This window comes from Myotis nattereri (genome assembly GCF_964212035.1).
Source record: "Myotis nattereri genome assembly, chromosome: 2".
Taxonomy (NCBI): domain Eukaryota; kingdom Metazoa; phylum Chordata; class Mammalia; order Chiroptera; family Vespertilionidae; genus Myotis; species Myotis nattereri.
The window spans coordinates 184,508,063-184,754,646 of NC_138076.1; the positions used below are offsets into that span (position 1 = coordinate 184,508,063).

General features: G+C 39.4%; 6 protein-coding genes across 10 annotated transcripts; 3 read left to right on the forward strand and 3 right to left on the reverse strand.

Annotated features, from left to right (window-relative positions):
- Positions 1-49,463: 49,463 nt before the first annotated feature.
- Positions 49,464-73,016, forward strand: LDHB (lactate dehydrogenase B). The gene is made up of 8 exons (XM_081084807.1): positions 49,464-50,046; positions 53,052-53,186; positions 61,805-61,922; positions 63,628-63,801; positions 65,513-65,686; positions 69,579-69,696; positions 71,255-71,378; positions 72,649-73,016. Exons 2-8 carry the CDS (start codon positions 53,058-53,060, stop codon positions 72,814-72,816), a joined length of 1,005 nt encoding a protein of 334 aa, XP_080940933.1. The 5' UTR covers positions 49,464-50,046; positions 53,052-53,057; the 3' UTR covers positions 72,817-73,016.
- Positions 73,017-84,565: 11,549 nt separating this feature from the next.
- GYS2 (glycogen synthase 2) lies at positions 84,566-128,175 on the forward strand (the record flags this gene model as incomplete). Its single annotated transcript, XM_081084241.1, has 16 exons — positions 84,566-84,686; positions 91,199-91,380; positions 93,852-94,043; positions 96,555-96,737; positions 102,388-102,532; positions 103,016-103,133; positions 103,315-103,435; positions 105,556-105,662; positions 106,310-106,369; positions 107,483-107,561; positions 108,574-108,687; positions 120,153-120,279; positions 122,313-122,408; positions 123,296-123,459; positions 125,127-125,207; positions 127,954-128,175. 16 exons carry the CDS (start codon positions 84,566-84,568, stop codon positions 128,173-128,175), a joined length of 2,112 nt encoding a protein of 703 aa, XP_080940367.1.
- A 4,848-nt stretch (positions 128,176-133,023) lies between these two features.
- SPX (spexin hormone) lies at positions 133,024-142,688 on the reverse strand (the record flags this gene model as incomplete). Its single annotated transcript, XM_081084011.1, has 6 exons — positions 133,024-133,082; positions 134,288-134,371; positions 135,914-135,976; positions 136,486-136,543; positions 136,745-136,825; positions 142,677-142,688. 6 exons carry the CDS (start codon positions 142,686-142,688, stop codon positions 133,024-133,026), a joined length of 357 nt encoding a protein of 118 aa, XP_080940137.1.
- An 855-nt stretch (positions 142,689-143,543) lies between these two features.
- GOLT1B (golgi transport 1B) lies at positions 143,544-156,720 on the reverse strand. 2 transcript variants are annotated; one of them, XR_013995607.1, is made up of 6 exons: positions 156,564-156,720; positions 149,543-149,634; positions 147,977-148,155; positions 146,702-147,086; positions 145,365-145,397; positions 144,048-144,979 (listed from the first exon to the last, which is right to left on the reverse strand). XR_013995607.1 is itself a non-coding variant. In XM_081084962.1 (5 exons), exons 1-5 carry the CDS (start codon positions 156,586-156,588, stop codon positions 144,941-144,943), a joined length of 417 nt encoding a protein of 138 aa, XP_080941088.1. In that variant the 5' UTR covers positions 156,589-156,719; the 3' UTR covers positions 143,544-144,940. The 2 variants fall into 2 exon arrangements, 1 of the variants encoding a protein (XP_080941088.1); XM_081084962.1 differs by lacking the exon at positions 145,365-145,397 and having other exon boundaries at positions 143,544-144,979; positions 147,005-147,086; positions 156,564-156,719.
- Positions 156,721-156,866: 146 nt separating this feature from the next.
- Positions 156,867-186,176, forward strand: RECQL (RecQ like helicase). 2 transcript variants are annotated; one of them, XM_081083095.1, is made up of 16 exons: positions 156,867-156,932; positions 157,807-157,900; positions 159,454-159,501; positions 169,437-169,634; positions 170,915-171,094; positions 172,132-172,238; positions 173,452-173,650; positions 176,409-176,575; positions 177,292-177,373; positions 178,367-178,515; positions 178,605-178,722; positions 180,213-180,351; positions 181,752-181,843; positions 183,445-183,664; positions 184,591-184,720; positions 185,519-186,176. In XM_081083095.1, the coding sequence occupies exons 3-16, from the start codon at positions 159,486-159,488 to the stop codon at positions 185,669-185,671; spliced, it is 1,950 nt and encodes a 649-aa protein (XP_080939221.1). In that variant the 5' UTR covers positions 156,867-156,932; positions 157,807-157,900; positions 159,454-159,485; the 3' UTR covers positions 185,672-186,176. The 2 variants fall into 2 exon arrangements, with proteins under 2 accessions (XP_080939221.1, XP_080939222.1); XM_081083096.1 differs by lacking the exon at positions 157,807-157,900.
- PYROXD1 (pyridine nucleotide-disulphide oxidoreductase domain 1) lies at positions 185,183-242,642 on the reverse strand. 3 transcript variants are annotated; one of them, XM_081083097.1, is made up of 12 exons: positions 205,919-206,194; positions 203,209-203,289; positions 202,311-202,430; positions 200,004-200,132; positions 197,737-197,810; positions 193,773-193,933; positions 192,976-193,076; positions 192,477-192,612; positions 191,238-191,350; positions 190,280-190,402; positions 187,774-187,911; positions 185,183-186,773 (listed from the first exon to the last, which is right to left on the reverse strand). In XM_081083097.1, exons 1-12 carry the CDS (start codon positions 206,000-206,002, stop codon positions 186,525-186,527), a joined length of 1,509 nt encoding a protein of 502 aa, XP_080939223.1. In that variant the 5' UTR covers positions 206,003-206,194; the 3' UTR covers positions 185,183-186,524. The 3 variants fall into 3 exon arrangements, with proteins under 3 accessions (XP_080939223.1, XP_080939225.1, XP_080939224.1); XM_081083099.1 differs by lacking the exons at positions 203,209-203,289; positions 205,919-206,194 and adding an exon at positions 242,414-242,642; XM_081083098.1 differs by lacking the exon at positions 187,774-187,911 and having other exon boundaries at positions 185,987-186,773; positions 205,919-206,120.
- Positions 242,643-246,584: the final 3,942 nt, after the last annotated feature.

Here is a 246,584-nt window from a genome sequence, read left to right on the forward strand (position 1 = left end):
AAAATGCAGAAAATTTTCAAAGACTATAATGAGTTCCTAAACATAAAATGCTTCTGCAAATCAACACCTTATAACCATCTACAGCCACCATTAGTTAGATTTTTTTATTAGATTATGATTCTGATAAGAACATAATATACGTATTAAGAAAAATTCTCCTTAATCATAGGCAGTCTTTGTTTAAAAATTGTTGATAAAAAGTCAAATAAATACATACATAGAATTACTCAAACTAATTGAATTTTTTTCTCATCTCAAGATGTTGTTCCCCACGGACAGTTTTGAAAATAAGGGCTACTCTTCTTGCACTTACCATGAACATAAAAATTCTACATCTACTAGGCCTTGAATTATCACCTTGAACTTTTCTAAAAACAAAAGTACACTCGGTTTACAATACATAGTTCTAAAGGAAAATAAACAAATTTCATTCAGATGTTTGTGAAACCAAACATGAACACTGTCATCTGAGGAGCAGAACTTATGGGAAAACAAGAGAAAAGATGTTTCTGGGATAGTTCAAATCCCAAAGGAAGAGAAAGACACATCTCACTTAGCAAGAATTCCCACCAGAAACAAGGACACATGCATTTGAGACAACGAAAACCTGAATGAAACCCAAAAACAATAGACAGATAAGGAGGTTTAGATGAGTGAAAACTATTTTTTGTTGTTTATCATCACAGAGTCATAACTAGCTTTTAAGGCAATTTTCCCATGATAAATTTTTAAACCTCTTTCTAATATAAAAGTTGTTTGAGATATTTACTTTATATTTCAGTAAACATTGGCTTACTAGGGGCCACCAGCGTGCAAAAAAGAAAAATATTGGGATTAAAATAACTGGTTGAGATTTATTGATGAGAAAACACTTATGTCAGTGTTCTAAGGAAAAGCAGCAGATAAGTAAAATAGGAGCTGTGAGAGCTACTTCGGAAAGTCTCTTCATGAAATGTGCTTTGCAGATATGTGACCACCAGTTGCACACCCTCCCTCTTGTGCCCTTGGACTAGAGTGCAGCCTGGCAGTTAGTTAGCTCTCAGCATGGGAGGAACGTTAGTTTGACTTGAAAAAGAACATGCTGAGTGCTATGGAGTGTTCTGTTGGTGCGTCTCAAACAGTCCTAAGGCTGAGTTCAATGCTATGTAAAATCCCACAGATATTTTTAACTTGGCAAATAATTTTAAACTTCTGTGAGATCAAATGGGTAAGAACAACTAATGAATTTACATAAAGAACAAAATAGCAACATAAGGATTTTATTTTACTAGATGTTAAAATTTGTTATAAAGCTATAATCAAAACTGTAAGATAGAATAAGAATGAACAGATTAATGGAATATGATAGGGAGCCCCAAAATAGTTATATAAGAAATTGGTGTCTGATACATGTGTGATCAGTTTGAAAATTTATGATCAGTAAAAAATATGAAATAAATATGTATATGTATAATAAATTTTTAAAAGATTGTTCAATCAATAAATGGTTCTGGGAAATTGATAAATTATTTGAGAGAAAAAACAAGTAATTCCAAGTTAATTATAAAGTTAAATATTAAAATTTTTAAGTAGAAAAATCAAAATTAGGAGAAAAAAGTCAAGAAATATTTCCAATGCTTTATATGGAAAATGCATGAAAAAATTATTAAATTCAATTATTTGCAAGTACTATCAAGAAATTCCATTATCAAAATTAAAAGGTAAACACTAAAATGGAAAAATATTGACACTGTGTATGGATTCAGATGATGTTCTGAATATATAATGAGTTCTTAGGAACCTGAGAACCACATGTCAGACACCAAATCAATGGGAGAGAATCACAAATAGGCAGTTCACAAAGAAAGCATTTCTACGTCCTTTAAACACAGGAAATTGCTAATCTCCCTAATAAACCATTTTCAAACGTCATTTTCAAAGATTGTAGTTAAAATAATATGAAAATCTTCGCCTGTATTTTTTAAAAAAATAGGTATCTATATACAATGACAATGCCTAGAGCAGCAAAAAGGAAGTGAACGAGCATTGTGATAGGTTGTTGGAATTATAAATTAGTAAATATTTTCTGGAAGAAAGATATACAGATTTTTATGAAAACATTTTTAAAAAGAAAATAAAAACTAAAACAACTTAAATGACCAATAGGCAAATGATTAAATAAATAATGGATATCAAGAAGGTGCATCTGGATAATATTCATAACAGAAAATTCATGATGGATTACTTGTTCACACACACATTTTCACGGAAAACCAAAAGACAAATGTATTACTTGCAATTTTTTTTTTTTTATTTCAGATTTGTTTTATTATCTTGGTGTTGCCCAGAATATCCAAAGGGGGTATATATTGCTATTTTTAGACATTTTTATTTAAAGTGACATGTTCACAGCCACCAGGCATATGTCTGGACATCAGTAGAACTATATGAGATTGTCCTCCTGCCCTCAAGGTGTGTATAGTTTCACTCCATACAAGCTTATACATAAAAGAAAATTCAAATATGTATGACAAGCTATGTTCAGAATCAAAATAGAGAATAATTTATATTTTGAAATTCAGAGGCTTTGTGGGTTACAGTAGTCAAGGAGGGGTGCCAGGGCTGGGTTATTTATTTATTTTTATTTCAGAGAGGAAGGGAGAGGAATAGAGAGATAGAAACATCAATGATGAATCATTGACCGGCTGCCTCCTGCACGCCCCCGCTAAGGATTGAGCCTCAACCCTGGCATATGCCCTTAGTGGGAATCAAACCAGGACCTCTTGGTTCATAGGTCGACACTCAACCACTGAGCCATGTTGGTTGGGCCAGGGCTGGGTCTTGAAGGAAGATAAGAATTTGTCTAATGAGAAAAGAGAAGTAATAAAGACCTGAGAAGAAACAGGCAGGACTGGACGTGACATAACCAAGAGATGATGATGACAAATGCTTGACATTATACTTCATATTCTCTATCCTTTCAATGGTCATGTTAAAGTTATAAGGTATCTGAAAAACCAACAAATATACTCCTAACATATCAAAAAGAGTATTTGAAAACTTTCATTTTCTAACAGAGGTTCTATAAGAGCCTGTTTCTTTGAGAAAGAGGCAAAACTCATCTTAAAAACTGTCAACTGAGTTATTTAAATGTACAAGCATTGTAAAAATTTTTCACACGGCAACAAGTTTGGCATTGTGAGTCCATCTAAATTCCTTAGAGATAAGTGGAACTATTTACTACTGAAAAGTGGCTATGGTGAGCAGGACTTGTATATGGGCTGTGCAGGGAAGACAGAACTTTCCCATGACCTAGAGACTCTGCGAAATGACCGCAGATGGTTTATACCAGAAAAGCTGGAAAAATTATATGAAGTCCTGTGAAAAATCTTAGCTTAGAAAAAAAAAAGCAACCTCCCAATTAAAGGAGGTCTCCCTGAATCAGCCTATCTGAATTTTGACATATGGATTTTCTAAATCACAAAGGTCTGGAGAGAAGATGAGAATCAAAGTGAGTTCCAAACCCTGGGTTTTATTACTCCATTCTTACACACCAGAAAGATTCATGGGAGCCTCTCCCACAAATGTTTTGCGTGTACTGAAGAAATGACTTGTTCTCACTGGACCTTTTTATAAGGAAGCAACGCAATGTGCCAGGAGGAGCACTGAGTGAAGGGATGATGACCAGAACTCCCGCCAGCCTGGTAATTATCTTAGGGAAATGGCATCTCCTGGTTAACCTCACAGTTTTCACTTTTATTATCTTGCAACAAGAAGGCAGTGAAAGCAGAACAATACAATCAGTCCTAAGCACAGGGAGGAGACCGCCGTTCGGAAGCAATATTCAGAGTGTTCCAACATAGGAGACTCCAGCTGAATTCATAGGAGACTTCAGCTAAATAGTATGGGATACCCTGTAGCCTACTGGTGAAAGCCTATTTGTCACCAGGGTCAGAGATTCAACATTTGACCTCGAGACCTCCTGGCCTGCCCCCTTCATTTTATAACAGCACCTGACGTTGATTGAATCAATCTTAATATTAAACTTGAGGTAAATGGTACTTTACTTATAAATGTATAAGGTAAATCATAATTTGGAGTAAATGATACCTCTCTGAGGTATATAATATTTTACAGATGAATAAACTGAATTGTGGCTGGCCAGTGTGGCTCAGTGGTTGAGTGTTGACCTATGGACCAGTAGGTCACAGTTCAATTCCTGATCAGGGAACATGCCTGAGTTGCAGGCTCTGTTCCCAGTGGGGGGCATACAGGAGGCAGCCACTCAATATTTCTCTCTCATCATTGATGTTTCTAGCTCTCTCTTCCTCTCTGAAATAAATAAAAATGTATTTTTTTAAAAAAAACGGAGGTGTAACAGGAATTAAGTCACTTGTTAGAGGCGAGACAGCTAAGCGGCAGTTGGACAGAGGGCCACCCATTCCAGCGTCATGATCTTAAGCAATTTGCTCCAATAGGAAGGAGCTGGGACCCAGCTTGGGCCAAGAATGGCTGAGGGCTTTTCCAATAAGTGCTTGGAAAGATCTACCTAATATCATAAAAATGAAAAATCAGTACACTAAATTGCCCGTTAGAAAGATAGTGTGGAAATTGAGACACAACTAATAACTTAGAAAACAACACATTGCAACGTCATTTTCAAGTTTCACTGAGAAGTTTTGAATAATGAAAGATACAATCTGAAGATAGCAATGTTGGTTACTTTTATGATAAATGTTGGTATGGAAGCATCAACACAATTTTATTTCTCACCCTTAATGAAAAAACAATGAATGATCATTTCATAGAGGAAGTTTGTAAGAGGTAGTGATTAAGGGCACACACTCTGAAGTTAGCTGAGCTGAGTCGAATCCTGGTCCCAGGACTTCCTGGCCGTGATATGCGGTCTTAGTCATCGCTATATCCTGAATGCCTAGTAAAGGGTCTGACACCTAATAAACTGGTAATAAATGTTTATTGAATTTTTAGCACTTAATTCATTTTTCCAGAAAATGGAGACATAGACTTTAGATTTGGTCTCCTCTCTCCCTGTCTCTTTCTGTCTCTGTCTGTCTCTCTCTCTCTCTCTGACACACACACACAAAATCAATACTTTTTTTTAAGAGATAACATTTCAGCTCTTTTATTTCTCTCTTTTGGTCTGTTTGAGAATAGCAGCTTCTCCTAGGACAGGAACATTTGTAGAACAACATTAAAGCTGTGCTATGAATATTTTAGCCACAGGTTTAATGGGCACAAATAAGAAATTCATAGAGCCAGACCTCCAAGATATTGAAAGTTCGGTTCCAGACCACTGTAATAAAATAGGTATCTCAATGAAGGGAGTGGTAATCTTTTTGCTGGTGAAGGGTCTGACTTTAAATTTGTGAAAAATGCAACACCTGTGAAGCACAATAAAACAAAGTCTGTCTGCATTTTGAAGTCTAAAATAGCCAGTTTGTCTCTTTTGATCACATTAAATGAAATATTTCTTTCCACTTTGTGCTCCATTAACTTGTCTGATTAGAATGTCTTTGGGTAGCATTTATTTTTCTGAAAGAAGCAAGAGAAGTTGAGGAACTATTTGCATGGTACTTCACATGACCTAAGAAACACAAAGTCCTTTAGCCAGGCTCAGATGTCTGCTCTTCTGAGCACTGGCAGCCATCAATAAAAATTAAAAGTTATACAAAAGAGTAAAAATGCATTTCAAAGCATCCATAACCACCAAAATGAGTAATATGGAAGACAGGAAATGGAGAGCAAAGTAGACATTGTACTTAGTGAAACATGCATTCTTTTTAAGGCTTTTGATTGCCTACTTTCAATTTGTATTTTCTTTTGATGGTAAGCCCAATTATAATTAGACTATTCAATTCCCCTCTACAGTGAACTACGTACATATATCTCCTCTCATATTTTTAATATTTTCTCTAGTTTTTAAACTTCATAGTCTGATTGCTGGGATTTAAAAATAATGCTGATACATCAATACAGATTAGAAGCCTTTGGTTAAAATCCTAGCTTTATTACTAGCTAGCTGGATGATTTAGCACAAATAATTTGACCTCCGTCAACCTTGCTTTCCTCATATTTAACTGAGACAGTTGCAAAAGATTATTCTTCAAGGCATTTTTAGATCTAAAATACTATGATTATAAGTTTAATAACAAAAATGAGCTCTCTAGAAGATGAACTGTGTTATAAAGACTCATGGAGTATATGAATTTATTTATTCAATAACAATGTTCAATATTTATTGAGCCAAGCACTTTTCTAACACTTCATATGTATAAACACCTTTACTCCTTTCAATGTCCCCCTGAGATAAGCACTCTTATTCTGATTTTATAAATGAGAAAACAAAAGCATGGCAATCACAAATCTAGTGGCCAAGCAATGTAGCTGGGATTCAAACCCAGACCATCTGGCTCAGCCCCCAGGTGTTGAAGCAATTCTGCAATTCTGCTCTTGCAAATACAAAGCATTTGTCCTGATCTAGAGGTGGACATACCTCCCACCCTGACCATCACAGCAGCTGGTAATGATTCTAGTAGTGCAAAATGTCATATCTTCTTAGAAATGTTTTTTTCTGGTAGAGAAAAGCATTTTGAAGGTTATAGATGACTTTTCTCTACAGTGAACTACGTACATATATCTCCTCTCATATTTTTAATATTTTCTCTAGTTTTTAAACTTCATAGTCTGATTGCTGGGATTTAAAAATAATGCTGATACATCAATATTTTGTTCTCTGTGTCAACACAAGTAGAAATGCATGCTGCATGATTACCTCAATCCTATAAAGACACCATGAAAAGATTTATTTACAAATATGAGTATTGGTTTTTTAAAATGTAATTATTATTTGTTCTGACCAAGGCTATTATAAAATATAGAATAAGTGGAGAAAAATTGTGCAAATGATCACTTAGGTAGGCCTGTAAGTATTGTGTGAAGGTGCATGTGTGTATAAGTATGCATTGCTAAAGATAGTAGAAGTCAGACTAAGTATTGCTTATTATCAACACTTCCTAAAGCAGAGTCAATAAGGTTTTAGGTATCTATGTATTTTGGTAAACTTTTATGTACTTACTAGTACTGAGGCAAGTTTATAAGATCTAATTCATATTAAGTAAAAAACAGGGTGAACATATTCTGTGGCAGCATATGTTCCAACAAAACATATACACAAATGTTTGTAGCACCTTAATTGTAATAGCTAAGAACTGTAAACAACTCAAATATGCATCAACAGTTGAATGTATGAATCAATTCTGGTAAATTTATACAATTAAATACTACCCAGCCATAAGTGAAATGATTATTATATAATGTAACACAGAAAAATCTCAAAATAATTATGTTGAGCAAAACTAGCTAAATCAACAAGAATATATACTATACGACCCCATTATTTAAAAGACTAGAAAATACAAACTAATCTATATATATAAAAGGCTAGTTACTATCTGACCGATCAACCATCTGACTGGCTGGTAGGTATGATACACACTGACCACCAGGGGGCAGATGCTCAACACAGGAGCTTTTGAGTTGCGGTGACTTGGCAGTGGTGGTTCTTGGGTGACACACCCCAGAACCAGAGAGGAGGGAGCCTGATTCTGGGGTGTGCCACCTGAGAACCGCCCTCTTGCAATCCAAGATGTTGGAGAGCCTGTTTCCGCCCGATCCCCATAGGCCAGGCCAAGGGACCCCACCTGCTGGAGGGACTCCGCTCACTCCACAGATGCCCTTTGAGCCATTGCACTGCCCAGGTGTGGCCAGCCAAGGAGGGATGGCGGGAGGTTGGCTCCAGGGCATGTCCAGCCTATCTCACCCAGTCCCGCCTGCCAGCCACCTTTTAATTAATTTCCTTTCAATGTGCATGAATCTGTGCACCGGGGCACTAGTTTATAATAACAGAAAGATGATCAGGCTTGCCTAAGAATAGCAGAGATTGAGATGGGATTGGAGGGATGGATTACAAAAAGGCATAGGGAATATAAGGAGTGATGAATACTTTCATCTTTATTTTGTTTTCTGGTTTCCCATGTGTACATATGTCAAAATTGATCAAATTATACTCTATTGGTTTTCTATTGCTGCATAACAAATGATCACAAACTTAATGGCTTAAAACAAAACAAATTTATTATTTCACCATTTCCCTGTGTCAGGAGTCCAAGCCCAGGTTAAATGGATGAGGATCTCGCCAAGCTGAAATCAAGGTATCAGCCAGGGCTGTGCTCTTACTGAAACTCTAGGTCTTAGAACTCAGTGTCTTGTGGTTATAGGACTAAGACACCCATTATTTTGCCAGTTGTCAACCAGGGGCTCTCAGCTTCTACAGGCTGCCTCCAGGTTCTAGCTGTAGCCATGTGGCCCTTTCACAACATGGAAGCGAACTTCATGATAGCAGAAGAATCTCCCCAGTCTTTCTGATGAAGTCTCATACAAGATAACAGGAGTGATGAGCCCACTGAATTCACAGGTCCCTGAAGACACTCAAAGGAGGTGTCTTAGTTGAGCTAGGATAACAGAATACCATAAACTAGATGGCTTAAACAAAAGGAATTTATTCTCTCACAGTTCTGGAGGCTGAACGTCTAAGGTCAAGATATAGGCTGCTTTGGATCCTGGGGAGAGCTCTCTTCCTGGCTTGCAGAAGGCCATTTCTTGCTATGTCCTCACATAGCCTTTCCATTTGCTTTCTCCTCCTCTTCTCCTTCAAGGCCACTATTCCCATCATGAGGGGCACTCTTCATGATATAATCGAATCCTAATCACTTTGCCTATGATCACATTAGGGGTTAGAACTTCAACTTATGAATTTTGTGTGGACACATTCAGCCCATAGCAGATGAGACTAAACAGGGTGTATACACCAAGGGGTGGAAATCTTGGGTGCCTTTAGAGAATTCTGCATACCGTATATCCCTTAAATATGTGCAGTTTATTTATGTCAGCAGAAAATATCAACGTAAAGAAAGAAGAAATGATATAAAAAATATTAGATTATCATCAGACTTTAAAATTTTTTAATATATTTAATTGAGATAGAGACATGTTGATTTGCTGTTGCATTTATTTATACATTCATTGATTGCTTCTTGTGTGTGCAAATCAAACCTGAGATCTTGGTGTATGGGGAGGATGCTCTGGCCAGGGCCTCATCAGAATTTCTTTTTTAAAATATATTTTATTGATTTTTTTACAGAGAGGAAGGGAGAGAGATAGTTAGAAACATCGATGAGAGAGAAACATCGATCAGCTGCCTCCTGCACATCTCCTACTGGGGATGTGCTTGCAACCCAGGTACATGCCCTTGACCAGAATCGAACCTGGGACCTTTCAGTCCCCAGGCCGATGCTCTATCCACTGAGCCAAACCGGTTTCGGCATCATCAGAATTTTTGAAGTAATGTTTATGCTGGAAAAAAATAGAGCAACATTTAAGACACTGAAAGAATGAATATGTAAGCCACACATTTTATATCCAGTAAAAGTCGTTTTCAAATACAAAGGCTCAGGCAACTTTTTATCAACATAAAAGAACTCAGGGAATATTATTCCTATTTTTTTCTTAGGAATCTACTGCAGAATGTACTTTAGGCAACCAAATGAGTAGAGAATTATCTGCAGGAGCACTGATGTCAGTTGTAGTACTGGTAGTAAGTGAGGAATAAAGGAAGAGAGGATAGTATATAATGCCTTTATATTTAAACAACGTAGTGAAGTTATAAAGAATAGGGTATAACATATAGAACATATTCAAAAATACTTTATCAGTTCTCAGTAATTTTTAAACATGGTGGGTTTAGTATGATTCAGGACAATTCTGTTTGTAACATGGGATAAAGTCATACAGCAATTATGAGAAATTCTAATCTTATTATCTCCTGTGTTCATGAGAACTGGGATCCTTCATGTGGAAAATTGTGGTTATGATTTAAGTAAAAACAAACAAATGTAACTCACACCTACTGTATGTGTGTGTATGCATATAGCATGAATATATGTGTATACACCCACGGGTAGATTTCCTCCCTTCTCCACTCCTTTCCAAAAGGGTCTTCTGGTAATGGGTCCCAACAAGACCATCACAGGAGCCAGTCATACCCAGTTCCTGTGGGGGATGAATATTCCGGTCCTTTCCACTACACCCAGTTATCCTCTCATGTGAAGTGACAATCAGGCTTTGCATTTCTCAGTGATAACACAGTCTCTGCTCCCCATCTCCCGTGAAGACATTCTTGGGTGTGGGTCAGCTACACATCTCCATAAAACAGTCTTTTTCGGGCCTTATGCAGTCTATGTTTATGAAGGAAAAATATTCTAACTCTGCAAAGACAGAGTTCAACTAACACATAAAATTTACATGACTAAATAAAATGGTGACGCCTCAATGTGCAGGCACTGCATTTTGGTTCCTTCACAGAGTTTCAGAGCTTCTCTAAGAATAATGGGTAGGTGGATAATCACCCCATAAAAGCATCAGGAAACTCCCGAGTGAAAGGGAAGATCTGCCGTAAAGGTAACTTCCTGTGTCACCACCAGAAGATAAAAGAGAATCACAACTCCCCAAATGGAAGTTTTTCCCAACGTCTCTACATTGAGATCCAGAAGCTATTGACCGCTCCACATTTTAGAGTAAGGCAACCCAAGGCTTCTATCGAACAAATACAATCTGGCAGGTTTGCCAAACTGCCATGTGGTTTTTGAGTTCATAATCCCTCAAATGTCCCCAAGTAAAATCCTAAAACACAAGTTATTCCTTCAAAGTGCCAAGATTTCACTGATCATTATCCTCTATTTCAAAAATAAAGTTTAAAGCTATTCAAAAATAAAGTATCAATCAGTTAGTGCTGAAACTGTAGGAGGGACTATGACTATTGCCTGCCTTTAGAAATCTGTGCCATTCCACAACGTGAGGGCTGTTAAGCCAGATTCACAGCTCACAGAAATATGGGACAGAGTTGGGAAATCTTCAGTGGAGACAGATATTAGAGGTCCCTCTAAGAGGCTTTTAGTAATCCCTTCATATCGAAGTATGCTCTTAAGTCCCTCCGTCCCTTGAACAGAGCATTTCAGAGCATTGGCTTGTTAATTACCTAATTTAATCTTCACTAAATTATTCTGATTAGTAGCATTACTTCATGTTCAATAAAGGGAGGAGGGACTTACTTTCTTTAGTCCTGCTTTTTCCCACTTCTCTGCCTTCCCATTTCAAAAATTAGATCTAGCTCTGAGTGTGCACTGAATAGGGAGATGCCCATGGAGATGTTTTAAAATGAAAACTGAAAATTCTTTTCCCCCTTAGAGTCCCATTAGGAAAATTCCAAACCAAAGGGAGAATGTTTATAGAGTGAACTTCTGGAGAAAACAAATATGGAAGCTAAAGCTTTGCCTCTTTGCAATGCAAGCTCGAGTCAGCCTGCTTCTATCCCGAAGGTGGGCTGAGAAGGAGAAGCTGCTTTGCTGAGCAGAGCATGCATGGCAGCTCTCCATGGGCTTTATCTAGTGAATCCCCATGTGGGCATTAATATCCCCATTTTACACAGGACAATAAAGAACACGCCTACATCCACACGCCTGGTATGTGAAAGTGCACATATCAAACCCAGACCTATGGGTTATAATTTTTAAAGATAATTGTATCTCACTGATAAAGACTGTGTTCTCTGGTCTGTAGGAACATCCTGGGTAGCCAAAGAGGCCTTTAAAATTGCCCTTTTTTTTTTTTGCTGCAGCTAAAGTCAGATCAACTAATCACTTCAAGCTATTGAAAATGGTCCAGATAGTCCTCACTAACTAAAAATACAATGAACCAAAACCCCATCTATTTCAAGCTATTTTTCCAAGTGACTTGAATTTTGAGTGTGAATGTTTGGTTTAAAAACAGCCTCATCAAGCCAAGTTTAAAGAAGTATGTCCAAGATCCTTTTGGGTCAGCACAATTATAGGTTTGGTTTTTTATTTCATGTTTAGAAGGTTTCCATCGATAGTTTTAAGTAATAAAATAAAAGTCACACACAAAAACATGCTGCTTCACAAGCTGAAACATGGTCTGGTGAATCCGGGAGAGTAAGAACATTATTCTTGGAGAAAAATACCTGAGAAAGAAAATAACTGAGTAAGGAAAGTGAGAAGCACGTGGAATAGAGATCAGGTTCATGCAAGGCCCCACTTCACCTCTAGAGAACCTCACTTCCTCCTCCTTTTTGTTGTTGTTGTTGTTAATCCTCACCCAAGGGTATTTTTCCATTGAGTTTTAGTGAGAATGGAAGATAGAGGGAAAGACAGACAGAAACATCGATGTGAGAGAAACACATCAATTGGTTGCCTCCTGCATGAGTTCCATCAGGGCCCAGGCTGGAGAGGAGCTTTCAACCAAGGTACGTGCCCTTGACCAGGGACCCTTTGATCTGCAGGCCAATGCTCTGTCACTAAGCCAAACCAGTTTAGGGCTCACTCCTCATCCTTCATGGATGCATGCCTACAAAGTGACAAGGGTTACTTTCGACAGGTGTACCAAAAACCCAAAGGAAGTTCCTCCCCATCTCTCTCTCTCTCTCTCTCTCTCTCTCTCTCTCTCTCTCTCTCTCTCTCATTTTACATGCTCTTTTTTATTATTACAATTCAAGATAATATTTTATTACTTACTAAAAGCATTGTTACTTAGGGTTATTCCAATTCCCACATAAGATTACATTATTTCAGAAGTTTCAAGATGGCAGCAGAATAGGTGGATTCTGCACTCACCTCCTCCCAGAACCAAACTGGAAATACAACTAAATTGGGGAACAATTACCCCAAACAACGAACTGAAGACTAGCTGAAGAAGAGTCTTATAACCAAGGATTTGCAGAAGCCACGTCAAGACTGCATCTCACACGCCATCGTCAGGGTCGAACCTCACGGTCAGCCAGGCTGAGGGTTGATCTCATGCATGAATGTGCCAACAGCAATCAAGACTCAAATACAAAAGGAGGGCTCACATAAACCACACAATGGACATTCCTAGAGCACCCAGTTAAAGAGATCAAAGAGGCTGCACCACTGGGTCCCACAGCTCGCCTACTACATAAGGCCACCCCTACATGTTAGGACACAAAATCTCCATAAATTTAAGAAAATTGAAATAATTTCAAGCACCTTTCTGACCATAATGGTATAAAATTAGAAATCAACCACAGGAAAAAAACCTACAAAACACACAAAGGCATGAAGGGTAAATAACATGTTACTAAACAATGAATGGGATAACAATGAAATCAAGGAAGAAATATACTATTACCTTGAAACAAATGAAAATGAGAACATAACAATCCAACATCTATGGGCAAAGGACCTGCACAGACATTTCTCCAAAGGACATACAGATGGCCAATAGACATATGAAAAAATGCTCAATGTCACTAATCATCAGGGAAATGCAAATTAAAACCAAATGAGATATCACCTCACACCTGTCAGAATGGCTACCATCGATAAATCACCAAACAAGGGCTGGTGAGGATGTGGATAAAAGGGAACCCTAGTGCACTACTGGTGGGAATGCAGACTGGTGCAGGCACTGAAAAACAGTATGGAGTTTCCTTAAAAAATTCAAAATGCAACTGCCTTTTAATCCAGCAATGTCACTTCTTGGAATGTATCCTAAGAATCCTGAAACAGCAACCAGAAAGAATATATATACCCCTGTGTTCGTAGCAGCCAAGATCTGGAACAACCCAAGTGCTCCTCAGCAGATGAGTGGATAAAAAATAATAATAATAATAATAATAATAATAAAGCTGTGGTACATTTACACAGTGGAATACTATGCAGCCATAAAAAAGAAGGAAATCTTAACTTTTAGGACAACATGGATAAACCTGGAGATTATTAGGCTAAGTGAAATAAGCCATTCAAAGAAAGACAAATACCTATGAACTTACTTATATGTGGTATCTAATGAACAAAATAAACTGATGAACAAAATAAAAACAGAGGTATCCATACATGCAACAGACTGACAACTGTCAGAGGGGAGTGAGTGGGGGGAAAATGGATGAAAGAAGGTGAAGGGATTAGCCAATGTATATGCATAAGCCACAGACACAGACAACAGTGTGTTGATGGCCAGAGGGAAGGGGGGAAAGAGCTTGGCAGAGAAGGACATAGGGGGAGAGGGTCAGGGATATTTGTAACAGTGTCAACAATAAAAATAAAGGGGGGGGGAAGATTACAATAATCCCATTTTGCCTCAATGCACACATTTTCACACTTTCTCTCACCAGGGAAATACGACTCTAGCATACTGACTTGTCATAGAAAATATAGTGGGAATTTTTGAGCTCTCATTTTTACCTTAGATCCATTGGTTCATTTCTAGAATAACATTAAGCAGGAGAATGGTAGTAAGGAGGAGGAAGAAAAGGCAGGAGGAGCAGGAGGAAGAAATGTATGCATGAGGTATCACTACCATCTGGTGGCAAGGATGCAAAAATACAGGAGATACACTCAGATCAAAATAGAAATCGTTCAGGAAATTGTTTTATAAAATGTCAAAAAATGTTTAATTCCAGAATGATTACCAGATGTTTTATGTTACTTCTTTTACCCAGACCAGTTAAAATCTGAGCTGTTCTAACTCCCATTTTTTCCTGAAAAATGGGCGCACAGAAAATTCAATTCACCTCCTCACAGTATTCAGCCCCAAAACTTTTTTTTCTTCATAGCACCCTCTGGTTGGCAGTTAGAGAACATGACCCTAGTAAAGGATCGGGATCAATAGCACCCTCTTGGGTATTCTAAGAAAAGCAACCAGTAGCAAATTAGGATCAATAGCACCATGTTTTGGGCATTTAGAGAATAGCACCCTAGCAAAGAGTAGTGCTCAATAGCACACTCTTGTGGGCATTCTGAGAACAGCATCCTAGTAAGGGACTAGGTTGGCGCCATCTTGTGGACAGTTAGAAAACAATACTCTAGTAAGAAATTCTGGGAGGCTGAAAAAAAATTCCATGTCTCACAGATCTCTTAAGCTGTACTCCGGTTTGTTTGTTTTTCTTTTTGCTTCTCTGCTTGAGTGATTTTTTTCTCACCCTGTCATTTAATTCACTGATCTGATCCTCAGCTTCCTGTAATCTGCTCTGTACTCCTTCCAATGTGTTCTTTATTAGTGCTATGTCAGCCTTTATTTCTGATTGTTTTTTTTCATAGTTACTATAACTTTTCTCATGCTGTTGAGCATCTTTATCATCATTATACTGAACTTTATATAAGGTAAATGTATTGTATCCATGTCATTTATGAATTCTTCTGGAAAATTCTGTTCTGTCACTTCTGGGTTTTTGTCTCCCCATTTTGGCAGCCTCCTTGAATTTGTGAATATGTCTTTGGTAGATCTGTTAGGCCTCTCAATCTCTAGAGCAGGACAGTGTCAAATGTTGCTCCTCACTAATTAGATCAGACAGAGACACAAAGTCTCCAGACACCTGCCTCTGCCTGCAGACTGATTGATCCAGTCCCATGTTCTCATGCCCACTCTGATGTGATCACGTGTCCCCACCCCCTTGAGACTTTGGATGGTCCCTATTTCAGAGGTTCCACCTCCCTGGTTGGCAGTCGCAACTACTCTTACAGCAATCAACAGTTCCTTTGTCAAAATCATTTCAGAAAATCGTTTGTCCTTGCTCTCTCTTTCCTGAAGTACTCTGACAGCTGGGATTAAAAAGAGACAGAAGTCTGAAGAGCAGCAGCCCCGCAAGCAGCCTGCCCCTGTCCGAGGAGCAGCAACAGTGCAAGGTCTGCCCCCATCTGAGGAGCAGCAACTGCGCGAGCTGCCTGCCCCCATTTGATGAGCAGCAGCTGCACACAGCCTGCCTCTGTCTGAGAAGCAGCAGCCATGTGAGCAGCCCATTCCCGTTCAATGAGCAGCAACCGTGTGCAGCCTGCCCCAATCTGAGGAGCAGCAGCCGCACAAGCTGTCTGCCCTCATCCAAGGAACAGCAGCCATGCACAGCCCACCCCATTTCGAGGAGAGCAGCCTCGTGAGCAGCCTGCCCCCATACAAGGAACAGCAGCTTGTCAAGCAGCCTGCCATCACCAACCAGAAGAGCCACCACTGCTGCAAGCAGCCACGTGAGCAGTGCCCACCAGAGGAGCTGCCACCAACTGAGGAGCAGCTGTTGCTGTGACTGTCAGAGGAGCAGCTGTCACCCAAGGAGCTGCTGTTTCCCAAGGAGCAGCCCCCACACAACATGACACCTAGATCCTTCGGTGACAGCAAAAATGGGGAGACAAAGAAACCCCCAAAGGAAAGAAGAGGAATCGCCAGGAAAGAAGCTAAGTGAAATAGAGGCATGCAATATGTCAGAAAAATAATTCAGAATAAGGGTTATACAGTTCATAAACTGAATGGATGAAAAAAATCAACAACTTGTGTAAGAATCGAGAAGAAATAAAGAGTAATATAGCTGCAATAAAAAACACTATGGAAAAAACACTAAATCCTAAGTTTCAACAGTAGACTAGGAGAAGTGGAGGTTCAAATTAGCAAATTAGAAGACAGGGAAGCAAAAAACACCCAAAATGAATTGCAATTGGAAAAAGAAAATTAAAAGACAGGAGGAGGCCTAAGGGAGCTTTGGGACAACATGAAATGAAGCAATATATGAATAGCAGTGCCAAAACAACAGGAAAAAGAACAAGAGTTAGAAAACCTATTTGAAGAAATAATGTCAGAAAACTTCATATAGGGAAGAGAAAAGTCACACAAACACGGAGTCCCAAACAAGATGAACCCAAAAAAACCCACACAAGACACATCATAATTATAATGGCAAACGTTCAGGACAAAGAGAGAATCTTAAAGGCTGCAAGAGAGAGACAGAAAGTTACGTACAAGGAATCTCCCATTAGATTATCAAATGATTTCTCAACAGAAACACATCAAGCCAGATAGGACTGGAAGGAAGTTTACAAAGTGGTGCAAAGCAAGAGACTTAATCCAAGAATACTCTATCCAGCAAGGCCATCATTCAAAATTGAAGGAGAAATAAGGAGCTTCACAGACAAAAAAAGGCTAAGGGAGTTTATTACTACCAAGCCAGCAATGCAAGAAATGCTAAAGGGACTGGTGTAAAAAGAAGAAATAAAAAGGGAGGAAGGAACACAGACACAAAAAATAAAAATGGCTACAAACGAGTACCTGTCAATAATAACATAAACATACTAAATGTTCCAACCAAAAGACATCGAGTGACCGAATGGATAAGAAAACGTGACCCATATATATGCTGTCTACAAGAACACACCTTAGAACAAGAGACTCACACAGACTGAAAGTGAAGGGATGGAAAAATATCTTCCAGGCAAATGGAAATGAAAAAAAAACCTGGGGTAGCAATACTTATATCTGACAAAATACACCTCAAAGTGAAGGCCATAACAAGAGATAAAGATGGCCACTTCATAATACTAAAGGGATCAATACAAAAAGAGGATATAACCCTGGTAAACATATATTTACCCAATGCAGGAGCACCCAAATACATAAAAAATCTCCTGGAAGATATCAAAGGAGAGATCGACAACAATAGAATCATAGTAGGGGACTTCAATACTCCACTGACATCACTGGATAAATCCTCTAAAAGCAGCAAAGAAACAGCAATCCTAAATGACTCACTAGATCAGATGGACTTAACTGACATCATTAAAATGTCCTCACTACCCAAAGCAATCTATAGATTCAATGCACTCCCGTTAAAATACCAACAGTATATTTCACAGACCTAGAAAGAACTCTCCAAAAATTCATCTGGAATAAAAAAAAAAGACCCCAAATAGCCTCAGCAATCCTGAGAAAGAAGAACAAAGTAGGAGGGATCTCAATACTAGATATCAAGCTGTATTAGAAAGCCACTGTTCTCAAAACTGCCTGGTACTGGCACAAGAACAGACATATAGATCAATGGAACAGAACAGAGAACCCAGAAACTGACCCAAACCACTATGCTCAATTAATATTTGACAAAGGAGGCAAGAGCATACAGTGGAGTCAAAACAGACTCTTCAATAAATGGTGTTGGGAAAATTGGACAGATACATGCAAAAAAAATGAAACTATACTACCAACTTACACCATACACAAAAATAAACTCAAAATGGATAAAGGACTTAAATGTAAGATAGGAACCATAAAAATACTAGAGGAATCCAAAGGCAACAAAATCTCAGACATATGCCGAGGCAATTTCTTCACTGATACAGCTCCTAGGGCATTGGAAACTAAAGAGAAAATAAACAAATGGGACTACATCAAAATAAAAAGCTTCTGCACAGCAAAAGAAACCATCAACAAAACAACAAGAAAGCCCACTGCATGGGAGAATATAATGCCAATGTTATCACCAATAAGGGTTTAGTCTCCAACATTTACAGGGAACTCATACAACTTAACAAAGGAAGATTAAAAAAACCCAATCAAAAATGGGCAACGGACCTAAATAGATACTTTTTGAAAGAGGACATAAGGAAGGCCAAGAGACATATGAAAACATATGTCTAAAGGTCACTAATAATCCGAGAGATGCAAATCAAAACGACAATGCAATACCATCTCACACCTGTCAGGATGGCTATCATCAACAAATCAACAAATGACAAGTGCTGGTGAGGATGTGGAGAAAAAGCAACCCTTGGCAATTCTGGTGGGAATGCAGACTGGTGCAGCCACTGTAGAGAACAGTATGGAGTTTCCTCAAAACCTAAAAATGGAACTGCCATTTGACTCAGTGATACCCCTTCTAGGAATATATCCCAAGAAACTAGAAACACCAATCAGAAAGGATATATGCACCCCTATGTTCATAGCAGCACAATTTACAATAGCTAAGATTTGGAAACAGCCTAAGTACCCATCAGCAGATGAGTGGATTAAAAAACTTTGGCACATACTAGTATATACAATGGAATACTACATTGCTGTAAAAAGGAAGGAACTCCTACCATTTGCAATAGCATGGATGGACCTGGAGAGCATTATGCTAAGTGAAATAAGCAAATCAGAGAAAGATAAATATCACATGTTCTCACTCATTTGTGGAATATAATGAACAATATAAACTGGTGAACAAAAACAGATCCAGAGACAGAGAAGCATTGATCAGATGGTCAAACCTCAAAGGAAGGTAGGGGAGGGTGGTGGTAAGGGGGAGAGATCAACCAAAGGACTAATATGCATTCATATGAGCCTAACCAATCGACGCAGACACTAGGGAGGTGAGGGCATGATGGGAGAGGAAAGGTGGGAGGGCAATGGGGGGATAAGGACACATATGTAATACCTTAATCGATAAAGAATAAACAAAATCCAGGCAAAAATATTAATAATAAAGATAATAATAAAAGAAAAGTAGACAGGAGAGCAGTGGCCCATCCAGAGTCCATGCAAGAAGTCCGACAGGGCCTGTGCAGTCCCTGGAAGGCTGGGGAGGGAAGGGTGGTGAGGAGGGTGAGCTGACTAGGAAGCAGAAAGCCCTCAGGGCAAGTGGAACACACACAGTCACTCCACACTCCTGTGAGGAGGAGCTGTGGCCCATTGTACATGTGAGGATACTGCAGCACAGGCAGGGCGAGCGACTTGTTCGAGGGCAGAGCACTGAAAGGGCAGGGCTAAAATTGGAAACCACGGTTGCCCACAGTCTGTGTCTCCTATACTTCACCCTAACAATAACCCTAACCCTAGTGCTAGCCCCACCCCCCTGATCACATGCCCGCATCCGTCCAATCGAAAGGCACCGCCCTTTGATCAGATGCCAACTTCCAGACCATCACTTTGCCCTGCTCACTTGTTCTCCTGCCCACTCTGGCGTGACCACCTGGCCCCACTCTCTTGAAACTTTGAAAGGTCTCTTGTTTCCATGGTGCCACCCCTGGGACAGGCGTTTTGCCCCTGCTCTCAACCTGTCAACAGTCCCTTTGACAAAGTCCTCCCAGAAAATCATTTGTGCTTACTCTCCCTTTCCTGCAGGACAGTGACTCTGGGATTGAAAAGGAAACAGGAGAGCAGAGGGTCCTGTAAAGTCCCAGGAAAGCTGGGGGAGGGAAGGGTGGTGAGGCCTGGATGCTGACTAGAAGGTGGAGATCCCTCAGGGCAAGAGGGACAGTGTGAGAAACAGATGTGGCACATTGTACAGGTGAGGCTACAGCAGCACAGAGAGGGAGAATGACATCCTCCAGGACACACAGCAGTAAAAGGGCTGAACAAAAATTGGAACCCTTGGTTGCCCACAGCCTGTAACTCCTTTACCTGTGACCGCTGGGTAAGCACCCTCACCCTGTGGCCACTTGTCAAACCCCTCCTTCACCCCCAGCTGTCAAGTTTCTTTAATGTGCACCTGTGCCTCTGGGCACTTGCTCTCTTTGTCCTTGGCCCCCTCCCAGCTGGGAACTTCGACAGAGTCCCCCCCGCATTGGGCCGAGGGCCTTGTGTGGACAACACCCTGCCTCACCTCCCCGCCTGTGGCTTAGATTCCAAAGTACCATAATTTTCCCTGTGTCCAGCTTTGGCCACCTGCTTCCCCTGCCAGATTTTGTTTTACCTTGAAAAGAAATGGATTCGGGGTCCGCAAACTGGCTGACTAGCTCCATTGGCTCTCTGAGACATGGCTCTGCCTGGGTGCCGCCTGGGACAAGTCCCTGATGCCACCCCACCTCCGTGGCCACATCTCTCATCCCCTGGAAAACCCATTTGGCGAACAGCACACTCAGAGCTCCACTGCAGCTCCAGGGACCAGCCAAGCCTGGGCCCCAGCCTGTAACTAGACACCAGGTCTTGCCTGCAGCCCTGGGGTCCTCAAACTAGTCTGGGAGAAGAAGTGTGTTGACCCTTTAGATAGGGGGTTGCAGACATCAGGTGGGAACTCAGCCCCACTGTGGAATGTTCATGAGGTCACGCCCCCAGATCACCAGTCCACTTCAGCCCATCATGGGCCCTGCCCTGTGATCAGGTGCCCACTTCTGGCCATCAGGAGGCCTGAACCTGATCACATGCCCACTTCTGGCACCATAAGTAAACCGTTACTTTTAATTGAAATGTATGCATTGCAATATTAGCCAGCATACCTCTCTCCTACTCATTTTTCTGAAATGCAACCAAGTTTGTTGCTCTGTTTAAAAGAATGTAAAAGTTTTCAAATGAACTCCCTAAATGTAGCTTACAAATTGCTCTGGGAGGAAATACAGAGGGAAACGCCCTTCAAATATTTAGGAACTATAATTAAAAGTCAATGTAGTAGGCTTTAAAAAGTACAAATATGGAAGGATGGCCTTAAGACATTAAATGACTTTTTAGAAATTATTAAAGGACATTAATTAGTTAAGACCTTATCGCCTTTATAGGAGAAACTAAGATGGCGGCATAGATAAACACTGGGAAATAGTCGCCTCCCACAACAATTGAGAAATATCCCAAAGGACGGAGCAAACATCGTCCAGAACAACAGGAAGGCTGGCTGAGTGTAATTTCTACAACTAGAAGAAAAGAAAAGCACGCTGAGAGCCAGAGGAGCTGCGGAGGCTGAGTGCAGAGGTACGGCGGTGGCTCGCGCGCGCGGAAAGGGGGTGGCACCTGAGGACGCGGCTGTCTTTTTGAATCACAAGCTCCCGACTGCTCTGAACTCCGGTTCTGGGAAGTCTCTGGGGACCCAGGACTAATACGGGGAGAGGCTGCTCTGTCAGGCGGCAGCGGGCGAACTTGAGGGCGGATTTCCCTCAGAGGTGCTTGCAGCCGTTACCGGGACACTGAGACACGCGACTCCGGGTGCAGAGAATCAGCCATAGCTTCTTTCTCCGCCCTTTTGACTCCCTGAGACCCTGCCCCACTCAGGCTGCGGCAGAGGCTTTTGCATGTGAATGTACCTAACTACAGCCCAGCCAAGCAGACCCGGAACTTCCAAGAGAAGGCCCAAGGCCCCGCAGCAGCTTGCATTGCTTCACAGCTGAGCCTCTTCGTGGCGGCTCCGGCTGTGTGGCCTCAGGCAGGGGCTGAATTAGCACCTCCTTAGATCCAGGAGCCACTGTACCCAGTGGTCAGAGGGGGACCATTCTCCCACTTCAGACACAGCTGCTTCCCACAGCCAATTGGCCTGGAGGTCAATTCCTCCCAGTGATCCTACAACAACCAAGGCACCAAGAGTGCACCAAGAGTGTCCACCCCAGGTAACTGGGGAGGCTGAGCCACTGGGCCCTACAGGACACCTGGTGCGCAGGGCCACTCTATCAACACAGGGAAGCAGCCAAAATGCGGAGACAAAAAAACAGGTCACAATTGGCAGAAACGGAGGAGGGCAGACGACTGGATATAGAGTTCAAGGCCACGTTTATAAGGTTTGTCAAGAATTTTATGGAAACCGCCGATAAATTTAATGAATCCCTCAAGGAGTATAGTGAGACCATGGAGGACATGAAAAAGGACCAACTAGAAATTAAGCATACACTGACTGAAATAAAGAATAATTTACAGAGATCCAACAGCAGACAAGAGGATCCCAAGAATCAAGTCAAAGATTTGAAATACAAAGAAACAAAAAATACCCAACCGAAAAAGAAAAAAGAAAAGAGATTCAAAAAATATGAAGATAGTGTAAGGAACCTCTGGGACAACTTCAAGCGTACTAACATCAGAATTATAGGGGTACCAGAAGGAGAGAGAGGGCAAGATATTGAAAACCTTTTTGAAGAAATAATGACAGAAAACTTCCCCCACCTGCTGAAAGAAATAGACTTACAAGTCCAGGAAGCGCAGAGAACCCCAAACAAAAGGAATCCAAAGAGGACCACACCAAGACACATCATAATTAAAATGCCAAGAGCAAAAGATAAAGAGAGAATCTTAAAAGCAGCAAGAGAAAGACAGTCAGTTACCTACAAGGGAGTACCCATCCGACTGTCAGCTGATTTCTCAACAGAAACCATGCAGGCCAGAAGAGAGTGGCAAGAAATATTCAAAGAGATGAATAGCAAGAACCTGCAACCAAGATTACTTTATCCAGCAAAGCTATCATTCAGAATGGAAGGTCAGATAAAGAGCTTCACGGATAAGAAAAAGCTAAAGGAGTTCATCACCACCAAACCAGCATTATATGAAATGCTGAAAGGTATTCTTTAAGAAGAGGAAGAAGAAAAAGGAACTCTTACCATTTGCCACAGCATGGATGGAACTGGAGAGCGGATAAATACCACAAGATCTCACTTATTTGTGGAATATAATGAACAACATAAACTGATGAACAAGGACTGATCCAGAGACAGAGAGGCTTTGATTGGACTGTCGGGCCTTGGAGGGAAGGTAGGGGAGGGTGGGGGCAAGGGGGAAGGATCAACCAAAGGACTTATATGCAAGCATATAGGCCTAACCAATGGACACGGACAACGGGAGGGGTGAGGGGATGAGCGGGGGGGTGGGGGGGGTAGAGGGTACACATATGTAATATCTTAATCAATAATAAAAAAAAAAGACCTTATCTAAAAATCTCTACAGGAGAAATAGAAAATTTATTCAATATACTTAGGAATTGCCGGGGTTCTTGTTCCGGCATCAAGAAGGGTTCAGCAATCTGGAAAAGGGGCTGGTGTAACTTAAGTAAGAGGAGTCCAGAAACGAAGCATAATTTTGAAAGGCATATGGGGGTCAGAGGAGCCTAGATTAAGAAACTAAGATCTCCTCGTCTCAAGATTTCATGCTTTTTATTAACACAAATTGTCCTGAGGCAAGTTGGAGATATACACTTCAAAGGGTCAGGGTTTTGTATACAGAGTCTATTGTCAGAATGGCGGAATTAGCCTAGGGCTGTTCAGGTGTTTGGCCAGTAGGAGGCAATAACATGTAGAGTAAGATGCCCTGAGCTGTCTGGCAGCAAGCATCCCTTTTCAAGTTTGGGGAAATGCCATCAGCCATTCCCAACAGGTGACAACATATGTGACTCAGCCCTTGTTGAGTCCCCAAGTTCCATCAACCTTTTGATGAAACTCTTGCAATTATGACATTCTGGAATTGGCTTCCGGCAAGGAACCTAAGAAAACTTTTATTAAGTGTATGCAAAGACCTACAAAATCATTTTCTAATTTTGTGGCTCGCATATAATAGCAGTTTTCAACCATCTAAAAAATATAAATGCCAAGCAGTTTGGGGCCATCTGGTAAATCCTATCTTCCCTAACCCAAAGTTACTTAAAAGTAAATAATTTGTATTTTGCCTCCCTAAACAAAGCTTATGTCAATATATTCAAAAAGAGTACTAGCAGAAATCCAATTAGTGTCATTTACTGTCCACACCCAAGGACAAATGAAGTTAGAAAATAAACCTTATTTCAGATTGATTTAAATTGGAAAATTGAAATAAGTGGATATTCAGGGGGAACTTAGTTGTCACCTACTAAAAAACAAACTACTACAATTTTTATATTATACCCCTATTATTATAATACCAAAAAATACTAGGCAGGAACCTATTCCTGGAGCATTAACTGTTTTTACTGATGGCTCATCTAATGGTAAAGCTGCTTATCATGCAATTAATTCAGACCGAGTCATCCAGACCAGTCATACTTCTATGTAAAGAATTGAATTAGAGGCCATCAAGGCTGCATTGCAGGATTTTCAAGAGCCTCTTAATATTATTTCTGATTCTGCCTATGCTGCTGGCTTGGTAAATAGAATTGAGATTGCTCAATTAAAATGGCTCAGTGACCAAAGTCTATTTATACTATTTAAACAGGTCCCAGTCCTTTATCAAAAGGAAATGCATATACTGATCAATTGTTTGCTTCATTAAAACAGGACACAGAATTTCATCAGCTTTTACATCAACCTGCCAAAATGTTGTCTAAACAATTCTTAATCACTCAACAGCAGGCAAAATAGATTATCAAGGAATGTCCCACTTGTGTTAAGCCCAGATTCCCCTGTGGGAAGAGGGGTTTTATAGGGAGGTTGGAGTAAGGGGAGGAGAGAGGACTGTGGGCCCTGCCAATTGGCCCGGTGCAAGTCGGGGTCTTGTTACACAGGATGTGGTTGTGTCTATGGTGCGCACTTCCCTTGATTGTCATTGGTTAGTTTAAAGAGCAGAGGCTTGGGCTTCCGGGAAGAAGCTCCTTGCCGAGCACATGGCTAATGGCTGCTGCCCAAATATGGAGGATCCTGGGTAAGATGGAGGGTGTAGCCCTTGCCCTCTCATTCCCTTGTCTTGAGACTTACAGGCCCAATCATGGGTCGGTTTGCATTTCTCTGCTAGAAGCCTGTACTGGGTGTGTAGAACCATCATCTGCACAATCCTTACCCACTCCTTGACAAACTGAACTAGCCTGCTGATGATGCAGGGGCCGAAAGTCAACAGCATTAGGAGGATGTAAGGTCCGCTGTCTTCTTGAGGGTGATCTACAGTGGGTGTGTCTGGTTAGAGGTCACCTTCCACTCAGGCTCCCTGTTGTCCTGGGCACAGAAGGAGCTGAGCTTGTTACCTGGCAGAGACAAACTATAACAAATGGTCCTGTGGAAGGGAAAGAAAACATTTTAGTTTTAACAACCTCTATTGAAATAGGATTTTTCTTCTTAAAATTCCTCTATGGCTATCAAGAAGCCAAATCAAGACTAATTTATCTCCTGATGTTTGCATAAACACAACAAGAATGGTAACTGACTACCTTTGCTGGAATTTCATGATTGAATCTTAATGTGCCCCGTGGGGCCAGGAAGCCAAGCCATCCAGCTGCCATCAGACCTGCCTGCAGTATCTGCTGAGCTAGGTGAATCCCTCACCTGTAGCAACTCCACCTGAGCCCATGCTCTAGGCTTTAAGGCCCATCTCAGTAGCCCTCCTACTTGTTGCGGCCCAGAGTGTGTGGGGGTTCCACAGAGATGCAGAGGCATCCTTATTACTCCTCTTCTACTCTGACCAACCGCCAGTGATGGTAGGGCATGGGCCTGACGCTCCAGCGCCAGCCATCTTCAGGGCTCCCAAGCAGGATACCAGGCTTTTTTGTGGCATTCTTATTGGCTTCAAGTCTTCAGAGTCCAGACAGGTGTCTTTAAAACATGATACTCCAGTCAAAGTTTTCCATTAATAAAACCACTATTAGGAACTAGTCTTATTGAATCTATGCAAAGAAATGTATTGCCATGACTTATTTAGCATTGCCAATATTTCAGAGGAATTATAGAAGGAGAAAAACATACTGATCTGCTCTAAGATTTTCTTATTTTCCTTGCCAATTCCTTTTCATGGATTCTTCAGAGTTATAACAAAACAGTAACTGTTGGATTTCTTTTATCAGTCCCCCCCTAAGTACTTTGGCATAACTATTTACCCTCTGTTTAGGGAGGCAGAATGTATTCTCTCTGGCTTACTGGCCTGTACTTTTAAATTAGCCTTTAAACCTTCTTTCTATGCATAACCATGCCTCAGACCTTCTATTCCAAACAGGCCTTTCCCAGTTTTCTACAGTTGAGGTTTGTACTACCCCTGACATGGGCATTGTCACGCAGGCCTGCAAGACAGTATACAAGCTGCCAACTGTCAACTGTCTCTCAATAGAGACCAAAACCTGATGGGTATTCTTCTTTGCCTAGTTGGGCACCTGCCCTCTTGGCAGCTAGACAACCTTTACTTTTGGGGTTCATCCCATATAGTCCCTTTCCAGGACAGCTAACACATAGCTATAACAATGTCCCTCAGTGTGGGAGACTGGACACTTGCCAGTTATTCCCAAAGATTACCAAGGACTGTAGACTATAACCTGTAAGAGAATTGAAGGTTAATATAACATATTAATACAATGAAACATAATATTGGCACCATGGCCACTTCAGGCAGCTAAATCTTCTGCTACTAAACATGAGATACTAAAGTCTACTCTTGACCTTCCTATATAAGGCAAACTTGTCCTTGTCTCTTTGGAGCCATGTCCATGAAGATGCAGGCATCATCTGAGTCTTTTATACAATTTTCTGCAGGTTACTGTCAGGGCTGTGCATTGCAGCCAGTTCTTCTTTCTGGCGATAAACACAGTCTGTCCAATTTCCTTAAACTGTATTCTGCACAGGAGAAAGTTGTTTTGCTGTACACAGGTAGCTTAACCCCTATACCACTGGGCCTAGACCTCTGCCCAGCAAACTGCAGTCTACAAGTTCAATACGTAGCCTCCGGTTCTCCCAACCCAACGATGCCTCGGCCAGTCTCCGAGCCAGACTCCCCCTCCCTTGGAGAATCCCAAAGTCCCGATGGCTCCCAGGTCCAGAGAGAGTGCCCTTTGTGTCCACCAAAGAGATCAGAAAACCATAAATAGCAAGTTATTTGAAATTTACTACATTGTTAATTTGCTAGACAAACAGTTAACTTGAAAAGACTTCTCTCTTGCTTTTCTTAACAAATAATCTTGGAACCTAGCCAGCCTTTATTTTAAAACCACACCTGAGGCTGGCAAGCAGGTTTGGCCCAGCCCTTGACTTTAAAACGACCATAATGCTTAAAGGAGTAGTTTGAGTCTGTCCCATAATGTCCATCCAGTAAGTCCACAGGAAAAAAAAAAAAAAAACACAAACACAGACAACTAAAGGGCCCACAAGTACAGTCTTCCAACTCCATGGAAGCAAAACCAAAACAACCTTCCGACTCCGGGGAAGCAAAACCGAAAGCTAGACAATGGCCGTACGCCAAACGGCGGGAGCGACCCGCTTCGTCTCAGATCCTTGAGGGGAATACACGTCCCTCGTGAAGTGAGGGGTATACACGTCCCTCATGAGGGGAATACACGTCCCTCATGAAGTGAGGGGGATACATGTCCCTCGTGAAGTGAGCTCACACAGGACAGAACACACAACACACAGACACCTACCACGGTCAGTCAGACTCTCTGGAATAGGGGTCCCTCGAGGATATTGGGGACCCTGGAGGAGCCCCCAAATGTTAAGCCCAGATTTCAGGATCCCCAAAAGACCACCAGGAAGCCAGCCAAGTCTGATGCAAAAGCAGAGAGTCTTTATTCAAGCTAGCTTGAGCTCCCTGTCAGCCACACTCGCCAACGCAGCGGCAAGCAGCAGAGAGAGCTAGCCCTGCGGGAAGAGGGGTTTTATAGGGGGGTTGGAGTAAGGGGAGCAGAGAGGACTGTGGGCCCTGCCGATTGGCCAGGTGCAAGTCGGGGTCTTGTTACACAGGATGTGGTTGTGTCTATGGCGCGCACTTCCCTTGATTGTCATTGGTTAGTTTAAAGAGCAGAGGCTTGGGCTTCCGGGAAGAAGCTCCTTGCCGAGCACATGGCTAATGGCTGCTGCCCAAATAAGATGGAGGGTAAGATGGAGGGCGTAGCCCTCGTCCTCTCACTTTCATGTTCCCAATTTGAGAAACAAAAAGGGGGAATGGTGGAGAAATTTCCTGTAAGTAAATTACATCAAGCCTTAATTACTTTAAATTTTTTCACTTGTAATGCTGATGGCAAGACACCCATAGAATTACACTGGTGTCAGAATAAGACAAAAGAAAATGGTTTGGTTAAATGGAAAGATCCTGAGTCTGGTTTATGGAAGGGCCCTGACCCCTTGTTAACATTTTGTCGAGGATATGCTTGTGTATTTCCAGAAAACTTCTCCAAGCCCATGTGGATTCCTGCAAAAAATATTAAACTTCAACATGGATCTGAGGGAGGAACTGACCAAATGAATGAAGACTTTGCACCTGGAGCTGCACCCTGTACCTGCAGCTGCAGACAATCAACTACTCCAGCCACAGATAGCAGCAGCCCCAAGCAACACGCTGAAGATAAGGAGTGGGAGGAGAACAAGACAGATGACCGACAGTCCAGAGATGTCCTGGGGGATGGGGAAGAAGATGTCCAGAAAGCTGCGTAAATTTGTAAGAAGACCAAAACCCAAGAACGCCTAAGAACATTTTTCTTGCCATGCTAGCAGTCATCAGCTGTGTGGTAATACTACCGGGGCAAGTGGGGAAGTACATTGGACTTATGTCCCTGACCCTCCATGGGTAAGACCCCTTACTTGGGGTGATCCCCCGCCAAGTGTAGTCACCAATAATAGCAAGCACCTTGGTCATTCAGGGGGACCACAGGTGGGAAAAGGAAGTATATGGGCAACATATAATTACCCGGGTGTTGCCACCCAGCTTCCCTTTTGTATGACACAGAATCCAACTACTGCTCCTTTGTGTGTAGAATTAAAGAGAGGCTTCTGGCTAGCATGGACACCAAAGGAGGGGAAGCAAAAGCCCAAATACATCTACTATCACTATTTACTCCTGGGAGAGGTACAGAAAATGTAACATTACTAAAACATCCCCCCCACTAAGCCATTATGTAAACAGTTTTATGAATGGCACCCCACCAAGGAAAAAATTAATTGGCAAGACTGTTATAGTGACGAACCCACCAGCAGCAAACTTAATAACAGTTTTTCCTTTGTGGATTGGAGCCCCTATGGGTCTGCGTATAGTAACAATAGCACCCTGAAATGGAAGGGGACCGCATCCTATCTATATGTTGAAGCTAATCACTCCATCTCATGGCATGGAGGAGGATTTGTTGGATCTCAATCACAACATGATAATTGGTCCCTACAAAATACACAGTGGAAATTAGCTGCTGCACTTGCACCTATAAAATGGTATAGTTTTAACTATAGCTTAGATAATTCCATGCGTATCTTATGGGGAACTCCCAATAAGACAATATTTGCCACTGCTTGTGTATTTGATCCTTTTGTACTCCTCTCAGGCCCCATCCAGATGCGCCTTAATGCAACAAGTCATTTGTATGAGGTGTCATGCACAGTTTGCACACTATCCCATTGTATTAATTCTACATTTCAAAAAGATTCCCTCATGATTTTAAAACAGCCTGCTTTTGCTTGGGTTCCTACTAACCTAACCGAGCCTTGAGAATCTCATCAAACCTACCAACTGTTCCATGACCTGGTAAAAATCTTAAAATGACAAAAAGATTTCTTGGAATGTTAATTGCAGGACACTTTGCTCTTGTATTGTTACTTACTTCTGTGGGAATTGCTGCTTCATCCATGGTATAAACTGTTCAAACTTCTCAGTTTGTACAACAAGTTAAGGAAAATGTAACTAAGACCTTGTCTATACAGAAAGAATTGACAGCCAGATTGAGATAGAATTATCGGCACTAAAATCTACAGTTTTGTGGGTGGGTGATAAAATCCACAGCTTAGAACAAAGAATATCCTTACAGTGTCATTATATTTTTTCCTAGATTTGTGTTACCCTCGTTCCCTGTAATAGTACCTTACACTCTTGGGAATCAATAAAAAAATCACCTTCTTGGTGGTTGGGGTAAAGGTAACACAACCCTTGATATTTTAGAATTAAAACAGCATATTATACAATTATCCCAGGAAAACTTACAAACTAATTCCTTAGATGCCTTGCAGCAATTTAAAAAGGACATGAAAGAATTTAATCCCTTTCACTGGATCTCATTACATTTGCCTCTTAGCATAACCACTATTACCTGTCTCATTCTTGTTCTTATATATTTATTTCTAGTCTGCAGATATGGAATGAAGAGTCTTAAAAGGACTTAAGCCCTATAGACGGCATACACTTTTCAAGATTTATTAAGAAAACAAAAAGGGGGAGATGATGGAGCCATCCATTGTCAATATTATCATGAAAGTGCAACAAGGAACTTGGAAGGCTGATGCACCTTGAGCTTTAGCAGGGCTAAAAGCTATGCACTGATTGTTCTGTCGAGATAGTGGTGGCTCAAAGCAATTTCCTGACCTAATAATCTCAAAGTAAATCTTTTACTGATCTTTTACTGACCTTTGAGATAGTCTGTCTGCTACCAGTTTGCCATGCTTAACTGAGAACAAGATATGTATCTAAAATTGAATAAAAGCCCTAACCGGTTTGGCTCAGTGGATAGAGCGTTGGCCTGCGGACTGAAGGGTCCCAGGTTCAATTCCAGTCAAGGGCATGTACCTTGGTTGAGGGCACATTCCCAGTAGGGGGTGTGCAGGAGGCAGCTGGTCGATGTTACTCTCTCATCAATGTTTCTAACTCTCTATCCCTCTCCTTTCCTCTCTGTAAAAAATCAATAAAATATATTTAAAAAATAAAATAAAATTGAATAAAAACTAACAGGTCCAAGGTTTTGGAGAGCTTCTCCACTAGAGGGAAGTTTCTGCCTGGCCCCATGCCTTCTAAATTCATATTTCTTGTCTAGTGTTTTCATTTGTGCATGGCCCCTTTTTCAGATCCTGAACCCTATCTGTAAATTGATGTGGCATAGTATGTTTTCATTTATAAAAATAACAGGATATAAATATATATTATATGTGTATTCATGGGTATATATTAATACACACACACACACATACATATATGCTTATATTAAAACAACAACAGAAGGATAAATCACAAAGAATTTTAAATATTTACCAATAGGCTCAGAGGGAATATAGAGTAGATGGAACAGGGAAAAAAGCTAGTCTTCTTTCAATATAGTTTAATTTATAAATTTGTGTTGGGAATAATATGAACACTTTCATTTAAATATTTTATACACATACATAAAATATTTATTATTAGTTATATGAACATGTACAAGTAACTGAAACACAGTAATATTTCTACAATATTTAATGTCATATGATATGAGGACAAAGAAAAACATTAGAGAAAAACTCTGGTTCAATAATTTTATGCACTCCTGAAGTAAGTGCACAAAATCTGTCAAGTACTCTTGCCCAAAATAATTAAACCCAAATCTCATCAAGATTCTAAATCTATCTACCAATTTACTAAAATTACAGAACTATATAAAATTATGCCACAGAGATGCAGTTAGCAAAATCCAGTTTTTTTCAACAAATAAATTATAAGAGTGGGAAAAGGGTGACAGAGAGAAGCCCTGGAGATTAAAAATGATTTGAAAGGCACAAAAGACAATTTCAGTATAAAGTTCTTATTTAGGACCTGATTCAAAATGAAAAAAAAAAACAAACCTTGAGCTCAAGCTGGTTTTGCTCAGTGGATAGAGCCTTGGCCTGTGGACCAAAGGGTCCCAGGTTTGATTCTAGTCAAATGCATGTACCTCAATTGCAGGATCCTTCCCAGCCTAGGCCCTGGTCAGGGCACGAGTGGGATGCAACCAATCCATGTGTTTCTCTCACATCGATGTCTCTCTGTCATTCCCTCTCTCTTTCACTCTCTCTAAAATCAGTGGAAAAATATCCTTGGGTGAGGATTAATAATAATAATCCTATATAATAAAAGGCTAGTATGCAAATAGACCAAACAGCAGAATGACCGGTTGCTATGATGCTCACTGACCATCAGGGGGCAGACACTCAGTGCAGGAGCTTGCCCCTTAATCAGTGTGCTCCCACATGAGGAATGCCACTCAGCCAGAAGCGGGCTCACACCTGGCGAGCACAGCGGGCCTAAGCTGTCAGTTAGACATCCCCCGAGGGCTCCTGGAATGCAAGAGGGAGCAGGCCAGACTGAGAGACACCCCCCCTCACCAGTGCACAAATTTTGTGCACTGGGCCTCTAGTAATAGTAATAATGATAAATGAAAACAAACTTGAAATAAATTGAGACAATGGGGAAAGTTTGAACATCAACAAAATAGTTGATAATATTAAGAAATAATTATTTACATTTAGGTGTAATGATGGTATTGTGATTATGTTAAGAAGAGTTTTTATCTTTCAATGATACTGAAGTATTTATAAATAACACTGTGTCTGGATAGTGTTATAAAATTCGCTGGTTTGCCCTGACCAGTTTGGCTCAGTTGATAGAGCGTCGGCCTGCGGACTGAAGGGTCCAAGGTTCGATTCCAGTCAGGGGCATGAACCTTGGTTGCAGGCACATCCCCAATAGGAGGTGTGCAGGAGGCAGCTGATCAATGTTTCTCTCTCATCGATGTTTCTGACTCTCTCTCCCTTCCTTTCTGTAAAAATTCAATAAAATATATTTTAAAAAGATTCTCTGGTGCATTAGAGGAAAGTAGGGGCATAAAGGAAAACGGTTTAAGCATAAATTGGTAATTAAAACTGGTGATGAGTATATAATAAATAGTTATACAATTCCCTCTACTTTTGTATAAATTTAAACTTTTCCATAATAAAAAGTGATAACAAAATCCAAATTCTCATCATTCACTAACAAGGACTTGTATAATCTGGTCCATGTCCACTTCTCTAGTCTTAGCTCATCACTCGCCACTCACTCATTTTGTGCCAGCGACCCTGCCCTTATTTCTTTTCTGTGATTAAATCAAGATCTTTGTCCAGAGATAATGTAGCCAAAGAAAGTTTTGAAGAGATTATGGCCCCAAATTACTCAAAAATTATAGAAGACATTAAACATAGGCATAAGAAGCTAAAGGAAGCAATAATTTTCTACTTGTCCTTTTTCTATTAATTCTAGAATTCTTAGCTTGTTACATGCACTCTATTCAGTGGGTATCTTGCATTCCAAGGCCATCCTAAATCTACAGTTGACCATCAAGTTGGATTTTAACAGAGAAAAACCCCTCAGTCCCACTCCGACCTGTACAGTGGGGCCTTGATTTACGAGTTTAATTGGTTCCCAGACCGAGCTCATTAAGGAGCTCGTTAAAGAGCTCGTTAACTCAAATTACTCTGTCAACTCAATGAAAGAACTCGTGAGTCGAGACACTCGTAAGTCAAGGCCCCACTGTATTTGCATCCTCTGAGTGCCCCAGACACCACCATTAACAAGCCCCAGGTTTTAGGTTCTATGTGATGCCTCTAAGGCTAAGGTGCATCAGGATGGTGGAGGAAGAATAGCTCTTTCTCATGAAATTTAATGTTGAAATGGGAGTGGAATATAATGCTATCAACAGAATTTTAGAGACCTTCTAAAGACACTGGTTTTCATTGCAAGGCATCTGATCTGATCGCAGCGGGAGTCTGGCTTCTGAAACAAGGACTAAACAGTGGGATAGCAGAGTTACTAAAGAGTGGAGACGTAAAAGTGCTGAAATCAGGTCGAAAAGGACACACAAAAAATGAGAAAGGAGAGGATAACAGCTGCGAATTGGGATGTTGTTTGTCCCAAGGATTCCTTTATAAAAACACTAAAATCAGTGCCACTGTTGTGTTCAGAGTCAGTTGTGCAGACCTGGTATTAAAATAAACACAATAAGGCAAAGGGCACATTGCGACAGAAGGTAGATGAAGGCAGACAGTTATGTAATTTTGCAGCAGCTTTGCAACACCATGCAAAGAGCTGACAGTTTCAAAACCCAAGAATAGAGCTATATGTGATCTCTGGCCGACTGGAAAGGGAAAATGTACCTGCCATGGCCAGGGAGAACACTCCCAGAAAAGTGATGAGCAAGGAACTCATTTTCCTGGCCGCAATTAGGTCAGAGAACCTTACAGTGAAGAGATTTGAGAATTCTGGGGATGTAAAATACAACATAGAGAATATAGTCAATAATATTGTAATAACTATGTATGCCAGATGGGTACTAGATTTATCGGGATTGAGAAGGATAAAGGCTAATTCCAATGTAACCCTGATATTTGTGGGGGCTAGCAATCTGAATCTGTGCCAGCATTCTAATGTACATTCTTGATAACCTATAATTAAGTCATTGTCCCTTTCTCCACAAACTGGTCTTGCATGACCTGTTACCTAAATGCTCACATTTCACAGAGGCCATAAACTAGGACACAGCCCCTGGAGGGGGGTTATCAGCGCTGGCACCTGGCCAGGCCCTTAAATATGATCTCAAGACCCCCATCCGAACCCACGGGGCTTTTTGCAAAGCCCGCAAAAGGTCTGGAAATATAATCCATATTTGGGGGACAAAGACACCAAAAGGGATAAAAGAAGGGCTTCCACCATATTGCTTTGCTCAGAATTTGAGAGGCAACCTCTTCTGAGTCCGCTGGCGTAATAAAGCTGTGTAACTCCATTTCTCTAAGTGTTGCTTTGGTTTTTCTCCAGTCTTCTATAACAGGATGATCACTTATTAAGTTACATAATGTCTAATCACTATGTTGTACAACTGAAACTAATATAATTTTGTATGTCAAGGGTAATTGAAAACTAACTTTTTAAAATAAAAAGCAGAGTTTCTGCAAATTTCAGGGGAAAAAAGAGAGATTTGAGGATTTAGAAGTCAATGATGGCCACCACTGTGCTGTTTTTTTAAAAGGCAGGTGTTAACACCATACATCATTAATCTCTTTTATCCCCCAAAAAGCATGTTCTTTGAACATACACTGTTTGCCGAGCCCTGTGCTACACAAAGGGAATGTGATACTGAACAAAACAGAGGTGGTGTCTGAGGATAGATAGAGTATCTCTTCCATCTCTCTTAGGAAGTCTGTAGTCCAGAGATATTCATTGAGAGGCAAGACACCTAGGCCAGTGGTCCGCAAACTGTGGCTCGCGAGCCACATGCGGCTCTTTGGCCCCTTGAGTGTGGCTCTTCCACAAAATACTGACTTCTGCGCATGGGCCACAAAGTTTCAATCGCACTGTACATGCGCGCCCACACTTGGTATTTTGTGGAAGAGCCACACTGAAGGGGCCAAAGAGCCGCATGTGGCTCAAGAGCTGCAGTTTGCTGACCACTGAGCTAGGCTCTCCTCTCCAGAAATCCCTGCCCTGGAGCCCCTATGGACCACATTTTAAGTTTGGCAGATTCCAGAAGAGTTTAGTACATAGAACAAAGGATATGAAGCAAAGTCCTCCAGAAGCCAGAACTTTCTCCTCTGCAGAATTTGTGATATACCACAATGAAAAAAAACCTAACTCCTCAAGCATTTAGTTCTCTGTAACAGAAGAGAATAGCTAAGTAAAACTATCCACTTTACTATCACTACTGTAGTCACTTTTCAGAAATAGACAAGTCAAGGTTGGTATCATCTGTTTCTATTTTGTCTAGGCATTATGAAAAATATGTCAGCATCAAAAAATTGAAATACGCAACTATTGAATCTCAGAGGGAAGGCGGGTCTGGGTAGGTGGGAAGAGATTAACCAAAGAACTTGTACACATACTTGCATAACCCATGGACACAGACAATAGTGTGGTGACGGCCTGGGGTGGAGGTGGGGTGGGCACACGTGCAGGCTAGAAGGGTTAATGCGGGGGAAAGGCGGACAACTGTAATACTTTGAATAATAAAGATACATTTAAAAATGACTCTTAGGACAGAGGACCCACTGGGCTCTCCCTCCTAGGAGCATGCCAGTGCCTTTCCCTTCCCTTCCCCTCGCCATTCCCACCTCAGGCACTTACCAGTAGCTTCCTCACTCCCAAGCTCCAAGAGCCCTTCCTTTACCTCTAACTTGTTTCCTGAGCCCATTTCTTCTAGAAATTACTTATTCTACCTTTGTTATTTACTAAATAAATGTTCTCTTACAGTTTGGGTCTTGGCTCTTCCTTCCTTGCATGCAAATATGCATAATCCATGGACAAAGACAATAGGGTGGTGAAGCCTGAGTGGGGGGTGGGGGGGACGGGGATGGGCTAGAAGGGGTCAATGGGGGAAAGGGAGACTCTATATAATACTTTCAACAATAAAGATTTTTTTAAAAAATATATATATATAATTTTTATTGATTTCAGAGAGGAAAGGAGCTGAACCCCCTACTGGGGATCGAGCCCGCAACCTGGGCATGTGCCCTTGATCAGAATTGAACCCAGGACCCTTCAGTCCACAGGCGACGCTCTGACCACTGAGCAACTGGCTAGGGCAGTAAAGATTTTTTTAAAAAAAGAGATGAATTAAAGTCTAAAAAACGAATTGAATTAAATCTGTTTTTTCTTATACAGGAATGGGCAAAAGTAGGTTTATAATAAAAATACAATAATTAATAAATAATAATGCAAGAATTACTGTATTTTACAATGAGAAATGATTTTAAATATTCAGACTGTTAACCAAACCTACTCTCTCAGGAATATGAATAAAATGGAGAGTCTTAGTCAAGCAAGTTCACCCGTATATCTGTGCCATGTTTAGTTTTCCAGTGTCCAATCTCAGGCTATGTTTATCAGAGAGGAGATTTAAAACCAAATAAGAGACTGCACAACTGACAAAAGGCATTTCCTTGCATGATCTAATTTATTCTCACACAACTCTGTGAGATCCCAGTGGTCATTCCATTTTACAGTGAGACAACTAAGGACTCCAAAAATGTCCACCAAATGGCAATGGAAAAATCATGTAACACAACCTGTCCAATCAATAAAGCAATTCAAGCTAAAATATATTTTCATCCTGAAAAGAGACAGTATCAAGGACAAATTGTCATTTCTTTAAATTTAAGCTCCCAACTTTTGGTTTTAGCTTTTTACCATCTCTTCCTGCAGACTTTTCTGTGTTTTTTTTTTTTTCCTCCACATAAATTCAAGCCAGTCCTTCCTTATGACTAATCTGTTTGCTAAACACTGAAAAGCTTTCTAAAACTCATCTTCACTATTTGTGCCATTTCCTCTGCAGGTAAAATAACCATGTTTATTATCTGAGTGTTCTCTGAGCATAAAGAAAAGTCCTTGCCCTGGCCGACTTGGCTTAGTGGATAGAGTGCCGGTCTTCAGACTGAAGGGTCCCAGGTTCAATTCCAGTCAAAGACACATGCCTGGATTGTGGGCTCCATCCCCATAGGGGATGCGCAAGAGGCAGCCAATCAATGATTCTCTGTCATCAATGATGTTTCTATCTCTCTCTTTCCCTCCCTTCCTTTCTGAAATCAATAAAAATATATTTTAAAAAAAGAGAAAAGTCATTTTTTTTGCCTTGAGCAAAATGTTGCTGTGTTAGCTGCCTGTATCTGATTCCTAGAAAAGATGTCAACCCTAAGGTTTTTGGATGGCACTAACCACAGGCTTCTTGCACATCATAACTGCTTCATAGCTGCCTCTTCAATGCTTTCTCCCTGGTGTTCCCCCATCAGTGTTCCCTTTTATGGCTGCATATTGGCCTTGCAGAAGTGAAACAGGAACTTTAGGGGCAAAACAGGACAAGTTTAGGAAATTTTAGAAATGTTGTAAATTAAGGGGACCATGGAGGAAGCACAGGGCTGCAGAGCAGCAAAGGTATATTTCCATAGGGAAGCTGAAAAGCTGAAACAGGTACATTTCCATAGAATGAGGGAGCTGGGAACAGCAAAAGGTCTATATTTACAAAATAAAGAGAAGGAAGCTCTTTATCCAGAAGGAGAAGAAGAAAGCCCAAAGGGAATAGGAAAACAACAAGGAAGGAGGAGAGCCCAGGAGTTACTATAGTAACCAGTCAAGAGACTAATGACCAATCAGAGGGGAGATCAAGGCACCAGGATCTGCAGTCTTTATAAGCCATAGGGAAAAGGAACTCAGTGGGACCCTTTCCCCCTCCCTACTTGGGAGTCCATTCTGTGGGACTCTTTCCCTCTCCCCATGTGGGAGTCTGTCCTTGTTCTTCAATAAATCTCCACCTTTGCTATACCACTTTCTGTCCGTGGATTCATTCTTTGATTCCGGCGGACAAAGAATCCGGGTTCCAGTCCAAAAATCCCGTTTCAGAAGCTATTAAAAAAAAATAATCAACAATCTGAGGAACCTGGAGTAGGATCCCAAGTGCATTCCTCAATATAGCTAATTTAAACCTTCAAGACATTATCACGTTTCTATAAATAACTATAATTTATTAAATGCATACTATACATGAGTGTTTTACATGGATTAGCTCTCACAGGTTCATAATGTTCCAATTTATAGATGAGTGAACGGAGGTTTAGAAAAATTGAGAAATTCACCTAAACCACGAAATCAGCAAGTGGTCAGATCTGATTGAATGAGATCTGTCTCAGTCCAAAACTCTGCCTCTTAGAAACTCTGAGACGATAAGAAAAACATGAACAATTTTCAACTTAAGAGTAACAGTACATAAATACAAAAAATGGGGGTTCTACTTGAACGTTGTGCAAAGCATTCCAAAGAAGTTCCAGTAGGTGGCAGTGTTTAAGAGCATTATCGAGAGCCACAAGCTAACTATAGCTATGGCTGCTGGAGGTTGGGTATCAAACAAGACTCTTTAAATCAGGGGTCCTCAAACTTTTTAAACAGGGGGCCAGTTCACTGTCCCTCAGGCCGTTGGAGGGCCGGACTATAGTTTAAAATTTAAACAACTATGAACAAATTCCTATGCACACTGCACATATCTTATTTTGAAGTAAAAAACCAAAACGGGAATAAATACAATATTTGTATTTGCATGTGGCCCGCGGGCCGTAGTTTGAGGACCCCTGCTTTAAATACTGGCCCACATTTGCATTTACAGTTATTTTACTCGTTGTCCTTGGAAAGATTCAGGAGGGAAAGCATTACCATTTCCAGAGAATTACTTAATTTGGGGTTCACCCTTGAACTTGCACATACAGAACTTTGGCTTTACTATATTAAATTTGGTGGATCTTATTTTGGGAATTCTTCAGATTATTCCAAATACCAATTCCATCTTGGAAACTTTGTGGACCATGAGACAGAGTGGTATTTAAATGTCTATTATTTTGAATTGTGTGTCAAACTGCTAGGCGATGTGTGAAATACAAGGTCAGGTTGTGTTGACACTGCACAGTAATAAGAATGTTTACACTTTGCCTAGAAATAAAAGGAGCTATCACATTTCCCTAACACTTAAGGCCTTTTACAAACAGCTCTACATTCATCATTTCTTTACAACACCCACCCCACCCCCATGCAGTCTAACAAACCATTTGCCTTTCTGTGAGCATTGTGTGGTTCCCACCTCCATATTTTACACGCATTCTCCCTATTAAAAAGTTCCTTGTGTCATTCTTTCTCAGTTCCTATCTTGCTTCAAAATGCTCTTCAAAAACATTCTCTAATCATCATTTCTTGACTAAATCTGTGTTCCTCTTTTGCATCTTTGCTGTGCATTTTCTCAGAACGTATAAAACCAGTTTTCCATAATGTGTATTTTCATATACGTTTATCCTGCAATTGTTCAATTTCATATTTATTCAATACACATCAAAAAGTATTCTGAGATTTATATACTTAAAGATTCATCTGCGGCCAATTCCATATCTCATATTAAATATCTTTAGGATTTGCATTTCTTTCAGAATTGGAATTTCTCAGAGAGGAACTTATGTTTACAAGGCACTTTGAATGAAATGTACATAATAGTCACATCTTTCTTTTTTCTTTTTCTTTTATTGCTATTTAGTGCAAACATCATTATAATATAACTAGAGGCCCGATGCACGAAATTCATGCAAGGGGCTCAACCCTTGCAGCCCCGGCTTCATCCAGAAAGTTGTCCAGATGGTCATTCTGCTGTTTGGTCTAATTAGCATACTAGGTCTTTATTATATAGGATTTGCACGCTGAGAAGTGTGCAAATCACAGGCATACAGTTGATAAATTCTCATAAAGTAAACACACCTGTGTAGCCAAAACCTAGATTCAGAGATTGAAGATCATCAGATCCAGGAGCCCCATCAAGACCCCTTCCAGTCACAACGCTCATCACTGTTAGGTCAAAGGGGAGCCCAGGAGCCCAGACATGCCACCACGAAGCAGATGGTGGCAGAGATAATGGGCCCCTCCCTGGAATCCGTGACGACCCCCACACAGATACTGGCTCCTTCCTGGAATCCGTGACGACCCCCGCAGCGGGAACTTCCTCAGCTGAATACCGAGGGGACCCCCACTTCGGGAACTTCCTCAACTCATGCCCCGGCCCCTCACCAAACACCCCCTCACCAAACACCTGTATAAAAAAGAAATGCCTCCCTCCCTGTTGGCGCGAATCCACTGGCCCTGCCTTTGGGGCCCGTGGGTCTCACCCGAGAACGTGGATTAGAACCTTCTCTTTTCCCTTTTCTGACCGGCTTGATTCTCTTTTGTTTCCTGTATCATGAACCTAACAATCACCACTCTCTTGACTTCTAACACCATAGATTCATATCTTATTTTAAAATGTATCAGTCATCTGCATACTGGTAACAGATGGAAGCAGAAAACGATGTAGAATAAACATAACTAACAAATGGTTGTAATTCATCCCCATTTATTTATGAAATCCTCACAAAAACTGTATTTGCAGATAACAGAAAGTGAATATTAGAGTGAAGACAACATTTTCTTAAGGCCACACAGATAGTTAATGGCAAAATTGAGATTTAAAATGTGATCTCAGACCCTGACTGGTGTGGCTCAGTTGGTTGAGCATCATTCCATGCACTAAGAGGTCACCAGTTCAATTCCCAGTCAGGGCAGAAGCCCAGGTTGTGGGCTGGATCCCCACTAGTGGGCATGCAGGAGGCAGCCCATCAATGGTTCTCGCTCATTGATGTTTTTCTTTCTCTCTTCCTCTCCCTTACTTTCTCTCTTTAAAATCAATAAAAACATATTTTAAAAATGTGATCTCTTCTACTTTCTTCAATCATCTGCATGCTGTTTAAGAACTCTAGACACCCAGTTCTTAATCACTATACTGCACATAAAGGACAGAAAAACATTTCAGAAATTAATAAAAGGATCATTTATTCTTGGGGTTCTTTGGAAGAGAACAGAAATTAGATTGGTAGTTAATATGTGTCATAAATATGGGCAAGCAAGGAGGAAAGGACGATTTTACCAAAGAAGTGTTGGTTAATGAAAATAAAATCAATTATATTCCCCCTTTTATATATGGTATATTTTAAAATTAAACCTATCTTTTGTGTTCTTTTCTTTCTGTCAATTTCATTGCAGAACAAGTAAAATCATAATAAACTTGAAGCACTCTCACATAACTAACTGGCTGAGTAAAGGAAGAACATAAGAATCAATTAATTGAAGAAATAACCAGAAAACACATTCTCATTTATCCTTTATCTCATTTATCATTTATTCTTAAGAAAACACATTCTCATTTATCCTTCCCTGTAGGTGCACCATGTCAGGCAAAAAAATACAAATTTCCATTAGAACTGGTTCTGTCACTTCCTCAAACTAACAAACAAAAGGCTTTTTAAAAGATAGCATTGTAAGAAACTAAGTTTGGTCTAGGCAGGAAGAAACACAACTTCTGGCCTAATTCATGTATCAGAGTTCTGCTGCAAGATTACATATTTACTTTTAAATACATGCTAACAAACTGAGTTTTTATAGCTCCACACATAAATATACATGAAATAATGACATAGCAAACTCCCAGGCAGCAAAGGGGGACTGTGACTCTGAAAATCAAAGAGGGGCCTGGCCAGTGTGGCTTGGTGGTTAAGCTGGACCTATGAACCAGGAGGTCATGGTTTGAATCCCAGTCAGGACACATGCCCAGGTTTCAGGCTCGAACCCCAGTAGGGGGTGTGCAGGAGGCAGCCAGCCAGTTAATGATTCCTTCTCATCATTGATGTTTCTATCTCTCTATTCCTCTCCCTTCCTCTCTGAAATCATAAAAACTTATTTTTTTTAAATGAGGGGTTCTGTGGGACCATACAGCTCTACTTCTTAAACACCTTCAGAGTCAACAGTTTACATGGATTTGTGCAGTAGCTGCTAGGTATAAAAATAGTATAGTCTGTGCACCCTGGAAGTCCTATCACCCAATATGGAACCATCAGAAAAGTAGTAGCTGGAGATGTCAGATGGGTGAAGTAGTTTTAGGCAGCGTAGAAGGTAAACTAAAACTTTGCAGGAAATGTAGATTGTTGGGAAACATGAACATTCCCTGTTTTAAACACAGACACATGGCCTGAGTTCCTGAATTAAGGTAAGGAAGATGATGAGTCTAAAACCTTGTACTTCATACTTTGACAACTCAAAATTATTTGTTGCTCCCTAGCTAACCATATGCCACCCCGTGTCGCAGTGTCTTTCCTCTGAATGCCTCTCTTCCCCTCATTCTTCTCCTCTCCTAAGGCTGAGATGAGGTTTCTTCAAGTCAATCTAAGGAGTGAAAACAGACTTCCATTTTTCAGGAAGCCTGCTCTGACTGCCTAGGCCCTAAACCCTCTATACTCACAGGGGAGGCCAGATGCTCCAAATATCCTCTGCTCATTAGCACATCATTTCACAATCTCTAGACTTTAAGGAATTCAAGCCCAGGAACTATGAGTTATTTAACTTTGTGTCTTGAGGTCTGGTCTTAACGTGGTGCCTGAAACTCGAAGTGTTTTGAACGAACGAATGAATGAATGAATGTTTAAAGTTCAGACACCCTTAAACTTGTTTTCAGAATGAAACACTATCACTGCCTTTGAACAGACTTGTTTAAAAGGAGCTTGTACCCATGAATAAATTATTCCACCTTCACTCTCCTTTTCAGCGAAGCATGCCCTGAAAGAAAATGGGGCAGCTGCTTCTGGGTGCAGTGAGGTCAGTTTTTGATAAGTGAATTTTTATAGTAAACATTCCTCATCTCCTTTCCTGACATGTTTCATTATCATTATTTAAATAAATATACATGTTATAGTATAAAATTTAAAAAGCTACTAAAAGATATACAGTGAAAAGTAACTTTTCTTACCACCCCAGATTCTCAATTTCCTCCCCAAAAGCAAACACAATTGGCCATATTTATAGTTTAGCCATATAAAAATATTTGTCATTACATTTTAAGACATACATTCAAGAGCAAGTATTTGCTGTGGCTAAAATATTCTCAATCTCTGACAGCTGCTGGAAGGAAGAAAAAGGACACTCTGAAGGCATTTCCTCCTGGACAGGCAGAGTCTGAAATGCCTGTAAAGGTTGCAGGCAAATCTATCCAGGAGATGGCTGGAAGTAGAGGCCTGAGGTTCAGAGAGAGGTGTGAGCAGGAGTTGGAGATCAAAGAAATGATTGATGCCATTGGAATGGTGTTAATGGCCCAAGCAGCATGGGTAAAGGGAGGTGAGAGGCTGGCATCACACTGAGTCTTGGGGAAGCACCAATATTAAGAACAGATGCTAGAAGATAATAACCAACCCCAAGAAAGATCAATTAAGGATTGTCTTAGATTGGCCTGCTATAACAGAGCACTATAGACTGGGTCGTTTATAAACAACAGAAATTTATTACTCTTAGTTCCAGAGACTGGAAAGCCCAGGATCCAGTGTCTGATGAGTATCCCCCTCACATGGCAGAAGGGGCAAGGGAGCTCTCTGGGGTGTCTTTTATTAAGACACAAATCACATTCATGAGGGCTCCATGCTCATGCTAATCACCTCCCTCCTCCCTGTCATTTCTAAACATCACCACATTGGGAATTAGGTGTCAACATATGAATTTTGGAGGAGCACAATCAGTCAGTCGATATAACAGGGATGAATTAATAACAGGAGATTTCAAAACATCAAATAGCAAATTTTGCACTCTGTGTTAGGTTAGGTGGCTCAGGAGGCGGCGTAAGAAATAGAGTCGAGTGAATCAGAAAAGAAAGAAAGGAAAGGTTTATTTCTGCGTCCCCGGGAGACCCACGTACCCCAAAAGACAGGGCACGTGGATTCACACCAGCAGGGAGAGGGGCGCTTTTTTTATACTACGGTTGGGTAAGGGGCGGGGGTATTCAGCTGAGGAAGTTTCAGCTGCAGGGAGTCAGCCAGGTATTCAGGAAGGAGTCAGTATCTGTGTTTGGCATGCTGATCTGTTAGAAATGTCAGGGGAAGCCCATTATCTCATCCCATGTCTGCATGTTTCCGATCCTGGGCTCTCTCTGACCTAACACTCTGGACACTTTAAAGGCCAATACTGTAAGACACTGAAAAGAGAGGAATTCAAGAAAGTGTTACGAGCACAGTGAGAGATGCAAATTTTATCCATTAAGTATTTATTGAATGGCTACTGCATGCCAGGAATGTGGAAATGTGACAATGAGCAATACAAATTCTTGCTCTATGCTTTACAGGTTTATATCTTGGTGCAATTGTAACTGTAGGAGAATGCCCTTACATGACCTTTCCTCCTCACCCTAGTGGAATATTCAAAGTAGAGACACAGTCTCAGGTTGCCCTGATGTGGAAATCATCCACTTGAGTTTAGGAGGATTTGGAAAGCCCGGTAAACATCGATTGTTCAGGACCCGTGTATAGAAAGAGGACTTAGGAATGCAAAGGGAAAGTTTTCTAAAACATCAAAGAAGAAGAAAAAGGCACAGATGGTGGAGAAGGAGGATACAAAGAGGAGGAGGAAAGAAAGAAAAATAAAGCAGCACTAAGAGCAGTAGAAGGGTCTGAGGCTTCCATGTTTTTATATAATCTTCATTCATTCATCTATTTAAGAGTAAACACAAGTCATTAAATTATCTTCTATAATATGCTTTAAATTATCTTAGGCACTGATGATACAGAGATGAAAGATAAGCCTCTACAATTTTGTAGTTCCCAGATAAACTAACAAGACTCTACCTGTTGGTCTGAGTAAATACAGTGTCACACACACCTGAAAAAGTACAGAGAAGAGACTCTAGGACTATATCCCAAGAAAGAAACACCAATCAGCAAGAATATATATTTACCCCTATATTCATAGCAGCACAATTTACAATGGCTAAGATTTGGAAATAGCCTAAGTGACCATCAGCAGATGAGTGGATTAAAAACCTGTGGTACATCTACACAATGGAATACTACACTGCTGTAAAAAAGAAGGAACTTCTACCATTTGCAACAGCATGGATGGAACTGGAGAGCATTATGCTAAGCGAAATAAGCCAGTCAGAGGAAGATAAATATCACATGATCTCACTCATTTGTGGAGTATAATGAACAACATAAACTGATGAACAAAAATAGGTCCAGAGACAGAGAAGCATCGAAGAGACCTTCCTCAGAGGGAAGGCAGGGGAGGGTTGCAGGGAGGGGAGAGAGATCAACCAAAGGACTTTATGCCTGCATTTACTAGTAAGCATAACCAATGGACACAGACACTAGGGGGGGCGGGGGTGAGGGTATGTGCTGGGGGTGGGGGAGGGCTGCTGGAGGCTAATTCCAGCGTGTCATAAATGAAAGAAGTTTCATCAAAAGGTTGATGGAACTTGGGGCTTATTCAGCAGGGCTGAATATCTACATATTACCTGCTGCTGGAATAGCTGAAAGCATTTCCCCAAACCTAAAGATTTGCATATATTATTGCCTGCTACCTGACAGCAGAAGGCAGGTCCTCCCAACCTGACAGTGCCTACTGTACACCAAACCTTACCTTTTGATATGTATATCTGCTTTGCTATAGGGCAATTTGTGTTAATAAAGAGCCCTGGGTCCGGAGATAGAGAGAACTTAGCTACTACAGCTAAGCTTCCTCTGGCTCCCCCGTGGATTACAAATTTATATTATATATTTCTAGTCTCTTTAATTTACGCGCAGCGCCTTCTCCAGATTCTTGAACCCTTCCAGATGCTGGGAAAGACCCCTGGCATTAGGGGGCAATGGGGGAAAAAGGAGACATATGTAAATACTTAATCAATAAAAATTTTTTAAATAAATGCACAAAGATAAAAAAAATGCACAGCCCTGACTGGTTTGGCTCAGTGGATAGAGTGTCGGCCTGCGGACTGAAAGGTCCCAGGTTCAATTCCAGTCAAGGGCATGTACCTTGGTTGAGGGCACATTCCCAGTAGGGGGTGTGCAGGAGGCAGCTGGTCGATGTTACTCTCTCATCAATGTTTCTAACTCTCTATCCCTCTCCCTTCTTCTCTGTAAAAATCAATAAGATATATTTTTAAAAAATGCACAAAGGCAAAAAAAAAAAAAAGGCTTGAAAGTCATCACCTGGTTTCTCTTATGCCTGCCATCTTTCAATTGTTATTTCTTTTCGGTTGTTTTCAGTTTCAGACAAGTTCTTCCCTTGAGAAGCTAGAGTCTAAGGGGAAGAAGGGGTGAGAGAGGGTCAGGAAGCTCCTAGCTGTTTTCAAAAGTAAGGTGACAGTTGCTAAGAAGAAAACAAAACAAAATAAATGTGATTCTAGTAGATGAGCAAAAAATGGAAAGTGAAAAAAAGAAAAGAAAAGCGTGTGTGTTCTATTAACACGTAAAAGGTATAAGGTACATATCTTTACCAATAATCAAAGTTTTGTAAATTTAGAACAAAATACCATTTTCATCTTACAAACTAGCAAATATAAAGTCTTAAGACAGACATGGCTGGGGAATCATGAAAGGGTCCACCTGTCTGAGAAATAAAATGCCCATATTCTTTGGCCCTGCAATTTCTCTTTCAGGGACCCTAAGGAAGAATAAAAATGTAGAGAATGACTCTGTACAAGGATATTTTTTCAATGTTATTTACCACAGTTAAAAGTCTAATGTCTAAAAATATAGGAATAGTTAAATAAACCATTGCATTTTGGAAAGTTTGTTTATAACCTTCCTGACTTCTTATAATCTTTAAAGTAATATTTTTAAAAAGGAAAGAGATATGTATACATCTAATTTAAGAATGATCCTCAAATTTTAAAAGTTTGCTTATGACCTATCCGGTTTTGCTCAGTGGATAGAGTGTCAGCCTGTGGGCTGAAGGGTCCTGGGTTCGATTTCGGTTAAGGGCACATGCCTGAATGTGGGCTCGAACCCCAGTAGAGGGTGTGCAGGAGGCAGCCGATCAATGATTCTCTCTCATCATTGATGTTTCAATCTCTCTCTCCCTTTCCTTTCCTCTCTCTGAAATCAATAAAAATATTTTAAAAGAATAAATAAAAGTTTGCTTACTAGCTGTGTTATCTTGGACAGATTATTAGGCCTTTGTGCCTCAGTTTCCACACCTATAAAATGAAGATAATAGGAGTGTCTTATAGGCTTGAAATGATGATTGAGTTAATACAAGTAAAATATTCATGTAATTGCATGTATCACATGCTGTTGATGTATTACATGCATATGATACATGCAATTAATATGGCCTATGTTGTGAAACGGTTAGAGTATCGGCCGTGAACCAATGGGTCGAGGATTCAATTTCAGGTCAAGGGCACAAACCTGGGATGCAAGTTGATCCTGGCCATGGTCAGGCACCTGTGCAGGAGAAAACCAATTGATGTGTCTTTCTCACATCAATGTTTCTCTCTCCACCCACCCCCCCCTTTCCCTCCCTCCAACTGTCCCAAAAAAGTCAATGGAAAAAAATATTCTTGGGTAAGGATTAATAAAACATAGATGTATAATATAAATATATGCAATTAATATATAAACATAATAAAAATAAAGGCATGTAACAAATAAAAACAATTTTATTATATAAAACAAATTCCTAGATGTGTATTGCTTTATACATAGAACTCTAAGAAAACTTCAGGCAAGAGAATCCCAGGGATTTTCAGTTTAAAATCTCAAGGAAAACACTTTCCACCTCTCAAACTTATGTGCTTTAAAGGATTAGTTACTCAACCATATTTTCAGTGAGTACAAGGAATGAAGGGAAAGAGCAGCTGCCCTTCAGGCCTGCAATTCAAGTAGTCAAGAGGAGTCATCTCTGAGGATCCAGACCAGGCCTGAGAGGGAAGGAGCAAGGGCTGTGTATTTTATAGTAAGCACTTTTATTCTATTTGATTTTCTTATCTTTTATTTGGTAAAAATAATATTTTAAATGTGTCGGGCCAGGACGCAGAAAAACTACTTATCTCCTACAGGGTCTCCCGCAGAAGAAAAGAAGTGTTTATAACAACAGAACAAGAGCCCTTGGCACAGAAGGAATCAGAGGTCACAGTTCTCTGAAAGGGCGATGTCAATGGCTATTGGGAGGCTTCACACAATGAAGCCCTTGGCCACGGCCTGACTGTATGTGTGTGTATTCGCCTCTCATCTGGGTTCCCAGAAGCAGTCCCAGGCGACCTCAAGGACACCCTGGGAGGAGGTAGACAAGTTCTGATTTCTGACTGGCTCTGCTGGACCTGGCCTGCCTGCAGGTTAAGCCCCAGGCAAAACACCATGAGCTCTAATCTAGTGTATAATAATTCACTCCGTGTGACTATTTCCTTCTCAGTATCACCCTGAGGACTGAGCCCTGATCAAGACAAAGCTCACCTGAGGTACCTTTCAAACACTTCTCTCTCGCAGTAGGAGACAGCAAGGAAGCATTTCTTCCACTAGTGAGACATGTCTAGTTGAAGAGGTATGCACCGATGTTTTTCAGATACCCGGAGGAAACAGCCTCCCAGGACAAGAGGAATAAAAATCTCTGCCACACACACTCTCTGGTTTGAGCTCAGGAATTTGTTACCTTCGGGATACTTCCAACTGCTCATTCATTCATTCATTCACTCCCTCACTCGCCAGCACTGTATGGAGGTACCAGGCACTGAGCTGGGTGTTGAAGACACAGGGATGAATGGCAACTTGCATCTTTGGAGTTACCAGGGACTAACAGAGAAACCGAGCCTTACCCAGATTTGCAGAGAACTGGGGAGAACAGGCTCTAGGCCTCACTTCCTCAGGCAATGAGTAGGCAAATCAGGCACACTGGCTGAATTAGGTGGTGGTATGGGGAGGGAGGAGACACACACACACACACACACACACACACACACACACTCCTGTAATTGTTGCATCAAATGAGCTCTATAACCGAGACGCTGAAAATGGAAAATTCTGCTTTATTTTGAAAACATTCCGAAGCACCAGCACTATTCCGGGGAACACATCCTCAATATCTTAGCTAGAAACTGTAGTCTTCTAAAGTCGACCAGAAAAGCGAAATTGAATTTTATTTCTATTTTGGATGAAACGAGAGCGTGGAAGTCTTGAAGAGGCGAAGCTTGGTTTCCGACATCATGCGGCCTCTGGCTGCGGTCAGGCCGGCGGGAGCGGGGCCGCCTTCGCCAGCAGAAGGTGACCTGCCGTTTGGGGGAGGAGGGGGGCATGTGCCTACTTGAGCCCTTGTCCTTGAAGGGGATTGAGCGAGCGGAGGGGAGGGGTAGGCGGTGCTCGGGTTTCCAATCACAATGGAGAAAGCTGCGAGGCTGCAGAGGGGCGGGCCCGCCTCTTCCTCCATGCAGAGCCTGCGCCCGAGCAGACAGACGCTCGCAGCCGAAACTGTCTTCTTGGCGCGACTCTTCCCACAGTCTGAGCAGCCTTCTCTCTCCTGGTAGGTTTCAGCTCCACATCCTCCATCCTGACTCAGAGGCCACCGGGAGGGTCAGGCGGGGGAGTCCTTGGGCTGCGAGAGTGAGGGAAGAACTGAGCAGGGGGGTGTCCTCTCCGGCCTTCAGCCCTGAGCATCCGGACTCCAGTCCTGGCGCAGCCCGTGGGTTCGAGGCCGCGGGTCGTGCCTTCCGCGGGGGGAGCAAGGAGCAGCCGAGGCGGTGCGGCCGAGCCCCAGCTTTGGCCGCCGCGCAGCGGGGCTCGCATTCGGCCCGTGCTCCTGGGGCGCGGGGGGGTCGGGGGGAGACTTTCATTTGCAGCTAAACCCCGGGCTCGCGCCCTGGATGGGCTCAGGGCGGTCACTGTACCCCCAGCGCCTGAGGAGCCAGGGGAGGAAGGAGGGACGAGGGGATAGGCGAAGGCTGGCTGATCTTGAACCTGGGCACTGGGATCTCCTGCCGCGAGAATGGAGAAATGCCCCTGCACTGGCGGGGGGAGGGTCAAGGATGACCTGCAGGGTTGACCTGCTCGCGGGTTTGGCCCCGCAGCTGGAGACGCTGTCCTTTCCAGAGCTCTAGACGGATGCCTTCCGGGCCTTTTTTCCTGGATGCGCGGGATGCTGTGTTTACTTTGCAGCTTTGGGTGTTGAGCGTAAGGAAGGCCTCGCCGTTTTCCGTGGAGACCTTCTCCGAGGAGACCTGAGGTTGCCGCCTCCCTTGTGACCTCCCCTCGGGGCTGCGGGCGCCTGGGCGCAGGAGGAGAGGTGGCCTGTGGGCGGCCAGCACTGGAGGCTGCGCTTCGGGCCTGGAGAGAGGAGGAGGGGGAGGGGGGAGAGGGAGGAGGAGGGGAGGGCCGGCGCTGGCTTAGTGGAGGAATTAGATGGCAAACATGGCTTTTTAAAAAGTTAGAATGGAGAGCTATTCGTAAAGGGGGTCTTTGTTCCTGAACTTAAGGCACTGGTTTATTTCTAATGACTTCTATGCACAAGGGGGTAGGGGGACTGCACTGTGAAGGACCAAGCATCAGAGGTTATTTTTACCCTGCGTATCATTCTTTTTCCTTACAGCCACCACTCTGACCTTGGCACAGTCCTGCATACAATACAGAACCTTTTATTCTAATTTTTTAGTAACTTGTATGAAGGAAATATTGAAGAAAAACACTTTCTCCAGAAAGATACGAAAGAATCTGTACTCCCTCTAAATTGTAATTTCTGAAATTCCCAAAATTGATTTTAAAAGATCTATCTGAATAACCGGTCGGTATTTATGTAGCAACCGTTACTGGATTATTGTTTTCCATTGCTTTCTGCGTCCTCTATGTACCTGAAGGATGTAAAGCAACTAATGAAAATAAACTTAATGGAGAAAAACTGTGCATTTGTACCTTCCTCTGTTCAACAAGAAGAGAGGCAGCATTCTTTCTTCTCATTCTGCTAAAAATGCAGGACGTGTATGAATTTCATTGTAAGGTCATCTGGAAAGACAGTTGCATGCTGTTCTGGATTTCTCTAGCATCCACAAGAAATGCAAATGTGCTCTGTAAAGGCTAAAGAATCAATTTAGGAAAATGTGGGGTTTTTTGGGGGTGGGGGGTAGCTTTAGAACAAAATAGTTGTTACACAGTTGTCTCCAAATTTAAGTACTTTATTCCAACTCAGAGACTTACTAACTCTTAACATATACAATTGCTAAACTAGGTTTTGTCATTTAGTTTATTGCAGACTAGAAACAAAAAAACAGGATTGGGAGGCAGGGGCGCAGTTTGAAACAGGCACAGTGACCGCCAAGGCGACAGCCTAGCATTATAAGTAAAACATAAATAATGGACATTATAATGGGTCACGATGATAACTGATACTTAGTTCTGAAGAAGAGGCTTACTAATGATCTTTAAGAAGGCAGGGTGGTACAGTAAATTTTGCGATTTGTTTTAAGTATTCAGAAAGGGTACCTAATTATCTGATGGCACAGATAAATTTGGTATTACTGTGTAGAATGTTTTCCCATAGTTTTCAATTTATTTTTTTTTAATTTTTGGGAGCTTTTTTTAAATAAAAATGACTGGAAAGAAACTAATTCAAAGGTTGATAATCTCTTATTGGAACCCCTGAAAGGAAAATATATAATTATCTAACCACCTTTCAATAAGCTTCCAAGGTACACTAAAAGGAATTCAGGGTGATTTTTTTTGGGGTGGAGGACACCTTTTGCACAAACATCACTCATCACTATTTTATTGTCACTGTATTTATTTAAGCACACATTGTATACTCAGTACACTGTGAAACATTTTAAATAAGACTTAAGTAGCCCTAGCTGGGTGGTTCTGTTGGTTGGAGTGTTGTCCCCTGCACATATCTGAGTTATGGGTTCCATCCCCAGTCGCAGGAGGCAACTGATCAATGTTTCTCTCTATCCTTCTCTCTCCCTTCCTCTCTCTAAAATCAATGAACATGTCCTTGTTGGAGGATTTAAAAAATCATCATCATAAGATTTAAGTAGGAGAAAACAATAGAAGAACAAGTCAGTCCCTATCTTCCAAGTGTGATAATAACCATTAGTAGAAATTATATTGATAAATGGCCATTAATTTTTTTTAGACCAAGCTTAAATACGGGTTAATAGTGAGCTCTAACTTAGTTTACATAGTTACATATAAATTCTTTAGAAGGAGAATAGAAAGATCAGTTTGTTTAAATATAAATATTTTTGTCTTTTAGCCAGTGAATGAATAGCCACAAGACAAAAATTGTTAAATACAACTTGTTAAATACTAATACAGAATCATAGACTGAAGAGAAGAACCCAAATTCAAACAGCTTCATGGAGGTCTTATCTTAAGTTCTCCATTAAATGAGTGACGTGGTTCTTTAAAGTAAATTCTGTGTCCTAGCAGACCATTACGCTCTTTTTAAACTGTACTTTAATTAAAAAATTGCAGTAGTAACATTTTTAGGATAGTTCCCATTCAAATTTCACGTGCAATATTTTGATTCTTTTCTTACAGGGCACAATGGCGACTCTTAAGGAAAAACTGATTGCACCAGTTGCCAAAGAAGAGGCAACAACCCCAAACAATAAGATCACTGTTGTGGGTGTTGGACAAGTTGGTATGGCGTGTGCCATCAGCATTCTGGGAAAGGTACGTTTTAAGAACACCATACATGCTGGACACTATCAGCGTGTGTTCTTCAGGCTCTTCAGGTTTTTATTGTATCTTTAAAAGATGTTTTTTTCCTGAATAATTTGAAGTAAGTTGTAGGCATGATACTGCACCTTCAAATATGTAAGCCTGTGCCTCCTGAGAGAATGACAGTGTCCCTGTATGACACAATAGAGTTAACATTCCTAGGGAGCTGTTTATATACTAGTAATACTATTATCTAATATACAGTGCCCAGATTTAAAACTTCCCAGCTGTCAATATCATGCTTTTTATGGCTGTTTTCACCCCAATCCAAGATCATCTACACTAATAAAAGAGAAACATGGTAATTAGTGTCACTCCGCTACCCTTCCCATTGGCTAATCAGAGAGATATGCAAATTAACTGACAGCCAGGATGGCACCGGCAGCCAGGCAGCTTGAAACTAACATGAGGCTTGCTTGCTTCAGTGAGGGAGGAAACCAACGTTCCCCACCTACGGCTGCAGGCCTCTGAGCCTGCAGTTTAAGAAACTATGTAACAAATACCGCCGGACTTCAGCCAGTAGGATCGCAACATTGTAAGCAAAGGCCAGAAACCTACTTTCAGCAGTGGAGGCCTAAGAGCTGGAGCTTCAAGCTAAAGCTGGCCCAGAATAAAAAAAAAAAGGAAAAAAGGAGTGGTTGGGAGCTTCAGTCACCCCCAGCCTGAAAACAGCCCTCAGCCCCTCACCGAGACTGGCCAGGCACCCCAGTGGGGACCCCTACCCTGAAGGGTGTGTGACCAGCTGCAAACAGCCATCATCCCCTCACCCAGGCTGGCCAGGCACCGCAGTGGGGACCCCCACCCTGATCCAGGACACCCTTCAGGGCAAACCAGCCGGCCCCCACCCATGCACCAGGCCTCTATGCTATATAGTAAAAGGGTAATATGCCTCCCAGCACCGGGATCAGCGGAGCCGTGAGGCCTCCCAGCACTGGGATCAGCTTGACAGTGGGCAGCACCCAAACCCCCTGATCGGCCCTGCTCTGTGTGTGACAGGGTGCGGCACCCCAACCTCCCCCCCCCCCCCCCGCATGGGCCCTGCTCTGTGTGTGACGGGGTAGAGCCATAACCTCCCCATCGGCCCTGCCCTGAGTGTGAGAGTGGCGGCGCCCCAACCCCCTGATCGGCCCTGCTCTGTGTGTGACAGGGGACGGTGCCCCAACTCCCCTATCGGCCCTACTCTGTGAGTGACAGGGGGGAGCTCCACAACCCCCTGATGGGCCCTGCTCTGTGCGTGACAGGGGGGAGCTCCCCAATCCCCTGATTGACCCTGCTCTGTGCGTGACAGGGTACGGAGCCCCAACACCCCTGATGGGCCCTGCTCTGAGCCCGACCAGGGGCTGCACCTAGGGATTGGGCCTGCCCTCTGCCACCCGGGAGCAGGCCTAAGCCAGCAGGTCGTTATCTCCCGAAGGGTCCCAGACTGTGAGAGGGCACAGGCCGGGCTGAGGCCCCCCCCCCCAGTGCACAAATTTCTGTTCACCGGGCCTCTAGTATATTTTATATACTTGTCACATCTCTTTATTATTTAATTCAGAACTATTACTTGGGTTTTCTTTGTCTTTATATCAGTGACATTTTTGAAGAATCCATGTCAGTTTTATAGAAGGTTCCTCCACTTACGTTGGTCTGATGTTTCCTTGTAATTATGTTCAGGTTAATATTTTTGGGTGGGTCATGAGTAGATGATGTAATATTCTTCCTGATACATTACATTGGGAGTCATGCAGTGTTCAACTCGTCTCATTGCTGGTGGTGACTGCAAGATTTCTCCACTGCAAATCTCCCCTTTTCCTCTACAATTAATAAATAATGTGCACAGTGGCTTTTTGAGGTCATGGAAATATCCTATTATTCGCCTCAAAATTTTACCCAATTGTTTTATTTTGAAATAATTTAAAATTTACAGAAAATTTGTAAGGAATAGTAAAAAAAAAAAAAAAAAAAAAAACAACAACAAAAAAACACCTATATCTTTCATATCCACTTTATCCAGATTTACCAGTTCATAGATTTTTATTATATTCTCTCTCTCTACACACACACACACACACACAGTGGATTCATTTTTAACCATTTGAGAATCAAATGCAGATATCATACCCTTCTAAATCCATAAGAGTATATTTATTTAAAATAGGACATCTTCAAATATTCTCACATAACAAATGTGATTATCAATATCAGGAGGTTTAACGTTGATATCATACTATTAGCACCTTCCACTCCAGACTATATTTTTCCTTTATACTTCCATGAACTTGGGGCTTGCCTTGTATTCTGTTGTGCTTTAAATTATAATTAGCTTTGTTTAGTTTCTGAGGATTTTTGAGGAAAGAGTTCTTTTCTTGTTTACCTCACTGAATTCATTCTTGTTCCTTCTCAAGGGTGCCTTCAATATAGGAACTACCTACACCCCTCCAAAAGCAAAAATGCCTTGTCTTTAGAACACACTGTCTCTTTGTATTTACAGGAAGGCTGCCTGAATAACTCCTCACCAAGCATATTTCTATTTGCAAAGTTCAAATTATAAAGGAACAAATTCTGGATCTCCACTGAGAAAAGTTATCAAAGCAATCAACTAAAATATGTAGGGTGCGATAATGAAGGTTTTGTTCTTTTGCATTTTTTTCTGGCTCATTTTAATTGACTAGGTGCCTGTGATTAACTAGTAGGATAGCTGCTTCCCAAATTACAGTAATTTAAATAACCACGCTTTAGTGCTCACTCTCCATGCCAGTAAAAATTAAACGTAGTCCATTTTACGTCCCTTTTATGTAACATTTGAGTGTGTAACCTATTCAAAGTGTTTTAACCAAAATGCTTCGTTTTTAACAACAACCTGAAGAAGTGGGAGCTGCCCTATCCTATTTTCAGCTGAGGTGGCTGAGACTTGAGATGAAGTAGTCTGCCCTTAGTCTACTGGTGGGGGCAGAACAATATACTTCTTTCTTTTTTTAATCCTCACCAGAGGATATTTTTTTCATTGATTTCTAGAGAGAGTGGAAGGGAGGGAGGAGGTGGTGAGGGAAATATAGACTTGAGAGATTGGTTCACACACACACACACACACACACACACATCTTGACCTAGGCTGCATGCAACCAGGGTATGTGCCCTTGATGGGGAATCAAACCCATGACCCCTCCATCTGCGGGGCCCATGCTCTAACCACTGAGCAACCTCCCGGGGCATGATGGAACTGTATTTTGAACCCAAGACTGAAATTTCTTTTTATTCTGTACTAGTATTTGAGTGGTTAAAAACAAAGGTATTAATGCAATACCAGCTAAGGATTTTTCATTCTTCCTGCTAATCTCAAAATTTACATTTTTCAGAAACCTGTATGTGAGCTATCATGAGTCTATGAGTACTCCTATGACTGGGTTTTTTTTTGTTTTTTATTTATTTATTTATTTATTTTTAAATATATTTTATTGATTTTCTACAGAGAGGAAGGGAGAGAGATAGAGAGCTAGAAACATCGATGAAAGAGAAACATCGATCAGCTGCCTCCTGCACATCTCCCACTGGGGATGTGCCCGCAACCCAGGTACATGCCCTTGACCGGAATTGAACCCGGGACCCCTCAGTCCGCAGGCCGACGCTCTATCCACCGAGCCAAACCGGTTTTGGCATCCTATGACTGTTTTAATTGTACATTTGAAGTCTTCCCTAGTAAATAATTTAATTGAGACGGTATCTGCAGGTATATAATACTTTGGCCCATTTCCGGTGTTTGAGAGAACAGACCCTGCTGCTAACACAGTAGGAATCTTCCAATTCAGATGCTTGCTGCGAGGGAATGACTGCCTTGTTCAAAGGCCATTTGATTAATTAAAAATATTTAAATCTTATTTTAATGAGTAAGCATGAAAGTGCTTCAAAATTGGTATTGATATTTGCTGAGGATTATAAACCCCACTAGTTTAACAGAGAAAGGAAATGAACAGTGCCTACCTACTCTGTTCGGTCTCTGTATTTTGCTTCATTTCTCTACAAAAGTTCTGGGAGGGGATTGTCATCTATGTATTATCGTTGGGGAAAAAAAAAGACTCAGAAAGATTAAGTGACTTAGTTAAGATCACATAGATAGTGAGCGCCAGACCTGGCCTTTTGAGTTCATCGCTGGTGTGCTTTACAGCGGACACACATTGCTTTGGCCCAGAAACTGAGCCTAGCTGGGCATCAGAGAGAGAGAGGTTGAGGGGGCCCACACCTCAGCTAGGCCTGTGAAGGCGGCTCAGGCCCCAGTACCGTGTCCCAACATTACGAAGACTCAGTTAACGATTTTCTGCTTGTGCTCTTTCCCACTCCCCCGCCCCTCATTGCCAACATAATAACCATAGCGAGCTTTTATAAAAACGGGAACTCTCCTACTTAAACTTTTCAGTAATGCCACAGTTGCACATATGCTACACACCTGCAAAGACTCTGCAAGGCCTCAAGGGTCTTTCCCTGCCTGTCTCAGGGCAAAGCAGCGGAGTGCACAACTCTAGGGGGCGCCATCCACGGTGTCAGGAGCACCTGCTGATGCAACGTGGTGGTGTTGTGTCCGTCCTCATCTCTCACCCTCTGCCTTATTTCTTCAAAACTTCAAGCTGGCCGAAACCGGTTTGGCTCAGTGGATAGAGCGTCGGCCTGCGGACTGAAGGGTCCCAGGTTCGATTCCGGTCAAGGGCATGTACCTGGGTTGCGGGCACATCCCCAGTGGGAGATGTGCAGGAGGCGGCTGATCGATGTTTCTCTCTCATCGATGTTTCTGACTCTCTATCTCTCTCCCTTCCTCTCTGTAAAAAATCAATAAAATATTTAAAAAAAAAAAAAAAAAAAAACATCAAGCTGATTTCTGGGTAAACCTTTTCACTTGGTTTTCTCTTCACCTGGAATGTCTACCCCAGACCGTCACAGAGGTGACCCTCCCTATCAATCATATCATGCCTTTGCAGGCTGGCTTTCCCTGACTCTCCAATACCAAGTGAACGTCCCAGTAACTTCAATATCACCATGCCCCTGGTGTTTAAGCACTTGCATCATCAGAATCATCTTAAATTGTCTGCTTCATTCCTATTCTTTTCCTGATACATTTAATGAGAGCAAGGACTTTGCTAAATTTGTTCATTCCTGTATTCCTGATGAGTAGAATAATGCCTGGCACATTCAGCAATAAATATATATTAAATAAGTGAATATTCCTGCTATTACTAGTAAACTGCATTTACATTTGGCTGAATTTTTTCATAGCTTTTCCTTTTTCATGGCTTCTGCCAAATATGACTTCTGCCCCACTACCAATCCCAAACTCTGCATGGAGCTGCCAGCTCCTCCTCAGCCTCCCAGGGTCACATATCAGTTCCATGAAAATTCTACCCTGAGCCTCTGTGCCCAGCTGCTTTTGGTCTGAGTGACTGTTCTTGATCGTCAACTTCAGCCATCTTCTTGAACAAGCAGCATAAGAAGTCTCTTAAAAGGAGCAAAGTAATTACAGATATACTACAAAGCGGTTTTTATAGGCAAAGTCAGCTTACAAGTGGGACTTAATTAAAACTTGGAATTTGTATAAGAATAGACAGGTTAATGGAACAGACTAAAAGCCCAGAAACAGGCCCAAACCATATTAAATGATAGAAGTGACATTCCAGAGGAGAAGAAAAAACAAATTATTGAAAAATAGTGCTTATCCATTTAGCTAATTATTTGAAAAAAGTTACACCTTTTCCTACCACAAATTTCATGCACCCTAAACACTTCAAAATAAAAATGCAATCATTAGTGCGGCTCAGTTGGTTGGAGCATCATCCAGTACACTGAAGGGTGGCGGGTTCCATCGCTGGTCCAGGTGTGTACAGGAAGCAACTGATCGATGTTTCTCTCTCACTTTGATGTTTCTCTCTCTCTCTCTCTCTCTCTCTCTCTCTCTCTCTCTCTCTCTCTCTCTCTCTCTCCCTGTCTCTCAAATCATTGGAAAGCGTGTCTTCAAGTGAGGATTTAAAAAATACAACCCTCAAATATTAAAGCATTGGTGGCAGGAATTTACTAGCTAAGAGAACCAAGAGGCAGATTATCGCTGTGCCCAGTCCACACAATACTTTAGACTAAAAGACATTTTTGTAGACATTTCAACAGTGATGGTCGTGTTTTTCAACTGGCCTTATTCCTTAATAAATTATTGCTTTTGCAATTAATCTGGGTCTTGCAGTTTCAAATATTTAAAAATGTATTTACAACTTAAGTGGAATACATAGATGGTAAATTCATGGGCTATCCACTAAGTAAAAGTTAACTGCAGAAGGAGATTTATTTAAGCCGAACAGCAGCATCCGTCCTCAGTCACACGTGCTCCATTTGCCTGCCTCCACACTTGGAGGATATTCAGTGGTGCAGATGCAGCTAAATTCGGCGCTGCAATTACTTTTTAAAGTGTTGGATCGCTTCCTTCCTTGCCAGCTGTGTAGGCACTGCTCAGCCAATTCTCTACACCCACTGAAATAAAAGACAGGATCTGAGATCCTGTGATATCCTTTTCCACTTAAGCCCCAAATTGTTCTGCCCTGTTGCCTTCACCAGCACACATGTGATGTTACTAAAATAAGAGTGCTGTTCTTTGTGCTCAGTACCTTGACAGAATGCTAGTGCTATTATTAAGTTGTATTGAACATAACTTAGGGGGTTGCCAAGTAATGCTTCATTATAACATTGATGCAATGCTGTAGGAACTTATCTCTTGTTTACATCAATTAGCCTATGGTAAAACTGGTTTCGAAATAGATCATTTCACCACAGTTCCAAGAACCTATCAACAATGTTAAGTGAGGACTTACTGTATAATGTAGGACTTAAAAAACAACATGAATGAGGGTTTTGTGTGACCTGGTTAGAGGCTGCAAAGGAACAAAACCATTTTAAAAGGGTTAAAATGTGTTTCAGTGAAAATAGATGAAAATTAATGCCAGTGTTTGACATTTGTGGCAATAAGAAAATATTTACAAGTAATTCCCGTCTCATAAAAGGGTGATTTCAGAAAATTTGCAAGTTAAGTTGTTGCTTGGAACTAAGAACACATTCCATCACAAGGAGGCTTGAGTCTCAGATAAACCATCACAAGCAAACCCTCACAGCTCACTTCTGGAGGCTAGCCAGCCATTGGGGTTCTGGAGACAGGATTGCCCTCATTCCTTGGCTCCTGCAGGGAGCGGGACCTGCTTTGATGGCTGAGCAAAAGTAGATCAAGTTTCTTGTTGGCGATCTCACCTCTCTCTCCTTCTCTCTCTGCTGGTCACCAGTTCCACCCAAGGTTACTCCTTATCCTTCAAAGTTCTTCCTGAACTCCAATTACCAGTGGGCTCCAGCACTGATATATCATATTAAGCTAATTATTTTGCAAACAGTCCTACTGAAAACAGCAGAGGCTAAGACTAGTGAAGGATAGCTACTTTTTACTTTGCAAATAATGGATTTCCATAGAATAACCAAATTTCAAAGCTGAAAGGCTATTTAATTGCATCTAGAGCAGCCGTGGGCAAATTACGGCAGCGGCCGGATCTGGCCCGTTTGTAATGAATAAAACTAAAAAAAAAAAGACCGTACCCTTTTATGTAATGATGTTTACTTTGAATTTATATTAGTTCACACAAACACTCCATCCATGCTTTTGTTCCGGCCCTCCGGTCCAGTTTAAGAACCCATTGTGGCCCTCGAGTCAAAAAGTTTGCCCACCCCTGAGAGTGACACCCATCCACCTTACCCCCCCCCCACCCTGCCCACTTTTATAAGAAAAGATCAAGGACTTGCTGAAGAACATTCATAATTACTGAAAGGAAGAATCCAGAGTTTTGTTTTTCTTCCTCCCCACTATTCACGCAGAGATATAGAGAAATATAACTGTGTAAAATATGTTATGTATAAGACGTTTTATAAAACATGTGAAATTATGATACTGGATCAAGATTTAGGCCAGTGGTTCTCAACCTTCCTAATGCCGTACCCGTTAATACAGTTCCTCATGTTGTGGTGACCCCCAACCATAAAATTATTTTCGTTGCTACTTCATAACTGTAATTTTGCTACTGTTATGAATCGTAATGTAAATATCTGATATGCAGGATGTATTTTCATTGTTAAAAATCTGCCCTCAGAAAACCTCCACACTGGGGGTGACCTCAGGGATGGACACTCTGCCCAAGGTTGTTCCTGGGTCTAGGTGAATCTCTTTGTCACCATCCCCAAGTAATGTGAAGAATTGTGCACCCTGAGGCCACTGTTGTATCAAGTTGGTTTCAGCAGTAATATTTACATCTACATATTCTTAAAGCCATTTGCATTGTGTCAAAATCTAGTTGAATACTAGAATGAAATTCTGAAAAATCAGTGTCTTGAATATTAATAGTTCATTAATCAAGATGTTTTATCATGAATTTGTTTCAAGAGCACACCTAACCTCTGTGATTAAAGTCTCGAGGTTTGAAGACATTTGGCTCTTAGCCATTTAAAGGGTCTCTGGGTTGTATTGTGAGCTGGGTTACCTATCCTAGAGTAGCTTAGGGGACTAACACCTGTTTTTGTGATTCTAGTCTCTGGCTGATGAGCTGGCCCTTGTGGATGTGTTGGAAGATAAACTCAAAGGAGAAATGATGGATCTGCAACATGGAAGCTTATTTCTTCAGACACCTAAAATTGTGGCAGATAAAGGTAGTGTTACTTCATGCCCAATGCAACCTTATCTAATAATTGATATCCTCGGCCCCTGATACAGCATTAGTCTTCCCATCATGGTGAATCTAGTGTTGGCAGTTTCTTCTTTCCTTTGGGATCCAGTTCATTCTGGAGAACAAACACGAAAGTTTTACCTCTGTAAACATCCATGTGGCTTCCACACATTTGGTACATAACATTTTAGCAAATTGTATTATGATGTTTGTTTATGTGTGTCTGAGAATGGGAAGGTTTCAGACAGGAAAAAACATTTGCCCAAAGTAATTTATTTGAGCGCCTTGATGAAACTAAACGCATTCATGTTCCAGCCGTCTGCTCTAGATGAGCAGGTTTATGTGATGGTTCTGCCAGCACAGCATGGCTCTGCCTAAAGATACAGAAATGTGGGCTCCAAGGTAATGTCTAATAATACTCCTACCAATAAGAGCTGTTACTGATTGGATTGTTGAGCAGTCTGTGTGCTGTGAAACTTTTTGCATGGCTCATCTTACTTCATCCTCATAGCAGCCCTTTGAGAGGTAGATCCTATTACCTCCGTTTTATGGGAGAGGAAACTGATAAAATATTAATGACTGTCAAAAGTTACATAGCAGCATAGCTTAATTGTGAATCATCCATAGCTATTGAGTCTAATGATTGCATCAAATCATAATGTCTTTCTATCTGGGGAAAGGACACGTCCTCCAGAGAAACTCCCTGCTCAAAGTGAATAAGCTTGAGTATTAGAAATTAATTGCTAGCCAAGAATTAAACACTTCAGTTCCCTCCTTCCCCATCACAGACTAACATTATAGACCTAAAGGTACCTTTAAATTGCTTTTTTTTAAAAAAAAAATTTGTAATTAAATCGTAAAGGAGGCTGGTTCCTTTTTTAGTTTTTAATTTTATTGATTTCAGAGAGGGAGGGAGAGAGAGAGAGAGAAAAATCAATGAAGAGAGAATCACTGATGGGCTGCCTCCTGCACTCCCCACACTGGGGATTGAGCCCACAACCTGGGCATGTGCCCTGCCCGGGAATCGAACCGTGATCTCCTAGTGCAGTGATGGCGAACCTTTCGAGCTCGGTGTGTCAGCATTTTGAAAAACCCTAACTTAACTCTGGTGCCATGTCACATATAGAAATTTTTTGATATTTGCAACCATAGTAAAACAAAGACTTATATTTTTGATATTTATTTTATATATTTAAATGCCATTTACCAAAGAAAAATCAACCAAAAAAATGAGTTCGCGTGTCACCTCTGACACGCGTGTCATAGGTTCTCCATCACTGTCCTAGTTCATAGGTCGATGCTCAACCACTGAGCCATGTCAGCCGGGCTGCTTTTTTTTTTTTTTAATATTGAAAGGCTGCCTGTTGGACTCACCGTTTATGCTTTGTATTATTACTGACAATGCAATATTCTATAAAGTCAATTGCAAGTTGAAATTCTTAGCCAGAGACATAATTTAAGACCTCTTTTATTTTTTGGTACATTCTCCGAACCAGTTTTATGTTTGGAATGCTTCCCTATAGAAGGAAGGAGCCACAGGAGCATTGTAAAACCTTCTAATACAGAAAACGTAATTCTCATGTAAATTCTAGAAGCTTATGAATGCTGAGATAGTTTGGGGGCATATCACACCTGGTCTGTTTTGATGAAGAGTTGTATTTAAAGTACCTTTTGCCTTCTCCCTCTAGACTACTCTGTGACCGCCAATTCTAAGATTGTGGTGGTAACTGCTGGAGTTCGCCAGCAAGAGGGAGAGAGTCGTCTGAACCTGGTGCAGAGGAACGTTAATGTCTTCAAATTCATTATTCCTCAGATCGTCAAGTACAGCCCTGATTGCATCATAATTGTGGTTTCTAACCCAGGTAATTGAATGCTTTAAGAGATCAGTTATGTTAAGTTCAGTGTGTTCGGGTTTGTTTTATTTTATTTTTTTTGAATTTAAGAAAATCTGTCTTGGTGTTCACTAGCAGAAGCAACTCACATGTCTTCTGTTAATGGCCCTAAAAGAGTGTTTGCAGAACTAATGGCACTGTCCCAGGCCAAATGTTTAAAAATATGAGAATTGTTTTACTGGTATATAAAGCAGTTTCATCTGTTTGTTTAATCTGGGTTTGTTGTAGAGTCTAAAAGCTTTTAAAATTTCTATAAAGATTATCCTAGGGTACATAATGAAACATTTGAACGTGGCTTCAATTTCTAAGAAATGTTTTAGCATATCTGACTTTTTGTTTTCCTAATCTCTAAAACTTCAAAATTGAATCATATTAAATTTGAAACAGAGTTTAAGAAAATCATTATTTAGTCCTGGTTTAAAGATGGAAACAGGCTGTATAAATAGACAAACACATGCTAACACCAAATGTTGTTAAAACTTAACACTTCTGGTTAAAAAGAATTGCATTATTTTAGCCTACACAGTCAAAATCTACTCTCTATTTCACACTTCTTATGTCTATAGTTTGCCACCGAATTTATTGTTTATTGGTGAGCATAATAGATACATTGATAAAATGGTAAAACTGATTATCTCTGACAGCTCATATAGAGAAAGATTGTGAATAATATTTCACAATCCTAATACTTTGTGAAATATTGAGAGTTGAAAGCCAGCAAAGACAGAGGTTATTTTAGTATTCTTATTCTCTGTAATCCTGGGCCGCAGTTTATTAAATAGTTCAATCCTGCATCTGAATGTTCTCACGGTGACAGATAGCTGTAGGACAGGAATGAGAAATGCCTGGCACATAATGAAGTTGTTGTGTCCTGTACCTAAGGCAGACATTAATAACTGGTTATACTGCTTTCCAGGGGTAGCTTCACAGTTTTAACTCTCCCAGGAGTCAGACTGGCCGGAATCCCAGTTGCCAAGGAAGGGTTTATAATATCTAGTCCATAATGACCTTAAACTATCTTAGCCAGTATCTATCTATGACTGTGAGATGGAGACTGCAAATTAATCCCTTGCCTTGCTTGTGTGTGCATATTCCTACTTTTACAGCTTAGCCTGTAAGTACTGTGACCACAAGTTTTGCCTCTGTGCAGTCTCAAGGCTGAGCCACATCAGAATGAAGGCTCTGTCATAGAAATCTTTTTATTAAATAGTAGGAAATGTTAATATCTTGTATTATAACAATTATTTACTAAGTAGTATCTGTTCCTGGGAAAATTTATAGTAGCATCCCTTGGTAATTTGGTAACCAATGCCTTTTGGTTTATGGTGACAGTCACTAACAGTCATGGACTGTTAGAATTAGAAGAAACTTAAGGGGTGATCTAATTCAACCCTTTTTCTTTCCACATACAGTAAATTAACTAATCTGCTAGGTTCTTATATATTCTCATTTCAAGTAAGAAATTCTCATTTCTCCTAACAAATAGAAAGCACAATATTGCATTTTTCTTGTCTCGCTAAACCCCATTATCTCTAATATGAAAAGTCAAAGTACATTTTTATAGGCATGTCTCATTTGGAGAATGGGGAAGTGGGAGAGCAGGAAGCGGGGCACCCACTAATTTACATAGCAGTCGAAGTCAGTTTTGATTTACTTGCATATATTTTTCTAAAATTTGTAGTGGACATTCTCACATATGTTACCTGGAAACTAAGTGGATTACCCAAGCATCGTGTGATTGGAAGTGGATGTAATCTGGATTCTGCTAGATTTCGCTACCTTATGGCTGAAAAACTTGGCATTCATCCCAGCAGCTGCCATGGATGGATTTTGGGAGAACATGGCGACTCAAGTGGTAAAAAAAAAAATTAATATAAAAAATAGACAATATTTACTGTGTACTACTTTATGGTATATTATTCTTGCCATTCTGAAATTTTTGAAGATGTTTTTATTGATTTTAGAGAGAGAGGAAGGGAAAAGGATAGAGAGATATACCAGTGAGAGATAGACATCGATCCGCTGCCTCTTGCATGTGCCCTGACCAGGAATTGAATCGGGGACCTCTTGGCTCATGGGTTGATGCTCAATCATTGAGCCACACTGCCTGGGCTGATTATTTTTTTGTTTTTAAATTTTATTTTTATGCATTTTTACATACCTAACAGTACAAATAAGTAATTTGTGGGGGATAATTTTATATAGACTAGGGAAATAATTGATTCCTCATCATTTTTTTTTTTTTTGCCTGCTAAATTTAGTATTAACTAGTTATTCTTGGTTAAATGCATTATTACTATAATGATGCCAAATATCATATTCTAATCCACTCATTTTTTCGGTATTTATTGTTTGTATTCTAGTGTAAGAGAAAGCTTTCCCTTCTCCATTTATTTATCCATCTATGTATATCAATGTAGACTCAGATTTTTATTTTATTCCACAAAAGTTCTGTCACCATTGTCATAAAGCATAAATTATCTCAGCTTTGTCAAAGAACGGGCTCTTTAGGCTGACTCCTGTGTCTTTTTTTTATTTTTCTTTCCAGTGCTGTGACTTATTTTTATTTTATTTTTTAAAATCTTTATTGTTGAAAGTATTACATACATGCTGTGTCTTTTTGATGTCTCGCCATTTTTTGAGCCCTTCCTTGCTTTCTCTAACAATGAAGTGTACCAGGTTCATCTCATACTTTCCCATTCCCAGACTAGAATCATCTCTTTCTCCAATGAGCTCTCTTTCCTTCTAAGGGGAATGGTATTTAGAAAGAAAGATCTGGCATAGGTGCTCATGCCCCTGGTATGTCTGTTTCTAAACCCTTTCAGTGGACAGAGCTATGATAGCCATCATGTTGACTGAAAGAGGGATGAATTCGGTAACAAAAGCTTTTCAATAACCAGTGTCTCCTATTCAATAATGTAAAATAAATCTTGCTTCAAATGAAATCTGAGTTTTAATAAACCATTAATAATAACTATCAATCATTTAAGTAGTAAGAGAGCATATGGTAAATCTCTCAAATATTTTCTTTATGAATTTAAATAGAAATATTGGACAGAAATTCATAACTGCAACAATACCAACATTAAAATAACAGTGCACTTCTGTTTCTTTTATGGTTTATTCTGAAACAGTTAAACATCATTTATTTTAAATGTTGTATTTTAAGTTTATATTTTTCTTTTCATTGAAATTAATATTTTCCAATTTTGTGTTAAAAACATTTATGGCAATTGTGATTGTATTTAATAATCCTAAGCCTATTTATTAAACATAAAATTTCATACATTGAATAAGCTTATTTTATAAAACTATAATAATACAAAACTTTAATATTAATAATAATGATAACTGATCTTTGTTTTACTAAATTTATTTCTGCCCAGTATACAAATTTAAGGTATAAGTTTTCCTTTGGATTTACTTGGAGTTTGTAATGTGATATTTATAATGAGTTTATCCTGGTATTACAAGAATTTGGTTTTACAATTATTGCATTTGTGCATTTTTATATAATGAGGCTGATTTTTTTTTCTGACACATTGTACTACTTTATTCAAGAGTTCTTCATATCCAAGCATTTATCTGAATTTATTTCCTATATAAAGTATTTAGCATAATGTCTGATGTATAGTAAAAGCTTAATAAATGCTAGTCATTACAAATATACAATTTCTGGAACCACAGATCTAGAAGTGTAATAACATGTCTTCTACTTCAAGACTTTCATTTTAATGAGGAAGAAATGGAGGCAAAGCAGTCATTGTGGCTTGTTGAAGATCATTGTAGTTAGTGGCATCATTACAACTAGAATCAGATCTTCAGACTCTTGACCAAGTTCTATTCATTCATTACTATGTCATTTTTTTCCAAAACATCTTTCCCCCCTATATTATGTACATAAAATGAAAAATAATTAAACCATGCTCATTATTGAGTGATTTATGTAGATCTCATAGCTTTCATAAACCATGAAAATGTTTGTTTTCAACAGTTGGCCTGATTTTGCAAAAGTTTTGGGCTAAAAGAGGTTTTGGTTGGCCATGGGCAACTTCTCCATTCATAGCCGAGCTAGACGTCACCCCATGCATTTGTTTATCTTTCCTGAGTCTCCAGTGCTTTCCTCCAAAAGTCCTTATTATTTCTTGAGGACCAGTTCCAATGCCTATATGTTGTACCCCGTTCTGTCACTCCTCTCCCCCTACATTAAGTAGACCCTTTATTTATGTTTTATTGCACTTTCTCCATACTTCTGTGAGAGCTTATCCCATTGTTTTTGTTTCCTTTACTTGTCTGTTTCCCCCGGTAAATTCTAAGCTTGTCCATGTCATAGAGCAGCAGTTCTCAACCTGTGGGTCGCGACCCCTTTGGTGGTCGAACAACCCTTTCACAGGGGTCACCTAAGACCATCCTGCATATCAGATATTTACATTACGATTCATAACAGTAGAAACATTACAGTTATGAAGTAGCAACGAAAATAATTTTATGGTTGGGTCACAACATGAGGAACTGTATTTAAAGGGCCAGAAGGTTGAGAACCACTGTCATAGAGCATGTCTTTATTCATCTTTGTATGCCTAGATCTTCAATATATGATTTGGCTGGGCAGGAGGTGTTAAGAATAGGCAAAGGAGTTGTTTTGGTGCATCCAAGCCTCCAGAGATAGAGCCAATGATAGAGGATCACCTTGTCTGTTATGCCTCTAGATCAGGGGTGGGCAAACTTTTTGACTCGAGGGCCACAATGGGTTCTTAAACTGGACTGGAGGGCCGGAACAAAAGCATGGATGGAGTGTTTGTGTGAACTAATATAAATGCAAAGTAAACATCATTACATAAAAGGGTACAGTCTTTTTTTTTTTTTTTTTTTTTTTAGTTTTATTCATTTCAAATGGGCCGGATCCGGCCCGCGGGCCATAGTTTGCCCACGGCTGCTCTGGAGACATTCTTGGAAGGAAATTTTTGATCCAATTAAGACCAGAAAAATTCACTGTGGTCACATGAATTTTCTTTCAAGAAATAGACTGGCCCTGGCTAGTTTGGCTCAGTGATTAGAGCATTGGCCTGTGGACTGAAGGGTCATGGTTTCAATTATGGCCAAGGGCACATAACTCAGATGCAGGCTCGATCCCCATGCAGGAGGCAACCAATCTCTCTCTCTCTCTCTCTCTCTCTCTCTCTCTCTCTCTCTCTCTCTCTTCCCCCCACCTCTGTCTCTCTCCCTTCCATTCTCTCTAAAAATCAATATAAAAAATATCCTCAGGTGAGGATTAACAACACCAAAAAAGATATAGACTGAACTTGAGGCATGAGAAGAGATACTTAGACTTCCCAAGATTTGTTTTTACCTCACTCCAGAAAAAAAAAAGCGAGGGGGGGACTTATATTACAAAAATAAATAGGAGGAAAGTTAAAAATTTCTCAAGCCAAATGTTTGGGATAGCCCCCAACCAGAATCCCTTGTGATTTCACGAACCTAGAGAAAAACAAGAAGTCCATATTCTCTAATTATGACATAATAATTCTGTTTTGTACCCAAAGGTTGAAAGTTAAAAGTTCAGATGTGTGGCTATTTGATGCTAAAGGCAGCTTTTAGGGGGAAATATACTGGGGACAGCTGTCATTGAGCAGTTCAAGTGGGTAGCTTGCATCAGAGGTGAAACCTGAGCTAAGTGAAGAAAAGGTTTCTGAAAATAGTGTTAGAAACATATAAAATGTTTATTTTAGTTATTTTAATTTTTTCAGTGGCTGTGTGGAGTGGAGTGAATGTGGCAGGCGTTTCTCTCCAGGAACTGAATCCAGCAATGGGAACGGACAATGACAGTGAAAACTGGAAGGAAGTGCATAAGATGGTGGTTGAAAGGTAAGTGGAAGAGGGCTTGATTTAAGACAATTAATTTTATCTTTGCTTAGATAAAATTATAAACACTTTCCAGGGCTGCCTGCTCAGATAAACTCTTACTAAAGTAAATATGCAGCTGTTATCTGCTGAAACAGACAAGACTCACTTATACTGGTCAAGCTTGCTACGCCAGTCGCTGTAGGGAAAGTAAGTATTTTTCTAGAGAAATTCTGTTGTAGAGGTAACGGAAACAATACATAGAATTAGCAAGTAAGAAGGGCTTTCAAAATGCCTCCTGACGATAGATAAGTCTGTCCTATTTAGAAAGTAAACCTAGACTCCACTAGTCTCCCAATTGCCTAAAATAAATACTTGCTGATTGATTGTTGAAAGTGTTTAAGCTGCGCTATATTTACCTTTCCATGCTCAGATAAAGATGTCTCCCATTCCTTCCATTTTCTTTTTCTGGAAACTCTCTTAAGAGCAACCCATCTCTCTTTCTGTGACCTTTATGCTTATCATAAAACAAGGTGTCATTGGCCCTGGATTCAACTCATAACATTAACACTAACTATATAGTCCTAGGGAAGCCATTTAACCTTTAAGTTGAATCATGGGTTTCTCCTCTGTAAAGTCAAATGATAATAGAATTATTGTACAAATTGAGTAAAAGCACACACACCTATGCACATACTTATTATTGATAGGATTTTAATAAATGTTAGCTGTTAATTACAGAGAGTTGAAACAAAACTAACTGATATCTCAAATACGGAATTATTTTATTTAGATCTATTTTAATGATCCCCCCCCCCCCCCAGGAATTTGACCTGTATAATGATAAAAGGAATTTTTAAAAAGTTGAAGGGGTCCTTAGAATATTATTAATATAGACCCTTTATTTTACAAATGAGAAAACTAGGGCTCACTCAGGTGACGTAACTTGCACATGGTCTTCTAGTCAGTGATAGATCCCAACTTCCTAATACTCAGTTACTCCTCCCACCCCTCAAGGACCTGTCCCTTTGTGCATTTTGTGGTGTACAATTTGCGTTCAGAAAATTTCCAGGCAAAATATTGCTATCACCTTGCTCGTAATTGAGTTGGTCATAGTAGTTTAGGTGACATTGGTAAGTGGGACCTCAAAATCGATATAGATTTTGTCCTTTGAAAATGAAGATTCATTTACTTTCATTGTTTCCTGATTTCATTAATATCTTTGGAAATGTTCATGTCTATGAATAAGAAGATGGGTTGGAAAAAGTAAATTTTCACCACCATGACTTTATAATCACTTATCCAACTGTTATTTAAATTTATCAAAACATTTACATAGCACCTACCATCCTGTGTTTATACTTTAAACACTTTACATGCATATTAACTCATTTAATAAACTTATGAAATAGAGCCACCGTCGCTCTCATTTTGTGGAAGACACTGAGACAAGGAAGGTTAAGCAATTTAAACAAGGTTACGCAGTGAGAGACAGAGCGGCGTTAAACCCGAAGAGTCTGGTTTTAGTAACTATTGGGCATGATTTCAGTGATCTCTTGTGTGACATATTTTTTTTTCTTAGTGCCTATGAAGTCATCAAGTTAAAAGGATACACCAATTGGGCTATTGGATTAAGTGTGGCTGATCTCATTGAATCCATGTTTAAAAATTTATCCAGGATTCATCCAGTATCCACGATGGTGAAGGTAAGACAAAGTGTGACAAAATAGAAAGTGATGTCTAGTGTTGTAGTCTATAAATCGAGTCATTTAAGGAAGGACAAGATAAGGTCTCAGCCCACAGTTATTTCTCTTATTTCAAAGTTTTATGGGGACGTTTTTCTCTTCCTACAGAAATCCAAGGATAATAAGAACATAAACTTGTAGAGGCTAAGACATCCAATAAATTTTTATAGTTCTTATTGGCATAGTCTCACAATTGATGATCACTGAAATAAGTGTATAATAGTTTTATTTTAAGTTGACATATTAAGCTATAGATTGCATATGATGTAGCACTTGATACCTAAGTAAATTTAGTTTAATTCAAAAGCCATGAAACAGTTAAATAGAAATTGATAGTTTTCACATGAAACTAAAATTGCATTAAAAAATTGTAAAAGAAAACTCATTTTCCACAAGTCACTGGCTAGGGTGAAAAAGTAAGGAGGGTGGTACAGTAGATTAAAAGAAGCATACAAAAAAGATAAATATTGAAGCATTTGGGAGTAAAACATGGTGTCAGATTTTCTTAAAAACAAATATGGCAAAAGTAGATTCATGGCCGAATTTTAGAGTGCATATGTAAGAATTTGTTTTTTCTCTATCCTTTGGTATATGTACAAGATTTTTGGAAATTGAAAGTTTAAAAATTTATTAAAATAACTTGTTTTGATAATTAAATAATTTAATTAATTGTGTAGTAAAATTGACCCTGTGAATAAATTAGTTTATACAAACTGGTAAAGCTTTTGGGAATTATACTATTTTCTTTTCCAGCAACTCTGAGGTGTTATAAGAATTTTGCCTTTGAGTGACCTCCAACTACTATTCTGGGCCTTATAGGTTGGCTACCACCTGAAATTTTCTTCTTAACTAAAGAATTTTAAGAAACTTAAGATTTCATGAAAAGTAGCCCACTAAGAACCACATTTGAACGCAATTTAATTTGAAGACATATATCAAATTCTGTTAAAATCTACCTAAGAGAGAGAGAATTGTCATACAGTTCAATAAAGCACTTACTACTTTCTTAATAAATTTCTAGTTTTATCAGAGTGTATATTTGTCTTTCCTATGTATACAACCTAATTCAAAACAGAAGTATTAGGGAAATCTGAGCCTGTAAGTAATGAAAACTAAAGAATGAGTTTGTGCTTACACATTTCCTACAATTCTTTCTATTCAAAGATAGGACCTAGGATCATTCTTACCTCTGGTTTTATTCTTTAATCTAAATGCTTTTCTTGTCTGGCAGGGCATGTATGGCATTGAGAATGAAGTCTTCCTGAGTCTCCCGTGTATTCTGAATGCTCGGGGATTAACCAGTGTTATCAACCAGAAACTGAAGGATGATGAGGTTGCTCAACTCAAGAAAAGCGCAGATACCCTCTGGAACATCCAGAAGGACCTCAAAGACCTGTGACTACAGGGTTCTAGGCTGTAGAAATTTAAGAACTACAATGTGATTAACCATGAGCCTTTAGTTTCCATCCATGAACATGGATCACAGTTTGCTTTTATCCTCCTAAATATGTGAATCTGGGCTTACAGAATCAAAGCCCATACCTGGTGTAATGCTTGCAACATGAGTCCTTGAACAAATAAATTAACGATGGTAGTGTGCTTCTGTTTCTGGAGTTTTTCCTTTAATGGTTTCTGAAAGATTTCAGTCAGTTTTGCAAATAATTTTTCTCCTACATCATAAATTTCCTTAAATTCTGTTATCTGCATTTCATCTTCTATAACGCCTCCCACCAACCAGCACAAAAATTCTTGGTCACAACATGTGCTATGATTTTGATGTCCTGAGAATATGGTTATCATTTTTTTTTTAAGGAATTCGATGTTTTTCACAGCAAAATTGAAAGTACAGAAATTTCACATAGGTACTTGTTCCCACACATGCTTATCTTTCCTCATTATCAATATCACTCACCGTAGTGGTATGTTTGTTAAAATCAGTGAACCTATATTGACACGTCATTATCATTATGTTAGGGTTCATTGTTGGTGATGTACATTCTATGAGTTTGGACAAACTATAAGGACATGTAACCATCATTATAAGAGCATTTTCACTGCTCTAAAACTCCTGTGTTACCATTTTAGGGTCACAACTGAAGAAGGATCTGTAGCCAGTGATTACAAGGAAGTCCATTTTATTTCTCTGAAAGACAGACTCTAAAACAGCTTTCTAAATTGGGATTAATTTTGTTAGAGTTAGATCTACTTCCTAATGAAAAACAGTTTGGACTGGATTATCCAGATATAGGCTACTGGGAGACAGCATAATATGGGATTTAGTAGGTCAACTTAAGGCATACTCTCCTTAACAAGGATTCTAATTTATAAACTAGGGGTCAGTTTAGGTAGTGTAAAAAACATGAAATTTGTTTTCGGTTAAACTTGGATTTCTGTGTTGATTCAATCATTGATTAATTATGATTTGGGGCAAGTTAGGTACCTACTCACTCCTAAACCTCAATTTTCTCATCTATGAAATAGTGATAATAATGGTAACTACAACAGGAGTTGTGTAAATAAAATGAGAAAATAAAGCTCATAGTACAACGCTTGGTCATAATAGTAACTGACACTGGAGTAGTGGTTTCTGTTCCAAGTGCTTTACGTATATCATCTCATTTAAATCAGTGTTGGCACTATTGATAGGTGGTACATATATCATCTCATTTAAATCAGTGTTGGCACTATTGATAGGTGGTGCTGGGGGATTGAGTTGCAGGCTGTTTAGCAGCATCCCTAGCATCTATTCACTAGATGTCAGCAACACACCCTAACCCCCAGCTGTGTAAACCAAAAATGTCTGCAGACATGCCAAATGTCTTCTGGGGAGCAAGATCACCCCTGGTTGAGAATCCTTGTCCTAAAGTAAATATTTGAATCCCATTTTACAGATGAGGAAACTGAAATAGGCACACAGAGGTTGCACAGCCACCAAGTGGAACTGGGGTTTATCCCAGGCATATGGTTTCTTAATCTGTGCTCTTGAGCACAGTATACACAGTTCAGTAAATACTAGTTATAGTTTCATTTTTATATCAGTTCATAAAATAATATTGAAATCATCCTTTCATTTAATGCTCTAGCATATTATGAAGATGTTCCTGTATTACAGAAAGGGAGACTGAGTCAGGCACCTATTAAGTACCTTTCTCAGCTCACATTACCGAAATGACTTCACCTTTTGGTATGACGATCATATTTAGATGTAAGGAGAAAGGTTATTTTCATTTATGTCTCTAATTCATTGTTCTAGTTTCTAGATGAATACTGGTTTCCAAGCCAGTAGTTTCCAAGTTTGACTTTTCATGGACCCATTTAAAATATTTGAAACTTTGTCAGGGATTGGAAATGAGTACTTGTGGCGAAGGAGCTACAGGGGCCTCAACATAAGTTTGCCAACTTTTTATTTTGCCAAATAAGGACAAAGACAAAAACCAACCACATATTCTCGTCATCCTACAGGAGAATAGACATTTTAGATATAGATATTTACCATAATCTCAAATTTATTAGCTGTCCTGGACCATGAGCAGAAAGGTGAAACCCTTGGGATGACAGAGCTAAGGGATGGGAGAAGTCTGGATCCTTGTTTTCATGGAACGGCTCTACCAAGGACTGCCTGCATCCAAATTGCCTTTACACTACGAGGAAATAAACCCCTATCACTCCATCTTTCGCAGCTAGCCAGACCTAATTCTTAGTGACACACTCTGTCTTTATTGGGAACAATAGACTTTATTGGGAACAATCAACCATAAGCAAAGTATCTGTTAGCAAATAACCTTCTATCTGATTGAGTAGAGAGACATGAATGATAAATTGCAAGACAAGATGCTGTATAATCGAGGAAAAACTGAGTCCTCACATATTCAGTTAGAGCGCTTTAGTTATTCTCTGGGATAACACAGAAAATGGAACTGCTCACATTCCTTTCAAATAGAGTAGATGCCCAGTGACACCTGGCCAGGTAATACACGGATTCAGATATTCCATAGGTCAGTATCCAAAATGCGAAAATCACACTTTCTGGGACTGACAGATCATTTAGCCATAAAGGACTCAGGAAAGACAAATGGAAAGAATTATAACTCAAGATCATGACTAGAAAAAAGAATGACTAAAAGCAGAAAGAGAAATATATGTCAGTTCTAAAAGAAAATATGATACATTTCTTTATTACCTTGAACTTAGGAGGACTTTTGTAACTAAGTCTCCAAATCTAGTCATTGGCAGGAGGGGGGGGGGGGCGGGGGGGGGGGGACGGGGAGACTGGTTCAAATCAATTCAGCCACAAAAACAGAGCTGCCTGCCTGTAAAAAGCAACATAAGCAAAGCCGAAAGACAACAACGAACTGGGGGTGGGGGAATAGCAACTCATATCACAGGCAAAGGCTAAATGTATGTGGAATTTCTTAGAAAATGATTTTTTAAAATATATAGGAAAACAATCAAAAGGATGTGAATAGACAACTCACAAAAAAGACAATTCACAAATTATTATGAAATATGTGAAAAATTCTCAACTTTATTTGTAAGAAGTGCAAGTTATAAACATCCAGATATATTTTATCACCTAATAGAAAAAAAGCCCCAATATTGGATAACAAATTCTATTAGCATAACTGTGAGGAAATGGAACTTATATATTGCTGGAAGGAGCATGAATTAATATAACTCTGATGGAGGGCAACTGAGCAATATCTATTTAAGTTATCAAAGTATATGCCTTTGATTCAGAAGTTCCATTTTGGGGAGTTAATCCTACATACTAGCACAAGAACAACACAATATATATATTTGTTTAGTCAGGTAGCACTGTTTATAATAGAAAAAGATACTAAACAATTGAAACACCCACCTATAGAACATATTAATTCATTCAATGAAATAATATTCCATAGAGTACAAATATGAGCATTTTTGCCACATATCAATTTAGAAAGACATGTTGGTAAGTGAAAAGAATTCTACAAAAAATGGAGAGGGAAAGAGCATATTTAATATTTGATTGTATGTACATTAAGGAACTGTAAAGTTACAAAAAAGGCCTATGTACTTTTAGAGTTAACGGGTGATGGTCGGGGAAGAGCAGTGTCATGAGATCCAAACAGACAAAAGGGAACATTTTAGGGTATACTTTTTATACTCTATGACTTATGAAGCAAGTTACCATATTGTTTATTAAAGTAAAAATGTTAATTGCTTTCAATGTAAAAAATAAGAACATTAAAGTCTTCAGAAATTTGATAAATTGTTTTCTTGTTTCACTTTTTCCCCCCAGCCTCCCACACCGTGGGAAAATAACAAAAAGGCTTTATTCTTTCATAAAATGTCCTTTACAAATGTTCTGAATGTTCTAACAAAATTTTTTTTTTTTTTTAGTGTTCTTGCTGGATTATAAAGTAAGACAATCTGTACCAACCAGGTCATTAGATTGTAAGAACGACATGCTTGGTTTATAGAAATCAGTTTCCCAAGTTTTTTCATGGACTAGTAATTTTCCCGTGAGAAAGTTGCAATTCTAATAAATGTCACACTATATAAGATATTTTCATTGTATACTATATAATAAGCATTACTAAGAAATAAATTCGGTGTCTCTTTTCAAATCCTTGCAATGAAACAGGCTGTTTCTGAATAGACACTGTGTTTCAGAATCTAGCATCGAGACATGTATTTCCTTATTTCTAGATTAACTTGAAATGCATAAAAGCTAATGATGGAAGAACCATCATTCTCTTTAAATACCCTATATTAATGTAGTTGCCTGGAGATAATAGAGAATAGGCTTTACAATGTAAAAAAAAAAACAAAAAAAAAAAACAAGAGATTTAACAGGATGATATGGAGTAGAAAAATACAAATTCTTACATCCTCAGAAGACAGATTTAATTTAGTTTATTTTGAAACAATCAAGAAATTTTATTACTAGGGATCAGAGAAGAACAGATATATAGGTAGTGAAATTATCCTGAAATGAATTTAGTTTGGCGTGAAAACAGCTTTCTAAGAAAAAATAAGAAAACCCTGAAGTGTAGAAAGGTTAAGTAACACAGGCAATTTTTCTCCCAAGAGGAAAACAATCAGTCAGGGAGTGTTGATAACTCACTTCCCAAGTTATCTCTTGTTTGCTTGAATTACATGGAATTTGCTTACCCACATTACAAAACACTCATGGTTGCCGGGCAAGTCCTCTTAGCAATGAGGAACTAGATGGTTGCCTGGAAGCTGTGACTCCCACCTGATACCAGGCAGCTGGTGCTTTCAATTCACAAAGAACACTTACATGGACATTTCTAATCAGCTATGTAATTCTAAGAACAATGCACAGGATATTTTTAACAGTAGACAAAAATAACACGTGCACGCGCACACACACATATTTGTCAAGGCCTTTGCAAGGAGACATCATGAGATTACTTAAAATTTAAAGATTTATTACATTTTGCTTTTATTCTTCATAATAGTGTGAGGGAAATGGGAGAGAGAAGAGTGCTAACACAATGCTTGATACAAGGAGGCTATTAATAAATGTTAGTTCAGTGGTATATGAGCAGGATATATTTTTAGATTAAAAGGAGGTAGGCAAAGGGGAGTGGGATGGGGACATCTGTAATAGTGTCAACAATAAAAATAAAGTTAAAAAAGACCAATTTTTCCCTAGCCGGTTTGGCTCAGTGGATGGAGCTTCAGCCTGCGGACTGAAGGGTCCCGGGTTCGGTTCCGGTCAGGGGCATGTGCCTTGGTTGCGGGCACATCCCCAGTGGGGAGTGTGCAGGAGGCAGCTGATCGATGTTTCTCTCTCATCGATGTTTCTGGCTCTCTGTCCCTCACCCTTCTTCTCTGTAAAAAATCAATAAAAATATTTAAAGAAAAAAAGAAGACCAATTTTATATATAAATATTATTTTTATGTAATATCCACATAGATAGATAAGACGGCATTTTTATTGTATGTTAATATTGAACACATTGTAAGCTCAATAATATGCTTACATGTCATTTAAAGATTAAATGGCTTATAGACACTTTCCTCCACTGCCTCAACCCATATAATAAGTAGTAAGTTTATTGGAGTTTTAATAAATCAAATATGAAAAAATGTCTATTTAGATACTCTGCCCATTTTTTAATTGAATCGTATGGAATATTTTTGTTATTGAGTTGCAGAAGTTCTTCACATATTTCGAATGTTAAACCCTCATCAGATATATGATTTGTAAATATTTTCTTTCATTTGGTAGGTTGCCCTTTCATTCTGTTGGTTTCCTTTGCTGTGCAGAAGCTTTTTAGCTTGATGTAGTCCCACTTATTTATTTTTGTTGTTGTTTTGCCTTTGCTTGGTGTTAAATCCCCAAAATCATTGTCAAGACTAATTTCAAGGGGCTTTTAAAATTTTTTTCTATGATTTTTATGGTTTCAGGTGTTATGTATAAGTCTTTAATTCATTCTGAGTTTATTTTTGTGTATGCTGTAAGATAGTGGTCTTCTTTCTTTCTTTTCTTTTCTTTTTTTTTTTTTGCATGTGGTTGTCCTATTTTCCCAGCACCACTTATTGAAGAGATTGTCTTTTCCCCATTGCATCAATCAATAAATTAGCCTCAATCAATAAATTAATTGATTATATGTGTGGGCTTACTTCTGAGTTCTCTATTCTGTTCTCAGATCTATGTGTCTGTTTTTATGGCAATATCATTTTTTTGATTACTATAGCTTTGTAATACAGTTTAAAATCAGGAAGTATGATGCCTCCAGCATTGCACTTCTTTCTCAAGATTGCTTTGGCTACTGGAGTCTTTTGTGATTATGGTTCCACACAAATTATAGTGTTATGTGTTCTATTTCTGTGAAAATGCCACTGGAAGTTTGATAGGATTGCATTAAATCTTTAGATTGCTTTGGGTATATGGATATTTTAAAAATATTAAATCTTCCAATCCTGGAGCATAGACTATCTTTCCATTTAATTGTCTTTAATTTCTTTCATCAATGTCTCATTGTTTTCAGAGTTCAGGTCTTTTACATCCTTGGTTAAGTTTATTTTTAGGTATTTTATTCTTTGAATGCAATTATAAATGGAATTTTTCTTAAATTTTTTGATAGTTTGTTCTCAGTAAATAGAAATACAACAGATTTTTTTTTTAAATATATTTTATTGATTTTTTACAGAGAGGAAGGGAGAGAGATAGAGAGTTAGAAACATCGATGAGAGAGAAACATCGATCAGCTGCCTCCTGCACATCTCCTACTGGGGATATGCCCGCAACCCAGGTACATGCCCTTGACCGGAATCGAACCTGGGACCTTTCAGTCCGCAGGCCAACGCTCTATACACTGAGCCAAACCGGTTTCGGCGAAATACAACAGATTTTTGCTTATTGATTTTGTATTCCTCAATTTTACTGAATTAGTTAATTAGTTCTAACAGCTTTTTTTGATGGTGTCTTTAGTGTTTTCTACATATAATAAAATGCTATCTTCAAATAGTGATATTTTTCCTTTTGACTTTCTCATTTGGATGCCTTTTATTTTTCTTGAGAAGTCATTCTTAATATTCTAGATCACATTAATTCTATTATTATATGCTCTCACAGTACTGTATATAATTCACCACCTTCAAAGTCCTTAAATTACTTCTTTAATACTGGCTTGCCCTGCCACAATGTAAATTTCATGAAGCCAAGGGTTATGACCACATATTAAATTCTTAATTTTAATCCTATTTCTGTAGTCTCAGTAGTCACATTACTCCTCTGCTTAAAACCATCCAATGACCTCCTATCACAACCAGGATAAAACGCAAGCTCTCTACCAGCTTCTCTGTGATGTGTTCCCTGCTTTCCTCTCTGACTTCCCCCACCAGAGTCTCTCTCATTCATTATGCTCTGGGCTCCAAGCACATTGGTCTTCTTTCTGTCCCTGTAAGTGTTAAAAGCATTGCTATTTCTCCTCCCAGATCTCAAGTGTTGTCTCTTTCTCATTATTTGTGTCTCAATTCAAATATCACTTCCTCCAAGCAGTCTTCCTGTCCATCCCCAGCCAAAGCACCAATTTTTATCAAATGGCACTTTGTACCATTTTGTAGTCTTTCTTCTTCAGAAACTTAGCAGCATCTGAAACAATATAATTTATGTATTTGTTTACATGATTAATGTCTATCTGTTCACTGAAGGAGGAACTTGTCTACGGTTCATTGAAAATATATTCAGCTTCTAGAATAGTAAGTTGAACATAGTAGGTACTCATAACTACATTAACTGAACCTGTGTGGATATGCAGGAGCAGGCCAATCAAGCCTTCAAAATCCTAAAGACTTCCAAGATGGTTGGGAAATGTCAAAACCAAAGAGTGGTTTTCTACATGTATCTAGCGACCTCTGCTGGAATACTTGCCAAGGAAACCAAACACAAATCTTTCTTTTTCTAATTGTCCTCTCATGTCTTTTTATTGAATGATAACACATTAGTGTGAGTGTGAAATTAGGGATCAGGAATTTTCGAGATTTCTTCTCCCATCTTGGGGAAACCCCATTTCCCTTTCTCTCATTGATTATGCTCTTAGCTCACCAATTTATGCTTTTAATATAAATTCTAGAGGAGAGAACTCAGGGATTCTCAGACTATTAAGAAAGCAGAGAACTTTCTCTGATTCCCATCCAGATCATACTGCATATGTGAATGCCTTTCTTTTCACATATATTGGAAAGAGGGGGATTCATCCAGATATCATGGACAATGAAGATCACACAGACATATTTTGGGTGGTTCCATTTATTTCCCCTTTGTTGACTCAGGGAGCAATTTTGAAAAAGGCATTCACCCTGGAAAAGCAAAGAATTGGCACAATGCCCTCATGTTGGGATAATAGGATCAAAAGAGTTATATCAGTCTACTGTGAGGGGTCACTAGGAGATGATGTGTTGCTGAGAGTGCTTGTGCCTGAGGCAAAAGCCCAAGTGAGAGACAGAGATCAAAATTTTCTAAATAGCAAAATAATGAGTGAGAATGAATGAAATAATCACAAGGTGATGTGATTAAACTTTCAAAAACTGGTTTACTTATTCTGTGTAAACATATATATATATATATATATGTATATATATGTGTGTATACATATATATAAATTTATATACATGTTTATTGCAGAAAATTTGTAGAATACTAGTAAAGAAAAAGAGCACATAAATAATAATCATCATCAGTACCTCCTAAAGAAAACAATTGTGAGAATTTTGTATCTATTTCAGTCTTATATTTATACTAAAGGCCTGGTGCATGAAATTCATGCATGGAGGGTGTGTGTCCCTTAGCCTGACCTGCACCCTCTCCAATCTGGGACCCCTTGAGGGATGTCTGGCAGCTGGACATCCCTCTCACAATCCGAGACCACTGGCTCCTAACTGCTCCCCTGCCTGCTGGCCTGAGTGCGCCCTAACTGCTCTCCTGCAGGCCTGATCACCACGTAATTGCCCTCCCCTGCTGACTCAATCGCCCCCAACGGCCCTCCCCTGCCAGCCTGATTTTGCCCCCAACTGCCCTCCCCTGCCGGCCTTATCGCTCCCAACTGCCCACCCCTGCCAACCTGATTGCCCCTAACTGCTTGCTCCCGTCCTGGCCTGATCACCCCTAACCACCTCTGCCTTGGCCCCCTGCCACCATGACTTTATCTGGAAGGAAGTCAGATGTCTGGAAGAGGTCGGGTTGATCCAGTTTAATTAGCATATTACCATTTTATTAGTATAGATATATTTCACTAGGAGAAATACATATCTATTTTTTGTATAACACTGAATCAATTGTACTATTTATTTATTTTTTATATGTTACCTACTTTTATTAGTATGTCATGAAATATTTTCATTGATCTAAGGCCATTGAGCAGATAGCATATGCATGTGGCACAATATTCAAAAAATTTAAAGAAAAATAAGCCTCTCTTTCATTTCCTCTGCAATAGTAACAACCAGAAGTGCTTTTAATAGACTACTATGTCTTATAAATAAGACTGACAGTTATAAAGTGGTAAATATAGTGCCAGGCACTCTACTAAGTACCCTATGTAAATGGTGTTTTTCCTATTTTTGTCAGAAAACCAAAACTTAGTTAAGAAATTGGCTTGAGTTTGCATAGCTGATAAGCGGCAGATTGGATGTGGCCCCAAGAATGATTATTTTACAACCAAGCACATGGTACCTGGAACTTGCTATAAATGAATAAAGTGTCACAATGTGATTTGGTTATTGTGAACTGGCTATCCTGGGGCTTGTTTATTCCTGGAAGAACCAATCACAGGGTTGCTGAGCCTGAACACTGCAAGCCTGACTCTCTGTCATCACCCTGCCATCCCATCCTCACTTCTTGTCAGCATGCCCTTCTGTTTGGTTTTATTGGAATTTGTATTTGCAGGACTCAACAGAGGTTATGTCAACACCAGCAAATTATTCTGTAAAGGAGACAGTCGTTTTGATAAATTGGGCTCCTATATTTACTGTTTTAGTGCTCTATTTTTTTTATTAACCATATAGTTTTTTTCTTACCAACTGAATGAATAATAAACTATATACTTAAATTTATTTTGTAGACAAAGATAAGAATCAAATATGTTGGTAATCATGAAAGACATTTAATCTACTTGATTTACATTGATTTAATATCAGATAATGAAGTATGCTTTTATCTGTTTTAAGTCATTTAATATAGGGCTTGAGTTAATAAGGCCAACTGTACAAACAATGGCTAAATACCTAATAAAAAGTTACTAATAAGTAACAAATAGTAATAATAAATAGCAAAAATAAAATAGTGATAGTACAAACAAGTAACAAATTATTTTAAGAGAATTCTACTTGTAATTCTAATGTAAAGGATATTTTGTGTGAATTTCAATTCTATCACTATATGGAATGAAAATGTAAAAATACTGATTGTAAGCTAAATCTATAAAGTAAGATATTTCAAAAGTCAGCATGCTTGAGAACATTGTTACTCCATTTAAATGCAATATAGAGTGTGTCTCTCTGTGTATGTAAATAAATTAGCACACACATACATATATACATACAAACACATGAAAAAGTAAATATATGGCATTTATTGACAAGGTGATCCTGGTTATATTTCAGAACCTAATATAGTTTGCATTTTTCTCCTATTTGAACATGATTATATCCACTAAATTATTCTTTATCAGTTTGAAGATATTTGAGGTAAATGTACAAATGGGACTAAAATTTATTTCTACTATCTCATTAAAATTATGATCTGACAATCATTGATCAGGCAAAACTATATTCTTTGTGTTTTATACCCAAACACACACTTGCATTTATATTTTTTCACAGGGAAATTTTATTTTATTTTATTTTTATTTTTTATTTTTTTATTTTTTTTAAGAAAGAAAAGGAAAGGTTTATTGCGTCCCCGGGCGACCCACGAACCCCAAAGACAGGGCACATGGATCCGCCCACAGGGAAATTTTAACGAAAAAGTAATTAAGAAAAGGGAAGCCAAAATCTATACTTACCTTCAAAGGTAAATTTGCAGATGTAGAATAAAATAATTAGGAATAATTTTAATGCTCTAGAAATGGGAATCAAAAGAAAGAATAATACTTAGGAAATATAAAGTAATTGGAAGTATAGAAATATGTCCCAGTCAATTCTATGTGTAATCTAAAATGCTCTGCAAAATTTATAAGGGGAATTGCTAAATTCTGGGATCCCTTTGGAAGTGATGAAATAAGCACTGGTGACCGTGTGAGTCTAGGAATTTGGTTAAAAGGACAAGGGCTAAAGGTCTGGACATGTACCATGACCAGCCTATGAGGATGGCACTATCGGGGGGGTTGCTTGCCTAAACCCCAGACTGAGGGTTTTCCTTGTGATAGCTCTGGGTTTTTTGCGTAGATTCTGATTGGAGATATTGTCCTCAGTGGACCCACCTGGAAAGACTGCAAAGAGAACTGGACAATTCCTCCCTCACCTGTGAGTTCTCTGGGAAGCAGATGAGATTTTATTCTGCTGGTTCACTCCTACGAAAAGCTATCCAAACCTGAGATCTACCAGCTTTGAACCTCCACTCTCTAAAGCGCACGGCTCCTACAGTTAATTGAAAGAGTGAATCAAACAAGTTTCAGGGGACTGGAAGAAGAATGCTCCGAGGCCGATCCCTATCTGTGACATCCCTGAGTGGGCTTCCCCAGTGGGAAGTTGAAGAACTTCCCGTGGAAGATTTGCTTCTCTTTGAAGTTGCTTGGGAAGTGACCAATAAAGGTTTGTACTGGCCCCGGAAGGTGGCTCATTGACAGATTGCTGAAGAAGGTAGATTTAGGACAATGAATTAATCAAATGAATTGCCAATGAGTAAGTAGGCACTCAAGCTGAATATAAGCTTAGGTTATAGTTAATTGTGTCTACTTCAACAGGCAATGAAAACTTAGACGTGTATACAAGGTACCCCTCAAAAAATGTATACATACTTTAATAGCTGATAGCTCAATGTTGAAAATGAAGTGTATTTTAATAAACACTGCCTTTATAATTATTGAAAATGTGTGTATACATTTTTTGGGACACTCTATATGTGCTGAAGGAAACGTTGAACATATTAGTCTTTGCTAGGGAATGTGCATTTCATTTAAAATCCATGTTATGGAAAAATAGAAATAAAAAGTTAATATTTGCTTTTTGGGGTTTTATGATTTTGTTTTCAACAAAAAACACAACTTTGTACTTTATTTTAGGGAGGACTGTACCGGATCAGGATCAATTAGAAGCGTTAGCTCCATAGACTGATAGCATTTCTATTAAATAGCTAATGTTTCCTGTAATTCAAGATTAGCTTGGAATTAAAGTTTTAATTTAGAAGCAGCTCAGAAGGCATAATATTGAGCTCCTATTATGAAGAACAAAAGTGATTTTCAATAACATATACATAGGAATTATAAAATAAGAAATAAAGTCAAATTAACAAAATTAAAATAACTTCCCAATAAGGTATAATCTCATTTGTGCCAGACTGAAGAAGGCAAAATGGAGTACTCAACCTAAATGATTATAATAAGAAAGGAATCTGTAAAATTATAGAAAAAGAAATTCCTTATGAATTGATACTCTCTAGTTTAAAAGTCTAGAATATTAGTAAGAAAAAGTAAGTTTTGAAAGTTGAATTCTTCAGGATCACGAAGGACCAAGTCAAGTGATTGACAGATAAAAATCAGTGGCAATTTGTGGAATTTAGAGGATCTGAAAGGATCTGAAATGATAACATGAATATGATATGTTATTTCCTTTTCGCTAATCAGAACCAGCATAACCTCAAAGGTGGAGGAATTATATTTGACATCTGTTCAGATTTTCACCTTGTGCTACATGTTCAAAGTGCTCATGTGTATGCTTTCGTAAAATCATACCATCAAAACTAAAAATCAAATCTGCCTGTGTAGAAATGCACAGAGTGAACGTAAGAGAACAAAGCATGGTCTTTTTATGTTTTTGCAGTTTAGTGAGGAGAAAGCAAAGAGAACAGAAACCATACTATGGAGAAGGGAAGTGTTTTAAATATCTGTTTACAAATACCTGTTTCTTTTTTTCCAGTCTCAAGGTTTTTAAATATGCCCCGTGTTCCTGGGAACAGAGCCATCTCTGTTACACATAAATCTCAGACTGTGCCTTTAAATAAAAGTTTGCTTTACAGAGTAGGCAGGAACTCAAGAATATAGCTTGTTGGTGGAAAAAATGGGAGGGAATTACTAGCAGCAGGAAACAGTTCAGGAGAAGTCCGCGTGAGTTCCAGCACCTAACCAGCGGTTCTCAATCTGTGGGTCGCGACCCCTTTGGCGGTCGAACGACCCTTTCACAGGGGTCGCCTAAGACCATCCTGCATATCAGATATTTACATTACGATTCATAACAGGAGCAACATTACAGTTATGAAGTAGCAACGAAAATAATTTTATGGTTGGGCCACAACACGAGGAACTGTATTTAAAGGGCCAGAAGGTTGAGAACCACTGAGAGCCCTTTCTTCCTCCTGGTCTCTCCACTTAAGGAACCTTAATGGAATATTGTCTCCTGGTGCTGGGCACACACTGGTGAGAGCTGTTACCATGGATCTCGTATCCTGATGACATGCGTGCTGATGTCAGGCCTAGAACAGTGCCTGGCACCCAGAAAATGCTCAAAGGGATTTTTTTCTTTTAAATGAAGGAAATGAATACATTTATTTTCAACCTCTACGTTTCCTTTATACTTATTTTCTTTTATTTCCCATGCAAGAGAAAGGGAATTTTGTTGTCTTGCGAAGGGACCCACAATGTGATTTACCCAAGTTGATATCATCTCCAACATATCTTTATTTTAATATCTATTACAGACTGATTTTTTAGAGATGTTTATATGAATGGACAATTATTGTGTTCACCTCTGATAATACATTGACACCATCGTTTCTTTTTAACTTTGAACTTTTATTCCCCTCCAGTTCATAGCCAGGATATGAGGCATCTTAGCAATCATGAGCCCAACTCCTCAAAGATGAAACAGACAGCTACAGGCTTTCATGAGCAAGTAAATTGCAGGGTCGGGACCAGCAGTTAGGTCTCTTCTGAGTCCACTGCTCTTTTAATTACCACACAAAGATAAAATTAAAACATCCATTGCCTAAGGAAATTTTCTGCAGATGAAAGAACACTGGACTTGCAGTCAAAGATCATAGATTCCTGAGACTTTTTAAAACATCCCTTAAACCAGGGTTGGGGGACCTTGTTTCAGCCAAGGGCCATTTGGATATATATATATATATATATATATATATATATATATATACACATATATATATATATTACCATTATTCTCGAGCCATACAAAATTATAAACCTGAAAATTAGCCTGCTATCTTTGGTCAAACATTTAATTAACTCACCTCTAATGCCTTGGCAGAGCCAGACCAAATGATTTCACGGACCTCATACGGCCTGCAGGCCTGATTGACGTTCCCCACCCCTGCGAGTAAACTATCTGAACAGCAGTTTCTTCATGAATGGAATGAGCGTAATATGCTTCAGCCATCTTACAGTGGTTTGTAGGGGCAAACAGGAAATGAATTTAGATCCAAGAACACAAAAGATTTCTTAGAGAGAAAAAATAAGTCCTTTACCGCCAGAATTTTGCCAGCAAACAATGAAAATGTGTAAACTATAACAAATGTAAGAGTTATAGTTAAATTATTGGATGCTAATTCTTTGACCTCAAAATAACTTTTTCCATTTGTTCATGTTATTCTTGAAATGTATTGCTTTTATCAATTCATCCATTTATTATTATAATCCATTTATTATTCAATATAAAGATTCATGAAGTGTCTATTACATGTCAGGCACTGGAAGATGAGGAGCGTAGAGTTTAACAATATAAAATTGATTCCCAGTCTTCCAAAATTTGCAAACTTGCAGGATGGTAGACATTGAACATGCAACTATAGTCAAGTGTGATGAGTGTAAGAATAAGTACAAGATGCTCTAAGACTACATAATGTATGTGCGGCGGGGGGCAGGGGCAGGGTTCTAACTAGTTTGGGGTTTGTGGAAAACCTCTTACCACAATCATTTCTTCTGCACAGACTTGCCCAAATCATTGTAGACTATGAATCAATGGTCATGTTGAGGATGTTTAGGATCATTAAAAAGAGCTTATGAACATTGTCAAAAAGAATGAATGCTAATGTAATATATGTGAACATTTTTGTAATTTAGTTACTAAATGAATGCTTCTCTTTTAAAAGCAACTAAAAACAATTTATTTTAGCCCTAAGCCAGAATATTGCTGGACATAATTCTGCCTGCTCCCTCCTTTAAGCTAGGCCCCATCACTAGCTTTGGGTCACATGATATGCTATGAATGGCACATGGAAAAACTATAATCAAAAAGGGCTTGGTAGAAAATGACCATGATTGCAAGTCCATGTTCTGAGGCAGGTATTCTAAAGGTGGGGATCTTGATAGAAGTGGACTTCAAAGCGTTTGTAAACCTCAGGATATTGTATCTGAAAATATGTGCTCCTACCTGTAAGTGCTGTTTTGGAGAAGAGGGCAGAATGTTTTCATCAGATTTCTAAAGCCCTCAACAAATAACATGAGAACCACTGCTCTAACTTCCTCTAAGCCAGTGGTTCTCAACCTGTGGGTCACGACCCCTTTGGTGGTCGAACGACTCTTTCACAGGGGTCACCTAAGACCATCCTGCAAATCAGATATTTACATTATGATTCATAACAGTAGCAACATTACAGTTATGAAGTAGCAATGAAAATAATTTTGTGGTTGGGTCACAACATGAGGAACTGTATTTAAAGGGCCAGAAGGTTGAAAACCACTGCTCTAAGTCCTGGGCTCCTTTTTCTGTTAACTCAGAAGTACCTAGAGCTGAACTTAAAAAGTGATTTCCTTTAAGAACTGTTTTCCAAGTGGCTTTGAAACTCCCAACACCTGAAGGAGTTTATTTTTTGTGACATTGCTCTTTTCTTCCTCTGTCCCTCTTGCCACCATCTTTAAAGAACCATCAATATGTTGCTCAGCACAGTAGCTTACAGTCTTGCTGTCCATAGCCGGTGGGCCCTGGAGTCAGACTGAACTGAAATCCCAGTCTCATCATTACTTGTTTGATGGTGGATCCCTCTCAGAGCCTCTCTGTGCCTCAGTTTCCCCATCTACAAATAAAGATAATAATAGTATCTACCTATAATGATATTGTAAAAATGAAAACAATTGTAAACCACTTAGAATAACTCCTAGCATTAAATAAACACTTTGTAGGTGTTAACTTATTATTCTTCACTAGAGGCCCAGTGCATGAATTCGTGCACGGGTGGGGTCCGGCTAAACTGTTTCTAGACAGAAACTTGGGGTTGTAGCTACCTCAATGACATATATGCCATGGGAGCTTGTCTTTTCTTTCTTATGAAAGGCTTGATACTTTGCCCTCACACTAAAGATAGCTCCCATGTTGTTTTTTTGGGGAAAAAAGAAGATCAATAAAATACAAAGTACAGGTTTGAAAGTGAAGTGTAAGTTCAAATTCAGTGATCTATGCTGTGACAAAACAATGAATCAATAAAAAATATGTGCTGGTGAACCTCTGGTTTATACCTCAGATTTGAAAATGGGGATGACCCTATGTCTATGCCATGGCACTCACCTATAATTAGCATGCCATCGGAGGAGTTTGTGGAAAACAGGGTAAAAACCAAGGGAAACTAGTTGGCATATGAATATGGGAAGATCAGAGAAAGGCTAAGTTGGGAGAAAAGATTTATTTACAATCAGGCCTCAAACAGGATAGGATAGACTTTTATTTTTATATTTTATGTTTTTATTCCTGATAGACTGAAAGAACATAGCCATAGTATTTATGAACACTGTAAGGCTATTTGGAGACTATCTATATCAGGACTGAAGGCCTCAAATCAGAAAAGGAAGTAGCAAATTAATTAACCATGTTTATCTTTCCATTTCAATTCCCAAATCTAACCATTTATTTTCTTCAAATAAAGAATTTCTCTTCCCCCCTGTGTCCTTTAGCAAATAAAAATGTGCTTGCATTTACACAAGTGTATTTAAACTTTGAACACATAATCTAACAAACAAGGATGTTCTCCTAGTAAGATCTCTGGGCAAGATGCACAGTTGCAAATAAGAGTATTCAAGAATAGAAATGTGGATAAGGCATTTAATAAACATGTGCCGTCAGAACCCGAGAACGCAATCTCCCTGATAAGATGAAGATGAAGATGAAGGAAAGACATCAACCGAAGATGAAAAGTTATTTGAAGAAAGCTTATATATATATGTAAATATGTTGCTAAAATGTGACTTACACTTAAAAAAAAATTCTTCTTAGTTGCCTCTGCAAATTCCCGTTGGATGGATGAGCTAATTGAGCCTTAGGTTAAATGAGTTAACCAGTTCAATTTAAGTTGGTTATAATTTTCAAAATTGTAATGCTCCATACATATTCTTTTACACATATCTGTTGGCACTCTTTGTTTTCCTCCAGGACCATTTTCTATATGTGGACACGCTGGATGCAAAGGCATATGCATTTTCCAATAGTACGCATGTTTTTTGGCTTTGTGTTTTAATAGTGGTGACCACAATGCCAGAGGAGGAGGAGGGGAAAGGACATACCATATGAAAATTTGTATTTGTGTCATTGGGTTTGACATGAGAGTTGGGCCAAACATTCCCCCTCAAAATCTATCAGATCGATCTTCTTGGCAAAGGTGACCTCACTTGGTTCCTTAGAATGGAAGTGGCTCTTTAATTTGGAAAACTTGCTCATCATTTCAGCAGTGGCTGTTACTTGGATATACCTTAGCCCCTTCTTGGACCACTGTCAGAGAAGGGGTGAAAGGTGACTACAGCTGCTGAGGGCTTATGGCATGACAATGGCTATTTGCCCCATTTTGACACCCCAATGTGGATAGAGCATTAAGCCAAGTGCTTCATTCCAATAGTCTCTTCAGATTTCTTTGAAATGTTTGTACTGCCCTACTTACTGTTGCCAATCTGCTATTATCTGACATGTACCCAGAAGGGGCTTTAAAATATGCATGAATGGAACTAATAATGACTATTTGTTAGTGTCTTTAAATACTTTAGAAAGTTAAATGAACCCTTGTGCTTGATGGACCCTAAATACTTAACAAAACATGGGAACTCACTTCCATGCCTTTATCACTTAAATGAATGATTAAGCTGAATGATAATGGAACCTTTTCTTTTCAACAGTTGGTGGCATCTATACTGTGATTCAGACAAAGGCCAGAACAACAGCAGATGAATGGGGAGACAATTACTTTCTGATTGGTCCATATTTTGAGCAAAATATGAAGACTCAGGTGGAAAAGTGTGAACCTGCAAATGATGCTGTTAGAAGAGCAGTGGACATAATGAATCAACATGGCTGCCAGGTAAGGGATACTGACCAACACTTCACTTGACAAGTATTAGTAAACTGTAATGGGCAAGCAGGCACAATTTACATTAACTGCCAAGAGAAGACCATTCCTCTATGTAGGGAAAAGGAGCAGGTTTGTGAGAAAGATGATGAACTTGATTATAAATAGGTACATTTTTGAGGCAATATAAATATCTAGTAACATAATGGGTTTAGAGCTCAGCAGAATTTATAGGGTAAAGATATTTCTGGGAAAGTCATTTGTGTCTAAATTGTATATAATTCGTGTTCATAGTATTGTTCTGTGGACATTTATAGACTAAAAGCACATTTTGAGCCAAACCTTGGGGACGTCAACATGTTAGAACAACTATAGTAAAAGAAGTCAGAGATTGCAAAAGTAGAAGCACAGCTAGCAATGTAGAACCAAGGATGTTCAAATCCTAATCCTCAGAACCTATGAAAATAGTAGCTTATGTAGCAAAAAGGCCTTTGCACATGTGATTATGTTAAGGATCTTGAGATGGAGAAATTATCTGGCTGGGCCCAATGTAATCACAAGGGTCCTTATAAGAGGGAGGCAGTTGAATCAGACTTGGGGAGATGTGACAATGGAACAGAGGTTGGCACTGGGAGCTTTGGAGATGGAGGAAGGGCCACTAGCCAAGGAATGGAGGTGGCCTCTAGAAGCTGAAAAAGGCCAGGAAATAGATTCTCTTCCAGAGACTACAAATGGAATGAAACTCTGCCAACATGTTGATTTTAACCCATAACATTGATTTCATGCTACAACCCCCTAACTATAGAATAATTAGTTTGTGTCCTTTTAGCCACTAGGTTTCTGAGAATTTGTTGCTGTAAATACAGGAATAGTGAGGTCAAGACAAGGGAGAAGAGAGTTTCAAGTATGAAGGAGGAACCAAATCAACAAAGGATTGAACCAGGGTCATTTTGGTTTAACAATATTAAGGTCATTCACGATAACCTTGTTAGATACGCTTCAAAGGAAGGTGAGGTTAAATCAAATTGCTGTGGGTTGAGGAATATATGAATGGTGAGAAAAGAGTATAAAAGCTGTGGCTATGAGATTTTTCTCTGAAGAGGTGAGATAAATTAAGTAGTTTCTGAGTTGTGTGATTTTGAGAATTAGTGTTTTATTAAATGTCAGTGAGGTCTGAGCATATTTATATGCCAAAAAAGAAATATCTAGCAGACAGGGAGAAGTTGAAAGTTCAGAAGAAATGAATGATTGAAGAAAGGAAGGCCACTGAGAATGGGAGCGGGAACAAGACCCAAAGCACTAGTGAGAGGATCACTTTCTCCCCTTTCACTTACACAGGTAATAAACGGTGAATGAAGGATTCAGTATGGTCTCACTCAATGTATTTGATGATCTTAATGAAGTAGGAGTTAAAGGTCATCTTACAAAAGTTAGGAGGCAAGTGTTAAAATAAAAAATTTGAAGGAAGAAGTTCTGAAAACTGTTCAAGGAAGAGATAAAGAATATCTGACATCTCTGATGTACAGTCATGACTTTTCAATGTCACAAATGTACGTGACTGTGACTCTCTCCAGCAGCAATCAGCAGCCTGGGCGAAAGTGCAGGAAGATGAATAGATGAAGATGGTGTTTAATTTCAGCATTTGTGCAATGGGGCAAACCGGCAAAAGTCTTGGAGGTGGTTGTTCGATTAACTGAATTGATGGACAGTCACTCTGAAGAACGTAATAGGATTAGACTTTGGGCTGCTACATTAATGAGATAATGTATCTTAGGCAATATTTTTAATTAAGATTTCTGGCAGCAACCATACTGAGAAACACTTCCAGCAACATTCATTTTTATAGGAGGAATTGGAGAAATCATATACATTTGTCAACAGAAAAAAAACCCACTTTTTCTAGCAGAAAATATGTTGACTCCTGTTGCATAAAGGAAAATAAGTGACACAGTAGAAATAATATTGAACTGTGAGTTGCTAAAGATACAGAGCAGTTCAACTTTGGATTTTATCATAAAAACATCTATATATATAAAAGCCTAATATGCAAAATGTCCCCTTGGGGGTTTGACTGACCGGAAGTTCAATCGCTTGCTATAACATGTGCTGACCACCAGAGGGTGGCATGGAACAAAGGGAGGCCCCGGCTGGCAGCCAGCAGCTGGGAGTCACTAGGGACCCTACCTGTGCACGATTTTGTGCACTGGGTCTCTAGTAGACTATAATATTAAATCCTAAAACCATGAGCTCAAGGTCAAAGGAGTGAGGATACTTTTTTTTTAATGACTAAATTTAATGAAAAGCATTTCCCAAGCAGGGAAATATTTTAGATGAATGAATGCAAGCCCATTCTAACTCCATATCAGATGCTTTGTGGTATCACCGGGGTTTTCTGTACAGCATCTGTAACCTGCAATTGAGTTCTAAATAAAGCTTACATCTGCTGAGCACAAAAACATGGTCCTGTGTTCTTTATCTGGCAGGTACATTTTGGAAGATGGCTGATAGAGGGGAGTCCTTACGTGGTGCTCTTTGACATAGGGTTTTCAGCTTGGAAATTGGACAGGTGGAAGGGTGACCTCTGGGAAGCGTGCAGTGTCGGCATTCCTTATCATGACCGAGAAGCCAACGACATGTTGATATTTGGATCTTTAACAGCCTGGTTCTTAAAAGAGGTACAGTTTACTGGATAGTGATACAGCAGAGGAGCAGCACAATTGTGTTCTGTGCCCAGCATTGTCCAGCAATGACCCCATGACCTTTACATTAAGTAAATTTTGAGATGCTGCCTTTATTGCTTGTCCTAGTACATTTCAGAGAAAATGTTCTGCTTTCCTCAAATTAACTATCAGCCTTTGGACTGGGGTAATAATAATGCTTATTAATATATAGAATGATGTGTATAAAATCCAATTATATTTGCTGCTGCATAGATGATACTCAACATATGCGCAAGAAAAAATAGTATACATCATGCACTATGTATATGAATTATAGATTCAATGGAATAGAAAATAGCTTGAAATATTTGGTTTTGATTATGCATGAGTTCTTGTGTAATTGCAGTGACTTTTAGATATTTTTATCATTCGCTAAGTGCTGAAGTGATCCCACCAGGTGCTAAGGAGTCCATAGCAGTGAAATATCCCATAGATGAAAAAAAAGAATATTAGAAACTAGTCCTTTTTATTTATTTTAATATATATTTTTATTGATTTCAGAGAGGAGGGGAGAGGGAGAAAGAAACATCAATGATGAGAAAGAATCATTGATTGCCTGCCTCATGCACGCTCCACACTGGGGGGTCAAACCGGCAACCCGGGCATGTGCCCTGACCAGAAATTGAACCAACCACTGAGCTGTGTTGGCCTGGCCAAACTAGTCCTTTTTTAAAAAATATATTTATTGATTGATTTCAGAGAGGAAGGGAGAAGGAGAGAGAGATAGAAACATCAATGATGAGAGAGAATCATTGATTGGCTGCCTCCTGCACACCCCCTACTGGGGAACAAGCCTGCAACCCAGGCATGTGCCCTTGGCCGGAATCGAACCTGGGACCCTTCAGTCCGCAGGCTGACGGTCTATCCACTGAGCCAAGCTGGCTAGGGCCAAACTAGTCCTTTTTAAGTGAGCCAAGACTGCACTCTCCTAAGTCCTCCAAGCTTGGCAGTAAGGTTTCTTCACCTTCTTTGCATTACCTCAAGACGATGATGCTTAGCCTGAAAATTAGATGGTGAAGAAAGAGCATCCCTAGCAAAGTGGGGTGTGGTCTAAAGCCGAATCACAGATCTGTATGTTGGGAGTGGGTTCCATCTGGCCAGTCTTTCTTACTGATTGAATCATAGTCCAATAGCCATAAAGGGCTGCCTCAAAGTAAAGGAGAGGGTGGAGAAGCAGTCCTATTGCTTTGTGTCGGTGACAGAATAGGAGAAGGAGGGTGTGGGTGCTGGCAGACCTGGGCTAATGACCAATATGAAATCTTGTTTTAGTGTCTGTTAGTGTCTTTGTCTGCAAACTGCCTCCCTGAGCCACTGCCCCCAGGGCGGAAGTCAGCCTCAAGTGTGCGTGTGTGTACATGTGTGTGTATCTGCTGTCATCCTTCTGTTAAAGGGAATACAAGGGAGAGAAGCAAGAAAGTAAGAGCTCAACTTCCTCTAGGTAAAGCAGTTGCAGGAACCGAGATTGTGTTTTGTTCAAAGGGTAAACAAAGACACTGAAAAAACCCCAAGGCTTTTCTGGGCAAGTCCTGTTTCTGCTGTCACCTGCTTCTGCGGCACCATTGATCTGTGCTGTTCATACCTGTGAAACCTTTGTGAAGAGCAGACACTTTATTTACGTTAATTCTCGCTGGAGGGTAATTTTTCCATTGACTTTTTAGAGAGAGTGGAAGGGAGGTAAGGGAAAGAAACCGAGGGGGGAAGAAAGAGAGAGGAGAGAGAGAGAGAGAGAGAGAGAGAGAGAGAGAGAGAGAGAGAAGACATGCTGATTGGTTGCCTTCCAGAGGTGCTGACCAGAGCCAGAAGGTTGAGGGCCAATGCTCTAACCACTAAACACACAGGCCAGGGCAAGAGCAGATACTTGCAAATACGAAGGTTTTAGCTTAAGTCAATGGTTCTCAAAGAGTATTTCCCGGACCAGCTGGTGTGGCTCAGTGGTTGAGCATGGACCTATGAACCAAGAGGACATGGTTCCATTCCCTGTCAGGGCACATGCCTGGGTTGCCGACTAGATCTCCAGTAGGAGGCATGCAGGAGGCAGTTGATCAATGATTCTCTCCCATCATTGATGTTTCTATCTCTCTCTCTCCCTCTCTGAAATCAATAAAAAATAAAATAAGAGTATTTCCTGGACCATCAGTAGCAGCATCACTTGCGAACTTGTAAGAAATGAAAATTATTGCCCTCCAGCCCAGAATCATTGAATTAGATTACCTGGAGATGAGACCCAGATGTCAGTGCTTAACAAGCCTTCCAGGTGACCTGAGGTAGGTAGGCTAAGTGTGAGGACCGCTGGGCTTTATGCCACTGAATCCTATAAAACACTCTTGCTAAATCTACCTGCTTCATATATAGATACCTTCAAATTGAGCTAAAACTTACAGGCACGATAACTTTCCTGATGTTGTGGGCCATGAGCAAGATCAACTTTCACCGACAGCTTTTCTAAATGCTTCCTTCCTGATGTAGGTGACAGACCATGCAGACGGTAAACACGTCATTACCCACTTCCACGAATGGCAGGCCGGAACCGGACTGATCCTTTCTCGAGCCCGGAAACTTCCTATCGCTACAATTTTTACCACTCACGCCACACTGCTTGGGAGGTATCTCTGCGCCGCAAACATCGATTTCTACAACCATCTTGATGAGGTAAATAGTCGGTAAATAGTCCTACTACCTTCCCCCTCACCACCTTTTTTCTCATCCTGGAAGCTGAAGGATGAGAAGTATTGATCTTGACATTTCATCTGCCAGCCAGATGGCAGCAATGCCCTTTCAACTAATCAATATGCATGACCAAGCCGCCCCTTTGACAGAGAGGCGGTGTGTGTCTACTTTGGAGCAATAGATCCAAGATTCAAAGGCGTGGGCGTGGGGAGGTAAGACTGTGGACACAGGTTGGGCTCCTGACTACCTTGGAGCTTGGGAAATGCTGCCAGGATCCTGTATCACACACAGCTCTGAGTGGCAGGTAGAGAGCCAGGATTCCAGACATACAGCTTGCACCACGAGCCTTACTTCCTCTATCTCCCAAGTGAAAAAATGGTCAGATTTCTCCTGTAACTCTGCAATGCATAGGTGGGGTTTTTATCAGGGTCAAGTAAGACGGAAGGTATTAAAAACAGGGATGTGGGTCCTTGGTGACCAGTTATGGCTATTCATTTGAGAAGACTGCTCGATTCTATGACCCAAGGTCATTGTTTTGACTTCTCCTTTCTATTTCCCACCAGTTAAATCAGATTAAAGTATGTCTTTTACATCATCTGCCAATAATATCAACAAGGCATGTGCATATCACTAAGTCAGGGGGGTTGTAGATTTGGTTTCTCTATTGCCAATCAAATCAATTTACTATCTTAGAGGTTCTGTTTTACTGTCAGGAAAATGAGTACATCAGAAAGTTAATTTCTAAAGACTTTCCAGTTTTAAAAAAGTGCTAGGATTCTATGAAATAGTGTGTGTGTGTGTGTGTGTGTATCTCTGTGTGTAATCCTATATAATAAAAGTGTAACATGCAAATTGACTGAACGACAGAACAACTGGTCGCTATGAGGCACACTGACCACCAGGGGGCAGACACTCAACACAGGAGCTGCTCCCTGGTGGTCAGTGCGCTCCCACAGGGGAGTGCTGCTCAGCTTGCAGCCAGGCTCATGTCTGGCAAGTGCAGAAGCAGTGGCAGGAGCCTCTCCCGCCTCCACTGCAGGCAGGTGGTAAGGAGAGAGGGGTCTTGGACTGCGAGAGCTCTGGACTGTGAGGGATGTCTGAGGATGTCTGACTGCTGGCAGGCAGACATCCCCCAAGGGGTCCTGGACTGCGAGAGGGTGTAGGCCGGTCTGGGGAACCCCTCCCCTCCCCCCCCCCCATGCACAAACCTCATTCACCGGGCTTCTGGTACATAAATGGTTGTGACAAGTTATACTACTATCTCAAAGACACTTGGACATTGAATGCAGAAAAGTTTTTTTTTTTTTGACAAACTTAAACATTTGCAAAGCAATGAATGATCCTAAAGAGAGTTGACCTATAAAAAGGTCAACCTACTCCAAAGGTCTCTAACTGTAAACAAAAGATGTACATTTAAAATAAAGTCACCACAGGACTCAGAAAGTCAGGAGAGCTGGGAAATTTTTTAATGGCATATGATGTTGATAGACTAATAAGGGCAAACCAGTGATCTGTGGTAAGCTCACCAACCATGTTTCCTGGAGAAGGGCAGACTTTGATTTTTGTGAAAGAGAAAATGTTAGAGAGGCATATCAAATATTTTACTGTAGAATTCTTAAGAGCATTATATAGTAATTAAGGAAAACAACTAAGAATATAATTCAGCTATTTTTTTTTTAAGGAACAAATGCATGGTAGTATATATAGTTATATATAACAACTTTATCCTCTTGATAAAGGTCAGTATTTATATCATACTATCTTCAAATAGGATTATATATTCCCCAACTTAAAGCCCCTCGCTGGTTGAAGTAAGACCCCAGTCCATTGTTCTAGTAAGATGCCCTGCCCAGCAGAGTCACTGGTAAACAACAAGTAGTCAAGAACTAGATTTTGAGTTAAATTCATAACCATTTCTTACAGAAAAAGCACACCCTATCATCATTTTCCATAGTAGACCCTCTCCCCATACTCACATTGGGTTTAGAATTTGGGTGATACATAAAAAAACCCAAAAAACTAAATTATATACATGGAAAGTTTTTAAAAGTTCAACATAAGAAATGAGTCAGAATTTAGTCTTTGAAACAAGACCCAAGATCTGCCTCAGTAAGTTCTGGCTCAGGCAGATGAACATGGGGTAGGAGTGAGGAAATGAGAAGAAAAATAAAAGTATTCAACTTCTCTAAAACCAGAAAGATAAAACTACTTACTCAAATAGTAATTGATAACTGAAAACATTTTTTGTTACTAGCCAATTCACAAAGATTTTGAAGTTGGTTTAAGTTTTTAGTTAAATTTATTAGCTGAAAGAGCATTCCAACCATTCTGGCCAGCGTATGAATTTCTGAGACTCTTCAAGATATTTTTAAATTTATTCTTATTAGTCCAGTAATGGGTCAACTTTTCCCTCCACTAAAATAGCTAGATAACTAAGAAGGAGTTGGGGGAGGTTGGAGAGGGTGAAAGGAGGATAAATGGTGATGGCAGGAGGTTGACTTGGAGTGGTGAACACACAATATAACATACAGAGGATGTATTATAGAATTGTACACCTGAAACCTATATAATTTTAGTAATCAATGTCACCTAAATACATTCAACGAAATAAAATAGCTAGACAACTAATGCTTTTAAAGAAGATTTTTTAGGTTTTGGCTTCTCTTTTTTTAATAGCAACAGAATTTCCTTGATAGAAATGAGGACATTGCTGTTTGGGATTAGAAAATTGTGAAGGAAGCCAACTGGTACACAATGGTCTCATGGATTTTAACTCTCTCCTCTGACCAAGTTTTAAACTAGTGAACTTCAATTATAAGGTTACCCTCCACTGTAACCTTATACCTCATTCTTTGTTCTTTTATACACATTATCTAGAATACAACAAAAGGCTATAAGATATTAAAAAAAAAAAAAACAGGGAAGGAAGTTCCACTGTCAAAGGAACCAGGCCCAGATATGTTTTAGATGTTGGAATGACCAGACACAGATTTTAACATGCTGTCATGAATATGGGGGAAAGTAGACAGTGTAAATAGATAGGGTTGCTGTGAAGCCTATGGGTGTGACCAGGCATACATACTACAGGCCTAAAAGATAAGGGGCCCCATGGGGCCAGGAAAAGACAGAAACATGCACAAGTGCCTGTCTTCACCTTTGCGTACTTGGTCTGCTCACTTAGAAAACCTATCATCCCATCTCTACATGTCAAAATATTAAACACTGCCCCATATATGAAATCGTATTATTCCTAACAACAGCAATCAGTAATAACAATAGTTAAAGTTCTTGAGCACTTTCTGTGTGTGAGGAACTTTTATAAATATTTGACTTATTACCTCAGTTGCTCTTTACAAAAGCTCAGTGAGATAGGAAACATACTTTTCCAGAGTTATTTTTCTTAAACATAGGCGCTCTTTACCATATCTCTAAACAAGCCCATTCAGTCTTGCCATTGTATACAGGACAAAGGCTAAATTTCTAGTCTTGTCTTCAGGGAATTCTGGGGCCTGGCCCTATTATATCCTACCAGGATGTCACCCTACTATGTCTCCTACATTCTACACCCAATGCCACAGTCACACCATACATTTTGCTATTTTCTGCAAATTTCATTTGACTTAGTATACTTGTTTGTTAGGGCAGTTAATTTTTCAGCCTAAAATAATCTTTCCCCAAATTAAATTTTCATGTCCAAATGCTATTTTATGCATAACTCATGGTTCTTATCCCTAAAAATCTTACATTCTAGAGGTGATATTGATAATATGAACACTTATATAGTACTAGAGGCCTGATGCATGAAATTCATGCACTGGGGGTGGGGGTCCCTCAGCCTGGCCTGCGCCCTCTCATAGTCCAAGACCCCTCAGGGGATGTCCACCTGCCAGCTTAGGCCCTATCCCCCCCACCCCCCCAACCCGGGATCAGGCCTAAGCCAGCAGTCAGATACCCCTCTCGCAGTCCGGATCCCCTCACTCCTCACCACCTGCCTGAAGTGGAAACAGGAGAGTCTCCCTCCACCGCCACTGCACTCGCCACCCATGAGCCCGGCTTCTGGCTGAGCAGCGCTCCCCCTGTGGGAGCACACTGACCACCAGGGGACAGCTCCTGTGTTGAGTGTCTGCCCCCTGGTGGTCAGTGTATGTCATAGTGTCCAGTCATTCTGCTGTCCAGTTGATTTGCATAGTAGGGTTTTATTATATAGGATGAGATACTTTTCCTATCCTGTTCTGATCTTATACCTTACTCAGGCACTTACTCATTTCCGCCTGATTTTTACTCATTTGTTCCCTAAGTTATAGGCTCTTTGAAGGTAACAGAAACACATAAATTATTCCACAAATATTGGTTGAATGAGAGATTGGTTGAATAAATAAGACCAGCCATAAAAAGCTTTTAAGAAAAACTTCTGCTGATTCAAGGATACCATATAGAGAGAACCCAGGTTCAACCCATTTCAGAGAGATGTTTGTAAATATTACAGAGAGACTATTCTAAAATTATCTTGTTCTAATCTTTAGAAACATCTAATAAATCTTTTTTTTAGTATTTCCCTCTCTCTGGTACAGTAATTACTGGGACTGACTTGTTGATTGAGTTAGAGACTAAACGGTATAAAAGCAGGTGAGAGCACAAGTTTGCAGTCAGACTGATTTGGATCAACAGGACTCTGCTAAGATATGAATATTACATTGAGCAAGTTCTTTAAACTTTAGAAATTTCGATCCCCCCTCTATAAAATGAAGACAAAATAAGTGTCTCAGTGGTTTATGAGGATTAAATATGATGTCCTGCTTAGAAGAATGTCTGATGCATAGTGTTGAAAAGCTTCTAATATGAAAAGTGCATTGCTGATACAAGGCCAGAAACTATATAACTTTTTCTCTTAGACACTGCTACTTTCATATGCAACTATATTAAAAATAATATTCAGTAACTAAGCCAAATGGCAAAAGCCTGCAATTGTTGCCAGCTACTTAATTGTGGGGGTTTGGCTTATTGTGCGTATATTTTTAAGTTAAGAAACCCAGAATAATGAATATGCTGACTGGCTTGATAGAATGATTACACAATCTATCACACTATCTAATTAATATAACTGTACACCCTTGAAATTATATAGTGGTAGGACTACAATAGTCATGGAAAAACATTTGTCTTTTCATTGTCAGGCTTCCTTTCAGTGAGTTAAGGATAATAATAATTAACCTAATTTTTGTATCAATTTTTATGTCAGCTTTACTTCATTGTTTATGGGCAAAAACATGATAAGGACCTTGGGGAAAGAAATTAGCTCAGTATTTATAAAATGTGGGATAAATAAAAGTATAATTGAAATGCCAAAGAAAATCAAGATTTCTATGCGATTATAACAAAGTGGAAATGTCATTTACTCAGGGGTTTACATAGCAGTTTTGTAGCAGAAATGAAGTAAGCAACACCTGTGTAAGCATAAGTAGCTCTGCACTTAGTAATGGGACTAAATACAAATGTTCGTTACTTTTTAGTGGGCATAAAATTTCACACGGCTTTTGGGGAACACAATATGAAAAATAGGTGACTTTGTTTTGCTTGCGTGGAAGAATCAGTGTACGCGAATGGACGTGTGCTTGTGTTTTGTTTTGAACAGTTTGACATAGACAAAGAGGCTGGGGAAAGGCAGATCTACCACCGGTACTGCATGGAGCGGGCCTCCGTCCATTGTGCGCACGTGTTCACCACAGTTTCTGAAATAACAGCAATAGAGGCAGAACACATGCTGAAGAGAAAGCCTGGTAATGTTGACCCCTCAGTTTGTCACTGATCTTTCCATTCCAAATGACAAGACAGCCTGAGAACTTTGGTTCAAACAAACAAACAAAAAGCAGAAAACAGTAGAGGGGAAAAAAAATGTTTTTGCCACTGGAAATGCAATCGAGAGCACCGACTCCATTGGTTGTTACAAGGATTTAATGAGTTACATTGTGAAGCACTGCAAGCCGTGCCTGGTGCATAGTAAGCAATGAAACTATAACAATCATCATTATTGCTTTTAACTCTGCTATGTCATTGAACCAATGTTATTTTGGTCATGCACTCCTCGTTTCCTATTTCTACAATTTATTGTGAACATTTATGAATTTTCATTTCTATGATAGTCATAACCTGGAAATGTTAATAGAATCAAACTTTATATAAATTTAAATACACTGTTTTTCTACAATGATATTCTCTCTCAAAAGAACATTTTCATAACTATTTTATTTTTGCTTTTCCAGATGTAGTTACTCCAAATGGCTTGAATGTTAAGAAATTTTCAGCAATGCATGAGTTTCAAAATCTACATGCAATGTACAAGGCTAGGATACAAGAATTTGTTCGGGGTCATTTTTACGGGTATGTGTTTTTCTTTCTTAAAAAAATTAGGGTGCAATGTTAGGGATCTCTGGTATAGAGAAAACGGTGTTGTTACAGTACATGTTTATCTTTCCCATCCCCTTTGTACTTTAACAGGATTCCTGTGTACATTTTGTTGCTGGTGCTTTCTTTCATTTGAAACTGTTTTGTTTTGTTTTAGTCATCTGGACTTTGATCTTGAAAAAACTTTGTTCTTTTTCATTGCTGGGAGGTATGAGTTTTCAAACAAAGGAGCTGACATCTTCCTAGAGTCCTTATCCAGGCTCAATTTCCTGCTGAGGGTAAGGAAGCTCTACAATGTTATATCATGTTTCCTGTGCTATGGCTTCCATAGACTTTTTTTTTCTTTTTATTGTTTAAAGTATTACAAATAGTAGAACATATGTCTCCTTTTTCCCCTATTGACTTCTCCCTGGCCTCTCCCCTCCACCCCCCCCTTCCACCCCCGTTCCCCGCCATATGCCCTCACCTCGCTAGTGTCTGTGTCCATGAATACAAGTCATTTGGTTGATTTGGTTGATCTCTTACCCCCTCCTACCCTCCCTTGCCTTCCTGCTGAAGTTTGACACTTTGTTCAATGCTTCTCTGTCTCTGTATCTATTTTTGTTCATCAGTTTATGATGTTCACTATATTCCACAAATGAGTGAGATCATGTGATGTTTATCTTTCTCTGACTGGCTTATTTTGCTTAGCATAATGCTCTCCAGTTCCATCCATACTGTTGCAAATGGTAAGAATTCCTTCTTTTTTACTGCAGCGTAGTATTCCATTGTGTAGATGTACCACAGGTTTTTAATCCACTCATCTGCTGATGGGCACCTAGGCTGTTTCCAAATCTTAGCTATTGTAAATTGTGCTGCTATGAAATAAAAAAGCTTCTGTACAGCAAAAGAAACCACCAACAAAACAACAAGAAAGCCCATTGCATATTTGCCAATGTTATCACTGATAAGGGTTTGATCTCCAACATTTATAGGGAATTCATACAACTTAACAAAAGGAAGATAAACAACCCAATCAAAAACTGAACAAAGGTCCTAAATAGACACTTTTCAAAAGAGGACATACAGAAGGCCAAGAGACATATGAAAAGATGCTTGAAGTCACTAATCATCCAAGAGATGCAAATCAAAACAACAATGAGGTACCATCTCACACCTGTCAGGCTATCATCAACAAATCAACAAAGAACAAGTGCTGGAGAGGATGTGGAGAAAAAGGAACCCTTGTGCACTGCTGGTGGGAATGCATACTGGTGCAGCCACTATGGAAGACAGTATGGAGTTTCCTCAAAAAATTAAAAGTGGAACTCCCATTTGACCCAGTAACCCCACTTCTAGGAATATATCCCAAGAAACTAGAAACACCAATCAGAAAGGATATGTGCATCCCTATGTTCATAGCAGCACAATTTACAATAGCTAAGATTTCCATAGACTTTTGAATAGATTGTCAGGCCCTAGAGCGCGAGGCGGCAGATTAGATGGTAAAATGCCCTGCACTCAGAAGATGGTCATTTCTAGGACATATGAGCGTTCATCTGTTCATGGTTTGAGTTTATGCTTTCATTCCCATGGCTGTTTGATATGTCATTTCCTTCAGAGAGAGATGCTAGGTCAATGGTATTTGTAGGAAGAGGGAAAAAAAATCCCACAGATTTTAGAGTCAATAAACTCCAGTTTTAATCTCAGTTTTGCCAGTAATCTGTTATAGGAGGTCAGATGTCTGTATGGAACCTCCATGCCTCTCTTCTGATGTCAGTAAAACAAGAAGAGTGACATCTATTGTGCACAGCGATTCAAGGATTGGGTTGAATTGTGCATTTAAAGCACCCAGCACAGTGCCTGCATCAACAAAATTGCTGAGCCTATGCTTGCTTCTTTACCTTCGTGCTAAAAAACCAAAATGTGATATCATGAGAATCAAGAAACTTGACAAAAAATATAAATAATCTTTTGTGTAAATCAGTGTATATAAGCTAAGGGGAAAAAATAGAATAAAACAAAACTAAATCCTCATTAAGTTTCCAATCTTAAATTTTAAAGAGCGAATTTTGACCCTTTAGTATTAGCTCAAATTTGTATTACTTTCTTAACTACAGAGAAGATTGTGACAACAATATCAATTGCTAGGTATTTTAGGTGATTCATGCCATGAAAATATTTTGTCTGAATTTTAAAATTTTTAATCAACAAACATCTATTGAAAGCCCAATTTAAAATAAATTTTCTGAAAAAGCCTTAGGAAGGTGGGTACAATTTTTCTGTGAATCACAAAAAGTATTCTTTTTGCCTAAAGATATTTTTAAACACTGTTTGTTCAAAATGGAAGGTCCGTCTGTCACACGTTTTATTTTATCTTTGGTCATTGACTCTGTTATGTTTTCTGATCCCTCATTAGATGCATAAAAGTGACGTCACAGTGGTGGTGTTTTTCATTATGCCTGCCAAGACAAACAATTTCAATGTGGAAACCCTGAAAGGCCAGGCAGTGCGAAAGCAGCTATGGTAATCTCATGTCTTGTAAATGTTCTCAAGCAAAAGCTGCAAAGGGTTATTTTTATGTGCATAATTTCTGATATATATTCCTGAACTATTTTTTCCTTAAGATTATTATAGCATAAATACTACTTGGTCATCTTCTCATTGGGCTATGATGCTAGATTAGGTAATGGCTCTACAACCAGGTTACAATAAAAATTTTGGAATAGGCTACCATGGAAGGATAAAGCCTCTGTAGAACTCTTTAAAGATGGGTTGAATTTTTTAAAAATTATTATGCAAATAAAAACATGGCAAAGTAAACAAATTAGTATAATGACCTCTTATGTGCCGATAGCCTATATTCAACAATTATCAACACATTCCCAATCTTGTTACATCTATACCTGCTTCTACTCCCCCTCCCAACCCTCAGCCCTACCCTGAATATCATCAAGCAAAAAAAAAAGTTAAACAATGTGGGCTGGTCAGGGTTCTGCTGCCTCAGCTCTGGATGTTTTAACTCAAGCCAAATTGGCAAATACGAAGATAATAGAGGAGTCTATACAAAAGAGAACTGTAATTTTAACAATGCACTAACAACAGCGTTATCATGATTAATAAAGATGTAAAATTGTGACACTGTTTAATTATAGATTTTTTTTCCCAATCAGGGACATTGCACATTCTGTGAAGGAAAAGTTTGGAAAGAAACTCTATGATGCCTTATTAAGGTAGGTGTTTGGAACACGTACCACCTCAAACATTTGGATGTCACATTCCATCTTAACAGTTTCAGTGGTATAATACATTTATGTTGTTCTGAATATAAAGGAATTAACAACCTTTGAAGATGTGTGACATCATATCAGTAGGTTTTCTTTTATCCTTCATCTGACAAACACTTGTAAACAGGTTTTACAAATGAGAACATATTTATATATGCAAATAGGTTCTAATTCAATGAAAATCTTGTTAAGTGTTAGTATGCCAATCTGAAGCTAAGAGTTCATGAGATTTTAAGTCAAAGTATATATTGGCTTAATATGTTAATTATGTTGACATATTAAATCAGGATTTATTAACCAAACATATTAATGAATATTAATTAACATATTAATATTACTGAGTATGTGCTTATTTAATAAGTAATAAATAAGATATGTAATTTACAGATATAATAAAGACTAAATAACAAAATCAAATTTAAATGTATTATAACCTAATAATAATAATAATACTAAAATACATGATTTTTTCCTGTGATTTGAAGAGAAAACTATGTTTTCTCCTGACCCATGGAATTAGGTGAACATCATTTCTCTTTACCAGTAAAAGTATCAACTTATAGATGGACAAGTTATGGCCACTCAGAATGTGGTACTCAGAAATGGGCAAAACAATGAGAGTGTCCCCTAATGGTGAACATGAATGCTATAAAAAATCAATTTTGATTTTTTATGCTATTTTTAAAATCCTCACCTGAGGATATGCTTATTGATTTTAGAGAGGAAGGGAGGAAGAGAGAGAGAGAGAGAGGGAGGGAGAAAGAGAGAGAGAGAGAGAGAGAGAGAGAGAGAGAGAGAGAGAGAGAGAATATTGAAATGTGAAGCAAGAATTGGTTGCCTCCTGTATGAGCCCCAACACTCCAACTGTCTGAGCCACCTGGCTGGAGCAATGCTATCTTTACCAAACTTCTTCACCCTTTAGGAACTTATCTGTGAGCTTCTTCTGGAAACTATATTTACTTTTATTTTTAAAGTGCTTAGAACAGTATCTGACACAAAAGAGCACCGAATTAGTGCCAGTTGTTTTTATTTTTATTATTAACATTGTTTTTCCCACAGAGGAGAAATTCCTGATATGAACAATATTTTGGATCGAGATGATCTAACAATAATGAAAAGAGCCATCTTTTCAACTCAGGTAGTAAAGAAAAAAGTGCCTACCACTTCCCAATGTTAAAATCAATGTATTTGATATTTTAATTTATTGGAATGGGCTAATTTGGGAAATTTTTAAACTCAAGGACTAGAAAGTCATTCTTCTGTATTCACCAAAATGTCAACTTTGTATTCTCTTTTATGAGTGGTTCATAAGAGAGATTGGACACAGGGCTTTTCTTGTATCCAATTTAAAATTATATTTGATATTTACTTAGCAGGGAAGATGCCATGATCCCAAGGGTAGCTTCCCAGGGCAAGGCTCACCCATTGCATTCTGGCTGTGCTGACCCCTCTGATGTCCCCAAATGTAGAAAACTCAACTGCATAGTTTGTGGTAGTGAGGGACTGTGTTTGCACTCTCCCCGGGCACTAATAATAATAACAATAATAATAATAATTTGGAACCATTGTGTCCAATTGAAAAGAAGTGTATGTGCAATGACAATAAAAACCTAATATTTTCAAAAAGCATAAAATTTTGAGTTACAGTAGAGAAAACGTGAATGTTTCTCAGACAAGAAGAACTATTGCAAAGAAGAAAAGGTAAGTGTTGTGTTAGGCGTACAGCAAACTCTTGTCATTATAGTGAGGGATCAGATACTGGAGGACAGCCCCACTAAAGGATTAAAAAGAGGAGCTCCTAATCAATAAAGAAAAATAAAATAAAATAAAATAAAAATAAAAGAGGAGGTCCTCTCAAGGCAAGATTTCAGGACATTCATATTTCAAGTAAGTCCCAGGAGCAGGCAAGATGTCTTGGCCTTTTGTATAGTGGCTGCAGCTGAAAAACAAAAGTAGCATATGTTCACCATATACAAAGGCCGTGCTTGAACCCATTTTCCTCCACTGAAACACACAAAACTTAGTCATCCTCATTAGTGTCGTCTCAAAAGACTGGAGGAAGGTTGTATGACATGTTGCCAATGACCTATTGTTGCAATTCGTCACACATTAGTTCTTTCCATGATTGACATTTTCTCCCATTACTTCAGCGACAGTCTTTGCCTCCAGTGACCACTCACAACATGATCGATGACTCCACTGACCCCATCCTCAGCACCATTAGGCGGATTGGACTTTTCAACAGCCGCGCAGACAGAGTGAAGGTAGAACTAACTGTTCCTGTAGGTCACTTCAAGGTGACATAGCATATATTTACTGAGAATTTATTAGAAGCCTTCTTTACTTGTTTTCTAAAGGAGATTAATTTTGTTTCCTCTCTTGGGTAATTAAAATATAATGACTATTTTGTTATCATTCTTGAGAACTGAAGAATGTTTATGGCTTTATGATTCATAATTCTAGCATTTATTTTCACTGCACAATCTGTTAGTAAGCATTAGCAGGCTATCTAATTTTTAATGATTTAAATATTTCCTAAGAATTAACAAATCTCTGAGATTACATGAATTATCTTTGTTTCTTTCTGATAATGTTCAACTTAAAGGGGAAAACTGAGAAGTTTCCAGTTTTTAAGAATGTGGCTAACGATGTTTTTATGCGATTTCCTGTAGACCAATTTATATTTTTGACTCTTGAGTTTCTACAATGACTAGGCACAATGCTCGCTGTGTGACTAAGACCTGGATTCTAACACGGTGCTGCCTAACCTCTCTGATGTTTACTGAGGGCCTCTTTGTTCCAGGCATTTGCTAAGTGGGGTTGGCAATGGTGAGCATGTCCACAAATAATTGCTTAACCCTACTTAATTTCATTCACCAGTATTCAAGATCAAGGTGTCACAAGCTTTTACCAATCTTTTCAAAGGTCTCCCTTTCCCTTCTTTCTTTCACCTTTAGCAGGTGACATAACTGAGAATTCAAAAGTGTAAACTCCTTCACTGTCCCTCTATACTGGCCTCAACTATAGATGTTTTACCTCTTCTGGGTTCCTTTCCTTGAGGTCCTAAGGGTTTTTATAGGATCTCATTTCCTCCCACATTCGTGGGAAACTTGGCCTGTTTACCCTCTCTTACGGTGTAGGCAATAAAAGACAACTCTTTTCCTTGCTGTTGACAAACATTCTTTGAATTTCTTTACATTAAAGAACAACTTTGCCTTAACCCGGTCTCCTTTTGATGTTCTTAAATGTTTCTATCTTTCCTGCTCTGCAAATTTCTTTTTTTAAAAAAATATATTTTATTGATTTTTTACAGAGAGGAAGGGAGAGGGATAGAGACTTAGAAACATCAATGAGAGAGAAACATCGATCAGCTGCCTCCTGCACACCTCCTTACTGGGGATGTGCCCGCAACCAAGGTACATGCCCTTGACCGGAATCGAACCTGGGACCCTTCAGTCCGCGGGCCGATGCTCTATCCACTGAGTCAAACCAGTTAGGGCTCTGCAAAATTTCTTGAAAAAATAGTCTATTCTTATATTCACTTTTTATTTTTTATTAAGTCTTTGATGTAGTTTTGGGTGGATATAGTGGAAGGAGACAAAGTAAGGACTCACTGCAATAGTATAGGTGAGAGATGATGAGGGCCCCTTACAAAAGCCATGTCAAATGTATTGGAGAGGATGAAACAATGTGAGAGATGGTGGCACATAGAAAAGATCATACTTAGTGACCAATGGACATTAGAAGTGAGAAAGAGAAAGAAGGCAAGAATAATAGTCTCCTGGCTTCAGTATCTAACCAACAGTTTCTAAAAACCAAGGGAAAGCTTTAGTAGAAATTGGTTTGAGAATCATGTCATGAATTGAGTTCAGTTTTTGATAGAATGACTATGAGTGACATGTGAGATATTCAAGTTGAGATGTTACTTAGAAAACATAGGTCTGGGGGTTACAAGGGCAGTTGTTAAGGAAGCTACCAGTACATGGGCAGTAATGGAGACTAGGGAATAACCATCTTGCCATGTTGGAAGACAAAGTTGAATGAGTGGAGATTTAAGAGGAGGATTATAAGATAAAAAGTCAGGGAAAGAAAGAAAGAGCAGAGAATTAGAAAAGGAAAACATTGCAGAAATCAAGCAGAAGAAATTCTCTAGCTGTTTATAAAATGTTCCATGCTGTGTTAGCCTTTTTATTTCAAATACTAGAGGCCCAGTGCATGAAATTCGTGCACGGGGGGGGGGGTGGCCTTCAGCCCGGCCTGCACACTCTCACAATCCGGGACCCCTCGGAGGATATCCGACTGCTGGTTTAGGCCCAATCCCAAATCTGCATTCGGACATCCCTCTTGCAATCCGGGACTCCTGGCTCCTAACCACTCGCCTGCCTGCCTGCCTGATCGCCCCTAACCACTTGCCTGCCTGCCTGATTACCCATAACCACTCACCTGCCTGCCTGATTGTCCCTAACCACTTTGCCTGCCTGCCTGATGCCCCTAACTGCCTCTGCCTCAACCCCCTCTGTGGCAGCTTTGTCCGGAATGACGTCCAGAAGGTCATTCGGCTTTCTGGTCTAATTAGCATATTACGTTTCATTCTTATAGATATTCTACACACACACACACACACATACACACACGCATGCATGCGCGCACACACATGCACACATGCATATATGTGTGTATATTGCCCTGTGCCATACAATTATGGGTGGTTTGTCTTTTCTCATTTGTGTTTCTGCATTTCCAAACTTTTCAACACTTAGCATACCTTCTATAATAAATAGGCTACAAGTTTTCCCCTGGAAATGCAGGATTGTCTCTGCCAAGGATGCCCCTTCCTTTACGTGTTTCAGCTGGATTGAATCCAGAGACTCATCACAGAGTATATTAACAGTAGCTTGGCCTCCTCATATAATTTACCACGATTGGTGCTTCTTATTTTATTTACTTGTATATATAATTTTTGTCTCTCAGAAAGGAAATAAATAGTGGGTGCAAGAAAGCCAATTATTTTCCTGTAGATTTCTGTTTTTCTTAGAACATTTTATGTCCTACCATATTTGTGAATCTTCCTCTGACAACCTGTCTGTGCCTGGAACATGTTATGTGCAATAAATACAGATAGATGTGAGGATGTTGGAGGGTGGAAAAGGAGAGATGAGGCTGGCTTCCTTTGCTCTTGGGGTGACTGTGACTTCAGGTCCCTTGCAGTTTTGAACAAAGTATACTTTGCTGATCTATGTTTTTGTTTTAAGTGTGATAGCAGTGAGGCAACTTCCCAGAATTGGGCAAGATACTATACACTTTCATACCCCTGTGTCATTGCTGACTAATGTTATTCTCTCTTTCTGAAATACCCTTATCTCAGTCATTCTAGCTATTGCTTTGGGATCCAATCTAAAAGTCATCTCTTCCTTGCACTTTTCCTTACTATACACTCATCTACTCCAGACAGAACACGTCTTTCCTTATCTGCATTCCTAAGACTACTGAAATAAATGGAATGATCACATTGAATTATATATATATATATATATATATATATATATATATATATATATATATATATGAAATTTATTCCTTTCTCCAGAGAGACTGAGTTATTTGAGGCAGGGATCATGTCCCATATTTTTTTTCTGTTTTATCCTCTGAGAAGCAGACACTAAGACATGATTAGATATGAAGACGCTTGTTGAAAGAAATGTGTGAAAGATAAAGAGGTGAGAGCATGAGCAGGCAGGAAGGTGCAGTCAGACACTGCAAAGAAAGCAGGAAGGAAGGGGCGGTAGGAGGAGCCACGACTGCAGCCCATTTCTCAAACAGTCTCAGCCTTTTTTCTTTCTTTTTCTCTTTCTTTTTTTTTCTTTTTCTTTCTTTTTTTTACAGACAGAAAAGTCAAATGTAATTAGCAAAAAACTAGAATTCATAATGAGGAACAAACACATGAAAATGTATACACATAGCAGCAACATGTAGTGACTCAAAAACGGGGAAAGCAGTGGACCAAGACAACTCAACATGGCTTGTCAGTTAGTGGAAAAAACACATACAGGTGGGTGCGCATGTGCCCACAAAAAGAAACAAAAAAGCAAGAAGAGTTCTCAAAGGCCAACCCAAATTCATCTTATTTTACAATGCTTCCTTTCTTAATACAAAAGATGTCTTTGTGTGTGTGGTTTGCTGTGGACTTATTTTAAATATATTAGTGTTACTACATACAACATTTTGCTGTATTTAGGAGCCTTTTCTAGATCTCTCACCTACCAAAGCAGTTTCAGACAGATGGCTGCCTTATTCTATGAGCAGCTGGATGTGACCATTGTAATGGGGATTCATATGAAGAACAACAGGGATTCCCCGAACAAAGGTTACCCATTAAAATAATCACCCACTGGGTAGATGTAGGTTGGCACTAGTACCCATGTCTGCCTGTCTATAGGCCAGGAGCAGCTGCTATGGTGGATCTAGAGTGGATGCAGTTGGGGCTGTCAGTCAAGGTCCCCAGTCCAGGATGTCTTAGAGGAAATCTAACCGCTAATTCAGGACAGCCACTGTCTAAAGAAGGCAACATACCAAGTCCTTAAAGACGGTACTCACACTGTCAGGCTTCAAATCTCTGCCACTTATTCAGTTTATAAATTACTTAATCTGCCTGTACCTCAATCTTCTCATCTTTAAAATGATAATGTAAGCCCGCATTCATAGAATTGTTGTGGGTTTTAAAAAGTAATAGACGTTACATTTAGTACAATATTGGCACACAGTCAATTCATAATGAACATTAGCTTTTATTTGTACTTAGTCCAGTAGAAGATGGAAGATTTGTCTTTCCTGCAGGATTTGAAAAAATGTTTTATCAAAGAGATGACAAGTGGGCTAGATCTTGACCCATGAGCAGGAGTTTATCTGCAAATAACAAGAAGGAGGACTCACCCAGCAGAAATAGATGAAAAGGCATAGAGATACAATAGCACATGGCTTACAAAGAGTGAATGGAGGAGGAAGTTCATCTCATACAAATTGTTTATGCAGTTATACTCATCAATATTTTGAGATACTCATTTATTATCATAAAGCAAACACACACATACAAAAGAAATAAAAGAATAACCCTTCTTAACAATACATCCTCAAAGCACTGAAATAAACTTTGGTCAGTTCAGAATTAGGTATTGTGTTTTATTAATAATTAGAGGCCCAGTGCATGAAATTCATGCACTGGAAGGGAGGTTCCCTCAGCCTGGCCTGTGCCCTCTTGCAGTCTGGAACCCCTCAGGGAATGTCCAACTGCCTGCTTAGGCCCGATCCCCTGGGGGATCGGGCCTAAGCCGGCAGTCGTACATCCTCTCGCAATTCAGGATCCCTCGCTCCTTACCTCCCACCTGCTTGCTCCTTACCACTTGGCTCATTGATCCTTAGTGGCAGGCTCCTTACTGCTCAGCTTGCTGCTCCTTAGTGCTGCCGTGGAGGTGGGAGAGGCTCCCACCACTGCCGCTGCGCTCGCCAGCCGTGAGCCCAGCTTCTGGATGAGCGGCTGCTCCCCCTGTGGGAGTGCACTGACTACCATGGGGCAGCTCCTGCATTGAGCGTCTGCCCCTGGTGGTCAGTGTGCATCATAGTGACCGGTCGTTCTGGTCATTCCGCCGTAATGGTCACTTAGGCTTTTATTATATAGATATCCTTTAAAAGCTTGACATTAACTCGGGGTCTGTGATAATAATATAAGTCCTATTTGATGCCTGTATATTTATAGAACTCTACTAGTGGCCTGGTGCATGAAATTCATGCACATTAAAAGGGAATTAATTAGAGAAAATATTTTAATGTTGCTATTTGCCCTTTCTCTATAATATAAGTGTCAGAGATGAAAGAAAATTAGTAAAATGTATATGAAAATCTCCCTCCTGTCAGAGTCTGGGGCATGCCACGGGACCCAGAGTCAAGTTCCCGCCCACCTGCATGTGCCTTGAAATCGTGCGAGACCCAGACCTGGACAGCCCCACCCCTGTCAAGCCCCAGTGGGCAGGGGGTGCAGCCTCAGGTCCCCAGTCAAGCCCTGCTGGGCAGGGGTCCCAGACTCAGGTCCCCCAGTCCCGGCACTGGGGCAGGAGGCGCAGCCTCAGGTCCCCTGTCAAGCCCCACTGGCCAGGGAGGCACAGCCTCAAGTCTCCCGGCCTGGTGCTAGGCAGGGGGTGTGGCCTCAGGTCCCCTGGTGCAGCCTCAGGTCCCCCAGCCCAGCCTCAGTTCTCCTGTCAAGCCCCGCCGGGCAAGGGGGCGCAGCCTCAGGTCCTCCAGCCCCGGCGCCCCTGGGAACTTATTTCCCTCCTAAGATAAATGCAGTCAAACAAATTTTAGTTCATTTGTTTTTCCCCTACTGATCCAGGGCTTGATAGAAGCCAGGTGTTCTGCTGGGGGCTTTGTATACAGGATCTCATTTAATCCCCCCCATAACCTTGGGCTGACTTCTAATATCCTTTCTTCCACCTTGGGCTTCTGCAATCGCCTGTTTTAGGGCCCAGAGCAGCTGTCTTCTTATTTTAGTCACTTGATCATTCTGTTTGGCTGGGAACAAAACAAACAAGCCATGTTTTCATGTTCCAAAATGGGCTTTGGAGATAAAAATTTTCCTAAGTGTGGACATGCCAAATAGGCACAATGCCTTTCAAATCCCCCTTTCCTAATATATGCCAAGAGAATATAATGGGTTGTTGATTTGATGGTTGCCCAGACAGTCATATCTGTGTTTTTGGTCTCCTTTCCTAGTGTAATAATAGAAACTCAAATCATGCTTTCTAGAAAAAATATCTTATCCATTTTTACTTTACTAATGTGCTATTCTTGTGATTGAATAAATCATTTTTATGGTACTGGTTTTGGACAATTACCATTTTATTTACTCTTAAGTTTAGCATATCTCCTATTTATGAATTTACTGATATATATATATGTATGTATATATATATATATATATATGTATATATATATATATATATATATATATATATAGTTAATGCCTGTAAAGTCTTAGTTTCCTTACTTCTAAAATTAGGACATTGAGAATGTCTATTCTACTCATCTCACAATGTTGCAAAGAAAATTATTTATAATGTATAAAGTATTATATACAACTAATGTTATCAGTATTTCTATATATCCAAATTAGGGTTTTTTTCAAAGTAATCTCTTTGGAAGAATATAGACTTGTTCTGTGAATAAAAAATAAAAAAGTGACCCTAACCGGTTTGGCTCAGTGGATAGAGCGTCAGCCTGCGGACTGAAGGGTCCCAGGTTCGATTCCGGTCAAGGGCATGTACCTGGGTTGCAGGCACATCCCCAGTAGAGAGTGTGCAGGAGGCGGCTGATTGATGTTTCTCTCTCATCGATGTTTCTAAGTCTCTATCCCTCTCCCTTCCTCTCTGTAAAAAATCAATAAAATATATTATAAAATATATATAAATATATTAAAAAAAAGTGTAGTGTGCTTGTGAAAGTGAAGTTTCTTTTCCCTCTTTTTCTCTTTTCCTTTCCCTTCCTAAACAATTCAGTTCTAAAGCCATTAGGTGAGGCAACATAAGGCAGGTGTCTGCACTGACCAGTAGTCCAGAGAAAGGAGTCAGAGCCCAAACATGGGGAAGGTCCACACAGTGGGGAGCAGCCCAGCTGTGGAATCAGATGCAGTGAGGTGGGTGTCTGTACACGGAGGGAGTGGCAGTGGAAGGACATGAGTTAAATAAGTTAAACAGAGGGCAACTGTCTTAGTCCATTCAGGCTACTAGCAAAATATGACTGAATGGGTGACTTATAAACAACAGACATTTATTTCAATTCTGTAAGCTAGGAGGTCCAAGATCAAGTTGCTAGTGCGGTTGAGTTCTTGTGAAGGCCCTCTTTCTGGTCCATAGGTGGAGACTTTTTACTGTGTCCTCACAGGGGGGAAGGGGCCAGGGATCTCTCCCCCTTTTATAAGGCACTACTATATATTATATATATTATCTATACTAATAAAAGCCGATGTGGTCGTCATGCCCTCACGCCATGATGCCCTCACGCTCTAACAATCCATCACCAGGAGGCTGCATGTGCAGCGGGTGCACGTGGGTGGGTGGGGCTGTGTGCACAGCGAGTTGTGCATGGGTGGGTGGGGACTTGACACTATGTGCACAGCGCAGAGGTGGGAACCCTGGCTCCGGCCTACCTCTTTGGGGCAATCCTTTGAGGAGCCCAGATGGGTGGGTGGGGCCTACCTCTTTGGGGAGATTGATTGCGGGGCTCCCTCACTGTGAGAGGGTACAGGCCAGGCTGGGGAACACACCCCCCCCCCCAAGGGCATGAATTTCGTGCACTGGGCCTCTAGTTATATATAAAATAATATAAACATATATTAATTACATCTCATATTAAGTATATTCTATTATACTGTCATTAAATGTTATATTGTTAACTAGAGGCTGGGGGGTCCCTCAGCCTGGCCTCCACCCTCTCATAGTCCAGGACTCCTCAGGGGATGTCTACCTGCCAGCTTAGGCCCGTTCCCCGGGGGATTAGGCCTAAGCCATCAGTCATACATCCTTAGCGCTACCACGGAGGCAGGAGAGGCTACCACCACTGCTGCTGCATTCGCGGCTATCAGCCCAGTTTGTGGCTGAGTGGAGCACACTGACCACCAGGAGGCAGCTATTGCGTTGAGCGTCTGCCCCCTGGTGGTCAGTGTGCGTCATGGTGGCTGCTCATTTCTGGTCGTTTGGCCGTTAGGATCAATTTGCATATTACCCTTTTATTATATAGGATTATACTATTTAATTATATATTATATTAAATATATTATTATATTATAAAACTATATATATGTATGATTCCAGCACTTTAAAATCAGATTTTATTTTAAATAATACTTAGGTATATGAGGGAAGTATGCTATTATAACCTAATAATAGTTCAGTGAGAACTTTAATAAAGAAGGAATAGGAGAATCCATTCATTCAGGGACCAGATAGCTATTCTATTCAACTTTTCATTTATAGCCATGCTGTCTTGTCTTCACCTTAGCAGAACGTTACAGGCTGTGCAGTCGCAGAACAGGCTCGTACCAGTGGACAAGAGCCAATTGTTACATTTTGTGAACTAGTTTTAAACATAGCCATTGGTAAAAATTAAATTATATAAATGTAAAAATAAATTAATTACAGTAAAAGAAAAGTAATGCTCAAAACCCATCGCATTCTAATTGTTTACCACATTTTACTAGTACCTATGCCCTTGGGGTTATTTATGACCCAGATCAGTGAGATCTCATTGGTAGCCTGAAATTGGCCATGATGGAGTATTTATGGAGTGAAAATAGGTGAACACTACACATCATGTCTTTATGTATTGATTGTATAGATTTAAGAAAGTGGTAGAGAAATGTTAATAATGCAGATAAAACTAAAATGGGTGTTGTGTCTGTAGTCATTGCATTGTGACACATAAATATGAGGAAATACTTCTCCATTATAAAAAATATCCAATTCAACAAAGAAGTCACTCATGCCATTGATGAACCTGTGAAATTCTGAGATACATCTCTATATTTCACTCTTCCTTTTGCTCCTTAACAAAGAAATCAACCAACATTTATGTCAGAAATATATTCAGGCCCTAACCGGTTTGGCTCAGCGGATAGAGCGTCAGCCTGTGGACTGAAGGGTCCCAGGTTCTATTCCAGTCAAGGGCATGTACCTGGGTTGCGGGCACATCCCCAGTAGGGGGCGTGCAAGAGGCAGCTGAATCAATGTTTCTCTCTCATTGATGTTTCTAACTCTGTATTCCTTTCCCTCTCCCTTCCTCTCTGTAAAAAATCAGTAAAATATATTTTTAAAAAAAGAAATATATTCAGTCATCAGTTAAAACCATAAGTCGGTAATGAATACAAGATTTTCTAAAAAGTCAACAAAAGCATTATGTTATAATTAATTTATATAGAATTAACAATGAAGAGTATTATATATGTATTATATATGTGTATATATTTCTTTAACTTTTTAAAAATTTTATTTTAGAGAGAGAGAAAGAGAGAGAATCATTGTTCGGTTGCTTCCTGCCCGAGCCCCAACCAGAGAAGGAACCCACAACCAGGATGTGTGCCCTGACAGGGAATTGAGCCCCCTACCTTTTGGTGTACAGGACAATGCTCAAACCACTGAGCAACCACACTGGCCAGGTCTATATGTTTTTTTAATAGACTTTATTTTTTAGAGTAGTTTTAGGTTCACAGAAAATTTAGCACAAAGTATAGAGAGTTCTCATAGATCATCTTCCCCCAAGCATGCACAATCCCCCCCACCACACACACATACACACTATCAACATCCCAACCACAGAGATATATTTGTTATGATGAGCCTACATTGACACATCACTATCACCAAAGATCCATAGTTTACATTAGGATTCACTCCTGGTGTTGTACCTTCTATGTGTTTTTGATAAGTGTATAATGACATGTATTCACCATTATAGTATCACTAGAGGCCTGGTACACGAATTCGTGCACGGGTGGGGTCCCTTGGCCTGGCCAGCAATTGAGGCTGGTCAGAGTCAATCAGAGTCAGCTGGCTGTGGGGAGGGACCATGGGAGGTTGGCTATGGGAGGGCACTGACCACAGGGGGCAGCTCCTGCATTGAGTGTATGCCCCCTGGTGGTCAGTGCACATCATAGCTACCGGCCGGTCATTCGGCATTCGGTTGACCTATCCTAATGATCACTTAGGCATATCTATCTATCTATCTATCTATCTATCTATCTATCTATCTATGGTATAGGATAGTTCACTGTTCTAAAAATCCTCTGTGCACTATCTATTTCTCTCTCCCTCCTATCGCCTGCTAACCACGGATATTTTTCCTGTCTGTATGGTTTTGCCTTTCCTAGAGTGTTATATAGCTGGGAACATATAGTATGTGACCTTTCCAAATTAGCTTCTTTCACTTCGTAATATGCATTTAAGGTTCCTTCATGGATTTTCATGGCTTGATAGCACCTCTTCCATCATCTGGATGTACCATAGCTTATTAATCCTTTCACCCACTTAAGAACATCTTGGTTGCTTCTAAGTTTTAACAATTATGAATACATTTGATAATAGACATTTGTGTGCAGATTTTTTGCATGTACATTTTTATAGTTTGGAAATTATATACTGTAATGCTATCTTTCTATCAGTAAAATTGACAATAAACTTATGTACAAATACATATTTATACTTCTGATTGTTGGTGTTTGAACATTTACCAGCACACCACTGCTTAAAGGCTGTGGCAAACACTGGCTTTCCTCTGAGTGAAATAGGAGGCTGCTGAACGATTTTGAGCAGGGGAGTGGCTGACATTGTTAAAGGGCCACTCCGGGTTGTGTTAAGACCTTAGTGAAATAGAAGCAGTTAGAGAACAAAATAAAACCTTTATTGCCAATAAAGGCTGGGTTGGAGGATATAGTTTAGCATGAGAACAACGATGGCATGCAAACTCCCTATCCTCCAGTCCTGACTTTGGTCTGAGGGAAACAGTCCACAGAGTAAACACTGACACAGGATGTTGAGAACCGAAAAGAAGCCCCCAGACTTTTTTCTCCCCTGAATTTAGAACACAAGGATTTTACAGTATTACAGTAACCAAACTGTAGGCCTTTTTTTTTTTTTTTTTTGCTTTAATTTTTTTCTCCCTATTTTTTCTCACCAGAATTTTCCTTTTTTAGGTGATTTTGCACCCAGAGTTCCTATCCTCCACCAGCCCCTTGTTACCCATGGATTATGAAGAGTTCGTCCGAGGTTGTCACCTTGGAGTATTTCCGTCATACTATGAGCCATGGGGTTATACTCCAGGTACGTGACCTGTATAGATGTGGAATGTTTTGGGATTTATTTCATGCATATCGTGTGATATTCCAAGTTGACATTGAATTTACTATTGGATAGAGAAGCACAAAACCAAAGCTTAAGTGACTGAGGGAATGTGGGAGATCACTAATATCGGTAAAGAGAATGATTTATAACTCATGGCAGATTTCTAGCAAAAATGTCGCTTTATAGGACAAAGTTAAACTTAACCTGAAATGATAGAGGAGTCATATCTAGTTTGTAAGGTGTTATAAAACATAACTAAATGAAAGAAACAGTTTGGGAAATACTCCATAGTGAATGAGTCATTCTGTTTTGAATTAACCCAAGGAAGTTGGCCACTCCTCATCAGACCTATAATTACAGAAATAATGAAACCTCTGGTGCTATAAGGTTGGTGTTAGCATATTAGATAAATCTCTAATTTTTTTAAGAATAATGATTTTATGTGACATTAACTCTAATTCACTCCAGAAAGTATTCATTAAAGTTTGTGCTTTGAGAAAGCACAATGAATATAAGCGCTTATTTCATTAAATTCACCGAACGAACATATACTGAGCTTACATGGATACCTGGCATTTTACTACCTGTGTGTTAATGAGTACTTAATAAAAATAAGGATCTGTTAAGTTTCATCTAATTGTAGCACAGTTTTTCTAGGGAGGATTTCCTGAGTTTTTATCAGATTCTCAAATGGGTCAATAATCCCATTCCACCTACCCTTCCCCACCCTAAACTAGGAAACCACTGCTCTCTAGAGCAGTGATGGCGAACCTATGACACACGTATCAGAGGTGACACGCGAACTCATTTTTTTGGTTGATTTTTCTTTGTTAAATGGCATTTAAATATGTAAAATAAATATAAAAAATGTAAGTCTTTGTTTTCCTATGGTTGCAAATATCAAAAAATTTCTATATGTGACACGGCACCAGAGTTAAGTTAGGGTTTTTCAAAATGCTGACATGCCGAGCTCAAAAGGTTCGCCATCCCTGCTCTAGAGATACACCAAGAGGAAATACTTGCAGAGCAGGAGAAAGGGCCACTGATTAAATTGTGTTACTTCATGGGTAATGGGGAAATCTCTTTCTTTTTTACCCAACCCCACTAGCCAACCAAAAGTTATTCCACAATCAAATACAATGTCTTTGTTAAAATGCAGATATCCCTGAGAGTGGTAATATTCGCAAGACATATCTGATATTTTCGGAAAAAAAAAAAAAACAAAAAAAAATACACAAAAAACAAACAAATTTTTACCAAAAAAGGTGAGAGAGGACTGAGAGAGACAATGGGTGCACTGCACACCAGAGAAAGTGGAAGAGATTTGTGTGGAGGATGATTTCAAAAACATGTCCAAAATATATACCTACCCCATTAACTTGCCAAATACATAGAAATGGAGTGAAAAGCAAAACTAGTACTGAGAGCCCTAACCGGTTTGGCTCAGTGGATAGAGCGTCAACCTGTGGACTCAAGGGTCCCAGGTTCGATTCCGGTCAAGGGCATGTACCTTGGTTGCGAGCACATCCCCAGTAGGGAGTGTGCAGGAGGCAGCAGATTGATGTTTCTCTCTCATGGACATTTCTAACTCTCTATCCCTCTCCCTTCCTCTCTGTAAAAAATCAATAAAATATTTTAAAAAACAAAAAACAAAAAACTAGTACTGAGAGAGGCAGTATAGGGTAGCCATTCCCAGCCAGGTCTCTGGAGTTGGGCACGTGGCTGGAAATCCTACCACTCCCTCATCCCTTGGCTTTGTGGATTTGGGCAACCTATATTTCACTTTTCTGTGCCTTAATTTCTTCATCTGTAAGATGAAAATAATGGTAGCCTCACTTCACGTGGTTACTGAGAAGATTAAATGAGTTAATACATGTAAAGAGCGTAGTACTGAGCCTGGCACAAAGGAAACATTGCTGTTCCTAGCTAGGTGGGGGCTTTTTCCTCCTCTGTGTGCATCAGAGGACACTGGAGCTGGGTTAAAGCCAAGCCTTTGTCTGTTTCCCTGGCAGCCGAGTGCACTGTGATGGGTATCCCCAGTGTGACAACCAACCTCTCCGGCTTTGGCTGTTTCATGCAGGAGCATGTGGCTGATCCTACTGCCTACGGTGAGATGTTTCATCATTAACCCAATCCAGAGAGAAATGACACTTAACCAAACAAAGCACAGGGTCTTTACAGAGTCCAACTCTAAGCCTAACATGATTAAACAAAACAGTTTTTTTGTTCAATAAAATATTTTAATTATGTCATCCATAGAAGAAATAAAAATGCTATTAATATTTAATACATTGTCCAAAATACAAACCACAAAAGGAGTTAAATGAACAAATGAAATTGAAACAGAAAATAAATGCAAAAGGAGTGTTAAACTTAGATAAACCTGCCCTTTACCTTATTTTTTTCTGAACTGGTTTGGCCCTCTACTATCTAGAAGGGATATTACAATAACTATGGTCTTAGAGGTGATATTACAAGAACTATATTGGTCACCATAATTATTTAAAAGATCCATGCCAAGTTAGCAAAATTCACTTGCACTATTTAAGATGGCTGGAGAATTTGCCTATCACCATCTCTATGTCCATGTTGCCTAGCAACAAGCCAAGTTCCAATGGGCTGGATCCTCTGCCTACACATTGCCAATTCCCTGGTCCTGCACATGGAGGACTGGGGCGTCTAAAAACCACTGACACCCAGGTCTCACCCCCAGAGATTCTGGCTAGTGAGAAGCCCAGGGAGAATCATCGATTCAGGGTACCCCTCTATTGCCAGATTTTTTTAAAAAATTTGTTGGCTGCAGGTTGGTGACAGTTATAAACCATTAGGAGATCAAAGAGACACAGCCTTGGAAGGGAAAAGATAAAGTAGAGGCAATGGGGAGCTAGGGAATAGATCATTCATGTGATCTACCATAGAACCTAAGAAATAGGAGAAGAATTGCTCTAAGGTGAACCCTACCTTTTACCTGTGCATTGGCTTTTGTGCCCTTCAGGTATTTACATTGTTGACAGGCGGTTCCGCTCTCCAGATGATTCTTGCAATCAGCTGACTAAGTTTCTCTATGGATTTTGCAAACAGTCACGTCGCCAAAGAATTATCCAGAGGAACCGAACTGAGCGGCTCTCGGATCTTCTGGACTGGAGATACTTAGGCAGAGTAAGCAGATTGGCGATCAACACAGAGGGCCCTTTAAAAATTCCACTGGACCACAAACATATTGATCCTCCGCATAATCTGTAAAGTCAACTCGGTACCATAATTGTTAAAACCTCAGTTACTTTTCATGTACTTTTTTTACATATTATGAATGTGCAAAATTCTAAACTCAATTCTTCACATTTTGTCCGAGCCTCTAACAGCCAGTCCATCAGGATCTAACACTGATTTTTACTAGTCATTCTCTTGTCATTGCTTAACTTGATACATTACAAATAAGCAGAAACATTTAATGAAGATGAGGAAAACAAGATCCCTACTTTGTTTCACTCTAAGAGATAATCTGATTTTATTCCTCAGCTTCAGAGGTAATGGGAATAATATTGTTTTTCAAAATGACAAGTGCCAAGGGAAACACCTTCTTTCATGAAGTAGGTTTATGAATACCCAGATGCTCATATATCTTAGCACTGGATAATTTAGTAAAAGATGAACTGACTTTGCCTTCGCATATTGTATCTGCTTAGATACTGCTAAACTTCCCCAGACAAATGATAGATGCTGCCATTTGCAGAGTGCTCATTACAACCATGGGTGATTCATTTTATTGTCTTCATCTATAATAAAAAAAAGTGTAACATGCTAATTAGACTGGACAGCCAAATGACCTTCCAGACGACCTTGCGAACAAAGCTGGGGCTGCGAGGGCCGAGGCAAGCAGTCGCAGCTGGGAGGGCCAAGCCCCTTGCATGAATTTCATGCATTTGGGCCTCTAGTTTTATAATAAAAGCAGAATGATAAGGCTCTTAGGCAGTGATTTTCAACCTTTTTCATCTAGTGGCACACATAAACTAATTATAAAAATTCTGCAGCAAAAAGTATATTTTTTGTCAAAAGACAAAAAGCATAGGTATCATTTTGATTCATTCACAAACTGGACGACTAATGTTGTGTTGGCTGTTGTCATTACAATCTAAGGGAAAAGAGGTCAGTGCCCTTGACTAAATAGTCAGGTATTGCATATTTTAAAAATTCTTGCAGCACACCAGTTGAAAATTGGTTCTCTTAGGACTTACATTTCTTACCTATGGTCTAAAGTGGGGTTTAAATCCACTTTGTCTGATTATTCGGGTCTCATCATTTCCCCCACACATATTGCTTCTCTGTAGAATGAACCCACTGGTTTCAGTCCCCTTAGCACTAATTCCAAGTTCAGTAAGGCTAGTCTGGCTTTTCCCTCCCATGTTTTGTAGCATTTCTTTAAAAAAATGATTTCATTGATTTTTAGAGAGAGAGGAAGGGAACGAGATAGAGAAATGGAAACATCAATGAGAGAGAAACTTCATCAACTGGCTGCCTCCTTCAGTGCGTGCCCCCTACTAGGATCGAGCACTGACCAGGAATCAAACTGGTGACCTCTTGGTTCCTGGGTTGACACTCAATCACAGAGCCACCCCAGCTGGGCTGTAGTGTTTCTTTACCTAGTCATTGATAAATAAGAAAACCATAAGCTGTCATTTCTTTTCTGATTTTCAAACTTAGAATGAATAGAATCTGTCACTTAAAAACATATATTTCATAACTAAAAGAAAAACATTTTACATAATAACTTGGTTGTTGAACTATATAGATTTTTTTTTAACCTGTGAATCGGTCTTCTGTCACAGTATTACCAGCATGCCAGGCACTTGACATTAAGCAGAGCGTTTCCAGATAAATTCCATGTGGAATCCACGTCACCACCAACGGTAAGTATTCTATGTGTTACTTGTTGGTGTTGAAAGCTACATTTCTTATTTAGAGTAAGTCTTAACAATACCTTTTAATTTGGAAGTAGCTACGTACACAAACTACTATAGTTTTTCATAGTGCTGCATCAAAGCAAAGAATAGAGGAACTGACAGATCAGACCAACTTGAAGCCCTCGATTTAAAGGCAGCCTCATGTGTAAGATGAGCAGAGTCAGCTAACTCACGTCATTAGAGAAGCACCTTGCCCAGCCAGTGTGGCTCAGTGGTTGAGCATCAACCCATGAACCAAGTTGGGGGAGCGGGGGATCACCAGTCAATTCCCAGTCAGGGCACATGCCCGGGTTGCAGGCTTGATCCCTAGTAGGGGTGTGTGTAGGAGGCAATCAATTGATGATTCTCTCTCATCATTGACGCTTCTATCTCTCCCTCTCTCTTCCTCTCTCTGAAATCAATTAAATCTCTCATGAAATCTCTCTCGGCCTTCTGGTTCCAAACTGCTCCGTTAGACATCCATTCTTTTGAGAGTTGTTCAAAATAAAGTAGCCTGCTTGCACAGGAAGTTGATTTGCTATACAAGGAAATGTTTAAATGTAGGGTGACTGCTTGGCAAGAGTAATATAGACCAAATTCAAGCACCACAGGAGGGATTGGACAGGATGGACATTTATGTTCCATTCAGCAGTGGCCACCAGGGAGTCTTTGAAAGTCCAACCAGACACTATATTTATGGGACAACATCAGCTGCTTAGCAGCAGATTCACTTAGAAGGATGTAAGACAGGAAACACTGCCTAGAGCAGGGCAGCATCGATATTTCTCTTCAGTGGGATTGTCCTTACAGCAGTCTACATCGTGGTCAAAGAGCTAAACGTCTTTGTCCCCCTCAGGTGATAGTTTAGGTGCAAGAAGATGAGAACCATACCATTGGGTATGAGATCCAGCTTAGCTTCTATGACTCACAGGAGCCAATATCTCATGTCAATTTCCATAGACATTTTCCATGGTCTCTGCAAAAATATGCCCACTTACAAGACTCATCAAATTCATGGATTCTCCAAAGCTAAGGATCCTCATTTAATATTTATAGATCCTCCAAGTTCAGTGTTAAGTTCTCAATCAAGGATCACTTTACCATAAACAATTTTGTCTACTAATATAATTTATATCCCACCTATATTGGGTGTTCAGAACAGACCTAGAAAGTTAGCACAGGTGAAATTTGCCCATAGAGAAGGAGAAAGTGTTTTGTAAATCCATCAATCTGCAAATTTCACTCCCATGTTTATGATTTTAAAAGAATGAGTGCTTATCTTTTTAGAGGTGGAAAGTAATTCAGCTATATTCATTCATTAATCTACTTATTCAGCTATTAAGTATTGAGCATCTCTTCTGAGTCAAGTCCTAAGTGCAGGACTCAGCTGTTTTTCTGTGTTGCTTTCAGATAGTGTTGAAATGTGAAATGACTGTACAAGTATGACATAATAATAATGTATAAAAATAGTTGAAATACAGTAACATACTGTAATAGTTTTATGTTTGTCTCCCCATTCAAGCATGTACACTCTTAAGAGATCAGGAATCATGTTTTTCATCCGTTTTCTCAGTGCCATTATTATGCCTGACTCATATTTGGTGCTTAATATTTGTTTATAAAATGAGTTATCTCAATGAATCTTAGGTGAAAGGACAATTTGATTAAAACCTAGTGATACTTTCTCATTAACTGAACTAAAAATAGCTGGTGGAATTTCAGAGTTAGCTCAGTGGCCCAGTTTCCAGGATTCTTTGTAGTGGTGGCTGCCCATGTCCTGCAATTTCATCGAGCAAATCTGAAGGATGACATAGAGACTAACACAATCAGCAGTGTAATGTGACAGTTGAGATTAACAGTTCTGGAGAGATTCTCACGCTGGTCTCAGCTCTTTGCTCTACCACATGTGCTATATGACCTTTGGCAAGTCATTTGGCCTCTCCAACCCTTCATTTTCTTCTGTAAATGTGGAAAACAAATTTATTGGAGTGTTGTTACAAAGATTGAATACAATAACATATATATAGTATCTGCCACAAGTCAATGATTAATAAAATAAAACTATTTATTTAATGAACCTCTCTTGAGCTTGTTGGTACCAGAATCAAAATTAGTTGCTCCTTGCCCAGCCAGTGTGGCTCAGTGTTTGAGCATCAACCCATGAACCAGGGGGTCACCATTTAATTCCCAGTCAGGGCACATGCCCAGTTGCAGGCTTGATCCCTAGTAGGGGTGTGTGTAGGAGGCAATCAATCGATAATTCTCTCTCATCATTGATGTTTCTAGCTCTCCCTTTCCCTTCCTCTCTCTGAAATCAATTAAAAAAAAATAATTCATTTTAAAAAAATTAATAGCTCCTGAACAGACCACAAAAAATATCCAACTGTGTGGCCAGGTTAATTTCAACTACAGAATTTTACTGAAAGCAAGGAGTCACTGTCAGGCCTCTAAGATGGAGTCCAGTGTTACCTTTATACTATCTCAATATTAATCCAAACAGACAAGTGGGAGGTACTTAATTGCGCTAATTTACTATTAACTTATCTTTTAAAGATAAAATTTTATACATAGACAGACATTGTATATAAATTAAATAATTTCTCCTTCAACCATAAAAAAATCCAACTATGATTTTTATAAAATGCAAATTGTTTACATATTGGAAAGTTAAGAAGTTGTTATAATGCTTGTATCTTATTTTTGTCTTTGGCAGACAGAGGGATTTAAATACCCCAGGCCTTCCTCAGTACCACCTTCTCCTACAGGGTCTCAGGTGTCCAGTCCTCAGAGCAGTGATGTGGAAGACGAAGATGAAGACGAGAGATACAATGAGGAAGAGGAGGCAGAAAGGGATCGGTTAAATATTAAGTCACCATTTTCTCTGGGCCACGTCCCTCATGGGAAGAAAAAGCTGCATGGTGAATATAAGAACTGAATTCCCCCCTGGTGGAACAGAGCTCATTTAGTGAGAGCACAGTAAGAATGGTTATTAAAACCATGGCAATGCCACCAGTTTCATTTCCTTCTCCTAAGAATCACAGTGGGATTTATTCTCTGCCTAAAAAGTGGAGATGACGTGAATAGCGATTTTATCATTTAAAATAAAAGCCAAGTTATTTTCTTAAACTCCTTTCCCTCCAGTAAATTTAGACATGAGGAAGAGGGTTAATTAAAAGAGAGGGACTGGAAGTGTTTTTTAAATGGTTAATTTAAGCACTAACAATTTTTGCTAGTTTTTTTAAATTATCAGCACCATAAGCCTTTGCTTATTATTTATACAGCTTCCATACTTACCAAATAGGTCCCTCATCTCTCCCCACCCAAGATTCTGTTCTCAGCCATGAATGTGCACTACCTACATATTTTAAATAACTCGTTCTTTAATGATTATTTTCATTTTCACATGAGTCAAACACATGAATTTATATCTAGCTTTGCAGGCAATCAAAATCCATAATAAAGTAGTTATCCTAAATCCAAATATTGATACATATTCATGCATATTTACAAGGACACTTCTCAAATTAATGATAGAAAGATGTTACCACCTGTACTGTAGCATCTGACTGTAACAATTTTCTTACTGTTTAAAAGGAAAGCTTATTTGAAAACTTGGTCAATCATCCACAGATGATAATTTTTTAAATCCAAATGAATAAATATATCAATATTTAAAGATTTAACTTTCATTGGTAATGTTTTATTTAAAATTCTTTTAGACATTTAAATAAGATAACATGTATAAGCACCTGCTACATAATAGTGCCTTACAAAGGACAACATTTTTAAATATCTTTTAAAAATAAAATTTGTAGTCTATAACAAGGACAGTGTCTCTAATACAGTCATGCTGTGCATAGAGATCTTGTTAAATGTAATTAAGCATCTTTATGTTTTAAATGTAACTAAATCTAAATTGGCAGAAACAAATCTACACTCACTCTTGGATTGTTTTTTTTTTTTCACAACCGAGTGCTGTTACTGAGTTTTATTTACATCACAGTGAATACTTTGGTTGGTATCTCAGTTGGCTAATTAAGGCTCTAAAAATGTTTTGGTTTTCTCAGTGCTATAATGTTGATAGCAACAGGGGAAGAATAACGATGATGGTGGGTCAGATAGTTCAAGACGAGCTAACAACCATAATCCAGCTCTCCCATTGCCCCATTGTTAGGAAAAAGTAGAACAGTAGATAAAAAAACAAATCAGGCCAAAATGGAAGACAGTTGCAAGCTCGCCTCATGTAAAGGTTCAGAAAAAAAAGGGCAATAAATTAAAGCCAACCCTTGAATAATGAATGCCCCATGGATGCCAATTAACCCAGTGTCTGCAGAGCAAGTTGGAAGGTCAGCATGGGAGATCAGAAAAATATGAGATGGACTTGTATTACAATACTAATGCTCTTTTGCTGAAGTACCAGAAAGATCTCATATTAAAAAGGAGTTTCACTATTAAATAACCATAAAAATATATCCCTGGTAAAGTGACATACTGTATGTATTCAAATGATACTCTTGATTGGTAATTGGTTGGGTCACTTATGAGCTATATAATAAAATACGTTCATAATATAAAACTTTCAAATTCAAGTGCTTTTTACAAAATGAAAGAAGAGTCCTCTGATTAGAAATGTGTACAAATGAGAGTACACATGGAAATTAACTGATTTGCAAACACCTGGTTTTGAGTGGCATTGTGTCAGCATCAGAGTTTCTACCCTGCACCAGACCCTCTGTTCAGACAGCTGCTGCCACTTGATTCCTTCCCCTTGTCCCAGTAATTTATTGTCCTTTCCCCAAGATTAACAAATCCTGGTGATGAGGAGCAAACAGGACTTTTAGATGATTCTGTGTATAGCACTGGGCCTAATACACAGTAGGTGCATAAATGCATAGTCTTATTGGGAGAAAGAGGTACAAAAATGATGCTTTTAAAGAATGTAGGTATTCAGCAGGTGGAGGACAGGAACTATAGAAAGTAGTTTGCGTGTGCTTGACCAGCTGACAGCAAGACATTTTCTTCTGTGTTGTGCCACACTTCCTTCCATGGTAAGAGTTAAGATTAACAGAGCTGGTTTTACACACATAGACGAGAATATAAAATATTACATGTGCAATACTAATCGTTTTCCAGGGCACAGGGACACTAAGAAAAGGAACTGGCCAGATGGGGGGAGGCGGGGAGGGTCCCAAGAGGCTTCATAGGATGAGCCTAACTTTCTATGAAGTAATATGGGAGATACAATTGCCTGCTTCACATGGCAGTTGTAAAGATCAAAGCAAAACAGAAATGAACTCTTCCTAACTTACAGTCCAGAATCAAGAGGCTAAACAGGCTCATTCTCAACTCCCCTTTCTCCTGAGGCCGAAGTAGAATAATGTAACTCAAGGATGATAGGATATAGACTTCCATTTCTTATAACCAGGTAAAGAATGAAAAGTGAATTGGAAGCTTATTTTAAAGTCAGGGCCTCTTCACCTTGTCTTCCCTCTCATGATCCCAATGGTGGTGTGGGAGGAGAGGAGGTATTGCCTGGGGAAACCAGGGAAACAAAGAGTAATTGAGAACCCCCTCTGGAGGTTATATATGTAAACAATGCCCGGATAGCCACAGCGGGGAGAGGATAGAGAGGTGAACCGGGGAAGAGCAACTGGAACTGTGCTAAAAGTGGCTTCAAAGTCCGACCTGGAGGTGAGGTAGTGCATGCATGGGAGGCAGGTATTTCCCAATTTTAAAATCCAAGCCACACAATGTGAAAAATGTTGATCCCTGATCATTTGTTCATTTCAGTGTTGAAAAACAACACACACACACACACACACACACACACACACACACACACACACACACATACCAGAAGTAAAAAGGATTGCAAAGAGAGATAGAAAGTTACAGCAAACTGGGTAAGGGGGCCTTTAAGCAATGACTGTGCTAATCAGCATATCTGTACAGCAGAAGAATTCAACTACTTATAATACATGGAGCTGGTATTATTTTAACTGGTCATGTAGACAGCTTATAAAAACTCTGTTTTGGGGCAAAATACTTGAGATTGTTTTAGTTCACTGTTGGAAGAATTACTTCATAAGATAGATTTTAAAAGTGTTTTGGGAACAGCCCTGGCTGGTATGGTTCAGTTGGTTGGAGCCTGATCCCATACACCAAAAGGTTGAGGGTTCGATTTCCGGTCAGGGCACATTCCTAGGTTGCAGGTTTGGTCCCCAACTCTCTGGTTGGGGCGAATATGGGAGGCAACAAATTGATGTTTCTTGTTCTCTCTCTCTCTCTCTCTCTCTCTCTCTCTCTCTCTCTCTCTCTCCCTTCGTCTCTCTAAAAATCAACAAACATGTTTTTAAAAAGGTCTGGAAATAGATATAATGTTTAAAAACCAATATGTACAAATCTATGTCAGATGAGTAAATAATTATCAATAAACTGGATATATGCACTGTCTAGAAAATCCACTTTAAAATCAAATCATAATTAATGACAGGTGTCTACTATGATGCCACATAGATTTTTTTAATGCTAGCATATTTTTTTGTCAGAGATCAATGTTACATTAACATGAATATAGTTGCATTTTCAATTATGAAACAAGTTACAGACAAACCTTGTAAGCAGGGTTTTGGTTATTTAACATAGTCAAATTGTAATTCCAATTACAGGCATTCACATAAGGATATTCTTCAGCTACTGAATAATGGCTATATATTGATGACAATAAGAATTAACAATACTTTCTAGTTATGACATTTATCAGTGACAACTTTCAATTAATTATGTCAAAAATAATTAACAAGTTGGCCATATTGTGTTTACAAATAAATATATCATTATGCTTGTTGTAGGAATATGTGTGTATATATTTTTCAGATAGTATTGAACCCAAGTTGACTTTAAAAAGAAGTAAATTAGACATTGTACCATGCTTTGTCAGGGTGTCTTTACATAATGTTTTGATGTCAAAAGAAGCCTAGCGTTCTAGTCCATTGGAGTAAGCAGTCTTTGAGTCTGTTTAGCCATGGAAAATGGGTTACCTCTAAAAAACTGGGGTACAGAGGAACAGAGGGTGTCTCATCTGCTGATTTTCCAGGAACTTTCAGATCCATGTTTCTAAACTGAATTCAGGGAGATCCCAGAGAGCACAAGGGGGAGCTCCAAGCTTCTCCAGCCTCACTGAAGATCCCTCTCCCAGCCATGGCACTGAGTGTTCCAATCACAGGGCTTCCTTCCTGTCCATCCCAGCCCTTCCCTGCATAACTTACATCTGGGTGAACTGCCAAGAGAATCACACTCTACTCTTTCTCATCCTGCCATGCTTTCCCCCCACCCTCCTTGGACGTGGGGAAGGGAGACAAGGAGAAGGAGAGTCCCTGCTGAGTGACGACAAGACAATGCAAGTTGGGTGACAGGATGAGAAAACCAACAACTAACAATATTAAATCAAGAGGGTATCTGTTGTAACAAAAAGAACACTATCAGGAGTATTCAGTCTTATAATCTAAAAAAATTCGAGAGTAAGACAGAAGGTGATCTAAGACAGAAGGACCTGAAGCAATAATAATAATTAATAATAATAATAATAATAATAATAATAATAATAAAAGGCAATGATATTCCCAGCTAGGAACTCCACCTTACTTTTGCTTCTAGAAGAATTAAACTAGCTGTGCCTGTTCCTAAGACCGCAAATGAAGCAAAAAGAGTCCACAAGTTTTATTTACATGCTTCATGTCTTCAACAAGAACAGAACTGCAACTGCATTCAATTTGGTGTATTTTCACCAGTTTAGCAGACTGTCATCCAGAAATCTGGTTGGATCAAGGTTTTCTTCTCCAGCTGTAAGAAAAAAAAATTATATAAAATGAACACACTTTCCATGGTTTAAAAAAAAAAAAAAAGAACCACCGGAAAAATATTTAATCTCCTAAGTTATGTTAACTCATGCACTCTGCTACTGAAAATTTAAAAAAAAAAAAAAAAAAAAAAGAGGATTTGATTGATTTAGTTTTAAATTTTTTTCCTCAGTGTGAGCCATATCAGAGAGCTCACATTTCACACCTCACTCTCCATGAGCACAGCGTCAGAGCTGTGGGCCAGCAGCCTGTGCCCTGACCCCTCAGACTACTCACTGTATTTTTTATTCATTTTAACATTTAAATTATGTCATAAATACTGCATCATTACAATTTTTGAGAAGGAAAAGTCTGGGTCTATTTATTACCCTTCGATGACCTCTATTTTTAATAGTCATAAAACGTATATACCTTGTTCATTTGGTTCTTAGCAATCCTGCACGTGGATATCATTATTCCATTCTACCTATTGATACTAAGCTCAGGGTCACCAGGGAAGTAACACAGCAGAGCCAGAATTTGAACCAAGTACTGCTATAGACTCCAAAAGCCGTGGCTAATCCACTATCAAGATGTTTCTTAATTCAACTACTAGTTTTAATGCTATGCAGGCAGAATGTCTCTCTTTGAAGATTACACCTAATCCTGGCCTAGAAGAAGCTGTCCAATGTAGTGAAAGTACACAGGCTTAGAATCAGAACTGTCCTGTATCTATGAGGGTGAACCATATGAAACCGCTGTGTTCGTAAGTGTAAGAAAAATTGGTTTTCAGCAATTTCATTTGGTTCAGCCTTTAATAGTGAGCAGCTGGATTTGTGATTATTTAAAATTCTTTGGGCCTCAGGTTTTTCAACTATAGAATAATAAAGTTGGACTTTGAGCTCTTTCAGTTCTAAAGTTCTAAAAGAAATAAAGGTTACAATAGGCTATGGGCTGGGTAATTCATATGAAATTCCCCAGTCTCTCCAAGGAAACAGTTTTATGTTCTTAGTATTCACTTTAATGAGAAATATACTAGCCTTTAAATAGTCAACATTCTGTGAATTTCGGGGGTAAGGGAGGGAAATGTTAATTATTTTTTAAAAACACCTGAATTCATAAAGCCAACTTTGTTGCACTCAACACAGAATCCAAAAAGTAATCAAAGCCTCTCTGTCCTGCAGTTGAAAGCAGTCACTATACTTGTACCTTCTTGTGGTTTCTGCAAGGAAGCCAATAACAGAGCTGCTGCCTCCGGGAGAGTTAGTATTCGGGCATTTGGACTTCGTCTTTCTGGAGAAACAAAAATGTATAAAGATCCTATTAGTATTTAGCTATTCATATAGATTAATCCTATCCCATTATGCTACGACACTAGAAAAACCTCTATGAGATAGATTTGTGATCCCTCAGCAAAGAGTTCCTACGCAGAAGACTGATTTCTATAAATTGAAACATTTCACACTTCCTGTGGACATTACTTACAATTGGTTATGTTGTATATCACAGAATGTAAGCTATAGATGACACAGAATTTCATGAAAGCAAAGAGGATTAAGATAAGGAGCCCTTGAGAAATTTCTCCCTTCAGAGCTTAATGTGGGATGTCTGGGCAGAAAGGTTTACATGTGATCCTGCTTGGAGCCTGGACAACCTCTTCTGTCATTTCTTCCAAAGCAACTTGAGATCATCTACATTCTTGGCCACGCGTAAGGCAATTATTTGACGGAAGGAATACATATCTGCTAAATATTCAAAATTATTTCAAGTCCAAGTTGACAGAAGACAAGACATCCTGATTCAACACAAACCACTATTTTTAATTTGGGAGCAAATGAAAACATAGCTTACCCTGGTGAAGTAAATAAGCTTAATTACACTGCAATATCGAAAAAGGTAAATGAATACCTGTTGAGCACCTATAGGTGGTGAACAGTTTGTTTATTTCAAAATAAATATACTTTTTAAATTTCCTTTTTTTTAGAGAGAGAGAGAGTGGAAGGGAGGGGAAAGAGAGGGAGGGAGGGAGGGAGAGAGAGAGAGAGAGAGAGAGAGAGAGAGAGAGAGAGATGTGGTCAAGACACACATGGATTTGAGGCCCAGTTGGGTCGCAATGCAACCCAGGTAGGTGTCCTTGACCAGGAATGAACCCAGACCCTTCTGTACACTGGCCGACACTCTAGCCATTGAACCATACTGGCCAGGGCAAAGTGATTATACTTTTTAATTTTAGCATTTCAGTCTTTAAATTTTACCAAAATTCATTGATTTATGATCCTGTAGCATGGAAAGGTTTATCATGAAAAACAAACAAACAAACAAAAAACCCAGTCCCTAGCACCATTCTTTATAGCCTCCATTTAACTGTTTCTGGTTTGGAACATTTTGATAGCTCTTTCTAGTAACATAAGAGGCATAGATTTGAAGTTTCTAGGTAAATCACCATTTTAACAATAACAATACAATGTTTAAGAGGAAACTGTGTAAAGGTCCTGTCATAGCAGGGAGTACATTTTGGGAGAAGCTGTATAATTTTGCCTACCCCTCCTAACCCCCAGAGCTGAACCCCAGGCCTTGGTTTTTCTGCACACCGGGGTGGCCAGAGCGACACTTTGAGCAGCTGCGACCAAGTCCAGCTTGGGAGTGACAGCCCCGGTCCAGGCGGGGCGTCGTGAGCCCCCACCCCTGCGCTCTGCCCCCTGGGGCTGGGCCGCGGGCAGGCTCTCCCGCCGCCCCTGCGCGGCCGCTTCCCCATGGGGAGACGCTCTCCTTCCGCGCCGAGGGAGTGCGCCCTGTGCGCTCGCTCCAGCCCCGTTCACTCCCCCGGTCACTCACCCGGCGGCGGCCGCTCGGAGAGCTCCTTCTTCCGACTCTGGTCTGAGATGAAGCGGCGCCCCTCTGCAAAGGGAGATGCGGGGCTCAGCGCCCGTCCGGCCGGGGCGATCGGGCTAAACCGCAGTCGCCCCGCGCCGCGCAGCCCCCGGGCCAGGACCTGCGCCGGGCTGCGGGGTTTCGGGCTCTCGGCGGGCCACCCCCGGCTGGGCCAGAACAGAGAGACCAGGAGGAAGGTCGCGAGCCCCCGCCCGCCCCGCGCGCCCCTGCCCGACGCCGTGAGTGGGCCTTGGAGCGCCAGCCAGTGCGATGTTCCCCAGGCAGCCCCAGAGCCGTCCTTTGTGGCAAGAGCCAGCAGTCCTTATTAGGGTCAGGATTTCAGAGTCTTCCCCTGCCAACGGCAGTCCCCACCCCCACCCCACTGTCGTCCCTTTCCCTTGATCAACTGAGTCCGGGATGACCTTGACCTCGATTCCTGAAGGTAACAAACTTGATAGTATCCCCTCCCCGCAGCTCTCCATCTAGTCCATGGACCCATGCACCCCCCACGGAAGAGCAAAGCATTTGGAACCTACGTGCGCCCTTCAGGTAAAGCATCGCTTGAGGAGTCCAGTTCCTTCTCTCCAAGAGTCTCTGCAACCCGAAAAGAGAAAAGCAGTTAATAAGACATTGCTGCGCAGCCCTCTATTAGAAAAACAAAAAGAAAGGAAGGAAAGGAGGATGAAGAAACAGAGAAAAGAAAAATAGGAGAGGGAGGGAAAGAAAGAGAAAAGAAAAAGGAAAGAGCATTCAGGAGGCTGATTTTCTTTCTGTCTGTCTTTTGCGTTTGCTTACCTGTGGTGCACTGCTGGAATTTCCCAGGAGAGAAAACACCAGGAAAAGAGCCAGGGTTGTTGCCGCCAGACTTCTGAGTCCCTACAAGAAACCACCAATCAAAGAAAGAAAGTCATTGATGCGCCTCTAGGATCTTCTGCTTTCTTTCTTGACGCGCGGACAGTTACCAACCCCTTACTTTTTGCTGTGTTCTCTTTTAATACTCAGAATGGGGGCAGGGGTCCCCAGTCTGCCTTTTAATCCACCAGAGTTCTCTTTTTTTAAAAAAAAAAAATTATATATTTTCATTATTTAATCCAAATGACAAATGTGTGAATAAGTGAATTTTTTTTCTTAGTAATATCAAATGAGTCTAATATGTTAAGGAGTATTATTTAAATATCCTCTAAAATGTTTATTAACTATACAGTAATAGGTAAACTGCTCTGAAGCATTTTATAAAATAGTTTAAAAGTTAAGTAAGTAAAACCATTACTTGCCTTCATGCTCTGCTCCTTTCCAGAACCTGCGATAACTATAACTTTACCTGTGAGTTTTCCAAGCTTGTTCCGAAGGGGAGGCTTTTAAAACCTTAGCATTAAGGGCCCCTCCTTCAGGCTTCAGGAGAGTTAGGGAGTCCCCGGGGACTTCATGTCAGTCTTCCAGAGTGAGAGGATCTGATGACTCCTCCAGGAAGGTTCAATTGCAGGAAGTAGAGAAATGATTGATGGGTGGACACCATGTGTTCAGGTACTGACCACACCAACTGGGAGATATTCTGAAAATACCAGCCTTATTGTCCGTTTTTCCCACTAACTTCTCAGCGTATCATCATCATCATGGTCATCATCATCATCTTCTTCTTCTTTATCATCATCATCAAAGAAAATGATTAAGTTTTGGCACAAGCAACACTAAATAAAGTAAGGAAACTTGTTTGGGTAACTAGCTACAAGCTATCACTGATGACGAATGATGAATCATTTCGGCAGAAATGAAAAGGTTAGGGAATCTCAATGGAATTTGATATCGGTTATTCATTTTCTCGAATGCCTGCGATGCATTAGACATTCCTCCTTTTAATTCAAGAGACACAGCCAGGCATCAAAGAGACACAGTCTCTGCTTTAATCAAGCTTACCTTCTAGTCAGGGGAGAAACACTCTAAACTAGTAAACAGGTAAACAAGGTAATTACAGGACGTTTTAAATGCATTATGAAGTAAAAGTAAGCAACATGATGAGGTAAAGTAAGTGGTAGGAAGGTAAAAATAGAGGGAGGGGTCTGGAAGGTTAAGGTGGAATCAGAGATGGGATAAGTTGGAGTGAGAATTAGTATATGCGTAAGAAAGTAAAGCAAAATCTTGGGATGGGAAAGAACTAGGCTTATTTGAGGAATAGGAAGGAAACCAATGGAGTGAAAGTTGTGTGGGTAAAGGCACGGCACTTTGAAATGAGATTGGAGAGAAAGAAATGGGCCAGTTCATTTGGGAACATGGTTATAAGCAAGGGATGATGATGGTTTTGCCCTGAATGGTTTGGCTCATTGGATAGAGCATTGACCTGCGGACTGAAGGGTTCTAGGTTCGATTCTGGTCAAGGGCATAAAAAAAGAAAGAAGAAAGGAAGGAAGGAAGGAAGGAAGGAAGGAAGGAAGGAAGGAAGGAAGGAAGGAAGGAAGAAAGGAGAAAGAAAAAAACAAGCAAGGGATGATGATGGTTTAGGCTTGGGTGGTATTTGCAGGGAATGAAGAGCTGTACATGAATTTGGGGTGCAGGTTGGAGGTAGAAAATAGAGCTTGGTGGGATATGAGAGTATGACAAAAATAATTTCAGGATGATTCTTAGGTTTTTGGCTTAAACACTGGGTGAATGATGAAACCATATATTGAAGCTAGAGAGACTTCTTAAGGAAGCAGTTCAGAGAGGGAACTTAAGAGCTGTCTTTTGGGCATATTAAAATTAAAATGTATGTTAGACATCCAAGTAGAAGGGGGAAGTAGGCAACTGGAAATGCAAAACTCGATAGAGTTCAGCAAAGAGGTCATCAACCTATCGATAGTTTTCTGAAGGCAGGAATTATCAGATTTCAGAATTTTAAGAATTCTATGAATTTTAAGGCAGGAAAAGGATTGGGATTGGATGATAACACTTAGGGAGTGAATGAAGTTAAAGAAGAGAGGCAAACATAGAGCAATGAAAATAAATATGCAAAGAATGAGCAGAGGGAGAGTCAGTAAGGAAGTTGAGGTGAAGCAATCAGAAAGAAAGGAGAGATTCCAGGAGACAAGGAATCCAGGAAACTATCCATTGTGTTGAAAGGTCAGACTAGATGAGAGCTGAGAAGTGTATACTGGATTTGTTTTTGAGGACATAAACTAGATTGGATTGGGATGGAAGTGAATAAGATATGAGGATATAAAGACAAGCGTGGACAACTTCTTTCAGGAATTTCACTAAAAGGAGGAAAGGAAAAATGAATCTTTTTAAAAGATGAGATACTTGAGTGAGGTGGAAGTGTTATTTTGGGGGGGGGCTCAGTAATATCTGAACCCTTTCACTTTTGGGGAATTCCTAAAATTTTCTAAATTATGAATTATGGAATTGGGACTCTTGGTGGGAAGCAGACTTTTTTTTTTCTATTGTAGAAGCTGAAAGTGCCAGATCCTCACTTTCCCAGCCTCCCTATCAGGTAGGATGTGGGCACATGATTCAGGCTTCACCAATCAGATATACTCACCTAGATGAGCAATCTGGAGATTGGATGAAAGCAAGTGAGGTCATGAGAAACACTGTTACATTGGGGCTGTAGTAAGCTTGAATTGGTGGGGGAAATACTGCCTACAGCACTTATAGCAGATTCCAAGATGGTGTTACCATCTGTAGGGTCTTTATAATTAAGTCCTCTTGCTCAAATGAGTCCAGTTTGTTGGTTTTTCTGATGACAACTAAGAGACCATTTGCGGGACATGTATGCTGATGGAGATGATCCGTGGAAAGGATACATGGATGATGCAGAAGAGATCTGCAGAAAGGAATGCATAGAAGGCAAGAGGATAGGATCCAAAGTATGTCAATATGCAGTTGAAAGTTACATATATAGACAGATATTGAACAAGGACCCGAGTGCCCACCTATGCTAAGATACAGTGGATAAGAGAGATGATCCCTTTCTTCTAAAAATTATACCAGCTGTCCTCAGGTATTAATAAACCACCTGGGACTTTTGCTAAAATGCAGATTCTGATTTAGTATGGGTGGGGCGGGGCCTGAAATTCTGCTTTTCTCATAAACTTCCAGGGGATGCTGATATCTGCTGCTCTACTGATCATTGGACATTTTGAGTAGTAAAGCTTTAGAGGCTAAGTGATAAAAGGTAAACGTTAGCGTCTGTGTGGCTGGGAAAATGGCTAGCAGTAGAAATATTGGAATATGGGGAGAGAACAGATGAGTTTGGTTGGGGCTTGAAGTTTGAGGGGCTGATGCTACCTGCAAATCTTTGTTGTTAATACAAAGATTTGTTGTTAATACTTGTTATTTAGACTTCATGGTTATGTGCAGACAAGAAAACCGGAGCTTGGTTAGTAAATGTGAATGGAATAAAGGAGAAACTTGAGGAATATTTACTCGCTTTAAAGAATCAACAAGAAAGAGTCAAAGCTTGTAATGTTTTCCACTGTCTTATGAGAGGGGAAAGATTTTAAAAAATTAAAGACTAAAAGGTTAACACCCAAACTGGACAAAATATTAATATTTCTTTAAATATTAGGATTTAATTTCAAGGGATTGTAGCAACTTCCAAAAAAAGAACAATAAACTAAATAGAAGTATGCATGTGTTTATGATTTAAATGAACTCTTAAATGAAACCCAATTACTAGGTTACCTAACAAACAAGTAAAATGCCCTTTTCTTCTCTCCACACCAAAGACACACAAAGGTTTAATAAAGGGGAACAAGAAAATGAGTTGCCACTAAAACTGTGTTTGAATTTCCAATTTTAAAGAAAAACAAATGAATGCAGTTTGTTTATAACAGTTTAGCTAATGAGTTCACAGGCAGATGTTTGACGTCAATGCTGCCATTTTCGGGATAATATGCACAAGTGAAGAGAATAGCTTTGACAGATTATCAATATTGTAGTCTTATCAAAAGTAGCATGCCAGAATGTGTTTGTTCTTAAAGGGCATTGACTTCCAATAAAATGTTTTTGTTAAATCACAAAATTTTAAGATTTTTACAGGTCTAAACCTAGAGATGGGCTAAGAAATTTGATTTAAAAAAAAGTTGATGGATTTAACCACTCAGTTTTATTCTGCTGACATTTACTCTGCTGACCAGGCAGTGGGCTTTTGAACAAATTGGATCCTAAGCCTTTTGAACAGGCATATTCAATGGAGACCATTTTGCCTGCATAGCTGATGTTATCTGAATTTTTCTCGTTGACTCGAGGGTGCTCAGGCCCCATTTTAACAATAACTGTTGTTGAAACTGCATTCTTACAGGTCAGTGGTTATTGTGTTCACATAGAAAACAGCCCCTATCTTGGGTTAGGTTACCTGGGCAATATGGCTATTATAATACGAACATATCCAAATTACTTCTTTGATGAAATAGAGAGGAATTTGAAATAGTATGAATGACATCATTGGGTTTGAGCTCCTCCTTTGGCCTGATTCTGTGCCAAGGTCAGTTTGTCCCACAGGCCAGTTGTTTCACAAGCAGGTGAAAGCAGTCATTTTCCCAAAGGGCTACCAGTTTTAGGAGGGGCTTTAGGGACACTGAGGCGGCCTGCTATCCTGTATAATAAAAGGGTAATATGCAAATTGACCCTAACAGCAGAACAACTGGGAATGACTGGTCACTATGACACACACTGACCACCAGGGGGCAGACTCCCAATGCAGGAGCTGCCACTGGTGGTCAGTGCGCTCCCACATTGGGGGCTCTGCTCAGCCACAAGCCAGGCTGCCAGCTGCCAGCACAGTGGTGGGGTGGGAGCCTCTCCTGCCTCCTCAGCAACGCTGAGGATGTCCAACTGCAGCTTAGGCCTGCTCCCCACTGGCAAGTGGGCATCCACCGAGGGCTCCCGGGCTGCAATAGGGATGTCTGACTGCCAGCTTAAATAATACAAGTATATATTACTTCTACCTTGAGGAAAAAATACTTAATCATTGCTCGACTCATTTCTAAATTTATTGCCTACTTTTTTGGTTTACCCGACGTTCACTTCTAGTTATGATTACATTTATACAACTTGGAAATGGAAGATGTGATGACCATTTTATAAAAAAAATAAATTACATTAGAAAAAGGGTGGATTATTGTATAATGCTAAATCAATTTTTAGAATCTCATGATACATTTGACCACTGTTATAGACTTAGTGTACCCCTCCAAAATTCTTCCTGAAGCCCTGATACCCAGTATGATAGTACTTGGAGATGGGGCCTTGGGAGGATATTAGGTTTAGTTGCAGGCACAAAGGTAGGGCCCTCCATGATGGGATTAGTGTCCTTGTAAGAAGAGGAAGAGAGACCAGAGCCTTTCTCTCCCATGTGAGGAGCCAATGAGAAGGCAGCCAGCAAGAGAAAGGGTCCTCAGCAGGAAGTGAATCTGCCAGCACCTTGATTTTGGTCTTCTTAGCATCAATAACTGTAAGAAATAAATGTCTGTTGTTTGAGTCATCCAGTCCATGGAATTCTGTCGTAGGAGCCCAGCTCACTAAGACAACAAGCAATTAATAGAAAAGTACCCTTTTATTGAGAGATAAGACAAGTGTATTTACAATATTCAATGGTTAGATCAGACAGTCTGACTGTGAGACTTTTTTAAAGCAGCAGTATTCCAGGAATTACAATTTATAAGGGGAAAAGAAAAACATTCCAAATAGGTTTCTGTTACAGAAAATACATTTGAACAATGACAGATACTCTTAAGGCTAAGTAGAATTATACCTTTTCCTCCATCTTTATAACAATAATCTTTTCTTTTCTTTTTTTTTGTCATGAAGACAGAAGGTTAATTTTTGAAAGGAAAAATCAACATGGTTTAGAAAAACTGAAATAGTGGAGGACTAGTATGTTTAAAAATAGAGCCTCCTCAATGGTTCTGAATAAGAAACATACAATGCTGCCATGCAGTCCCAAACTCACATTTGAGATTAAACATGGTCTCCATAAAACTGAAAAACTGCTCCAGCCTCTCAATCTTACTAAGGACAGGTAGATTAATAAGTCCTTGGCACGCTTCTGTCTGATAATGCTTTCTGAAATAAGATTGTTGAAAAGAGATCTCTGTTACTTTGCAAAGAACATTTTGGTAGAAATTCATGTCCACAAAAGAGTTAAATAATACAGATGTTCCTTACATTAACAGATACTATTTTTGCCCTAAAAAGGTAGAATGATCTAGTCTTTGTAAATAGTATGGGTCAGTCAAAAATATGTTTAACAGAGTCCTACAGGGAAACTTGTGTAAGTCAGTCCCCAAAATATATTTGACACTCTCCAAGTGAGGATTTTATTCTTTTGAAGAACACTAGACACACTACTAAGTCTCTTAATATTCCATGAACTATTGAGGTAGGAGTCTTATTTCATCAATATCATCTAGATTTCACAGATTATACCTTAAATCATATGCCAGTACCAAAAAGACAGTAATCCACAAGACTGAACCATTAGGTTATACACCAAGTCTGTCCTTTAAACGAGCAAGGTTGGGAATTCTCTGTGCCTCAAAAGATTTAACTTAAAAGTAACATAAGGTGTAATACATTTTGTAGACATGTTTGTAAATAAACCCACAAATTTCAATTATGATTTGATGTATTAAAAAGCTTTACTGTTAAAAAAAAAAAAAGTAAATAGTGCACTCATTAGTGGTAAAACAAATAGTACTATGGCTGCTGAAATGTGTTCCTATATCCACCACACAAGTTGCCACCGTGGAAAATTACTAATGAAGAAACAACCAGTTTCTTTCTGCCTGTCAGGCAGCAACGGCAGAAAAGAACAACACATCATTTTTTTAGTGTCATATTTTTAAGAAAGAATAACCAGTTTAATTACAGTAAAACAGCCTTAGCATGTGAACTCAGATATTTTCTCTATGACTTAAGATGAAGAGTGATCATATGAAGCATACCTATTGATTTTTGTTATGAAAAAGCTGAAAATAAGGGGAAACTCAGCTTACATGAATAGCCCTTAAAAAATAGCTGTAAGTTGAACCTTTTAACATGTTATGTCTTAAAGTAAACATTACCAAGTTAGTTATTTTAGTTTGTAAAAAACATAATAAGCCACTGCTAATTTTTTTTTTTTAAATAGAAGAAAAAAAATCTACATCATGACAGGAAAATCCTTTTGGTTTGCAATTAATGTTTTAAATAACACCCTATTCAATGAAACAAGCTACGTAACAGACTACTTCATTGTCAAGAATGCTTTTTGTTAAATGCCTACATGTAACAAATGATACAAATACAGTCTTAAGACTCCCAAGAAGTAAGAGTATTTCCAGAGTGTGTTGCTGACCAAAGAAGTGCATAGTCAGCTATAATTTAGAAACGAAAAGCTAGTAAAGAATGACCTTTGCATATTCCAACAGAGAATATCTAGTTCTTATTTTCATCTGGCTTTAAAATATTAAGACTCAGAAGAATCGCAACAGTTTTATCTTCACCGTGTTTACCAAAAAAAGTGATCCGTATATCAAAACTGGGTTTTCCTAGGTTTTAATACATTAAAATGACATGACATAATCCAATCTAACCCATGCATCACTTTCGGAGACACGGTGCAAATGGAAATATTTTTCCAGTTGCAGTGGACATTTCTAAAAAGCAAATGCCTATGGGTGCCCCTGAATCTTCAAAATAAAAAAAAATAAAAATTAATCAGGCACCATAGCTCTCTGAGGATAGTTGTGTTTCGCACATTGTGGAAAAAAATTAAAAATCGCCTTCAAGAGTTTCAATATGCAATGTAACAGATTTCATCTCCTTCAGTTTGCTTGCTGTCTTCTTACATCACCTGATTAGAAGCCTGTTGTCAATGCTTCTTTGTTAACTGTTGTTGGTACTTTGTAGGTATACATTTTAAATGTCTGTAAAGAACATTACAAGCTATTTCATGTAATTTAATCTGTGCTGGATATTCTTCAAAAGATTTTATAAATAATACAATATTTTAAATGAGTCTTCAATGTACTGTTGTTATACCATATTGTTGCTTTCTCCAACTTTATCTACAAACTGCAAGAAGAAAAACAGACAAAAGAAAGCCTTCAGCATTATTAAATATTACATCAACATTTTAAATGTTAATTTAAAAACTCAGCTTTATTAAGATTTGTGGAAATTTAAGGTATGACTGACAATGATTAATCCAGTACTACTCACCACCATCTTCTGACACGTAAATGTGTATAAAAAAAATTCTTTTTCTAAAAGTTATTTTTGCATGACATGCTATACGTATGACTTTAAGGGTGAGACATGAGAAATACAACACAATGGAAAAAAAAACTGGATAAAATGAAGTTAACACTGATAGCTTAAGAAAAAAATAAAAAATTAAAAAGCTGAAATGTCACAGCCAATCATTCATTAATGAACCCAATAAGATATTTCAACTGACCATGACTGTGGATCTCTTCTGGGCCTATGTAGTCTTTGAACAAACAGATTTAAGTCCATTAAGTACAATAATTAACAGCAGCTATTGACTAAAAATACTTTAAATGTGTAACTGGACTATGGACTGAAAGTGGCAATGACATTAAAAATAGATGTAAGGGTGCAAGCATAAATTTACAATTTTAATACATATACATGTAAGTGGTTATTTACTTTGGTTACTCCATCCCAAATATTAAGCATTCCAGATGGTGATGCAAACAAATACTGAAGCAAAGTAATAGTGGAGATATTAAAAGTCATGCAGCCATCAAATCTATAATACTATCAAGTCTAGCAATCATCTAATTCTTTCATTTCACTATTCATGTTTTTACTTAAATATTTTATTATAATGAAATAATATTAATAGGAAACATAACTTTTAGTATTGGGTGTCCATCTATGCAAATATCGAAGAATCCTTAAGGACATGAATAATTATTACAATTCTATAACTAGAAGTTTTAGTAATTCCAAAAGCCATGCTAAGTATAAACAGCATTGACTACTTGCAGTGGTTCTCAACCTTCCTAATGCCGTGACCCTTTAATATAGTTCCTCATGTTGTGGTGACCCCCAACCATAAAATTATTTTCGTTGCTACTTCATAACTGCAATTTTGCTACTGTTATGAACTGTAATGAATACATCTGATATGCAGGATATATTTTCATTGTTCGCGACCCACAGGTTGAGAACCGCTGGTACTTTATCAGTTTGGAGATCAATGCCAATAAAATCAGGATATATCCCTGTAAACCTGGGTTCCAACACCTTTTTTAATGTTATTTTATATCATGGTAAATAAGTGACTGGTACCCTGAAACTAAAAGTTGCTCTGAAAGTACTCATAGATTCATTAGAATTTTAAGGTAAATTTAGTTGGTGAGAAAGCACAACATTCCCTCTTCAAAGGTAACTTCTAATATGTAGGTTGTGTGGGCTGCAAGTTTGACTCTACAATTGACTTGAGGATTAAAAAAAAAATTTGGCTTATAGTAATACCTTTAGTTCTTTGAGAATTCAGTAAATGTTATGGCCTGTCTCTCTAGAAACATCTACAAAAATCTACAAACAACTTTACACTCACACTGGAGAAACAGATTTGCTAAGAGTGTCCAACTCATAGAGAGCTGGGGACAGAATTTTATCATCTGACTTTCAGTATAACAGTGCTCCATTTAGTTGTCTTAATACACCTCATTTGGTGAGATGGTCTAAGAAAGAAAATATTCGTAAGAAATAATATCATTTTCATGTTATTGCTTCTAAAATTAGAGAGGACATAAAAGTTACCTGAAAAGTACCTTGAACTCTCAAAGTGAAAGGTAGCATAGCATATCAATCCGAGTTGTATTAAAAAACAGAGAACAGTATTAAAAAGGAATACAGTGAAACAAAATTTCAGGCTTTTTAGATTTACCAATGACTATTTTCTCTGGTATTCATGGTTACCGTGATCTATGTGCTGCAACCATTTATATTGTACTAAAAACATCAATTAATCATGTTATCAATTACTCTAATTTCTGGAAGTAAAGAGAATTGAAGAGTATTTTGATGATTTAAAGATTATATTTTTAAATACAGATTACTTACTGATCTAATGCCGGGTAAATTCAAGATAGATCCAAGAACTGGCACTCTTCTAATGAAGCCAACGACCACAGGAAAGAAGCCCCTGGGAGAAGAAGAAACAGTTCTCTGTACTTGTGCGTTCTTTATTACCAAAATCAATTGCTAATTAAGTAAAAAGAACCTGTCAAAATTTGAATATTTGAGAGACTTTAAACTTCAGTTAACTTTTCTCCCAGGATTTGATTCCTTCCTTAATTATGTTCTTATAAAATTTTACATATATATGTATATATAGCATTACTACTATATCCTACTAGTTTCTTTATGTATTTTCTATATAAAAAATGAGATTCTCTAAAGCAGATTTGGCATTTAATTCATATTTACGTCTCCTGTGGGTAATATGGTGCCTGACAGATAGAAGACAAAATATATACATTCCCTGAACAAATTTTTAAACCAATCTTACTTAAAGGTATTTTCTTACATTACATTCTATTGTTTATTCACTTGGTAACTGGCATTTGTAAAATATTAACTGACCAAAATCTCCCATAGTATATATAGTACAAAATTTTCTAATATGTATAAGCACTAAAGAAATTGCCATCAAGTGGCAGTAACTATGCAGTATCAGGTTCTACATATTAAAATGTTGGGTAAATTTATATATCTACTTATCTATCACTTTTAGTTGATGCAAATAGCAAACATAAAGACAGTGCCTTAAAAGGCCAATAAAATTAATTTTATTAAATTGAAAATACTTTACAAGATAATTCATAGCCTTAAACAGGCAATTATTCACACCTGATAAAACATTTTATAGTTGATTAAATTACCTAAAAGTTTAATAATAAAAGATTCAGTGTAAACAAGAATCCATTTAAGAAAATTATAGTCTTCTTACTCATGCTGATACAACTATCTGGGTTTTGTACTTATTTGACATACTGTTATATTGAAAGAAAACAAATAAAATGAGTGCCTTACCTGAATAAAAGAAAGAATCCATAAATTTCGAAGATCATACCTATCAAAGGCCAACCAACAAGGACTACAAATACGCCACCCAGGAAAAATCCTGTGGCTTTCATTTTATGTTTTTGGAAGAAGAATCTGAATGTTCTTTCTAAACCAATTACAAAAGCCAAGCCAGCCACAAATAAAACCTAAAGAAGAAAGAAAATGCAACACAGAAAAAGTAAGTAAGCACACTACATAAATTTGAAGGTCAAAGTTAAGTATTTTAAAAAAAGGAGCACATCTAGTTTTCACTGTGGCAACTGGGCAGAAAAAACTACAATGCACACCAAGCAGCAGAACCAAGGAGGGGGCTAAGCATGTGAAAGCTGCAGTAGTACTGCACTCTTCTCAATCCTCCTCTAACTTGAGTAAAGGAGAAAAAGAGAAACAAGGAAAGATTAGAGGTTACCAACCAGCATCTGCATCAGCAGTGGTTTTCCCAGGGTTAAGCTAGATGGAGATGGCTTAGTCAAACAGATGAGTGGCAAGACAAAAGAGGGAAGCTGCCTATAAACGTGTCACCTAAAGGTGCTCCTAGTTCTGCAAACTTCACCCTGGGCTATGGGAACTCCTATGGATGGGAGAAATACTGACGTGGCGAAGGTGACAGAAGAAGAAACCATGCGAAGCTAGAATACCTGGTAGCAGCAGTAATAAAAATACAGCTACGTGTTCTCAAATATACATATATTTTGCATGTTTTCAGACAGTGGACAAGAAATAGTGATCTATCAGAAAACGTGTTTTTCCCCAAGTTTTATTCCCAAATCCTTGTTTTCCTTCATTAACTTTCTTTAGTGAAAAATATTTCATATATATATTGATTACTAAGTCAATGGTTAAGCTTCATATTCTGAGATACCAATGCTGTTTACATTATTTATTGTAACATCAATTTTGAATAATTTTGCTCTCCTTTATATTTACCAATTTGCAATTAAGAGCCCAATGGTAATATACACTTGTCAAAGATATTCAATGGGGGCTATCAACTCATCTATTTTTAAAAAAATCTTTATTGTTGAGACTATTACAGATGCCCCCAAGTCATCTATTTTTAACTCCTATTTAGAGGCTGCCTTGACTTACTCTATTGCAGCGGTTCTCAACCTATGGGTCGCGACCATCGGAAACACATATAGCATATCAGATATTTACATTATGATTCATGACAGTAGCAAAATTACAGTTATGAAGTAGCAATGAAAATAATTTTATGGTTGGGGGTCACCACAACATGAGGAACTGTATTAAAGGGTCGCAGCATCAGGAAGGTTGAGAACCACTGTTCTATTGTAAATCACATATCAAACACTTAACATAGTCATGGAATTAGAAAACCTCATTAAGTGTTTACCTTTTGTTTAAACAGAAAGCTAACGCGTTTCATTCCTGATGGAAACAAAGAATGTAATAGAAATTTTTACATGAGTAGTAGTGAATTATTTCACCTAAATTCAATAGCAGGCAAGAAGTCAGTTATAGCTAACTTTTTCTTATGAAGTAAGTTAAAATACATATTGAAAAACTCACATTTCCAATAGCCAGTAGTGCTTTGTCAAAAAAGAGAATCATTCCAAAGAACAGGAAAAACACTCCAAATCCTGTTAATCCCATTCCAATTTCTGCAATATAAGTTATATGGTTAAGGGTAGAGAAACATTATAGTTCTATTAAAATCTCTGTAAACTAAGATAATTCTTCAGTTTTTCTTTCGGCTGATATAGGAAAAAAGGTCTCCAACATTGCAGATTAACTTTATAATGACATTCACTAAGATCTACAACAAATTAACATCAACAATTTCCTTGAAATTTAAAATATAAATGGAAATTTCTAATCTATATATATAAAAGCCTAAGCGACCGTTTGACCATTCAACCATTTGACTGGTAGCTATGATGTGCACTGACTACCAGGGGGCAGACGCTAAATGCACAGGCATGGAAACATGGGACAGACTGATGAATCTCAGAGGGAAGCGGGTAGGAGGGAGAGTGGGAAGAGATTAACTAAAGATCTTATATGCATGCTAGAGGCCTGGTGGGGTCCCTTGGCCTGGCCTGCAGAGATTGGGCTGAAACCAGCCCAGTGCATGGATTCGTGCACTGGTGGGGTCCCTTGGCCTGGCCTGCGGGGATCGGGCCAAAACCAGCAGTCCAACAGCCCCTGAGGGGTCCTGGATTGTGAGAAGGCGCGGGCCAGGCCGAGGGACTCCACTGGTGCACGAATCCATGCAGCGGGCCTCTGGTTCTTACATAAGAGAACATTTCTTAAAAACACCATAATAGAGATAGATAAATCAGAATTCTAAAACTTTGGTTATATATATCTTTTTCCTTTCCAAAAATCCCTTTGGCATCAGAATAAAAATATGGGCTTACTTTTGCTATTTATTTCTTATCATATTCTATAACTATTATTTATACAGATGATATCTGCAGTTCCTTCCTTTCCCTTTAAAATTAATTCCTTCTTTAACCCATTAGAAATTACTACAGTAGGTTAGTACAATATACTTCAATATAGTGGCAATAGGAAATATTTTGAGAATCAGGTAGTGGTCTCCTCAAAAGTTAAGTTTCAAAAGATTAGATATTACTTTTAACTTCTTGATGGCTTATTATGGACTTATCTTCTACAAACTTATCTAAACTATGAATCCATTCCCATATTTAATCTAGTCCTTAAATAACCTCTCCAAAGTTTAAAAGAACACTGTTTTATCTAATAATAATGTTCTGGTTTTTTGTTCTTTCATTCAGAAACAAAGAATTGTTGATCAACTCCTAGATGCAGGCAACTGTTCTAAGTACTATCAGACCCAGTAAAAATTTACCTTCCTCTTATGCACTATCAAACCTTCATTCCTCTTGCCCATGTATGTCTTAAATGAACAAAGTGTACTGGTCTGTATATAAAGCTAATAATTTTATTGCCTTTACATTCTCCAGGATTTATCTTTTATAGTTTGAAGAATAGACTTTCTAAGGTTACAGTAGTACTTTTCTGTTAGTACTACAAGCACAATCAATCCACTAAGTCACCTGTTTGATCATTTTAGTTTTGTTTTCAGGAAACAGTTATCAATCCTCATTTTACCTAGAAGCCCTACCTGCATAACATAATGAATTATGGCAGAAATACTTTTGGAAATACAATTTTAAATACACTATTAATGATTTCTGATCTTAACCACTTTGCCTTGGCTCCAGAAAGGTAAAATCCAGGTCACAGCTACTTAAAAAAATGTTAAGACATGTAAAAATGTTTTGATGAGTTTAAAATTTATATCAATACCTTTTTCTGCATTTTCCACTTCCTCAATTTACAGTTAACTACTGCCTTCCATTAAGCTATCTTTTTCTCCCATAGTCTAAAAGGATTTAGAAGTATTCCACAGACACTATTATTTTATGAAAATTTGAGGCTGATACTTTCATGCTTAAGTGCTTTAAAAGAATTTACTAAGCCCTAGCTGGTTTGGCTCAGTGAATAGAGCGCTGGCCTGCAGGCTGAAGGGTCCCAAGTTCAATTCCGGTCAAGGGCACATACCTAGGTTGCAGGCTACTCCCTGGGCCTTGGTCTGGGCACATTCAGGTGGCAACCAATTGATGTGTTTCTCCCGCATCGCTATTTCTCTCTGTTTTTCCCTCTCTCTTCCATTCTCTCTAAAAATCAATGGAAAAATATCCTCGGGTGAGGATGAAAAACAAACAAAAAAAAACCGAATAAAAAATATTAAAAATATGATCTTAAAAAAATTTACCAAAATAACTGTTTAGATGGCAGACATAATTTTCCAGAGGAAAATATGGACATAAGAGCAAGTAAAATTTCATTAAGTAACTACTGACTAGTTAGGATTTAATCATTGGTAGCTGAGTTAAAGGAAAATGACTAATTCCCATCTTTTCACAAATTATACTAATTACATCAAAATTGTGAGATGTTTGTTCAGAAAGGAAATTATATGGAAATACATCTATATGCATTGAGAATTTTAAGGAGTAGCTATTATAAGGTGCTTTACATACCTTACATAAATTAATCCTTTCAATACTATTGCAAGGTAGGTGTCATTAAATTCTTTTAGACAGGCCAGAAATTGAGATTTAGAGAACTGACTTAATTTGCCTAAAGTCACACTTCTCCTTAAGCATTTGAACTCAGATATATTTGTATCCAAAGTTTATGTGCTTAACCATTATACCATACCTACAGTATTTTCAGGTTAAATATGTTTGGTTACATGAAACTCAAGATCATTAGAGTACTAGTACACCGAACTTCTGGGAGAATCGTCTTAAGTTGATTCAAGTTTAATATAATTAGCTTATCTAATATAATTAAGTAGTTGTTAGGAGAACTATTATAAATTGACTGTAGTTCTTGCCAGTGTGGCTCAATTGGTTGAACATATTCCTGCGCACCAAGAGGTCACTAGTTCGATTCCTTGTCAGGGTATTTACCAAAGTTGTGGGCTCAATCCATGTGCAGAAGGAGGCAGCCGATTGATGTTTCTCTCTCTCTCTCTCTCTCTCTCAAAATCAATAAAATCATATTTAAAAAAAAGAAACTGACTGCAGTGAAAAAGGACAATGTTTAAATATGGTTTTACGTTTAATGAAATGTTTGTACAATTATGTTGTAATTCCTTTAAGAAATTGTGAGACAAAAAGTAGCAGCGGCCCCAAGTTTCATATGGGCAACCAGAGACTCACAGAGATTTGTAACTCACCTTTGACCACGGAATCAGCAAATGTGTATGTGGGGGAAGGTGCAGGGGTGGGGAATGGCAGTTGGTGGTGGTGGTGTGCCACCAGGCCGGGAACTCAAATCCAGTCTATAATACTCCACAGTTTGAACAACTATAACATGGAAATCAAAACATTCCTACCACTTTATCTAATGTAGTCAAGCAGATCTTTGTAATCTTTTCCAAAACTGGCACTAGCATGATGTTGCCAAGTATCCCCTGATCTAAAGGGGTCAAAAGCCTCAAACTGGCCTCACTGTGCCTTTTTCTCATCTTCCCTGTGCCTGTGCATTCATATGCCCACTGTTTTATTAAACCCCTACACAGAGCTGCCCTCTCACCACTTGAATCAGACCCAGTAAAGTAAGTTTATCTTCCTCCTAGGCACTATCAAACCTTCATTCCTCTTGCCCATGTATGTGTTTAATGAACAATCTGATAAAAGCAATCTAATAAAATGAATGTCTAAAATAAACAGCTTATTGTAGAAATTTTATAGGAAAAGATACGCTTAATTCAATGGCAATTACTGTCAGCATTTAGGTATCTGATTTAAATATTTTAAAGCAGCACTTTCTTTCTATGCCTTTTTAAAAACAGAAAATGTCAGAATAAAGAACTCAAGTGAATTATCAACTGAATTGAACTCAAATGAATATCATGGTGGAATTTCAGGCTGTCCTATATAATAAAAGGCTAATATGCAAATAGACCAAATGGCAGAACAACTGATCACTATGACGTGTGCTGACCACGAGGGGGGTGCTCCTGGAACATGGTGGGCATCAGCAGCAGGCAGCAGAGCGCAGAACATGGTGGGCATCGGCAGCGATGGGATGGTGGAGCAGGTGAGTGGGGGTGCCAGACCAAGGTGGGGCGCCTGTCACTGTCATTGGGGCGAGCCTCTGGTGGTTACTGAAAATTCTCTGCATGGTCCTGCCTGGCACTTGCACCTGCTGTTGGCGCCGACCCTGCTCCCACCTGCTGACGGCACTGGAGCCACCGCTTGCACCCACTGCTGGTGCCGGCCCTGCTCACACCTGCAGCTGGCACCCGGCGCTGTCAGTGGGTGCGAGCAGCGGCTGCCAGCCCCAATAGCCCCTGAGGGCTTCTCTACCTCCTGCTGCTTCTGAGGGGCAATTGGGGCAGCAGCCGCCACTCGCACCCACTGACCGTGCCAACTCCACTTGCACCCACTGCTGGCGTCAGCCCCAATCACTTCGCGCTGTCAGTGGGTGCGAGTGGGGCTGGTGCTGTCAGCACGTGGGAGGGGCTGCCGGTAGACAGGGGACTGGGGCTGCAGCAGGAGGGGCTGGGCGGGGGCACAGAGGATGGGCCGCGACCTGCCCCTGTGCCCACTGCAGCTTTGTGTCCCAAAGTTTCTTTCAAGGTGCACGGATTCATGCACTGGGCCCCTAGTGTGACATAATAAAATAAAGATTTAGTGGCAGCAAGGGAACTGCTCCACTCTGTCCCATTTGATAAATATTGTATTTTTTTGGGGGGGAAGGAAGATGCTATTATAGGATCCCTTAAGACAGTCCTGAATTGTTTTTTGCCTTTAAAAAAAGTTTTTATTGATTTTTTTAGAGATCAGTAGTTGGTCACCCTCTCCCAGAATCAGAATCCCAGAAAAATCTTGGCAAATCACTTGAATGATGGCCAATTCCTGCAGTTAAACACACAAACAAGCACCATTTGAAGTCCAAAGAGCTTTTGGTTCATTAATCATTTTGTGTTCCAATCCACTGTTCTATCCAAAACTTTTGGCAGAAGAGCAGCAAAGAGCATAATATCATCTTCCTCATCAATTTAATGAAGTGAGGAGAATGTTTACTACCCTGCCCATATTCCAACCCAACTCTCTTGTTCTGGTTTTTGGAAGGATGTAAATCAGGCACTTTTCATTATGTCTTCAACATAAGAGAATGCCTATGCACAGGATAAAAAAGTCACATTTTTATCTGGGTAATAATCGTGGACACAGGAGTAATACTACTACTTCCTAGTTAGAAAGGAAAGCTATGTAGAGTTTACGTACCTCCTCCAAGTAATCAGAATTAGAAATAAATTCTAGCAATTTATGTACATAATTCTGCTAATTTCCTTGGGCAACCTAATTTTACTTTTGGGTTTTAATCAAGAGGAACAGGGCACTGTGTTTCATAAAGAAAATAGGCTTTGAATATCCTACAAAATTTCTCCAAAAAATGAATGATTCTGTAAGATAAATATCTATGCTACTGTTGAAACTACTTTTGCTATGGAAGAATTTCATCATTCTAAGATCTCAAAGTTTATATCGTCTTTCATATGCTGGTAGGGTACAGTCAAAAGAACAAAGGTTTTTAAGCCAGCAGAGCTGGGATGAAGTCTTGTTTCTGTAACTTTACTTATGACCATGCATTGAATTTCTTTTGTCTCCTTTAATTTATAAAAAAAGATATACTCCTCTCTACCTTATAAGGCTCTTATAAGAATTAAGTGTCATGGTTTATATGAAAGCAGATATTGCTAGTTTTTATTATAACAGTTGCTTTGTTGTTTTTTTTAAAGAACTATACTTAGGTTTTCTCTGATCAGAACAGATAAGGCCAAATGACTAAAATGAGCACTCTTCCTGGGCAGGGCAAGCGGCCCTAAGGTGCAGACTGGTCCAATCTCAGGGAGGAAGGAAGCCTGACTGGGGCGCAGGACCTTAGGAGCTCTGTCAAGTTCAAGTCGGCTGTGGCGTGAAACCGAACCTTAGCACTCCACTTTAAAATAGGCACTTAAAATGAAGTATTATTTTCATTTCAACAGACTGTTTAGTTCTTAAAGTCTTGAAAATCCAAGTAAGTTAACCAGAATAAGAAATAAAAGGCGTGGCTGATAAAGCAAAATGAGACAAAAAGACGACCTCAACCATCCCAAAACAGGTAGCACAGGGTTGGGCAGATCATGTAAATAAAAATGATTAAGACTGGTAAACAGTAGAAAAGTGGCGATGTTATATTGAAAGTAAAAGGAACACACAGCAATGCCAACCTCAGAGACAACATAGGCGCCAACCTCAGAGACAACATAGGCGTGAAGAACTCCGAGGCAGGCAGGCAGAAAGAGATGCTAAAAATGATCAAACCAGCCACAAAGCACAATATACAGTATTAACAAAAGAAATCCTTTAATGAACGCAAAGTGACACTTGACTATTGTGGGAGCATTTAGCTGGTAGAAAAGTGAAGTCATTTCAAGGGATTTTTGGAAGGTTGTTTCCATTGCTGGCAAAGGCACATAATTCAATAGATTTTGGGTGTGGGCATATTTTCAAAAAGAGCCTACAATAGGCGGCATTTAAAATTCCGCCTCCGAGACAACCAGCCGGTAACTTGTAGAGGACCCCACGCCAGTCAAGTCCAGAAACGTCCTCGAGAGTGGGCCGCGGACGCCGCACAGCAAACTTTTTCTGGCGGCGGACGGTCCACGGGAACAAAGCGCCCATCTCCCTGGGGACGAGAGCGCCGCGCGGGCCGGACCCCCGGCGAGGGCTCCCCCTCCCCCGGCGCCGGCGCCTCCCCACACCCCCTGCCTCTCCTCCCAGGCCAGGTCCGCCCCCGCAAGCCCAGCCTCGCCCCTCCACCGCAGCCCCGCAGGTTCCCACAGCCCCAGCTCAGGTTCGCGGGCCGCCGCTCCCAATGCGGAGCTTCATTCATTACCCGCACCGGGGGGTGGGGGAAACGGGCGGGAGAGCCCCCGCCCCCGCCCCAGCCAAGGGTCTGTGGGGCTCCAGGCAGGGACCCCCGGGCAGGCGCTTACTCTGGGTGTCCGTTAAGGAGATCATGGCTGCTGGGGTCCTTGCTGGGGTGAGGACAGCACCTCGAAGAGCCCAGGGCGTGAAGCAAAGACGCGAGTCTGAAGCCGGGAAGCAACCCAAGAGACAGCCGCCACGTCTTCCGGAAACACGCAGCCATCCCCATCCCAGCTTGGAGGCGGCTTCCGATTGGCTCAATCCGCTCCCGATATCAACCAATGATATGGAGGCTTGTTCGGTGACGCGCGGGAGGCCACGCCCCTTGGCCAATGAGAGAAGGGTCTGACTTGCCATTGGTGGACTGGGCCGACCCGGAAGGGTGGATGCCCGCGGCTGGAGTGCGGAGAAAGCCGGGTGGCGGGAACTTTTTACGGGTGAGTCCCGCGTGGTTCTGAGTTCGGGGCGCTTTGGGGTCGGAGGCTGGGGAGGTCTGGAAGGCCCGGGTGCGGGGTTCCTGAACGGCTTCTCCGGTTACGGTTTGAAAGGGCTGGTTTTCCCTCTTCCTGCCTGAAGGCGAGGCCCGTCTGTTAGGGGTCACTGCCTTCCACATTGGCAGGGGAGACAGCAGGGGAACCCAGGCCCTTAGGACACGCTCGTTTGATCTCCAGCCTTTTGCATGCAGCAAGCTTGGTCACCAAAGCCTGTTGATTGGCAGCCGTCGTTTATTGGGAACACCGTTGGGAGGGTATTATTATATTATTGTATTATTATATTGCTGCTGTCTGTAAACGCAGGTGGCGGGGGAAGGGGGGTGGATGTGTGCCTGATTTAACCGGTGGCACCTCAGTGGCATTTCCTCCAGCATCGATGACTGGGTGTGACACGGTGAGAGATTTCCTGTGGGTGCTCTCAAAAATTCAGAAACATCACAAGTGAAACCGATGAGTCATGGAAGTAGTGAAAGCTTGCTGTCGACCAAAACAAAAAACAGTTCGCTAACCGGGAGCACTCCAGCCAAAACATGTAATGAGGCTCAGGGGTGTGTTGTTAAAACAGCTGATATAGTGAGAAGGTAGTGGCTGCTTATCTTCACAGTGATTGGGTATAGTATTAACATTTTGTAAATTGATAGGGAATTTGGTTAGTGGTTACCCCATGTCAACCTTGGGGAACTGTTTAAGTTTCATTCACATTTCCAGAGGCTAAATGAGAAATGACCCAGGTTAAGTTAGTTATACAAAGTAAGCTCAGTTAAGCTTTGCTTGTGTGACCAAACTGTTTTTTTGTTTTTGTTTTTTTAATGCTCAGGTAGTTTTCAAGGCTGGACTTCGTTTGTTTTTACATTGCCTAGCTATACTTCTGACAGACCTGCTGTAGCTCATAAATTTCTGACCATATTAAGGTATCTTTTAATATTAAATCACATCATTTGGGGAAGGAATTTATGAGTTTTTTTGACAGTATAATCAAAGAAGTAATTTAAAACTCTCTGTGTGTGTGTGTGTGTGTGTGTGTGTTATAGAATGTATTCTTTCCTAAGAGTGGAGATAGTTTCTGCTTTCAATCTCTGCAAACTTGAGCCTGAACTACATGCAGGGTACTTTGCTAGGCTGTGTGAATACAAAGGGGAGAGACTCAACCCCTGCCCTGCGGGAAAACTTTGCACTCTAGGGAAGGAGAATTATGTTTCCACAAGAGCTGATTATATAGATAAAGAATTAAAATTCTTTGGTTTACCCTCCTACTTCAAACAGGTTATATTCCAAACTCAGCAAGGCAAAGACGATCCTGCCTGTCTTCCCAGCCTAGTGGTGGTTTCAGAATTCTGTGGTAGGAAGGGCATAAGGTCAGCATTCTGGTTAAGGTAGAGTCATGCTGAAGTAACCTTTGGGGAACATTCTAAGTTACTTTTAGAAAATGTTGGTTGTCCCTGTCAGAGGGGAGGTGTTCGTGGGGATTATGGGCAGCCTAAAGTTCCTACTCTCAAGCCGCATCTCCTTCCACTTGCTCATATGTACTCTTTCTTACGTTTTAGTCATTCATAGGTATTTAGAGGTCCTTAATACAAACCATGTTTTGTTTTGTTTTTCCTACTTCTGAGCTTTTCAGGTTCTCTTCTGAAATTTATGAACTCCCCACCCCACCATAGAATGCCAAATCCTTTTTTAAGATTGAGCCTAAATTGTAAGTCTTTAAAGCAAGTATTCAGTAAAATGTTAAATGATAATTGTGGCTATTTATGTTGGTAGATTTTGCTTAACCTGGGACATTTGAATCTATCCAACTTGTTATTTATAAGATAGGTTGTATCCAAATTTTACAAGTAGGGAAAGAAGCTGAGAGGAACTGGGTGTGTAATTTTGCTAAAATCACACAGTGGTTCAGTACTAACTATTAAACCTCAAATATTTGCTCTTTTTTGTTATATCACTTTGTATCTGGTAATTCTTGTTGTTTTATTTACCTTGTACTTATTATACTAGAGGCCTGGTGCATGAAGTTCGTGCGGGGAGCGGGCCTAAGCCATCAGCCAGACATCCTTAGTGCTGCAGCAGAGGCAGGAGAGGCTCCCACCACTGCCACCATGCTTGCCAGCCGTGAGCCTGGCTTCTGGCTGAGTGCACTGACCACCAGGGGGCAGCTCCTGCATTGAGCGTCTGCCCCCTGGTGGTCAGTGCACATCATAGTGACCAGTTGTTTCGCCATTTGGTCGATTTTGTATATTAGCCTTTTATTATATAGGATGTTTATGTGACTTTGGACACTTCTCCAAAAAATAGAGAATTTTCCATAAAAATTAGTAAGAACCATGTAGTTCATTTTTTAAAGGGTTCTTATGTAAGTGTTACTTTCTAACATTTTTTTGTGCTTAGTCATGTCAGAATATCATTGATTGAGCATAATCAGTAGTACTGTTTTAAAAAAATGTTGCTATTATTTTTCTTTCATTTTTAGAAAGAAATTTGGATCTCTAATTCAGTGTTGGAATGGCGTCTGTTTCAGGTTAGTGGAAATAATTACATTTTTTTTTCCATTCTGTTCTGTTTCTACTCGTATGTTCTTTGAAAAAAAATATTGGCTTTTCTCCGTACCTTCACTTCAACTTTGCTGTGAACTTTAAACTGCTCTAAAAGTCTTAATAAAAATAAATAAATACAATAAATTTAAAATATATTTGTTTTAAAAATTCTGATTATAGCCCAGGCCCGTTAGAACAGTGTACCGATATGCTAAGGTTGTGGGTTCATCCCTGGTCAGGGCACATATAGGAATCAACCAATGAATGTATAAATAAGTGGAACAACAAACCTCTCTCTCTTTCTCTTTCTCTCTCTCTCTCTCCCCCCTCCCCATCTCTCCCCCTACGCCCTCTTTCTAAAGTCAATCAATAAATTAAAAAATTAAGAAATTTCTGATTTTAGAAATGCTGTTTTTTTAGATAAAAAAAAAGTGTGTGTTTTTAAATACTGATTCCAGAGAGAGGAAGGGAAAAGGGGGAGAGAGAGAGAGAGAGAGAGAGAGAGAGAGAGAGAGAGAGAGAGAGAAACAGAAACATCAATGATGGGAGAGAACATTAATTGGCTGCCTCCTGCACACCCCTCACTGGGGATAGAGCTTGCCACCTTACTGGGAATCGGGAATCGAACTGTGATCTCCTGGTTCACGGGTTGATGTTTAACTGCTAAGCCATACCTGCTGGGCTGTTTTTTTTTTTTCGGATTTTTAGAAATTATGGTAAATATACATTACAAAATTTACTATTTTAGCCTAACCGGTTTGGCTCAGTGGATAGAGCTTCGGCCTGCGGACTCAAGGGTCCCAGGTTCGATTCCGGTCAAGGGCATGTACCTTGGTTGCGGGCACATCCCCAGTGGGGGGCGTGCAGGAGGCAGCTGATCGATCTCTCTCATCGATGTTTCTAACTCTCTATCCCTCTCCCTTCTTCTCTGTAAAAAAATCAATAAAATATATTTAAAAAATTTTTTACCATTTTAACTATATTTTTGTAATTCTCACCTAAAGATATGATTTTCATCGAGTTTAGAGAAGAGGAAGGGAGAGGGAGAGAGAAAGAGAAACATCAATTGCCTCGTGAACACCCTGACTGGGGATCAAACCCACAACCTGTGTATGTGTCCTGACCTAGAATTGAACCCATCACCTTTTGGTATATGGGATGGCACTCCAACCAACTGAGCCATGCCAGCCAGGGCATCATTTTAACTTTTTTTTTTTAATCCTCACCTGAGGATATTTTTTTCAGTGATTTTTCAGAGAGAGTGGAAAGGAGGGAGGAGGCATTAAGAGAGAGAGAAACATCAATGTAAGAGAGACACATCAATTGGTTGCCTTCTCCATGGGTCCTGACAAGGGTTTGGTTTGAGGGCTGACCCTCTAACCACTGAGCCAGGGTGCATTTTAACTTTTTTAAGTGTACAATTCAGTGGCATGAAGTGCCTGCACATTGTTGTGCACCATCACCAGTATCCATCTCCCGAACTTTTTCATCTTCCCACACTGAAACTCTGTATCCAGTTACACAGTAACTCCTGATTGCCCCCTTTCTTGCAACCCCTGGTAACGCTATTCTACTTTTTGTCTGGGAATTTGATTGTTCTAGGCACTTCATTTAAGTGGAATCATGTAATATTTGTCCTTTTGTGTCTAGATTATTTCACTTAGCATAATGCCTTTGAGGTTCATCCATTTTGTAACATGTATCTTTTTAAGGCCGAATAATATTCCATTGTATGTACATAAAGTCTTTTATTTATCCATGTGTCTGTCCCTGGACTTATGGGTTGTTGGCTAATAGGGAATAATGCTGCTATGAACATTGCTGTATAAATATCTGAGTCCCTACTTTCAGCTGTTGGGTTTATACCCAGAAATGGAATTGCTAGATCACAAGTTGATTTTTTTGAGTACCTTGCCATACTATTTTCCTTGGTGGCTGCACCATTTTATATTCCCACTAGCAATACATAAGGGTTCCAAGGAGAATATATGTTTTTTGATAGAATTCTAGGAACCTAAAAATTGTAAAGTAGAAAATACCAATCACTTCTAATCTTATGTTGAGATTAATACTATAACATTTATTATTAAAATTTTTAAACATTTTGTACATATTGTTTTGTAATGTGATTTAAAAACACATAATGCAAATATAGAATATAGACATATTATTGAATAAATTGTATGTTGTAAATATTCTAATACCTGCATTGTATTTTGTTGTTTTGAAGTGACATTAAATAAATAATATTTTATTGTTGAACTTTTATACTGTTTTTATTTTTAAAACATAAAAAAATTCTGCCTCGAGCATCTATGAATTGCAAGTTTTGTGTGCTCCTCTGATTATTTCTTTAAGATACAGTCCTATAAGTGGAGTTATTTCAAATGTCTTTAAAATATAAAAGAAAAACATCCATTTTACCTTTCCTAGACAGATACGCTTGGTATTTTGATATATGTCTATTCATTATTTGTTCCTGTAAACTTGACCAGATTCTACTGAGCTTATTAGTGATATCTTGCTATTTATTTGGTTAAGAGGTGATGGCAGGGGTGCTGTGTATATAAAGTTTGCTAATACATACTAGTTCTAATAGTAGGGTGACAAGATTAGTTTTTTCAAACTTTAAAGAAAGGGCTTTCTTAAATATGAGACATGTCCCTCCCCTCTCCCCCTTCCCTGCCTCCCATCCCCTCCCCCCCCCCCCACAACTTTACAATTTATTTCAATATAAACATAAAAAAATAGTGACATAGGTTTTGGCTTTGACTCATGCCTCCTTCTCATACCCTGAGGGTTAATAATAAATGGTCAAAATTTAAGTTATGTTAAATGCTAACCCAAGCAGTCTTTACTTAGAGATTAAAATGAGGGTTTAAGAGATGTCACTGAACCTCACAACTCAGTTCAGCATGATCATTTTGGGATTGCATATGTTATTTTACTTCAGACTTCAGCTTTATCCGTGGAGTATGACTTTAAAATAACTGAACAATGAAATAGGTAAATTTTATTTAAGTAGAGATGCTTATTTCAAATAACTGCTTTCATAATATGTACCCCTTTCAAAGAAATCTAACTTCTATTGTTCTATCCCAGCCGTGGGCAAACTACAGCCCGCAGGCCGGATCAGGCCCATTTGAAATGAATAAAACTATTGAAAAAAAAGACCGTACCCTTTTATGTAATGATGTTTACTTTGAATTTATATTAGTTCACACAAACACTCCATCCATGCTTTTGTTCCGGCCCTCCGGTCCAGTTTAAGAACCCATTGTAGCCCTGGAGTCAAAAAGTTTGCCCACCCCTGTTCTATCCATTTGTTGAACTGTATTTGAACTGCCTCTTTGAGGTTGCCTTCAGGTAGTTTGTTACTTTGGATCTGACAGCTTCAGTGCTGGTAAATCACTTTCCTTTCAGTGTTAACTTCAGTTTGTGATATTGTTAGAAAATGTGCTGTTTCTGAAGATTGGCACCTCCCATGCATCAGCCGTAAGCCTAGAAACACTGCAGTGTGACCCCCACTCAGTTCAGTGTGCTCTTGAGATACCGTTGCTGTAATAAGCCCTGTGTACTTGTAATCCCTCTTCATTATTGATTAAAATCATATACTTGACTTTTCAATCACATTTCATATAGTAAAGTTTTGTATATGCCAGCATTGGAGATGATATAATTTTGGACAAAAAAATTAAAATACCCCAACTTACTACAACTAGCTGTACCTTTTAATATTTTTAGGCAATCATGATTTTGTCAAAGATACGATGTGACTTTGTACCATGGATTGACATTACATCTCTGTCAGGTAGGGTTTGATCAGAGAAGCGAGCCACTCTGAGTGATATAAGCGATTATGTGATTGTGGGAAGTGTTAGGTTCTTTCTTTATGTATGTTTCCTGTGTCTGGCACTGGGCCTGAAGTTGGCAGAATCAGCAGTCAGGAAAAGAGGATGTGATGAGGAATGCAAAAATAAACTGCTACCTGTGAAGATGATCTGTTTCTTACTAGAATCTGTATTAGTGTCTCATTACCTCACATCTTCTAATTTGGATGCTGCAGAAGGCATGTCAGAGAGCTGGTGTACTTCACATGAAGTTGCATGCAACTGGCTGAGGCTTCAGAGAAGCTGAAGAAGGTGAACCAATAGGACCTGGAGGAGCTGCAAGCCCTGCTGTTTTTCCAAGGATATCGAGCAGCAGCTGGAGTTGTGGGCACAGGTGCTGCCCCATGCCAATGAGGTCACCAGCCCTGACCTTGCAGTGACCTTTTTAAATATGGCAAATATGGCCACTCCATCACTTCCACCTTCCAAATCTTTGGCAGAGTTCTCTGTGCCCTCACGTAGATCTATGCAGGGAAAGAATTTTGGGAAATGTAGTTCTAGCTTAGCTAAGTTATCACAGTACAAGCCACCAGACTTCACCCATTGCCTACAGGGTATCCATAGACTACTCTTTTAATCTATACTAACAAAAGGGTAATATGCTAATTAGACCGGATGTCTTCCAGACAGCCACCCGGATGACCTTCCTGACAAAGCCGGGCCCATGCCTGGGAGAAACCGCCCGCCTCACAGTCCTGGGCACCAGAGCCTGCAGCCCTGGAGAGGGAGAAAAGCTGCCTGCCCTGCAGTCCCGGCGCCTGTGGCTGTGGCCTGGGCGAAGCTCCTCGCCCGTAGTCCCCTGTGGCTGTGGCCAGCCTGTGCGAAGCCGGCCCAGGTCCTGGGTGCCTGCGGCCGGCCAGAGGGAGGGAAGCCAGGGTCCAGGGTGCCTGTGGCTGGTTGGAGGAGGGAATCCTGGGTCCCAGGTGTGGGGCCGAGACAGAGGCAGTTAGGGCCGATCAGGCAGGCAGGCAGACGAGTGGTTAGGAGCCAGCGGTCCCAGATTGCAAGAGGCATGTGGATATGATGTGCACTGACCACCAGGGGGCAGATGCTCAACGCATAGCTGCCCCCTGGTGGTCAGTGCGCTCCCACAGGGGGAGTGTCGCTCATCCAGCAGCCAGGCTCATGGCTGGCGAGTGCAGTGGTGGTGATGGGAGCCTCTCCCACGCCTCTCCCACCTCTGCAGCAGCGCTAAGGAGCAGTGAGCCAAGCAGGCGGGCAGTAAAGAGCAAGCGGTCCCGGACTGCGAGAGGGTGCAGGCTGGGCTGAGGGACCCCCCTCCTCCAGTGCATGATTTTTGTGCACTGGGCCTCTAGTATTCAAATAAAGGAAGTAGCAGAATGATGCTTCTGCTTAATGTGTCACCAACTATCCTGTACACAACCAGATACAAACTAATCTCTACAGAAGAGGGCACAAATTCTACTTATCTTTTGATGATGCTTATTCCTCTTTTTGATGAATCACATCCTCCTTGATAATCCTCCAGTGGTTCTCAACCTTCCAATGCCACGAACCTTTAATACAGTTCCTCATGTTGTGACCCCCAACCGTAAAATTATTTTTGATGCTACATCATAACTGTAATTTTGGTACTGTTATGAATCGTAATGTAAATATCTGATATGCAGGATGTATTTTCTAACGATGCGACCCACAGGTTGAGAACTGCTGCACCTAAATCCTGAGATATGAAGTTAGCTACTTTTGACACTTTTTTTCTTTTTGATGTTAGAGGAATAGGAGAAGGGACAAAAACAACAACAAAAAAACCCCACCAACAAGAACGAAAAACCCAAACTTGGTTTATATACAAATACTAGGGGTCCAGTGAACAAATTTGTGTACCTTGAAAGGAACTGTGGGCCCTGAGGCTGTGGTGGGCACAGGGGCGGGTCTTGGCCCATCCTCTGTGCCCCCGCCCTGCCCCTCCCTCCATGGCCCCCGGTCTCCTGTCTGCCGGCAGCCCCCGCTCCTGCTGCCGCTCCCATGCTCTGACCTACACTCTGACAGCGCCGGCCCCGCTCGCACCTGCTGATGGCGCGGAGCTATTGGGGCTGGTGCCAGCAGTGGGTGTGAGTGGGGCTGGTGCCATCAGCGGGTGCGAGTGGTGGCTGTTGCCCAGATTGCCCCTCAGGAGCAGAGGAAGGTGGAAAAGCCCTCAGAGGTGATTGGGGCTGGCAGCCACTGCTTGCACCCACTGACAGTGCCTAACGATTGGGACCGGCACTGGGCGCTGACTGTGGCTATGGGTGGGGCTTGTGCCAGCATCAGGTGCAAGTGCCGGGCAGAACTGCAGCACACGAGAGCAAAGAATTTTTAGTAACCACCAGAGGTTCGCCCTGATGACAGCTACTGGAGTCCGCCTTGGTCTGGTGCCCCCACTCACCTGCTCCACCATCCCACTGTGGCCAATGCCTGCCATGTCCCACACTCGCCCCCTGGTGGTCAGTGAACGTCACAGCGACTGGTTCGATTGTTCAGCCATTTGGTCTATTTGCATATTAGCCTTTTATTATATAGGATCAAAATAAGGAAGAAAGTCTTAGAGGTATTGCAGTTCTTATATCTTATTGCCAATGTTCGATGATTTCTGAGAATTTATTTTCCTTTTCCCAATACACAAGTTCCCTGATAAGTTTCTCTGGAGGAGACTAGTGGAAAGATTTACTACATAAAGTTTTAGCTGTGTAGTAGAGTCCTTCTTCAAAGGGCCCCAACCTGCATTTTATTCAAGGGACTCTGGGTCTATAAATTGGCTCATTTCTGGGGATTGGATGAAGGATGGTGACTCTGTTGTGGTGATTCAAATCAGACTTATGTTTACCAGAATCAGGGCTTTGTATTCTACCTATACAAATCTAATCATCTGTTTCCACCTCAGCAACATCATGACCAACTAGCCAATGCCAAAGACCTTTGAGAGTCAGACTATTCTGATTACTGCTGCTCTGTTGCCTATTATGGCAACCGCATCTACCTTTTCTTTGGTCATGAATTGCCAACATTTAGTCTCTGTATCTTAGAATCCATCATTCTCATTGATTCAGGTTGTCTAGTTTAAATGCAGTACTTCCCACTGTCATTCCTGACTTGCAGAGAACAGCCACTCCAGAGCTCTTCAGGGATGCTAAGGCTCCCCTCATGACTGTATTTCTCATGATCTTGGTGAAGGGAGCATCCTCTGGATCCTGTTGCGGGTATAGCAAGAGAGTGGATGATCAATTTACCTGATAATCCACTCTAGCACTCCCATCTCCCCAAGCCTCTGGATCCCCTCCTGTATAGTATACCCAGGAAGTTCTGGCCTTCAACTTCATTGGAATTTACACTTGTGTTGTTCCATCCAACTTTCTTATATTCATCTTTGGGGCCCGGTTTCTGGCTACCAACTAAGTAAATTATTAGAGCTACTCCTGGGCACTATTTTAGCACACTTAATTCCAGAATTTCTTACCGAGTCCATACTAATAAGTTAAGCTTTATTTAATATTATTTTCTATCCACCCTGATTTAATACCCTTAGGATCTCTTCCCATATTTATTCTCTAGGTTTCTGGTGATATATATTGGCAAATGCAACTCTGGTGTGTTTTGTGTCTTCTCATGGGTTGCACTTTTAATACCTCAGCCTCTAGGGCAGCGGTTCTCAACCTGTGGGTCATGACCCCTTTGGGGGTCGAACAACCCTTTCACAGGGGTCACCTAAGACAATCGGAAAACACATATATAATTACATATTGTTTTTGTGATGAATCACTATGCTTTAATTATGTTCAATTTGTAACAATGAAAATACATCCTGCATATCAGATATTTATATTACAATTCATAACAGTAGCAAAATTACAGTTATGAAGTAGCAACGAAAATAATTTTATGGTTGGGGGTCACCACAACATGAGGAACTGTATTAAAGGGTCTCAGCATTAGGAAGGTTGAGAACCACTGATCTAGAGCATCCTGGGTATTGAAGCACTAAGAGGTGGTGGGGGAGATGAGCAATCCTTTGCAAAACAACCACCTCAGGAAAGACTATTAAAAGCATTTAGGCAGGAGAAAGCTGTTTCAGAAAGGGAAGGGCAAAAGAGACTTGGCAGATTTAGTGCTCAAGGTCCCTTTTTTTCATTGGAATCTGCCCAGATGTTCCCATTCCAGTTGCAGAGTGACACTTTGTTCTTAACTTTAATAGGAGTCCCTGCAAAGTTGGGAATTCAATTTACATTGTATTACAACCATCTGCAGGATTTAGACTTAGGGTTGGTATTCAGTAATCTTGACCCTGTAGCAACTTTGAGGCCCTGCATTTCTCTCCCCAAGTCCTCCAGCATACTTCAAAGCAACCAGTCGTTGCCATTATTTTCACCAAAATGTTCTGTGTCAGGAAACACTTGGCCACCCAAGTATTAAGTAAGATACCAGTATAATTAAGTATGACACTTAATTATACTGGTGTCTACAGATTAGAATTTAAATAACTTTGTCTACTGCATGCCATGAAATACCATTGCCCCTTTTATCACTGCAAACAAAGGACATCAGTATCTTTAAATCTGATCAGATCAGAGGCCCAATTTCAGGTGGCCCAGAAGCAATTCAGAGAACCCACCCTTAAGTTTCTGTTCATCTGGAACAGCACTGGGTGTTGGCTAGGTTTCAATCAGATATAAGGGATTTCTTATAGGGACTAGTTCCTGCATAATCACTGGAGCTGGTTACGCAGTCCCCTGCTGGACCTGAAGTCAGTAGTGCCAGCATTAGGGATGGGAAGATGGATGTGAAGTGTGGGTGGGTAAGGATCAGCTGAAACCCACAAGGACTATGTGGAACCCTCCTGTTTCTCACTGGGAATCATGTTGGTGTGTCACTGCCTACAAGGATCTGACTTCGTGGATGCTGGTGCCTTGCCGAAGATCTGGTGTACTTGCTACGGCCAATTGCACATGAAGTTGGTCCAGGATTCAGAGAAGCTGTGGGCCAAGCTACTGCCCTGGGGAGATTCATCAGGGCCTGGAGGAACTGACTTCTGCCCCATTTCAACAAGGTGAGGCAGAAGATCCATGACGACATGAGTGAGCTGCAACAGCATTTGACCTTATGCCAACCATCTGAATGTAAATCAGCCTGCTCTTTTTTCCACCCTCCAGATCTCATGCAGAGTTCACTTGTGGCCAATCCTAACCCAGAATCCTACAGGGAAGGGAATTCTGGCCATTGGTACAATACAAAGTCACCACAACATCTGATTTTAAATAACCGTAAGACTTTATCTCATGAAAAGGCATTAAAAATGAACACTGAATAATACAGGCAGATGTTTTGGACACACCAACAACATCTTTAAATTTTTTACAGCTTCCATTGATATGGTATCAAAAGGAATCTCACTTTGACTTTGTCTGATTAGAATACATTAAGGCTTCTTTATAAATTAATGATGGAGTTGTAATGTTAATTTTAATAGTACATGATTTTTTTTTACTTGTTACATCATCTTGTTTATAATTATTGAATCCTTATCATGCCACTATATGAGCCTAAATGTGAATGTTTTTGTGAAATAATAGCTAAGAAGTTAGGGGACTGCTTTTAAATAGTTTGCGTTTGCTTCATAGTTGGGTTACTTGATTTAGGAGATTGTTGGGACACTGCCCTACAACATAATTAAAATAGGTATCATTTGTAAATGCTTAACTTGTACCAGGTACTGTGTCAAGAACCTTCAATATGTTATCTCACTTAATCCTGTATAATAGTGCTATGAAACCTAGGTTTTATCCCCATTTTACAGATGGGGAAATTGAGGCTCAGTTAAGTACCTTGCCCGAGGTCACTCAGCAGGTAAGAGGAGGACCTGAGATTTACTAGTAAGTCAGGTCTGTGTGACCCCAAAACAATATTCTTAACCACACTGCAGAATTTATAAGCTTGTCTGTGATTTCGATGGTGAGGAATATTCAAAAATTATTAGGGAAACCTAAAATTGTAATTGACTGTGTTGTCATTATATCTTTTTTCCTCCCTCATAGCTCTAACTGAGGAATTGGATTCAGTGAACAATGAGCTACATGCAGTAGACATTCAAATTCAGGAACTTCTGGAGAGGCAACAAGAGCTTACTCAGAAAAAAAACATCCTAACAAACAGAATAAAGCAGTGTTTGGAGGATTCTGATGCTGGGGGAAGCAATGAATGTGATTCTTCACCTGCCTCTTGGAATAAAGAAGGTTTATTCTTTTTTTCTTTGCTAGTTTTTTTCTTCTTTCTTTAACCTGGAGTCAAATCACTGTACGAGGGTCAGTGCTTTCCAGAACGTTTAGAGGTGAAACTGGCCATTCCTTAAGTGGCGTGGGAAGCTTACCCATGTTCTGTAGTCTTTTAAAATTAAGCTTTTATTATTCAGACTATTTTTTTTTTCCAAATATGGTTAACAGCATTAATGTTAACGGCATGAATCGATGCTTGGAAAAGTGAGATACTTATTTTAACTAAATTTTCTAAATTTTCACTAGACAAAATTAAACGATTAAGAAAAAAATTCAAACTTTTTGCCGAAGTCTAGTTCATTTCCCTGCTCTACTGAACAAACCTTTTTTGATTTATGTTCCTTCAGAGCATCATGTGTGTCACTAATTTTCGTGGGAGACAGAGAAAGTCAAATGCTACATGATTTCACTTATATGTGGAATCTAAAAATTAAAATAAAACAGAAACAGACTTAGAAATGCAGAGAACAGAGGGTTGCCAGATAGGATAGTGATTGGGGGAATGGGTGGAAAAGGTGAAGGGATTAAGTAGTAAAAATTGGCAGTTACAAAATAGTCATGTGAGTGTAAAGCACGGCATAGAGAATATTAATAATATTGTAATAACTGTATGGTGTCAAGTGGTTACTAGACTTATGGGGGACCACTTTGTAAGTTATATAAATGTCTCACCATTGTACTGTACACCTGAAACTAATATAATATTGAATGCCAACTGTAATTGAAAAGTAAATAAACATTGATGAACAACCAAAAAAAATCATAAAAGGAATACTATAACTTGAGAAGGAATTGCAGTGCTTTTGCGGGCCTTATTTTTTAGTGATTCACTTGTAAACAAGATATTTACACCAAAAATCCCAGATAATGGTTAACTTTGTTCATGATATTTGAGTATTTTATGATACTTTGAATTCCTTGATTGACTTTCAGATGGTTTTTCAAATATCTTCTTTTGTGTAAGTTAATTCTCAACTGGCAAATGCTTTGATTTTTTTCCTGATATACTAGCTTTTTTTTCTGAGGTACGATTTCTTACTGTATATCATTAAATTTGCTTTTGTTTTAGTTTTGTGACTTAAACTAATCTCAAAATTGTTCTTATGAAAGTTAAATTGTCCATAGTATTAAAAATCTTATATATATTTATCTGATCCTGCTCTTATAAAAGCAGCTATGCACATGTGTCTCCTTATGGTCCTAAACAATCTAATATATTTAGCTTATTTTTCTCTTCCTAGATTTTCCATGGTCTGATAAAGTTAAAGATGTTTTGCAAAATGTCTTTAAACTGGAGAAGTTCAGACTGCTTCAGCTTGAAACTATTAATGTAACATTGTCTGGAAAGGATGTATTTCTTGTTATGCCTACAGGAGGTGGAAAGAGCTTATGCTACCAGTTACCAGCATTATGTTCAGATGGTATGTATTAATAAAGAGTGATTTTAAATTGAAGAAATGTTACTTCTCTTCATATATATATATGTGTGTGTGTGTGTGTGTGTGTGTGTGTGTATGTATATATGTATACATATACATATATATATATATATATATATATATATATATATACAGTATATACTTTAAAATATATTTTAATTGATTTTAGAGAAAGGAAAGGAGAGGAAGAGCGAGAGAGGAACATTGATTGGTTGTCTCCCCTACTCACCCTGACCAGGACCGGACCCACAACTTGGGCATTTGCCCTGATGCAGAATCAAACCAGGGACCTTTTGATGCTCTCTCTGTTGCTCAACCAACTGAGCCACACTGGCCAGGGCTCTCTTAATATATTTTTAAGTATTCAAAAAAATAGTTAAACAGGATTACCCTCTTTCTGCGGTTATTTTAAGGAACAAACTATAGGAACATGAGGTCATATGTTTTTAACAATGTAGAATAACTCTTGTAGCTGTCAACACTTTCAGTTATAAGAGAAACAAGATATATTGCCAGAACTTCATTTAGTCAATACACTGTTCACTGATTTCCATTCAGAATAAATTAATCTGGTGCAGGAAGTGGATGAATACCCATGAAACATTTTCAATTCTATAGATTGCTGTGGTTTTTATGGGGAGGTAGGCAGCTTTGGAATAACTTTTGCCTGATGTAACTGGATAGTATTTTATATTATTTTACTGAGATTACCAACACTGATTGTTAAAAATGATAGTGAATTCAAAATTCAAAATATAATATCAATCTTTATGTTTGTAGGACTGAATAAGGGAAGAGATTTCTGTTTAATCTTAAATTTGCTTATTTGGCTTAGGATCATTTATTTGTATCTCCCTCCTATATTAATGAGGATAAGAAATAGATAGTATACTGCTAAAGTTGCATTGAAAATTAGTCTGAATTAATGGATAGTGCCCACAAGTTATGGTAAAGAAGGTGACTCGTTGAAACTTGTTCTGGTGGTGGTATAAAATTGAAAGTCGATTTTTCTTTTTCAGGTTTTACACTTGTGATTTGCCCATTGATTTCTCTTATGGAAGACCAATTAATGGTTTTAAAACAATTAGAAATTCCAGCTACCATGTTAAATGCTTCTAGTTCTAAGGTATGGTTCTGTATTATTTGTTTATTGTGTTATAAGTCTTCACTGAAGTAGGGGCCTTAACTATAATTGAGTTGCTTATAAAATTAAAACTGATTACTACTTATATCAGGAGTTGTAAACTACTGCTAAAGGGCCATTTCTAGCCCATTTCCTATTTTGTATGGTTTGTGAGTTAAGATAGATTTTTATATTTTTAAATGGTTAAGAGAAAAATAATACATTTTGTGAAGTGTGAAAATACTATGAGATTTAGATTTTAGTGTCCATAAATAAAGTTTTATTGGCACATAACCATGCTCACTCATTTATACTTATTCTGCCAGAAGTTGTAGTATTTTATTTTTGCATCTGCCCATTTCTGAGGAGATAGCCTTATGTTTGCTCCCCTAAGATTTCTGGGACATTTAGGACCAGTTGAAATGTTTAATACACTTTGTCTATTTCTTAACAAAATTAGGAATATCTCAAGGAGTTAACACACTGCTTTCTGGGATGATGAAAGCAGTTTTGATTTTATCTTTCTATCACATTCAGCATTGTTTCTTTACACTTCTTTGAGTCCTAATTAAATGAGAAGGAAAATTATGACATCTACTGGGCAAAATATTATATAAAATAGTAACAAAGCAAAATATTATATAAAATAGTAACAAATATTATATAAAATAGTAACTTATCTCTTAAGATTTATTATTGTTATATATAACATATAAATATATATTTCACATTATAAAATTTTAATTCAATGAATAAGATAGTTTAAAAAACCTAAAAAAAAGATTATGAGTAGATATGACAGAATCATTAAAGCAGGTAATTAAGAATAAATTATGCTCACACAGATAGGCAGTGTTACAAATGTAATGTTAAGATTAATAAAAAAACACACCTTTGTAGTCATAGTTATTACAAACAATTTAGAATTATGCCGTCATAGAATAAATGCTTATTTGAGTATCTTGACATTCATTTCTTATTCTTTTTTTGTCAAATGAGATTATGCTTTTATTAACAGTTTGGGTGTAAGTAAATAGCTAAAATTCTATTTACACAACTGCCAAGCACTGGGACTCGGTTTCCATTTTTAATGAACTAAATATCTGCTGTTGAACAGCCCCAGGCTATTGCTTTTGAGTAATGAACATCTTTTACCACTTAGTATTGCAGTCTCTTAGCTTAGTTCTACTATCGTGTCTATTTTTCCTTTCAATAGGAGCATGTGAAATGGGTTCATGCTGAAATGGTAAATAAAAACTCCAAGCTAAAGCTAATTTATGTGACTCCAGAGAAAATTGCAAAAAGCAAAATGTTTATGTCAAGACTAGAGAAAGCCTATGAAGCAAGGAGATTTACCCGAATAGCTGTGGATGAAGTTCACTGCTGTAGTCACTGGGGTCATGATTTCAGACCCGGTATGTATGTGGTAGCTGGAAAACTTGATACTGGGGACTATTTTCTTACTCAGCTTTACGTGATGGAAAATTCCTGCTTCCATTAAAATGATCCTCTTGGGTAGTTATTACTCCTTTTCTTTTGCCTTAATATAAGGAGAGTCAAGAGGCAAAATCTTTCTCTTTACTCCCTCTAAGGTAGTATTTAGTTTAATTATCTTTGTCCTTTAAAACATATGTCTGTTAGCAAAAATACTGTTCTACCTTTAGCCATAAAGATTTACTGACCTCTAGGTTCTTCTTCACATCTATTGAGGAATTTGCATCTGCTTCAAAGTTGTCTTTAGTTGTCATTCTGAGTGTCGTTAGCATCCACTTTAGGACCTATATTCAACTAACTCCTCAGGTAAAGTTCCATGGGATATCTTAATAACCCTTTTTTTTACTCCTGCAACTTAATCCTACAGTCATAGCCTGAAGCAGATTATTCAGAACTGTTCTATGTAAAAAAATCTTAAATTAAAAAATCTTGCTTTATGATTTCAACCTCTTTTCCGTCTGAACCTACTTTCACACTCATATGGACCCCTGGGTTCCTGAGTTTATTGGATCACACTTCCTCCTTCTCCACCCTACTCAGAGGTCACCAGTGACCCTATTTCCCACTGGCTAAATCCAGTGGTCTCATCTTTATTCCTCTTCCCATTTAACTTCAATAGCATTTTATACTGTTCACCTCTCACCTTGCCACTTTCTTTTCTTTTGGTTAATATGTAACTTTTTTTATTTTGTTCTTTTCCATTCTTACCTCCTTCATTCTTCTTCCTTTGCCACCTCCTTCGATATTAGTGTTTCCTTTAGTTCTGATCTCTTTTCACTTTTTCTTATACTTCCCCAAGGATAGTAGACTCATAGCCTGAAGATCATTCTCTACCTTCAGAAATATTGGAAGCACAGGTATTTTTTTTAATTTGATTTAAATGCTTCAGGCAGTATATATACTGTGCTTTCTACTAAGAGCCCTGCTATCTTAACCAGACTACTCCACAGAGTAAATTGCAAAATACTGTTTTATTATAGCTTGGTAGTGTAGTTTGAAATTCAGAAGTGTGATACTTCCAATTTTGTTCTTTCTCAAGATTGCTTTGGCTACTAAGGGTCTTTTGTTGTTCCAAATAGATTTTAGGATTATTTGTTCTAGGTTTTGTGAAAAAATGCCCTTGGTATTTTGATAAGGGATTGCATTGACTTTGTAGATCTCTTAGAGTAGTATTTTCATTTTGACAGTATTAATTATCCGATCCATGAGTATAGTATATATTTCTATTTGTGTTCTAATTTGGATGCCTTTTATTTCTTTTTCTTGCCTAATTGCTCTGGCTAGGACTTCCAATACTATATAATAATAAAAGTGTAATATGCTAATTAGACTGGAAATCCTTCCAGACGTCCTTCCGGACGACCTTCTGGATGAAGTCGGGGCTGCAAGGCAAGCCTGGGTCCGGGTGCCTGCTGGCAGCCGGAGGGAAACCCAGGTTCAGTGTGCCAGAGGGAAGCCGGTGCCAGCAGCAGGGGGGAAGGAAGGCCTACTCTTGCACGAATTTTGTGCATTGGGTTTCTAGTGTTGAATAAAAGTGGAGAAGTGGGCATCCTTACCTTGTTCATGGTTTTAGAGGGAAAACTTTTTAGTTCTAACTTGCAACCATAGAGGAATATAGTTCCCTACTTACTGGCCTTGACAATAGATCCAAGCATCACATCACCCTGTGATTTAGCCTCACTGAACTGCTTGCTGTTATCTCAACTTCTCGAGTAATTAATTTCACGCCAGTGTGTGTGCAGTGTGTGTGCTGTTTGCTCTGCCTGATCTTTTCCTCCTCCCTTCCTAGGAACTCTGCTTATTCTTCAAGACCCAATTCAAATGTTAGGTCCTGGAAGCCTTCACAACTTCTCAAATGGTTACTTTCTCTCTGTAGTTTCATAGTCCTTAGCATTTAGCAATTTCTTTTTCACTTTTTTCCAAATAATTTATGTATTTAAGGACAACTTATCTAGTGATGTAGATGTGTATGACAAGTTTGAGCCCAGAATGGTTCCCCTGAAAGAGGTTATATAAAAAGCAGTGCCCTCACCAAGCTTTTTCTGGTCTGAACTTGCCACTCTTGGATGCTTCTGGTGATAGAAGGGTTTAGGCCAGTGGTCGGCAAACTCATTAGTCAACAGAGCCAAATATCAACAGTACAACGATTGAAATTTCTTTTGAGAGTCACATTTTTAAACTTAAACTATATAGGTAGGTACATTGTTATTAACTTCATTAGGGTGCTCCTAAGGCTTAGGAAGAGCCACACTCAAGGCGCCAAAGAGCCGCATGTGGCTCACAGCCGCAGTTTGCTGACCACGGGTTTAGGCTGATGGCCTCTTTTATCTCTTGTCAGTTGTAGTAGTCTCAAATACTATGGCTACTCCCACTGCCTCTTAAATCCCCTGTTCACCAGGTGTAGACCAGTGCATAGCTTACTAGAAATGTTAGGTATTTCCTCTCTTCAACAGGGAGTCCATCTGTGGCCAAGAACAGTGTTTTCAAAGAATCAACTAAAAGTATAAGAAAGCCCGCCTATTCAAAAAGCCTAGGCTGCACCTGCAGAGTTACTGAGCTTGCTAGCTATGGCAATCAGAGTACAGCAATCCTTGGTTATCGCCATCATGTTAAAAGGCGTAATTTACTCTGTTCCTTAAAGGACAGAAAGAGGGCCACTTTGTATTTTCTTTTTTCCAGATTATAAGGCACTTGGTATCTTAAAGCGCCAGTTCCCGAACACAGCACTGATTGGGCTGACTGCGACCGCAACCAGTCATGTTTTGAAGGATGCTCAAAAAATACTGTGTGTTGAGAAGTGTTTTACTTTTACAGCTTCTTTTAATAGGCCAAATCTTTATTATGAGGTATGTAACTTCTGTGAAGGGTTGTAGCAGAGAGGTTACCTTTTCATTGTGCTTACCAGTATTTACATGAGTAACAGTGAACTATATTTAAAAAGCTTTTAAAGTCAGGAGGTAATTATAAGATTCATTAATTAATGCCTTCTTCTGATATCTCTTGTGCTGCATATTCTTTGTTAGTTTAAGTAGATGTTGCCTTGTTAAATTTATATTTTTTCTTGTGCAAGGGTGGAAAAAGAGCATAGATGGACACCAAGGATCCTAATGACATCCTATTAAAATTAATTATGAAATAATACAAAATTAGTATTCCATTAAAGATTTTCTAATCCTCCTATTTAGATTATATTTGATATATAACTTTGAAAGTTAAATAACCTAACATTTTTTTTCTTTTTTAGTTCTTTTAAGAATAGACAATATTTTTGAGTTTTCATTGAATAGTTATTACATGGTTTATGTTTTTATAAAAGTAGCACTAGAAAATAAAGTCTCCATCTTTACAAGTTATTCACTGCTTCTGTGCCTCCTCATCTCTGGTAAAATAAAAAATAATGATGAAGAAGAAGTTAGGAGGTGGTGGGGTGAGGCAGATGGGGTGAGTGAAGGAATAATAGGAAAAAACACAGTGTTCATGAAAGAATCACACCTTGAAAGATGTAAGTAAGTGACTACTTGGTACTCATTAAGTTACTTTTTAATAAGTTAGCTTTTTTTAGGTTCGTCAAAAGCCTTCAAACACTGAAGATTTTATTGAGGATATTGTAAAGGTCATTAATGGGAGATACAAAGGGCAATCAGGTAATAAAATAACAAACCAACTTTTTAGACAGAGAGAACTTTCAAAAAGTAATTAATATTATACTGATATACTGATAAATGATTAGCACCAAAAAATATTAAGGTAATGCATGGCAGAGGATACTTGAACATGTTATGGTAAAATTAATTTGCTTGGCCATCTTAGAAACTGTATGTGGCATTTGCTAACTGTCTGATTTATTTTTGCTTATTTACACTTAATTGTTTTAAGGAATGGACCTAATTTCATAATGTTAATTTTCAGTAGCACATATTCAGTAAGTATACACTGTGTGTAAGATAGAAGTAACCACTGATGATCTAAAAGGGATGTAAAATGTAGTCCCTTATAGTAAAGGACATGTTAAAGAAATAAATAGAACATATTGAATGAGTTAAGTATAGATGGAGTTCAGAGCATGTATAACTGTGTTTCAGGATTAATGAACAGGCAAGTATTACTGAAGCAAAGAGTTTGTATAAAAGCGGCATTTAAAAATTGTTCTATAGATTTTCAGGAGTACCCCAGGTAAAGTGAGTTCCAGGGTCAAATAAGTTTGAAAAAGGCTGCAACTAGTTATCTATCTCTCCTGAGAGTCACGGCGTGTATCTGTTTTGACCAGCCCTACAAACAAAGAGAGAAACTTAACTTAGTTTAATGCATTGCTCCCCAAACTCATTTGCACCTGGAACCTTTTTCACAGAACACTTGCTACCCTCTTATGGAGCTGTGAGGCATCAGTTTGAGAAATACTCTGTAGTGGGAAATAAAGTTGGAGAGAGGAAAGAGGCAATGAGATCCAACACCTGTGGCTCAGGGCTCATGTCTGCTGGTGATCAAATCGTGAATTATACCAAAAAAATCAATATGTGTCGGGGCCTTGAAATTTTTCATAAATTATTTTCCCCTGTATTACCAGTAATCACTATCTTGAGTGTTAAAAATTCTCTTCCAGGATTATAAATCTAACAATTGGACATATTTTACTACAGGAATCATTTATTGCTTTTCTCAGAAGGACTCTGAGCAAGTTACAGGTAGTTTACAGAAATTGGGAATTCGTGCAGGTGCATACCATGCCAATATGGAACCAGAAGATAAGACCAAGGTTCACAGAAGATGGTCAGCCAATGAAATTCAGGTTAGGTATACATCTTCAATAGAAACCTAACTCACCTTTAAGAGTATTTTCGCTTGACTTAATTAACATGAAATGTTAAAACATTTTAGGTAGTAGTGGCAACGGTTGCATTTGGTATGGGAATTGATAAACCAGATGTGAGATTTGTTATTCATCATTCAATGAGTAAATCTATGGAAAATTATTACCAAGAGAGTGGACGTGCAGGTATGTATAACTCAAATCCAGTCATTTAAAAAAAAAAGCTTTTCCAGAAAATACACTCTAAGTGATGTTTAATAATTCTGTATTTTTAATCTTTGTTGGCTACTGTTTTTAGAATAACATGTTTTTTTCACAGTTTAACCTTATGCATGTTCTATTAGAGTGTTATGAATTATTTCTCCAGTTTCCTAAGATAATTCGATATCCATCTTTGTCTCCTGAGTTTTTAATTAGTGGTTTCAACTCTGTGACCTAATTAACTGGATTACTTATGGACACATTATTTTTTAATTCTCACCTGAGGGGGAGAAAAACATCAATGTGAGAGAGAAGCATAGATGGGTTGCCTCCTGTATGCGCCCGGCCAGGGATTGAACCCACAACCTTTCGGTGTACAGGGCGATGTTCCAGCCACCCAGCCAGAGCTGGATACATTTTTAAATTACGAAAGCTGAGCCCGGACCGGTTTAGCTCAATGTATAAATCAGTGGTCGGCAAACTGCGGCTCGTGAGCCACATGCGGCTCTTTGGCCCCTTGAGGGTGGCTCTACCACGTGCGGGTGCGCACGTACAGTGCCATTGAAACTTCGAGGCCCATGTGCAGAAGTCGGTTTTCGGCCTGGGCGAGTCTATTTTGAAGTGGCGTTAGAAGAAGTGGGGGTACGTTCGCTGAGGTCAACCCCTCAGATTGAGGACGTTTTTAGCAAAGGCCAGTTTAGGAGTACTCTAATTAAGTTAATAACAGTGTACCTACCTATATAGTTTAAGTTTAAAAAATTTGGCTCTCAAAAGAAATTTCAATCGTTGTACTCTTGATATTTGGCTCTGTTGACTAATGAGTTTGCCGACCACTGGTATAGATCATCAGCCTGAGGACTGAATGGTCCCAGGTTCGATTCCAGGCAAGGGCATGTACCTTGGCTGCTGGCATATCCCCAGTAGGGGGTGTGCAGGAGGCAGCTGATTGATGTTTCTTTCTCATTGATGTTTCTAACTCTCTATCCCTCTCCCTTCCGCTCTGTAAAAATTCAGAAAAAATATATTTAAAAAAAAATAAAGTTGAATGTTAGTAAGTCTTCTAGTCATTTATAAAAAATTTGAACCCTGGCTGGTTTGGCTCAGTGGACGGAGATTTGGCCTGCAGACTGAAGGGTCCCAGGTTTGATTCCAGTCAAGGGCACATACCCGGGTTGCGGGCTTAGTCCTCAGTGGGGGGTGTGTGGGAGGCAGCCGATCAATGATTCTCGCTCATCAATGTTTCTATCTCTCTCCCTCTCCCTTCCTCTCTGAAATCAATAAAAATATATTAAAAAAATAAATAATAAATAAATAAATTTGAGGGCAGTTGTTACAAATTAACTTTCACTTTTTTGCCTGAAATTTATAGATATACTTAGACAATGAAGCATAGCCAGCTGATTTTGCATATATTATTTTTGCTTGCTTTGAATTTTTAAAGTAATTATGCAATCTCAAGATCTTTCCTACTACAGGTAGAGATGACACAAAAGCGGACTGTATTTTGTATTATGGCTTTGGAGACATATTCAGAATCAGTTCAATGGTGGTGATGGAGAATGTGGGGCAACAAAAGCTTTATGAGATGGTGTCATACTGTCAAAACATAAGCAAGTAAGCCACATGTCTTTTCATAACTTTTGTCAGTTAGAGACAAACACAGTGTTAAAGTATATGATGTTCCTGTGAGTACTTAGGAAAGTCAGTAAATACATTGGTAAAACATCAAGTGCAAACATGTAAAAGTAGTGTATGAAGTGTAAGAACAAGTACATGAACCTGCAAGATCTGCCTTAATCCAAGAAAAGATATTCTCTCTCTCTGAGATAATTCTCCAAAACTGTATTACTGAAAAGTCTGATAGAGATAGTGAGTTCAAGCTTTTTTTTTTTCCCCTCCAGTACTGGTGTGTAGCTTTAATAATTATGTACAGGTGTACAAGAGGAGTTTTGAGAGTTGAGCTCAGTAACACATACCAACCATCCTTCCAGCTGATGGATTGATGAAATAATTGAGAGCAGGGTCCAGTTTCTTCTTAATAAATTTTAATCTATTTAGGGTAGATTTAATTAGACCATATAGCTCCCTGATGGCTTTTCTGTCTTAGTCATCTTTGTACTCTTATTACCTATCACATAAAAATGACTCATAATTTTTATATAAGCAGTAACCAGACAGTGACAGAAAATGGTATTTTTTTCCTATAGATGCTACAATAATCTAGTTAAAGAGATGAGAAAAAGAACATTTTTCTTAGATGTCCAGTAGACCCCCATGAAGCATATTTTGGGGTTTAGACTCTAAGGAATACTATAAAGTACAAGAAACTGCTATCAGGAAGATTTTTTTAATAGTAAAATATTGAATCTCAAAATGAATCTCAGACAACGTCTTAAAAGCTATGTTTATCAAGTACGTTTGGAAAAAATATGTGGTGGGCAAAGTCCCCACAGATATCTACATCCAAATCCCAGCAACCTGTGAGTATGTTACCTTACATGGCAAAAGGGAATTAAGGTTACAAATGGAATTAGGGTTGCTAATCAGCTGACCTTAAAATAGGGAGACTAACTTGGATTATTTGGGTGGGCCCAGTATAATCACAAAGGTCCTTAAATTTGGAAGGAGGCAGAGAGGGGGAAGGAGTCAGAGTGATATGATGTGAAGACTCAACCCAGTGTGCTCGACTTTAAAGATGAAGGAAAGGGGGCCATGAGCCAAGGAATGCAGGCAGTCTCTAGAAACTGGAAAAGGCAGAAAAACAGATTCTGTCCTCTAGCGCCTCCAGAAGAAATACAGCCCTGCTTACACCTTGATTTTAACCCAGCAAGATCCACGTCAAACTTCTAACCTATAGAAATGTAACATAATAAATACGTTGTTTTAAGACTGAGTTTGTGGTAATGATATGGCAGCAATAGGAAACTTATACAAGATATAATTCTGTATTTTGAAATAGGGATTCTTAAAACATTATTAGATCACTTAATTTGTATCTCAAAATGTGTTGGCAGATGTCGCCGTGTATTGATAGCTCAACATTTTGATGAAGTATGGAACTCAGAAGCGTGCAACAAAATGTGTGATAATTGCTGTAAAGACATTTGTGAGTTCATTGTTTTTTGAACCTTTATAGGCTAGTACACACACACACACACACACACACACACACATACATACTAGAGGCCCAATGCATGGAATTTGTGCAAGGGGCTTGGCCCTCGCAGCCTTGGCAGCTGCCTCGGCCCTCATAGCCCTGGCTTCGTCCAGAAGGTCATCTGTTTTAATTAGCATATTACACTTTTATTATTATAGATGGGTAGGACTACATGAGGGCACTATTTGATTTAAAAATAGATTTAAGCCGAAACCGGTTTGGCTCAGTGGATAGAGTGTCGGCTTGCGGACTGACGGGTCCCAGGTTCGATTCCGGTCAAGGGCATGTACCTGGGTTGTGGGCACATCCCCAGTGGGGGGTGTGCAGGAGGCAGCTGATCGATGTTTCATCGATGTTTCTAACTCTCTCTCTCCCTTCCTCTCTGTAAAAAATCAATAAAATATATTAAAAAAAATAGATTTAAAAGATTAAACAACGTGTGAATAGAATTTGCCAGATTCAAAAGTAACATGGTTTTGAAACAAAGGCAAATAAAAGGAAAAGCCATATTGTGAGTATATATTTTATGTTGCTATTACTGAAGGCATGTGAAATTTTTAAGAAATGAAGGAAATAGTCTGAATAGAAATGCTATTTATATAAGATAAGGCTAATCTCATGATAATCTCTAATACTTTATAGTAACTGATTAGGAAAATAAAGTTTTAAAACTTTACTAGTATTTTTTTTTTAATTTTTTTTTTTTAAATATATTTTATTGATTTTTTACAGAGAGGAAGGGAGAGAGATAGTCAGAAACATCGATGAAAGAGAAACATCTATCAGCTGCCTCCCGCACATCTCCCACTGGGGATGTGCCCGCAACCCAGGTACATGCCCTTGCCCGGAATCGAACCTGGGACCTTTCAGTCCGCAGGCCGACGCTCTATCCACTGAGCCAAACCGGTTTCGGTTTTACTAGTATTTTAACTATTTCCTTCTGTGTTTGGGGGTTGTATTTGAAGAGCTGGACTAACCAGTTCCTGAGTTCTGATGCCTTGGTGGATGAAGGTCATCAGTATTTTAAGTTTACACCTAGAGAAACTTGTTTATTACAGCATGTTTTGCTGACCAAATTAATAAGACTCTGATATTTAAATAGACCAATAATTGGGGATATCTGTCCAGGACATTCTTGTCTCTGTATCAGACTAGCTGTAAAGCCATACTAGTTTTCAGGAAATTGCTTAATGAGCACACATCAGGTAAATATGCAGAATAGATCGACTCTCCTATAAACACCTCTCAGTATCTGCATCATCATATCTGGCAAATACTCTTTGGTTCCAGAGCACACCCAAAGGCCTTCTGATACTAGGTTAGTTTCTTTACATCACTGTAAATCTCAGTGTTTTAAAGAGTTTACAACTTAGGTTAGTGCCAGACTTGGGGGATAGCCTAGTTTTAATTCAGAACATATTAATAAACCAGTGTGTAGGGTGGCTCACAATGATGACTTGTTTTGAAACCAGTTTAACCACTTAGGATAGACTATCTTTGCCCTAATTTCTAAATCCCAATTGTCTGTAACTATGCCTCTTTGATTATAGCATTTGAAAGAAAGAATGTAACAGCCTACTGCAGAGATCTAATCAAAATCCTGCAGCAGGCAGAGGAAATGAATGAAAAGCTCACTCCACTGAAACTGATCGATTCTTGGATGGGACGGGGAGCAGCAAAATTGAGAGTAGCAGGTGTTGTTCCTCCCACACTCCCTCGCGAAGACCTGGAGAAAATTATTGCGCACTTTCTTCTACAGCAGTATCTTAAGTATATACCAACCCCCTTCTTGTCCTTTCATGTTGTCTTTATAATTTTTTTTAAAACAGTACACGGTTTTATTTATTTTAAAATGTTTTTATTGATTTCACAGAGGAAGAGGGAGAGATAGAAACATGAATGATGAGACAGAATAATTGATCGGCTGCCTCCCGCATGCCCCCAACTGGGTATTGAGGCTGCAACCAGGGCATGTGCCCCCAAACTTCCTGGTTCATAGGTCATTGCTCAACTACTGAGCCATGCCGGCCGGGCTACTTTTATTTTTTTATTCATGGAATAAATATATATTCTTCCAAAAAGATTACTTTTAAGAAAAACTCTAATTTGGAATAGATAACAATAATGATAATAATTACAGAATACTTTACATATTATAATTTTTACATATATTCATTTAACTTTAGCAACATGGTGAGATGAGACTAGATATTCTATCTTAATTTTAGAAATAAGGAAACACACTTTATAGGCATTAGCTATATCTCAGTACAGCCATAAATAGGAGATATGTTAAACTTAAGAAGAAATAGTAAAATGTCTAAAACCAGTACCATAAGAATGATGACTTATTCAATCACAAGAATAAAAAATTGGGAAAATATTTTCTTCCACAAAATGTAACGTGTCTTTATGATTATTTCTCATTTTTATAAATGCCTCAAAACAAATGGTTTTGTGGTTGTTTCATGTGAATGTTAAACACTATACAAAATATACTTAAACTCCAACTATAATTGATTAGTGTCAATAAAAAAGCACAAAATGAAAACTTTCTATAAAGATAAACTATTTTTGTAGTGTATTTTTCATTATTTCCTATCAATATATGACTTAGAATTATTGCACTTACGGTTATTTTTGTTTCCTATAACTCCTCAAAACCCCTCTGATTGGTGGTCTTTTATCTTCTGCAGAGAAGACTACAGTTTTACAGCTTACGCTACCATTTCCTATTTGAAAACAGGACCTAAAGCTCATCTTCTGAACAACGAGGCACATGTTATTACTATGCAAGTAAAGAAGTCCATGCAGACCTATTTCGGGGTAACTATTTTCAAATATTTAAAAAATACATTCAAGCCTATGGATACTTTTCTTTAATTAGTACTCTCCTAAGTCCAATTGAACATAAGAGGTAAGTCATTGTTCTTAGAATCCGGGTATGGAAGACATAAAGTGGGAGAATTTAGACTAGTTTTTTAATATAGAGGAATTTCTAACCTCTGGAATGTGAAGACTCTATTTTAATGTCTAATTTTGTGATACACCTTGCTCTCACGGTGATCAATGTTGGTTGAGAAGTCTGCCTCTGTGGCAGAGGTTGAAAAGAAGTTATAAACTAAGTACTATCAAGCCTGCAAAAGCATGCCATATACAATTGTGTCTAAGGACACTTTAGGTGTTCTTTATGGTTTCTCTGATGGTATAGACCAGTGATGGCGAACCTATGACATGCGTGTCAGAGGTGACATGAGAACTCATTTTTTGGGTTGATTTTTCTTTGTTAAATGGCATGTAAATATATAAAATAAATATCAAAAATATAAGTCTTTGTTTTACTATGGTTGCAAATATCAAAAAATTTCTATATGTGACACGGCACCAGAGTTAAGTTAGGGTTTTTCAAAATGCTGACATGCCAAGCTCAAAAGGTTCGTCATCACTGGTATAGACCCTTCTATTCAAGATGGGACTCATATGTGAGTAGAAATTTGAAGATAGAAAACCAGACCACTGGACACTTCAAGAGCTAACTGATATAGAAGGACTATTGAGATTATGAATCTCATGAGAAAACAAAATTAACTGAATTTTTACCGGGTGTTTGTTATTGTTTTGTAGATTGAATCATCTCAAACTTGTCATTCTGAAAGATCTGATAAAAAGAAGGAAGGAAAAAATTCGGGCAACTTCCAGAAGAAATCTGCAAACATACTTCAGCAATCTGATACTAAGAATACAGGGGCTAAGAAAAGAAAAATTGATGATGCATGAGATGAATGTTTCTAAATTTTCCAAGAAAACGGTTTTATGCATGCATGCACCATTATTTTTATAGCTTAAATTTTAAGACACTTTCATTAATATTTTATATATGTGAAGCTATATTTTAAGAACTTCTCTCTAAAGTATTGAAGACTTGAGAATTTGAGAACTTTTGACAATTTAAGAGCATGAACTACATACATTTACAGTGTGAAATGAGGGGAAAAATAAATTTTTAATGTAAAACCCTTTAAAAGTAAAATAGTTAAGGGAGTAAGTTCACATAACTATCTTAAGCTCTTTACGCCTTGTAATTTTTTTTTTGACAGAACTATCTTTTGACAGCAGTGTTGTTGTACTGAGAATTTTACATAGGCTCATCACAGAGTGAGTACCCTCAGGTTATAACATGTAGAATCCACACAAAAAGAGTAATAAGGTATCAATACTGATATTAGTAAGTAGGATGGCGATGTCTCTATTTAAGTAAAATAAAACTAAGATTGAAACCATAGCCCTATATTGACATTTCATAAAGAATGGCTCTTTTTTGACCAACCTAGCTCCAAAATTAAATCCCAAGTGAACGCGTCTAAGTTTAAAGCACATAAATGAGTAACTTGAAAATTCTTACATAAGTGGTTGTGAGAGGTCAGTTTTGTGTTAGAAGAAAATATATCTGTAAGTTATCCAAACTGATTTCATCTTTAGAATTTTATTTTTAAATACTTTTCCACTAAAATCATTATCACCTGTGTATTTTTAACTTCAATGTGGTCACTGTTAAATCAGTGCAGTCCTTCACATCATTGACTTGACATTTTGTCTTATTTGAAACTATGTGGTTCTTGAAATGCTCTTTTTAGTCAAAATAATCTTCTATATCAATGTTTGGATCTAGTAGATCTTCTCCATATGATGAAAGATTCATCTGGTTTAATATCAAGTTTTCAAATGTTTCTTCTAAATTGGTTTCACCAATTAAGACAGCTCCCATCATTCGTCCATTCTGCATGACGACTTTGATGTATTCTTGTCCTTTGGTACATCTCAACATTAATTCATGATCTGAACCCAAGCTCTGTGCATTGTATTTTCCCAGCAATACAACCTATAAATATACATGTAGGGATAAAAAAAGTTATTCTAGTGAGTGCCTAAAAGGAAACATAATAGGCACCTATTTTGTGTTATGCAAGAATGACCAGCAGAAAAATCTGTTCACAAAATTTTACAGCTAAAAGTGTCATTGGAGCAGGTTCCAAAAAAACCCCAAACATCTGAATGGTATGCATTTATTCTACAGGTGATAATGCCATACAATCTACATGAACATTAAAAATACCTAGTGAAGCCCTGGATGAGTGGCTCAGTTGGCTGGAGCGGTGTCCCGTACACCAGAAGGTTGCGGGTTTGTTTCCCAGACAGGGCACATACCTAGGTTGTGGATTAGATCCCCAGTTGGCATGTACAGGAGGCAATCTATTGATGTTCTTTCTCTCTCTCTCCCCCCCTCTCCTCTAAAATTAATTTAAAAAACATATCCTCGGGTGAGGATTAAAATATCTGTCTATCTATGGAATATACAAATATGTAGAATATGGACCACATTAGCCTGGAGTCATGATTTAAAGATTTAATAAGGAACTTAGATCTTTCATGGCAAATTATTTAATCTCCCTGAACCTTGTATATGTGTGTATTTGTGTATGTTTCTCCTTATCAGTAAATTAGGAACAAAAACTAGCCTCAGACTAATGTAAAGAGGACTAAGATATGTATGGAAAATAACTTGGTTCACTCTTGAGTATGACAGCTATTAGTTTCCTGCACAAAGAAATAATGAATCTCAAATAAAAATTAGAAATGCACCAATAGGGAACAGTCCCTGTAAAGTGTAAAACTATAGTGGGAAGGGAGGTAATGATTATCAGATAATTAGGAATTAAGATCAGCAATAATACCAAGTATTGATTTGCATAAAATAAAGTATTTTTTTTCTTGGTGAAATGATTAAAACCATATGAATTTGTATTCAAGCAAGAAAATCTGATGATTATAATCAGTTACTAACAAGCAGAAAAAGGCACTAATTTGCTTATCTATCTTACCTTATAGTTAAAAAACTTTGTTACATGAGCAAAAAGTTCGAAGCTGAAATCCATGTCAATGGACTCTCCTAAACTAGCTGCAGCCATGCACTTTGCTGCGTACCATCCCATCTGTCTAGCCTGGGTCCACAGCCTCATCTGAAATAAAAAATGTAATGCAGTGTAACTTTTCATTATCATTACTTGAAAAATGTTAGCACTTAACCTTGTAACATTCCTTCATGGAGTTCAATGTTTGACAGTCCTTGAGACTGGTTAGGTCTAGATCGGTTAAATTGGTTAGATGTTTGGTTGGGTCATCTTTGCCATAGAAGCAATCACCAATCCACACTGATTGGCATTTGATTTTGGTATCTAATAATTCTACCTAAATACTGCCTTCAAAAATTAAATATGACACTAATTTTTACATTTCAATAAATTTTCTATTTAAAAATATATTTCAGGTTACACCAGATAACATTTTAACCAGTCTCCACTTCAGAATAAATTTCTCATCAGCATTAATAGAGATGCCAAATTATCACTGAAAAATCTGTTTCTTCTCCTAACCCTCATGTTGGTGCTAGATCGTTAAGACCTACCCTGCAATTTACCTCAGTGGGCAGACAGATTTATCACTCGGTGCCTAACCCCAAGACATCATTTCAGATCTCAGCAAGTGATTCTGGGAAGTCATTTAAAATTCTCTACAGCAGTATTAACTTCTTCTGTATTCTGTTTTTACTGTATTTCTACAAATTTTTGGGATTTTCTAGTGTAACAGAACACTGGCCTTGGAAGTCAGTAGATCTGCGTATCAACTGTACCTATTTAATTTTTCTGAGTCTCAGTTTCTTCATTTGAAATATAAACATATACCACCTCCTCCTTGGCTATTGGGAAAATTAAATAGGTTAGCCTATAATAAGCAATAGTACCCTTAAACCCCTATGTGTTTGTCTCCATGTAAACAAGTTAGGGTTACTGAAGTAAGAGGCAGTCTCTGGTAAAGAAGCAGAGGAAACAGCATGATAAAACCAGAGGATGCTAAAGGCAGTGGCCTACAATGTCACCCTGCTGGACTATTACCCAACTGATGCATTCCTGCTTCATTCTCCTAAGTTTGCATCTTGGGCTATGCAAAACAATTACTAGTGTATTTACTGCTTCCGCCAATTAAGAGATGGGATCTATTAAGATTTACTCAAAACAAGAGACACCTATTTATTTTTAGATATTTCTTTCCTCTAATGATGCACATTGAAGATATGATTTATCCTAGAGGGTTTTAAATGTTTGTTTTTTTAAATCCCCCAAACTCCAGTTCCTACTTGAGAGTTTGTGACAGATATGCCACATAAATGACATACGATGACTGTAGAGAAAACTGAAAACAAGCTAGTTTGAAGCATTTTAGAAGCTCTCTTATCACTGATGTTATAGCTCTGCTGTACATAAAAAAAAAACACACAAACCAATGAAGCTGCCTCTTGAACAACATCTAGCTTTTCCAATACTTCACACTCCATAGTTAATCTGAATGAATAATATCTACTTGTGGAGCTGGTCTTTCACCAAGAGAGGCACTGACTGGTTCTTTTATCTCTAATATCTACCCGTCTTTACTGCTCCTAAGACAACCTCACCAATAGCCACGGAGTATCTTCCTCTAGTATTTTTGGAAGTAGGCAACAACACGTGAGGGCAGGAGGAAGTCTAGAGCCAGGTGGAAGCAGCTGTTAGGCTAAAGGCTGAGCAAGGCTGTTCACTACAGGAACTTTTTTTTTTTCTTCAGTAATTCCCATAGGACAGAACAGGGTCATCAGGAACAGAATGCTTTATCTATATGGCTTATAATCTCTGAAACTTCGTTTTTTTTAGTATAAAGCTGTACTGTACAATATGGTAGCCACTAGCCATATGTAACTATTTAGATTAATTAAAAGTAAGTAAAATTCAGTTCTTCAATCACATTAGCCACATTTCAAGTGCTCAATAGACACACGTGGTTAGTGGCTACCTGACTGGACAATGCATAAGTACAGAACATTTTCGTCATCATAGATAGTTCCATTGGACAGTGCTGATAAGCATCTGAGAATGAAAAAGTAACAGCACATGACTCCTTTTAAATTGAAAGATATCTCTTTATTCTATCACTGTCATTCTATCACTCACCAAAAGGGAAACATTCTGATTTTTTAATGTCACAAGTGATTCTGGGAAGTCATTTAAAATTCTCTACAGCAGTATTAACTTCTTCTATATTCTGTTTTTACTGTATTTCTACAAATTTTTGGGATTTTCTAGTGTAACAGAACACTGGCCTTGGAAGTCAGTAGATCTGCGTATCAACTGTACCTATTTAATTTTTCTGAGTCTCAGTTTCTTCATTTGAAATATAAACATATAGCTTCCTACTTAAAGTAGGAGATTTGGAAAACCATAAAGTTGGATTTGCTGGTAGCAACTCCTTGTTTTCAGATGGAGTCTCTGAAAAAACGTGATCACGTATGTGGCATACCTGCTGCCAGAATGGGCTGGGTTGCCAGGAAGCAGTACAGATGTCACCTGCAGCATAGATATCAGGAAGGGATGTGTGCATATGATCATCCACTCTCAGGCCACCGTCTTCTCCTAGATCAAACTAAACAATGTCCCTCATAAGCATAAATGGTAAGAAAAATGAAACATGACTTCATTCTAAAGTAAAAGAACAAGTAAACTTTTTACATCATGATTTGCTGATCTTTAAAGAGAAAGTGAAAAATAGCTGAAAGTTTAGGCAACTAAGCTGAATTTCCAGGGAATCAAATTCCTCATAAGATGCAAACTCATAAAATTCTGAGAATTTCAATATCAAAAAAGCCCAGTAACCATACAACTAACCCACTCATAATTACAAGAATATTCCTCAGTTTTTCTAGGCTTCAAATGCTAAAAAGAAAAAAATTATTAAGAGTTTTTTCAAAATAGCACTTTTAAGAATTCATGTGGTATCAGTCTCTTACCAATATTTATATAAATAAGTTATGCATTATGTCACATCAATAATGACACCTATGCTGCAATGTTAACTGCTTAAGAACTTTAAGCAGTAAAAAAATATTGCAAATCACCCGGCCGGTGTGACTCAGTGGTTGAACATTGATCTAAGAACCAGGAGGTCACGGTTTGATTCCCAGTCAGGGCACATGACCGGGTTGCAGGCTCAATCCCCAGTAGGGGGCGTGCAGGAGGCAGACAATCAATGATTCTCATCATTGATGCTTCTATCTCTCCCTCCTCTGAAATCAATAAAACTTTATTTTTAAAAATGTATTGCAAATCAAGATATGACTATAAATTAAATTCTTTTTAATCATATTAAGGTACAGTTTTATACTAACACAGTGAATAATTATTCAGGCTTGAGAATTAGAGCTTAATAAATAATTAATACTTTGAAAATATGTGTAGTGGGACCAAAAATTTCACCTTACATTGTTGCCACAGAGAAAAGGTTCTATATTTGGTGTAACTCCTGTAGCACTGACAATGAAATCACAGCCATATATCTTGTCGTTGGTCAGCTCCACATACACAGGCCATATCTCTTTAAAAAAATAAAATGTATTCTCAAATGTAATCACCAACTGTTCACAACATTATGTGAATATAATAACTAGAACAAGGAAAAATAAAAAGGAAGGCCGGAGATGACTTTAAAACAACATCCCTTAATATTTTGCATAAGGCACATTTGTTTACACAATTTTTAATACAATTAACACCATCTCCTTGTTTTGAGTATGATTACAAAACTATGGCATTCTAAACGTTTTTCCTTCAAATTTAGACACAAATCTAACCAAGTAAATTTAAATTGGTAATCATCTTACAAATTATTTCTTTAAAAATCTTTATTAATAGAGGATGTTCCTCTGAGAGTTTAGTCCAACTAGGTTACTCACTTTTCAATGTTTTCCCTTACTATTCATACTCAAACTTTCCCTTTTCCTATGGAAGAATTCAAAGAATTTAGAACTGGAATATCATACACTTTGATTTTGGGGAAGTCACTTCACCTCTGAGAATATCAGGTTTTTAGTTTTAGTTTTGTTTTGATCTGCAAGATATTCTGATTGACTCACAGGGTTATGACAGTCAAAACACTGTGAGTAAAGCCCTATACAATTTATTAGAAAACTTTTAGTTATAAAAATAAAATGACTTATTAAATTATCATTTATTTTTACTTTTCATGTTTAAATTTTACATGGCAGTCTGAAGTTGGTTTTTAATCTATATATATAAAAGCCTAAGTGACACTTAGGACCGAAAGACCGGAATGGCCAGTTGCTATGACGTGCACTGACCACCAGGGGACAGACGCTCAACGCTGGAGCTGCCCCGTGGAGCGCCACTCAGCCAGAAGCTGGGCTCACAGCTGGCGTGCGCAGCTGCAGTGGTGGGAGCTTCTCCCAGGCTCCCAGCTCTGTGGCATCCCTACCAAGCTGCGTTGGCAGGCGCAGTGGGCCAGGGCTCCACCCTGGCTGCCTGCCACTTGGCATACTGCTACATCACCCAAGGGGTCCTGGATTGCAGGAGGGTGCAGACCAGGCTGAGGGTCCCCCCTCTCCACCCCCCCCCCCCCACACACACCCAGGCCTCTAGTATAACAATAAAAATTAAGCTGCCTTCCTTTTAAATAAGCAGTTAAATATCTTTTTATCACTTACCTTTATCAGTTGTAACTAACTCATTTTGATGGTCTCTTGGAAATGTCAAGGACTTTTTCTTAGAGATTCTAAATTCCTTCTGAAGATAGATATTCTTTACTTCACACATAGTTTCAATGTGAATCTTATGAGAAAACTAAAAGAGAAATATTTTATTTAGAATCCATCTATTAACCTTTAAAATACTGAAATGCATCTGAAATAACTTTTGAGAAAACATTAATTTAAAATAGGACAGGTGTTTTCACTGTGGTCTGTGTATGGCAATCTCCACTTCTGGGGAGTTAGAAAGAAGGCAGAGAGTGAGTGTTAGATGAATTTAATATTCACCTACCTTTGCTGGGCATGTAGGCCAACTCCTTTCTTAGCACTATGGATTTTAAGTAAAGGGACCTAGCAATTCTTTGATTACATATTTGTAACCAGTCTTCAAAAAAAAAAAGGGTTTAAGAATTTAAAACTGCATTTAGACATGTTTAATTAGTATATGAAAACATACCTCTCTTGTTCCTTTAAGATTTAAACCTTCATGCCAATCAGGTCCCAAGGCACTGCCTACATTACCAGCATTAATGTTGGTTCCTGCTTCCTTTTTCTTTCCTAAAGAGATAAACTCAATTCAAAATTCAAATGATATAAAAATAAATATCTGCCAGGCAGATAAATACGCTTGTTCTGCAGCTTTTAGGCAATATAATGATTCTCATGCATAAGTACATACCAAATGATGAAACAAAGTCACCTGTAGTAATAATTTTATTTAATATTTTGTGATGTAGAGATATAAAATGGACAATCTTTCAATTGAGTATTGAGTATAAACATAGTGTTTTTGGGATGTTATATTCACTGGTTAATATGAAGGGTAAGAATGTTAGCCAACAGATTTTGAAAATGTTGTCAGTTTTTGGGATGCCCTAAACTTATAAAATTCTTGAATTTTACAAACCATTATGTGTTTGTTTTTTTAAACCTCTGTAAACTAAAAAATCATGAAGCTTGTATTTGCTTTCAAACTCATTGCATTTTTATAAAATTACCTTAGGTCTTGTCTAATTGTAGCATCTGTTTACAAAGATGCAGATAGACTGGCTTATTTAATTCACTTTAAATTTCGTTTTAATTATACATATTTTTCATAAAATATATAAATTCTAGAAAATCTAAAAAGTCATATAAAGATACTATATTCTTAGCACCCAAATATATTTTGCTAAATTTTCTTATAGTCTTTTTCTATATGGTTAAAAAAATAGAAATTTATCTGTGAATTAATGAGTCAGATTCTATATTTACCTTTAGTTGTGTATCTGGTTCTTTTATGTGCAATTTTAGCCTCTGGTTTTTCAGCAATGAGCTTTGAGGTCAAGAATTCAGCTGCTCCTGCATCGAAGAAAGTATTCCCAATAGCCTTATCTTTAATGGCCCAAATTACTTCACAACCTTCGACTTCATACCTAAAAGGAATATTAAAGTTACTTAGAGCAATTTCAAAAGTATGAGTAGAAATCTTTGTACTTACAAATAATAATTCTCTCCTAAGGCACAAGTAAAGAAAGTATTTTGAGCAAACTCAGAAAAAATAATTATAAGGAGGAATGTAACACTCTTTCAGGATAAGAGTTAAAGTAGAACAAATAACAAAAGGAATGTAATCAGTTTACCAAGAACATGTAAGGGACAAATATATATACTGGACATCAGGTAAAGTTTCATTACAATAAATATCATTTCAAAGTGTTCAGTTTCTACAACATAGTTATTATTTAATGTCCACAGGGTCCCAGGAGTGAGAAATGCTTTATCTGGTAATAATGTAATCGATGATGGATGGATGGTACACAGCTACCATACTGAGAATAGTTGACTTCTTTGGTAACAGACATTTTATGTATTCAAAGAATATTACAGAAGGATAAGATCAAATGTTGTGCGAATTTGAACATCTTTAAGGTAAGAAAGCATTTCACTGTAAATAGTAATAGTATTAAGTTATAGTTTTGGCGATACGTGATGGAGAAAATTTGTCACGTGTACTAAAAATTTGAAGCCCCCCTTACATCTGTGCCTCCTCCCTTAAGGCCCAGTCTAGTTTTGATGCTCTAGTTTTTCCTCTGCATTTCTCTGCACAGTGCCACAAAATTCATAATTATAATAATAACTGCTATTCCTGGTATTCAGGCAATTGAAGAATTCTTATAGGCTTTCAATGGGATTCATCATCCTCTAAAAAAGAGGGGCAAAAACCTAGTCTGAGAGTTTGAATGGATGAAACTGAGCAAAAACAGGACTTGAACAGATTCCTTATTTTAATATAAATTTGTCCTATCTGTAATTGGACCCAATTTTCTAGTCTGAAAAATACCCATACTATTTCATGTCAGCTATCTGCGGGAAGATAAAATCACAAAGAAAGTGAATTAATGCTCTGTAGACAACAAGAGGAGTCTTTGATGATTTCTGAACTTGAAATACTTTAAAATAATATTTCATATTTATTAGTGTGTTCACATAACAGGATGGGTATCAGCAATAAAAAGTGGTGGGGATTATGACTAGAAATTTCTAAAGGTGTACACATTCAGGTTCTTTTTTAATGTAGTGCATGCTTATAAAACATTAGAGTCTCCGTGCATGGATTGTGCACTGATGGGGTCCCTCGGCCTGCCCTGCAAGGGATCCGGCTGAAACCAGCTCTCCGACATCCCCTGAGGGGTTCTGGATTGCAAGAGGGCACAGGCCAGGCGGAGAGACCCCACCGGTGCATGATCGGGGCCAGGGAAGGATTGCGGGAGGGCTCCAAGATGTGTCCGGCCCATGTTGCCCAGTCCCGATCAGCCCCCAGCAGCAAGCTAACCTACCGGTTGGAGCGTCTGCCTCCTGGTGGTCAGTGCGCATCATAGCTACTGGTGGAACGAAGAGTTGGGCACTTAGCATATTAGGTTTTTATTATATAGGACTAGAGGCCCGGTGCACAAAAATTTGTGCACTCGGGGGGAAAGGGAGAGTCTCTCAGCCCGGCCTGTGCCCTCTCACAGTCTGGGACCCCTCGGGAGATAACGCCCTGCTGGCTTAGGCCTGCTCCCGGGTGGCAGAGGGCAGGCCCAATCCCTAGGTGCAGCCCCTGGTCGGGCTCAGAGCAGGGCCGATTGGGGAGTTTGGGGTGCTGCCCCTGTCATGCACAAAGCAGGGCAGATCGGGAGGTTGCAATGCCACCCTCAGTCACACTCAGGGTAGGGCCGATTGGGGGGTTGAGGCACCGCGCCGTGTCACACTCAAGGCAGAGTCGATGGGGAGGTTGCGGCGCCACCCCGTCACGCACAGAGCAGGGCCGATCAGGGTTGAGGCGCTGCCTGCTGTCACGCACAGAACAGGGCCCATCAGGGGGTTGGGGAGCTCCCCGCTGTCATGCACAGAGCAGGGCCCATCAGGGGGTTGAGGAGCTCCCCCGTCGCTCACAGAGTAGGGCCGATAGGGGAGTTGGGGCATCACCCCTTGTCACACACAGAGCAGGGCGGATCAGGGGGTTGGGGCGCCGCCACTGTCACACTCAGGGTAGGGCTGATGGGGAGGTTATGGCTCTACCCCATCACACACAGAGCAGGGCCCGTGGGGGGTGGGGAGGGTTGGGGTGCCACCCTCTATCACCCACAGAGCAGGGCCGATCAGGGGGTTGGGGCGCCACCACTCTCACGCTCAGGGCAGGGCCGATGGGGAGGTTATGGTTCTACCCTGTCACACACAGAGCAGGGCCCGGGGGCGGGGGGGGGGGGGGTTGGGGCACCGCACCCTGTCACACACAGAGCAGGGCCAATCAGGGGGTTGGGGTGCCGCAGCCTGTCACACACAGAGCCGCAGGGCGAACAGGGGGTTGGGAAGCTCCCCCCTATCAGGCACAGAGCTGGGCTGATCAGGGAGTTGGGGCGCCTTCCCCTGTCATGAACAGAGCAGGGCCCATAGGGAGGTTGTGGCCCCGCCCCGTCACACAGAGCTGCAGGGCGATCAGGGGTTTTGGGTGCTGCCCCCTGTCATGCTGATCCCGGTGCTGGGAAGCATATTACCCTTTTACTATATGGGATAGAGGCTTGGTACATGGGTGGGGCTGGCTGGTTTGCCCTGAAGGGTGTCCTGGATCAGGGTGGGGGTCCCCACTAGGGTGCCTGGCCAGCCTGGGTGAGGGGATAATGGCTGTTTGCAGCTGGTCACACACCCTTCAGGGTGGGGGTCCCCACTGGGGTGCCTAGCCAGCCTGGATGAGGGGATGATGGCTGTTTGTAGCTGGTCACACACCCTTCAGGGTAGGGGTCCCCACTGGGGTGCCTGGCCAGTCTGGGTGAGGGGCTGAGGGCTGTTTTCAGGCTGGTGGGTGACGGAAGCTCCCAACTGCTCCTTTTTTCTTCTTCTTTTTCTTATTCTGGGCCAGCTTTAGCTCAGAGGCTCCAGCTCTTAGGCCTCCGCTGCTGAAAGCAGGTATCGGGTTTGTTTGGGTTCTCTAATCGAAACAATGTATAACTCCAGCTCTGAGATCCCGGCTCTTCTATATTTGTTACGTTTCAAACTGCAGGCTCAGAGGCCCGCAAGGCAGGCGGGGAACGTTGGTTTCCTCCGTCACTGAAGCAAGCAAGCCTCATGTTAGTTTCAAGCTGCCTGGCTGCCGGCCGCCATCTTGGCTGGCAGTTAATTTGCATATCTCCCTGATTAGCCAATGGGAAGGGTAGTGGTCGTATGCTAATTACCATGTTTCTCTTTTATTAGATAGGATTATATAGGATGGTTCAAATCTAGCTAGTTACCAGTTAATGACCCTTTGAGACCTAAAGTACTGCCTAAACCAGGGGTGGGCAAACTTTTTGACTCGAGGGCCACAATGGGTTCTTAAACTGGACCAGAGGGCCAGAACAAAAGCATGGATGGAGTGTTTGTGTGAACTAATACATGTTAACACTGCTGCTGGTGAAGGAGCAGAGGGGAGAGCAAGAGGACCCTCCGCTCTTTCGGCTCCGCGGGCCGGATAGAACAGCCGAACGGGCCGGATCCGGCCCGCGGGCCGTGGTTTGCCCACGGCTGGCCTAAACTCATATTTTCTGACAACATTTCTGCAATTATGAATCCCATGAAAGCTAAAAAAAATTAAGTGGATTTCTGTTCTTGAAAATACATGAAAAACAATATTATCTTTGATTTTTAGGATAACAAGATCTTTTCTAGTATGCCAACAATAACATGAATCACAGAGCAATTTTTAAAAATATATACTTACGCTAATTCAAGTGCGATACCACCATTCCCTATGATCATTATTCTTTTAGCATTCGTAAGCTGTTTCTGAAATTCCTATATTAAAAAGAAAATGACACAGGGTTTTGTATAGTGGGCAATAGTGGAAGCAAGAGGCTTCTCTGATAATAAATCTTACTTTCCTACTCTTCCAGGATGCACCCTTCCAATTGATAATACAAATTCTCCTCTACATTTCACCCTACACTGCCTTTACAGCAATGCCTCTCCTGATTTTCCTTGTTTTTATGTCATTAGAGTACTACTTCAGAATTTCAGCAGGAGGCCCTGTCTTAGTTTACTAAATTCTCAACTATTTGACAAATTCAATTTACTAACATAACATTGATCTATATCCTAGATACACGATTCTTCCTCTTCTAGTTCCTCAGTTGATACTGTCTGCAGTCACTCAGCACTTAAAACTTACAGGATGAGAGCCACAGCAGCAAAGTGGTTAAGAGCACAAACGCTAAAGGAACTGGTTCTAGCAGTTTACTAACTGGGAATGATGGACAAGTTGTTTATCCTCTTGTAACTCACATTCAACTATAAATGGAATTAAGAAGTGACTAAATCTCGCCCTAGCTGGTTTTGCTCAGTGGATAGAGCGTCGGCCTTCGGACTGAAGGGTCCCAGGTTCAAATCCAGTCAAGGGCACATGCCTGGGCTGCCGGCTCAATCCCCAGTGGGGGTAATGCAAGAGGCAGCCAATCAATGATTCTCTCTCATCATTGATGTTTCTATCTCTCTCCCTCTCCCTTCCTCTCTGAAATCAATAAAAAAATTAAAAAAAAAAAGAAGTGACTAAATCTCAAGGTTTCTGTAAGCATTAAGTAAGATGATGTAGATAAGGCTGTTAGGAGTAGCAGACACACAATAATGTCTACCATTTATTTAAAAAAATGTTATTACCATTATAAGGCAGCTAATTACTACCACCACCCTCCCTAAAAAGACCACAATGTACTTGGAGAAAAGCCAGTGGGTCACTCTTAGGAGACATTCAAAAGTACAGAATAGTACCACTGCTTCAGGATGATGTCTGAATAGCTCAATTCCTTTGCCTACTATCATTTCTCTTAAATTGACCCAAAACTTATTGTAATGTTCAATAAATAACCACTGAAATTGACTTCTTGAAATTTCTACAACAATAAAACACCTTAAGTTAATTTTAGTTTGTCCTTCATTGAGGGAGTAGATAATTTAAGAAAGATCTATAGAGTACTGGACATGGAGATGAATGGCATGAGTTTAAACTGTACTTCTGATAGTTTAATAACTACCTGCGTAATGATAAATTACTTAGTCTTTCTATTTCAATGACCTATTTGTAGAGTGGCAGTAATGACTGTCACACAGAATTATCATGAGGATTCAATGAGTTTTTGTATGTTGAGGGCTTCGCTGGAATACAGTTATGAATGCAGTCTTTGGTAATATGAATCCCAAAAGGTTTACCAAAAGATAACCAAGTTCTAGTTTTCCATAAATTCCTAATTATTTAATTAAAAATAGCCTGAAAGTAAACTATCAATTTTCAAGGACACAAAGTATTGTTACGTAAGTGTAAAATGATCACCTCATGGGACAGAACAACAAGGAACTTGAAGACAGAGTATTGTGATTTGAAATCAGGAAGAACTTCTTGGCAATAAGGCCAACAAACCCTGAAGTAAGTTATCAAAAGAAGTTGTATAAGGTTCCACAATAGAGTTTCACCTTACTGGGATAGTTATCACTTGAGTAGAACAATAAACCGAGTGACTTTTCCAGTTTTAGGGTCTGTCATGATTCTGTACCACAAAGATCTTCTGACTATTAATTTGTTTGCTGAAGAGTAAGTTCTGTAAGTTTTGGATATGCTTTATTCTTTTGGGGAAAAGGTCATTATATTATTTAGGTCACAAATCATATATTCCCAATCATAATAATAAGTGTGTGCATAATATAAGCTGTCCCCTTCAGCAGAGTCATTAAATTTGGGACATCATATAGGAGAAACAACACAGAACATCAGCATGAATAAAAAACAAGATAAATTATCAACTAAAAACAAATTAAAATTGACAATAATAGAACCTTATAGCTACTTTCTGGTTTATGGGCCACAAAACAAAAAACTCCCTTCTGCTCCTACAGTTTAGGAATTAGCATTGTAAGTGAAACACTTTCATTCAAATGTAGCAAAAGATGTCTAAGATAAAAATCTTCGTGTTATTCCCCAGGACCCAACCCCAAAGTTACCTGAGCACTATCTGTATCACGAATTCCTAATACATAAGGATTTCCTTCACATATCAACTTTGGTTTAGCTCCAGCACACAGACAGAGTTTCTTATATATGTGCTGACTGCCATCTTCTGTTAAAATGCACTGTAAAAACATAGAGCAATGAAGGGGCAAGAAGCATTTATATGTGGGTACAATTTCACTTTAAACATTCAAAAACACAAAAGCAAAAAGCATATTAAGCTTGCTTCTTGGTGGCAATCAATATTTTGTCCCAGTAAATACAAAGCTAAGTAAGCATAAGAATACATTCTTCAATTCAGTGATTCTTAATCATTTTAGGGCCATGAATTATTTTTGAGTCTGATGAAAACTAGCCTTTCTCCTAGCAAACTATACGCTCTTTGGGGATTATATTTTCACCTAAGTGACAAACATGTTAAACTTAAATCCAGCATGTACTGGCTTTAAATATATTTATATTGATTTTAATAACCTCAATGAGTCTAAAAAACATATTAGAGATCCACTGTTTCTGTTTCTTAATATTGAAGAAAATCTACAGATTAGCAGCAGCATTTAGAAAGCAGATATACATGAGATATGCTGGACTTTGTTAGAAAGGTTTAGGGGTTAACTTTTGTGCCATGTGTTTGAATTATAAAACTTAGCAAATCATAACATAGCACTTATTACCCATTGAGACATTTGTCACCCATGTTAACTCTTTAGCTGCATAACAAATATATAAAATCAATAACCCAAAGTGTAATCCATACAGACATTTCATGCAAGTTTTCCTTCATATAATCTGGTTAGAATTTTATATGACAGACAAACTAGTTATAGGCATTGACCAAATGTAAAAAATAAATTTTCATTTAGTTACTATGAAAACAAACACAAAAGCTCTTTATTAGCTACTGTTAAATTTTTGGAAAAAATTAGAATTTTTCTAATTCACTAAAGAATATAAAGGATAAGAGAATGCAGACATGCTAGTATACCTCATGCGGGACAGTTTTCAAATGGTAATGGGTAGCGCTCTGATTCATTCAAATGTCCTAATATAAAAATGTCCTCACAACTCATTAGTATACTTTTAAACCTACTTCAATTTGCAAATTAATTCACGTGGATGTTACAATGAGTAAGTACTACCACTATAAGTATTAGAAACTTACTCTGATTTTTGGATTCAGATTTTTCATTCTTTTCTCATAAAACTCAGTATTTTTTCTTAATTTCTTTTTCCTGTCAAATGTGGTGTATGTGTTTTATCCCTAAGGGAGAATTCATAAATTAGAGCTGCTTTTGAGAAACAGATACAAACTCTACTTTATATTTTGCCTAAAGCTCATTTGAGGATATTGTTAATCACCTGATAACATCCTTTTCTGAGACTGCCATATTCCTCACACTGCCTTGGTTTTGGCCTTGTATCATTTTGGACTATTGTAACCCCCTTCTAATTTGGTTGCTGGCTACTAGCCACTTACTCATTCTTGACACTGCTGTCAGATATATCTTCCTCTTCTTTTTTTAAAAATCTTTATTGAGATGATTATATATCTTCTTAAAAGAACTTCTATTTCATCATCCCTGCCTCCTCTTAAAATCTCTACTATTTTTCCATTGATTAGAAATGAACTCAATTTCTTAGCTTGACATAAAAAGCTCTTTACAATCTTATTTACTTATTTCTCAGGCCCTGTCTGCCAATCTCCTTTACTTAGCCCCACCCAAATCCCATTGACCACCTCATGGTTCCACATGCTCCCTTTCCTTTCTTTTGGTCTTTGAAGATGCAATCTCTTCCTGGAATGCACTTTTGCATCTATTAATTCACTAACTATTAATTCACTCATATTTTAAAACACAGCTCAAATATTACTCAATCTGTGAAGTCTTCCTACTAGCAGAGCTTTGATAATATTTCTATGACTGCGCTTTTCACATGTCCATATAATTATATGTATGCATGTCTATATTCCCTATGACACTGAGAGCTTACATATTCCTTATATTATTGCTTATTCCTTACATTATGGTGCCTATCACTTAATGTAGTGCCCAGAAAACAGTGGGCACTATATAAATGTTACGCTAATTTGAAATATAAAACTTAAAGGCAAAACTAAACTAATTACACAATCCCAATAAACTCACAAAAGAGTATAAATTATTCTAGTAATGGAAATCAATGTCACAAAATTTGCATGCTAGGGACTTTGGTGGTGGTATAGGTGGGTTCAAAGGAAGTCAGGCAAAAACCTCACCAAGATTTAACAGCACAATGTCATTAAGGAAAAATTCTCTTACGTATTCTTCACTCTTCAGTTGCTTTACTCCACATTCTATAACTTTAATGTTGGGAAAGCGGTTTTCTAACATGGTACTTGGTTGTTCTTCAACATCAAACTCTTCCAATACTTTAGAAATCTGTATTAGATCAAAGAGGTAAGAATATATGTTAAAAACTTTTTCAAGAATTCTAAATAAAAATAGTTCCATTTTTTTCTATAATTATTTATGTTCATACAACAAGAAAGTTGGTGAACTACACAAAATACAGTGGAAAGAAGGCTAGATTCGCATTTTAAGACTAAAACTCAAAATACTAGTCCTACCACTCTTGGACAAGCCTGTTAGGTCACTGCCTTAGTTTCCTGAATCAAAAATGTTTGGAGACCACTCTTCTATCACACTATGATCCAAATGATCTTAGACTCCTATTATAATGTTATGACATGTGTAATATAAATCTGTGGAACTACAAAGTATTCTGAGATGCTTATTACACATCTGCAACATTAATTATCTACAAGTGTAAACTTGGCTCAGAAGCACTTCTGATTTGTAAATACACACACACACATATTTATAATAAAAATATACACATGAATATATTTGCATTCATATTTAGAGTTCATAGCAATTTTCCCCAAAAGAACCTTATCTTAAATTTTCTGAAAAGTAATTCAGAATGGGAGGGAAATGATAGGAGGAAAAAAAGAGAAGACTAGAAATTCAATATCATTCTGGGTGCTTTTGGTATTCAATCTGAATTAATTCTAAACTTTGAACTACAATTTTGAAATGAACATCCAAATAACATTTGTCATTTTAAACAATTAAATAGTATAATTATACTACCTGCTATACAAGTTACTGCAATTTTTAAAAATTAATAGTAAGAAAGTTATACAAAGATTCTTACCTGCTTGAAATTGGTAACTGCTTTAATAACAGGAGAAGCTGTTACCAGGAGAATCTCTTCTGATGGAAAGTGAATTGCCAACTTATTAAAAGTAGGAAAAATAGGATAAATAATTTTAGTTATTAGTATTTGTGGCATGGAGAGTGAGAAAGGGATAGTGCAATATTAATAAAGTTATTAACCTAGGGAACTAATCATTGTTCCTCATCTAAAGTTTCCATTATCCTGAGTCTTGTTCATATTTATGAGGTAGTGATGAGTAGTGTTCAATACTGTGGTATTGATTAAAATGAGTAATACATTTATACTAAATACTAACAAAGATCTGAATAAGGAAAGTGGCATAAAGAGGTATTCCTTATTTACTTAACCTATTTTATATGCCAATTTAAAGTTATCATGCCGAGGGTAAGGAGAAATTACCTTCCTAATTAACAGTTAAACCAACTTCTACTTATTGTAAAATATTTTCATTTGCCTTCAGTAGGATGAAATTACAGCAAACCCTCAATAATAAACATTTAGAATCTCAGCCCTCTTTCCAAGCGCTTTGGCACTCCCATCCTGCCTCTTCCAAATGCCCAACCAGCAGATATCCTGAAAGACCAAGCCATTTTAATATTAGTCTTAACAAAATATGGTGGCTTAACTTGCCATTGTTTCATCATTTTCCTCTAGCTTCAAACCTCTCTCTCACTTTACACTTCTTGAAAGCATTTTCCTAACTCAATCTCCAGTTCAACTCTACCAATCTCTATTTCTATCCCTTTTACACTATTAAAACTGAGCATATCCAATTCAACTATACATCCTTAAAACCCATAGATTTTTTAAGTACCAGCTTATTTTAACTTTCTACAGTATTTGACAAAATCACCACTCTCCCTGTCTTTCTTTCCTTTGTGTATTCTGTAATTTTCCTCTGCTTTAAATATATATATAATTGATTTCAGAGAGGAAAGGAGAGCGAGAGAGATGGAAACATCAATGAGAGAATCACTGATTGGCTGCTTCCTGATGCCGCCTACTGGGGATTGAGCCCACAACCCAGGCATGTGCTCTTGACTGGAATCGAACCCAGGATCCTTCAGAGTGCAGGCCAATGCTCTATCCATTGAGCCAAACGAGCTAGGGCTCCCTCTGCTTTGTTTCCATTGCTAGACCAGACCCTCAAAACTTCTTTATGCTACTAAAATCACCTTTCAATTGGCCTTCCAGTCTCATATTAACCAGCTACCACTGCCCCACACATTATAACTAATTGTCTTTTAAACTTTTTCATTTGATTACATTACTCCATTGCTCGAAATCACCTATTTGTAAGTTCCTGGTAAATTTTTAGCATGACTTATAAGATCCTTTATGATCTGGCCTCTGCCAACCTTCCCTGGCTTCATCTCTGCTCACCTCCCCCAAGCACTCCCTGCCTTAAGTTTTGCTGCTCCCAGAGGATGCGAGGCTTCACCTGAGGTTTACTGTCGCTTCTCTTTGGAACATCTCTCTTTTCTCGTTTAGGTGGTGAACTTTTACTCATTATTCTAAAAAGTGTATCTCCTTGGAGAAAGGATACCTCTTCCCTCATTTACTCCCTACCAACTCAACTGTCACCCCTAAGACAGCAAACACACCAAGGAAATGATTTATTTACATGCCTCTTCACTAGGCTGTGAGGCCCTAAAAAGGTATCAGGCTGTTTATATTTGACTAATCAGCCCTTAGCACAGTGCCTGGATCATAGGTGTTGACTTGGCGAATAAGTGGAAAATACACCTTATGATTAAAAGATTAAAAGTTTAGCCCAGCTGTGATGGCTCAGTGGATTGAGAGCCATCCCATGGACCAAGAGGTCCCGGGTTTGATTCCCAGTCAGGGCACATGCCTGGGTTGCGATCCCCAGTAGGGGGCCTGCAGGAGGCAGCAATCAATGATTCTCGCTCATCACTGATGTTTCTCTCCCTCTCTGAAATCAATCTCTCTCTCTCTCTCTCTCTCTCTCTCTCTCTCTCTCTCTCTCTCTATATATATATATATATATATATATATAATTAAAAGTTTAAAAGACTTGCACTTCTTGTACTATTTCTCATACTTCTGAGATTGTTTATATCAAGATAATTTAGTCCCTTCTGGAATATTAAAATACATATAGGTGTAGATATATATATGGAAAAGCGTTCCCTAGCTGCATTCCGCATACACCTTGCGGGCTGTTTTAGGAACGTTCCTGGAGAGGAAGTATCTCCCATCTGGGGATTCACAGTACAGGGAACGTACGTAAGGGTGCGGTGCACCCAGGGCCTGCGCCGTGTGGAAGCGGACCGCAGTGGTCTGCCGACAAAGGCGGCGGAATCTCCGCACCATGTCCTTGCTAGTCACCAGGCCTCCGGTCTGCTCGGACATGGCTAGGTCCGGGTCCTAACGCCCAACAACTAGCTCTCTCCCCCCACCCATTCCCCCGGACTCCCCCTCCCCACCGGCCAGGCGCCTCAGGTGAAGCTTGCGAGGTACCGAGGACACCGGGGCCACCGCGCAGTCTCTAATACCTGCGAGCAAGCAGGAGAGAAAGCGGGGGGTAGGGATGGGGGGGAAGCGTCCAGAGAGGGACCAGGTAGAAAGACCGGACGGGGGAGGGAGCGGGGAGGAGGCCGGAGCGCCGCCGCCTCCGGGGTCCAGGAGGGCGCGGAGCCGCCTGTCCGCCCGCCCGCCCTACCTGCTCCGCACAAGAGACGCCCGCGATGCCTCCGCCCACCACGACGAACTTCCCCGCCGTCGGGGGAGGGCGCGCGGCCTCCATGCTCCCAGACTTCTGAGGGCTCGCGGACTGCCGCCGGGGAGCGGCGGGAATTTGCCTTCCCGAAGGAGCCGTGGGCCGGGACCGCCACTTCCGGTGTCTGACCCTGGGAACCAGACCTACGGGTGCCGAGCGGTTCACACTTAGTCCGTCCGCCTCTGGGCCGCGCGCTGCGTGCTCCAAGCACGGAGGCGTCTACTCGATGCCGGGCTTGGTGTGACGGTTTTTATAGCTAAATGTGATTTTCCCACGTACATGTGATAAAGAGAAGATAGAAAACAAAAAAATTAAAGAAGATGCGTGGCCAAAAGAAGCTTGGCGAAGTGCCTAAAGACAGACCGATGATCTCACGAGGCAGAGCGTTCTTAAAATAAAGGAATTGCTCTGATATTCTCGCAGGGTCCATAAAGGGTTCTTGGGAAACGCACTCATCCTTTCCCCACAGCAAACTCTGAAAGTGCATTCCAACCTAACATAGCATCCTCTGCTGTCGGACCATCTAGCTATGCCATTAGCTGATTGGGGTGCCGGTGCCTGTGACCTGACGCTCGGGCTGCAGGTATAGCTCTCCACATACCTCTCTCTCGAAGTCTTCCTCGCTTCCCCTACCAGCAGGGACCGAGGCCAGGACTGTGAGTGTGTTGGAGCTGGCAGGGGTGGGGGATTGTTTCCTACAAGCATACATACAACTTTCTCCAAAAAAACTTATTGCACTCTTCCGCAATTTATCAATGAATTCTTTCCTTTCCCTTGTATAGCCTCAAGGAATATGATAGGCTAATGTTGGAAAAACCAGTTTTATAATCTCTTAGCACTCACCTATTTTCTGATCTTTCAGCATGGTCTAGTACAGCAGTTCTCAACCTGTGGGTCACAAACCCTTTGGGGGTCCAACCACCCTTTCACAGGGGTTGCCTAAGACCATCAGAAAACACATATATAATTATATATTGTTTTTGTGATTAATCTCTATGCTTTAATTATGTTCAATTTGTAACAATGAAAATACATCCTGCATATCAGATATATACATTACGATTCATAACAGTAGCAAAATTACAGTTATGAAGTAGCAACGAAAATAATTTTATGGTTGGGGATCACCACAACATGAGGAACTGTATTAAAGGGTCGCGGCATTAGGAGGGTTGAGAACCACTGCTCTAGTACCTTGTGTTAAAGGCATTGGGGTAATTGGTACCTATTATATTGTTACTAGAGGCCCGGTGCACAAAAATTTGTGCACTGGGGGGGGGAGGAGGAGTCCCTCAGCCTGGCCTGTGCCCTCTTACAGTCTGGGACCCCCCAGGGGATGACCACCTGCTGGCTTAGGCCCGCTCCCCGGGGGATTGGGCCTAAGCTGGCAATCAGACATCCCTCTGGCAGCCCGGCAGCCCTCAGGGGATGTCCACTTGCCAGCGGGGAGCAGGCCTAAACTGCAGTCAGACATCCTTAGCACTGACAAGGAGCCAGGAGAGGCTCCCACCACCACCGCTGTGCTGGCAGCCATCATCCTGGCTTGTGGCTGAGCAGAGCTCCTCCACTGTGAGAGCGCCCTGACCACCAGAGGGCAGCTCCTGCATTGAGCCTCTGCCCCCTGGTGGTCAGTGTGTGTCATAGTGACCAGTCATTCCCAGTCCTTCTGCTGTTAGGGTCAGTTTGCATATTACCCTTTTACTATATAGGATAGAGGCCTGGTGCACGGGTGGGGGCCGGCTGGTTTTCCCTGAAGGGTGTCCCGGATCAGGGTGGAGGTCCTGCTTGGGTGCCTGGCCAGCCTGGATGAGGGGATTATGGCTGTTTGCAGCTGGTCACACCCCCTTCAGGGTGGGGGTCCCCACTGGGGTGCCTGGCCAGTCTGGGTGAGGGGCTGAGGGCCGTTTTCAGGCTGGCGGGTGACTGAAGCTCCCAACCTCTCCTTTTTTTCTTTCTTTTTTTATTCTGGGATTTATTTACCTTCTATGGCTGTCACTGGAGCTGAGAGCCAGCTTTAGCTCTGAGGCTCGGCTCCAGCTCTGAGTCCTCGGCTGCTGAAAGCAGTTATCTGGGTTTGTTTGGGTTCTATAATTGTAACACTGTTGCAGTCCTGCTCGCTCCAGCTCTGATGGCTGAAAGCAGGCTTCTGGAGTTTATTTACCTCCTATAATTGCAACATTGTTTCTTAGACTGCAGCTCAGAGGCCGGCAGTGGCAAGCGGGGAACCTTGGCTTCCTCCTTCACTGGAGCAAGCAAGCCTCCAGTTCGCTTCAGCTGCCTGGCTGCCAGCCGCCATCTTGATTGGCAGCTTATTTGCATATCTCACTGATTAGCCAATGGGAAGGGTAGCGAAGTTACGGTTAATTACCATGTTTCTCTATTATTAGATAGGATTAGCTTTTTAGAACTGAATAAACTTAAAAAATCACTTTTAACTCCACGGTATACCATTTTTTGTTCTATAAATATCAAATTCGTGTCCTTTAAAAACTGGAGGCATTTCTTAAACTATACCTCCACATCCCAAAATTCAATGTATCCAGTCCTGCCAACTCAGAAGTGTTCCTCAGTTTCCTTATATTAGTTTTTATTGTGACTGCCCTACTTTAAGCCTTCTCCTCCCACTTGGACTATTAAAAGAGGCTCCTCATAGGCCCTCCTTCTTCTGTCCTCTGCTTCTGATGTACTCCTGTGCTACCCTAAGAGTTATCTTACTAAAAGGGAAATGTGGTTACTTTTCCTCCTCACCACTTTTCCTTCTGGCATCATTCCAGTTTCCTGAATACGTCCAGGCTTGTCTCTTCCATTCCAGGCTATCTTGCCCCACCAATAGAAATCTGTGAATCTATGAACAGCAAGCTCAAATGCTACCTTCCCCATCATTCTCAAGCAGAAATAATCATGTTTATAGTACTTTACTGCATTCAAGAATGTTTATTGTGTTAGAGTTGGGTGTGTCCCTATTGAGCTTCCTCTTTGAGGAAAGGGAGTGTATTTTATACACTTTGGAATATCTTGCCTCTAATCCCAGCACTTAGCACAGTGACTTACATGGTATACACTTAATCAGTGTTTCTTGAGACTTTGGAGTAAGCATAGTAAACTCAATCTTATAAAGTCTGGGCGCTTATTGTATGGTTACACCCACCAATTTGAGGTATAAATTGGCCTTATGAAATATTACTATTACTGTTCTTTCTTAAATAGTTTGCTATAATATTTTTAGATCAGGTTGTTCTGGGCAGATAGATGTTATGGTTATCCCACAGAATGAGGCTACACCCAAAATTTGGTTTGGATGTAAAGATTTGATAAATGTGCACACACACACACACACACACACACACACCATGAGGTGAAGAAAAGGTTTATTACTTACATAATGAGGTTTTCTGGACTTTCTGGAGAGAACAGGGCAATCTTTCAAGGTGATCCAAAAATGGTTTGTGAGAGCAAGGAAAGGAGACCAACTCTGCTTTTATTATGATTAGGGGCTCAATCTGGGTGAGTGTTCTGGCACCCGTGGGCCCAGCCATATTGTGGTTTGAATTTCCTGCCAGTGCCAAAGGTGGGCACACCAAACTTTCTCATTGTGACCCTACATGGGGCAGAAGGAGAAAGGGTGAGGCTTGCAAGCTATCAGCAAACATAAAAAATGGAGTCAGGCCCTTTATTATAACAGGCAGCCTTCCTCTTGCAGTTGCCAACTCTATTTGATAGGCTTATAAAGTCCCCAACCTCTTCCAAAGCCATACAATGGAGTTTCATAGTTCAATTTCCGTTTTAATGTATATCACCAGAAAACACTCTTATGAACTTATAAAGCACACACAGGCAAATATAATGTATTTTTATTATCCAATTTTTTTCTATTATAGAAAATTGGGAATTCTCTTTTGCCTTTAAAATTTTTTGTCATAATTAAAATTACTTAAAGATATCTTTGACAGTATAAAGTGTTTTTATAACACAATTTTTATATCCTTTTCTGTCTACTCTATAAAGAAAGACTATTTTGGACCTTATAATAGCTTTCATGCTATTTTTGAATAAAACATTTATCCTTATATTCCATGGCATTTATTTGTTAACTGTTATATTTCCCACATATAAAATTGTTATGACAGCACTTGAATAATTATTATTTAATTATCTTGATACTTAATTATTTACCATTTTAGTGCATAAGGCAACATTTTAATATTCAGTACATTGAAAATTAGAGAAATTCAGATTGTTTTCATAAATAAAAAATATTTTCTACATCTAGTTATTATACTGAGGGACTAGAAAGGAATGACACTTTGTATTTATACTTTTTGTTTATTAAAATCATTTGTATTTCCCATAAAATAAACGAAAGCATAAAGAATGCAAAGCATGTATCCTACTAAAAGAGAAAAATGTTAAATTATGGTCTCAGATGGGTGTTGCTAATTTATATAAATATTGAAATTAGAAACAGGTTGCACCTCTTAAAAAATTTTATGTTTAAAAATTTTTTAAAATTATGTTGTTTCAAATAATACTGCAAATACTGCATTATCCATCAACTTATTTCAAGTTCACATGAACCCAAGATAGATTTACATGAAAGTTTAACTAAATTTCTCCTTTTTAGTCTTGAAAATATGTGTAGGTTTACATAAGACTTTCGAATTTTAACTGTCAAAATGATTTTTAATAAATTTATTTATGGTAACAACAATAATACATATTGAGCATGCTTGCCCAAATACATCAAGCTATAAATGAAAAGAAAGTCTCATTTTAGCATTAGTCTTGGGAGATACAAGTTTAACCAAATTCTGGTTTGCTTCAGGTCATATATTGTATGTATCACATTTTGAAGAATAGCTGTTTAAAAAAAACATTTTGTAGAACACCAAAAAATGTTGTTAGTAATTATGTCTGTGAAATTGCATTCCAGAGAGAAACTTTTTCCTTAGGAAGATGAAACATTTGTCTAAAGAGACACATCAGCTGGCTGTGCTATGATTCATTTTTAACACCTTTGAAGAAATCTAGTTTTATCGGTTATCGAACATTTACAGCATCTGGTGTTTGTAGAGAAATTGGTCCTATCTTTTGTCCCAGTCATCTGCCCTGGGATTCTACACTATCTTTTCTGTATTTAGCATGCTTTCATTGAAAAGGAATGTTAATGTCAATTATCAGATTGCCAAGACTTATGGAATCATAATGTAATTAATTGCCTTTCTCACTTTAGAAGGCAATTTAGAAATGTGTCCAAACATTTTACAAACCTAATAATATTGCAAAACATGGATAATTCTTTTAAACAATATTCCTACTTTTCTCTTTATATCTCCAAGTCGTTTTTCTCTCTTTCCTATGATAACTCATTTTCTTTCCCCTCCCGCTTAATGAGCTTGTTTCTGAAAGCTCTATTCTCTCTCTCTCTCTTTTTAAAAAAAATATTTTTTATTTATTTCAGTGAGGAAGGGAGAGGGAGAGGGTGATAGAAACATCAATGATGAGAGAGAATTATTGATTGGCTGCCTCCTGCATGCCCCCCACTGGGGATTGAGCCTAAAACCTGGGATTGTGCCCTGACCAGGAATCGAATTGTGACCTCCTGGTTCATAGGTCAATGCTTAACCACTGAGCCACGCCAGGTGGGCTGAAAGCTCGATTTTCAACTGGTGATTTTCAACTGGTGTACCATGGCACACGGGTGTGGTGCAAGAATTTTTAAAACATCCAGTACCTGGCTACCCAGTCAGTGGCACTGACCTCTTTTCCCTTATTGTCAAGTAAAAAAAAAAAAAAAGACAACAGCCAATGCAACAATAGCCATCCAGTGTGAATGAATCAAAATTATACCTATGTTTTTTGTCATGTCAGCAAAACATATATTGGTGTGCGGCAGAAGTTTAGTGATTGGTTTTTGTGTTCTAAGAGATGAAAAAGGTTGGAAATTGCTGTGCTATGAAGTTTTTTACCCTTTCTATACTGCCTTTATCAGCACATCAGCACCTAGTTGCCCATCAAATATGCATTCTTTCCTTCTTCCTTACTAACAGAATCTCAATTTTGTTTGAATTGATGATGTGCTACCTAAAATACCTCTTTTTTTCCCCAGACACTTTGGTAGCTGAAATGGCCACGTGACACAGTTCTGGCTAATGACTGAGTGGAAGTCAGCCAGGGCTTTGTGGAAAGCCTTTGTTCTGGTACAGGTACTGCCAGCTCCCCCTCTTCTCTTCTCCCTTCCTGTCTGGAAGGTGAATGTGAGATTAGGGGCAGAGCAGCCATCTTGACACCATAAGATCACAGGTATGAAGATAAAGATATATTTGCTAATGATGTGGAGGGGAGAAGATGAAAGGGTCCTTTTCTAAAGGCTTAAATGAGCCACTTTTTAAATTCTGCATTTCCTACCTCCAGACATCTTGTTGCCTGAGACAAATTAATCTCTATATGTTTAAGCCACTATTACTTTTTTGTGCCTATCGCTTAATAGAAGCCTAACCTAGCCCTCTTTTATTTAATTACATAAAGACAGAAATATTTTATTTACCCCATTTTATCATAACTAAGCCATATTGATTCCTGGTGCTCATAATTATTTCCCTTCACTGTGCTATTTGAAAGTGTATAAAACTGAAGGCAACATTCTGTATCATTTGCAAAGTCAAGTGAATTGCTTTTAGTTCAAAGGAGTTCAGTGAGTCACTGGCATTTCTCGCTGTGATTTATCTGCAACATTTTGCTGTAGGCATGATGTGACTTATAATTTGGGACCTTGCTAACAGTTTGATTTCCTCATGCCATTCCTGATCACACTGGTGTCAAGTCAATTCATTGCTTCTGCAAATCCAGCCCAAATTACTCTTTTTGTAAATTTACTTTGTGAGAGGGCATGACTTATTTTATCAAACATAGATTTCAATTTGCCACCCTTTCTATATTGAGGTTGCTTGGCAGTGAGTAGGAAGTAGGCCCCTGTTCAGACTAACATAATAACCTGTGTGTATCTGTGTGTATGTCTACATTTAGATCTATATTTGCGTGTCTATATTTATATTTAGATCTGATTGAGATACCAAATCATTGTATATATACATATAACTGTTACCAAGGCAATGGCTTTGTTTCCCTCCCCATCATTATGGATTCTATTTATTGATTTAATGTGGTAAATTTCTAATTCTGAATAGATTCCTTTAGTTTCATAAAAGTTTGTATTAATCAATATTAGTCAACCATGCTCAATAAGCATGTTTTCCTTTTGTACTGAACAATATAATAAAATGAATTAAGAAAAGTTATACAAATACAAATCAGTATGACCATTCTAATGTCATTTGAAAGACTTTAAATTGTTAATTTTCACTCATTTATTCATTTAACAAACATTTACTGAGCACCTTCTATGTGCCAGACATTGTTTTAGGCACTTGATATATATCAGTGAATAAAACAAACAAAAACTTCTGCCTACCAGGGAAAAACAGATAATAAAATAAACAAAAAAGTAAATGAATATGGTCGTGTGTTGCACAGGGCTCAATGCATGGAAAACAGAACAAGAAAAGTGGGGTCAATAATATGTGTGGAAGTGTGCTGCTTACAATTTAAATTAAGGTAAGACATGAGGAGGTGAGTTAGCCATGGTAATGTCTGGAAGAAGAGCATTATAGGCAATGAGGGAGGGACAAGGTGGTGGGTGATGAGAGGAAAGGTCCTAAAATGGGAATGTGCCTGGCATGGACAAGGCTTTGCAAAGAGGCCATCTGGCTGACGCAGAGTACCTGAGGGGGAAAGAAGTAGGATTTGAGGGGGGAGCATATCAGAGAAGGACTGGACAGACTTTGTAGACATGTAAAAACGTTGGCATTTATTTAGTCTGAAGTGAGGAGTAGAGCTTTGAACGTAAAAGTGATATGCTCTGAAGACAAGGTCAAAAGCAGAGAGACAACGTGCAGCAGGTGAAGGGAGATGGTGGCTTGCATCAGTAAGAAGTATTTGGATTCTGGCTCAATTCTGAGGAAGAATCAACAGGATTTGGGGCAGATGACCACATAATTTTTATCATCCATAGTAGACATTTTGAAAGCTAAAAAGGGATGCTGTTAAATATTACACCAAGACAAGAGACATAAACCAGAACTGTCCTGGAGAAAACTGTACATAAGATTATAGTCATTAGTGATCTTGTAAGGAATATTTTTTACCTTTGCAGAATAATTTATTCTCTCTTTTTCTCTTAAATCCAATCAAGTCAGGCTTTGTCCCGGTAATCCACAGAACTTTATCCATTTTGCAATTGTTTATCCTAGATCACAATAATGTCCTCTGAACAAAATCAACATTAAGTGCTGGGAGATACATACTGGATGAGAAAAAGAAGCAATTATTGCTCCAAAGTTTTCAGGTTAGTAGCCAGAAGGATGATGGGATGGTAAGCCATCCACTGAGATGAGGAACCCTGCAAGTGGAATAGGGCACTTTTTCTTTTTCGTGGGGCGAGGGGGGAAAAGGGAAGAAGAGTGTTGTTTTGCATATGTTGAGTTGGATATGTTCAATAGCGAGAGATCCAGCAGTGACACTGAATTGTCACATATCTGAAGTTTGGTAGTAATGTCTGGGCTGGATAGCGCTCTTTGGGAATGGTCAGCCTGTAGGGCATATTTAAAAGGCCATTAAACTAGATGAGATCACAGAGGAAGATACGTATAGATGGAGAAGAGAAGACCAAAGACTGAATGAACCATGGGATATTCCATTGTTAGAAGATTATGCAGAAGATGAGGGTCTAGTAGAGGAAACTGAAATAAGTCACCAGTAAGATAAAAGGAAGACCAAGAGAATGGGGTGTCCTGGAAGCCCACTGAAGAGAGAGTTTCCAGGAGAAAGGAGTAATAGGCTTTGTCAAATGCCACTGATAAGTCAAATAAGAGAAGACCGAGAACTCTTCATTAGATTCATTGATGAATAGGTCATCCATGGGTTGACTATATAAGTTAGCATCCAACCATGACTTTTCTAAAACCCAAAGTGGGTATGGCTATTATTTATGATGCTATATCAAAGGGCACAAGTCAGAACTAATCTGAGCAAAACTGGACAGTAGGTCACCGTAGTCATTAGCAAACCCTTCGCAGAAATACTTCTTTTCCTAATTTCTCTTAAATCCATCCCAGTCAGGTTTTTATCCCGACATTCCACAGAAATAGATCCGTTTTACAATTACTTATTCTAGATTAAAAAAAAAAATGCCTGCTCAAAAGCAGCACTGAATGATTGAATGCTAATATTATATCACATTTTCTGCTAGATTTTGGTCTATAAATTTATATATACTGAGTATCTACTATGTGCTACTTTCTGCCCTCATGAAGCTTATATTCTAGATTAGTCAGCTTAAATACTTAATATTCTAAGTCACTAAGTTCAAACACATCATTCTAGCTCTATAATTTCAAATATACTAGTAATGTATTGTTTTGTGTTTTTTTTTCCTTGGAAATGTTCCTCCTAAAATTTCATCATTCTGATCCAGAAAAATTGATGCTCTCCATTTTTGCTGCACAGGAATTTCTCTTCATCATCATCACAGAAATTTCATTCACTTAAGTTGGATCACTTGTTTCCTAAATACAATGACTTATTCTTTTCCTTGTTTACATCCTCACTTGTGATGAGTATGTCTAGTGCAAAATGGAAATTTGGGGCTCTTGGCTCAAATTTCAGGAGTAACAGCAGACCATTAAACCAAGCATGGGGCCCCGTGGAGCATGAGGCCCTGTGTGACTGCACGGATCACACACCCATGAGGCTGGCTCTATTCTGAGGTTTTGGAAATTATAATCTAAAAAATATTTACTCCTAATGCTATTTCTGCTTGGGGAATAAATAATAGAAACCTGAATAATAGAAGAGGATTTTTTGGAAGAAAAGATCATTTATTATGTTTTGTGTGTATATGGGTATGTGTCTTGGATTCTATATCCAGAGGTACATGATTTCCCACCTGTGGTTTAACTGTGGCTGCTAGAAAATGAGGCCTGCCCTTCCCACTGGGCACTGCCTGACAGATGAGCCAATGTCTCTGGGATAAAGTGAACTCTGAGGCTCAAATTACAAGACATCTGAGAGCAGTCATTTGAAAAGAAAACAACAGATTAGGTTATAGATACAAAGAAGGAGAATATTAGAACAGAAACAAAAAATTAAAAAATTTATACTAAATAAGATAATGATTATTAACAAGGAGAAGTAAGAACAATAAGCCACAAAAGGAACAAAAGAGGAATGTTAAATCTAAAAAATACCTGGCTTAATGAATACAGTAGAATGGATAAAAAACCAGGTTGAGGAAATCCTTTAGAAGGAAGTAAAAGACAAAAATAAAAGGAAAATATAAAACAAAAGTCAATAGACAGGTTTAAGAAAAATCACTGTTTTTCCCTCCCATGTCTTTTGTGTATCTCCTTTTCTTTCACAGTTCGGCCACGTTTACAATACCTCTGACACCAGATGTGGATTTGTTCGTTTTTTTTCTTTCTCACACCAAGCAATTCTCTGTGACGCCAGCTGGGTATCCCACAATTCAACTCATGTCTGACACTGCCTACCCAGAGGCAGCATTGAGATGTCACAGGTTAAGGCCTCAGTCCCACAAAACTGCTCCCCATTCAGATGCTAAGTTCAGAGGTTCCAATACCCCCTCCTGGGGTTCAATTAATTTACTACAGTGGCTCAGTGAATTCAGGCAAACAATTACGTACATTTACTAGTTTGTTAATGGATCCAGATGCACAGATACCGAGTGTGAGGTCTGGGAGGGTCCTGAGCTCAAGAGCTCCTGTTCCTATGGCGTTGGGGTGTGTCTCCCTCCCAGTGTGGATGTGTGCTCCAATCTGGAAGCTCCCTGAACCCCATATTCTAGGGCTTTTATGGACGCTTCCACACATCAGCACGATCAGTTATTAACACCATTTCTCTTCCTCCCTCCATTCTGGAGGTTGGGGTGTAGGGCTGAAAATTCCAAGCTTCCAACCATGGCTTTGTCTTCCAGCCCCCAGCAGGAGCCAGCCAGGAACCCTCCCAGAGTCCCTTCAATAGAACTAGAGATGCTCCTAGTGCTTTATCCATTAAGAAATTATAAGGGTTTCAGGAGCTCTGTGCTCACAAACCCACATGCTCATCAAAGGGTAAGTTAGATGACAAGTGCGGTGCATTCATCCAATGGAGTTCTATGCAGAATAAAAACAAATGAACCACAATGATATAGTATGCAACCAAATGAATGGATTATAGCAAAAAGTGAAAAAAGTGAGTTCTATCAAGTTACATACAGTCAAACTCTCTGTAGAAAGTTAAAACAAACACATAAATGCATCCATTCTCTTCTCTTCTCTTCTCTTCTCTTCTCTTCTCTTCTCTTCTCTCTCTTCTCTTCTCTTCTCTTCTCTCTCTTCTCTCTTCTCTTCTCTCTCTTCTCTCTTCTCTTATATTCTACTCTCCTCTCCCCTCTCTTCTCTCCTCTCCTCTCTCCTCCCCTCCCCTCGCCTCCTCTTCTCTTCTCCCCTTCCCTTCCTCTTTCCTCTCTCTCTCTCTCTCTCTCTCTCTCTCTCTCTCTCTCTCTCTCTCCCCACCCCCATTGCAAAACTATATAAAAGTGAAAGCCAGGGATTTATGAACAAAAGATTTACAATGAACAAAAGATTCACAATGAACACAACATCCAGGTGGATGGTTACTTTGGACTATGTGGACTAGATGACTTTGGACCTAGGAGGTAGCTTATGGGGGAAACCACATGGTAGACAAGTAGTTTATTGACAAGTTTCTAGCTTTCATAAAGAAAACATAGCAGGCATGGACAGTGATGAGCACATGCTCTGAATCAAGGAGTATGATTAATCAAAATCTGTGTTTCTGAGTTCCATAAAAGATTTTTTTTTTCCAAACAAGGGACTTACTAAAAGGCTTACTGTGGACATTTAGAAACAGGGCACAGAAAAAATTTACAAGGGACCTTGTTTGACTAATTAGCACTCACTGGTGCAATGGGGTGAGGAGAACATGCTTCATGTTTGATGATCAGGGGGATGTGAAAGAGCAGGACACAGCCTCTGAAGAAAGCCTCTGTACAGTGCAACTCAGAAATAGAACCACCATCTCAAAGGCCATGTTCAAAGGTGAGTATGGCAGTGGGTCACCAGCCACACATGCATTCATTCCAATATTTTACATCGGTGTCTGTTTAGCTAGACGTCCTCATTTTTACTGAAACTTCTGCTGACACTACCACAAACTGGCACTACTGCTCCCAGAAGCCTTGTTCTCTATCACACGTCAGCAACAGTGTTTTCTGTAAAGGGCTATCAGTGGTCGGCAAACTGCGGCTCACAAGCCATATGCGGCTCTTTGGCCCCTTGAGTGTGGCTCTTCCACAAAATACCACGTGCGGGCCCGTATGTACAGTGCGATTGAAACTTCGTGGCCCATGCGTAGAAGTCAGTATTTTGTGGAAGAGCCACGCTCAAGGGGCCAGAGAGCTGCATGTGGCTTGCGAGCCACAGTTTGCTGACCACTGGGCTAGATAGTCAATATTTTAGGCTCTGCAAGGTATAAGATGCTACGACAACTATTCAAACCTGCCATTGTAGTTATGAAAGCAGTCACAGGTAAGTTTTAAATAATCAACTATGGCTGTGTTCCGATAAAACTTAAAAGAGACGACAGACTTGGCCCCAAAACATAGTTTGTTGAACCCAGTTCTATACTATCCATCCAATGATTAGTCTTTTATGGTGGTAGGATATCAGTACAGCGTGCTTGCCAACAAGGTGAGATGGTATTTAGTCCAGCCTAGGGTTAAAGTAGTTTTGTTTTGTTTTTTTTTTGCCACATCTTCTAATGTGAAAAGAAACAGAACTCTTGACAATGGAAATAGTATCAAATGACACTCTCTCCACAGTTGCCAGTTTGAGATGAGGATTTGCGGGAAGGCAAACAGTAAAAAGAGTTAGAAGCTCTTCTGTTTTCTTTGGGGAGCCAGAATTATCAATGCTTTCAGAACCTTAGATGCCTTTCTGGGGGGATCTGAATACTGTCTATACTTTCACTGTCTATAAGTTTGAAGCTGCTTGAAAACAGAAGTAAGTTTTATTCTACCAGTCATTCAGAAAATGTTTTAGGATAGCTTTGGGGGTCTTTGGACACATTTCCCCCCTTCTTCTCTTTGTCTTTCTTTCTTCCTTTCTTCCTTTCTTTCTTTCTTTCTTTCTTTCTTTCTTTCTTTCTTCTTCCTTCCTTCTTTCCTTCCTTCCTTCCTTCCTTCCTTCCTTCCTTCCTTCCTTCCTTCCTAACTTCCTTTCTTCCTCCCTTCTTTCCTTTCCTTTCCTTTCCTTTCCTTTCCTTTCCTTTCCTTTCCTTTCCTTTCCTTTCCTTTCCTTTCCTTTCCTTTCCTTTCCTTCCTTCCTTCCTTCTTCTTTCTTTCTTTCTTTCTTTCTTTCTTTCTTTCTTTCTTTCTTTCTTTCTTTCTTTCTTTTTTCTTTCTAGAGTGGATAACAAGCTCAATCTTTGTAGTTTAGCACTCTGTCTTTTCTGTACAAAACAAACAGACAAACAAACCTCCCACGAAAAAGCTAACCGAAATCAGCTTTCCTGATTTAGATGCTGGCCTAGAGCTTTTATTTAGCGACTTATAGAAGCATATCTTCAGCATGATGCGGACCACCCTGGATTTCCATCCGCAAAGAAGGGCCTGGGATGCTTTTTTAGTGAACAATGTAGGGTGTCAGGTGACTCACCAGGCGTGTGTGGAGGAGCTCGTGCCGAGGGCTTCGGGTGCAACATTACATGTGGTATTTACATGTGGTAAGACCTACTGAAGGTTAAGGAGTCACATTACACATTGGAAACAGGGCCAGGGAACAGTGGCAGTTTAAAGGACTCTGCGTCTCAATGCTGTTGAGGGAGGGATGATGACCTTGGGTAGATATTTATTCAAAGTAGAGGCATTGTTTCTGCATTGTAACAGGTGGCTGATAGAGACAAGCAAAAAGAGTGTGTTGTTTATGACCAAGAGGCAATTATCCATGTTTCAAAAGTACTTTCCCTATAGCTTTTAAGTCCTTTAGCTGTACAAAACAGCTAGTTTTCTGTATGTGGCCAGGCCCAGCGAAGTCAGGAAAATTATTTTGTGTACAATCGTACCAGAATAGAAAAGGTACTAGACAAAATAATCGGGGGCCAGACACATTGAGAGCCCTTGTCCAGGGAGTTGCCACAGAGTTTTCTAAATATTTCCCCTGTGCAAAAGCTCCTAGAAAACTGCCATCGGTACATTCTTCAGTCTGTTTCCCAAACGCATTCTTTACAATGTGTACAGATCTCTCCACGGCTGGTGCCAACGCCCTTCCCCGTGCCACTGGAGAGCTCACGCCTGGACCTTTGCAGTAGGTCCGGCTCCACTCTTGCCTTTTGTGTCCCTCCTTTTCTCTATACGGCGGCCAAACCGATTTTTTTTTAGAAACACAACCTTAATCAAGTCATTTCCCTGCTCACATCTTTCAATCGCTTTCCATTTCTGATAGAACACAAACTCAACTCCTTGCTGTGCACACAGCACTGGGTGTGATCTGGCCTCTGCTCGGCCTCCTTGCTTCATTGTATCCACTTCTGTCCTCACCCCGAGTTCTCCCTGCTCCTGCTCCACCAGTCTTAGCAATCTGCAAGCACACCAAGCTTGTTTGCTTCCGCCCTAGGGAGGGTGGCTTCCTCATGGGGCTTCTGGTGAGGTGACAGGAGGGATCACCGCCTCATAATCTCCCACCGCCCCACGCCCCCTGCCCACTTTGAATAATTCCCAGGGCAGCAGGATGGTGGACATTTTGGGGTCCATCCTCCTCCAAAATGAAACAGTTGAAAACAATGGGAGAAGTCTCACCCGTAGAGACCAAGGAACAGTACAAATAATATCTGAGAATTAGTAGGTATTCTCTTGGGTTGATAGAATACATTGTAGAAAAAAATGTTCTGATTTATTCACACACACACACACACACACACACACACACACACACAGCTTTCTAAATATATTTATTAAATAGGCCTAGTAAAGGGAAAATATTCTCTCTTGATCTTCTTATGCTGACTTATTTATTTTTCCCCTTTCCTCAGTCAGAACAAACAAAATCTATGAGGTAGAGATCTAGCCGAAACCGGTTTGGCTCAGTGGATAGAGCATCGGCCTGCGGACTGAAAGGTCCCAGGTTCAATTCTGGTCAAGGGCATGTACCTGGGTTGCGGGCACATCCCCAGTAGATGTGCAGGAGGCAGCTGATCGATGTTCCTCTCTCATCGATGTTTCTAACTCTCTATCTCTCTCCCTTCCTCTCTGTAAAAAATCAATAAAATATATTAAAAAAAAAAGAGATCTAGACTGTTTTAGTTATTATTACGTCCCTTGCGCTTAGAATAGCATTTGGCATGAAATAGACACTCAGCAAATAGCTGCTGAATAAAAGGACAATAACTTCAGCTATTGCTTGAGGTAAGTGCTGTATTTACCCTATAGCATAGCTTGAAAAATGGAGGCTAATGAACTTGTCCAGAATCACAGCTAGTCAGAGTCGGATCTTGGTTCTCTTTTTAATATATTTTTATTGACCTCAGAGAGGAAGGGAGAGGGAGAAAGAGAGATAGAAACATCAATGATGAGAGGGAACCACTGATTGGCTGCCTCCTGCACGCCCCACACTGGGAATCGAGCCTGCAACCCGGGCATGTGCCCTGACAGAGAACCGTGACCTCCTGGTTCCTAGGTTAATGCTCAACCATTGAGCCATGCCCGCCGGGTTCGATCTGGGCTCTTAAAAGCTGGAGCTTTGAAGCATCCCATACCATTTGTCTCAGGTTTCCCCTTTAAAATGTCAAGCCAGGCGATCCTTGCCAGTCCGTCCCAAATCCCACCTGAATCCGACCACCTCAATCAGTACCTGACAGGGCCTCTAATTTTTGACTCATCCAAACCAGCTAGCAAGTTATTGGTAGAATAATTGGTGATCATTGGTTTTCTCATGTCAGCCTGCTGTACAAAAATGTTGGTGCTTCCCCCCGAATGTTGATGCTACCCTATAGAAGGAATGTTCCTGTCTACAGCGACCCTATGCTCCCAAGTCTACGCCTATTGGCTGTCATCTTTTCTGAGGTTATCCAGCGACACAGAGGCTTTAGGCTCAATTTTTAAGCATCTTAGTTTACTAAGTTAATAAATCAACAAGTCTGTGGTTTTTCTTCTTAATCACAAAAGAAAAAACGGAGGCTTGTCAAGTTAAACAACATCAACTCATTCACTGAGTGTTTCTGTAGACTTTTGACATGATGTGATAGTATAAGCCACGGCAACAGGAGGGTTAACTGTTAAAAAAAAAAAAAAAGAAACATAAAAATCTAAACCAGCAAGGAGGAGCTTCTTGGCTCCAAGTGACTAATCTTTTCTATAACCTGATTTATGCAGCCCTCAGAGCCAAAGAAACTTTACCAAAGGATTAAAACTTATATAAACAAAGGTCCTTTATTTGCAGCTCTGATTCGGAGCAAGACACTCCGGCTTACAAGTGTGCAGAGCTTTTTTCATATTGTTTACTCAATATGGAAGTGTTTAAAAATCTGATGACCTTACAAGTATTGAAGCAGCAGTGAATGAAGATGATGGTGAGCACTAAGGTAAAAGAAATTAATTTATTTGGGTTGTTGTGGGTTGCAATTCAGTCGCTTTTGTGTGAGAAAAAAATGTAAGGTAGATTTAAAACTTATTTACCATAAGACCCTTTGGTTTTTCTAATTGCCTTGTCTATAATTTTCTGAGAGTGACAACAATTTTATTTAATGCAGGATCTTGTAAGAGTAATAATATTGGTTTTTCACAAACAAACGTATGGCTATATACGTTGAAGTACCTTCCATATATTACATTTTCATTAGTATAGGGTCTAGTTATGGACTCAGTTTTGTAGCAGTGACTTATCTATTTCTTTTTTTCTTTTTTTTTGGCTCACGACTTACTGTTTTAAGCAGATTACTGTTACAGAAGGTTTAGTATCTCTCGTAGCGGTTTGGCAGATACCTGCAAACTTTTCAATTTCAGAGCAGGGTGAAGTGTTCTTTCTCCCGACCTTAGGCCTAGTGAGCATGACTTTAAATCTGTTCAGAGTGCGCTATATTTGTCCTCTGTAGTTCGGCGAACCCAGGGGACTGGGGTCTGACTCCCGCTCAGGAAGTCTAAAAGGTAAAATGGGTGGATCCATCTGCTGGGAGGCAGAAGAAAGAAAGGGCTTTATTTTACTTTATTTTTTAAATTCATCTTTAGAGAGAGGAAGGGAGAGGGAGAGAGAGAGAAAAACATCGATGTGAGAGTGTAACATCACTTGGCTTCCTCCTGCGTGCCCCCTGCCAGAGATGGAGCCTCCAACCCGGGCTGAGAATCAAACTGGCAACCTTTTGGTGCATGGGACAATGCCCATTAACTGAGCTATATTGGCCAGGGTAGAGGGCTCTATTTTAAAAGTAGTGGCACCCCAGTCAATGGTGGGCCAGCCAGAGCTAGTTTGGGGTTGTCTTAGCTATGGACTGATTGGATTACACAGAGCAATTTTGAGACCTCAGTTGAAAGAGGCTAAAGATGTGTGCTACATGTCAAAATTTGAAGGAGAAGTTGTGTGTGGCTAGTCAGACGAGGTGCAAGGTGCATTTACCCTGCCGAGGAGACTGCAGGTGACATCATGACTGAAGGATGGGATTGCCAAAGACTCACCAAAGTGGCCATGAGAGTCAGTTTTAAAAATATATTTTTATTGACTTCAGAGAGGGAGGAGGGAGAGAGAGAGAGAGAGAGAGAGAGAGAGAGAGAGAGAGAGAGAGAGAAACATCAGTGATGAGAGAGAACAATCGGTTGGCTGCCTTTTGCACACCCCCACACTGGGGATTGAGCCTGCAACTCGGGCATGTGCCCTGACTGGGAATCGAACCATAACCATGGGTTGACACTCAACCACTGAGCCACGCTGGCTGGGCTGAGAGTCAGTTTTAAATAACTTGTCTTTGACAAAGGAGGCAAGGAAGAAATTTCTTGCCTCGATAACTCCTCCCTTTCAAGTTTCAACTTCAGAGGAGACAGAAGCAGCCTGTTCAGTTGTGAGGAAAGAGATGGGTGTGTGGGGTGGGGAGAGGTTGAGAGAGACTAGGAAAGAAAGAAAGAAAGAAAGAAAGAAAGAAAGAAAGAAAGAAAGAAAGAAAGAAAGCAGAGATAAAATCTGGACTGTCCCAATGGTAGGCGTTGGATATGTTGTAGTGGGAGGAAAGAAATTTTAATTTAAATGAAGTTCAAAGTGAATTGAGATATATTAATCTTGAAACTTTTTGTGGGACTAAAGATGACCAGAGGACTTTTTTTTTTAACCTTTTGAAAGTCAACAGAAAGAAGTAAGATGTGTTTGAGATTCCATTTACTGACAGGAAAGGAACTGGCCCCATAAAATGAATTTGATAGAAGAATAAGGCTATTTTCTGACATCACCACAAACCTCCTATTTAAGGCACTTGAACCTGCAATCCATTTCTAATGCAAATATTGCTCGCAAACCCAAGGTTGCATTATTTCAACTTTAATGTCTTTATTCATTAACACATCCCTTTCAGTGAACATTGACCTTCTCCTTAGAAAGACACCAAGATTATAATTTTGCCTTCTGCAGCTCTCCCTTCATTTCAGTAAACTGTTACTGGTTTTTCTGCTTGAATGTTTTCTACACATACATATTTCTCTTAAATATTTTCTAAACAAAAATATTTTGCCATTTAACCTGGAGACATCTTTTGTTTGAATCATGGGAATAGATTTAGCTTTTGAGGCATGGCATTTGTTGGACAAACTCAAAATGTGTTCTGAAGGCTTTGGCTAGAGAGAAATGATAAATATTTAATCAAGGATCTTTGTAGTTATTATTTAATGTATTTTATTGATTTTAGAGAGAGAGGAGAAGGGAAAGAAATAGAGAGAGGGGGAACATCAGTAAGAGAGAAACATTGATCAGCTGCCTCCTGCACACCCCCTATTGGGGATCGAGCCCACAACCGAGGCATGTGCCCTGACTGGAAATTGAACCTGAGACTCCTTGGTGCATGGGACATCAAGGGTATTATGGTTTGCAAAATGGAAATGCAGCGAGGCAAAAACCTAGGAGTGTTCCAAAGAAGGAAAATTAAGAGTTCTTATACTAAGAAGTACAAGATTGAGAATTATCAGTCCTGCATTCTTAGGTTTAGGATTAGTCAAGGACCATTAGCAGTCTGATGTTAGGCAGTCTGGACAATGAATTCCAGTTGGTCTGGAAGATGAATGGCAGGAGGTCTGATCACATCCGGTGTTTTGGACAATGGATGTTAGTTGAATATCATGAAACCTGGATATGTGAGTCCTTCAAGGGATAATCAGAGGGTTATCTGGAAGTCTGGTGTGGGTCCAGGTACTGACACACATGAGTTGATATATACCTAAACATGACACAAGACTAGAAGGGTCAGAAGTTCATGTCCCCTGGCAAGTTAGGACAAGAGTAGAATTGTTTCCTCCTGTCTCAACGTTCATAATGTTAATAAACTCATCAACTTGTTTAAAGTGACTGAACTTTTTGTATCCCCTTATCTTCACTCTTTTCTCACACCAATTCCATAGAAAGGGAATTGGTAAGGACTGTCAAAGCATGTGAATCAAATTTGGGCTACTCTATAAAGGGAGGAAAATAATTTCAGAAGTCTTTATAGCATTTTAAATCTTCAAAATAGCCATTTATTTTGTACACGAGAGGAATTAAATAAAATTACATGTCCCATATTTGAGATGAGGACAGAAAGCAGAAAATGCCTTAGGTGTTAACTTAGTACAGGTACTTAGAGCCAGAACAAAGACAAGATGAAGCCTAAGTTTGATAACTTTTCAGTTATTTTGTCTAGCGACAGGGCAACGGGAGTTACCAATTATTGAAATGTGCAATATATCAGGCTCTCTGACAAGCACTTTACATTATTTATCTCATTTTTTTATTGTACCTCTAATCTTTTTAGGATCCAGAAAGATTTAGATAGCTCCTATTCGAATCAATTCTAGGAAGTCTAATGATATCTACCTAGATGGTCCCTTGGCAGTCCCAGAAGCATCAGAGATACTTGGGCGTTTGGTATAAAAGTGAGAATTCAGCCCTGCCAGTGTGGCTCAGTGGTTGAGCATCTACCCAGGAACAAAGAAGTCACTGGTTCTCCCTCTACTGCCTACCAAATTCATTATGGGGCCAGTTTCTTTCCTGACACTCAATGGAACCTCAAACAGGTCTCACTTCTTTCTGGGGTGATTTGTGTTTTTGTTTGTTTTGTTTTGTTTTGCTTTGTGTAATTTGTATTATGAAGTCTACTCTGTAATTTTCTTCCATTATAGTTTCTACCTGTGTGCAAGAAAATGGTTTCAAATATATGTAGGCTCCAAAGCCCGACCAGAGAAATTGTAAGGCGACCAGGACTCCTTTAATCCCTTTCCCCTCTGCTCCTTCTCCTTTTTCTTTTCCTTATAGCTCACCCTTTCCCAGCCTTCACCATGTTTTCTCATTTCCAGGTACCTATCCTGTTCTCCTAGGGCCGTGGTCGGCAAACTGCGGCTCACAAGCCACATGCGGCTCTTTGGCCCCTTAAATGTGGCTCTTCCTAAGCCTTAGGAGTACCCTAATTAAGTTAATAACAATGTACCTACCTACATAGTCTAAGTTTAAAAAATTTGCCTCTCAAAAGAAATTTCAATCGTTGTACTGTTGATATTTGGCTCTGTTGACTAATGAGTTTGCTGACCACTGCCCTAGGGCTTTGTTCGTAGCTAGCTCTTAACTATTAACTAGGGTACTAGTTGATAATAAGGATTTCCCCTTCAAGAGAGATTTTTGTCTTTTAATGAGGAACTCTTGACCTAAATGGCCCTTAAAATGTAAAAGAATGAATTTCAAATTATGGAAAGTGATGGGGGTTAATTCTGGGCAGTTCAGCTCAAGTTATGTTGCCGATTGCTTGTTCAGATCATTTATGTTTCTGAAAATAGAGGAATGTATTCAATAAAAGGAAGCAAATTATCAGACCACACCAGAATACAGTTTTGTCACAGTGATAGCTGTGTGTGGGACCACAGCCTCCGAGCTTTCATGTAAGCTCACCCTAGTTATTTCAGCATTTCAATCGCATAGACTCCATATTCACATGCTTAGAGGATAATCAGGCATTATGCCTATAAGATAAGATATATTTTTAAATTTAAGTCTACAATTTTTGATAAAATTTTTTCCTTTTTATAAGGCTTATCCATATTTTAAAAGTATTCAATTTTAAAATTATTGAATTTATTAATTATAGTTTGCTACACATGTGGTAATATTTGTGGCTCCTCTATTCTTTCAGAATTTTAGAATTTGCTCTCATTCCTCTAATCTACTTACAATCCAGGTAAACTCTGCAAGATATGCTGTTTCTACATTGTCTATTATTTCCCTCTTAGTTTTTATGGGCTGCTTCTTACTGTTCTAAATAACAAAAAGAATGTTTCAACAGGGAAGAGGTGGATTTTTCTGAACCTCTATCTTGTATGATTCTGTCAAAATCTTGTAATTCTAGAAGTGGTTATGTAAGACAAATGTCCTTTCATCATTCGTTATTAGAACTGGAAAGGTAAATAGTAATATAAATCCTACTTAGGATTTAGGTAGATTGTTTTCATTATTCTATTTTCCTTTTTGTTTTTTTGAACTTTTTTCCACATTGTTTTGAGCCCACTTTTGTTGTCTATCTGTCTTTCTTGTCCCTCTCTCTCTTTTTAAATCCTGTTTATTTGCTACTAATAACAAAAATACCCACTATTATATCTGATCTTTCTGTTGTGAACAGTTACTGTGGCTATAATAGCTACCTCTGATTGAACACCAAAGACCTGTCAGGTACTTTAAATATTTTATTCCTATCCTATATAATAAAGAGGTAATATGCAAATTGACCATCATGCCCTCACACAAAAGATGGTTGCCCCCATGTGGTCACAAGATGGCCACCACAAGATGGCTAGCAGGGGAGGGCAGTTAGAGGCAACAAGGCCAGCAGAGGAGGGAAGTTGAAGGCAATTGGGCTGGCAGGGGAGCAGTTAGGTGTCAATCAGGCTAGCAGGGGAGTGGTTAGGGGGTGCTCAGCCTGGCAGGCAGAAGCAGTTAGGGGCAATCAAGCAGGCAGGCAGGCGAGTGGTTGGGAGCCAGTAGTTTGGATTGTGAGAGGGATATCTGACTGCTCCAAGGGGTCCCAGATTCGAGACAGTGCAGGCTGGGCTGAGGAACACCGCCCGCCGCCCCCTCAGTGCACAAATTTCCTGCATTGGGCCTCTAGTTCTTTAATAAATTAATAAATTTAATAAAATTTTACAATTATTATCATTTTTTTTTACAAAGGGAGCACAAAAACCATACTCTATTAACTTTATCACACTGTATTAATCATCTATCTACACTAATAAAAGAGAAAAATGGTAATTGGCGTATGACGATACCCTTTTCATTGGCTAATCAGGGCTATATGCAAATTAACTGCCAACAAGATGGCGGTTAATTTGCATATGTAGGCACAATGCAGGGAGGCGAAAGGGAAAGCAGGAAGAAGCTCCCTGCCACTGACAGTGATCGGAAACCCAGGGGGGAGCTAAGAGCTGGGGGGCAGGGCAAAGGCGGCCCTGGGGCCGCCTTTGCCCTGCCCCCCAGCCATGATCAGAGAATCAGGCACCTTTGCCGCCCTGGCCAGTGATAGCAGGAAGTAGGGGTGGAGCCAGCGATGGGAGCTGGGCATGGTCGAAGCTGGAAGTCCCAGGAGCTAGGGGCCCCTTGCCTGGGCCTAAAGCGAAGCCCATAATCTCGGGGCCGCTGCAGCTGTGGGTCCCTGCTGCCCAGGCCGGACGCCTCAGCCAGAGGCATCCTGCAGAGGCAGGGGCGGAGACCACGCGATCTCGGCCCCCCCCCTCACCCCCCCGCTGCCACTGCAGGTCCCCGCTGCCCAGGCCGGACGCCTAGGCCGGAGGCGTCAGGCCTGGGCAAGGGGCCAATCCAGTGATTGGAGGGTGATGGGGGTCAATGCCTGAGGGCTCCCAGTATGTGAGAGGGGGCAGGCTGGGCTGAGGGACACTCCCCCAACACACACACCCAGTGCACGAATTTCGTGCACTGGGCCCCTAGTATATATATAAAAGTCTAAGTGACCAGCCGACCGTTTGACCATCAGACTGGTAGCTATGACACACACTGGTCATCAGGGGGAAGACACTCAACACAGGAGTGGAAACCACAGGCATGAAAACATGAAACAGACAGATGAATCTCAGAGGGAAGGGGAGAAAGGGGAGGATGGGAAGAGATTAACCAAAGATCTTATATGCATACTAGAGGACCAGTGCATGGATTCATGCACCGGTGGGGTCCCCCAGCCTGGCCTGCACCCTCTTGCAATCCTGGACCCCTCGGGGGATATTTGAGAGCTGGTTTTGGCTCAATCCCTGCAGGCCCGGAGACCCCAGTGGTACACAAATCTGTGCACTGAGCCTTTGGTAACTTTATATTAACCTTTACTCATTTATTTAGTATTTTTGTTCATTGCTCATAAAATACATTCATTTCAACTATTTATTGAGCACCTGTTATGTGCAAGTAATGGGTTTAAATATTGTGGGAACTACAGAGATAACTCATATACATTCTTGTCCTCAGGTACTTTTCAGGCTAAATGAGGAAATAACACCTCATTATTGTCCAGGTAGGAGCTTTCAACTTCTTCAAGTTATTTTCCAAACCCCAACCACAAAAATGATATCAAATACAAAAGTATTTGTATTCTTTAGCTCAATAAACATTTGCTGAGTGATTGAGTAAATGTTTGTGTAAACTAATATCAGAAGAATCTTGTAAACCCTGAGGTGAGATGAAAGGATCATGAGAGGTTCCTTGGAAAATGTGGCATTTGGGAACGTGGGTATAGATTCCCAGAGGGTGAGAGGAGGGTATGTCAAGGTGAAGAAATTGTATGGGCCAAGGTATGGAGGTGCATGAATGTGAGGTGTGAAATATATAGGAGGTTACTGCACAAAAGGGAGCAGTAGCAATGCAGGTGAAATGTAATCTGAAGTCCTATGCAGGGGCCTTAATGGACTAGTTACGGGCTATGGGCCTATTCTCGCAGAGGAGTTTTCAATTCACTGTAAGAGATAATTTTCTTAGATGTATATAGAACAAAGAAATAGAAGTCTTAATATAAATCCAATGTGAAAATTTCAGTTGGATATTTTTTTGGGGAGGGGGAAGAATAAAGAGAAGCTTCCAACAATCTTTCAGTATTAGAAATATTTAGTAAGTGTATATTAGATTTTTCAAATTTTCTTTCCATTAAAACCTTAAAAAACAAAGTGAAACAAAGGAAAACTGTCTCATACTGGGTAAAGACTTTTATTCTCAACATTAAACAAGTTCTTTACACGTTGAAAAATATTCATATCCCATTGTTCTTTTGCCTGACCTATTTGTCCAGTTCCAAGACGAACTGATTTGACAGGGTCCTATAAAAAATAAACCATAAGGCACAGTGGAAGTAGCAGAAAAATATTTTTGTTTGGGCATAATGTAGAGAAATTGTCTGGACTTTGGCATCTGATAAATCTGGGCTCTATTTTTGGAATAACACTTATTAACTATGTGATCTTGGATGAGTTGGTTCAATTTCTTTTAAAGATATAGGCTCTTTATTTTGAAATATATGACTGTTTGAGAATGCGAAAAAATCTCATTCTTATCTGTTTTAAAAATTATATTTTTATAAATTCAGCTCATGTTTTACTCCTTAGTTTCTATCAGTAAGTGGTATACCTGCCTCATAGGGCTTTGTGACTATTAGCAATTTTATATCCTACATAATAAAAGCCTAATATGCTAAGTGTCCGATTGTCTGGTCAGCCATTCAACCAATCAAAGTATAATATGCTAATGATGTGCTAAGGCTGTGCAACTGCTTGCTATGATGTGCACTGACCACCAGGGGGCAAACAGCTGACCAGTCGACCAGTCGCTATGATGTGCACTGACCACCAGGGGGCAGACACTCCGACTGGTAGGTTAGCTTGCTGCTGGGGTCTGGCCGATTGAGACTGAGCGAGATGGGCCAGACATGCTCTGGAGCCCTCCCGTGGTCCCTCCCCGGCTGTCCAACCTCCTGCGTCCCTCCCTGGCCCCGACTGTGCATTGGTGGGGTCCCTTGGCCTGGCCTGAGCCCTCTCGCAATCTTGGCTGAGGGATGACCCACCCCGAGTGCATGAATTTCATGCACCAGGCCTCTAGTATAAAGGTAAGAGATTTTTACCAGTCCATTAGGTTGGGGAGCTGTACACAGTGGCTAAGAGCACAGCTCTGGTACCCACCACCAACCTAAAACTAGAATGTAAATTCTACAAGGATGGGGGATTTTGTCTGTCTGATTCATTGAGGCATTCCAAGCACTTTGAACAGTGTCTGGCATATAGTAAGTGTTCAGCAAACTTATGGAATGATGAATGCTTAGATAATTGTTGTGGCTCCCCTGTGGGACTTGGTTTGTACTTGGTATAACCTGAGAAAGAAGGTGGTGAAGGGATTTACCCAAAGTCAAACAGCCTTAGTTTCTTTATCTGTAAAATGGGGACAGTAATAGTAATTTAAAAATTTTTTATTTTATTGATTTCAGAAAGGAAGGGATAGGGAGAGAGAGATAGAAACATCAATGAGAGTGTATCATTGACTGGTTGCCTCCTGCACACCACACACTGGGGATTAAACAACCCGGGCATGTGCCCTGACCAGGAATCAAACCGTGACCTCCTGGTTCATAAGTCAATGATCAATCACTGAGGCACACTGGCTGGGTGAAAGCTTATATCTTTAAGGATATTAGTTATAGGAAAAATTGATGTAGCTATTTTACTAAACCACATGTTTGAGCATCATGATTGGATTTCTAATGTACTCTGTGTTTATTTCTTCTGATGGAAATGCCACAGGACTATGACTCAATATGTTCTTTGATATCTCATTCTTCACTATCAATAAATATTTCTAAGCAAAGACATTTCAGCCAGCATAAATATTTTCCAAATAATGTAGGTTTAAGAGCAGCACGAGGAGGAATGATCACATACAGTACTATGTTTTCATAAGTGTTCAACAATTAAATAATTTTAAAAGTTTATTAATAGGTATAGATTTGAATTTTATTTTTGAGTTTGGTTATGAATTCAATGGATAGCCCTAATAAATAATAAGGAAAAAGGAGAGTTTGCAAGTATATTTTACATTTTTCAAATGAAAAGGCATTTCTCTTCCAATTAATTGAGAAACATTACCACTTCCTCCATCCCACTCCACGAGAAAATCTTTTTTAAAAATTGAATTTACTTAATCTCACTTATTATGGAAATACTAGAGGCTCAGTGCTCAGATTTGTGCAGATTGAAAGGAAGTTAATTAGAAGGTGGCCAGTGGGGCAGGACTGGGTGAGATGGGCTGGCACGCCCTGGAGCCAACCTCCTGCGGTTCCTTTCCAGCTGGTCACACCAAGGGTGGCGCTGGGGCTTGAAGGCCATCTGCAGAGTGAGCAAGGCCCCTCCAGCAGGTGGGATCCCTTGGCCTGGTCTGCGGGGATCGGGCTGAAATCGGTAGCCCAACATCCCCCAAGGGGTCCCAGAGTGTGAGAGGGCACTCTGCAAAGTTGCTGTCACTTGGAAGCTCCTGTGTTGAGTGTCTGCACCCTAGTGGTCAGTGCGCGTCATAGCTACCAGCCGGTCACTTAGCCTTTTATGTATGTAGACTAGAGGACCAGTGCATGAAATTCGAGCACTCGGGGGGGGGGGGGTTGCCCTCAGCCTGGCCTGCACCCTCTTGCAGTCTGGGAGCACTCGGGGGATGTCCAAATGATGGCTTAGGCCCACTTCCGGCCAGCAGTCGGACATCCTTAGTGCTGCCCACCACCGCAGCTGTGCTCGCCAGCCATGAGCTCGGCTCAGGGTTTCTGGCTGAGTTGCGCGCCCCCTGTGAGAGCACACTGACCACCAGGGGACAGCTCCTGCATTGAGCGTCTGCCCCCTGGTGATCAGTGCACGTCATAGCAACCAGGCATCCTGCCATTCGGTGGATTTGCATATTACCCTTTTATTATATAGGACTAGAGGCCCAGTGCACAAAAATTTGTGCACTTGGGGGGGGGGGTCCCCTCAGCTTGGCCTGTGCCCTCTTGCAGTCTGGGACCCCTCGGGGGATGACCACTTGCTGGCTTAGGCCTGCTCCCTGGGGGATTTGGCCTAAGATGGCAATCAGACATCCCTCTGGCAGCCTGGCAACCCTCGGGGGATGTCCACTTGCCAGCGGGGAGCAGGCCTAAACTGCAGTCGGACATCCTTAGCATTGCTGAGAGGCAGGTGAGGCTCCCACCACCACCGCTGTGCTGGCAGCCATCATCCTGGCTTGTGGCTGAGCAGAGCTCCCCATGTGAGAGCGCACTGACCACCAGAGGGCTGCTCCTGCATTGAGCATCTGCCCCCTGGTGGTCAGTGTGTGTCATAGTGACCAGTCATTCCCAGTCTTTCTGCTGTTAGGGTCAATTTTCATATTACCCTTTTACTATATAGGATAGAGGCCTGGTGCATGGGTGGGGGCCGGCTGGTTTGCCCTGAAGGGTGTCCTGGATCAGGGTGGGGGTCCCGCTTGGGTGCCTGGCCAGCCTGGATGAGGTGCTGATGGCTGTTTGCATCTGGTCACACCCCCTTCAGGTTGGGGTTCCCCACTGGGGTGGCTGGCCAGTCTGGGTGAGGGGCTGAGGGCTATCTTCAGGCTGGTGGGCGACTGAAGCTCCCAACCTCTCCTTTTTTTCTTTTTTTTTATTCTGGGATTTATTTACTTTGTATGGCTGTCACTGGAGCTGAGAGCCGGCTCCAACTCTGACGCTTGGCTCCAGCTTGAGGCCTCGGCTGCTGAAAGCAGGCATCCGGGGTTTGTTTGGTTTCTATAATTGAAACATTGTTGCTTTCAGGCTCAGAGCTGGGCTGTGGCAGGTGGGGAACTTTGGCTTCCTCCATCACTGGAGCAAGCAAGCCTCCTGTTCGCTTCAGCTGCGTGGCTGCCGGCCGCCATCTTGGTTGGCAGTTAATTTGCATATCGCCCTGATTAGCCAATAGGAAGATTAGTGGAGGTATGGTTAATTATCCTATTTGTCTTTTATTAGATAGGATAGGGCTTTTATTTCAATAATTATTTTGTGGAATTTAAATGTTTAATTGTGTAATACTATGTTTAGTTTATTGGGAAACGGAATTCATTTCCTAAAGAGTTTAGTAACTCAAATCAAAGCAAGAAAATTATAATTAATATGTTCTGGTATAATGAAAATGTGTATATATTTTATAGCAGGTTATTGTTTTTAGGTAGATGGCACACTTGCTTAATCCATGGTCAACTGAAGATGCTGGTGGTGTTATTTTCAAAAGATAAGAACTGTTAAGCTCTGAGGCAGCACAATATCAAGGACCAAAGTCAGAAACTGCTCAAGTAGCCTAATGTTCTCTAGGTTGTATAAATAAGCTCAAGCTCCTTAATTATGAACTAGGAAATTTTTGGAATAAAGGATGATTAAGTCCTGGTCTCTGCCGTTAGGTACCTAACAATTGAGAAATCTGTCACACAAATGATATAGTAATAGTATAACAATATAGTATTTTTATTATAACTAAAGTAGTAATAATATAATACTCTGATTTTATATGAATCCAAAAGACATCCTCAAAGCATGATGAGAGTTCACTGGGTGGAGAACTCATAATCAGTAGAGAAATGATGCAAGTTTTTTGACTTTGTCACTAAAAGATTTCAAAAGGTTGCACTCTAGACAGTTGCTCAATTTGGAGGGAATGGAGGGGAGAGTCAGAGAATGTAAAAGAAGAAAAATATGATGCTGTCAGTTAAACAGAAATAAACTAAAACAACCAAACGGCTTGGCCAGGCATAAGTATATGAAGAGAAATGATGTGCAGTGAAGCCGGGAAAGAGGATGGGGTTAATTTAGGGAGGGACATGAATGCCAGGCTAATGAAGTTGATGTATTTTAGTTGATAAAAACAAGCCTTTCAAAAATTCTGCATAAAGGGCTGAGGTAGTAAGAATGTTGGTGAGCACTAATAATGCCTACTAAAAGTGCATTGAGTATCAGCTGAGTCTTTCCATAGCTTTGGGTTGTGTGTATGTAAAAGGAAAAATAATGGGTGGATCAGAATAGTTGATATGAAAAGCTCACCCTGAACTCAGCCAAAGGATCTTTGGACTCAGGCTTTTCTACTCATAACCAAAAGGTATTTTTTAATCTAAGCATACTGCTACTAGGTAATGATATTCAGGATCCAGGGAATAGGACATTATTGCATAATGTCTTCTCAAAATGCTCACGAGAATTTCCAGAAGTTTTAAATATGGTCTTATGAAATCAGTTCTTTGTTCTGGCTCCGTGTTGCAACGTGGAAGATAGAGAGATCATTTGTGTTTCTAATTGTGCAGTAAAACATAATTTGCAAGGTGTATATAAGTGTTTAGAAGCTTAACTCACTCTCAAGTTACTGAAAGTTGCCATAGGCACAATGAGAAAGGTTGGGAGAAATTAGTCATCAAAACTCACTGTGGATATCTCCGATTACATCAGTCAAGTTCCACTCATCATTGTTTTCACAAGGTAATCATTAAAAACCAGGGAAAGTGTTTGGCAAACTCCATAGCAGTAAGGCTTTCCCAACTTTTATATATTTGGTCTCCTACTGGCATGCAAACATCAACTAAGAAAATAATACTGAATTTGTTCAAATGTTTCACTTTGATAAAAAAAATTAATGAAAAAACTTTAGAATAACATCTACAATTAATATCTGTTGAATCAATAAAATAGCCTCTTTCTTCCTTAGAAGTCTCCCAGTTGGAATAAGTTACGTAGGCACCTTACCTACATTCTACTCTTTAGCAATGGAGGTTAATAAGTTACTATACATAATTCTTCTTGTATTATTCCTGGTAATTGTGTGCTACTCTATACAATATCCTTGAATGTCATATGCATCCATTAATAATTTGTTAACTCTTAAAAGATAGAGAGGAGAGTTGATATAGATGTGATATGCAATAAAATTTTATTGAAAATAAACAATTATGGGACACTTTAAAAATAAGTTTAAAGACTTTAATTTAATTACACCTTACTCAATGTAAAATATGGGGCATATCCTGGCAAGGTGGCTCAGTTGGTTGGTGCATTGTCCTATACACCAAAAGTTTGAAGGTTTGATTCCCAGTCAGGCCACATACCTAGATTATGGGTTCAATCCCTAGTCAGGGCATGTATGGGAGGCAACTGATCAATGTTTCTCTCACATGGATGGTTCTCTCTCTCTCTCCCCCTTCCTCTCTCTAAAAATCAACAAAAAAGCATATCCTTTGTTGAGTATTAAAATAATTAATCAACTACCTCAAAAAAGTAATAATAATAATAAATAACTGAGTTGAACTGATAATAAAGAGATAAAAGAGTCATGTGACTTGATCATTTGTGGCTTGATACAAGACTTAAAGAGCTTTGGGAGTGAGGATGGGGGATCATACATGTAAGTTACTGAGTATTCTGGCAGTCTAAAGACATTTTACAGTAAAGGGAGACCAGCCATTCATCCTATATAATAAAAGCGTAGTATGCAAATTGTCCCCTCGACTGGGAGATTGTCTGGGAGTTTGACAAGGGGGCAGGGCCAGCCAGGGGAAGGGATGGAGATCCTGGCTTGCGGTGGCAGGAGCCCCCAGCTGGTGGCGGTCAGCGGCAGTGGTGACAGTAGTAGGCAGGCAGCCAAGGGAAGGGAGGGAGGCCCCAGCCGGCTGCCGGCAGCTGCTAGGGACCCTACCAGTGCCCATATTTCGTGCACTGGGCCTCTAGTTTAGTCATATTTTGTCTGGTTGAGATCTACTGAATCCACATTACTGTACTGCCTAGATACATGTATGCACTACACATTCAAAACATAGTTTAACTCAATATTAGTAATTGCAGGGGTAAAAATAAGATCATGCACAAGAAACAATAAATGTGTCTGGTCAGCAATAATACATGCTAATGGTGAAGTATGGACAATTATTGCAAATGGAGTTAGAAAAGTTGATGAAATGGTCTCAGGCTACCACTTGGCCTCAATATCTAATGCACTTTGTACACTGTAGGTAGCAAATAAATTATACTTGGGGTACTAGATCAACTTGGGCTAATTTATGTACATACATTGACAATGAAGTTGTTTTTTAAAAATATATTTTTTATTGATTTCAGAGAAAAAGGGAGAGGAGAGAGATAGAAACATCAATGATGAGAGAGATTCAATGATAGGCTGCCTCCTGCACACTCCACACTGGGGATCAAGCCCGCACAATGGACATATGCCCTGACTGGGAATCGAACCCTGACCTCCTGGTTCATAGGTCGAGGCTCAACCATTGAGTCATACTGACCAGGTGACAATGAAGTTTTAAATAAATTTTCTTTAAAGTTTTTTTACTTTCAACAATCAATTTCTTTTCCATTCAAATTACAAAGAGAATGAAACCACTCTGTATCTTAAAACATTCTTTATATTTCAAAATGATACATTCTTAACAGATGGGGTATGAATAATGCCTTTTTTCCTATAGTTGGAAATAAGTGTGAACTTGGGATTAGTCATGTAACTAAGAGTTTCACACAAAGAGTGAAGAAAATGCTCTACCTTATAAAGGGGATATACATGGGCAATTCACATAACATACAAATGAGCCTACTATTAATGGCTCAATAGCATGTGCATGGCTTACTAGCTCATCTTATTTCCAAATGAAGTGCTTTGGAAAATGTGGGTGTTTCTTTCATAGTGAAGTACAGCCTTGGTTATATTTGTGTGAATTCAGAATTTTTATACATATAAAATCTAATGATGCTGGATGTTGGGTTATACAATAGGCCAAATTCCAGTCAAAGGGAAATATTTTTGGAATCTATAACTAGGTATTTATCACTGCTAGTAAGATAGCTATGCCTTTGACTTTTGCTGAAGCAGGGATAAAATATAGTCATTGTTCTATCAATGTTTTCTTTTGTAGATCATAGCTTTCCAATATAAGGTCACATAGTTGGGAGTTATGGTTTCATAAATACTTTTTTTTTCATAAGTAAGAACATATTCAGTGGCCCTGGCCAGTGTTGCTAAGTGGTTAGAGTGTTGGCCCATGCACAAAAGGGTCACAGGTTTGAATCCCAATCAAGGGCATGTACCTGGATTGAGGGTTTGCTCCCTACCCTCAGTCGGGGTGTATGCAGGAAGCAACCAGTCAATGTGGCTTTCTCACATCGATGTTTCTCTCTTGCTCTCACCCTTCCTCCCTTCCTTCCAATCTCTCTGAAAAGCAATGGAAAAAATATCCTCTAGTGAGGATTAACAACAACAACAACAACAAAAATATACTCAATGAATTCATTAAAGTATACTGTGTTCGGATATTTGTGCTTCATCTTTGCAGGGTGTCATCTCCAAATTGGCTCCTCACCTTTGCCTTCAAAAGGTCATTTCATTGCTCTATCATGTTGGTAGCTTCTGGATAATCCAATATTTAAAAGGACCAGTGGATCTCATGGTATTGTGTCTATCATTGAACCTCCTTTATCATAAAGTAGGTCCTTTGGCCCAATGTAATGTTTTGCAGGATCCTATGTTGAAAGACCAAACATTTCATAAGCACTTAGATTATGATCCAAACCGAGGCTCTGTGAGCAGAAAAGTAATTTCCACAGGTAGAATATGCACCAGTTCCAGTACAGAGGAATTGATAGCCCTTCCGGGTGGAAGGGTCTCAATGTAATCAACTTGCCACCAGAGAAGCTGACTGGTTTTCTCATGGACCATAGTAAGGGCTTAGAGTTTGTCTCTGTTTCTGGCAAGTTTAATATTCACTAGTGACTGATAGTAAGTGCTGTATGAGAGAGTTTGGAGATTAATGCATTTGAAAATTCTTTTTTTTTTAAATTATACTTTTAAAATATATATATTTTATTGATTTTTTTACAGAGAGGAAGGGAGAGGGGTAGAGAGTTAGAAACACTGATGAGAGAGAAACATCGATAGGCTGCCTTCTGCACACGCCTTACTGGGGATGTGCCCACAACCAAGGTACGTGCCCTTGACTGGAATTGAATCTGGGACCCTTCAGTCCACAGGCCAATGCTCTATCCCCGTGATTGGCAAACTGCGGCTCGCGAGCCACATGCAGCTCTTTGGCCCCTTGAGTGTGGCTCTTCCTAAGCCTTAGGAGTATCCTAATTAAGTTAATAACAATGTACCTACCTATATAATTTAAGTTTAAAAAATTTGGCTCTCAAAAGAAATTTCAATCGTTGTACTGTTGATATTTGGCTCTGTTGACTAATGAGTTTGCCGACCACTGCTCTATCCACTGAGCCAAACCAGTTAGAGCTGAAAATTCTTTTGCTTAGCCCGGGTAAATGTCACACACTTGTGTATCAACTATTCAGACCTTGACATTGTCTTTCTGAGTATGCTTCCATTTCAGTTAGTCCCACTTTCACCTTTAGGATAACAGCCTACTTAAATAGCTGTTCTGTGGCCTCACCACATCAAAAATAACTCCTCATTGGGTACTTTTCACCAGGAAATGCATCTGAATTTTTTTCTTTAACAGTAATGTTTTCTTTTAACCTTGTCAATTAATCAACTTTTTATTTGTGTTATATTACTCATAACATGGCACTCCTTGTAGTGTCAGTCTGTCACTTCCTTCATTTTTCCTTTACTTGTATATTCAAACTCAACTTCTTGGTTTATAATTTCAATTCTGTACTTATTAGCTGCTTAGATTCCTTTACTCCCTTAACTCACTGCTGAATCAAAACTGAAATTCCAAATTCTAGGTAAACGCATGTATCTATTTATCTCCCTTCTTTTCTCTTTGTATTGAATGTTTTGGCATAAATCACATAAAGATATTGATGACTTCTGTATCAATTCATATTATCCAATCTGACTCAGTCTAGTAATTAATGCTATTCTCAAATCTTTTTACTCAATTTCATTTAACATTCTGTTTTAATCTCTCCTGTGACTATTGTTAACTTTTTTTTCATTTTATTGGGGTCTTCAAGCATGTCCCTGACCAATTTATTTTCTGCTGACAAACATGCCTTTCCCATTGATAATGTGATAGCCTTTATTCTCTTCTTCTTACCCCCAAATTTCTGCAGATTTCTATAAACTTTGCTCTAACATAACCCACATCCTTCCTCACACAAAGAGTACCCACATCTATCTATATAAAACCCTAATATGCATATCGACCGAACGGCAGAACAACCTGCAAAACAATGGTTTGGCGGGGGGTGGGGCCTGTAAATGGGCAGTGCCAGGCCAGCCAAAGTGGGTGCCAGTGGGCAGAGGAAGGTGACCAGCGGCAGCAGTGAAGAGTGGGGCTGGCAAGTGGGTGGTGCCAGGCCAGCCAAGGCAGGTGCCAGTGGAGTGGCGGGGGGGGGGGGGAGGGGGGGGGCGGCATAGCCCTGCCAGTCACCCGCAGTTTGGCCCTGATTGCCAATTAGGCCGAGGGACCCTACCTGTGCACGAATTTCATGCACTGGGCCTCTAGTGAATATATAAAGACTTGTACAAATGTGCGTAGTCAATCTCACTAATAAGTGAGAAAGTGTTAAACAGCAAAAACAATCAGTTGCTGTATCTGGGGAGGGTGTTTAACAATGATAGGGAGAATTACAACAGACTCCATGTTTTTGCTGAGTAGAAGAAGAATGTTTGTCTTGGACCCAATCTAGAAGCTAACCTAGCAAAAAGCACATAAGAAGATACAAATAATTACAAAACAAAACAAATACAATATATACAAAAACCGAAAACAACAAAAAACAAGTCTAAAACTTTTCCATTGCTTCAGCTTAGTAGAGAACACAGAGCAATCCACTGGAAGACAAAGAGTGCTCAGAACAGGTAAACTTGAGCAAATCACAAGGCACCTGCAAATAGAGACACTCATCTCCTCATCCCTAGTTAATCATTAGAAAGGTGCAAGCTGTGTGATGTAAAATTGAAAGCAACAAATGAACAAATAAGAAAAACAAACAAAAACTCATAGACACAGAGGACAGTGTGGTGGTTACGAGAGGGAAGAGGGGTGGGGGCGGTAGTAAAGGATAAAGGGGGCCAAATGGATGATGATGGAGGATGATCTGACTTTGGGTGGAGGGCACACAATGCAATATACAGATCATGCATCATAGAAATGTACACTTGAAACCTATATAATCTTATTAACCAATGCCACCCCACTAAATTAAAAAAGTTTAGCTTAACTTTAAATTAGCAAACTAAAGAAGGGCATGAGTTTATTGAGAAATAAATCCAAAGATAACATGAAATTGTATTAGGAGTCAAATATATTGGAGCAAAACAAAATCTTCTTGATATAAGAACCCATGATAAGAAATTATCTGAAGTTGGTAATAGAGAAAAAAAAATGTTTTCCAAGAGGAGAAAAATAAATGATTATTTCAGCACTGATCACAGTGTTGGTCACAGTAGAAGATGGTGTTGGCTTGAAATTGGGGGTGTCAGTATAAACCCATATTTAATATCTACACATTTACCTATACCTATGTTATTTACCTGTATTTGGAAATACAGACATATTTCCCAAGTGTACATATGTCTCTATCTTAGTCTTTAAATATTATTTATCACTAAAGGAGGGTTAATTTTCAAAAAAAGGGTTAATTTGAGAGTCGTGTCAAAGAAAGTGAAAAATGAGCCTAAAACATACTCAGGATCCAGAAAGTAAGGAAGTGCCCAAACAAAGATGGGGAGATAGCAAAAGGATTTGGGAACCGGTTTTAAGGGGCTTCTACCAGCACCTGTCAGCAGACTATAGGAATCAGCTTGAAGAAGCTTCTATTAGAAAATTTGAGCATGAATAAATAATAAAGGCAATAGGTTAAAACCCATTGAATAAAATAAAAACTCATGATGAGTCCATCCTGAAATAAATGACTAAATAAATATTGAAAGAGAAATGGAAGCTCTTATAATAGACTACCAACCAAAAAATATAACATTAATAATGGGATGAGAAAACCATCAATGGATTTATAACGAATGAGGATGAAACAGGATATTTATGTAGTCTCAAAGTATCTCCATAGAAATCACTTATTCATTTCAAAGGGAAAAATAATAACTATACTGAAAACACTGGTACACACTCTAACCTGGGATGGAGAGGGCAAACTCCGAAGACTGGCAGGTGAACCGGTCTGGGCCTGCCGGGTCAGCAGGAGGGTCTCAGCGTCCAGGTCGTCTTGCCCTATTGTTATGCGGAGTTGATAAACTTGCTTCACTCAGCTTGTGGCTGAGCCCTCCCTCTTTCGACTTCCTGAGCTGGATGGGGAGGGCAGGGTGACCAAAGCTGGCAGTGGCTGGCATTTTATACCAAGAGGAGGAGGAGGAGGAGGAGGAGGAGGAGGAGGAGGAGGAGGAGGAGGAGGAAGAGGAGGAGGAGGAGGAGAAGGAGGAGGAGAAGGAGCTGTCCTCCCTGGGGAAAAGGGAAGCAGGAGTATGGAGGGGTTAATAGCGTCTTTCCTGTCATCAGTTGATTTCTAATGAACAGGGTCAGGAGGCTGTGCTTTCCCACTGCCCAGTTTTCTCCTAATGGGGGAAGGGATGTGGAGAGAATAAAATACTGGGACAGACTGACATCATATATCTCCAGATGTCATCGACTGAGGAGAACGTAATATCACTTCAATGGTATTCTTGTCCCAAGTGTGCAACCAAAACCTAATAATGAAGAAACATCAAACTCCTACTGGGAAATATTTCACAAAACAACTAATGTATACTCTTAAAAAATTTCAAGGTCAAGAAAAAAACAACAACTGAGTAATTCTTCCTGATCAAAATAAACTAAAGAGATAAAGTAACTAAATGCAGTGTATGGTGCTGGATTAGATCCAGGACCACTTAAATAAAAAAAGACACACAAAAAACTATTAAGACATTATCAGGACAATTGATACAATATATAGACCATGGATTAGATAATAATAGTGAACTAATGTTTAATTCTCAGACTTTGAGGATTGCATTATACTTACACAAAATAGAATATCTTGTTTAAGGAAATATACACAGAAAAAATTAGTAATACTTAAAGGACCACAGTATCTCCAGCTTATTCAAGTTGGATCCCATCTTCACAAGTTCTGCATCTGAATATTTGACCAACTGGATATTTGAAAAATGCTTGAAAAAAATGTGACATTGTTACTGACATGAACTATGCAGTTAGACCTATGATAGTTGGGTCTGTACTGAACTTGTATGGATCTTTTTCTTGTTATTATTCCATAAACAATACTATATAATAACTATTTATATAGCACTTATGTTACATTAGGTATTATAAGAAATTTAGAAATGATTTAAATTATACAAAAGACTCTGCTTAGGTTATGTGCAAATATTATACCATTTTACTAGTATATAATGGACTTGAGAAAAGAAGGATTTTGGTATTCTCGGTGAGGGGTTCTGGACCCAATCTCCTCTGGTTACCAGGGGACGAGACTGTATACAGAGAGAATGAGAGAGAGAGGGCAAATAATGCAAAATGGAACCAATTGGTGAATTTGAGTTAAGAGTACATGACAATTCTGCAGTTGAGTCAATTAAAAATCGGTTGATTTGATGATAAAAATCTCACATCTTATTTGGTATCACATAGAGATTGCAGTAGCTACATAAGTAATGTCAAGAGCTGGCCATTGCAACTAGTTAAATCTCCTGAATTTTCTATTACTGAGAATAAAAAGGGCATTCGGGTTGAAGGTATATTTTCCAATAATATACATAGCTACCCTTCATTGAATGTTGATTGTTTGTTAGCATTCTGTTACATATTTACCATATTAACTCCATTCCAACTGATTATAGCTGTGTTAGTCATTTGTTTTTGTTGACCTCACATGTTTGTTTTTTTTTTTTTTTCTCATCTTCTGATCCTCTCTTTATCCCAAGGGACTGTCTGGGAAAATAAAATTTCCCAGGCTCCCTTGCATCTGATTTCCTGTTAGGCTATCAATGGGAGGCATTGGGGTGAAAATGGAGTTGCAGAGAAGAGGAAGCCAGGGCATCTTTCCCTCTACACTTTGAAGCAGTGCCTTGTCAGTAAGCAGCTGTGTGTGCTGCATCTCAGGCCTTTTCTCTTTGGAGTGACTTTCCACCAGTATAAATCTGTTGTTTTTTTAATTCTTTGATACCTTTGTAACTAGTTTCCTAGAATGTAAAATTCTTCTATTGAATTGCCTTTCAGGGTTCTATTTTTTCCTGTCTTTGTCTGTTTTCCTGTCTGATATAAAGACAGATACTATCTTCATTGTATGGATGGACAAGAGACTTGTACAAACATCACACAACCAGTTTAACAAACGGGCTTTCAAACCAGTTGTGCTTCATTTCAAAGCTCAAGTACTTATACTACTACACTGTATCCAAATGATATTCCAAATGAACATCCAAGTAGTTTTCATTAATCATCTTCCGATTACTTAGCTCCAATTGTTTGCATTATGGCACTAACTACCTATTATTATTATTTAATTGTCTATCTCTACCAATAGTTGGTGAGACCACTTGCAAACAAGCACATGTGTTATTCATCTTTGTATCACTAGCACCAACTACTGTGTTTGGAATGTAGCAGAGCTTTAATAAATATTTGTGTAATGAATGAATAATAATCACTGCCATTTACAGAGTGACTATTTTATGCCAGCAGCTATGCTAGGGATTGGTCTCATGTAAAATTTACAACTCAATCTTTATACTTATATTGCAAGGCAGGAATAAATATTCCAGTACCTTAGATAAGTTAAAAAAAAAAAGAAGGCTCGATGAGTTTAAACAACTCACAACTAAACTAGGACTAAACCCAAGTTGACCGGGCCTTAAGGTCTGACATTTTTTATTATATCTAGCTGCCTTTCCATATCCGTTAATGTGAATGAACAAGTACACAAATAAATGGGTGGTGGGGGGAAATCTGAACACTTTGGATTTTCAGTTATTTTGGGAGCTTTACAAAGAGATAAAAACTCCTTTCTCTATGAGAAAAAGGAAGAGTTCAGTATTTACTTGGCATAATTAAAGGAAGGAACATGTTTCTGTAACCAAAACTATGTGTGTGCAGGCAAAAGGACAACAAAATTGGGATAAAATTTTAAAGAAACAAAATAATTTAAATTGCCAGTGTGGAAAAGATTGGCCACTCTGATAATAATCTGATCATTCTTTAGCGTTATTTGCATTGGATGTGACACTGATGCTGTTCACAACCAGTTCTCCGGAAGACTTGGGAAGTCAAGTATCAGTTTGGCTTTTCCGTGTCTTGGTCTATTATCAGAGTCAGACAGTAAGTTTTCTAAAGTAACAGAGTAGGTATATTTATTTTGCTTGTGTTTCTGTGCATTTCACTCTTTGGTTGGCATGGAGAAATCACAGGCATGACCATATGGTTCAATTAAGTTTCTCCTTTTGTTTTGCCTAGAGTGATGCATCCCTGGTATCCCCTCTAATCATAAGAAGTAAAATAATACCTGTATTTGTAAGGCTTATTTGCAGAATCCAATATTTTATTCTTTGATTTCTGATGAAAATGAACTAATAGAAGTAAAATAATTTTTGTAGGCATTATACAAAGAGTCATTGTTGGTTTTCCATGTGCTCCATTGGCACACGCTTGCTTGGTTTGGTATTGGTTGAATTATTTCAGCTGGATACTCCCAAGAGGCTGTCCTCTTCTTGCAGAGGGAGAAGCCATTTGAAGATTCTGGAAATAAACAATTTTCTTAAGATGTTGCTGGTATGACTCTCTCTCTCTCTCTCTCTCTCTCTCTCTCTCTCTTTCTCTCTCTCTCTCTCTCTCTTTCTTTCCCCAAGGAAAGGATGTTCTCCTAAGTCTTCTTCATGTATGTACTACTAGTTTTGCCATGATAAAGTAAAGCCTTTACTTTGTTAATTCAATACTATGTTGTAAAATTAAATGTATGCATTTCCCAGTCTTAAAAAGAAGATGTCTATATATCTAACACGGGGGAAAGAGCACAAACGAGGTCATTTATTTGTTTTGTAAAAAAAATTGTATTCTTTTGCGATTGGGATTTGTTAAGGCTGGCAACTAAGGAGTGCCAAAAACCTGAGTGCTGCTGTTCAGGGTCACGCAAGATGAAAAGTGCTAGAGCCCTGCTATCCAAAAATGTGTATATAGTTAACAATTCTGTAATGTGCTTTGACTACAATGAAAACAAAACTAAACAAAACAAAAAAGAAACCCAGAATTGTGACCAGTAGACATGGAAAAAATGCAACCACATTTCTGTGAGA

Excerpts from the sequence above, each read along its gene's own strand:
- LDHB (XM_081084807.1), top strand. The coding sequence starts at position 53,058 with ATGGCGACTCTTAAGGAAAAACTGATTGCACCAGTTGCCAAAGAAGAG. Across the intron at positions 65,687-69,578 it reads AGAACATGGCGACTCAAGTG|TGGCTGTGTGGAGTGGAGTG; the intron begins GTAAAAAAAAAA and ends TAATTTTTTCAG. Across the intron at positions 71,379-72,648 it reads CAGTATCCACGATGGTGAAG|GGCATGTATGGCATTGAGAA; the intron begins GTAAGACAAAGT and ends CTTGTCTGGCAG.
- GOLT1B (XM_081084962.1), bottom strand. The coding sequence starts at position 156,588 with ATGATCTCCTTAACGGACACCCAGA. Across the intron at positions 149,635-156,563 it reads CTCCTTAACGGACACCCAGA|AAATTGGAATGGGATTAACA; the intron begins GTAAGCGCCTGC and ends CTTATATTGCAG. Across the intron at positions 144,980-147,004 it reads ATTTACCCGGCATTAGATCA|TTTGTAGATAAAGTTGGAGA; the intron begins GTAAGTAATCTG and ends TTCTTCTTGCAG.
- RECQL (XM_081083095.1), top strand. Across the intron at positions 180,352-181,751 it reads TACTGTCAAAACATAAGCAA|ATGTCGCCGTGTATTGATAG; the intron begins GTAAGCCACATG and ends ATGTGTTGGCAG. Across the intron at positions 181,844-183,444 it reads TAATTGCTGTAAAGACATTT|CATTTGAAAGAAAGAATGTA; the intron begins GTGAGTTCATTG and ends CTTTGATTATAG.
- PYROXD1 (XM_081083097.1), bottom strand. The coding sequence starts at position 206,002 with ATGGAGGCCGCGCGCCCTCCCCCGACGGCGGGGAAGTTCGTCGTGGTG. Across the intron at positions 202,431-203,208 it reads CAGTTACCAATTTCAAGCAG|ATTTCTAAAGTATTGGAAGA; the intron begins GTAAGAATCTTT and ends GATCTAATACAG. Across the intron at positions 193,934-197,736 it reads GGTATCGCACTTGAATTAGC|GTATGAAGTCGAAGGTTGTG; the intron begins GTAAGTATATAT and ends TATTCCTTTTAG.